This window comes from Colias croceus, chromosome 3 (assembly GCF_905220415.1).
Source record: "Colias croceus chromosome 3, ilColCroc2.1".
In the NCBI taxonomy this organism is placed as follows: domain Eukaryota; kingdom Metazoa; phylum Arthropoda; class Insecta; order Lepidoptera; family Pieridae; genus Colias; species Colias croceus.
Window position 1 is genome coordinate 8,229,957 of NC_059539.1, and position 214,562 is coordinate 8,444,518.

Here is a 214,562-nt window from a genome sequence, read left to right on the forward strand (position 1 = left end):
TACGAATTCGGTGGTGTGGTCTGACAAAATATATAAAAGTGGGTTTGCTTATAACCTCACAATTGATTACAGATCATTTTCTGTATAGGCGATATTAACGTAGTATGTTCTTTTTGTAATGCTTTAAAGTGTAGTAAGGCGAGTCGGCTTTCGTTTGAAGATACACCGGAACCTTTCACAAAATCACTACTTTTAGAGGAACATACTGTGCAATTAGCGTTTAGCTACTATTATGTATTCTGTGGTGCAATGTAAACTGTTATTAGACAATATTCGCTCTTATAGTAGTGCGTTTCAAATGATCCTTTGGTGCTCAATAATTATCAGAAGATCCATTCATGCTTACTTTTAAGATACAAGGTCAAGTTTACCATTTGATAGGATCCCTTTTGCCTGAAGGCCAAGCTAAGTTTGTTTAAATATATTTTGTATTCGACTACAACGAATAGTGGAATACAAGAAATCAATATTTCTCAAATTTAAAACTGAACTCATTTCACAATTTTAGAATAGGTTAATTCGTATGTATGCAGTTTTAAATCGACATTAGAAGCTTTTCCTCAAGATGGTGATATCGGCACTCAGGAACTCCCTGGACGTGTTATAACGCCCAGGCCACAGTATTACAATTTTTCGTACAGTAGGGCGACGAATGTATTTTCGCATAGCAACGGAGGGGAACTCGCGGGGGGTCAAGTGACGCGGGCCACGTACCACAAACATGCTTAGTTTGTGGTATCGAGCGCGAAAGATAGTCATCGTGTTTTTAGTAAAGTTACTATGTAAACTAACGTAATTTAATACTTAGGTACATATTCTATAATGGTGTGCTCAAACTGTTAATCTACATTTAATTTAGATTATTATTTGATACTAAGTAATGTAGAATTTAAACCACATTCATGTTTTCTTCAGATTTTAAGATTTTCTTATCAGAGTGTTCAATTTTAATGTAGTTAAATTTTATAAGAGACAATAATTAAGAAAATTTTAAAATAAACTGTCACGTATTTTTTTTAAACGACGAATGACGAAAAACGACCTAATCGCGGACGAAGTCGCGGGCAACAGCTAGTTTGTGAATAAATGAAAACCCTTATTCCATTATTATCAAAACACGGCTTTGCCACAATCTTATCTCCTTTGAATCCTTCAACAATTATTTAACGCAATCAAACTTCCAACAAACTTTTAATTACATTGTTGGAAATCAATTGACGCCTGACCTAAATCTGCATTTGAATAAGGAGGCACTGTGTTCCGAGCTGAACTGGGGAATCGCATCGCGATCTTAATATTCCCAATCTCGTTATTGGATTGCAAACAGAAATGCAGTCAATGGTTGGTTGACAAACTCGCCCATTCGCTATCTACCTGGATAACATCAGCTATTCAATTAGTTAATGTGACCGGGAGGCAAATAAAGTACACGGCGCCGTTACGAAATTGAGTAAAAGTGAAATGATATGACGTTAGATTAAAATTACCTGGATATACAAAATAATTTTAAATGAAAACTTAATTCATATAATTATTGCGTGTTAGTTATATAAGTTATATTTTTTAATTAATAATCATATTTTAATCATTAACGCACAACTCAAAATTTATATAGAGTGCGTCTATAAATATAATGCTATAATAAATAATTCACGAGCGAGCCTGATTTTAAAAATATATATTATTAGATAGGTGCTTTAGATCATTGCATTGATTTATTTTAATACTATCATTAAGTAACAAGAAACAAAAAAAAATATGGTACTAGAAAGATGTAGTACAATTGGCGGCCTTATCACTAAGCAGTGATCTCTGCCAGGAAACCTCGGGGAGAAAAGTAAAAAAGTGAAATATAAAGTAATAAATTTTTTCTTTTTAAATTGAATTCATTCAAGGGTATAATATATGTATCTGATAATTATCTGTACATAAAACATACAAGTATTATAAATCCTGCATTCTCATATTATTGTTATGCTTGATAGTTTACGTGTAGTTAAGGTTTAAGTTACAAAGTAAAGCAATTAACTATGATTTTCAACTATTATTTTTACATGATACGTAGAAACAACCACGTGTAAACTTAATAATAAAGGGTTTTAACAGAAGCAAATTGAATATGCTCTACCATGGCTCTACCTCCATTGTGATTCCAATTTACATAGTGAAGTCGCTTGTTTATTTCGTAAAACCCGTAAATTTATCCATCAGAACCTAAAACTATTATTATCACCTTTCTTTTTGGGGTTTCTTTTCTTTTCAAGAAAATACTGCAATCACATAACTGATAATATGATATTATTATGAAGAACAACACGTGGTAGGTTCTTCATATTAAAGTTTTGTAGATACGTTGAATTAAATAAAGTAAATTCTTCAAAACTGAAATATAAAGTAAGTTTTCTTTCCCTCTTTTTTGTCCTTCAATCAATAAAAACTTTCACACAATCTAAGATAGCCAATAATGCATTCTAAGCTCAATTTATCTTATCCGGCTCATAAAACTTTCCGAGACAAGATACGAGGGATCAACTTCGTCCAAGTATTTCTAAGATGCCTTTGGTTGTTACTGAGATTCATTTGTATCATTGTATCAAAACAACAATAATTTCCAATCCTTTAAGATTAAAAACAAATGTTGTTTAAAAAAATCTATAACAGTTATATATCTAGTTGTATTAGGTTTGGTTGGATAAATGGATTATGCTCCCTCTTTTCCAATTTATCCTCCTTTCTAATGTCTTAACTTGGAAAGTTAATTGAAACAATTATAACCGATTGTAATAACATAGCTCGAAGCTATTATGTTAAACAACCGTGGTAGCAATCGTAATAAGATTTTCGATTTTGTAGGATTTATATTCAGACCACCCTTTTAAGAACAGGCAATCCACATCCTGAGAAAAAACGTTATGGCTGGGAGAATTATTTAATAGCAAAAAAGACCATTCAGGGACTGGAGTTAAAATGTGTCTAAAATATTACGAACGTTTCCAACGCGCCATCTCAAGTATGTAGTACGGGAGCTAGCAACGTTTAAAAAAAAGTCATTTTAGTATAGTTGGGTTTTTGATATACTGTTTCTCTTGCTATTTCGGTTAGAGTCCGGGCTGTCTGGCTGGCCGCAGTGGTTGCGTTTATTAGTGCGCATCTTATCTGCACAGGAAAATATCCTTAATTTAAAGTCATTTTTTAACGCGTAATTTTTAATCTTTTGCCTTTAGATAGATCCATCAGACATAATTTTTTTATTGCAAGACGTTTTTTTCGTTGTAAAATAGGTGCCATACGCAATTTTTATTTCAATATAACTAAAATGTCATCGAAATAAGTGAAATTACATCAACATGAGTCCGCTTAAAAGGTAAGTAATAACTTTATTATTTATATTATATTATCCTTTTTTAATACTTATATTGAATAATTAGTAAACTAATATTTTTAATAGATGGTTTCATATTTATTACACTTTTGGGTATAAATATGAATTTGATGATATTTGTATTTTCTAGTGTTTGATTTTACGCGAGTATTATACATTTTGAAATTAAAGACTTGGGAAAATAATACAATGAATAAATCGCGTTTAAAATCCGTTAAAAAGTCTTTAATTTCTTGATGATATTTGGTTTTTATCAAGTTTACATTAACGTCCTATTTGAGGTTCGTTGGGAAAAAGGAGGCGATATGGTAGATTGTTGCAAAAAACTGTAAATAGTAAAATGAATATTATATATAGTATAAGTAACACAGTGGTTACTTATCCTTCACTGGGACTCATGTTGATGGAATTTCACTTATTTCGATGATATTTTAATTATTTTGAAATAAAAATTGCGTCTGGCACCTATTTAACAACGAAAAAAACGTCTTGCAATAAAAAATGTATGTCTAATGGATCTATCTAAAGGCAAAAGATTAAAAATTACGCGTTAAAAAATGACTTTAAATTAAGGATATTTTCCTGTGCAGATAAGATGCGCACTAATAAACGCAACCACTGCGGCCAGCCAGACAGCCCGGACTGTAACCGAAATAGCAAGAGGAACAGCATATCAAAGAACCAACTATACTAAAATGCTCACTTGTCAACGTTGCTACCTCCTAGAATAATGCGTTCTAAGCAAAATAAAATGCTTGAAATACTTGGCATTTCATTTTAAACCAGCTCGTTAACCTTATTACGGAGTGTGAGTCTTCCTTTTCACCGAATGTAAATAAGTATACCGAACTAACAACATCGCCTCACCAACTGTAATAAACTGTGTTCATTTCAGTTAGCTTACACAAAACGTTTCGGATTGCCTGAAGCCTGGTACTAAAGGCTTCATTATATCCAATATTATTCGTCCTTTATGTATGTCATTGATATACCTATTAAATAATTTGAACTTATAACAATTTCGCAAACAAGAAATATCTAAATGTCTCTACACAAAAAATCTTAAGTACAAAAATTTAAATATAAATACATATTCATTTTAAAACTTATAATAAATGGAAAAGTTTTTGGGAACACCTGCGAATTGCACCCCTTCATTAAATTTTCTAAGGCTTTATAATTATGCTAATGTCTGGAGACAATTCAAGCAACTCCTTTCGCTATGTAAAGAGAAAAACAAACATAAAATATTGTTCTTACCATCTTATTTTATTCATCCGAATATTATATACATAGAATTACTTATTTTATCCAAGTTTCATTTATTTTTAATTTTGTGGTAGGTAATGAAGGAATTGCATGTTAGATGATTAATCGCCTTAAATTAAACGTCTACGTGAAAAGCAAACGTCTTCAAGGATAGCAATTATTTTTCTTGCGAGCGATTATGAAAAATTTATATATTATTACAATGAAAACTGAAATATACATTGTTTGAGCAAACGGTACGGAGAATATTTCAAATCATCATTAATAATTTTGTAATTAAGTAATCAAGGACGAAACTGAAAACAAAATATAGGTACTCTAAAATATAATTAATCTGTTCATTCATAAAATAATAAGAACTTATTACTAATTCTATCTAAATATAAATACAAATAATACACAAGTGATAACTGCGTTAAAAACAACCGACTTCAAACTTGCACTTGCAAAATTTACAAATACCAACAGACAGAAATGCTCATAAAATAAAAACTACTGGGCCTATCCGAATAAAATTTTTATGGGACCAATTCGACACCATCCCGCATCGAACAAAAAAAGAATCACGTAAATCGGTTCAGAAACCTCGGAGTAATCGGTGTACATACATAAAAAAAAAATATACCGGCCGAATTGATAACCTCCTCCTTTTTTTGAAGTCGGTTAAAAATTATAGATTCACGAAAGGAGCATACTGTATGTTTACACGGCCAGCAAGATTACCGATGTCGCTCGTCACTAAACATTTTCTAAGTACCCTCATTAGGATTAAGAACTAACAAGTACCTATTAAAACATATGTAGCGGTTTGTGGGCTTATGGTGCACAGAAAAACTTGAATGAGTTTATGATTGCATCAATGTAAATTATATCGTCTAAGAATTAATATTATGTTAAATAAATAAAATAAAAAATAAATAAATATGTAATATTTATATACATATTACAATATCACAGATAATACAATCCTATAGATAATATTATCCATCATAATGCCAAAAGCAATCGGTCATCGTTATGAGTTATGACCGTTCGTCGTAGTTAGGGACAAACTTATCCCTGGAACCTAGAATTACAAGTTACAATAGTTGGTACAATTAACCATCACAATATTATGATTTATGAGTTATATTTAGGTCTAATTAATATTAAGATTAATATAAAATTATCAATTTAAATAAGACTTCTTGACATCTATCTATAACCAAAATGAAACAAAATAAATTATGAAATGAAAAAATGTGATTGATGTAAATACTTTAATTTAATTTAATTGAAAATCACGATACTTACAAATAAATGTCGAGGGGTGACACAGGCTGTCTCGGCAAGCGTGATATACAATCGTGAAACATTTCTCTATTCGCTCGACTTGTGGACTTCACTAATTAATTTCTTGAAATGTTTATATATATTTAATTTATCGGCGTGCATGTACAAATGTTTCTGTTATTATGTAGTTAAATTATCGTATTTTACTTTACTATAAAAAATATTAAAAATGTTTCATGTAAAGTTTGTGAAGATTTATATAGAACTTTGGAAAGTAAAATATATATTTTGATTACAACCAATATATTTTTATGTAACAGGGTATTTACACAGTTGACAGATATATACTACGTAAATATTTTTTCGGTAAACACTATCATGCTTTTCTTTTAGATAAAGATAATATAATAAATGGTAAAAAAATTGTTTAAAACTTCAGGAATTGCAAGCTGCAAGTCAGCGAACCATGTTAGTTGAGCTTTAAAATGTTTTAAAGTAGCTATGAAAAAATATTTCTACGGTGTACACGCGTCGACGCAATAAATGCCATGAATTTCATAACAGAAATTGCTCCATTGGGAAAGCATTTAAAATCAATAGCGCGTAACAACCTTAAGAAAACTAACTAGGTCACAACTAGGCCTATGTAGTATGTATCCAATTTATATAGTATTGAAATATATTTATTTATCTCCTTTAGGTTAACACATTATTATCTCAGGTTCAAGATGTAAGTATGTAGTTAGTACCTACAGCTACATTACCACATTGACATTCCGATATTGATATAAATTTTTGGTAAGTTCTAGAATGAAATTATATTGGAGTACATATTCCTGTATGTAATACATAATTATTTAATATTCGTTCATCGAGTACAATTCCATATGTGTAACAAAGGACGAGGACCCCAAATTCACAACAATGCTAGAGGAGTGTAAAGCGGCTTATCTTATTGAAGCAGTCTTCAGTAGGTTGTTCTGAAGAGAAATGCGTCGTCGAAACGTACGTGGTACGGAGTATTATGTCTACAGCGTTTAGTCGTTCAATTAAACGATTTCCTGTGACATATGTATTAAATATTACATGTATCACGATTGTAAATATATTTAAATTTTACGTTTCACTCGCGTGTTGCCTGAATGAAAAGAAAGTATTATAAATGCGAAAGTAACTCTGTCTGTCTGTCTGTTACTAAATCACGCCTAAACTATTGAACCAATTTTCATGAAATTTGGTATGGAAATATTTTGATACCCGAGAAAGGACATAGGCTACTTATAGCGTCATTTTCCCTGTATAGATCCGGGAAAATGACGCAATCCCGGAAATACCACGAGAACGGGAACTATGCGGGTTTTTCTTGACTGCCCGGGCGAAGCCGCGAGCGGCAAACTAGTCTAATAGATAGGGAGGCGAGGTAGCTAAATGGCGTAATTCAACGGCGTCGTCGAGACTTATCAAAATCGAAAGAGAAAATAATTTCGAAAAGAAAAGCTTCTATGGTAAAAACCATTTTAGCGGTGGGTTTGGCGTGTACGGATTTTCAAAAATGTAAAAAAAAACAGTTACTTGGGCATTCTCGAGCGCGTCAGATATTCATACTACGTATGCCCCAAGTGCCTCTGATAACAACGGTATACTAATCTGCCGGTTTGCGTGGTGGGGCTAGGCATATAAATTCGTCAAAAATGCACAAAATAAAATTTACTCGAGCGCGTCAGATTTTCGGAAGGGGTGTTAAGTAGGCCCCAAGGAAGCTCCCCTTAAAAAAACTGACGATTACGGCATGACGATAAGTTACGATGAATTTTTGAAAATGCAGAAAAAAAAAGTCCTTTTGAAATACTCGAGCGCGTCAGATTTTCATAGGGGAGGTTTATCTCGGTATCCTGAAAGCATATTTTCTTAATCTGACAAAAATGTTGGTGGGTTCTCTTAATCTGACCGAAAAAGGTTTGTGGGTTTCTTTTTTTTTATCACCGTTATTTCATATCAATTTTTCTTAACACCCTCAGTTTTCGAGATATACTCAAAAAAACCGGGAGTTTGAGTTTTTATGATGCTTCAAGTAAAAAAAGGTTTAAATTTGGAAAAAAATGAAAAGTGCCCTTTTTTGTAAAATAAAATTACCTTTTTTGTTTATTTTTTGGAAAAAGTAAAGTTCGCGACATATATGCTGCAACGCGTTTTTCGGAAGACGAAATGGCTCCTCCAGACTTCCGGTCATGCGGAAACCGGCAGATTTTGTATTTTTAGTAAGTTTTAGATTATATTCTTCAAAATAAAAATAAAAACAATCGCGCTCGAGAATGCCGGATTAACGTTTTTTTTTTACAAGTTCGCGACCCTATAACTCGGCGGCGTCAAGGACTTATGGTCAGATTAGTTAAATTTAGTCTTAAAACACTCGAGTATTTCAGACTATCGATTTTTTTTTACTAATCTGATCGTCTATCCTAGGCGCGCGTCACTACATATAGAGCTAAATAGTTAACAAGGTTGTTCTATTAGGTCTAAGGTATCTCTCATATCTTAAACTGCCACGCTCGAGTATTACAGAAAATTCCCCTCTTCGCCTCCCTATCTATAATATATGTACGAAATTCCATAAAGATTTTGTCGGCTCAATATGCGAGAAAGAACACCATAGAGTCAAAGACCAATCCATAAATTCGTTGTTTCTAATTTCAGCGTTTGTAAAAAATAATCCCCGGTTGCGAAAGCTGTTTAAAATTAATTAATTATTCTCTTTTTGTTTTCGTTGCCTTTTTTATCATTTTTAAATACCCAAGAGTGTGTAAATTAATGTGTAAGTTACAAGAGATAACAATTAATTACCTTTTAATTACTTTATCTTCAGAATTTTATCATTTAATACGATATATTCATACATTCCCTTATATTCCATGAAAAATAGTTTAGAGACTTTTCCCCCTTAGTGACAGCAAAATTGATTTTTCGTTTTTCATACGGACTACGGCGTTCATAGTCACTTGATTTTTAAAATGTTCATCAAATTATCTGATTGCTGGTCTCCTGTTTGCGTAATGAATTGGACTGACTAACGAGATCCCTTTAAAACAATGAGTTTTTTTAATCTGTTTCTATCTCCTCATCCTTTATGTTACTATTTTAATGGAGTTATGTCATAGAGTCTAACTTTTCCACTACTAAATCTATTAGATGGTAGATAGTTACGGAAAATGAACAAAATTACATAAATTTAGTGTTTGAATAGCAATATAGGAAAAACAATGAAATGGTCATGTGTGTATATATTGTATTTTGTAAGTAACTAGTTGTAAACCACAATATTTTTTACGTTATTTTCTAATTTTAATAAGCGCTCTTTATGTGCGCTTATCATGTGGCTATAATAATATTATCTCCAGCCAATATTTACCTAAGTAAAGTACGTATACCATCAGACGGATACAAAGAATTTGTAAGGTTTCCTAATGTTCTACTTGTCAGTCTATTGTTTTAATATAGTTTTCAAATTATTTCTTAGAAACTTACCTTTACACACAAATATGTAATATTGTTTTAACTTCTTCTTTTTACCAATAGGTAGGTATCACTTTTTATTAAAACAACCTTTTGTACCGTTTGTAATCAAGATTCAACACTCAGAGAATCATTTCTTAAGCAGATCACTCATAGATAAATGCTGTTTAGTATTTCAGCAGTTTGTGCGTATTAGTAGAAAAATTAAACTTATTGTTAAAAAAAAACTCACGAGCAACTGTTACTAAAATTAAATCTCGATAGGTATTTAATTTATTAATAGACTATTCAACGAATATGCATTCAGCAGTTATCAATTAATTTAAACAGTTCAATTTCGAAACAATTCGTGCAATTTAATTTTCAAACATAGATTCCATTAAAATGTGAATACTTACGAATGCACGATGAGTACATTCCTACGTTCTGTTTGACCTTAATTGAATCTCGACGGCACAGTTCGTTAGTGGACATGTATTGAAAAATATGAATAGAATTCATTCAACTATGTTACCCGGGGAATAAGGCACCTTAACGAAAGCTCACACAACTAATATCAATGAAAAGTTTACTACTTCACTCTTTACAAATATAGTTAAGTTAATATTTTTTTTTTTTACAATTAGAAAGCACATACTCAGATATTTACTGGGTCATAATATTATAAACGGAACAGGGATTATCGGCTAGTCTTGATTATTGTTACAGTACGAATTATCTCAAAAAGTTACCGCTATTGTATAGAGCACTATAGCACAGAATAATAACTAGTAGGTAGCTAGTATGGTAAAGCTAGTTATCTTTTATTGCAACAAGTTTAGTTTCTATCACTTGTATGAATGAAAAAGTAGGAAAGTTCTTTTATGTGATATGGATTTGGCAACACTCCAACCGCAATAATTTAAATTTACGATGCACTCGAAAGAATTGTTCATATGCTATAGCTATTATCTAAAGTATTATTTTTATCTACATAATATTTTGATATAAATTATAAACAATCGTGAATCGATCAATAAATATTATAACTCTTTACCATGGACGTAAAAAACATATTCATATAAATTACTACTCTATTTTTATTCTTAAAATAATGCCTTGATTTTTTTTAATAATGAACGTGGATGTATTTAAATGTCTTCTACGTTTATTTGCCAACCCGAAACAGAAATAGTACAATATCCTTTAAATTTTAAATTAGCATTAATGGAAATATAATTGGGTTGAAAGGTATAAAATACATAGACGCGTTTGCAAAAAAGGACATTTATTTTTGTTCTGTGTTAGATGTAGAGTTGCCAGGTGGGTGGAATCCGACGGATTGTTTCGACTGAATATTAAATTATTTACAAACGGTGGAGTTTGTGCAAAAATAATCATTGTTAAAAAGGAAATAAATTTATATTAGGTACAGCCGTATTAAATATGAATCATATTTTGGCGTATAGACTATTAAGTATGTAGCCAATACCTAAATAGATACAAAGTATATTCTGTGTCTACTCCGTCTTTTCACAGGCAAATGAGTATTCTTTGGGCAAATGTGCCCACCCTAGTCACTAGTGTAGTGACAGGTTCGGTTGACCTTTCTGATGACATGCAAGGGACGAAATTACCCGTTTGGACCCTTATAAGAGCTATTTATGCTTCAACGCTTTTGCAGATTATGCCCAAAGGCCTTTGAATCCCTTACTCATTTAAAATACTATGAAGAACTTACGTTTTGCAAGAACGATGAATAAACAAAACCAACTAAATATGTAAACTAAAGTCAAAATATTTTACCAAGGACCCATATTGAACAAACTCTAATGTCGCAAAATACATAGTACATATCTATAAAGAGAACGTACTTATATCAAATTCAAACGGTAGCCCACATTTTAAAAACATTCATACACAGTCGTACATATTCAATGGTTCTAAGCTACATCAATATGTTGTACTAACACGATCACTCTTGAAACCGGCTTCAATCGATTCACTGAGCAAGAATAGGGCTACGATTGATGGCATGTCAGCAAAGACGCAATATCGATATCCTTATATTTATTTTGCATTCACTTTCACGAAAGTTGTTTTCTCCAAGCATAAAATAAACGTAGTGGCTTGAAAATAATCATATTATGTTTTTGCCAAATAACCATTTCACAATTTCATGTCTTGCAAGTAATCCTTTCAGAAGTTGAGGACGACATTTCCCTCAATTTATGGATAACGTTTTAATAATTTCACGGCTATAGACTTCAAACTAGATGTTAATGAACCTATTGTCGTGTTTATATGCTTTATTTTATACCCACTTATGAAGCTAAATATTTTTGCCAGGTCAATGGTTACAGCTCGAGAGGGATGCTTCATGCTACGTCATACCAATATATAGCGAGCTACAAATTGAAAAACGTAGTGGGCGGCGTGTATGGTTCTGACAACAATTAGTGCACTGCGCACGTCCTCAGACGACCCTTCACTGCCTGCAGCCTGACTTCTCTGAAAGTTGAGACCAAACGTAACACAATCACTTTTTCCAATGAACCCATCCCTCCGATGAAGTATTACCTAAATGTCTGAACTTTTTAGCTTTCAGCTTATATTATTTTTAAATACACTAGACGCTAGACGCAAGTGTTTTTAGATTGTTCATAAAGCTAATGGAATGACTCGCTGTTGCAACTTGTTGTTATTAAGCTCCTTTTAACAACAACAATGAACAAACAGTTGTCAGGAGTTTTTTACGGAAATGATTTTCATAATGTTAGATATATAGGTAGGTAGATATTTATAAGTTCCGAAAAGAGCACGTTACTTGGGAAGAAGGTAGAAATAATTTTGCAATAATGTCATACTTATAATATATTATAATATGACGCCTATATAGATTTACACGTGAATAAATTTCTTTATATACCTACAGAGCTTTGCAGTTCAGTATTAATTATTTTTGTGAGCTTTTATTCCGTTTGAGTCTACATGTGAATAATCAAACTTACAAGTTGAATGTGACCCACTTCCCGGTATTCGATTGAGTTAAAATCTTTCACACATCCATACAGTGTGTTATAGCTCGCACTGCACAATAATCAAATCTGGCATATGGGATCAGTGTACGTTTCTTTATCTCTTAACTGTAATAATATTATATCACTACATATACACACCGGCACAATTAGCGGAACAGAAAAAAAAGTGAGACTATGAGATAATAACGCATATATTTGACGAAAATGTAATTAGACACAAAATAACAAGTTGATTAACATCTTTTAACAACGACTTTGAAAAGTCTTCGTTATTTTTTATTGAAAAATAAAGAAATTTGAAATAAGTGAAATTTTTAGATGATTATGAACCACCACAAAAAATAAAAAAGTAAGCATTAAATGATTTAACAATAAAATTAAAGTAAAATTAATAACGAGTGTTTCCCCCTCTTGCTCTGATTACGGTTTCCGTTCGTCTGGGCTTGCTACAGATTATGTTATCGATGATTTCTTGAGACAACCGCTCTCACTCCTCAAGTAATGCGTTTCCAAGTTCCTTCAGATTGTTGAGGGGTGGCATTCTGGATTTAACCCTTCTTTTTAGCAAGTCCCATATATGCTTTATCGGATTCATATCGGGGGAATTTGCTGGCCACTGCATCACCGGTATACCTACGTGGCTCAGATATGCCCGTACCGATTGTGCACTATGAGCACGAGCATTATCTTGCATTAGAATAAAGTCGTCACCAATAAATGGGGCAAATGGTACAACATGTTCTTCTTAAATGTCTCTGATGTATTTATCTGCTGTCATGGTCCCTCCTGTGACTATCACTAACTCCGTGCGAGCTCTCAAACATATCCCTCCCCAGAGCATAATCGAGCCGCCACCATAAGCCACTGTGTGTTCAAAATTAGACTATATTTGGCGTTCTATTCTGTGTCTCCATAGTCGCTGTCTCCCATCGATCTGTTTTAAAAGAACTCTGCACTCATCAGTAAAGAGAACCTGCTGCCATTCGTTCAAATCCCAGACGATGTTCTCACGTATAGGTTTCTGTTCCGCTAATTGTGCCGGTGTGTGTAGTATAAAACAAAGTCGCTTTATCTGTCCCTATGTCCCTTTGTATGCTTGAATCTTTAAAACTACGCAACGGATTTTGATGCGGTTTTTTGTAATAATAAATAGAGTGATTCAAAAGGAAGGTTTTAGTATACATTATGAGGAGTGTTTAAATGTTGAATTATTGCCCCAAAAACAGGAAACACAATTTGTTTCTTTTAAAATAGTAATTAATAAAAGCAAATTAGACCGCCTGCTTAGTGCCGATTTTTGGCCTAAGGGAATTAAATTTAGACGTTTTCGCGATTTTGTGCGAAGGAACAATACAAGTAGTTTTAAAAATATTAATAATGGACGATAAATCATTTACTTATTGTATAACTTCTTATAACTGTAAATCAGTTAAACGATCGATTAATTATATTCGTGATTTAATTAAGTATACCGATATACTCATTTTACAGGAGACATGGCTTTTGCCACATGATTTGAATTTTATAAATGAAATAAATAGTGAGTACAGTGGCGTGGCCAAGTCGTCTGTGGACACGTCCACGGGAATATTGAGGGGCAGACCCTATGGTGGGTTGGCCATATTGTGGAATAAAAATAAATTCCCTTTTGTAACTCCTATTCAGTGTGCTAATAATCGTCTTGCGGCTGTTCGAATATTAATAGGGAGTAAGTTAATGTTATTAATTAATGTATATATGCCAGTTGATAATAAGGACAACATGACGGAGTTCATTGATTGCTTGGCCGAAATAAATGCTATTATTGACGAGTCGGACACTCAATGTGTTTATATTATGGGAGACTTTAATGCTCATCCTTCCGCCGAGTTTGGCCAGGAGTTAATTAAATTTTGTAAGGATATGTTGTGGGAATGTGCAGATTTTAATATACTCGGCATAGATTCTAGTCATTTTACATATATTAGCGAAGCACATGGCTGTCAGAGATGGTTGGACCATTGTTTGACGACAAAAGCCGCATGGCAAACAATATCGAAGGTAAATATTCACTACGACGTTGGGTGGTCGGATCACTATCCATTAAGTATTACATGTCGAATATCTGACGAGATTATACCAACAATCATCTCTGACAGTAATGTGAATAGACTGAATAGCTTTAATAGAATTAAGTGGGGTGTAAGAACGGAGGAACAGATTAGTAGTTTTCAAAAGTATTGCTGTGATAAATTGGACAATTTCTGTGATATTTTTATTTGTAAATGTAGTAGTATGCACCAATGTAAACATCTTGATGAGCATCATTTATATATTAATAGATTATACGATCATATTGTGAATATTTTACAAAAAGCTGCTATTTTTAGTGGAAGCGTAGTAAACAAAACGAAAAATAGGAAACATGTAGTAGGCTGGAATTTCCATGTTAGAGAGAGCCATCAGGTAGCTAGATATTGCTTTAAGGAGTGGGTGGAATCGGGAAAACCTTTAAATGGACCTTTATATGATAATATGAGAAAGAGCCGTATAATATTTAAAAATAAAATTCAGTGGTGTCAGAAAAATGAAGATCGTATTAAGATGAATATATTAGCTACATGCAGTAAAAACAAAAACTTCGTAAAATTTTGGCAAACTACAAAAAAGCTTAATGGTAGAGAGAGTAGATCGGTTTCTGTAGATGGTGTGCAAATGTCAGATCAGATTGCAGAGATATTTGCTAATAAATTCAAAACTAAGCCTCTCCCTGTCAAGAGTGTGCCCGGTGTTGAGACCGTCAATCACAACGAGCCAGTAACTATAGATAAGGAATCATGCATAAAATTTACTCATAAAGATGTTAAAAAAGCCATAAAAAGCATACAAAGGGGGAAATCACCCGGCTATGACGGTCTCAGCATTGAGCATATAATTTGGGGAAGTGAGAAGTTGGTCGAACATTTGTGCAACCTATACAACAAGTGCATAAAATATTCTTATTTGCCCAAAAATTTGATAAGAACAATAGTTGTGCCTATTGCTAAAAATAAAAGCGGTAATCTAGGCGATTCGTCTAACTATAGGCCTATATCTTTAGGAACTATATTAAGTAAAGTGCTGGAGCGTCTTATTCATCCTGAAATACAGAGATCATTAAATATTAATGAAGCACAGTTTGGTTTTCGTCCTGGACTATCAACGGACGCCGCTATTTTTAGCCTAAAGAGTACCATAAATTATTATAAGCAACACAAAACATCGGTGTATGCTTGCTTTTTAGATCTTAGTAAAGCTTTTGATCTGGTAAATTATGGTATTCTTTGGGATAAACTGGAAGCAACAGGAGTTTCTTACAGTGTAGCGCGTCTGTTGAGATTCTGGTACGGAAATCAAACAAATTATGTCAGATGGGGCGACTCCATGTCTAGCGGGTATAGGTTAGAATGTGGAGTACGTCAAGGAGGGCTAACCTCTCCGGACCTGTTCAATCTCTACATAGATGGATTGATTGGCGAGCTCAGGGGAACCAGGGTTGGATGTCATCTTGGCGACGTGTGCGTAAACAATTTAAGTTATGCCGACGACATGGTTCTGCTGAGCCCCTCAATTAAGGGTCTGAGAAAACTACTCTCAATTTGTGAGAATTATGCTAATTCTCACGGCTTGAAGTATAACGCTTTAAAGACCGAATTGATGGTATTTAGATATGGACAGGGACCGGAGAGAATACCTGGGTTATTTTTGAATGGTTCTCCTGTTAAAATCGTGGAACAATTTAAATATTTGGGTCACATTTTGACGGGGGATCTAAGAGACGATTCAGATATTGAACGAGAGCGCAGGGCCCTTGCAGTCCGGAGCAACATGCTGGCGCGAAGATTTGCCAGGTGCACTACTGACGTTAAAAAATTGTTATTTAAAACATATTCCATGTGCATGTATACGTGTCAATTGTGGTGCAACTTCACAAATAAAGCGATTTCTTCATTGAGAGTGCAGTATAATAACGCATACAGACTCTTCATGAAACTGCCCAGGTTCTGTAGTGCATCTGGCATGTTTTTGGAGACGAGGGTCCCGGATTTCAGGGCTTTAATGAGATCTCGAATCGCAAATTTTTGGGAGAGAATGAGACGCTCCAGTAATAGTATTCTGGTGGCTGCCTCTAACTATTATGACAATCCAGTACTTCTGTACTGGTGCAAAGTTCACTCACCATATGATGCTAGGGATAAACCTATAAAGCCAAGAAAAAACTATAAATGATGCTCTAATTGTCTTTAATCTTAATCTTTTTTATATATTACTTTTATATGGGAACCCAACATTTCCTGAAATAAAACAATTTTATTTTATTTATTTATTTATTTTTTTATTATATAATTTATTCGGTTTTAGACAAAGCGGGCGAAGCCGCGGGCGGTATGCTAGTCTTTTATAGGTAATATTATTAGCTGTCCCGGCAAACGTTGTTCTACCTTACTCTTCATCACTTAGGGGTATGAAAAATAAATGTTAGCCGATTCTCAGACCTACCCGATATGCACACAAAATTTCATGAGAATCGGTCCAGCCGTTTTGGAGGACTAGGTATGGTAACTAACATTGTGACAGGGGAATTATATATCTGGGGGCACGGTAGTGCCCCCGCCAAGACGAACCAAGCGAACAAGCGAAGCGCACGGGCACTACCTACCTTTTCTCGAAGCGCTTCGACGTTTTCTTGAACCCTCATAACTTGGGTTTGGATTATGCTAGATCATCAAAATTTTTGGGATATATTGTCAATAGCAGACTTATTGAACATATTAAGTTTTAATTACATTAGCTTTTATACTTCAGATTTTATTTATATCTAAAAAACGCTAATTTCGTCACTGACTCACTGATGATCATCAAAATTCTTAAGGTATTTCCTAATGTCCTAGAAAGCTGAAATTTTGTATGTAAGCTATTATTAGCACACAAACAACAAAAAAATTATAAAACTTGTAACTTTCATCCCCCAACCCCTTAAACTAGGGGATGGGAGTTTGTATGAGACCTGTAATTTTAAATTAAATTTTGATGACGCTAGAGGTCTAATCTAATAATCTAAAACTTGGTTCCCCTAGATATATATGTGTATAGGTACTCCTTGTTAAAAAAAAAATTAAAACTTTAATCGACATATAAAATTTTGTTACAAACAACTTACAAAAAGAAATGAAATCCCACCAAAAAAACATTTTCATGTTAAATGTTGCCAAGACGAGCCCATATGACTCGCACTGTCAAAAAGTTATCAGATCTCATGTAGAGCCAAGCTTCTAACACTACACGCCCTAACTCTACAAGGCCTAACTTCACAAACTCTACACCTTAGTCAAAATATGTGGCTTGGCCGTTCGTTACTACAAGAACTATTGTTTAACACAAAAGTAATGAACAGTGAATTAATTTTTCACCTTACGCCGATGTGAATGTAGCGAAATGGCCAAGCCACATATTTTGACTAAGGTGTAGAGTTTGTGAAGTTAGGCCTTGTAGAGTTAGGGCGTGTAGTGTTAGAAGCTTGGCTCTACATGAGATCTGATAACTTTTTGACAGTGCGAGTCATATGGGCTCGTCTTGGCAACATTTTACATGAAAATGTTTTTTTGGTGGGATTAGATATTATTATATCTTTGCATATATACATATGATATGTTACTATCAACATATTTTTTATTGAAGTGTTATCTGTAATGGTCTCGTACCTATAGAGCTATAGGTAATATAATCAATTTTAATTTAAAAAAGTAACGTAATAACAATGAGCTGAAACATAAAATATTCTCGGAATATACTCTTGGATATTTTTGTAGACATTAATAATACAGACTTTAAGTGAATTGCAGTTCGTTTCAAGAAATGGCAACTAGAAGCAGATCGAATCTAAAACGAAGGCGTCTAAAATTAATCTTGTCCTTGTCACTATTTGTTTTCAAAGACAACACAAAACTTAAAAAAAAGGAATACCTATCTAAATATTAATTAATTAGCTACCTGTATATTGTTTACTAGCTTTCCGCCTGCGGCTTCGCCCGCGTTTTCAAAGAGAAACCCGCATAGTTCCCGTTTCCGTAGGATTTCCTGGATAAAACCTAGCCTATATTACTTGTAGATAATGTAGCTATCGAATGGTGAAAGAATTTTTAAAATCGGCCCAGTAGTTTATGAGCCTTTTTTTTGGTAACGGGGAGGAAATCTTCAAAAGATACTCTCTTTTGGGGGGAAAAAGAGAGCATGTGGGATTCTTACCCACTAAAACCTCCTCGACGGCCAAACCCAAAGCATGGTAGCGGGGACTCCGGGATCTCTAGTAGAACGCACCAGAGCTCCCGCAGCTATATGCCAGACTATGTGGCTTCTCTGCCTCATTATCGACTACCCAAAGTAGATAGGACAGTCACAGGACCGGGAAGATGTTATAGGCGGCTCAATACCCCCTTGAACCGCCCTCGGTCCAAAAGTAGTTTATGAGCCTATCATTACAATCAAACAAACAAACAAACAAAGTTTTCCTCTTTATAATATTAGTGTAGATTAAGGTAGACCAAGAAGCTGGTAGACAGAGATTGTGGTAAGTGTGGTGGTAAGTATTTCTTTTTTCGTTATCCTCTGGTTTTATCTATGCTCTTATGTCATGTTTTTATATTTATACAAAATTAACATGAGTAATTATATCTACCTAGTTGTATAAGTAAAGCAACTTGTTTTTTTGAACGCGCTAATCTCGGGAACCACTGGTCCGATTTCAAAAATTCTTTCGGTGTTAGATAGCTCATTTATCGAGGAAGGTTATAGGCTATATATCATCACGCTACGACCAACAGGAGTTGAGCCATGGGGGTGAAACCGCGTGGAGCAGCTAGTTACTAATAATTTAACATCCCTTCATATAACGTCCACACTAAAACTAACAACAAACTAAAATACAATCCTCAGCAATATCTACCTACATAATATATAATACTGCTAATACTTTCTTAGATCTGATTCAGAAAGGATCACCGAAGCTATTTCACGCCTGATTGAATGCAATCATCTTCATGTCGTCATATTCCTAATACCTATCTGTAAAATATAACGAAATACAAAACAATTATTATTATTTAAATCAAAATAAATTATGGTAAATTTAAATATTTACCTTTATTGCTTAGTAATATTTTCCTCATTATCTTCAACTAGATTTCTCTAATTAACATCCTACTAATATTATACCAACCTACTTATATTATTATAAATGCGAAAGTTTGGATGGAAGAGGATGGATGTATGGGTATGTGTAGGGCGTAGCTAGGCCATGGGCTCAAGGTGGGGCAACAATAAAAAAAAATTATGTAACTAGCAAGTTAACAACTGTATGTCCCGTGCCGCCGGCATTTACGATGGCATTTGCGATGGCATTTGCGATGGCATTTGCGATGGCATTTGCGATGGCATTTGCGATGGCATATGCGATGGCATTTGCGATGGCATTCGCGATGGTTTCGCGATGGCATTCGCGATGACATTCGCGAATTCGTAATGTAAAAGTTCGTAATGAACATGCCGAGGTACCTAACCCATAAAATCTTTCATGTCACTCATGAAAATAGGTTACCAAAATTTCGGGATCCCGCGGGATTAGAAATATCAATCCCGCGGGATCCCGGAATTTTCGGGATCCCGTCTAATTTTAAAAAAAATGTTGAATTCAGGTGACTGAAAAAGCTAATAACTGCTTGTTTGTGATAGTGAGGTTAACTAAAATAACATATTACTCGAAAGAAAATAAAAACCTTTAAAATAATAAATTTACCAACTAAATAATAATCAGGTTGTAAGGAAATTAACGCAGGTAAATTAGGTAATCAAAACAATAAGCTTATTTCAAAGGAAATTAGGAAAATTTTTGAAAATGACTGAAAATATTTTGAAAATGACTCCTTAAAAAACAAAGGGTATTAATAGTTTCATCTGCTAAACGGCATCTAATGTCCGTTGCAATGTATCCCACTTCTGAGAATGTCCTCTCCGACTCAACGCTGGTTGGCAACAGCGTGGCGAAGCAATTATATGCAAACTGCAAAAATAACCCCCTTGTTCCACACTCAAACAAATCCATTTCTTTTTTAATGGTTGATTTTAATTTGTCTAAGATCGTGGACGTGGATATACGTGCAAAAGGACTTTTTCGCGTCGCTGACCACTGCCACCCAATCCCGTCAATCTCGAACGGGATCTCGTCATATGATGCGTCGGGATTGATCCCGAAAAATTACACGAGATCTCGCGAGATCGGGATCCCGCGGGATCGGGATTGCATTCCCTAGTTAAAATAACAAAAGAAATCTCATTTCAAAAGTATTTACAGTACGTACTAATCATTCCACAATATTAAAATTTAAACCCACTGCCATCACCTGTGTAAATAATCATTTCATCGATAAATTCACTTTAAAAACAAAACCAAGAAGGGTACGTAATAGCAGCTCTATATAATTCTACACAGAGAGAACACGTGCAGTCACCACCAATATAGGTAGACGACTGACAGATTTTTAAGTTTATTAATTATTGACTGACGTAGGCTACCGCCCGAATTTTTTTCGATTGTGTATGCAGTATGATCTGTGAGTATGACTGTGAATTGACTTTTGTTTCTTTTAGACAAGGTGTAAAAATATGCAAGTGAATTGCTCTAACCATTCAATGATTCGGGTGTTGTTTTTGGAAATACGACAATAATTAGCGAAGATTTGCATGCGCATTATTAATTTTGGAGTACTGTACTTCAGTTGTCTCTTTTTCCCAACTATATTAATTGATTCATTTCACTTTGACATCCAATCGTATAGTGTGCGTTAGTGTACCATTTTTAAAGGTAGAATGTTGCATACCTACACCTTTTAACTTTTAATATCATTGACTTTAAAACAACTTTAACATTTTGCAGCGCCTTCAAGAGTAATATAGCAATGTTTTCCACAGACAAATTTGCCGGAAAAAGAATATATTTCTATAGCTTAGGTACTACATACATATTACCTACTTACTACATATTATACTAGCTAGATCTAGCTTAGAAGCTACATTATTGGTCTTAATTTTAAAATCAGTGTCTAAAATCAAAAGATTAAGATGTAATCTTGAGACTCATTTACACGTACAGAGAAAGTTACTTTTACTTTTGTATTTTTTAAATTACAAAAATTAGTATTAAAAAAGCACTGACCTCTATAACGCTGTGTCTATAACTATACGCAGTTTATAAAAGTAAAAAAAATATTTTTATTAAACATAAACCACAGACATAAACCATAATCTTTTCGATACATTTTATAGCTGGTAACCCCTGAATTCGACATCCGAATTTTTTGACAGCTCGCAGCTGTGTGTTTACCGTAAAAGAGTTTTGATATAGTTTTGTAGGCTAAAATAAAGTGCAATTAGTGATTTTACAGCTTCGTAATTGTAAACCTATCTACAGGTATACCTTTTGTTTTTCTCTACTCGACGTGAATATATCAATATGAGTCAGGTAAGTGTTGTTGTTTATCGACACATTGTTGACGCCAATCTTCCAATTCTAGATGGAATATCAAAAAAAATATTATCTTACATGTTTTTTTCTTGAAGTACTATTTACTTCTATTCATGTTTCATGTAATATTTATTTTTCCAGTAAATATAACCTGTAACAATTTTCCAATATGGCTCTCTTAAGTTATATCACTTATTTTGCATACAAATAACAACGAATCCTCAATGTTATTTGTCGTAAAACTACTATTTAAACAATATCCATGTGAAGCTTTTAACGCCCTGTGATTTTTTATAATTCAACTCCTGAAATTGAAATTTTTTTACCTATTTCTTGTTTCAGATTTATTTTTCCCAATATGATAAACTAATCACCCAGTAGTAAGGTAATAATTGTAAATATTACATAAGTCAAATCCAATGTGATCCATACTAAGTAGTAGTATTCTCATTCATTCTTTTATGTTAGGGTAATGGATCCAATAATAGACCCTGAATGGCTAGGAAGCAAAAATGACCAAATCGATGAAGCTCAAAATATTGGCAATATTGCAAGAAGTTGGCAATGGAGGGAGAGAGGAGTCAATCCTCTCCACTCTCCTAGTAACAAGACTGTGCTTGAGAATGTAGCAGAAGACATACTTGTGCAGAAACCTCTCAAAATAAGAGTAAGTTTACATTACTTTCAATTTCTTGTCTTAATAATGAAAAATATAAATATTAATTAAAACCTTACCTTCTTAGTGTTGTGATCTGCCAGGCTATCCAAGATCTACATTTCTCATGGTATTCAGTCCTGATGGGTAAGCCGAATTCAGTTCTACATTAACTATGACTTTTAATTGGCTGATATTTTGTATAATGTTATTAAATTTTTAGGACTAAAGTTGCTTCTACACACGGCAATCATAATGTTTATGTATCGGAGCTGGCAAGTGGCAAACATGTGAGGATATTGAAAGGGCATCCTAGAACACCATGGTGTATTGCTTTCCATCCATCACACCCTCAACTAATAGGTTCTGGCTGTCTGGGTGGACAAGTTAGAGTTTGGGATATTTCTAGTGTAAATACAACTGTTATTCTTATTAAAAATCTCTTGTTAAATGATAAATATAAATAAAAATGTATTTTATTCAATGTTTTTATGAAAATATAATTTGACTAAATGTTATAGGGTGGAAGTGAAGTTTGGAGTGTGCAAAAGGAAACAGTGATAGCATCCATAGCTTTCCATCCTCGAGAACAACTTTTAGTCATTGCTACTTACAATGAACTGTACTTCTGGGACTGGAGTCAACCAGCTCCATTCACTAAAGTCTCCACAAATAATATTAATGAAAAAGTCAGGTATGTCTATGAACACCAGTAAAATACCAATTATTAACTGACCTAGAACTATAAAGTATATCATGGAACCTCTTCCCATTTTGAGTTTTATTTCTTCAGATGGAAATGTCATAATACATTCAGAAATAAATATAAATGTTTGCTTGCTAGACAATTAATATATTTGGAATATTTAAAAAAAGTATGAATTAGTAAATTGGTGTTTGTTGTGGAAAAATATCATAAGAACTCCAACATTAAATTTGAAGGCTAAAATTTGATTTGATTAAAAAAAATATTTTATAATAAACTTCATGATTATTTTATTTTTTGCAGATATGTCGCATTTGATTCTCTCGGTTACAAATTGATTACTGGCATATCACTGTGGACATCACCAGGTGGCCACACCTCTCTCCTTCAACGAAACACTCACTCCAGTCCTCCACATGTTATAAATTACCGTAGAAGGGATGATCCTGATGAAAATCCTGGAAATAATAGATCTCAAGATAGCCCTGGACCAACAAGGGATGTGATTGTGAACTCTTATCAAAATTTAGTGCAACGATACGATAGTCTTGTAAGAAACTATCAAAGGTTGTTTATGGTACGACATAGACTCACCGCGACAACGCCACCGCCCAGCACGGTATATTTGTGCATTATTTAACTTGAGAAATTAAAATTCAGTCTTTGATAGGGCGTTATAAAATATTTATCTATTTTAACTATTCCACAGACGGACCGCGGTACTGACCCAATGGAAACTGATCCAACACCAGAGGCCAATGGATATACACGTATGGCGCGTCCCAATTTATCGACATTACTTAATTTTGACGATGGTAATAATTATTTCACTGTTATTAAAAATTATTTAAGTGTACTTTTATCTAAGGATCATAATATTTTAAATTTTAGATGATCCAGTACCGGGTACATCAAACAGACAAGACAATGCAGAAAACACAGATGTAGAAGCTAATAGCAGTAGATTATTGAATCTTGATGCTTTATCATTTGGCAGTGATCCTTCTAGGTAATTCTATATTCTCAATGAAGTAAATTTTTTAATATAATTTTATAAATTATTTTTAACATTTTTACTTCTTTTAGGGACCAAAACACCACGCGACAAGAATCTTCCATATTTGGATCCCGACCTTCGGCTTTTCAACCTTTAGGTGAAAGTTCTAGAACATCCCTGTGGTCAGCAAGTCAAACAGATCAAAGTGAACGCGTGACACGACTTCTTCCCAATCCATTTTCGTCCACAAATGGAACTCCGAGACCTTCCCGAGTTTCCTTTACAAGTAGCCCTCTCAATAACCAGGATAACGAATCTACTGCAGGATCGTCTCGCACACGTTCGTTTCCAGGACATAGGTCTGAATCTCCATTGCTTCTTGATTTATCACTGCATAGATGTTCCCCGAATCCCTCAAATAACAATCAGAATGAGAATCCCATTACCATCGATAATGATTCTTCTTTTAGCTCCTCATCGCTTCCAAACACTTCTGCCAGTTCTAGCGCTCATAGAACTTCAAATTCTATTTACACACAAGCCCGAATGTCGACACCAGTAGATGCTCAAACAATTAATGAAAGTCTAGACTTAATACGAGACATTCTTAGAGATTCTGGAACAAGGTTACTTAATTTAATAACTAATATGTCACTGTCAACTTTGACCCGAGCAGAAAGAAATATTCAAAGAAGAGAAAATGAAACTAGAGCACATTCTGATGACAGTGATGGCGTTGCGAGAACTCGCAATAATCGTCCACGTCCACGTTTATTTAGTGGCTTACATCAAAATACAATATTTTTGTCTTCTAGTTCAGAGTCAGACAGTGACAATCCCCCTGAAGTAAATATATTTAGAACGAGAAATTCAACTTTTAGAGAAGATAATACACGGGATACTAATCGTCAAACATCTAGTAGTAATAATTCCAATAGGCTAGAAAACCCTACTGATAGACTTGTATTTGAATTGAACAATGATTTACCCGTCTCAGATAATGTTCCTGAAAGAAGTGGTTTAAATGTGTCTTCTAACAGTAGAAGATTTCATGTGCGCATTCAAAATGCCGCAACCGATGAAGGTACAAGTACGAGTACGAGTACAAGAAATAATGATGAGCCATCTGAAAATCGAAATCAAAACAGCAACTTTGACCCAAACATGCCATCAACTAGTAGAGATAATTTTTGGTCAAGTGGTAATACATTGTCATCAGATGAAGCATTTAGGAAAGTAAGAAGTGGTGTCAATGCATTGCAGAAACATGCACAACAACTTGCAAATTTTTGGCTTCGAGGTCAACGTATAAGTATGCGGGATTTACGTAACATGTGGGAAAATTTGAGAAGACGTATTCTGATGTTACACAGAGAAACAGGTAGACAAGATGTTACTAGTTATTATACAAGATCTCTATTAGAAAGGTGTATGATGCTGACGGAAGTGACTGACAATGTCAATCGTGGCTCCAGTAGGACTAGAAGTAGTCAAAGGTCAGAAGATAGGAATTCTGAGACAAATAGAGATGCCTCTAACAATTCAGACACTCCTGAAAATGAACAGAGTACTACACCAGACAACACAAATGACAATAGACAATCAAGTAGGACCTCACAGACAAGATCTTCTTCGGGAGGTCGATACTCGCCATTTGTAAGGCGACGATTACAACCTAATTATAGATGGCGACATGATGATGATCTTCGACGAAGAACGCGTAATTCTGCATCTAATCGTTTATCACAAAGATATAACAATAGACCACGCCGGGAATTTGCGCGAGCTATAGAAATTAGTGCAACAAGGCATGAGATACGCATGCGCGCCATGCAAGTTTTATCAGTTATGTTCAATATGATGATGATGTGTTTAGAAGAACGAGGTTTAAGCCAACTCATCATTAACATGTTACGAACGCTGAAAAAAGCTTTAGCTATTACTTGCTTAATGCTAATGTCTAATAGAAACAGTGGTAGGACAAGCGCCAGTAACAATCAATCGCCTCAAAGATCTGACAACCGTAATACAAATCGCGTAGATAACAATGAAGCTACTACTAGTAATACGAATGAACAAAGCGAGTGTACGCATTATTCGATTTCAAGTGAGACTGAAGAAGAACGAACTCGCGGAAGTACATCTACAAATCGTGAGAATTCAACGACATCAGCTTCAGGGTCAAATGCTAATAATACGCAAGATGATTCCCCTGTATCTTCTCCAAATTCAGTCACACAGAGATGGAGTAACCGTCTTGCTGTACTTATAGCTGCAGCGAACAGAAATAATTCAGCAACTGCAAGAAGTCGGAGAGAACTATACCAAGAGAGTAGAAGATTGAAAGCATTACATCGAACTAATCCAACTGCGCATCCGTTAATAAAAAAGAGAGCTTTTCCACCTGTGGCCACACACAGGATTCCGGTCTTACGTTCACTCCCTCGTAAAAATATCAAAACACCTTCGACACCCAGAATTGGAGCTGCTAATCCCGAACCTGTCGCTGGTCCTTCAAGGTTTTCCACAGGAGAAAACCCTAATCAGGAACCATCTAGACTTCCTCCGGAAGTAATGAACGAATTTGAACATAGGATAAATTTAATACGAATAGCCCATATGCAGGCTGTAAGGCTTAGAAATGTAGCAAGAAGTAGATATAGGCGTTTGCAAACCATTCGTCTGTATACACCGTCGTCAGTGAGAGAAATGTTTACTCTTCAGGAGAATAATGAAAACCAGCAAGGCAATCCATCGCCATTACAAAATAACGCTGATCAAAGTAGTCGTAGACCTTCTTTCGACGGTCGCTCACCAATTCTTGGCAGAGAACGAATTTTTCCACGGCTACCTATGAATGCCCAATCAGAAGATTCTGGCCCACTGCACGCCGTTATAAGTAATGCGGCATTATCCCTTCTACAAGTTAATGATCCCGATAGTCCTGAAGAACAAGGGAATCAACAGCAGAGATTGCCAAGGATTCATGAATATTTGCAGCCAATAATCTTAGCTCAGGTACACAACTTATAGTATTTATTGATCTACAAAGCAATCACGTTACTTGTCAGTTTTTAAGAACTCGGTCTAAAAACATAGTACGGTACTTTTGAGCTGCATTATAAAAATTAAATTCTAACCTAAAAGTAAATAATGTACATGTTAACAGAACGCCATGGCCGACGAAGACGGTAACGGTGATGGCGCAGGGGGAGGTCCTGCAGAGGGCAACGGTATCGCTGGTATCGGTGCGAGGCGCATGAGCGGCATGGCCGGCCTGCTGGACGCCGGCATCATCTCCGAAACGTTCCCAGCGCCGTCGCATCGAGTGCAAGCTTGGGACTTTACCAAAGGCGACACACCTGATATTGCGGATAGTACGTTTTCAAATTAATAACTGTTTTTAATACAGTTCGAGAGTAATATAAGTGGTAAAATAAAGTTTTTATATGCACGATTAATATTATGTTAAAACTTCAATATTTTTCAGGTTCTAAGAATGTTGTAGTCCAAAGATGCAGAATCCATAACGATGCAAGCATCGATATATCCAAAGATGGAAGGCTGTTGGTCGCTCTGCTACCCGTACCTCGGTTACGTAATACTAATCACTGGTTAGGTAAGCTATGTTTTCATATGATTTCTTGAATATTATTTGTCGACTGGTTAATTTGCGATTGTAAGTCCAGTTGTTTACGGTACGTCAATATGTTACGTTTGTGTTTGATGTGTGGCAGGCGTGTACTCGCTGGAGTGGTCGCGGCTGGGGCAGTGCCTGCACACGGCGGTGCTGGAGCAGAGCGCGGTGTCGGTGGCGCTGTCGCCGACCGCGCGCCACCTCGCCGTGGGGCTCGGCTCGCGCCGCTTCACCTCCGTGCACCACGCGCGCACCAACGTGTTCGCGCTGCTGTACCGGCTCGACCCGCTCGGTGCGTATCGCGGCTGGGGCAGTGCCTGCACACGGCGGTGCTGGAGCAGAGCGCGGTGTCGGTGGCGCTGTCGCCGACCGCGCGACACCTCGCCGTGGGGCTCGGCTCGCGCCGCTTCACCTCCGTGCACCACGCGCGCACCAACGTGTTCGCGCTGCTGTACCGGCTCGACCCGCTCGGTGCGTATCGCGGCTGGGGCAGTGCCTGCACACGGCGGTGCTGGAGCAGAGCGCGGTGTCGGTGGCGCTGTCGCCGACCGCGCGCCACCTCGCCGTGGGGCTCGGCTCGCGCCGCTTCACCTCCGTGCACCACGCGCGCACCAACGTGTTCGCGCTGCTGTACCGGCTCGACCCGCTCGGTGCGTATCGCGGCTGGGGCAGTGCCTGCACACGGCGGTGCTGGAGCAGAGCGCGGTGTCGGTGGCGCTGTCGCCGACCGCGCGACACCTCGCCGTGGGGCTCGGCTCGCGCCGCTTCACCTCCGTGCACCACGCGCGCACCAACGTGTTCGCGCTGCTGTACCGGCTCGACCCGCTCGGTGCGTATCGTGTGCTCGCTGGAGTGGTCGGGGCTCGGGCAGTGCCTGCACACGGCGGTGCTCGTTAAGATTTATTCCAGAAGTCATATATTCCGGCATGCGTCAGCCGCTGCTGCGACACGCTCGCTCAGCTCGTGTATTGGTTTTCAGTCAACTTGTTCCACGCTTCGCTCATCGCTAACCTATACTTGTAGGTACTTATTATATTCAGATGAATTTGTTTTTATTATTTTGTTTTAATTATTTTTAATTATTTGCTAATATGCCCCTGTCCCATTCTTACCCTTTTGCCCCTTTTTGTGTTTTCAGATGATCCACCGCGGTAAAAAGTAATTTCATTTTATTATTATATGATATTCTAGTCTAATATGATTTAATATTTTATGTTTAACGTTGCAGAAAGTTCCAGTAGGACCGGTTTGTCGCCGATAAAGGAGTTGGAGCAGACGTGGGAACACGGCTTCACCAGCCTCAACTGCCTGCGCTGGGCCCCGCAGCCCGGACAAGGCCTCGTGTACGCTAATAACACGGGACAACTTATTATTATGAGTTAAGTCTAACGAATTTATGTTCCCAGATCAATTAAACGCAATAACACCGAATATTTTTTATACATACCGCCTATTATCCGTGACGTGGCGCTAAAAACTAATGTTATGATTTAAGCATAGACTTATCACGACTCACATTATGAAATGTTTAGTTGAACCCCTCGCAACTGTTGTAAATGTATTTGTGTAGTTCATCTATTAGCGGTCTTAATGTAACTGATCTCTTGCTTGTTAATATGCGAATTATAAATTAAATTTTATTTATAAACGTTACCAGATTAGTTCCAAAACATAGCTTAGGCTTCCTTTCATAAGATATCTAAATCGTGTACTTTCCTTGAAGCCTATTCGCCTTTAGCAAGTAGATATTTAATCGTTTGTATACTAATTAAGTAATAATTTGTTAATATGTATTTAAAGTAATCCTAATTTTATTTAAACAAAGCCTAAAATGTAGGATTGTTACATAAATAATTCATGAATGTTCAAATGCTTTATTGTCGATATAACTTTTGCAACTCATATGTTTAACTTCACCTGCGTTTAAACTGAATCTAACCTCCTAAACTTATCATTCTCTATATAAAATAATTGATTAACGTGCCATCTTTTTTCAATGCATTCTTTTTTGATCATACATCGCAGTATGGTAAGTAAATGTGTTCATATATTAATTTTAAATAAAAATTAACACCTTTAAAGAATCTCCCCGTGCTTGCTTTAGTTTCTTAATTAAAATTTATATTGATCAATTTTACATAATATTCGAAACTAGCAGGTGATAAAGAATTGCATACATTATACATACGTAATATTGTAACAATGTCAATCTGTTCGTGAAAATAATATATTATGAATGTAACAATCCCACTACCTATATTACGAAAATGCCAAAATTTTTAATCGGTTTAGCTAATTTTCTTTATAATTAAGCAGGTTACAAAGTCAATGACTGTTAAACTTAAGTTCACAAAATAAATTAATATTACTGACCCTAAACTTTTGAGACTGTGGTCTTATTTCATTTTTTTTTGTATAAGTAAGTCTTTTATTTTTGTTTTTCAATAATAACATATATATCTATAATAACCATTTGTGTAATAGTTAATTAAAGAATATCGATTAGTCACACTAAATTTAACCGAAGTTGGATTATGCTGTACAAAGATTTATGTCGCTTTCATGTTCTTAATACTTAACAAATAAACTTTGATGTTATATAGCTAAATAAAAATTAAAGTACTACAATTATTTTGTTTTGTGTATCTGGTTCGGGATTAGATCTTTACATCAAACATTACAAATAAACAGTTTTTTTATGTAAATACACGGGTCTTTTCAAAATCAGAAAATGCTATTTAACCACATTCCCAGCCATAAAGCAAACAAGCAAGAATAGCACAATTATTACATTTAATTCAATGTAAAGTAAAATTAACTTCTTTACATTTTAAGAAGTAATTTTCATCCATCAGCCTACATTCTCAAATTCAAAACGTTTGCTACAATGTAACACAATATAACATCTTACAAGCAGATGCATGATTATACATTTTATATGAGTAGGATAACGAACAGCATCGTAATTATGTACATATAACAATAATTTACGGTCAGTTATTAATAGTGACATTACGATACAATTATAAACTCTGTGACCTTGATAATATTCTTATTTTAGATCATCCTATTTCTGTATGCCATTTTATTTTAACAGGGTGAGTTACAATGTGTTTGTTCGCTTTCATAATATTTAAAACTGTCTACATATTATCAAAAAAATCATAAAAGGTTATGGCCTAAATAAGTTGACAATCATTTCTGAAATTGAAACAATGTAACGTAATATCATTCATAATATGCATTATAATTTACTAGCCGCTCCGCGCGGTTTCACCCCCGTGGCTCCTCTCCTGTTGGTTGTAGCGTGATGATATTATATAGCCTTATAGCCTTCCTCGATAAATGAGCTATCTAACACTGAAAGAATTTTTCAAATCGGACCAGTAGTTCCCGAGATTAGCGCGTTCAAACAAACAAACTCTTCAGCTTTATAATATTAGTATAGACTATAGATAAGTAAACATTTAATTGGTAAATTTAAGATTCAGAATAAGTTTATTATCCTATCTCGCGGCGTTTTCTACTAAGTTATGTTCCCTGATTGTGAATAAATTTTTGTATTTTTATTTTCAATAATAATTAGCGGTCGAAATAATTTAATACGTAGGTATGTAAGTAAAACAAATGAGTTAGGTCTGCTTGAAACTAGACTACTAATATTTTGACACGCAATTTTCTTTTTATTATTACCACCCTAGTAAAACAAAAGTATTGTTTGTAAGAGAAATTTAAGATAAAATAATGGTTAGGTTTTTATTTAAATATTGGATTAGTAATAAAGCTGTCAGCCTGCCTGCCTGTCAAGCTGTGCTTACTCTAGCCATGGTTATTTTCAACATCTAATCCCGAGCAGAAAATGTAGTTTGCCGACTCTTTATATTATAATTTATAATACGTAAAAACTACCTTATGAGAAATTTGTAAATAAGTCTTTAGAGCGAATCAGCTCCTTCGTAGTAAACCTTTAGCATCCTTAAATAGTAAACCTTTCTTTTATTATGTTACAGTTCTTCCATTATGTTGTAACGTTATATTTTAAATATATTATTTGTATAAAGCTTGAACGTTTTATTTGTACAAATGTAATGCGAATATCTGAAATAATACCATTTTCAAACTGAACTTTATTATTTTTAATTCCTATACTTATTCCTAAAAATATAGAATTAGCATAAATAAAAGTATTGGATAGGTGGAAAGTGCGTTGATCCACTGACTTATTTGTCATTGAAAATTATATCATTTTTTATTTATCTTTTAATAACACATATAACTATCTACTCAGAATTTATACAAATTAATAATTTTCATGATGTAACTATGTAGGTAGTTTATAATTTGTAATAAATTTTCCCCATTTTAGAAAATAAATAAGGATTGTTAACAACAAATAGGAAATTTATCATGTCAGATTTGGAATAAAGAAAAAAAGACAGCATTTTTCTAATAATTTATTCATCATATTGTGACAAAATTTGCCCAATGTACAAAATGTGGTTATGTTATTAGGTATATTGTGGCTAATTTAGATTTTAAGACATTATCCCTGCTTTACGATTCGAAATATGTTCGACTTGTCTATATTAATTATTTTATAAATTATCTTTGCCTAGCAAGCTACGATATTATCGATGCAAAACGTTACTCTTTAATTGCTTATCATATAATGTGACCACTGCGATTCTTTTAATTGTCGATAAATCGTATAGATAAGCAACATGTGCAGTGACTTTCAATTTCAGTGGACATTTTAAAAATTTCATCTAATAAAACTTATATATTTTGACAAAAAAACCAATAGAAAATAATAATAAAATGATATACTTAGTTAACACTGTAAAAATAATTTTCTATTGGTTCTTTTAAAGCATTTTCTTAGGATTTCGGCCGATTCACATAGCACTTCGATAACACCATCCAACACAATTTGTTCATTTGTAACATTCGCAAATAAAATTAAATATATATATATACTGATATAAATATTTTATTCAGCTGACAGAATGTATAAATGTGATGACAAAACGAATCTTTAACTATACCTCGTTTCTTAAAATGATTAAGTATATAAATTATAATTTAAAACAAGACATTGAATTTACAAAGTATTTAACAGTGTTGCTAAATTAAACTAGTTATTCTCAAAGCACTTAGCAACATATCAGCAATATATACATAATGTAGATATATCGTAAAGAATAAATAACCAATACTGACAATATTGTATGAAATATATTATATGATATTGACGCTCAATCCCTAATGGCTCGAACATGAATAAAATGATAAAAAGTAAAAAATATATGTCATATTTACAAATTACACAATAGTATGGTAAAAGATCTTTAGAAACAGATTTTCTCATCAACTTTTTAATGTCCTAATTTAACAACTGTTTGTATGCTACAATAATATAGATATACTATTTCCATTGTGACTTAGGAACTGTCACTAAACACGTCATAATAACTAAAATGGTTTTAACAACTTACAAAAAGTTTAAGCAAACCATCGAAATAACACTAAAAATTCCTACAAATGTTAATTTGCTCGTAGCACAAATATACTTTTACTCTTGACTCATCACAGACCGAATGTATATCGTTTATATAATTATTTGGGAGTCTAGTGTGTTCGGCGCGCACGACACCATCTGGTGACTTATAAGCGTTTAAATATAATATAGCGTCTATAACTAACTTCTTTCATGAGGAAGTGGTGATGTGACAAAATGCAATAAATGTTAGTGTTCTAACGGTTTCAATTCCTTAATTTGCTTTATAAGATAAGCCTTTTCATCATTGAACTGTTCATCTTCGGAGCGGTCTGTATGAAACTTAGTCAGAAAATCCACCAATTTATCTTGATTTCGGAGCAATATATCTAAAATTGGTTTTGGTTTATTTGGATTAGCTACAAAAACCTGTAAAAAAATATTTTTTTGTATAAAAAACTAAAAATGCAAACAACCTTAAAATTTTCTTGTGTTTACAGTTACAGAAAAAAAATACAATGAGTATTTTTGTTTCTTTAGGAAACTTTTTAAATAACAAGTTTTGAATTTATTTGTTTTTAAGTATTGTCATTTAAATAGATCATGGATTCTGAAGAAAACTATGCATGTCATTGACATGCAATAAACACTGAATAACAATCATGCTCCAAAATTATACAAAACTCTGCCTACCTGTATATTGGGAGGCAGAGTTTTCTAATGAGTGCATACAACAATTTAAACATTAGCACCATATAATAGGTGGCTAACTACAACTTACCTTAAAAACATGGAAAGCTTCAAATTGTATATTGCGTGATTTTTCTTTCAGCATATTCATCATAAGTTTTAAGTTATCAGGGTTGGTTATATAACGTGTCATTATCGAAAAGTTGTGCCGATCCAAGAGTAGTTCACCGAGCAACTTGAGACTTTGCCGTCGAGTTACATAGTTTTCCGAGTTCAACAATCTCTGGTAATGGCTAAACACCTTATCATAATTTGCTTCTAAAAACTCAGCACACAATAATTTGTGTCTTGTTAATAATTCCTAAAAAGTATATAATATATTAAAATTTTTTAAAATGTGCATTGGAAGATCTTGAAGAAAGAGAAATTTTAAGTATTTATTCATAATTAAATGTCTCAATAACAACAACCTGAATAACAAAACATGCAATTTTAACAGATTTTTGTCAATTTTATTCTAGGATAAATCTCAAAATCACAATTAATTCAGATGTAAAAGACTAAAGTTCTATGTTCTAAAACCGTTAAAGATGTAAGTATAGTCTAAATTATTATGTAAATTTTTCATGGTAATTGGAATTATTAATGCAATCGCAAATTAAATATGATAATCGTTCTAGTAATTAAACAATTATGAATAATTCAAGATATAATTTACCTTAAATGTAGAAAAGGCATCAGAGGCAATGTCAAATGTAGATACTTCAACATAACGGAAGAAATTGTAAAAGTCGTCAGAGTATAACATTATTTTAGCTAAAGCCTCATATCTGGCACACTCTCTGAGCATGGTACCACAGTTTGATGCAATTTCCTGATGCTCATATCTGTAATAATACAAATAAATTGATAATATGTGGACAACAATTGTTGTTATCACAAACTTAATCAGTTTATGAGTACAAAGATGCTATGAAGCAAAAATTGTCTTTAAACAAAAATTATATTTTTTAGATTTTATAGTATAATCTCAATGCAATATATACAGCTTTCCTTAAGCTGTATATATTGTATACATTTGTTAATGTTAATATTACACTAATTAAAACTTTTTAACATTTTATATCACTAAAATAAATCTATTCAATATAAATTTAACAGAATTTTTGTTCTTAGACCTTTGATAAACCTTTTAAATAACACTATTTGTTTCTCTATTCCTTACCTTCTCTTTTTGATTTCTGTTGTTTTAGATAAACAAAATCAAAGTAGAAGCAAAACACAAGTAAGGAATTAATTTTCAAATATAACTAAGTAAATAATCACGATAAGTAAATTAAAATAGTAAAGACAAACAATCTTGAACACAAAGATATCTTACCCAGACATTAAGGTGAACAAAATTTCTGGCTTAGTACATATGTACTCAACAGTAGGTGATCGGGTGCCAATTTGACGTCTCAACACATTATTAAACACTTGGGCAACATCCTTCTTTCCTTCAAAGTCGATGCGATTTAAATTCTGTATTGAACAATTATTACTTTAGTTATTAAGGAATCCTAAAATGAGAATTATTCTCTTAAAAAGCAATAATATTAAGTGATTCTTACTTGAATGAGAAGAAGAAGTAAGTTTGTATTATAAAGTTCCTGAGCGAGCTGAGCCACTATAATATCCGCTTGTGGTTCTGCATCAGAAGTGCCATAAAGCATGTTTTTTATCAACACCTATAATGAAATCATGGCTAAGTATATAAACAATCTATTACAACAAAACAAAGTAAATTCTTCAAATACCATACCAAGTTTTTGCTAACATCTTCTTGTGCTTTTTCAGCTTTTTTGTCACCTCTTTCCAGAGCTGTTACCGCATCCTTTAACGATCTAACAAGCTCCGCGGGGCTCTTCTGAGACTTACCAAAAAGAGGCATAGTATTTTAATTATTTTTTCACTGATAATCGGAATAATCCAGTCCACATAAGATTATACCTGAAAACGATATCTATTTATAAAAACAAAAACATATTATCACGAATCCACAGATCTATTCACTTGCTCTATGTCCACTGGAATGAAACAGAAATAAAAATGAGTTTGACAAATTAATTGGTATATTCGCCGACTTTTTTACTTTAAAAAGGGTATAAAAGAAAGTTTAAAAACTTTGTCATTACTTTACAAATAAAAATGTTAAAAAAACACACTCACTTTCTGATTATTACATTAAAATCGCACCTAGCGACATTTATCAGTGCCAGACAAATCACAAAACGAACCGAACAGCCATCGAACAGCTGTGATGTCAATACAATTATTACCAGCATAAAAAATAAAAATTATAATCATTATACAAAAGATTTAAGCTTACAGCCTCACTTACAGCAGTATTATATTATTATTCTTTTACATTATCTATGATACTAGGTACATTTAATAGGTACCTATGTCTCTGATCATGCTCATAATCACAGCCAAGAAGCTTATATCTAATACACTGGAGATTGCACTATGACCATTGACTTGTCACAAGAAAATATAACCTTGAATGACGTCAGTGTTGTTTTTTGTCTCTTTCTGTGGGTGACCACACTGGTTTGTATATTCAGGATTTTTCGAAATAGAAAAAACTAAAAATCATGGTCTATAAATAATAACGACATAATATATTTTTAACAGTATTAATTATATTATAATATTACTGGCCATACTTTATAGGTACATACAATTTTAATTGGTATAGAATGATAGTTTTAAATAACTCTTGGCTACATAGCCTGGATATGAACCGATATATAGCATTAACATCCTTTGTAAATAGAGGAAAGTTGTGTTTTGCATCAGATGCTGTTTACCAAATTGTAAGCTACTCAGATCTTCTTTTTAAACGCGTTGCTTCGACGGGTCAATTTCAAGCCAAAATCATCAAAGAAAAACTGTTTATAATAAACGCCTTGCACAAATTTCAGCTAACTTTACAAAGTTTATTTTTCAAAAGGTATTTTTTTCTGGGTCGTAATCCTCAGTAATTTTACCATTGATGGGCACATATATTTCTTTTTATTTTACTTTTTGGAAAGCTGAAATACCTAAAACAAAAAATATGAGGTAAGTTAAAAAAGTATAAATTTCGATGTAAAAACGAACAATCTTATAACTACTTGTGAGTGCAATACCCTTAGATTACAAAATAAAGTACAGATGGAGCATGACAACCGCCCGTCGCCCTTGTCAAAGAAAATACGAAATCAAAAACAAATACGTCGCTGCACCAGTGCTATAGCGCATAAAGTGTCATGCAATACGTCAAAAAGGGTTTGCAATTTTAGTAAAAAAATGCCTTCTTGTGATAATAAAACGCTGTAAAATTTGTTCCCGAAAACAAAAAAAAGATAAAACATCGTTTCACAGGTTTTCTGTAGATTATTTGGCTGATTTATTTCTTTAATACGAATAATAATTTTACAGATATGAAGGAATACAAAACTTCAACGTATGTTGCCAGTATTTTGAAAATGAATTTGCCATTTTTATTGGTAAAACGGTAAAATGGTTAAAGGATCTTCAGGGTAATGCTGTTGGATTTTTCGATCGTGAATGTGATTATTTGTATAGTGCACTAAAGGTTCATGATAATTATTAGATTATTTTAATAAGCATAATACATTATTTTGTTACTTTTATAAAGCTTAAAAACGTCATAGTCGTTTTCGCTAGCGATTTTATGTGAACTCCATGATGGATATGATGAAAATAAAGTGTCCCGTATTCTCGACTAAAAACTACCGCTATTCGTATTCATATATTATGAAAAATAAAAAATAATATAATTATTATAGTTAATATTGAAACTTTTTTTATGTAATTTATTTAATAAAAAATTGAATACAATTTTTTTGTCCATATATAACTTTAGTAGGCAGGTACTTTATGTAATAAAAGAATTTAAATAAAAATTAAAACTTGACTTCTCATTTATGTATATAGCCTACGTCACTACCGCCACTAACATAATAATTCAGATCATTGCAATGAAACCTCACAACTCAAAATCGGACAACGGTTTATACTGCAGGGCGTGTCAAAGAAATATTATACATACATCCATAAACTCGAAAAACATAACCCTCTTTTTTGCGTAGTCGGGGAAAAATTTGGGAAATTTTTCAATATCTGGCAACATTACACGCACACAGAAGCACCGTGTACGTACAGTGCAGCGGCGAAATGACAGCACACATAGCTTTATTGAAAATGACGATAAATTATTCGGTTTAGTTCGGCAACGCTCCATCTGTCTTTTATTTTGTAATCTAAGGCAATACCGATGTCGAGTGTTGTTTCATTACTAGTAAAAATCTTGAAAATGGTGTTCTAAATTTCATCATAATATTGTTATTACAATATATTCTCTTCACTATCCATAAAAACTCGTCATCATAGTTACCTTACTTGTTAATTTTGTTTATTGAAAACTTGTTGAAAAATGATAAAGTATTAGGAAAATAACAAATTTAACATGACTGCTTTCTAAAATGATGCAAAATTTTACAATTTTTGCCATTGAAATGATTCTAAACAGGTAAATGCAGGAGTATTGAGGAATAATAATTGTAAATAACGTAAATATACACTTGCCTGTGAAATTCTATGCCAGAATTTGGTGTCCAAACACTTCTGCAATTTTTCACAATGCAATACATTATTTATATTCGGAAAATATTTATTAAATACGCAACAATATTAACTTAAATATTCGAAGCGACGCAATTTTTTTGACACTTATGCCATATTGTCAAAGTGAGAGTTGCTACAATTTTATTATGGTAACTACCCATAATCAGGGAGTATCGCTTTTTAATAATTGGTCCAGATACTTATTTTATTTAGCATAAATAATAATTGTCTCATCCAACAATGCTTCTGAATGACGTTATTGGCAATTTATCAACAAACTCATGTACAAAAACTAACCTTTTGCACAGAATATTACGGCATACATAGTAGCCTTGGGAAAACTTCGTATTAACAGTGGCAATACCAAGTTAGGTGTGAAAGTGATAAAACACAACAATTTTCTCGTTACACGTCAAATGTTCATACCGAAATCTCCAGTGTATAAGATATAAGCTTCTTGATCACAGCTCATAATTTTAGTCTGAAACAGTACATAACATAAACTGAAAATATATAGGTATATTATACTGTAAATGTAACTGAATATGTAACAATATATTATAATATATGCATAATAAAAATTTAATATGTAAATAAATTGAATTCTAGCAATGAAGATAGCATTCGAAATTATTATGATTCAAATTCAAAATATAATGTAGATAGAAGGTATAATGTGATAATGAGTCATTCTTCTACGTATAAATTGGCCACAGATAGTATAAAATACTAGCGGTCCGCCCCGGCTTCGCCCGTGGTACATGTTTACGTTTTCTCTACATAAGAACCATCCTCGTACTTCAAGGAATATAATAAAAAAAGAATTATCGAAATCGGTTCAGCCGTTCTCGAGTTATGGAATTACAACGAAAAGTGGCATTGATTTTTATATATTAGAGAGATAATATGACAACAGATTGCAAAAATTCATGAACGTGTCGAGTGTTGAATGACGTATGACTTCAGGGTTCGATTTCGTATGTCCTATTTTATAGGTTATGAATTTGTATATTCTTATGTGAATTTTATTCTGGGATTTGAACAATATAATGGCAGAAACTTCCACTGAAAAGTTATCAAAAAAGTGAGTATTGTGTGAAAGAATTATAAGCACAATATGTTTACCTTACGGACGGTATCAGTTATACCTGGTGCTTTAATGTGCAGAAAAAGTATATTTTCCAAACAATTAAATCAGTTATATTCATCACTAAATCCACGGTTGGTTTTTTAATATTTCCTCTTAATTGTCTAAACATTGAGAAATTCATTTTTATGTCATTTACAGCGAACTGAAACGGCGTTTGAAAGCCGAGCAGAAATTAAAAGAAAAAGCTGAGAAAGCTTCTCAGCAACCTATAGTAAATGTAGAAAAGAAATCATCAAAAGCGGAGGAAGAAATAAGTCCTAATGAATATTACAAATTGAGATCTGCTGCTGTGGCAGCCCTTAAGAATGCTTCGAAGGAAGATCACCCATATCCTCATAAATTTACTGTAACAATTTCACTGGAGGAGTTTATTGAAAAATATAATAATTTAAATAGTGGGGATGTTCTTGAAAATGTTACTCTGTCAGTAGCTGGCAGAATTCATTCTATACGAGAGTCTGGTGCAAAACTAATTTTCTATGATTTAAGAGGGGAAGGTGTGAAGATTCAGGTTAATTTTTATCTTATTGTATGTACCTAGTACATAGATAAACATGACATTTAAAAATAAACTTATTAATTTTTAATAGGTAATGGCTAATGCTAAAATGTATGAGTCCGAGGAAAAATTCATACATGACACTGATAAATTGCGTAGAGGTGACATTATTGGGTGTGTGGGTCATCCCGGTAAAACTAAGAAAGGAGAGTTATCTATTGTTCCTAAAACAGTGAAATTGCTCTCTCCCTGCCTTCATATGTTGCCTCATTTACATTTTGGTCTAAAGGACAAGGAAACTAGATTTAGGAAGAGGTATTTGGATCTCATATTAAATGACAAGGTAATTAATATCATGTCAAATATATTTATTATGCTATTAATAAATAGAAAATAATAACAAACCATTTATTTATTCTTAAAAATTGTTCACAGGTTAGACAAACATTTTACACAAGATCGAAAATTATTTCATATGTAAGAAGATTCTTAGACAATCTTGGCTTTTTGGAAATTGAGACTCCAATGATGAACATGATCCCAGGAGGAGCTACAGCCAAGCCCTTCATTACACATCACAATGATTTGAATATGGATCTGTATATGAGAATAGCCCCAGAGTTGTATCACAAGATGTTGGTTGTCGGTGGCTTGGATCGAGTCTATGAAATTGGCAGACAGTTCAGAAATGAGGGTATTGATTTAACCCACAACCCTGAATTTACAACTTGTGAATTTTATATGGCTTATGCTGATTACCATGACTTGATGTCCATTACTGAAAGCATGATTTCTGGGATGGTAAAGAGCATCCATGGTAGCTACAAGGTAATCCTCATTTTATTATTAATAAATCTTATTTTACAATTTGTACCAAGAATTGGAAGATAAAAGATGAAATGTTTTAGGTGAAATATCATCCTGATGGGCCAGAGGGTGAAGAAGTTGAGATTGATTTTACTCCACCATTTGCTCGGGTACCCATGATTGCAACACTTGAAAAAGAATTGAAAGTTAAAATGCCAGCAGCAGATCAACTTGATTCAGCTGAAGCTAATGCATTTTTGAGCCAACTTTGTGAAAAACATGAGGTAAGGTAGATTTCTTAACCCTTAACCATAAATTATATGAATTAAATGGCCTAATAGAAAATATTATTATTCTAATAAAAAATAACTTTAACTCTAATGTACCATTAGGTTGAATGTCCACCACCAAGAACAACAGCAAGATTATTAGACAAACTGGTTGGTGAATTCCTTGAGGAGAAATGTATTAATCCAACCTTTATATTAGATCATCCTCAAATTATGAGTCCACTGTCTAAATATCACAGAGATATTCCAGGACTCACTGAAAGGTAAATTTTTGTTGAAGTACATATTTAAACCTTATAATTCAAGCAACTTTAATATTGATGACCTTTACCTCACTGATAAATGGCTTGCATGGTAACTAAAAATAATTTTATGCATTTACTTATCAATAATAAGCAAATACTGCATAACTATTAACATATAAAAATATCACTGTTCTTTATGATTATGAGATATAATATATTATTATGCAGTAATACAATGCTTGTAAAATAAGTCATAAAAAATACTAACAGTTTATTATTCTATAATAATAAAATTCATAAAAATATCTACTTTTAGGTTTGAATTGTTTGTTATGAAAAAAGAGATATGCAATGCATACACAGAGTTGAATGACCCAGCAACCCAAAGGGAGAGATTTGAACAGCAAGCCAAGGATCGTGCGGCGGGTGATGATGAAACACCACCCACAGATGAAGCTTTTTGTACTGCTCTTGAATATGGTCTTCCCCCTACTGGTGGCTGGGGGCTAGGTGTCGATCGCCTTACTATGTTCTTAACTGACTCTAATAATATTAAGGTATGGCACCTTTGTCCATGTTGTAAATTATAGAATTGCATGTTATAGTTTTACATACTACTTTACATAATACTACAGATGATGGAACTAACTTATAAGATAAAAAGAATAACTAATTGATTGACATACATCTTTTATTTATATAATTGATTAACTTTACAGGAGGTACTGCTTTTCCCTGCCATGAAACCTGATGATCCCAATAAACACAACACAGAAGATGGTGAAGCTAATCAAACGCCTACTCAGAATGGAGCATAATTTAATTGGCTTGATATTTGTGTTTCATCGGAATTTGTAATACTAACCAGTAATAAATATACCACATTAATTTTAGTTGTTTTATTTGATAATTATAAAAACAATAGTTTGTATACCTTTACTATGTGAAAGTAACTTTATTCAATATATTAAATATTACATAATATATACTAGTTAAACCTTATATAAATTACTCTTGATTATCATTCAATATCTGAGTTGAATTATAATGTTCTCCTAAACTGTACATATGCCGATGATAAGTAATTATCAATGAAGGTCCAGGGTACTCTTCTCCCTGTTCAATAGTTTCAGGGCCAGTGGCTTGAATAACAGTTATGGGACATTGTAAAATATTTGACAAAGCTCTTATTTCTAGTTGTCCACCCCAAACTTTAGTGTTACTTATTTTATCACAGTATTCATTGAATTCAGTATCTGTCAACATTTCAAATGTATCTGGATTAGTTAAGAAAGGTAGAAAATCATCTTTGTTACTTCTTATATGAGTTGCAACATTACTTCTTAATTGTTCAACTGTTACACAATAATCCTTTTTAATAGACAATTGGTGTGAAATTGCTTTGTATAAACAGTCTCCATCTGATGGAATGGAATAAATTGTAAGGCCTCTTTGTTTAAGCCGGGAAGAAATTTCTTGAATTTCTTTATTTCTAGGTCCATGCAGATTTTCTTTTTCTTGTAGCTTTATTTGTGCTTCTCGCTCTCTCTCCTGTTGTAATTTTTTGTCCCTACGTTTTTGGGCTTTAGACAATTTAGTTTTTGTACCTTCTTCATTATTGTCATTACTATTTATTTCTTCAATTAACTCATCTTCATTATGACATTGTTTTTGCGCTTCTTCAATCTCTTTTTTATGGCGAATATCAATGTCTATTTCTAACCTAGCAATTTCAGCGGTTAGTTCTTTTTTCTTTGATTTATCATTTTTAGCAACTTTTTTTAATCCCTGTATCTTGGCTTGTAGTTCTTTTCGCTCTTTTTTATGTCTATCCTCAATTGATAAATTGCATAAGTCGTCAATATTATCATCCATATTAATGTAATTTTATTATTAGAGCTTATTTAGCGATGCGGGTATTAAAGACTAAAGGCACTCGTATTAAAAAATATATGTAGGTACTCAGAAACTAACCTTCACATAAAACAGAAACTATTAAACCCACTTCTGAACATCTCTATACGGTTATTCTATGAGTCTACTAATTTAAGGTAGGTACTTAATAATTGAAGCAATCTCTGAATTATTGGAAGCTTCTAAATTCTTTCGATTTATTCCAAAAGTTTATTTACAGAATATTAGTAACACCGAGTTATTTTTGTAATGAAGTAGATTGTAATTTGTAGCCTGTACTCTGTAGGTACCTACCACAAAGCAAGTACCTACTAAGTAGGACGTAGGTACTAGGTAATTTAAACCTAGGTAGGTACAAAATAATACTTTCTACAAAAAAAATTTTAAGCGCACTGATCTGATGTGCTATATTTTTTGACATTGACAGTGATAGACATTTAAAAATAGCCTCATTGGGGAAGTCATCCGAAATTTTCTGACAGAAAAATTCATATTAATGTTTGGCCGCCCTAAAATTATGCACTCTGTGCTGCTATACACGTCTTGATCCTACAACATTGTATGGTGCCGGCCGCGGCGGCGCGCGTGGCGGTTAGCCAGAAGCCGAATAGGTATATAACGTGGGTTTGAATCCCGTCACGTAATCATTTTGTTTTTTTTTTAACCGACTTCAAAAAAATGGAGGAGGTTATCATTTCGGCCGGTATATTTTTTTTTATGTATGTACACCTTAGATGTACACCGATTACTCCGAGGTTTCTGAACCGATAAATTACGTGATTCTTTTTTTGTTCGAGGTGGAATGTTGTCGAATTGGTCCCATAAAAATTTTATTCAGCAATCGGCTAGGCCTAGTAGTTTTTATTTTATAAGCATTTTTGTCTGTACTCGATGACTTAGCAAGTAACTTTTAATCACTTCCCAGTAACCGAAAGAGCTGAAACTTTGTATATTATGTATGTTAATTGGATAGCGATGAAACATTATCATGACATAGAGCTGATTTAATGATGGAATCGGAAGGTGGCCATAGGAACTCAGTAATATATTGACTCAACCTTAGGACTCAACTTTATCGAGTTTGGGCTCGTTTGATTCGTGTTGAAAATTATACTAAAAAGTTTAATGTAAGTACTATTTAATAAATAGTTTGAAGTCGGTGCCAAACCTTGCCCGTGCATCGACATCAAACCTTTTTAGTAAATAGTACATCTAAATAATAATATAATATGTACCTAGTAATTATGTAATAATATCATAATATCAAATCTTTTTTATTTTTTACTTTTCCGTTTTTGAAGTCGGTTGTTTTTAACGCAGTTATTTATATTTAATTAATCAATTACAATTCATTTGATTATAACTTAAATACAATTTAATACTATATTCATGGATATAATCTGTTGATATAATATATTATATCAGTATCAAATTATATAGACGATTATATTTTTCTATCAGTATCTCAGCTTTCTATATTTCCGTGACTGATATTACTTGCTCTGTGGTACCTATCACAAAATCATTGACGTTGACAGATTAGATTTTCAGAGTCCGCGGATCAAGCCAAAGCCATTTTATTTGAAAATTATCAAATAAGAAAACTGAAAATACTGTGATTTTAATTTAAAATCCTGAGCTATATTCAGTTAATATTTAAAGTCGTGATAATATGAATCCTTGTTCCATAGCAACTCCCCAACAGGATACAGAAGGCGATGGAAGGTGGAATAGCATTGTAAGTTACTATGATAATATTTAAATAATTTTTCGGTATCATGCGACGTGGTTGGATATTATTATATATTTACAGTCATACTTTTATAGCCATAAATCCTATAAATTCTTGTTCAACGAGTAGATTATAAGTAGTTCATGAATAATTTAATGTACAATACACCACTTTTTCATAAATCGTTTGAATTTTAGCACAACAGATTTCTTTCCGACGCCAAAGGAAAAGATGCCGATGTAATATTTATTGGTGATTCTATTCTTCAAGCATTAGAACATACAGAAATATGGAACCAATGGTTTGCTCCATTACACTGCCTTAACTTTAGTATTCATAGGGATCAAACACAAAATGTACTATGGCGCATTAAAAACGGAGAACTCGACCATGTAGATCCAAAAGTAAGTCAAATGCTTATAAATTAACTTTTATTTCCATACAACTTTTTTAAACAATATTTAACTTACAGGTAATTGTGTTACACGTAGGAACAAATAATATAGAACACACAGCTGAACAAATTTGTGAAGGTATCATAGAAATTATACATACTATTCAAGAGAAACATCCTAGTGTCTATATTGTTATACCTGTAAGTATATTAAAAAGTGTAAAGTTTTATTTTGAAAAAGTGAATGCAGTGTTCTTATTCTCAAAATAATTTCTATTTCAGAGTCTTCTCCCTAGAGGCAGGCATCCAAATTCTTTAAGGGAGAAACATGTTAAAATAAACCAATTGTTAAGAGAAAAAATTACCACCATGAAAAAAGTAGATATGGTGTCAATTGATAAGGGCTTTATTCAGAGTGATGGAACAATTAGCCACCATGATATGCACGATTACCTAATACCAACTAATGCAGCCTTTCGAAAGGCCTTCGAACCTGTTCATGATCTCTTACATCAGTTATTATCTGAAGGAGAACCAGAAATTGACTTAACACCTTCAGAATAAACTTTATAATATTCAGGATATATATATATTAGCTTTTTTTTGGCAAGCTCATTGTGATTATACAGTAGTACTTATTTATATTTAGCTTTTTTATTATAGGCTTAAGAATTTAATGTGTTGAATAGTTTATATTTCACTGATACATTCCCGATTTTATTGTGTATTGGCTGTGGCATATCTGATTTAAAAAAAAAAGTAATTGTAATTATTAAAGAGGATAATTGTAAAATATTCAACTCATTCCAAATGAAGTATTTTTGTAACTGCAAAAATTATCAATTGGCTAATAAAATGATTAATTATTTCATATGGAATTTATGGCATGTGATACATTTTAATTATGTCCTTATGGATTGTACTGTGTAAAGTTGCATTTATTATAATTTTTTAGACAACAATTTGGGTACATGGTAAGCCTGTTAAAGTAATATAATTTTTTACTGAATGTTTCTAGCATTTATATTTATCACATTATGCAAGTGTCTATCAAGTTAATTTTCATCATTATACTGAATAATAATGCAGCTTTCTTTATGGGCCTCATATAAAATATTTTTTTATAAAAAAAAAACTCTAAATGGATGGTCAATTTTAGGAATGAAAGTAAGGATATGAGTAAACATGCATAAATGTTATTGTCAACTAAAATATGCATTGAAATCACAATAAGAATTAAATATCAGGGTTTTACGACACCTATGGAATTCCATAACTATAAATTTTATCTATATCTATCTATGGTTATATATATAATGTGTTATATTGAATAAGATATTAAGGACCATTTAAGCATTGGTTATTTTTAGGAGAATTAAAACATGTTTTAAAATTATCAAGAAATACTGCCACAAATAAATAACCTTACTGAAAAATTAACTTATATTAACAGGGTTATGTACTTATTATAAAATTTATTCTTGGTGAAGACATACATGTAACTGAATATGTTTGAGTAGATTGATTAAATTTTGCATTTGATAAAATTTATGATCTCAAGTGCAAAGAGATAAACTCAAGCTTTGTATAAATTTACTTTTTCTAAAACTTTTTCGTGAGATTTGATTAAATTAACCAAAGAATTAATTTTACCAAAGGTTGAATTTAACACCAGACTTTGAAATATGTATATCACAAAGGGTTGTTATAAGCAAGATCTCATCTACAGCAATGGTTGTGTAAAATATATTCTCATTCAATTTTGTATGATGCTCAATGCTACAGAAAAACTACTTCCATGAGAAAAGTGTTTTTAAATCAGTTCATAGAATAGTAAGTGAATGCATTGTGTTGAGGTATGAAGGTATGGCATAAACAGTGATAAATTATTTTTCCAGTGTAATGTATTACAATTTCATAATTATACTACTGTAGAATAATAGCTACTCAAGTTGCCAAAACGCTTGAATCTCAAATGTTATTATTTATTTGCATGATTTAGCTTGAAGTAAAAGTGCAATTGTTTCTTACAAATTGTTTTAATTTCCCTTTAGACATAATGACAAAAACATTTTTGTGGCTAATAAGGTAACATTTTTCTATTTTTGTACAATATCTTCTTTGTGTTGTTTATAAAACTATTATTGGATGGCCATTTGCTGTTTACTAAGATCATAATTATTATTAAAAACATTTCATTAACATATCCATTCCAGATATGTAAGTTAATATTTATTAAGAAGCCTTTTATAATATAAATGAAAAGGTAACGTTGGGTTTCTCTTCTGCAATGATAGATCATAAACATTAAAATTATTTTTCTGGAGCTTCTTTAGATAATTTTCAACTGCAGTAGCTGGTAAAAGTATTTGGTGAACTATTTTTGGCACTTCAATAGCTCTGGCCTGAAAAAAAAATTATTGGTGATCAATTTCTTACAAGTATTTATCAGGCAATATATTTATAACAAAAATATCTTAATATATATAAATCTCGTGTCACAATGTTTGTCCTCAATGGACTCCTAATTCCTAAACCACTCAACCGATTATAATAAAATTCGCACACCATGTGCAGTTCGATCCAACTTGAGAGATAGGATAGTTTAAACATAAACATGTAGGTACCACGGGCGAAGCCGGGGCGGACCACTAGTTATTTAATATAATATAATGTATGAACTGCTTTATTGTACAAATAACTACATTGTATAAAACAAAGTCACTTTCTCTGTCCGGGTCCCTATGTCCCTTTGTATGCTTAAATCTTTCAAACTACGCAACGGATTTTGATGGTTTTTTTTAATAGATAAGAGTGATTCAAGGTTAGGATTAGGTTTAAGTCAAAGCGGACGAAGCCGCGGGCGGTATATGTTTATATGGCATACTTTTTGTAAATGGCTATTTGCTCTGCTTGCAACTTCAAAAACAACATTTCTCATATCTTCATTATCTATGCCCCTCAATATTGATTCTTGGCTTATTTTATATTTCATTAAAACATCCATTGGTAAAGAGACCACCTTATGATGATTGGATACATGAATAGACCTGTAAAAATTAAATCAATATACACATATAGGACAAAAGGATATATTTTTATTTATTTAAATATTATCAGTTTCATTACGATAATAAAAAATGTATATACATATCTGAAAATTTATATCATATACATTGTGAACACTTAAATAAAATTAGCAAAGTATTCATAAATTACTATAATTACCATTCAATATGGTACAATTAACGTCATTCAGTAATAAAGTTTCATTTAAAAATAAACAGAATCATTTTTAATTTAGTATTTAAAATATTAGTATGGAATAAGGTACATTACCTTAATATATTAGTTATCCCCTGGGCTTTTCCTAAATGTGACGCAGCATGGTCTGCATGTACATTTGCTATTCCAGCTATACTAAGAAGGAGGTAATAGACTGATGAAACTGAGTTTTCTGAGTGTTTTTCTATATCTTCTACTGTGCGAAAATATTTCATTTTGAGTATGCTACTCCTGGATGATATTAATCTTTCTAAATACATTTGTGGTAGCTTATAACTTTTACACACCTAAAAATGTAAATTATATTAATTTAGGTATGCTTTAAAATGATGTTTTATTAACATACCTAATAAAATATAAACTACTAATCATACTTTGAACAATTCTTGAGCTACAGGATTTGCCGGTATACCAGACAAGTCCTCAGCTTTTTTGTAGATAGTACCAAGAGCATCTTGCCAGAATTGTAATCTCATAGATGCTATCTGTGCATCTGATGTTTGATCTTGAATTCGAGCAATTTCTGCATTGAATGCTCTGACTACCAATGCTGGTGATCGAATGGTTTTTGTCATAAGAAGAGTTGCCAAATAGTTTTCGTAATCATGCTGTCTATCTAGAAAAGAAACACAAAGTAGCAGAATCACTAAGGTAAAATTATTTCAACGAAAAAAATTCCCAAAATACGAACCTTACAATATTGGCACAGTAATTTAAACCATTCTCTTTAGGAGCATTATGTGAGGCAGTTCTTTTTATAATAGAAGCCTGTATTATGGATCGTTCAACGCTAGGATAGATTTTTAACATGGTTATTTTTTTGTAGGTTACAATAACTAATTCAATTGAACAACTGTTCTTGGTACTATGAACTATGAGTGGGTTATGTTCCCACTTAGCCTTAAACTTCTATTTTATATTATATTCATATTATTGTTTAGTTATTTTTTTTTATTTTTTAACCCAACAAAAATTATTTTACATTAAAAATTTAAAATTGTCAATTTCAGTAGTGTCAGCCGTCATTCGTCAACTGTCAGTTGTCAATAAAATTGTCATTTGTCATTCGATATCGATAAAGTTACAAACACACTAACCTGACTTACGGACATAAAGGTGTGCACACTGCACAGTATTACATAATGATCTAAGACAGTAACAGTATTAAACATTCAGATTCCAGTGCGCCAGATTCGCGTCGGACGTCCAAACGCTCAAGGACAGACCAAGGACTCGTTCGCCACTTACGTCTTATGGTTTGCAACTTTACACACCTCAATGTACAAAAATATTAGCTAGATATATCTATAAGTCGCGGCTGTAAGCCGCGCCTGTAAATCGCGTCCGATAGTTTGTTTGCACTTTTATACTCAAAAACGCATAACTGTGCATTTATCTTATCTAAGCCTTAATTACAGCGACTTTTGTCTCCTCAACTATTTTATCTCTTGCATTTATTTATTTATTTATTGAATCAGAATTATTCTTTGTACTTACAGTAAAAACACCAAAGCGTACATAGAATTTAGTAACAATACGTTAACAAAAATAAAAACAAAACGGAGTTACATATTACGTGCGGCTACATGCATCCAAGTACCTGATACAGAGGTCTAGGACAGTATTTGTACTGCTAGCAAAAATATCAATTGTGGCATCGGGGGCCAGCACACGATTTAACAGATGAAGGGCCGAGTGTATCGGAGCGGTGCCGCACTGCCGCCCGTCTGCGTCCGCACACAGGCCTCCGCGAACAGCGGCCGGCGGCGCAGCGACACGCCGGGAGGCAGCGCCCACAACCCGCACATACCCAAACAGGATTGTCGACGTGATTATTTAATAATAAGTAATAGTGAATTAAGAGAGCAAGTTTTCGTCTCAATTCAAGTGTATTTAAGCCAACCATGCCTATTTCGAAAAGAGATGGATACATGTAAGGATAATATCCGTAAAGTTTTAAGTACAAATAACGAGCAAAATTTCTTTGAACCCTCTCGAGCAGTAGTGTGTATTTTTTTCGTGAGGGCTCCATATTTTTGCTTTGTATTCCAGTATACTGCGTACGTAGGTCGAGTACAATACGACGAGACGTTACATCACGTTTATAGGCTAGTATGAAAGTGCACGCAAGTAGCGACGCAACTCCTTCTAAGTCCATGAACATTGTATGAAATTTTCGTTGGGTCAGCCTATCAGTCCTTATTGGACGCATCCGATATTGAATTTTTGCGCCGCCGTCTTCCGGTAGGTTTATTATATAATATGTTACCGGAAATGTATGAAATCAAGGAATTGTATACAATTCCTAGGTAATGTATAAAATTCCTAAAATCGTACGGAAATGTGTGAAATAAATTATTTTATACACATTTCCTATGAAATATAAACAATATTTCCTAAATTAAGCTATCGGAAATGTAAAACATTTAAGATATTGATATGTCGCAGGCAAGTTGTATGTAATTTATAAGAATTTATATTATAATTATTGTTAAGGTGAAAATGAATTTTGTTTGACTTTGCATCATCTCAAGAATTATTATGTATCTTGTTGAAAAATACACTAAAAAGTATTAAATAAAAATAACTACGTTAAAAACAACCGACTTCAAAAACGGAAAGAACAAGATACATAACTGCTACTATCCGAATAAAATTTATGGAACCAATTCGACATCAAACAAAAAAAGAATCACGTAAATCGATTCAGAAACCTCGGAGTAATCGGTGTACATACATAAATAAAATTTAAAAAACAATATATGTATACCGGCCGAATTGATAATCTCCTCCTTTTTTTTGAAGTCGGTTAATGAATTTTGTTTGACTTTGCATCTTCTCAAGAATTATTATGTATCGGTACATTTTTTTTAAAAGTACTTAAAAGCGAAACCTTTGCATGTAAAAGATAGAAAGGTAATATGATACACAATCCATTCTAATATTATTATAAATGCGAAAGTAACTCTGTCTGTCTGTCTGTTACTCAATCACGCCTAAACTGCTGAACAAATTTTCATGAAATTTGGTATGGAGATATTTTGATACCCGAGAAAGGAAATAGGCTACTTTTTATCCCGGGAAAATGACGCAATCCCGGAAATCCCACGGAAACGGGAACTATGCGGGTTTTTCTTTGACTGCGCTGGCGAAGCCGCGGGCGGAAACCTAGCATTTACTATGTTTTAGTTTATTTTTGCATACATTAGTAGCGTATCATCTATACGTACATTTACTCGCTCGCTTTTCAAGCAACTTGTCCCTTATTTTGTTAAGCCATGGTCACATAATATAATTAGAAAGAGGCAAGTTGGGATCAAGAACGCTCTCACATTTTTTTGGCCGTGGTGCACACTGTACAGTCTAGTCTAGTAGTAGTGTAACGAGTGTAACATTTTTGAGTTTAATAAAAAAAATCTACAAAAAGGCCCGGATAAGCTGTTTTGCCAATAAATTTTAAATGTCAATGCTTCTTTGTGTAGTTAAATCATTATTTAAATATGGAACTTTTTTTATTAAGTCGATAGGTAATTTCAAAAGCGTGTGTAATTTTTTTGATGTTCACGTAATGCTATTTGCCTTTTTCAAATAATGATTGTGGTGAACACCATGTGGTGAAATATATGATTTGAAAAATTTAAGGTAAAATAAGAAAAAAAAATAACAAAAAAGATTAAGTTTATTTCCTAAATTACCTTTCATTTATTTCTAAGTAATTAACAGAAACAAGGTTTCATCTTATGTATGAACTGATATGTCACTTTCACTCAAAACTTCAATAGTATTTGTTACGGTCACATCGTCGTTTTCAATTTCTTTCCTCTTCTCTCCATAATCCACATGCTCTTTGCAGAATAAAGTTATCCTTTGGCAAGCTTCTCGTAAATATTCTTCAGGTACTGTTAGTACAATTCTCATATAATTTGGGTATTCAAAACACTGAAAATAATAATAAATCTTATCATTATATGTATGTGTAGTGAGGTAGAGTCGGTAATAATTTTGGACTTTGGAGGATTGGACACTAAAGGAATGTAATGTAATGGAAAAAATTCGTCGATGATACTATAATGACATTCTGTAAATACACACACACAACCCAGATCTTATCCTGTGAGTCAAGGATAAGTGGATAGCTTGATAAGAGAGGATGCTTGTATTATTTCAATGGGATCCAAATTTGATGATGTAGGATGAGTAGTACCTTAGATAAAACTAAGATTTCCCAATAAATTTACAGCCTTCTAAATTCCGCTAATAAGCAGATATTATGTGATTAATCTTGATGACATCTCGTATCCTGGGTAACATAAATGAAGCATGAAGCTTAGTAAGAGCTGGGTACTTAGTACTTACCTTTCCTGGTAAACAAAAGACAGATTGTTCCTTAACAAGACGCTCTACAAATTGAATTTCATTTTTGATAGTAGGGAAAAGTGACATTTTAATACCAATCATCATGTACATGGCACCTTGAGGCATAATTGGTCGCAGTCCAGGAGCCCTACGTAATACTTCATATGCCGACTTTGCTTGATTCTGGAAGAAATTTACAATATTACTTACTTATGTTTTAACATAATTTTATACCTATTTTCTTAAAAGCAAATAAAATTACAGTCAGCAATTGCTAATAACTACTTTGTCACACTAATTATCTTTAGTCCTTAGACATTAAGTTCCGTAAATTATAAGGCAAACAAACAATTGAATGAAAATAGTGAAAATACAAATATAGGCAGTTATTTAACTAATAAAATATTAATAGTCGAATATTTTACCTCAATAAATAAGATAACGTCATCAAAGAAACTCTGTGGTGTGTATTTAAGAATAGATGGAAGTGCTAACTGAACTAGGACACTGGGTCCCAGGATTCTTGTTGCTAAATTATTTAGTCCATTGCGAATTTCTTTCCCGAATATATTGTGACGATCATGGATTATTACCCATCCCATTCTCCACCCAGGAACTAAGAATCTTTTAGTAAGCCCACTACAAGTGAGTATTGGTACGTCTTTGGATAACGATGATATGGCATGGAACTTGTGACCCGAAAAAGCAAAATGTTCATAAATTTCATCAGCTATAATCGGCACGTGGTTTCTAGAGGCGACATCTAAGATTTCGCTCAAATGATCCTTGTCGTAAACAGAGCCACAAGGGTTGGATGGATTTATTACAACAATTGCAGCTGTGTCTTCATCAATTTGACTTTCTAAGTCATCTATATCTACTTTCCATTGTTCGTCTGGCTGAAATGAAATGTAAGAGCGAAATATTTTAATCATAAACAATATTTAAGGATATCTCGAAGAATAAGACGTAAATAGTGGGTATGCAAATCGAGAACCACAATAAACTGGAAACTTGTTATGCTTCTAGAAACTTGTTGTTAAGTTATAAAATACAAGCGATACGCTGGAAAATTTATTTTTTATACAGTTTTTGATTAGTATGTGTGCCATTTTTTAAATCTTGTTTCGTTGTCGGTAGACATCAAATTGTAATATGGCATTATTAATTATTCAAGGCCAATGTTTTTTGTCTATTTATTTGTCTAAAAAGCCCATTTATTTGTCTTTTAGACAAATAAATGGGCTGTTTAGTATTTGTTTCTTACATTTAGGTAATAACTCTCTTGCCTTAAAAAGTTAGAATATCTAAATGAATGATTTTAGTTTAATCAGAATATACCGAAACATTAAATATTTTGTAATTTTCTATTATATAGTTATCTAAATATATTGAATATAGGTCGGTAAGTTCTGTTATTACAGGTAGTATAGGTACTCGTATTTACATTACGTGGTTATGAAAATGAATTTATGAACTCGATAAAAATTCCATTTGTATAGTTTTGATACCGAAAATTAGGGTTTGGGGGTATAGATATTATACTCCGAAAACCGAGCAGTTTTACTTTATTTATGTAAATACAAAAAAAAAAATCATTTAAAAGTCGAAGTAAAAATATTGACTTACCAATAAACTATAATATTTTACGGTTATCCCCAGTCCTTCAGCTAGGGTCTGATAGATCATGAAACCAGGTCGTGGTACAAGTATGTTCTGTCCGGAATCCGCCAAAGCGGTGATAGCAAGCTCAATCGCGTGCGAAGCTCCACTAGATAGAATGACATCGTTAGCGGTTACATTGCCTTGATGTGCACTGTATTCGGCGACTGCTTCTCTTGCCTCTAAATGACCCTTAGCAGGAGCATAGCCTCGACTTTTCGCCGATTCAACACTTGCTTTAATAGCTTCCAATACTTGTTCCGGAGGATTTAGGTTTCCAAAAGTTGTTGGATCACCTGTTGTTATTACAGTGAAATATTTGATTTTAGTTTGATGTTTATTTTTTATAAATTGTTATTTATAAAAAATAAAATAATATATTATAGAGCATTTTAACGATTAATGAACTATTTAACTTTTACTTAAAAACATATTGTATCTACTGCTTAACAACTAATTTACAAAGCACTTTTTTGTTATTTGATAGTCTCTCTTTGAACAATTTGCGTCATAAATTCGTATTGCGTATATCATACCAATCGAAAGAGCGATAAATTCCTTTTGGGGGTTCGGTTCAACTTGTAGGTTTTCGACGACGTTCCGTATGGTGTTAGTGGTATTACGAGCTAATGTGGAAGCACGCACGTCCCACTCCTGCCTTCCTCGAGTCCTTCGCGACATGGGCACCAAACTTGAGGTGAATTAAAAACTGCGGCAACACTTGAAATAAGAATAGAGCTCGCCTTTCGATACACCTTACTTTTGTATGAAAGCGTTTGACGATCACCAGTTCCCGAGTCGTGGAACTGGTTTGATTATGTATATGAGATGACGACAGAGCGAGTTATTTAAAATATTCCACCCTTGGTCACATGATACATAAGTAATATAATCTTCGTTTATAGTAAAAATCTAACCATCGAAAGTTCTGGTAAAAGAAAGTTTTTCTGGCATAATCAACAGGGAATCAGGATGAACGAATTTACGAATATACATACAGAAGAATATTTTTGATATTGTATTATGTTGGTAGTTACATAGTACATAATATACATTCACTCGTCAATGTACATTCATACTATTTCATTTTGTGCGGCAAAATTTTAGTAGCGGTAATCTCTCATTTCACATCTCTACTTTGACGGAAAACAATTTTTATTCTAAATTAAAATAGCATTTTAATTAAATTGAGACTCCCAACAAAATGTTAGGTCTTCTCCAACTAAGTAGATTCCCTAGTAACTAGTTACCTACATTATAAACACGGATATTGGGATGGATCTTTATTACTCCTATCACGCAAAGATATATCGTTCATTTACCTACAGCGAGTACTAAGCTTAGAATATACCTACCTACAATAATAAAATAATAATAAATATTTTTGTTTTGCTCCTTTGAGTGACGCATTGGATATTGCACGAAGGATTTTGCATAAAATATGTCGAATGAATAAATGTTTACAAACAAACTTAATTGCGTGTCTACGGCATGTTCAATCAATATACAAGTTATAACCTAGCATTAACTTAGAATAACAAAATAGCCGTTAGGTATTTAATTTGAAAAAGTACCATAAGGGAAAGTCCCTAACTTTTTTTGTATTTATTTTAAGTACCTACTTATTGAAATAATACCTACGTTAATTAGAAATTATGCTTCGAATACTTATTCTATATTCGAATCTTCTTAAAACTTTAAGATACACAATTACAACCGTCTCCGAATCGAAACCGAACAGCGATACTGATAGCTGTGTATCACCTTTGTAATGGTATTTATACATGCTCAATAATAAAGTATGATTAAAGTTGTATTACTTTTATCTACTTCATATATTTATGAAAACGTTTTGTAAATTGGGTCTGCTCACAATTAAAAAATTCAAATAAGTAGGTCCTTTTATATTATTTAGGATAGTTACAGACGCTTGAAAATGGGGAAAATTTAATTATTTTGTTTTGCAGACGACTTAAGTACCTACCCTTTTTCTGAATGCTTGGAAGAAATTCTACAGGAATTATGTGCCAAATGAACAAAGGCGAGGCGCGCTCTCTAAATAAGACTATGCATAGGCATAGAATATTATGTAATAAGAATATATTATTATACACTACAACTGCTACGAAAATTGATAACCAGGTAATAGAAAATGTTAATGAGTTTATTAATCTAGGGCAATGAGTATTTCTAACATTAAACATTCAGAAGGATATTAAATTTATGATCCTTAAAGAAAAATGAATTAAACTTATGAAAGCAGCCAAGAAGAAGAAGACAATGAAAATGAATAGGAGACAACGAGGTACGTTTTAGAGGAGGCATTTTTTAAGTCAAGCTGCTATGAGGGACTAACCGGCTGCCGGGAACATACAATAGAATAATTTAATTAATTACCTAGGTTATCGCTATTTTTACTGTAGGTAACCATGTTACAAATTTATATTTATTGTTAGTGATATAGGTTTAAAGAACAAAGAACTTCATATTGAATACAAGGACTCTTGTGAAGGCTTATGTGCTGTCATGCGACAGTCTGCCCATTACTATAAAAAAAAACTTATATATTCTCAGTTTTTTTTTTTCTTTTTAGAAATTTTACAATTTCATTGATTGGAACCCGCGCTATTTAAGTTGGTGGCATATTTTTATACAGGATACCAGGATACAGTTCAAACGTGGTTCAAACCTTTTCGTAAATATTTTTTTAACCGCCGCTATCTATCGATCGTTATTTGTGTTATCAGTGCAATTTGCACAAACAAAACCTTTAACCTCTGAATTTCTTAGTGAAGAAAACTTTATAAAATTATAACTCGAAAACTAGAAAAAATCGGCTAACATAAGGACATGTAGGGTATATTCTGATAGCCATATATTTTCTATCTCAGGATATTATTAGTATGAATTAGTTACAATTCTTAACAAAAAATGGGCATTTTTAAAGTTATCTGCATTGAATACCTACACAAATGAAGAAATGTAATATACCTAAGAAATGAACGATACGTGTAAATTACAAAAAAAAAAGTTAATTGATTTTTTTTCTTACAGTTTATAAAAAGATAGGTATGTACTTAGTTACTTACGTTTTGGTAATTGTCGTTTATATTCAAATTTTAACCGTGAATTAAGATAGTAGATGTCTGGTATAGTTATTAAGACTTTAATTTCTTTACAATAATTAATACCAGTCTTTTAGGGTTTATATACCTCTTTATTTTAATGAGTATTTGATTACTAATGAATTATGGTGTTCCAATGTACATTTATATAGGTATTTTATGGAAACCTATAATCAGTACGACACTAAAAGGTTTTAATATCTATATCTTTTCAATTTTTAACCGACTTCAAAAACAAGGAGGAGGTTATCAATTTGGCCGGTATATTTTTTTTATGTATGTACACTGATTACTCCGAGGTTTCTGAACCGATTTACGTGATTCTTTTTTTGTTTGATGAGGGATCGAATTGGTACATTAAAAATTTTATTTTGATAGGCCCGCTAGTTTTTATTTTATAAACATTTTTGTCTGATCTCGAGGACTTAATTGAAATGTAGCAAGAGAGCAGTGGTGGCTCAGTGGTGAGACCTCGGACTTCGAATCGATAAGTCCGTGGTTCGAGACCAGGCGAGCGCGCAGGAAATAAATAGATTTTTCAATTTATCTGCGCATGTTGTAACATCACCACTGCTCGAACGGTGAAGGAAAACATCGTGAGGAAACCGACATGTCGAAGAATTAAAAAGTTCGACGACATGTGTCATCCGCCAACCCGCACTTGGCCAGCGTGGTGGATTATGGCCTGTACCCTCATAGGAGGCCCGTGACCCAGCAGTGGGAACGTATATGGGCTGATGATGATGATGATGATGATGAAGTAAGTTTGATTCACTTCCCGGTAACCGATTGAGCTGAAATTTTGTATACTTAGGTAAATTGGATAGCGATGAAACATTATAATGTCATAGAGCATTTGATGATGGAATCGGAAGGTGGCCATAATATATAGACTCAACTTTATTAAGTTTGGGGTCGTTTGATTCGTGTTGAAAAATACACTATAAAGTATTAAATAAAAATAACTAGGTTAAAAACAATCGACTTAAAAAACGGAAAAGTAAAAAATAAAAAAGATTTGATATTATTAGTTACCACATAATAATTAGATGTGCTGTTTATTAAATAGGTTTGAAGTCGGTGCCAAGCACTAAGCACTTGCACCGACATCAAACCTTTTTAGTACTATCTAAATAGAACCTGAACATCTAAATAATAATATGGATTATGGAGTACTTAATAATATCAAATCTTTTTTATTTTTTTACTTTTTCGTTTTTGAAGTCGGTTGTTTTTAACGTAGTTATTTTTATTATTTCTATAGCCTGAATTAAATTGTTTATAAATAATTAGTTGGGTAATTTAAATTTTCTAAAGAATATAAAAAATCGATCGTAGGCATTGAGAAACTTATACATATGGAGACGACACCGCCTACATCACTTATGTTCCGCTCAACATACGCCATATGGCTTAACTGCACGCTCATTTTTTATTTATTTTAAAGTGAAGCGCATCAAATATGCCTTCGTGTGTGTTACGATATTGCACAAATAATACGTAAAAGTGCAAAGGAATAACTTTCATCGGTAAGTACCTAACTCTTAGAGTATATACTATCTATAGATACTACTACTATCTACCGATAACCAAGTGGGAACAGTAGGCACAGGTGGGAACAACACGACGTTCCCGCCGCGACCCGCGAGCGCTCGTAGTCGTGGTTGAGTGCTGTCGAAGAGCGTTGCTCTGGAATTTTTTCATAATTACGAATAAACATGGTGAAATGTGCAGTTCTATCTTGCAAAAACGATACTAGAAAATACACAAAATTGAAATCCAGTATCACATTTCATCAGTATGTCGATTGTTATACTTATTTTAATGAAAATAAATTTAGTATCGCGGGGGTGAAGGGGAGGTGGGAGGCGGACACGCGCAGGCTCGCTCGCGCGCCTCACTGCCGCCATGCGATCGTAGTGATGTGACCTGACCAACGCTGTACTCGATATAAAGTTTACTAGAAGAACTATATTAAGGGCATTGAAACTTTCTGGCATATCAAACCCGCCGCCATTTTGATTTTTTTTTCAAAATCGCGGCGCACGATTAAAGTGGTATGTGTGGATAGAGGATACATAGACAAACAAAAAATGTCTTATAACATAGTACCCTAAAGCGTCACATTACCGAGATATTTGGAGGTAAATAACGGTTTATTGGAAGATAGTAGGTAGATTCATTACATAAAAACATACATACTTTACATAAAAATGTAAGTAATGTAATGAATACCTACTTTCTTCCTGTAATAATAATAATCTACCTGGGATTGATTATTTGGAGATAATATTATGCATATAGACACGTATTATGTCTATTTTTAGTGTTTGTCGTACTCATAAGTGAATATTTACCTCCAAATATCTCGGTAATGTGACGCTTTAGGGTACTATGTTATGAGACATTTTTTGTTCGTCTATGTGTCCTCTATCCATACATACCACTTTAATCGTGCGCCGCGATTTTGAAAAAAAATCAAAATGGCGGCGGGTCGATATGCCAGCGTCCATACAAAAAGTTTCAAACCCCTTTAACATATTATTTATTTAACTTTAAAATTAAAACTCTTTTAAAAATTTATTACAAATAAATTTGTGGTGTGTTTTGTATGATACACTTTCTAATATTATGAATGCGAATGTATTACTTATAGTGTAAATGTAAAATAAGTAATGTTACGATATATTTTCTGAACCACTAAATTTATAATGAAGATTTTGATAGTAGAATGGATAAAATTAAATAAAATAGGTAATTATTAATATTATTTATTATATTATATTATCATTTTAAATTATTAATTATTTCTTATTTTTATTAAACATTTTTAAAACATTATTATTATTTTTTGATTTATTATTAAAGAAATAGCACTAAACCCGATCTTTTATTTTTATTAACTTTATTATTTAAAAAGTACCTACTCACGTTTTTCTGATATTACAATTAAACATATTTTTTTAAAGTACTTTTAATTAATACAAGAAATATTCAAATGGAATAGTTAAACAAACTTTATTCAGTTGGTAAACAAATTTAAAAGTACATATTTATACTTTATTTATATATTTTTCCTTTAATAACTTATTGAACATAAAATTTACTTATGAGACATATTTATTTACATAACTTATCGATAGTTCAACACGCAATTGATACCTACCCATCCCTATTTGTCACACACACACATCTATATAGTATCTATAGCTCATCTGCCTACGATGTGCACTGAGCAATTTGTGCAATACACGCGCTGTTTAATATTGTAATATATACTCTAATCTACTCTAATACTCTAAGACCTAACTAGATAATAATTTTTAAAACTTAGTTAGATCAAAAAATGGCGCACAGATTTTGTTCGTGGTGTCTCCTCCATACGTAGTAATATTATTATCTCAATGATCGTAGGTAGGATTTAAACCTGCGTCTTTCTTTTATTTCAATCGTTTAAATAAATATTCACACTAGTAATTATAAATAAATAAATAATAAAATCGTTTGTTGCTTCATAAATTTCATTTCATTGGTTTACAGTTTACACAGTAGGTATTACAGTTCGATATAGGTAAGAAAGTGAAAGGGTGCGTCTCAGCTGTTTCTGTTCATTACAGCGCTGTTTTTCAAACACCCCTGATAATTTATTTATAGGATTAACAATATAGTTAGATACAACAACATATTATTATAAAATTTACATATAAACCGAAATACCCATAAAAGAAGAACAATAGATAGAAATAAAGGTAAGTACATACAATGAAAAAAATAAAATCTATCGACCCTGGTGTTTTTTCATGTATGTATATATGCGTGTCTGTGTATATATTTATATGCATAATATTGTATCTTTAAACTAGAAATGAAAGGGGTTTCCATGGGGTTTCTAAAATATAAAATTATTTAGTCTGTGCTCAAACTTGTATTTTTGTGACACTGACATCCTAAGCAGATGTCATTTGACGTTTCGAACCAAATATAATTTTGTGTTTCATGAGAGCTTCAGCTGTAGGTATTTAACTTAAATTCTTCTGTAATTTAACGTAAAGAAGCTATTTCCTACTAAAAATCATTAATACAAAAATGTCGGTAACGAAATCAAACAAAAAGTTCAAATGGGCCTTAGATTTTAACCAAAAGTAAGTAAAGGAAATTCGCTTCTAACATTTCACTATAATTATGAATTATGACAATGAATAAATTTTTTATAGGCCTCGATCCCAGACAACAGAATTACCGTTTCCCCCAGGATATAGTCAATCGACAAGCGCAAACTATGCAGAATCGTCAAAAGATTCAGATTCAAACCTTCTCCTTATAAAGAAGCTTTGGGATGTCGCTTTGGGTCCTCTCAAACAAGTGCCTATGAACTTATTTATTATGTATATGGCTGGAAATTCAATTTCGATTTTCCCAATTATGATGGTGGGTATGCTTATTGTTCGTCCCATCAAGGCACTGTTCTCGACTCAAAGTACATTCAAAATGGTGGAAGGCACTCAAGCAGCTGGACAAAAATTGGTTTACATCTTTGGAAATATTGTCAATATATTTTTAGCTCTTTATAAGTTCCAAAGTATGGGATTACTTCCTACACATTCTAGTGACTGGTTGGCATTCGAAGAACCATTAACAAGAGTAGAACACATAGGAGGTGGTTTATCAATGTTATAAATGAAATGCATTGTAAATTGCTTTGTATTTATTGCAAAATAAAATCATACTACATAGTTCCGTTATTTACAATGATAATTGAGGCCTAAGGTAATCTCTTCAACATTATTCTTCTTTTTTGCCACTTACTTCAGCCATTTTCTCTTTGATAAATGCCTGAACTTTTTCAAATAGAACCTGTGGAGATTCTACCTTGTCTATCTAAAAAGCAATACAATAATTCAAATTAAACAAACAATAAACTGTAAATGACTATGAATATTGTGCCTGGTTCATGTACATGAAAAAGTAAAAACTAAAAAAAAATTAAAAACAAACCATTTCTTTTTATCCAGAACTCTTTCACATTCCTCTGCTGTTTTCTTACAAAATATGGCAAGAATAGCCTGTATATAATAGAAATAATATATTAAGAATAAAAAATGAGGTGATTAACAAAAGAGGCCATACCTTCTCTGATAGAGAATTGAACCAGGAACAATATTCACTAATCGTACATGATAGAAATATAAAATTAATTCTGGTGCTATATCCTTTATCTGCAATAAGTGCTAGATTATTAAAATTATTGCACTAGAACATGGCCTCCTTTGCCTTTAAAACTAAATACCATCTTCATTTTGAGAATAAATATTCTCAGTTTAAATCTGATACTATAAGATAATTATTATTAACCTTTTGAACGCCAATGACATCTATAGATGTCATGCGCAATCGTGCCCTGTGCGCCAACGACACCTATACATGCCAAGAAACAGATCATAGATAAATACAAAATAAACATATTAAACCTTTACTTTTACGTGTTTTATTTATACAGTTTATGAACTGAATCCCCAGTTATTACATAATTGTACACAGTAAACAAAATTGACATGTAGTTATTCAAATATTTGATGACAAAAAATAACTTAATTAATGGCTAGAAAAGCATGTTCTCTCGCGCCAATGACATGTATACGTGCCTACTAGTGATGTAGTGTAATATTCAAGTAACTTCATTAAAATTTCAGCGAAATTACTCTAATTCGCTTAATTGTTGTAATAACTACAAAAAAAATATATAAGCTTAGTCACTGAGAAAAAAGGTAAATACTACATTCTTTGGTATAATACCATATTGTCTATATTGTGGATATTGTTGATTTGAATATTTTCCTTTTCGCCAATCATGCGCATCCCTAGCACAGTATCGATATGCAATCCCTTCTGCGCCATTGACATGAATAGATGTCGGACTGGTGACGTCGTAAGCGCGTGCCGTGTTGTTAAGTGCGGAAAGTTGTAAAAATATTTTATCGAGTAGGTATCTACCAATATTATAATCAAATAAGTACAAGGCTATTAATGAGCATAATAATTATATAGATAGGTAGGTAAATACAAGGCTGTTAATGAACATAATGATTATATACAATTGTTGATTTTTTATTATTTTTTATTTTATCGTCACAAACACAATGTATGCGTTCTAGCATAATATTTATTGTCCATGTAATGATAAAAATTCGCTTAGGTCCAAAATGTATAAATATCTCTAAAAATCTGTAGGTACTTACCTATTTAGCAGTTTTCAAAATTTATTACCTAATAAGTCTAATCAGTGCCTTTATTAGAATATTCTTATGATACAAATTGTCGCTATGTCATATCAAAATATGGTAATTGACCTAAATAGGTACCTACATATAATTAGTATTTGTAATAACTCAAGTATTAAACTAAATGATTGGAAAATAAATATGTAGTTTTAATGCAATTCCCTTTATTTAAAGGTAATAGTTGTTTTGATATTTACAAATAAACACTCCACAATAATACCTATAGTTCATATAAACTTAATAAATAAACTCGATAAGTTATAATAATATACAGCTACACATCCCTAATCAGAAGCGAGAGATTATAAAAAAAAATATGGTTGCCCGCGCCATTGGCATGTATACATGCCAATGGGGCGTAACTGATAGAGAATAGTGCTGTAACTTGCTGCAATTTTATATGTATTTTTGTATCTCAAAAGGTTGATTTTTTTTGTTGATAGTTGCTATAAATGTGGTCTTAAGTTTTTACAGTAGGAGATGAGGTTAAATAAATATTATTTTTGTGTTATAAGCTGTTTATTCAAATATTCAGACGTGAATTATTATGTTTATCGATAACATTTTGGACTCCCTACTATTTTCAAGGTTATCTCATTGAATTTGTGGCTTGGCGTGGAGGGCACGGCGATGCGTTTTTGCTCTGGCGGTCAAAAGGTTAAACCCTAATACAATTATGTACTATGTATGATATTGTTTTGTGTACGTATCTATGTTAGTATCTTAGTAATAATCCTTAGATTATTTACCTGGTATGTTTGTGCTATATATACACCTGTATATACCCCAGATCCAAATATAATCTGAAAAAGGTATAAGTTTTTTTCAATCCTCAATATGCAAATATTCTATTAAAAATTTAAAATACACACAATATGTTTGAAATTATATTTTCATGAATTTCTAATTTCCTTTACTCACACTTGTTTTAAAAAGTGATGTACAAACACCCATTATTAAGATTTGATGTAAATGCTTATTTTATATTCAACTTTATTTACATTTTTAATTTTTTTACATTACAAACAATTTAGAATATTTTTGATTGATGTATTTCTCAGTGACACCTTTGCTGTGACACATAAAACAAGTTCTAATTTTGAATAATAATAATAATATGCCATACCAGAAAATGCAGTATTAAACACCTGTAGTATAGTCTACAAAATATATTTTTTTATATATTTTTGTGATATTTTGAACCTGTTTAGTAGAAATAAGTGGTCTCAACCTGCACATACTTTTAGATACTAATTTATTATTATTTATTCCCTATATCTACTCTATATTATTTAGTACTTTGTCCATGCTTTCAGTCCAAAGCATTTGAGGGTCACCCTATGTCACATGTCACAGAAAATAACAATATTTTTATTTTTATTTTTTGGCGATTTAAAATCTATTACAAAGCCTTCTAAGGTTAGATTCATATACTTGTATCAAAATATATGTACAAAGGTATAAAGGTGGCTGAATAACTGATATCACGCTTGTATTCATGGAATGGTTTAGATTTAATGCATGTTTAATTATTTGTATTGATAATAAATGTACATAGTAGTAAGCCTCTCAACAACCAGAACTCCAAATCATACAATTAACTTTTTTCCTACAATAATTAGAAGCTCCATTTAGCATAAACAATTCCTATAAGAATAACTTTAAAATTTAGAAAAACAAAAACATTTTCAACAAAAATAAAGTTTATTTTTTAATTATAAAGGTTTGGAAGCAGTGATTAATTTATTATATAATAAACATTATGATTTTGTTTTTTCTTCTTCTTAGACATGGATTTAAAGAGATGATGAAAGATTAAATAATTTCACAGATATTAAGCAAACAAAGAAACTCACAGTGATCACAAACAAACTTACAAACAAATCATTAATTTGAAAAAATGTTATTTATAATGTGGGTAAGAGATATCAAGCAAATCAAATAAATCAGTCTTTACATCTTACCAGTCCTTTAAACATTTTTTTTAATTTTACTCCTTTAACCGTGCGGCTAAATTATAACTTATTACTTAAATCTATATCACGCCTAGATCACCACCTGCGTTTAATTTGTTTTTGTTACGTCTAAATAGATATTTTTAAGCTAAATTCTTTATGTATTTGAATATGAAAATATAATTTATTCATGTCACTGTCATGAATATACTTTATTCATATTGACATTGACATCTGACAATTGACATATTATAATACACACTATTTCATCTGTCACAGTGACTTGTACAGAGTTTCAATAAACATATTATGTACAATGTGTACATGCGTACAAAAATATTTAGTAATCTGCATTGTTATCCGTGGTTTCATGAAATTCTAACATGCATATGTTAGAATACTTATAAGGAATATCAGCATGTTATTTTATGATCAGGATCAGGATTTGCCATTTAAGCAGAAAAAGGTAAAGACATACAATACCTAGGTATGGTATAATATAATATTTTGTCTCATCTTTTCTCTATAAATATTTTTATCTATAATAATAATATTATAAAGCTGAAGAGTTTGTTTGTTTGAACGCGCTAATCTCAGGAACTACTGGTCCGATTTGAAAAATTCTTTCGGTGTTAGAACTTAGACAGCCCATTCATCGAGGAAGGCTATAATATTATAATCTCGCTAAGACCAACAGGAGCGGAGGTGAAACCGTGAAACGCAGCTAGTATTATATACATATAAATGGTGCAATTCTTAGTGCAATTATTAATTACACTTTCATTTTGGACGTAAACTCGCAATGCCACTAAATTGCAGTTTGGTTTTTTAAAATCTGAAGGTCTGTTATTAAAATCGTTTGCTCTAAGGTCTACGCCACCGGCCACATCTACGCGGGCCAAAAATTTCAGTCGTACTTACTTCCCGGGGAATACCTTGTCAGTTCCATCCACATCCACAATTATTTTTATAATTGTAAATAAAATATAATATTTTCGTATAAACTTGTTTTATTTATTTCTTAATAACAAAACACCAAAAAAATGATGCTTTTAACATTTAAAACGATATCTATACTTAAAATATTATTAAGAAGAATTCGACATTTTTTTATTTCAAAAATTATAAAATAATTATAAATAATATTGAATAATAATCGTAGATACATTCAAATCGAAACATTCTCATTAGACATGAACGACAAAATATATAAAAATATCAAATCCATAATATTCAGTCATTTTACATTAATTCAAAACACATGCGCTTTTATATAAAATGAAATATAATACATAAATGAATCTATTACTTACTTACTAAATTATGTTTGGCCGGCAAAATCTCAAATTGGATGCGTGTACTTAATTCTGTTTATTGAAAAAGAGAGTATTGTATTATGAAAAAGAGAGTATTGTATTAAATATAATACAATACTCTATTTTTCAATAAACAGAATTAAGTACACGCATCCAATGTTAGGTACATATTATGTAACACAAAATTAAAATTTAATACCGCATACTAACATTATTAACTTACCTACTCACATTATAGGTACATAAATAATATTGAATGTTTTTATTAGGCTTCAAAAATATAATATTATGTATTGTACATATTCTTGTAACATCAATGTGATTACAGTGTTTCCAAAAAAAAAAAAATAACCTTAGAAACAAGTGTACAAAATTATTATCTATATTAATTAGGAACATCCACAATTTAATGATAAATCATGTTCAGGTTTTCTACTTATTTCATTCTTTTACGACTTATACAACCTAATATTTATAATCAGTAATGTGGACCCTATCTTTAACCATACTTAATAAAAACCATAAATGTATTCAATAACGTGCTAGGAAATTACTTTTAAATGCAATGTATCACTATCGTGTTTTAAGTTCATTCTGTTAAAATGTAGGTAGTTATTTCCATACAATTTTTTCGAATTTTAGCTATCAACTCGTTGACTACTCGTGTAAAACTCAATATTAGTTCATGAGACTAAAAACAGCAAGGATTATTAGAGCAGTGGAGACAGCTCACAGCATGTTCTCAACAGTCTCAGCTCCTTTGAAAATTGTTACATATTAATACTAATAGTTCGCTATTTAATTGAAACTTGTTTTTAACCATATTAACTTATGTTTCCTGTATTTACACATTTTATTCATTAAGGGTTTATTAATATTTAAGTTGATGCGCATTTTATCAACATTGCTTGTTGATTTATAAATTATTATTATTATCACAACACACTGTTGATACGTATAACATTGATTCATTTTTCTGAATTCCTAAATAAGTATTGTATTGAGTCCTCATGTAATGCAATGAGGAGCATTATAATACCGCCTGATAGGATACCTAAAACAGCAATAACTAAATGTAAAGTTTTGCCCTTATTATTTTCATTTATTTCTGGAACTAAGTCTGCTAATGCTATGTAAAAGAATGTGCCTGCGGTTGCAGCATATATCCATTCTGAAGCGGATTCGTGGTCTTCTGCTAGCCAGATACCAACGGCCATGCCCATAAAACTGAGCACAGATGATAGTAAGTTGTAATAGAGGGCACGTTTTATACTCATGCCTGACCGCAGCAACACTGCAAAGTCGCCAAGCTCGTGCGGTAATTCATGACAGAAAACTGCTAAAGCTGTTGCAAAGCCGGTAACAGGATCTCCACTAAATGCTGCACCTATTGCTAAACCATCTGTTAAATTGTGCAAACCATCACCTACTATAACCATAAGTGCCGTCGATGACATGGGACGTTCCACTGGCGGCTGCGGCGATCCAGGCATTATTGCGCCGAGTTCGATTGATTCTATTTGTTTGGCGGATTCAACTTTCTCTTCTTCAACTGTTTTTTCTTGATGATCATGAGAATGTGAATGTCCACCGTTTAGCGTTTGCATAATAGCTTCAACTGTATAAAATAACAAAATTGTAAGGAATGTTACACTGCATTTCAGAACAGTTTCAGTTTCTTCTTGTGGTTCATTCGGTGAGCCGTGCGATTTTAATGCGTGTGGTAAAAGATGCAACAAAGCATCCCCACACAGTGTTCCGACCGCGATTGCGATCAGAAAATGCAGCACATGACCAAATGCGGCTGATTTTATCATTGGAACAATCGCAACACCAACTAATCCAGTAGCACTGATGATGAGAATACTAAGAGTGGCATAAATCCACGCTGGAAATAAATGTTAATTTATGATGAGTATCTGAGTTGTTAATTAAGTACCTAATACCTATATTCATTGTTCAAATTAAATAGAAGAAAACAAATTAAATATTATAATGTTAAAGGAATTTAGATTGAACTTACTCCATATTCTGTCTACTTTTGGTGAAGGCGCATCGATTTTATAGCATGAGCGTTGGTCTAATTGGTATACTAGTGCAGGACACATTTCCAAAAATGTTTTTGGGTTGATAGTTATCACTCCTGGTTCCTTCTCCATCCCGTAAACAGTAAGTAATTCTCGTGGAGACAAACATGGTTTTTTGAGTATTGTTGCTGTGAAAATCGAAAAATTTATATGAATTAATAAATTAATAGAGGAGCGATAGTCAACTGATTTCTCATTTTAAAAAACCAATGAATATAGTACCTATTCATATATTAAAACCCACATTCGGTGATTTAAGATTTTATATTGACCAGTTGGATAGTCCTAGAAAATAGAAATAGTCGAACTTTAACTCATAGCTGTAACATAATATATCAATTTATGTGTCAGGAAACTTGGGCTTGGGTCGATGTATGAACTAGGGTTATAATTGGATAATCGCAGCCTCTTGAACGACAAATGCTCTTGCTCGTCTGATACGCATAACCGCTGCTCCGGCTCCTCCGTGATATGAATAATTTTATTGTAAATTGTAATACGTTATTAGAAAAGGTGATCGTGATACTCGTGGTGCATTATTAATCTGCAGCTCATTATATTATTTATTTTGAAACATTAATTCGTCGGTATAAATATTTAAACAATAGACATTGCGCATTATTTTTGAATGTTGATGATGCGTTTTGTTGTTGTTTTTATTGCTTTTTATTTTGTTGTTGTTGTTATGGGGTATACCAAGGGATATGTTGATTTCATATCAAGAGTAGGAAACAATATTACATCATAAGAATTAGAGAAAGCTCGACTGCAAGTACCTATGTGTTGCTAACTCCATCGCTTTCTACCAAACAACCGGACAAGTTACTTACACCGGATTAGAGCCATTTTCTGATTTCATATTACCTACTTAGTTACTTACCTACTTACTACTATTTCATATTTATTCAATGTAATCTCCATTTACTTACGCATTTACCAGTCTGTGTATCAAAGGGCAAAGACCTTCAAGTAGAACGGTAAAAATCAAGATTAGTTTCTGTAAACCGGCAAAAAAGTTTTACGGATTTTTTGCTCAATTGGCAAGTTTTAGTTTAGTTATATTGCAGTAAAACGTGATTTTATTTTTACCGTCACTGATATTTAATAGATTCCTTTTAAAATTGCAAAAAAGAGCAATCTGAAGTTATGAACACAGATAGGCAATTTGGGATTAATGATTACAGCGCGCTATTTAAGTTTTTAATAATTATACCTTCGAGTAAATTTTTATTTAGTATTAGAAATCTACTTAAGTTGATACGTACGGTGCTTTTAATCAAAATTGAATGTTATAGTACGTGCATTTACACTTTAGAATAAAAATAAACGTTTAGTAATGGAAATAATATTACATACATATTATTTCCATTACTAAACAGGTAAACACGTTTATTTTATACGTATATAATAAGTATTATGTATTACCTATATTTCGTATGAATTTATTCTACTAATTTTATAAACACGTTTGTTACTCTTTCACGCAAATACCATTGAACAGATTTTGACGATACTTGGCAGTTACGAGCACAGGTTACGAGTAGCTTAACTCTTAAGTATGTAGCCTATGTCCTAGACTCCTAGAGTAACACATGCTGCTAGAAATACTTGCTTGATGCTTCTGCCAGCGGTTTCATTTGGCTGGAACAGCGTTGTACAGCTAGTTATACAATATAATTATTTATTGTACAAATGCAGCTTACTAAACCCGTTAGCACAATATGTACTCAAAATTAACCATGAAGGCCAATAAGTATGGGTTCCCCTTGCATTGTCATTACCGGATAATTTCCATTCAAGGGTATTGAAACAATAGCCAAATACAGTGACTATTTTTGAACCTAATTGAGATTTTTTTTCTTCCGTCTTTCACACCACTTTCAAGGTTTATTAACGATTGTTCATGATATTTATTTAGATTTAGGTAACTATTAACTTTTTATTGTGATTGTAGCATTGGGTATTTGATAATTGATAGTAGTGAAAGAGTTTAGCGAGTTGCCTAATTGATTATTTTTCTTTAAAATGATTCACCATTCTGTGATTGCACCATCTCAAAGTGAATTTTATAAATATTGAATAGGTATGTAGGTATATAAGGTAGGTGTGTCAATTAACGCCCTCTGTTAAATAACGCCCGAACTTCAAAAAACCCACTAATATTCAATAGACCCGCATCGTACTTCACGCACAAATGAATTGCACCAATAGGAACGCGCCTAGCGCGGTTGCGTAAGTCTGGAGTCGCCATCTTTGCCAGTAGCAGCTTTCGTTTCAAGAGCGTTAGACGTGCACTGGCTGTTATTAAAATTTCTTCTAACGAAACTATAAGTTTTCAGTTGTTTTTGAGTTATTTCTTGGATTATTTTATACTTTGGCTAACCACACTTCATATTCTGTAAATATTTTCAAAATGATTTACTTAATTACTTCAAAATTTAAAAAAAATGTCAATAACGCCCAGTCGCGTAATAACGCCCAGTAAACGGACCTTGGGGCGTTAAATTAGTTTTTTTTTGTTTAAAGTATGGTAGAAGATTACTAATATTAACGTTGATTAGTTAAACTAAAATAAAAAAGTATAAAATCGTTACAACTTGAAGAAACAAGTCACTTTATGTGAGTTACGAATTTTATAGTTTTAATACTAAATTTTCTTTCGTGAGCTTCTTTTATTTTTAATAAAGAAATTTTATAACGTACTTTTTATATTTTACTTAGCAGAAATTCTATAAGAACGTATTTTAGGCACACACAATTTTCTTTCATAAACGGGCGCTATTTAACACAGTATTTCTATAAACGCCCAAGAAAAGGTTTTTAAAAAGATGTCTTTATGTCATGAAACATAAATAGTTTCACGTTTTAATTGGTATTTTTCGGTTTAGAAAGAAATATCAAACCTACTCGTCGTCTGTTTATGTGCTTTAAAGTAGTTTTAATAAATAAAAAATTAGATTTTTGTTAGGCGGGCGTTAATTACCTCTTTTACCTTATTATCTGACTGTGGGTTTGCGAGTTTTCTTTAATTTTTAACACAGGGAAACCTGTAGATTTTTATGCGTCGATAGAAGTGTGGACATGATTGTGGATTACTTATAAATATTTTATTATTTTTGCAAAGGTAGGTATACGAATTAATTAAATATGTACATACAAGAAACGGGTGATCTTCGGTGGCGATGTTGCGTGTCGTGCAATTGTTTGAAAGTGCCGTTTATTCTGTGGAGCGCGACGTCATGCGGGGAACTGAACACGCGCCCGCCCAACCCCAGGTTGTCCAGTAGATGCTCGAATCCCTGGAATTATAGAAAGGTTTTTGAGAAAAGGTAGGTTTTCGTAAATGTGCTCGAGCCCCTGGAATTATGGTAAGGTTATTGAGAATTTATAAATTATAAATGAATCATAAATATAAATGCTATAAAGTATAAACCGTAGATCTGTTGTTTCTAGATGACTAAATTGCGACTATGTCGACGCTCGCGCTATGGAGATAAGCAAATTGAATTTCTATTCGTAACCCTAAATTTTTTTGAGTCGCTGATAACTATTTTAATGATTACCTACCGTATACTTTACATGATAAATTGATACATAATCGGCAAAAATGGCAGACGGCTATCGGCATTCAGCAGTGACTACCAGTGTACCTAGTCAGGATAGAATAGTGAACACAGAAATATATATATATGTAATATATTATAATATAACACAATTTTCAATTAAATAATAAGAATAAGACGCTCTAAAATGGGAATCGTGTATATTGAAAATATATAAAGGAAATAATTCCATAAATATTCGTTTTTACCGTTACAGTACCGTTGCCGTTTTTACGGTTTACCAAAATTTCAGTCAAGTTGAAGGTTATGTTATCAAATATACGTACCTAAAGCTAATTCTTATACATATAATGGTAATACAGATAGCCGTTTGTAAATATTTACAAGTAGGGTTGATGGAATGCCATGTTTTTTTTTTAAACAAATGTAACGATAAATGACTACCTACCTAAGTACCTACTCTATAAAACTTCTAGAATTATTGTGATATAATATGTAACAGTTTACTTTATTAATATAGATCTGTATTTTATTAGGACATATTACTACAGATATTATATTATAAATAGTAACTGGGTAGGTACCTACGTAAATCTATACTAATCTATATCTATACTAATGATACTAATATTATAAAGCTGAAGAGTTTGTTTGTTTGAACGCGCTAATCTCAGGGACTACTAGCTGGTCCGATTTGAAAAATTCTTTCGGTGTTAGATAGCCCATTTATCGAGGAAGGAGGCTATATATATATTTATAAATAAATAAATAAATAAATAAATATATCATCACGCTAAGACCAACAGGAGCGGAGCAATGCAATGCAAGTGAAACCGTGGGGCACAGCTAGTGTTAGATATGAAACACATACAATGAGCGCAGCCATCTTTTTTTTAAATTTAAAATTTGATAATATTGCCTCTATATTAATGGAATACGAAATGTAGGAAAAAATTTGCAAACGCATTGGATTCTGCTTGTCCTAGAAGAGTAATATTTTGATCGATTGTAAATCCATACATAATACCTATCTCTTCTCTAATATATAAAAATCAATGCCACTTTTCGTTGTAATTCCATAACTCGAGAACGGCTGAACCGATTTCGATAATTCTTTTTTTATTATATTCCTTGAAGTACGAGGATGGTTCTTATGTAGAGAAAACGTTAATATGTACCACGGGCGAAGCCGGGGCGGACCGCTAGTTTATTATAAATGCGAAAGCAACTCTGTCTGTCTGTCTGTTACTTAATCACCAACTTGCATGAAATTTTGTATAGAGATATTTTGATACCCGAGAAAGGACATAGGCTACTTTTTAGCCCGGAAAATAACATAAGTAATAAAAAATACATACCTATCTATTTTCTACTAATAGCAAAATGCATCTCAATTATGATTGTTGTGATCATGATCGTACACAATTTTATAGGAAATATGAATTCATCAGTTTAACAATTTGTGTAAAGGACATCACGGTTACGGTTCTTTTCTGTGGGAAATATGGGTAATAATATCAAATATGAAATAACTGAAGCGTGTACTTTGGACCACTCCTTCATGTGTACAAAATACAATTTACGGAACCAATGGCCTTTAAAGGGAGAGCACTACACTACCTACCTACCACGTCAATTTTCAAATACTACACAAAGTTCAGAACCAACAGTAGTCATTTTTTCAGTAAGAAAATAGTAAAAACTGCATTCTCCGGTTGAATCAGTAAAGATCAGTATCATCATCATCAGATGATGATGATGCTGCTTAGATAATCCGTGAGTACGATGCTGCGTATATTATTTAGTCGTAGCTGAAGCTGTGGCTGAAGTGAGCGCTAAGGATTGAAAACATTCATTATATTTTGAGCAAAGTGGTGTAGCGAAAATAAATTAGTTACATTTTGGAAATGACAAATACACAGGCGTGAAACGAATTTCGTAACAATTTTATTTGTAATTGTTAGGACTATTAGTAATGTTTACTTACGTACATTTAGGTAAGTATTGTTATTTTATTGTTCTTAAAATACCTATATTATGACGGCACGTAACTAGCAGACAAATGCGGTCCGGTAGGTAAGGTGTAAAATTAATAAGTTTACCTACATATGCATAGGTATAATACAGGTTCTACAGTCTACACGTTGACATTTTGAAAACTTATCACAGTTTATACCTACTTTATACGCATTTTATTGTCGCTTCCAATGCACATACTGACGCTAAAAGAACGGAAAGAAGGTAATTTCGGTGTTTTTTATTGTACCTAATTGCGAATGTAGGTATTATTTATATTTAATCTCATTTAAATAGAGCTATTCTGAAAATCATAGCAAAAAAAAAAATTACGCGATTCACATAACAAATCTAGTTACAATGGTATACTTTTATTTTTTGTTTCCATTCAACTTTTATTGCGAGAACAATGGCTTGAAGTCTACTCTTCGGAACAGGTGGCCTATTCAGTAACGACAACTGAAATAGTGCTCACATTATTTGTTAAATAACTTAAGTTTCGGTGTCATGCAACAGGTCATCGCTTGGTTACAGTTTAGGTATAGGTAACTACATTAAAATTTGATGAGTACATACAATATCTATTATTTGATATTTCCATAATACTCGGGTAGGTACCATTAGAAGGGTAATACACGGTTCTTTGGAAGCCTTACGCTGGGACTGATCAAACACATTAAATTCAATTAGTACTACCATGGTACTACTGATTAATAATATATATATATATATATATATATATATATATATATATATATATAGATATCTCCACGGGCACTATGTTGATCAAACGTGCCATATAGTTAGTAATTATTTGATCCGTTTTCACTTGTTGATCCGGTTGGTATTAGTGGATCCATTGCCACACCACCGTCCGTATGTGGATCCGAACGGAGCCACAAGTGTCACCATCAGTAATAATAATAATTACGTGCTTTTTATACAAATCCACCTTTTTTGCGTTTTAGCTCTTGTTGATCCGATTCAAATGAGCCAATCAGAGCCCACCGAGCTCAGCCATTGGTCGCTTGCGGCCTTAGCCATTTCAAGGTTTAAAGACATTTATTCCCGTTATAGAAACGTATGTTGCCGTTCGCCTTCCATAATTTGTTCGGATCTTCGGGAGGGCAAGATAGCTAGCTCGTCTATTAGGATAGTGGCGATTTGATGTTGAGATTATAATATTTGTATTTATGTTTTTATGTAGCGCTTTGCGGATGAACATACACGTATTATAAAAGTATAATTGTTTTAAATTCATTATTTTAGTGTCGTCGTAGATTTTATTTGTAGAACTTAACAAAGGATAGTTAAAGATAGTTTTAATGATTTTATTTTGTTTGTTTTATTTTATTTTGTTTAATTTATTTTTTAGGTGGTCGATGTGATAATTCCATTTCAGAGAGCTGTCGATTCGCAAACCTAGGCATTTCTCGTGGGTTTTATGTTCTAATACAACACCGTTAATTTTAAGTGGAGCGTGTGGTGGAATAATTTTGTTATGAGCTTTGAATTTAGATATATTTATTTTTAGTAGATTGCATTTATTTATTTAATAAGTCGTAGATTTTTTTTAGTTAAAAGAGGATAGTAAAAGATAGTTTTAATGATTTTATTTTGTAAAATTTGGAGTGGCGCTAATTTATTTTTGTAAGCACTCCCCCATACTTCTATTAAATACATAAGGTGCGGCTTTACTAACGTGTTGTAGATGGTGTGGCGTAATTTATGAGGAATGCAAGAAGTAATATTACGCAGAGATCTAAGAAGTGCTGATAATTTATTTTTTAGGTGGTCGATGTGATGATTCCATTTTAGAGAGCTGTCGATTCGCAAACCTAGTAGATCGGGAGTCATTGACACAAAATTTCGAGTCATTTGTAACAGGATGGCGGTTCTACAGGGGTCTTAGTACGCAATGACAGAAAGAAAAATGATGGTGTGAACGCTGGTACCGGCGGCTTAGTCGCGTGGGCGTTAGTCAAACTCGTCGGAAAAATAGCGAAAGTCAAACGATTTGTAACACAAAAATTTTAGAATTTACCGATAGCCAATAAAAAAGATGTAGACGGTAGTGTCATGCCATACTTTTCCGGTGTGACATAAAGCCCGCCATACCGACGCGAATGCGTTGATTAAAAAAAAAAACAATTCAACCATTGTATTGTGCAATTCAAATCGTATATTTTTATTTTCTTAATCATTTACTTTGTATCCTTTATCATTAGTCACTAAAATTTATTTTGTTAACTTGCCAAATATGATGTAACATGGAATTTGCAAGGGAAGGCACTGCCTTCTGAGATATAGGAATTACCTAGTTCAGAAGGCAGAGCAATATTGTAATGTTATATTTGAAGTTAATAAATTTTATTTTATTTATTATTTTATTGGTACCAGGCTAACTTTTGCACAGGTAACCATCGTCGTGCAGCCATTTACGAAAATCGCCATGCATCGCCATACTTTTCAGACGATTCTAAATGGTCGCCATACCGCCGAAATGATTTTGTTTAATTGAATGAAATGTTGAAATGAATGTTTAATTGAATGAATTTTGTTTACTATTTGTTCATTTGAGCATATATATTTTTCAAATAATGTACTAATACGGCTCAACTCCGACCGAATATCCTTCATATCATCATTACATCTGCAATCTTGTTCTAGCGGTTGTTTCCGTTTTCTGTAAGTAATTTAAGTATCAGTTGGCGTAGAACTCGTAGAAAACGAACTTAGCTTCGATAGATCGGGATGCGATCCACCGGCAGTACCCACTGCACCACTGCTAGTTAAACGTGTTGGCGATCTGCGTACACTCATAATATTTACTCCGCAATGGATAATTTGTGCAAGAATATAAGTCGTCATTTGTTTTTGACCTAAATCTAACATTTTAATTATTTTATCAGATTGATATCAGAATCAGGGCAAAGGCGAACGCTACACGTCAATAAATATTATGATAATTATCTTGATATTTACTGATGTATCTTGGGAGGGATCACAGCACACCCTACACCATCAATACGTATCGCGTCAGTACTGAAACGTTCTTTGTATGAGCCAGACGTGATGACGGCAAGATAAATATTGCGATGTAGGTCCTGGGATCAGATCACAAGGAGTTCCAGAAATCCAGCGATATACAGGGTTAGTTCTCAATGACCGGCCAAATTTTCAGAAATGGTTCAGAATCGATAACATTTTAGAACTAATGAAAAAAAAAACTTTTTTTTTTTTAAATTAGATTTCATTCCTGTCCACCACTAAAAAGCGAACGTGTGGACATTACAAAAGCAACAATTCAGTTCAACAACCTAGATAGGTAGAAGTTAGCACACACATAAATTTGGCAATGCGCGCACGCACACAAGTGCATTGATTCTGGGGGTGTTTACGATTTAGGAAATTTTTAAGACATTTTCAAATGAATGCTATTATTTTTATTTAATTTTATTCGACAATAATGTTTCAAATGCACCTTTGGTTTAATATCTAGATCTTAATTTTAAGTTTTGGCTGGTCATTGAAAACTAACCCTGTATTGTGATCCGTCAATTATACACTACCCTACACGTCAATAAATATCGTAATCCGATAGTAAATATTGATGGATCTTACGTGTAGCGTTCGCCAAAGAGTTGCCCTGATTCAAGAGGTAGGTTGTTATTTGTAGGATGCATACTACTTGAGAATTATCACTGTCACTGTTTGACGAAAGGTTTTTAGGGTTCCGTATTTTTAGTTTCACAACGTTTTCTATAAGTTTCAATTGAATTACGGTCGACTTCTTCAACTTCCATAAAACTCAGGAGATTTTTTGGTAGCCCTAATTTCATATCCCCATGTCAATGTCATGCAAGTGCATATAAATGGAATAGATCAACATACGACTTATGATTTGGTATATAAAACGGAGTCAAGAAGTATTTGAGCATTTCAAAACTTGAACCGTTACGAAGTCGAGTTCGTCTAGTCTAGGCGGATTTAGCAATGTATGGAACATTAGCTAACTATAATATGTTTGTGTACGGAGCCAACAAATACTGTAGAGTTTACGAAAAATTAATCTACGTTACTTAATATACAGTTTCGTTTTGTCGGATCAAATAAAGCTGTAATTTTGATAATATAAATGATAATGATCAACATACGACTTTGGATTTGGTATATAAAACGGAGCCAACAAGTGTTTATGGGTTTCTGAATTTCGGCCGTTACGGAGTCGATTCAGTTCGAGATCTTAGCAATAAAAATGTTGAGTATATCAATTTCACCACGAATACGTTTGGCAACATCGCTCAAATATTTGCGCCGTTGCCACTCCGGGCAAGATCTATGCAACCGGAGTCGAGTAATATTGGGGTAAAGGTGGAGTCAGGAATGCACGGCAGTCGGGCTGGATCAACTTAGTGCCCAAGTTGGTATTTATATATATATATATATATATATATATATATATACTAGCTTTCCGCCCGCGGCTTCGCCCGCGTTTTCAAAGAAACCCGTTCCCGTAGGATATCCGGGATAAAACCTACCCTATGTCCTTTCTCGGGTATCAAAATATCTCAATACCAAATTTCATGCAAATTGGTTCAGTAGTTAAGGCGTGATTGAGTAACAGACAGACAGACAGACAGAGTTACTTTCGCATTTATAATATTAGTATGGATTAATTAAAATTAATCGCCAAATGCAAAAAGCACACTTCATAATAAACGTTGTTTTCCTTAACTTACGCGACTTTTTCATGTCATATTACCAGGAAACAAAGGGATTAGAGATACTTATATGTATGTCTACCTATACAGAATATGTAAGTAACTAGGTAGACATAAGTTGATTATAAAAATACATAGGTATTATATTATATTTTGATCATGTTACGTTATTCTTATCAACAGTCGATTTAAGGGATAATTTATATATTACGTCGTATAAATGATAACAGAAGTATTGTAATTTATATCTGACTTCCTTAGAAAAATGTTAATATTTTAACAAGGTTTTTGGCAGTACACTTAAATAATATTATCACACTTAGATGTTTATTTCTAAATGTGATAAAATTCTTACACACCATCAGTACCTAAACATACCTAATATTTTCTATACTAACCATACCCTTAAAAAAATAGGAACTTGGTTTTAAAATAATCGGAATGGCAAGTTTATTGAATCCTCTTGTTTTTATTACACCTCCTTCACATAAGATTTTAGTCTTTATAAAAAATAAGTTTAATTATGTATAGAAATACGTATTAAATACGCAATATTGTACTTTATTATAAGCCTACTATGTCTACGTACCTATTATCAAATAAGATAACAATAAGAGTTTTGAAACTTGGTGTCGGTATGAATCAAAATAAAATCGATTGATATACTTTTACTAATAGTTAACTGTACTTTTTAAACAGGTTAAAGATTTTACTAGATAATTGATAAGCGTTATTTACTTAGATAACAAATCGATTTTTATTATACATAGAGTAAGTTAAGTTTATTGAACTTCCGTTTACGAATTAAATAGGGAAAGGTGTTTAGAAAACTGTCATAGAAATTTTCCGTCAAGCCTGAATAGAGGTGCGTGGGATTCACGTAACTTTTATTAATTTAGTTGACAATTGCAAATTAAATACCTAGTCTCTCAATAAAAAAAAGTTTATAATTAAAATTCGGTGAAATATTCATACCTATATATTGTTTCAAATAGGTACCTACTTAGATAGTTTTATTTTTATATTGTCAGTATATCTACTTTCTTTGACCGTCCTATTTTTTTGTTTTGTGATGACAATATATCCGTTCGCATTATAGTATCTATCATAATGAAGTTCTTCCATAAATACATATTTAATTCCACAGCACGCTGAAAGTCTCGAGGTGTGGGTGTTTAGTCAAATATAAAAATTTTAAGATCAGAAATGTTTTAAAAACACTTAAACATTTGTTATTTTGCCAAGTGATGATTGTTTGAAATAACTTCATTCTTTATATACGAAAACCACACACCTAGTAGATAAATTTTAGTCTAACCCATGAATTTATTAGATATTTAATATAGATATGAAACAGTAATGTAATTGTACCTAATACTCTAGTTTATAGATGATTTAAGAAATAGCAGACATTTTCCAACAAAAATATTATAAACGACATCTCTTTATGATTAAGGGCTTAAATATTATGTGAATCACTAAATCCCACTCACCTCAAAAGTAATAACACCTTCATAGCCATATTTATCGAATATTTTCTCAATGAAATACTGTTCTGCGGGTAACGTATTGTTTACGTCCAGATCTGGGGCGAGGAAGAGTTCAGCCGAGGCGGATCCAGCCGCCAAAAGAACGAGGCAGTACGTTGTCAACATTGCGAATACAAGTGCCCGGCCGGTGCGCCGGCGGCGTTCTCGCGCCCTCGCACCACACTATCTGGCAATCAGCGATGTGCCTCCGCGATGTGATACGACGCTCCACACGGCGTCTGACCACGTTAGACGCACGCGATTATATTTTGTTTATTTATCCAAGATTATCGCGAACCGAAATCAATAATCGAATGCGAATTACTAAACGTGTTTATCTGTTGAAGCGATGTGTGCGTCTGAGACTTTCACTAAACGCCGATGTCTTGCAGGCCACTTCTGGCCCCGTTACTGATAAAAAGGTGTTTACGTAGTGACCGTCGATTCATTAAAAAACTGTCCAAAAGATTAGAGCCTGCTTTATATTAAACTAGACAATCGCACTACAAGCCAATGTAACGCAAAGAAATTTTGAAGAATGAAATAAATGTTATCTTACTACTTATTTGTGAGAGCAAATTTATATCAAGGACGTGATACTGGTGATACTGAGGTATTGTTATTAATTGCTTACATTGTCTGTAAAATTGATACCTGTTATTTCCTATGATGCGATAAGTGTAAACATATTAATTCAATAATTATGTAGTAAATAAAATGAAGTTTGAGTGATTACCTCGGCTTCCGACTTCCGTGTGGTCTACGTACTTAAGAAAATGGATGTATTTTTTCATTTAGTAAAAAGCTTAGAAACCTGAAACTGTATAAGAAATATCATATTATATCTACATATATATTCTTGAGGTTCCAAAACATGTCTAGGTATATACTTATACTTTCTAAGTAGGAATGCAAAGAACGCACTTCTCGCATCGCATACGAAATAACAATTGTAGGGGGTACTCTATATGAATTAACGTACTATTAGTATGTACATACAATTTATATACAGGGTGTCCCACTGTTGGTATACTAAGATCAAAGAAGCACGTGACCTATCGTGTTCACATTAGCGAAGCGGTATATGCTGGCTGCGCGAAGCTAGAGAAGAGAACATGGATTTTCAGGAAAAATTTAGCAAAAATTTTTTGATGTAATTTTGTTGTAACTAGGTATACCTATGTATTATTTTCGTGGTCAGTGTACGCAAAACTACAAGCCCCTTCGCGCTTAGTAGGTATACCAAAATGTGGGACAACCTGTATATTATAAATTATAAATAAAAGACAAAGGTGTTACAATAGTATGTATCTGCTTTGACTGTTTTGACACTTACAGACCATGTAACTTTGGAATATTTTTCGCGCCCTTGCAACATTCCTTGCTTTTTGCATACTCCTACTAGTTATATATTAATTTAAGCGTGACATTGTATTATAATTTATAATAAAATTTAAAACCTTTATACATAATATTATGTCTACTTCGACAAATAAACTACCTATACAATAAACAACGTAAGTATTTCAAATCGAACCTGTTTCCTGAGATTAGCGCATTCAACCAAACCAAACAAACAAATCCTTCAGCCCTATATATTACTTATTATGGTAAGTATATAATTATTGACAGTACTTATATAAAATAATGACATAAAAGTTGACATAGGTATTTTTTGCACGAGTAACTACTTTGCAATGGTAAATAACACAGGTAACTAAGCAGTAAATTTGCTAATAACTGTGTCTGATTGTGAATGTGGCCCAGAGAACTCATTAGTTAAAAGATTAATCTTGGAATTAACCAATTTTATTACTCAATTAAGTAATGCTTAGCAACGTGTTATTTTTATTAAACAGTGCTCTTTGTTGTCGTAATGTAAAGATTTTGTTTATTTTCTTAATGGTTTTAACAATGATGTTTATCTGATTATTTTAACTTATCATAATATTTTGTCATAATTTTAGTCTTGGAATGTCTGCTTGACAAAATGCCTCCTCTGGCCTTCTCCATAGTCCTTATATACGATATTTCTGCAAATATTATTGTAACTTTTTTTAAACTTGTTCAACATAGGCAATTAGGCAAGCAGAGACCTACACTTCGTAGGTACCTTCGTAGATATTTCACTGGTATGTTTTTCTTCCCAAAAAAATATTAAAAAAACTAAGTAAACGGTACTTCCTGTTTTCGAGTAATACATATATGTACCTAGGTATATGATATTGATAAGTAGGTGTATTAACAATGTGTAAGAAGGTTCAGGAACCGTGTTTGGCACCTATACCTACATAATATTATGTATTTTAAAAATACATATCGATCGTATCATTGAGTTAATATTTATTTAAACATGATGTCTAATAAACACCTGATTCAATACTGTTTTTATATTGTTTCGGTTAGCTATAGCTACTAAGTTTGAACTAAATATATTAGGTATTTATTGTTAATTAAGTTTATATTGTATCGTAACAAATAAAATAACAAATAAAATTAGGTAAATGTTCTTTACCGACATGTTCCTTCCTAAGTAGGTACCTATATTCCTTAAATGAAAATATTATCCCTATGCTCTGTTTCAATTTAAAATGGAAATTATAAAGTCATACTTCATACTTTTCTCATATATTATGTAGATAGATATTATATATTTATTGGGTCCATGATATTATGTAGCTAATCACTACCTACATAGAATAAAACAAGTCGCTTTCTCTGTCTCTATGTCCCTTTGTATGCTTATATATTTAAAACTACGCAACGGATTTTGATGCGGTTTTTTTTTAATAGATAGAGTGATTCAAGAATAAGGTTTTAGTGTATAATTTATTAGGTATTAGACAAAGCGGGCGAAGCCGCGGGCGGTAAGCTAGTAAATAATAAATCGTATCTATAGGTATAATAGATTCCATTTAACTCTTATATCTTTGTTTGGTCTGACTATACCTGCCCGTGACTGACATAATATTACAGATAAAGTTTGTAAAACAAGGTCAGAGGAGTTTCATTGTGTCGATGTTGCTGACGCGTGCAAATACGAATTGCGAATATTTTTATTAGTTTTTTTAGGCGTCTACGTGATAGGAAATAAAAATCGAATATCTTATAAAGATATGATAAAACGGAGTCATTTCCCATGCTATGACATTCGAGCATAGAGTTCATTTGCATTTTCAGGGTTAAAAATCTTCAAGAATCGAGATAGAGTCAAAATGAAATTTGAAGTATTCATACTTACACGATAATAAAGATTCAAAGGTGGCTGGAAATGGTCCAATCCAAGTGTTCCTTGGGCTAATTGGTCGCAGAAGTTGTTTTCACTAAAGTTATCAAGGATTTCCATTTCAAACACATGAAATGCTTACTTTAAAAATTAAAACTCTTTCCACTGAAGACGAACATTTATTTTTTATGGTCCTTTTAATATTGGTTATATTATAATAACAAATAGAGACATTGAAAGAAATAATTAGGTACCTAGAATAACTGTGATATTCCGTTTATAATATTATATTGATCGGTTAAGAGCAAGAAAAAATATTTACACTTGAACAATATTTATTTTATCGGTAACTTTCAGTTTGTATTTCTCAAAGACATTGAAAAAATAGTAAATATACCTATATCTAAATGGCCGATAAACTAATGGTCATTGGAGTTAAACGAAAATGTTCCTGACGATTGAATTTAATAGGTAGGTACATTGAGTGAATTTTATATAGAACGGAACTATAGAACGGAAGGCAGGAATTAAAGATGACATAAAATAATATTGCTCTCGCTTCATCTTTTTCTTAACTCGACTGGTAGGTGACTCTGAAAAGATCTTAAAAAATAGAGATAAACCAAACATCAGCTACATATCAGACTCATCAGAGTTGGTTTGTAGTGATGGATGGTTGCATGATGCATCCATCCCTACATTGAAATACTGCGTGTATAACGGCGTGCGCTTTCAGCTATTTAAATATCAAATAGTTCCATGAAATTACATCGACTTGATGTTTTTTTTTTTCCATTTTTTTTTTCGCTCTTATTTAAAGTACAATCTACTATAAATGTAATTTTACTGCAAACACATATAAGAATTAATTACGTTGAAAAAAAGTGTCAATTTATAAACAGATGTAACTTATCATATTTGATATAATTGCCAATCACGTTACGTATTTGTGTGTGAACTTGTGTTTACTATAACTGCGCCCAGCAAACATTCTCAGCCACTGACTGTGATAGCGTGTGTCAATATTGTCGGCTTCGTTGCGATATTGGCTTTAACAGACAATGTAATGGTAATGTTGAGTGGTACAAGGGTAGTATTTTCCCCACATGATTTTACAAGACATAAGACTCTCCTAAAAATTTTAATCGCGATTGAAATCTAAATTTTTATTTCTCAATACAATTTTAAATGCGATTGTTGATTTTTTTTTCAATGTAAGTGATCAGCTGTAGGTGATCAGTGATGAAAAAATATAACGGTGCAGTTCAAAAATATACCTCTTTAGTCCAGACGAACTGGATTCATCATACCTAGATTATCACGATGGGGACATTTTCTTTTTATTTGCAACTGTTCTATTAGTGAAAGTAGAGTATTGTAATTTATAATGATAATAGCGTAACTTTGATAACATTTTTTTTTATAATATCTAGTTATCTAGGTTGTAACCCGGAATTCATATACATAGTAAGGTAAGCAAGCATGAAGGAAGCATAAAACGTGTTCATTACATTCATAATCATTATTCATTTTAGCTCATTATAATTATTTAATAGGTATGTTGACTCAGTCCTAACGCGACACGCCTGAATATAATTGGTACATTTTTAAATTAACGCACAAAGTTCCTACGCAGTAGTATCATGGTAGTATACATAGAATACCTAGAATACTCATGAATAATGACATAATAGCAGAAGCAAATAGCATTTGAATCATTTATTATTATTATAGTTAGTACAACTAGTTTCAATGGTAAAAGTGTAGCATATAGATATACCTAGTTATTTTCTTTATAATAAAAATGAATCGTTAAATGTGTTGGTACGCGCAAAACTCGAGAACTGCTGAACCGTTAAATTAAAATAGGTATGGTAGGTAGGTAGATAGAGAACCGGCCAGCGCGGACGTCGGGGTCTCTTCTCTCCTCGATGGTGTACCAAGAATATAGATCAATTTCATGTTCATCATAACTTTGCGTATCAGTATTAATATACTAGTAACTAGAGATACCTATCTTTTTTCTTCGTCCGCGTTAAAACGTAGAAGCCCTTCTGGCTAACATTGAGAGACACAACACAAAAAAAAATCTTTAAAAAAAAGCTAAGGACGACTGGTATGCATTTTCTTTTTAATGCAATGAATATGCTACCTAGTCTACACTGCTCCAAACAGCAACAGCAGCCATGGGCGTAGCCACGGTGGGGCGTAGCTTTAACCTGGAAGGTAGGTAGATACCTAACCAAATCTAAAAATTGAAGTACCTACTAGCTCTTTTGACTGACTAACACCTAACAAGTGTCATACGCCCAGCGACCAAACGGCTGAAGATTTTTGGATCTATTTCGTGGTGTGGTAGGTGAACAATAAGGTGTTTTGAATAAGAATAATTCGAATAACAAATTACACACGAAAAAAGAAAATAGCTGAGGTTTCCTTGTTACATGAACTGTAAGAAAAATGAGTTAGTTAGTTACCCCACTAACTTATCCAATTTCACTTTTGTTGTTTTACACGTTCTACAACTCACTGATACTTTTTACTTTACTCGCCATCGCAAATGCCTTCGCGAATGCCTTCGCAAATGCCTTCGCGAATGCCATCGCAAATGCCTTCGATAATGCCTTCACGAGCGCCTTCGCGAATGCCTTCGCAAATGCCTTCGCGAGTGCCTTCGCGAACGCCTTAGCAAATGCCGGCGGTACAGCCGCCGGCATTTGAAGACCTGGATATAACTTTGGGTACATACTTGGTACATACAGTTGCTAGTTACATATTATTTTTTATTGTTGCCCCACCTTGAGCCCATGGCTAGCTACGCCCATGACAGCAGCAGCAAAAGGTTAATAATTTTTAAGTAACTTAATTAGATTACGTAGGTACGTGTTGTAGGACGTAAATGTATTTTTTTGAATCCGTAATGGAAACCATATTTAAGAATACTTATAGTTAAACTTTTCTTCTACGTTTAAATTATGTAATGAAAAATGGTCCATCAGGGACTTATCTAATCTTTAAACCAAACAATCATAAATGATAAAACTAATTTGAGTGTCTAACAATAGTTCAAAATAAGTTTTTATGTTAGTATTGCTTTTTTAAACGGTATTTTAAATTGTTTTCAAGAAAACAATCGGGATATTTATTGATTTTAAATTGATTTCTTTGTAGGTACCGTCGCGTAGCATTGAGTCGTGACTACGTGACTATTCAGTTATCAGTAAAACAACTTACGCTTGGTTTCACAAATCCTTATTGAAACCTTACCTTTTCTTGAAACAAATTTCCTGATTTTGCTTTATTTTATAATAATTCTGCTTCATAACATCGCAAGAGGAATAATTCATTTTTCAATGAAAATATCTATGGTAAAGATATACCTAATGGTACTATATTCTGTGCTTTATGGGATAATCTCAAGACCACTTGCCGATTGCTCTACTTTGATTAGATTTATAAAATAAATAGGTATGTGAGAAACAAACACAATAGGGGTGGGGTAAAGACAATCCCATTAATATACCGTACCTACCTAGTAGACGTATAATAATTTAATTTAGTTATTAAAGTTTATCATCAGATAAGAGAGTAGACTGTGGTATGACAGAAAATATAATTTTTTCTTTATCGTAAAATCTCAAAATGTTTCTAATCTGTGCTAATCTGTGGCTAATCTGTGGCCGGGGCCCGGACGGGACAAAACGTTGAAATGATGATGGATATTGTTTCATTTGTTTCCCAGGACCGGCACGGCACAGTGTAGCGTGAATCATACTTTAGAGATGATAACGAAATTCAAGTCTTTAAAAACATACGCCTAGTTAAAAATATAACGCAAAATTTCTGGAAAACTTAGTTTTGTAATACAATTTACTTTATATCATACTAGCAGCGTCTCGCGTTTTCACACGCGTAAATGAGTTGTCCCTTTTAATCCTATTATTTCTGGGTATTATTAAAGTTCATGGCTTGCGCTAGAAAGAGAAAACATTCATCACTCGATGAATGATAGGAAAGTAGCGATTCCACCAGATAGTTGTTACATAGTATGTGTAACATAGTACCTCTATATGTACAACTAACCAGTCGGTTGGTTACAATCGAAGTGGACATCATTCCTGATTATGTAATCGAATGGGAGTCATTTACTTAGTTCAATTTATTAACAATTATAAATCTAGTGAAATATTGGGTACGAAATGCGAAATAAATCTATACTAATATTATGAAGCTGAAGAGTTTGTTTGTTTGTTTGAACGCGCTAATCTCAGGAACTACTGGTCCGATTTGAAAAATTCTTTCGGTGTTAGATAGCCCATTTATCGAGGCTATATTATATCATCACGCTAAGACCGATAGGAGTGGTGGACTGCGGGTAAAACCGCAGGGCACAGTTAGTATAGGTATATTTATTGTCATGTTTGAATGAGAAACATAAAAAACAAAGTACGCAAGTAATTTTAACATTTGTAATTACTGAATATACTTTACATCATATCGGTGTAAAAAATTAATTGCCAATTGCATTGTTGCTTTTTTAATTACGTCTAACATTTTACATAAAAAATATATATATTTGTAAGGTACGCCATATTACAACTAGGTTTTTTAAAAGTAGGTAATGGGCAAAATCAAAAGCATATTTAGAATTTCCATAAAAAGCATTATATTATTAATTGACAATACAAGCTTATCATACCTACTTAAAAATACAGTTGCAAGTTGCAAACGTCCTTTTCTTTCAAAATTATTGTCTAAATAAACTTAACACTAACATTAGGAAGCATTTGTTTTCATTATCTTAACAGATCTACATAATTGTATGACTTATTACAATTAATGGCGTTATTAAACAGGTATAAATAAATACATACACACAGCCCATAGTACTGAGTTCAGATCGATCATAATTCTTTGGAGTCTTCTGGGAGGCATAAAAACATTTTTGAGCAGAAGAGATTGACTGAATTGCAGGCGGTTAAAAGCCACGTTGGTTTGTTTTGCCACATGATGAATACCCAATAGACGGGTACACCGAGGGCTATAATAGCGACACCAATACCCACTTCGAGGAAATGCGTGAAGCAGGAAAATACAATTAAGAATATGCAGATTATGAGGAACACTATTGGGAGCAATAAATTCACTCGTATTGGTCGTTGTAGTTTCGGGCGCGTGTATCGCATCCACAATAGGCCAGAGATCGAACAGAATATAAATATAGCTTCTACCGCTGTCACGTACACCATCAGCGACTCGACGTTGTTAAACATTAACAGCACGAGGGTTACCAGACACTGAAAAGAAAAGTGTTTGTTTAAAAATATTGTGAGTCAAACATGCATTTGGCCACAGAAGTGATTCTGACAGGTTTGTAAGAAATTTGTCATGTGTAATAATGATAGTGGTGGTATATATATATAGATATCTCCACGGGCACTATGTTGATCAAACGTGCCATATAGATAGTAATTATTTGATCCGTTTTCACTTGTTGATCCGGTTGGTATTTGTGGATCCATTGCCACACCACCGTCCGTATGTGGATCCGAACGGAGCCACAAGTGTCACGATCAGTAATAATAATAATTACGTGCTTTTTATACAAATCCACCTTTTTTGCATTTTAGCTCTTGTTGATCCGATTCAAATGAGCCAATCAGAGCCCACCGAGCTCAGCCATTGGTCGCTTGCGGCCTTAGCCATTTGAAGATTTAAAGACATTTATTCTCGTTATAGAAACGTATGTTGCCGTTCGCCTTCCATAATTTGTTCGGATCTTCGGGAGGGCAAGATAGCTAGCTCGTCTATTAGGATAGTGGCGATTTGATGTTGAAAATATAATATTTGTATTTTGTATTTATGTTTTTATGTAGCGCTTTGCGGATGAACATACACGTAATATAAAAGTATAATTGTTTTAAATTCATTATTTTAGTGTCGTCGTAGATTTTATTTGTAGAAGTTAAAAAAGGATAGTTAAAGATAGTTTTAATGATTTTATTTTGTAAAATTTGAGGTGGCGCTTATATATTTTTGTAAGCACTCCCCGATACTTCTATAAAATACATTAGGTGCGGCTTTACTGACGTGTTGTAGATGGTGTGGCGTAATTTATGAGGAATGCGAGAAGTAATATTATGCAGAGATCTAGGAAGTGCTGATAATTTATTTTTTAGGTGGTCGATGTGATAATTCCATTTCAGAGAGCTGTCGATTCGCAAACCTAGGCATTTCTCGTGGGTTTTATGTTCTAATACAACACCGTTAATTTTAAGTGGAGCGTGTGGTAGAATAATTTTGTTATGAGCTTTGAATTTAGATATATTCATTTTTAGTAGATTGCATTTATTTATTTAATTTATTTAAATCATTTTGTGCTTGCGCTATCATGTCATGTATAGAGGGACCAAAATAAAACAGACAGGTGTCATCCGCACAAAGTGTTAGGTGACCATTTAGCTTTAAATCTTGGAAATTATTAATATAAATTAAAAAAAGCAATGGGCCTAGAATCGAACCTTGTGGTATGCCACATGTAATTGGTAAGGGAATGCTATCATGGTTATCTATTTTAACTATTCATGATCGATTTTTTAAATATGATTTCAGCATATCTAGTGCTTTACCATTAATGTTAATGGATGCTAATTTCTTTATTAAAAGTTCGTGAGAAACGGTATCAAAGGCCTTTGGTAGTTTAATAAACACTCCCAAAACTATATTGTTTGCGTCAATGTTCTGTTTTATTTTAACAGTTAGGTCCATAGTCGCTGACAGAGTGTTACTTTTTGGCTTAAATCCGTATTGACGCACTGAAATAAAATTAAATGAGTCTAAATATTTTTCTAATCTCGTGTGTAAAATCTTCTCCAATATTTTTGACAATACTGGCAAAACCGAAATTGGCCTATAGTTACCAGGTTCAAATTTTGAGCCACTCTTATAGATAGGAGTTACCTTCGCTATTTTTAACGAGTCCGGAAAACGTCTTTGACTTATGGCTTGGTTAAAACAGTCGCTTAAGGTATGATTTAATTTTTAACCGACTTCAAAAAAAAGGAGGAGGTTATCAATTCGGCCGGTATGTTTTTTTTATGTATGTACACCGATTACTCCGAGGTTTCTGAACCGATTTACGTGATTCTTTTTTGTTCGATGCGGGATGGTGTCGAATTGGTCCCATAAAAATTTTATTCGGATAGGCCCAGTAGTTTTTATTTTATGGGCATTTTTGTCTGTTGAGGCAATAAGGTTCACTTTTGCTTGGTAAAACTTGATTAAGTAAAACGCACGTCTAATCTTGATAACGTTTATTTCGTTACTAACACAGATCACTGAACAAGTAATATGGTTACTAATTTCTAAAGCTACATACTAGCGGCCGCGGCGGCGCGTACATACCGCCCACCAAAACCTATAGGTAACTAGGTTTTATCTTAATTGGCTAACATTTTTGCTTAACGTTTTGCATTACATACCATCGAATCTAAACTTAAACATGCATTCTTCAAATAAACAAAAACAAAATGATTTTTAAATTAAGTTATATAAATCAACAATCAGTATCTGTTATTATCTAAACATTGTACATTTAGATTAATTATGTAATAACATTTTTTTTTTTATAATTTAAATAGGCAACTAATATTCAAAAATCCAAGTCATTATTTATAGGTAATGGGCATAATTTGGAAATTGATCGCTTCATCAATTTTCCGCGGCATTTTAAAGAATACACACGACATATCCCGTCTGCTCCCGAATGTTTTTCTAGGATACGACCTAAAGCCCATTTACCAGGAGGTAAATGTTCTTCCACGACCAGGACCACATCTCCCACTTTGAATTCATCTTGTCGTTTTAGCCATTTGGGTCGTTGCTGTAGACGTGACAAATATTCTGTTTGCCATCTCTTCCAAAAGTCTTGTAGTAACCTTTGTGCATACTGCCATCGTGAAAGTCTGTTAAGGTTTATGTCTCTCAAGTCTGGTTCTGGTATATTGAATGGGGCTTCACCAATGAGAAAGTGACCAGGTGTAAGAATATTCAAATTATCGGTATCTGTATTGTCGATTGGACACAACGGTCTGGAATTTAAGCATGCTTCTATCTGGCACAGTAATGTTGTCATCTCTTCGAAAGTTAGATGCTTATCTAAAATTCTTCGCAAGTGATATTTGATGGATTTCACCCCCGCTTCCCATAAGCCTCCAAAATTTGGACTGTAAGGTGGATTGAAGTGCCATTGTATGCCATCTTCTGCTAAAGTAGCTGGTAGATGGCCTGGTATTTGTAAATTAGCCTGTTGGAACAGCTCCAACAATTCCTTGTTGGCACCTACAAAATTAGTGCCTTGATCGCTCCAAATGTGGCTACATCTTCCCCTTCGAGCTACAAAACGTTTTAACGCGCCTAAGAAAGAATCAGTGCTTAAATCCCCAACTAATTCCAAATGAACTGCTTTGGTAGACATACATACAAATATGCAAATGTATGCCTTATTGGTTTTGGACCCTCTACCCCTTGAAGTTAAAATTTGCAGTGGACCAGCAAAATCTACGCCGGAGTGTAAAAATGGCCGTGACGGAGTCACCCTCATCTCAGGTAAGTCTCCCATAATTTGTAATCTGGGTTTTGCTTTAAGTCTCGCACATATAAAGCACTTATTGATATATGATGAAACAAGTGATTTAATTTTAATAATCCAAAAACGGCTTCTTATATAATTTATAGTCAATTGTGTACCACCGTGTAGCGTCTTTTTGTGTGCATCAGCTATTATTAAAGTAGTTAAACAGCTCTTATTGCTTAAAATCATGGGATGTTTCTCGATTTCTACAAGATGGGCATGCCTGAGTCTGCCGCCCACCCTGAGAATATTTTCAGCGTCCAGGTAAGGATTAAGATTTTTAATACAACTGTTGCGTTTTATTTCTTTCCTTTGTTTTAAATCTTCTATTTCTACTGAAAAAGATTCCCTTTGGTCTAATCTTACACATTTGTTTAAACTGTCATGTAGCTCATTTGTAGTTATAGCCTTAACTTCTTTAATTTTCCTTACATTCAGAAACCGTGTGCAATAGACTATTGCTCTCAGTAATTCATATAAGTTATTAAAATTTTTAAATTTATTTGACCAATGTGCCTCATCTACTATTTTTGTATTAGCTATAATATTTTTCCTTTTTTCTAGGTTAGTGTTATAAACGGAATTTTTCAAAGAAAGCTGCTCATCTCGTAGCCATTTTGGACCTTCCCACCATAATTTACAATTTTTAAGTTCAGGTAATAACATTCCACGTGAAGCAACATCGGCAGGATTTTCTACAGAAGGTACGTGGTACCATTTATTTCCTATAGTTTCTAATATAGTTGCAACCCGATTCCGTACAAAGGTTTGCCATCGAGAAAGATCTCCTTGAAGCCAGGACAAAACTACGGTTGAATCTGTCCAACCATATATCCGATCGGTTGGTATGTGTGTAGCGTCACTTATTTGTTTTAATAATTTGGCAAGTAAAACTGCGCCACATAATTCTAAACGAGGCAGGGATACAGGTTTAACAGGTGCAACGCGACTCTTCGCAGCTATAATGCCTGTAACATATGTATTATTTTCTACTTTGACTCTCAGGTAAGCTACTGCGCCATATGCCTTTGAAGATGCATCACAAAAGCCATGCACTGTAACATCAGACATATTTTTAGTATGACTGTATAACCATCTATTTATTTTTATATCTTTTATATTTCTTAAACTTTCTTTAATCTTTAACCAATCTTCTTTTATTTCAGGTACTACTTCTTCATCCCAAGAAATTCTCATCAACCACAATTTTTGAATTATTATTTTTGCAGGCAGGAGTACAGGAGTTAACCAACCGAGAGGATCAAACAAGCGTTGAATCTCCGAGAGTATGGTTCTTTTGGTTATGTTTGCCGGTGACGCAGGTAAGTCAGCATAATAATGTAAAGTATCATCGACCACATTCCATGATAGCCCTAACGTCTTTACTGTTCCTTCAAACTTAAAATCTATACTCAGGCGAGAGCTTAGTTCATCGGAAGAAAAGTTTTTCAAAAAACCCTTATTATTTGATGACCATTTCTGTAATTTCATTCCTCCTCTACTAAGTATATTTGAAATTTGTTTCGCTATTTTTGTAGCATCTTCTACCGAATCCTGACCGGATAGTAAATCGTCCATAAAAAAATCATTTTTTATTACATTAACAGCCGCAGGATAGCCTTCTCCTTCATCGTTAGCAATTTGGTGAAGAGTTTTTACAGCAAGATAAGGTGCCGATGCTGTGCCGAAAGTAACTGTCAATAAACGATAATCCTTTATAGGCTCATCAATGCTATTCCTCCATACAATTCTTTGATAGTCAGCGTCCTCTGTTTTTATTAATATTTGCCTATACATTTTTTCTATGTCTGCGACAAAGGCAATTTTCCGAAGTCGCCATCTCATAATCAAGGATCTCATATCTTCTTGTAGCAGTGGACCAACAAGTAAGTCGTCATTGAGCGATATATTATTTTTACCTGTTGCAGACGCGTTGAAAACTACTCTCACTTTTGTTGTATCACTTGCTTCTCTAATAACTGCATGATGCGGTAAGTAAATAGATGGGTTATTAATTTCGCTTTCGGGAACTTCCTCCATGTGGTTTAACTTTAAATATTCATTAATCACATTTATATACTCTCTCTTTAAATCCGGGGATTTGACAAATTTGGATTCTAATTGCTTAAATCTGAAAATTGAAATATCACGGGTATCACCTTGTGTTGCTCGTGGGGGTTCGTGTTTTACAGGTAATTTTACAACATATCTTCCTTCCGCTGTCCTTGTATATGTATCTTTATATGTTCGTTCACATGTTTCTTCTTCTATGCTTAATTTTTTGTTTGTTTCAGGATCCAGCTCCCACAACCTTTGCAACATTTCATCCACATCTATACGATGGTGCATAACTAGCATTTCATTATTAGATTTCATTTCCGTATTGTCTAACACGGAACCGAATAATATCCATCCCAAGCTTGTTTCTTGTGCGCATGGTGAACCAGGAGGACCCTTGATCAAAGGTTCTTTGATTATTTGTGCATATGTGGTTACGCCCAGCAGCATATCAATCCGTCCAGGTATATTGTATGTGGGATCGGCTAATACAAGACCTTGAAGATGTGACCATGAATTTTCACTGTCTATCAAATGTTTGGATGGTAACACATTTGTTAAACGAGTAGTAGAAATGACATATGCATCAATGAACAGTTGGAACTTGTCGTCATATCTTGATAAAAGCTCTAATCCCACCGTGTGTTTTACCTTAGTTTGTGTAGATCCTATTCCCGTAATACTTACATCTATAGCCAATGGTTTACGTTTAACTTTAAGCAGTTGAGCAGCTCGTTCGCTTATAAAGTTCGCTTGTGAGCCTTGGTCTATTAGCGTGCGGAGTACAGTTATTCTGCCGGCGCCATCTGTAACAGGGACAAGAGCGGTAGCTAGCAGAGCAGAACCTTGTTTGGTTGCTACGAAAGAAGAGATAGTGTTAACCTGTTCCTCCAAGTGTTGCTCCTGCTGTTCTTCGTCTATCTCATCCTCCACCTGATTAAAGTGCGATTCTATGTTGCTGGGTTTGACCACGGCCATTGACTGATGCAACAAAGAATGATGACGCCGTTGACATACCTTACAAGAAACCCGCAAACGACATTTGCTCACCACATGCCCACTGCATAAACAATTAAAGCAAATATTATTGGAACGAACAAACTCATTCTTTTGTTGTGGTGTAAGTGATATAAATTCTTTACAGTGGCATAAAGCATGTTCTAGTTGACATTTTGGACAGGGTTTAAATTGCACTGCGGGCGTCGCTATATGGAATGACCTTTCTTTAGATGTCGATGGCGATAATAACTCCAAAGTACGAAATTTTAATTGCAAAAACTGTTGTAATTGTTCCCAACTTGGTAATTTGTCGGTATCATTCTGGACATACTCTTCCCAATCCTTATGTGACTCTGGGTCCAATTTCTGTACAACCAGAAATATAATTAAAGGATCCCAAGAGTCTGTGATTATGTTTATGTTTTTTAAACTATTAAGGCACTCTGTGGTAGTGTCCAGTAAGTTCTTTATTAATTTATAATTTTGTGAGCTCATTTTCTTTTGATTAAATAATCTTTTTAATATTGAATTAACCATCATTTTTTTATTTCCAAATCGTTTATTTAATAAATTCCAGGATTGCTCATAATTCGCTTGTGTTATCTGAACATGTTTTAATATATTTTCAGCTTCACCAGTTAAGCTACTCTTTAAGTAATATAATTTTTGTACATCCCCAAGCGCGGAGTTATTATGCACCAATGACTGAAACATGTCTCTGTACGAGGGCCAATCTTCATATGACCCCGAAAACGTCGGTAGCAAGATTTTAGGCAGCTTTAACTGCTCGTTTGCGTTATTTGCTACTTCCAAACTTGTTCCATAGGCAGGACTCTTATTAGCGTTTATTAAAAGATCTTTTAGATCGGCCTTGATGCATAAATAAAGATCTTCAAATACAAAAAAATCTTCGTTCACAAAATACGATATTTCAGATTTCTTTTCTTTAGGCACTGTTCTCACCAAACTATTGTGAGCCTCTTTAAAAGTGTTCCAATACTCCTCAATACTTTGTAAGCGGGCTTCCACGTACCCCTTCGTCAGTCGTTGTTTTGGACACTTTTTTAAATTAGTTTGCGCCTTTTGTAACAATAAAGCCGTATCCTCCAATAAGGCCAGTAACTGCTCGACACCACTCATGTTTAGTCTTTTATCAATATTGTACGAGTAACGAATAAACGTGTAAAGTAAATAACAATAATCTGTAACTTGTCACTCAATAGAATCCTTCCGTAGAAACCGGTTCGTCGATGTAATTAGCATTAACGCTCATTGATACTATCCGGCGATGGACCATATGTTGAGGCAATAAGGTTCACTTTTGCTTGGTAAAACTTGATTAAGTAAAACGCACGTCTAATCTTGATAACGTTTATTTCGTTACTAACACAGATCACTGAACAAGTAATATGGTTACTAATTTCTAAAGCTACATACTAGCGGCCGCGGCGGCGCGTACATTGTCTGTATTTGTAAATGTTGCAAGTGCAAGTTTGAAATCGGTTGTTTTTAACGCAGTTATCTACCTTGTTCTTTGATGCATTTAATTGTTTTTGTAGTAATACCATCAAGACATGTAATACCATCATGTAGTAACACCATAAATAAATAAATAAAATTAATAAAAGACCTGTACTACAGTTTGAATTAAGGTTATTTATAATTATATATTTTTTTTACTGGCTTCGGTAGGTCTGAACTTATTAGTGAGGTAATTTTTTAAAATTTCATAGTTGTCTTTAGATTTCCTCTCCTTTGAGTTATAAGATGTCGATTCTGGGAAACGAGTAAAAATTACATTTTTTTCGCGGCTCTTTCTGTCCCGTAGTTCCTTGATTAAGTTTTAAATTATATGAAGTTGATTTTTAGACGTAAAACCCGATGGATTGGCTGACTGATTTATTGATTAAAGATTTAATTCCAGTGATTTTATTTTACTCTCACCCTAGTTTATCTGGGATTCTAATTGAGAAATAGTACTCTTCAATATGTTTTGTTCAGTAATTATCATACATGCTGATGACTTAATTTCATTGATTTGATTCGTATTTTGGCGAATTAAATTCAAGGATTGTTCATTGGACGATTTAATTTCGGTAATTTGTGTTTTTACCTCAGAAATGTTTTCATGAATTTTGTTTACTTTTTGTTCATTTGAGCATACATATTTTTCAAGTAATGTACTAATACGGCGCAACTCCGACCGAATATCCTTCATATCTATACATATAATAAATCTGTAGAAGGGTCAATTCTGTACATTCAAAATATTGAAAAAATAAATAGCAGGGGGTGTTACTGGATCGATACCAAACCCAAATATGTGATTAAAAAAATTTTTGTCTGTCTGTCTGTCTGTCTGTCTGTCTGTCTGTCTGTCTGTATGTGAAGGCATCACGTGAAAACTAGCGGTTCGATTTCGATGAAACTTGGTATAATTATACCTTATTATCCTGGGCGTAAAATAGGATACTTTTTATCCTGGAAAAATACGTAGAAAAAAAATAATCTTAATTTTTCAGTTCTATCCATAGACGTTGTTCCGTAGAACCGCGAACACACGTTGCGTATTATTATAGGCCTAGCCGTATTTGGGAATTGGGTCCAATAGATATTTATAAGATGTTATTGTCAGAGGTACTCAAAATGGATAAATAAACCATCCACACGAAGACCGACATCCGCGCGGACGGAGTCGCGGGCGGAAGCTAGTCATCACTAAATCTGCAATCTGGTTCTAGCGGTTGTTTCCGTTTTCTGTAAGTAATTTGAGTATCAGTTGGCGTAGAACTCGTAGAAAACGAACTTAGCTTCGATAGATCGGGATGCGATCCACCGGCAGTACCCACTGCACCACTGCTGGTTAAACGTGTTGGCGATCTGCGTACACTCATATTTACTCCGTAATGGATAATTTGTGCAGGAATATGAGTCGTCATTTGTTTGACCTAAATCTAACATTTTAATTATTTTATCAGATTGATATCAGAATCAGAGCATAGGCTACGTCAATAAATATTATGATAATTATCTTGATATTTACTGATGATTCAAGAGGTAGGTTGTTATTTGTAGGATGCATACTACTTGAGAATTATCACCGTCACTGTATGACGAAAGGTTCGTCCAAATATCTATCTTTTTAGGGTTCCGAATTTTTAGTTTCACAACGTTTTCTATAAGTTTCAATTAAATTACGGTCGACTTCTTCAACTTCCATAAAACTCAGGAGGTTTTTTGCTAGCCCTAATTTCATATCCCCATGTCAATGTCATGCAAGTGCATATAAATGGAACAGATCAACATACGACTTATGATTTGGTATAAAAAACGGAGTCAAGAAGTGTTTGAGCATTTCAAAATTTGAACCGTTACGGAGTCGAGTTCGTCTAGTCTAGGCGGATTTAGCAATGTATGGAACATTACCTAACTATAATATGTTTGTGTACGGAGCCAACAAATACTGTAGGGTTTACGAAAAATAATCTATGTTACTTAATATACAGTTTCGTTTTGTCGGATCAAATAAAGCTGTAATTTTGATAATATAAATGGATCTGATCAACATACGACTTTGGATTTGGTATATAAAACGGACCCAACAAGTGTTTATGGGTTTCTGAATTTCGGCCGTTACGGAGTCGATTCAGTTCGAGATCTTAGCAATAAAAATGTTGAGTATATCATTTTCTCCATGAATATGTTTGGCAACGTCGCTCAAATATTTGCGCCGTTGCCACTCCGGGTAAGATCTATGCAACCGGAGTCGAGTAATATTGGGGAAAAGGTGGAGTCAGGAATGCACGGCAGTCGGGCTGGATCAACTTAGTGCCCAAGTGGGTATTTATATATATATATATATTTATATATATATATATATATATATATATATATATAAATACCAACTTGGGCACTAAGTTGATCCAGCCCGACTGCCGTGCATTGCCGACTCCACCTTTTCCCCCATATTACTCGACTCCGGTTGCCTAGATCTTGCCCGGAGTGGCAACGGCGCAAACTTTTGGGCGATGTTGCCAAACGTATTCATGGACAAATTGATATACTCAACATTTTTATTGCTAAGATCTTGAACTGAATCGACTCCGTAACGGCCAAAATTCAGAAACCCATAAACACTTGTTGGCTCCGTTTTATATACCAAATCCAAAGTCGTATGTTGATCAGATCCATTTATATTATCAAAATTACAGCTTTATTTGATCCGACATAACGAAACTGTATATTAAGTAACGTAGATTAATTTTTCGTAAACACTACAGTATTTGTTGGCTCCGTACACAAACATATTATAGTTAGGTATAATGTTCCATACATTGCTAAATCCGCCTAGACTAGACGAACTCGACTCCGTAACGGTTCAAATTTTGAAATGCTCAAACACTTCTTGACTCCGTTTTATATACCAAATCATAAGTCGTATGTTGATCTGTTCCATTTATATGCACTTGCATGATATTGACATGGGGATATGAAATTAGGGCTAGCAAAAATCTCCTGAGTTTTATGGAAGTTGAAGAAGTCGACCGTAATTCAATTGAGACTTATAGAAAACGTTGTGAAACTAAAAATACGGAATCCTAAAAAGATAGATATTTGGACGAACCTTTCGTCATACAGTGCCGGTGATAATAATTCTCAAGTAGTATGCAACCTACAAATAACAACCTACCTCTTTAATCAGGGCAACTCTTTGGCGAACGCTACACGTAAGATCCATATTGTGATCCGTCAATATTTACTATCGGATTACGATATTTATTGACGTGTAGGATAGTGTATTGACGGATCAAAATATATCACTGGATTTCTGGAAATCCTTATACACGTCAACAAATATTATGATAAATATCAAGATAATTATCATAATATTTGTTGACGTGTAGCGTTCGCCTTTGCCCTGATTCTGACATCAATCTGATAAAATAATTAAAATGTTAGATTCAGGTGAAACAAATGACGACTCATATTCCTGCACAAATTATCCATTGTTGAGTAAATATGTGCCAGTGGATGATGGATCGCATCTCGATCTATCGTAGCTAAGTACGTTTTCTACGAGTTCTACGCCAACTGATACTCAAATTAACAACCGCTAAAACAAGATTGCAGATTTAGTGATGATATGAAGGATATTCGGTCGGAGTTGAGCCGTATTAGTACATTACTTGAAAAATATGTATGCTCAAATGAACAAATAGTAAACAAAATTCATGAAAACATTTCTGAGGTAAAAACACAAATTACCGAAATTAAATCGTCCAACGAACAATCCTTGAATTTCATTCGCCAAAATACGAATCAAATCAATGAAATTAAGTCATCAGTATGTATGATTATTACTGAACAAAACATATTGAAGAGTATTATTTCTCAATTAGAATCCCAGATAAACTAGGGTGAGAGTAAAATAAAATCACTGGAATTAAATCTTCAATCAATAAATCAGTCAGCCAATCCATCGGGTTTTACGTCTAAAAATCAACTTCATATAAATTAAAACTTAATCAAGGAACTACGGGACAGAAAGAGCCACGAAAAAAATGTAATTTTTACTGGTTTCCCAGAATCGACATCTTATAACTCAGAGGAGAGGAAATCTAAGGACAACGACGAAATTTTAAAAAATCACCTCACTAATAAGTTCAGACCTACCGAAGCCAGTAAAAATATATAATTATAAATAACCTTAATTCAAACTGTAGTACAGGTCTTGTGGTATTACTACAAAAGCAATTTAATGCATCAAAGAAAAATTAAATCATACCTTAAGCGACTGTTTTAACCAAGCCATAAGTCAAAGACGTTTTCCGGACTCGTTAAAAATAGCGAAGGTAACTCCTATCTATAAGAGTGGCTCAAATTTTGAACCTGGTAACTATAGGCCAATCTAGGTTTTGCCAGTATTGTCAAAAATATTGGAGAAGATTTTACACACGAGATTAGAAAAATATTTAGACTCATTTAATTTTATTTCAGTGCGTCAATACGGATTTAAGCCAAAAAGTAACACTCTGTCAGCGACTATGGACCTAACTATTAAAATAAAACAGAACATTGACGCAAACAATATAGTTTTGGGAGTGTTTATTGACCTACAAAAGGCCTTCGATACCGTTTCTCACGAACTTTTAATAAAGAAATTAATATCCATTAACATTAATGGTAAAGCACTAGATGCTGAAATCGTATTTAAAAAATCGATCACAAATAGTTAAAATAGATAACCACGATAGCATTCCCTTACCAATTACATGTGGCATACCACAAGGTTCGATTCTAGGCCCATTGCTTTTTTTAATTTATATTAATAATTTACAGGATTTAAAGCTAAATGGTCACCTAACACTTTATGCGGATGACACCCGTCTGTTTTATTTTGGTCCCTCTATACATGATATGATAGCGCAAGCACAAAATGATTTAAATAAATTAAATAAATGGTTTCAATGCAATCTACTAACAATAAACATATCTAAAACATGTTATATTAAATTCAAAGCTCATAACAAAATTATTCCACCACACGCTCCACTTAAAATTAACGGTGTTGTATTAGAACATAAAACCCACGAGAAATACATAGGTTTGCGAATCGGCAACTCTCTGAAATGGAATTATCACATCGACCACCTAAAAAATAAATTATCAACACTTCTTAGATCTCTGCGTAATATTACTTCTTGCATTCCTCATAAATTACGCCACACCATCTACAACACGTTAGTAAAGCCGCACCTAATGTGTTTAATAGAAGTATGGGGGAGTGCTTACAAAAATAAATTAGCGCCACTCCAAATTTTACAAAATAAAATCATTAAAACTATCTTTAACTATCCTTTTTTAACTTCTACAAATAAAATCTACGACGACACTAAAATAATGAATTTAAAACAATTATACTTTTATAATACGTGTATGTTCATCCGCAAAGCGCTACATAAAAACATAAATACAAATATTATAATCTCAACATCAAATCGCCACTATCCTAATAGACGATCTAGCTATCTTGCCCTCCCGAAGATCCGAACAAATTATGGAAGGCGAACGGCAACATACGTTTCTATAACGGGAATTAATGTCTTTAAACCTTCAAATGGCTAAGGCCGCAAGCGACCAATGGCTGAGCTCGGTGGGCTCTGATTGGCTCATTTGAATCGGATCAACAAGAGCTAAAACGCAAAAAAGGTGGATTTGTATAAAAAGCACGTAATTATTATTATTACTGATGATGACACTTGTGGCTCCGTTCGGATCCACGTGCGGACGGTGGTGTGGCAATGGATCCACAAATACCAACCGGATCAACAAGTGAAAACGGATCAAATAATTACTAACTATATGGCACGTTTGATCAACATAGTGCCCATGGAGATATCTATATATATATATATATATATATATATATATATATATATATAAATAAATACCAACTTGGGCACTAAGTTGATCCAGCCCGACTGCCGTGCATTCCTGACTCCACCTTTTCCCCGATATTACTCGACTCCGGTTGCAAAGATCTTGCCCGGAGTGGCAACGGCGCAAATATTTGGGCGATGTTGCCAAACGTATTCATGGAGAAATTGATATACTCAACATTTTTATTGCTAAGATCTTGAACTGAATCGACTCCGTAACGGCCGAAATTCAGAAACCCATAAACACTTGTTGGCTCCGTTTTATATACCAAATCCAAAGTCGTATGTTAATCAGATCATTTTATATTATCAAAATTACAGCTTTATTTGATCCGACAGAACGAAACTGTATATTAAGTAACGTAGATTAATTTTTCGTAAACACTACAGTATTTGTTGGCTCCGTACACAAACATATTATAGTTAGGTAATGTTCCATACATTGCTAAATCCGCCTAGACTAGACGAACTTGACTCAGTAACGGTTCAAATTTTGAAATGCTCAAACACTTCTTGACTCCGTTTTATATACCAAATCATAAGTCGTATGTTGATCTGTTCCATTTATATGCACTTGCATGACATTGACATGGGGATATGAAATTAGGGCTAACAAAAAATCTCCAGAGTTTTATGGAAGTTGAAGAAGTCGACCGTCATTCAATTGAAACTTATAGAAAACGTTGTGAAACTAAAAATACGGAACCCTAAAAAGATAGATATTTGGACGAACCTTTCGTCAAACAGTGACGGTGATAATTCTCAAGTAGTATGCATCCTACAAATAACAACCTACCTCTTGAATCAGGGCAACTCTTTGGCGAACGCTACACGTAAGATCCATATTGTGATCCATCAATATCAAGATAATTATCATAATATTTGTTGACGTGTAGACGCCTTTGCCCTGATTTTGACATCAATCTGATAAAATAATTAAAATGTTAGATTTAGGTGAAACAAATGACGACTCATATTCCTGCACAAATTATCCATTGTGGAGTAAATATGAGTGTACGCAGATCGCCAACATGCAGTGGGTACTGCCGGTGGATCGCATCCCGATCTATCGAAGCTAAGATCGTTTTCTACGAGTTCTACGCCAACTGATACTCAAATTACTTACAGAAAACGGAAACAACCGCTAGAACAAGATTGCAGATTTAGTGATGATATGAAGGATATTCGGTCGGAGTTGAGCCGTATTAGTACATTACTTGAAAAATATGTATGCTCAAATGAACAAATAGTAAACAAAATTCATGAAAACATTTCTGAGGTAAAAACACAAATTACCGAAATTAAATCGTCCAACGAACAATCTTTGAATTTAATTCGCCAAAATACGAATCAAATCAATGAAATTAAGTCATCAGCATGTATGATAATTACTGAACAAAACATATTGAAGAGTACTATTTCTCAATTAGAATCCCAGATAAACCAGGGTAAAAGTAAAATAAAATTACTGAAATTAAATCTTCAATCAATAAATCAGTCAGCCATGAGCCAACCCATCGGGTTTTACATCTAAAAATCAACTTCATATAAATTAAAACTTAATCAAGGAACTACGGGACAGAAAGAGCCGCGAAAAAAATGTAATTTTTGCTGGTTTCCCAGAATTGACATCTTATAACTCAGAGGAGAGGAAATCTAAAGTTAACTACGAAATTTTAAAAATTACCTCACTAATACGTTCAGACCTACCGAAGCCAGTAAAAATATATGATTATAAATAAGCTTAAAAAATTACTTCAAACTGTAGTACAGGTCTTGATGGTATTACTACAAAATCAATTAAATGCATCAAAGAAAAATTTAATCATACCTTAAGCGACTGTTTTAACCAAGCCATAATTCAAAGACATTTTCCGGACTCGTTAAAAATAGCGAAGGTAACTCCTATCTATAAGAGTGGCTCAAAATTTGAACCTGGTAACTATAGGCCAATTTCGGTTTTGCCAGTATTGGAGAAGATTTTACACACGAGATTAGAAAAATATTTAGACTCATTTAATTTTATTTCAGTGCATCAATACGGATTTAAGCCAAAAAGTAACACTCTGTCAGCGACTATGGACCTAACTATTAAAATAAAACAGAACATTGACGCAAACAATATAGTTTTGGGAGTGTTTATTGACCTACAAAAGGCCTTCGATACCGTTTCTCACGAACTTTTAATAAAGAAATTAACATCCATTAATATTAATGGTAAAGCACTAGATATGCTGAAATCATATTTAAAAAATCGATCACAAATAGTTAAAATAGATAACCACGATAGCATTCCCTTACCAATTACATGTGGCATACCACAAGGTTCGATTCTAGGCCCATTGCTTTTTTAATTTATATTAATAATTTACAAGATTTAAAGCTAAATGGTCACCTAACACTTTATGCGGATGACACTTGTCTGTTTTATTTTGTTCCCTCTATACATGACATGATAGCGCAAGCATAAAATGAATTAAATAAATGGTTTCAATGCAATCTCCTAAAAATAAATATATCTAAATGCAAAGCTCATAACAAAATTATTCCACCACACGCTCCATTTAAAATTAAGGGTGTTATATTAGAACATAAAACCCACGAGAAATAATCTAGATTTGCGAATCGGCAGCTCTCTGAAATGGAATTATCACATCGACCACCTAAAAAATAAATTATCAGCACTTCTTAGATCTCTGCGTGATATTACTTCTTGCATACCTCATAAATTACGCCACACCATCTACAACACGTTAGTAAAGCCGCACCTAATGTATTTAATAGAAGTCCGGGGGAGTGCTTACAAAAATAAATTAGCGCCACTCCAAATTTTACAAAATAAAATCATTAAAACTATCTTTAACTATCCTTTTTTAACTTCTACAAATAAAATCTACGACGACACTAAAGTAATGAATTTAAAACAATTATACTTTTATAATACATAAATACAAATATTATAATCTCAACATCAAATCGCCACTATCCTAATAGACGAGCTAGCTATCTTGCCTTCCCGAAGATCCGAACAAATTATGGAAGGCGAACGGCAACATACGTTTCTATAACGGGAATAAATGTCTTTAAACCTTCAAATGGCTAAGGCCGCAAGCGACCAATAGCTGAGCTCGGTGGGCTCTGATTGGCTCATTTGAATCGGATCAACAAGAGCTCAAACGCAAAAAAGGTGGATTTGTATAAAAAGCACGTAATTATTATTATTACTAATGGTGACACTTGTGGCTCCGTTCGGATCCACATACGGACGGTGGTGTGGCAATGGATCCACAAATACCAACCGGATCAACAAGTGAAAACGGATCAAATAATTACTAACTATATGGCACGTTTGATCAACATAGTGCCCATGGAGATATCTATATATATATATATATATATATATATGAGATGATCCACTACTTTTACCTTTCTGTAACTAGGGACTGGAAAATATAGATGTTGTTCGATCAAAATTGACAATGCATCACACATTGTGAAGGAATCTACACTAATATTATAAAGAGGAAAACTTTGCTTGATTTTAATAAATAGGCTCATAAACTACTGGACCGAATTTAAAAATTCTTTCACCATTCGAAAGCTACATTATCCACGAGTAATATAGGTTATATATTATCACGCTCAGATCAACAGGAGCGGAGCCACGCGGGTGAAACCGCGCGGCACAGCTAGTATAATATATAGAAGGCTTATCGCTTTCTTCTCTAGTCAAAAATAGATTGTCAAACTTTAAACATGGTAGATTTGGTCTAGAAATTGGAACGACGCGGACGCTCCGGCATAAAGTCCCTTTGTATCTGTATGCTTTGATTAAAGATAGTGTTTCATGTTAGTTTTAGTATACAATTTATGAGGTATCAGACAGACAGGCGAAACCGCGGGCGGATAGCTTGTTAATCATGTTTTAGATAAAGATATTTGATTAAGTACTAAGTTAATTAGCCTTAGTAGTTAAGTAATTGATAATTGAAAAAATATTTGGGAAAATAAAAGTATAAAGTACAACGCACAAATCAAGAAAAAATAAGTCTTATCAGTTTTCTTGGAATGAATGCGCCAGTAGTTTTTCCAGTTATAAGCATTTTCTCATTACCGTATCGACTCATACGCATGTAAAGTGTTAACGCTATCATACCTTAAGACCATTAACTTTTAAATAGCACCATAAAGTTACACAGAGGCGATACTATTTTTCAGATTAATTTCCATGAATAGGGATTTCAACAGCGTGCTCTTTTTTCTTACTTTCTTGAAGTAATCAATCAACCAAGATTTATATATAGATACAAAATCTATACTTATTTCAATAGCTTTAGCATTTTTATATGGAACTTACCATAAATATAAGAGATGGAACGGGAGTAAGTCGCCGAATGTCTATCAAGGAGATCGCTAATGGTAGGTGTCCATTCCTGGCACCGACGAAAAATAGACGGGAAGATGCGTAAATAGCTCCGTTAAGTGAACCAAATGTACACAGCGCTACAAATAGTGGCATGATCCAGGATACCACACCAAGGATCTTCTCACTAAACGTTACGGCCACCGCTTCGGACGACATGATCTCGTCGTTTGTGAGAACAGCGAAAAATGCCACGTTTGTAAGCGCATATACTAATGTCACTACCGGCATTGATATGCATATTGCTTTCGGTAAATTCCTGAAAAAAAAGAGCAAAAATATGTAAGCTTTCTCTGCTAAACGTCAATATAAAATTAATTTTAATTGAACTGTAGTTTTTGATATAAAACACGTTTTTTGTTACAGATGCTACGTTTAGAAAAGTTAATTGTTTTCAAAATGATGCTTATATGATTCAAATTTAAAAGAAGGACACTTACTTATATGGGTCTTTCAATTCTTCAGTTACAAAGTTAAGATAATTCCAACCAGAGTATGAAAATAATCCCGTATAGAAAGCGATGGCTATGTCCCCTGGATTCGTTGTGGTCCCTTGCATCATTGATTCCAAATTCTGTGTGTTTCCAGAAAACAAGTACCATATGCTGGCAAAAAATGTGACCAATAGCGCCAATATTTTTGCCGCGGTGAAAGAATCTTGTACTCGCGTCACCCACTTCACATTGTAACAATTTATGACTGTTAAAAGGCCTGAAATGAAAAACAATTGAATAATTAGTAAGTGGGCGAAGGAACCATTCCCTTAAACCATAATTATCTTAGAATTAATACGCATAAAAAGGCAGTGACGATACTGATATACGACTTTTTTTTTTTTTTTTTTTTAAAGTAAGGATTAGGCAAGCATTTGACCATCGCTTCGCCTGATGGAAAGCGACAAGCGTGGTCTAGGATGGAGCATGTTTGCCTAATAAGTGTCTATTCACATTTCTCTTGAATAAATCCAGATTGTAGTTTCTGGGAAAAACGGAAGCCGGAAGATTGTTCCACTCCTTACTAGTACGCATAAGAAAGGAAGAAGCGAAACGCTTAGTGCGTATGGGAGGGATGTCGATGACATAAGGGTGGAGACCGGCCCGGCGTCGAGTCCCTCGATGATAAAAAGGAGAAGCTGGCAACAGGTTATGCAGTTCTTCAGCACATTCGCCGTGAAAGATTCTGTAGAAAACCGCCAAACTGGCTACGTTCCGACGATGTTCTAGACTATGCAGTTTGCATGCGGTTAAGGATTCGTTTCCAATGAGTCCAATCGCTCGTTTTTCGATGGAGTCCAAAGCGTTGAGTTGATATTTAGCTGCCCCTGCCCAAAGATGAGAGCAGTACTCCACACCGGAGCGAACCTGGGCTTTGTATAGGTTTAAGAGCTGTTCCGGTGTGAAGAACTCCCTCACCTTAGAAAGTATTCCGAGCTTCTTAGCTGCAACTTGTACTTTGGACTCAATGAAGCTCTTGAAATTCAGGCTAGAAGAGAGTGTTAGGCCTAGAAGCTCCAGCTCGTTGGATAAATTCAAGGACACATCCTGAAAACTAGGTGTTAGACCGAAACCAGTGCGCTTAGCTGTAAACAGACAAGCCTGTGTTTTTGATGAGTTGAACCCGACTAAATTAGCTTCACCCCATTTAGAGACCGATTTTAATGTAAGATTCAACCGCTCAACCATAGCCTCTCTCTGTTCCACCAACACTTTATTGCCTATCTGCGTTTCGGACGTATAACTGTCTACAACTGTGCTGTCATCCGCATACGCGTATATATTAGGACCTAACAAGTCGTTTATGTGAAGCAAAAACAAAGTTGCAGACAGAACCGACCCTTGAGGAAACACCGGCGTTTAGTGGCAATTGATCCGACGAACAACCATCGATTACCACTCGAATAGAACGCTCATCCAAAAAGTCAGATATCCAATTGCACAGACCTGGACAGATCCCAAATGCCGGAAGCTTGTTGATAAGACCGCTGTGCCAGACCCTGTCAAATGCTTTGGAGATGTCGAGAGAAACGGCAACCGCTTCCCCAAGCTTCTCAACAGCAGATCCAAACATGTGGGTAAGGTGAACAAGGAGGTCCCCAGTAGACCTATGACGACGAAATCCGTACTGATGATCGCTGAGGAGATCATTACCCTCCAGGTACCTCAGAAGCCTGTTATTTAGAATACGCTCCAATACCTTACACATTATGGAGGTGACAGAGATCGGCCGGTAGTTTCCCGGGTCACTGCGACTTCCTTTTTTCGGGATTGGTTGTACATTGGCTATTTTCCAAGACATAGGAACTTTTCCAGTTTCGTACGATAGGCGGTATAGTCGTGTTAAGATCGGTGATAATTCAGGAGCACAATTCTTAAGCACCAGAGCAGGAATACCGTCTGGTCCACTTGCCTTATTCACATCTAGACTCCGGAGACATTTAAGGACCTCTTTTTGAGTGATACAGAATTCAGGCATGCTTAAACCACAGTGAGGTAGAGAAGGAGGTACCTTATTGCCAGCGTCCAGACGCGAATTGCTTGCAAAGAGATTCGCGAAAAGATCAGCTTTTTCTCTCGCACTATGGGCAAGTGCACCGTCAGGTTTTAAAAGTGGTGGTAGAGATGTTTTACAGAAATTGGCTTCTACCGCTTTTGCTAGGGACCAAAAGGCTTTAGACCCATAGGGGTAGGAAATAAGCTTGTCCCCAATTTGTCTGATTCTATTAAGGCGAGTCCTTTTGAGCGTTAGTTTGAAGGACTTAGCGGCTTTGTTGAAGTTTCTCTTTTTCATTGTTATATCAGGATCTTTGCGTGCTCTAGCATGACTTGTAAGAATATAAATAAAAGTAGTTTAAAACATAACTGATGTATCGTTGTATCAATGGTATTTTGAAGTATCGTTTGTTTTTATTTTATTTTTAACTCATGACAAAATTAACACAGTTGAGAGAGGGCAGAGTTATAAATAATAAAAACTTTATTGACATAAAGAAATAGGTACAGCTTATATATGAATCCATAGGCTCCTGAATTAGTTAAATACTGTGTCTCTGGAGCCAGTGTCTCAAGTTGAGATTGATTTGTCCATTATTTTTATAGATAATTTTTAATTACAAAACATACCTAAAGGACTTATTATTTACGAAGTAGTAAAATAAATTGTAAGATCTCGTAAAAATGTATCTAACAAAACTCAAATATTCTTAATTAGGTACTACGTTAACTTCCTAGTGTCCATAATTTAATATTATGTACATAGTACATAATAATACAAACAATTTCCAAACTAAAAACCGCAACGCAGGGTCCCAAGACACAAGTATTTCTTAGTTTGGGACCCACTGTCATACACTTAATTTTATGGACACATAACTAAATTTATTTCATTTCAATTTCGGCAACAATTGATGAAAAAATTCGATTCGGCAAAAAATGATATCATTAAGTGTCCTTACTACAATCAGTAGGATATTTTCGCACTATGTGACAGTGAGATACGGGAGGAAGCTCTCATTATCCTGTCAAGCACAATCAGCACTATGTCGCCATTGCGAGTTTAAAGACGTAGTCCTCCACGGCCCTGCGATGACACATGCTTTATCCAATAACTTATTATTATATTATGTGTTATTGTTATCCAATTGTTGCTATTTATCCTCTAACGTAGAATTGTCCGTACCTACTTAAATAAAGACGTAGAAGACTATAATTCATACTTTATAGCACGTTTATGTCGCATCAGAATAACTGTAGTAATACTGTCCTTATTTATGTAAAAGTAATTACATAAAGTGAGTTCGTTGCCCCGTATAAGTTTTTGCAATATTTCAGCATATTTCTTTTGAGCACTTGTCACTAGTAATACCATATATGAGACCAAAACCGGAAATTGCGTGATTGTTGTGGCACCAAACTTGATGCAGCAGGAGAAATGAACTTACAATAAACATGGTAGTTACTTTTGTCATAAGAAAATATAGTGCTCTTTTTTCTTTTAGTGTTCTTTTGATCTGAAGTTTTTCAATGGAATTTCTTGAAGGATGTGCCAATTGCCAAAGAAACGATGCGAAGCTACGATGCGGATGGTATAATCGTCAATTGCTACCGTACACTTTCCATAATGTAGAAATCAGAGAAGATTATAAATTATAATTTCTACAAGGTGTAAAAATAAATCAATATTCACAGTCCAAATTGACCACGTGTAGTGTAATTCCTGCATGTATAATGAATACGATATCAATTACATATACTCAAAATAATAATACTTAAAAATGTTTTCTCCGAAACGTCTCACTGCATGTGGTAATGCATAATAATATCTTGCATTCCAAGAATCTTCCAGGCATGTTCGTTTAATTAATAAAGAAAAAAAGGTATCGATTGTTTCTTACGCAATACTTTTGACTGTGATGGTTCTGCGTAGGATAAACCATAATAAAAAAGTAAAAAGTTTAATTGACTTTAAATTTAAAGTCAGTTAAGTACTCATACGTAAAAGAAAATTAATTATATTTCAACACTGACTTAACCCATAGGCCCCATAGCCCAGCCCCGAGCGGCCCGATCTGACCACGAAACAATAGATTTTCTATTGTGTCTGTGATTCCGGGGGCTAAGTTATTAAATTAACTTTCCAACAATACATACCTACTCAGGTATTGTTAAACCTGTGTGTTAAACCATATTATTTATCCAATAAGAAAAATATGGCCCTTTTTTCCCTTTTTAGTAGTACCAGTAGTAGTAGTATACTAATTTTTTGAATTGTATTTAATATTTTTACTAATATTATAAAGCTGAAGAGTTTGTTTGTTTGTTTTAACGCGCTAATCTCAGGAACTACTGGTCCGATTTGAAAAATTCTTGCGGTGTTAGATATTATTTATCGAGGAAGGCTATAGGTATACCGTATATCATTTCGCTAAGACCAACAGGAGCGGAGCCAAGCGGGTGAAACCGCGAAGCGCAGCTAGTATAAATATAAAGTTACTGCTAAAATCACAGACAACTCATGTAGGTTTAAAGCAGAAAGTTTTGTATAAATATTTCATCCTTGACTTCATTAATTCGACTAAAATACTACATGATCTGAATAACGCATATAAATATATAATGTGAATATTTTTAGTATCTGGTTATATTCATTGCCACGTTATTTGACAAAATGTAGCTATTCTTTATTAACAATGTCTACTCCTAGCCTACAATCCTAACATGATACGGTCAGTGCTTTTAATATTTATTTATTCTTTATCTTACATTGTATATAAGTAACAATATTAAGTTAAAAAAATAATAATAATTTAATAACATCACGTGAAAATATGTGAATATGAAAAAAATATATCTACACAACGAAGTAAATTTAAATTAGACTTCTGAATTAGGCTATGAATACAAAGAAAATAGGTTTGTCTTGAATTAAGATCAACTTAGTTAAACTTAAAATATAAATTCGAGTTAAAGTTAATACTTACAAGTTATAGCAGCAGCAATTAACGTAACAGCATCTGAAGGTGGTTCGCAAGCTGGTGACAAGGGTTTGAGAATGTTCTGTGCAAATGTAAGTGCCGTGATGGCGTTTCCAGTAGGCACTAAGATCAATAACGCGACCCACAGATATAAGAAAGCTGGAAGTGGCCCGAATGCTTCTCCAATGTACGCGTAGTCACCGCCGGACTTTGGGATCATTGTACCTGAAAGTAGGAAATGGTCCATTATAAATTTATGAGATTACATGGACTTAATTGCCAATAAGTCAATAACATACGAAGTTTCGTTTTAGCTACTGAGCTCTTCAGTACAATAATATTATAATTATGTAACCACTTTTTTGAACAAATGCCTACAGCTACGTTACTAGAGTAGATATAGGATTCATTTGTACTATTAATGGACGTGATCAATTTATCATCTACTCTATAAACAACGAAACCCCTAATCCAATTATTCGAAAATAAAGATATCCTAGTTACTGTGTATACCTATGTAAAATATATTATGGGTTTTGAGTAGCGGAGCAAATTCTTTAAGATGCATAAGATTCATCACATTTATAAAATAACAGATCAATTCAATATTCATTTAACTTATAGTTAATGTGGTGAACAATTCACGGACAAGAACGAGTGGTAAATATAAGGAAATGATATAAATTAATTTAAGAATAGCTAATGCGCCAGCGCTGATCGATTAGCAAATCGAACATAATGTGTGAAACCTATTTTGTAATAGGTAAGTACCAAAAAGGTATTATAGCTAGTATTGGAAAAATAACGTTTTGGTTGGTTCAGAGATAAATCAAGTTAAATTCTAGTAAGGTTTGTGAGAATTGTTAATAATTCTGATAAAGTAAGTACCTACATAGGTAGATGTTCATTCAAATATATAAAATCAATGTATACCTACTTACTTAATACTCATGTAAATGAGATTCGTATTGCAATTTATTTCAATACACAATTAATAATTAACCAGGTACCTACCTAGTAACCGCCTCCTTGGTACAGTGGTTGACGCGTGAGCGTAGAACCGAGGGGTCCTGGGTTCGATTCCCGGTGGAGACGAAGAAAAAAAAAATGTCTCGGTCTGGCAGGACACAGTAGGCTGATCACCTACTTGTCCCTAAAGGAAGTGGATCAGTGAAACAGGTGTATGCATAATGCATCTGCCCCTTACCCCACTTGGGGACACGGGACTTCACTTTTTTACCTAGTAACCTACTTATTTAAATATTTATCTTGTTCGAATTTGCTTTTATATGTAGGTATCTATATTTAACCTATATAATTATCAAAACTTAAACCTATAGCTTTTACTTTGAAAGTAGCGTCACTTGGCACAATATTAGGCATCCTGGCGCTGTTTGAAATATCCGCAAAGTTTGCGTGAGAAAATTTCGATTCGGATTGCGAGCGCAGAAGAAACGCGTTGTGAACATTTTTCATGAATAAAATCAATTGTAGTTTATTGAAAAAAAATAGATACCTACATCCAAGTAATGTAAGTGATAAAATAGACAACCTGACGCAAGAAACTGTTGTGAATATTTAAAGTTTTTGCGCTACTGCAATGCAGTAAGGTCGCAGACGGCTGGGAGGTGTCGCATCCTCATATAGGTAAGTAGGTACTTATTAGAAGAATTACTCAAAAGGACTTAAATAATATTGAATTTTGTTTTCGACTAAAACATAACTACATAATTGTAACCATAATATCTATATAAGCTTCGCTTTATACTAATTGTGTTAATTATAGCTTAAATTACGTAAATTAGTACGTTACAGGTAGTAGGTAGGTACGCATTGTGGTCTTGTGGGTTACCGATTGTTCTAAATATTTTAAGCATTTAAAGGTAGGTAATACATAATTTGTTTGTCAAACACTTACCCAATTCCGCGTAGCACAGTGCCCCGATCATTGACAAGAAACCGGAAAGGACCCAAATAATAAGGGCCATACCCTTTGAGCCCGCGAATTTCAAGGCTAAGCTTGGGGAGACGAAGATTCCCGATCCTACAATTACTCCAACAATGATCGCTACTCCATTGACCAAGCTCAATTCTTTCTTCAATTGAACTCCTTCCCTCGGTTCTTCATCAGCGTTCCCACCGCCTTCACCGCTGTCCATCACCTTCGGCGTTAAACTCTCCGATGCGGATACTTTTGCCATTTTTATTATTATTGTGTTACACTAGGAAGACTAAATATTCCTTTTTCTGATCACCAAATTTGAACAGTTTATTCTTACGAGCACTCAGTTTTAATTGAAAATAAAAACATATTGTATTCTACTACCGAAACTGATGACCCGTCATGCAAACATTGCATCACACTACTAAACCACCGCGGGAAACACCACGTGCGATTTACACCTTAAAACTGTTCTATGTTAATTAATTATTACATATAATAAAAGAGGAAACCGCTTGACCACCGAACACCAGCTGATAACACGTTGCGTACTATTTCACCGTTTGAAATAATAATTATTCACGCGTTTTTTTTACCTTTAATATCCTTCGCAGCTAGGTTAATATATTCTAAAATATGTAGGTCAAAGTATGTTTGAAATGTTCATTAATACTTTTAAAAACGAACACGTGGTTTTAAAATTATTGAAATAATATAATGGCAAATAATTTCGTAGTGATTATAACAGCTCATATGTTGCGATCGAAGGCCGGCACGGCGCGCAACACACGTTCTCCGATATGCGACCCCACTTCACTATTCAATGTACTTTTCACATAACCACGGCTCCGACGCGACGGTATACAGCCGTATGACTCAACGACGAAAAAGGCTTTAGAACGATGACAGGTTTATGCATTTTAACCTCTAAACACCTATAAATAGAGTTCATTTTTAATCATAGAAGAGCGTAAAAATTCACTGCCAAGTTTGAACAACGGGTTTTATTTGTCTCTTTCACTCCCCTCCAACACCACGTGTACGGATGGCATACTTTTGAAAAGTAATAGTTATCCTGACAGACAGCTCTGATAACACGTGTCTTCATTCACTGATAACTATATTAAAGCTATAAGATTAACAATAGACGGACACAAAATATAATTATTATAGCATCACTGCAAAAGGTCATTGACAGGCTGATGGTCGGAGATCAATGAACCTCACCCAATATAGGCTAAAATAAAAGGAAAATTTAACGTATCGGTTAAAGTTTACTATGTAACGAAAACTCATTTTGTATATAAATATTTATTGAGTATAAATATAAAATAGAGTAACATAATTATAACCATTGTAAACTAGTCGTTGTCGCTCTTGACTGGATATTTAAATATCCTTGCGGTGCCATCGTCGGATGTGGTTAATATAATATTTTCCTTGGCATTGTGTACCAAATCTAGTACTTCTGACCAATGGCCGGTTAACATAGCACTTCTTTCACCAGATCTTCCTTCGTAAAATCTTACGGAACCATCGAGGCAACCAGTAAGAAGATTTTCTTCAACCCATATCATTTTCGTAACGCCAGCCGATACATCTTCCTCAGATTTGGCACAGGAATGACGAACCATTTGTCTTGCTGTATCCCATATTGTCACAGAACCGTTTAATGTGCCTAAAAATAATAATAAGCACATAAAACACGTCATTATGGGTGGTATTGTTGATGTAAATTCTGTGACTTTATTTTAAGAAAATTACCGTAAGTTACTTGCAGTTATACTTATTTTCAATAATTTTTTTTTCTCATATTAAAAAAAAAACATACCTAATTGTGTTATAATTACTTCACTAAATAAACAAAATGTGTGTCCATGTTATAATTACTTCACTAAATAAACAAAAATGAGCATTACACTATTTCATAAAACATTTCTATAAATAAAAATGGATCTCGATTGCCCTTGGTCACGGCATCACGCGTAAACATCTGGACCGATTTCGCTATTCTTTTATTGTTGTGTTTATATTGTCAGGAGTAGAAAAGAAAGAACTTGCGCCAAAAATGAAAATTAAAAAAATTTAACGACTATTTGAAATTTACGCGGGAAGACAATAATATTATAGTCTGTCAAATCAGCAGCTGGTGTAAGATCAATTAATTCAATTACCTATTATTACAATGTAGAAGCTACAATTTAAAATAATTTATTATATATATTTGTTTCTAAAAGTAAGGATTGATATTGGTTAAAAGCCAAAATGAGTGTGTATGATCTGGCTCTTCCACATTATTCATATCAAAATTTAATATTATGTAAACTCCAACATTCTTAAATTCACTAACCAGGATACATACAGTTTAATAAGTAACATTCATGTTTGTTTTAGGTTATTGTATATCAAAGCTTTATTACCAAGAGCAAAATATCCGAGCTGTGCATCTTGACAAAAAGCAACGGTTTCTAAATCATTATCGGCTTGAAGTTGTGCAACCACTTTCCCATTATTGGATGTAGTTAGACACACCTTCCCTGTAAGAGAAACAAGTTTTAGAATACATGTAAACATACTTTCTTAGCTTATGTAGAGACATCTCGTAGACAAAATATAAAACAAAACATGTTTTTTGTATGTTTAAAGTCAATTTTTTTGTTAAACTTTTCTTTAATAGGTCTTTGTAAATCTTCGGAATAGATAATTTATAAAGACTGTACAATAGGCATGACGAAAGATTTTGAAATCCTCTTCCTTAATGTGTGTATACGTTTACTATACAAGAAAAACCCTATATTTCGGTAATATACTTAGGGGCCATCCATAAAGTACGTCACACGTAAAGAGGGGGGGAGGGGGTCGACAAAGTGTGACATGGTGTGACAAGGGGTGGGAGGGGTCCTAAGTTTCGTGACATCACATTTCAAAATCTACAGGTACTAATCGCGTAATTTGAAATATAAATTAATCTAAAAAATATGGCCAACTCTATCTTTAGGGCAATACGATTTAAATTGTTTTGCTGACAATTTATATTTATTCATTAGTTTATTTTTTTGTTATTGTTTCAAAAGTCCATTGAAATGTTACATTTTTTAGGCCAAATCTTAAGTTTTCTAGAGGACGCAATTTTATTTTTTGGATGTGTAAAACCCTAGCTACTGACGTGATTAAAAAATGTTGTAAATAAAAACTGTTCCTCGAAAAACAATCTACAAAAATTGTCTGATATAATTTCTTCCTAAAATGATAAAAAAAAATTATCTAAAAATATAAATATCTCTAATTTCTGAACTTAATTAATATTAATTAAATTTTTTTATTTATAGTTCTACGATAAAAAATTACTGGACTAAAGTTGTAGAGAATTTAATTTGCAACAAATAATGCTTACAATGTTATTTTTTAGATAAATAGTTTAAGAGATATATCGTAAAAAACCATATCAACCGCTATTTTCAAGATGGCGGCCGCGGAACAATGGTGGCGACCCCACAAACTTAGCGATAGCTTCACACTGACCCCCCCTACACATCAAAAAAATAAAATTGCGTCCTCTAAAAAATGCGAACCCAAATGTAACTTTTCAATGGACTAAATAAGTTGATTTCATAAAAAAAAGTACTTATTTTAAATAGAAATCAAACTATTTTGAACTGCTGTTTTAATTTAATAATTTTTCGATGTTAAATTGCGAAACATGTGACGTCACACTAGGGAGGGGGGGGTCTTAGAAATGTGACCACCTGTGACAAGGACGGGGGGGTGCTCAAAATCTCATGAAATTAGTGTGACGTACTTTATGGATGGCCCCTTAAATTTAACGAAGATAAAAGCCATTTTTCAAAAAATATTTATCAACTGTGCCAAAGCAGCTCGCAGGTGTCATGGCATAAGCGTGACGTCACTCTTTAGTAAATACGTAATTATTTGTATGCATTGCGAAGAAAATTAAAAAAAAATATATATTTAATATGTGTTATAGAAACGAATTTCAAAGTTTATAAGTGGTGTGCAGTATTGCAGTGTGAATCCACATTAAAATAATGCTCAAAAATGTGTTAGTAATTATTTCAAGCGAGAAAATAATAAGAAATGATTGTATAAAGTTGGCGCGGAGAACCCCAAAACCACGTATTCATGAATTCGCAATTATATTTCTTCGTAGTCTATTCTATTGAACGCTACGCTAACAGAAAGCCACTTGGCTAGGGGGGCTGAGTCGATAAAGCATACGTGAAACAATAGAAAATAAATAAAAATGCGTATTTTCAACATATTCATAACAACAAAATACATCTGACGTGAGTTGTTTACTTAAGCGTGACGTCACGCGTGTTTAAAGGTACAAGTCCGAGACGGGCCGCAGACCGCAACCGCAGGCGACACTGTGGCTACCGGCTGCGGTTACCGCAATGCTGCCTGCGGTCGCTATTCCAACTGCGGCTGCATGCCGTGGCTGCACAATGCACAGAACGCAAAAGTCATAAGAATTCACCAATTAAAATATAAATAAACAAATAGTTGCCATGGCAATAATTGGCATTTGCATACTGCAGTCTGCGGTCGCTCCGCGCCGCGGCCGCACGCTGCGCGTTGCGTCTGCAGGCAGCAGTGTTGCCGCGCTTGGAATCAATTTCATAGATGTTCATAGAAACAAGTGCTTTCGCTTGCAGTTTGCTGTTGCAGTTTGCGGTCTGCGGCCCGTCTCGGACTTGTACCTTTAGTCAAAATGGCCAACTGCAGAATTTCAATGTTTTATTTTATTGATAATCTCATTAATCTTAGTGTTTTTAAGATTTTTAAGTCACTATATTGAATTTATTTATTATACATTTTCCCTTAAAAACACTAATACGATCATTTATGGATACTGTCGTCATGCCTATTAATCAGATAATTTATAAAGAAGATCCAGTTATTTTTAATTTTATAAAAACATACTTTGTAAAAGATATTAGTTACATGTGAAAACAATTATGCTTGTGCATTTGTGTTATATATTGAAGTGAAACTTCTTTAGGCGTGTTGAGAGTAATATTTGAAGGTCGCGTCATGACAATACCGTAACGTAAAAAAAGTTTCACTTCTAACACATATGCTCAGGACACACACTATTTTTTTCAATTTATGCTAGCTTAAATTTGTTACTTTGCAGGAACTTGCGACAAATATGGAAACATTTTTCTATATCTCATAAATATGACAAAGAGAAGTAGCTAGTTTGCTAACTTGCCTAAGAAAATATGTTAAAAAAGTATTATGTTGATTATAATAAAATTATTTTATTACCATCTGTGGAAATGGACGCCAAAAGATTATTCTCAGGATGAAGATCGAGTGCTGTGACGCGGCTCTCATGCATACCAGCAGGCAGTTGGTGAAGAACAGCATTTGTCTTAAGATCCCAGATCTTAACAACTCCGTCTTCATAGCCAGCAGCAAGCCTCACACCATCAGGGTAGATCTAGAATATATCTTTGATTTATATTCTGATTATGTGTAAATAATAGTAAAAGTAATTTAATTATAATAATAATAATTAATTAACCCCTTATTGCATGAATTATTAAGGAGATGAAATAAAAATTATTTTTTTGCAAAAAAGTGTTTATTAGACCTTACATTATGAGATCAAATTGAGAAAAAAAATTATTTACTTATATTATAGAAAATATATAACGGCGCCATATATGGACTCGTATGCAGTGTTTGTTGTATTTTTTCTGTCATATATGGCTTCGTATGCAATTAGAAAAAAGTAACTAATTAATAAAATAAAAACATATTCCGGATTAATTTCACACACACGGTTGCTAAGCCCCAAACTAAACTTAAGCTTGTATCCTGAATGCTTAGTCAACTGATATGCTACATATACTTTACATAAATCCTATCCTACTTATATTATAAATTCGAATGTTTGTGAGGGTGGATGTATGTGTATGTGTTTGTTTGTTACTGTTTCACGCAAATACTACTGAACCGACTTCTATGAAATTTAGCACACATAATATAGAGGGTAACTTGGACTAACACATAGGATAGGTTTTATCCCGAAAATCCCACGGGAACGGGAACTATGCGGGGTTTTCTTTGAAAACGCGGGCGAGGCCGCGGGCGAAATGTTAGTACTTTATATGGATACCTAAATAACACCCAGAATCACAGCCAACTTATACTTCGTGAAATTGCTTAAAACAATTACGTTTGTCATTATAACATAAAAACACGTTATATTTTTCACATAACGTGAAGGAACGAAATTGGAACAATATAGGCATAGCTGACGGGCGTTCTTCTTCCAAATTCGGTAATGACTAATCCCATCAGACCGTACAGAATCAAAGTGAAAATCTAGATGTCCTGCAGGAGTTTTTCGTAGCTTTTTTGCGGTAATTGGCGAGTCAGAAATACTGAGGAGACTCCAGAGATGCCGATGTTTCTAAGTTTTTGAGAGACGACCACGTCTTTTGGTAATAAGAGCTTTCCCTGACTTTCGCATTTGCTCTGAAACGGCTAATTAAAAATCATACAGTGGCATATAGCATGAGTCTGTATTTATTGATGATGATATAATATTTACATGCTTAGCATAGTGAGATAAAAGTGTCTAGGATTGATACTGGAACAATCAGTGAAAGTATCCTTGAATGCTGTGCTTGAATGCATACCCAGCCACATATGACATAATATATTTTGGACGGAATGCATACGAAGCCAAATATGACAGATTTGGAAAAGTACAAAAAAACATGATTAAAGCAAAAAAACAACCTAACCAAATGTTTTACCTTATTTTAGAAAGACTAAAGAATGAAGAAATATTTTTTTTCATGGCTTTACTCACCTTTTTGATATTGAAATCTTAATTTGAAAATCACGGTTTTTTCCGCGCACCCAAACCGTCGCACGCGCTAGACTAAATCTATAATATATCTGATGGATAATATTTACACTGTATAAATTAATTACATTCCAATTCTCGATGAAATGCTGTTTAAGATGTAAGGTAGTTTTTTTAGATATTGTTTATAGTTAGCCTATAAAAAATTCATAAACTTCGTCGTCCATATATGGCTCTGTATGCGGTAAGGGGTTAATAAAGGAACACTATCCATAAGCATGGTTCATTCATTAATTTCACGGTTACTTTTTCAATAAATATGTCAATTCATAAATCGATAATACATGTAAATTTCCTAGCGCAAGACATACTTTTCATTAGCTGTTCTTGACAAAGATAAAAGTTAATGCAATAAAACAAGAAATATATTTAAATTTGTAATACCTTTCCACATTCAGTTCTAATATTATGTCCTTGAAGAACTTTAGTATCTCCTGATGGTATTTTAAAGACATATATGTCACCAGCTACTGCTCCACATATGAGGACCCGTGCACCAAAATGCCAAAGGCCCCAACTTAGATCATCAGCTTCATATTCAAATGCCACAGGCCACGGTTCCTGCTGATTTTCTTCTAAATTACACTTCCAAACTTTAATTAAGCCACACATATCAACTGTGGCTAAGTAAGCTCCATCAAAACTAAAGCCTACGAAAATTACTGAATCTTTATGACCCGTACAATCCATGATTATTTGACCAGTTTCTACAGACCATACATAGGCTTTATCATCCTCTCCTCCAGTGACAGCAAATTTTCCACTTGGATGAAGATCACAACAAAAAACTGAGCCTGTATGTTTATCGAAAACCATTGCCGCGTGGTCTTCAGGCCTTTCCATACCAACATCATTGTATTCCTCTTCTTGATCGTCAACCATTTCTTCGTCATCAAACTGAATCTCGTCCAGCTCTCCCAAATAAATGAGTTCATCTTCATTTTCATTATCCATTCCCATAATGTCATCACCATTTACAGATGAGGGTGGTGTGTCTTCTTGGTGACCCCTCATTTTCATGGATATTAAAAATAATTGCTTATTTTTTTTTCAAAGGTAACCTCACAAAACAAACGTTCTTTTAAAAAGTAGTCACTAAAAAGCCAGTTGAATAGAAACTTCTTTCAAGTAATAGAATATTGTAAATATGTTTTTTATATGATTCTGTAAATTTAGTTAACTTTTTTCGTTATTTATTAATGTTTAGAAAATTAATCACATGCCTATTGCGTAGGTACCGCTTTTGTTTTGATAATTTTTGGTGACAGAACAGATTACAGATTACCACAGATTATGTATTAGTTACTACGTAACAGATTACAGAATACAGAATGTAAGTGTTAAGCGCACAAGCGCCTTATTCACGGTCCATTTGGACGTACGTCCCGCCAAGGTCATACACGATGCACGACGCAAAACTACCGTGAATAGTATTGACGTACGTCAATAATTATTATTATAACGCAGTTCAACACAGATCTAGCACAACTATGCTTGTGCGTTGTGCTAGATCTGTGCAGTTCAATAAAGAAACGAATCTTCAATGGCGGCCGCTGACACCAAGTGACACCGACATATAGTAGGGTAAGTAAAAAAGAAAATATAAAGAAATATATGTGCCCAGAAAAAAATACCTTTTGAAAAATAAACTTTGTAAAGTTAGCTGAAATTTGTGCAAGGCTGCTATAAACAGTTTTTCTTTGATGATGTTGGCTTGAAATTGACCCGTCGAAGCAACGCGTTTAAAAAGAAGATCTGAGTAGCTTACAATTTGGTAAACAGCATCTGATGCAAAACACAACTTTCCTCTATTTACAAAGGATGTTAATGCTATATATCGGTCCATAAATTTTATTTAATGTTAAATAAAACTATCATTCTATACCAATTAAAATTGTATGTACCTATAGAGTATGTATTATATTATAATTACTGTTAAAATATATACGTCGTTATTATTTATAGACCATGATTTTTAGTTTTTTCTATTTTGAAAAATCCTGAATTTACAAACCAGCGTGGTCACTCCACAGAAAGAGACAAAGAACATAACTGACGTCATTCAAGGTCATATTTTTCTAGTTACAAGTTAATGGTCATAGTGCAATCTCCAGTGTATTAGATTTAAGCACAATATCCAAAAAAAAAAAAAAAAGATATATGACAATGACATGTGACAACTGACACAAGTCAATGCTAACTTATTAATAATCTTCAAGAGGTTTTTAATTTCTAACACTATTTTCAATTTTATTATTAGGTTATGTGTAATTAAATAATCACACACTAAAAATAATCAAAGGATATTAATAATTGTAGGAATAACATGGCGTCTTTAAACAAAGGTAATTATTAAAAACGAAAACAACACAATTATTATTTAACCACATTGTGAACACCACTGATGTTATATTTTTAAAATATTTGCTCCTTTTTCAGCGTTATTGCAGACGCCTGCAACTTTTTTAATTGCGAGACGTTTTCGAGGTAAAATTAATATACAAAGACCTCGTAAACCTCACTTTGAGAAGCAGCTTCTTCTGGATATAACTAAACCTATTTATGGAACTCCTCGAAGCCAATTACCTGAATATGTTTTTTGTGATTTTGATAAATCTAAGAACGTAAAAAAGGAAATTGATAATCCATTTGAAAGGATATTAGCCCGTGAGTGCCTCGATTGGTTTAATACATCAAAAATGGTTGTGTTCCTGCACATGAATTCAATATCCATGGAGGATAAGACACCAATTTTCGCGGCATTAAAAAAGAACAACCTACATTTGAGGACCTATGGTAAAAAAATTGTAAGCATGGCAACCACAGGCACAAGATATGAAGTTGTTAATCAATTGTTTACATCACATCAGAACATTATTTTTGGGCAACCCAATAAAGCTGACACAATGTTTAAAATTCTGAAAAAGGCACCTCAACTGGTTGTTATGGGTTAGTCTATAAAACATAATTTTTGTTGACTTATTGAGACTTAGTATTTTAAGTTTTATTAATTGTTATATTTGTTTTAGCCGGCATTGTAGAAGATAGATTTATGTCAAAAAATGAGTTAGTGGAGTTCAGTAAACTTCCCAACCTGGATGTTGCAAGAAGTCAATTATGTAATGTGCTGCAGAGCGCTGGGTCTTGTCTCGTGAACCAATTGAATCAAAACCAACAAATATTAGTTTCACATCTTGATAAACATATAGAATTGCAAAAAGCACCTCAGAACGAAGAAATATGTGATTCAAAGGAAAGTTCTTAAAATAAGGTTATAATAGTAATTGTAAACATAGATTAATTAAATGTAATAGAAGATGTGGTATATATCTATTTTTATTTGTTTTTAAAAATTAATCTGTTTATTTCAGAATTATTAACAATTACCTATTTATCTAAAGGTCAATTATTTATGGTGGAATGGTTTTCTATTTAAAATTCAATGTAAAAATTGTTTATTTGGAACATTTGAGCAATCATAATGTGTCAATATATTATCTATGTAAATTGTTTTGCCTTCTTTGTGGTGGGATAAAATTAATATTTGAATTGACTTTAACCAGAATAAGTTTATACCATCAGACATACATAAAAAAAGACGTGTGGCACTCGGGGACTGCCACGGTAAAGCTATTGCATAGCATGCCTTCAAGCCACACCTCCGAGCGCGTCGGAGTGGGGAGCGTGAGGTTTTTTCGTTATGGAATTTCTCGATTCGGTCCCCGCGCTCAAGGCCCGCGATAGAAGCTATGCAATAGCTTAAAAGTATAGGCTGCGTATAGCATTACGAATACAATACATATATAATATAATTACATATTAAATAATATTATTTGTATTTAAATTAAGTACTATGCGGAATGAAAATTTTTTGAAAGCTGAACTAGGTAAGTATGTGCTTGATAAAAATTTAAATAAATTAAGAAATCATAAACTTGACTTATTCGAAAATATACTATCAATTCAGAATGTCCAATTTCAGTTAAAAATAACTCTTCATTCATGGGTTTGATAGCTGTTGTTATTTATTACTGTCGCCGTGCGAAAAAAAATTGTTAGATTATAATCTTTACGCAAGATTGCAAACTGTCGCAAAATTGTGATCCGTAACGTTAAATTTGCTCTCTATTTCAATTTACCGCATTCATTTTCTTTAGCCTATAATGCGAATATATAATATCTACATAAGTAAGTATTGTGCGGAGTATTTTCTTTATCTAACGTCAGGTGGTTTTTAAATATACCGAACCTTCACTGACCCATTATATTGAATACAATAAAACCGATTCACATCAATACTTAATTCAAATCTACCAAAAAATTATGCGTTACATTTCAAGTTCACACAGTGTTTTTCGTCAGATTACGTTTAAACTTTTTCGCGTATATATCTATATCTATACTAGCTTTCCACCCGCGTCTTCAAAGAAAAACCCACATAGTTCCCGTTCCCGTGGGATTTCCGGGATAAAACCTATCCTATGTCCTTTCTCGGCAAATTTCATGCAAATTGGTTCCGTAGTTAAGGCGTGATTGAGTAACAAACAGACAGACAGAGTTACTTTCGCATTTATAATATTATTAGTATTAGTGCTGATTTACACAGGGTCAGTAACTGACTACAAATTCGAGGCAAATCAGTGCTGACGCGAAAAAAACCCTGTGTAAACAGATTTGAAGTCAGTACAGAGGCTTGAACTCAGCGCTGAGTTGAATATTCGGACACGAATATTTTAAAGTCAGTTGGCGCCCCCCGCCACCCGCGCACCCCCGCGTCAGCCAAATAAACCCCGTGTAAACAGACAAGTCAGTGCGTGGTTAGTCACTGCCGCTGCGTTGTAGAGTGACCACGTTTTTTTCGCTGGCGATAAAAATGACCCGTAAGCGAAGACGAAACCCTTAAATTGGTGCAATCATATGGCAAAAACGAGTGCCTTTGGGATATTAAATCCCTAAATCCAATTTCTTACCCATTGTCGTTTATTTTTAGTTATCTCATTTTCTACAATTTTTATTAACTCATTCAACAGCAAAATTGATAAATTTTTAATTAAAAAAAAAAAAAAAAAAAATTAAATCGTCGTTTCAGTTGTTTTCGTGAATTCATTTTTCCCACTGACTTCACAAACGTGTGGTCACCGTGAGAAACGCACCACTACTACTTACTTCATGTAAACAGTTAAAGTCAGTCGCGGCGCCAATTTCGGCGACGGCGACTTTCGGTGACTAACTTAACTAGCTTTAATGATTATTATATCAGTCAGTTATTCAATAATTTCGAATGATATACCTAACGAGTAACGAGTAACGACAAAATGAAAAACCAATTTCATTAACTAGAAATTATAAATAAACTAGCTTTCCGCCCGCGGCTTCGCCCGCGTTTTCAAAGAAAAACCCGCATAGTTCCCGTTCCCGAGGGATTTCAGGGATAAAACCTATCCTATCTCTCAAGTTGGATCGAACTGCACACGGTGTGCGAATTTTATTATAATCGGTTAAGTGGTTTAGGAGTCCATTGAGGACAAACATTGTGACACGAGATTTATATAATATATTAGATTAGATTAGATATTTATATATATTAGATATTAGATAAATTTTTTCACATACTGTGCAGAAAAAATTGGTCTATGACATTATGTACCGCAGTACATAGTAACTCAATGGTCTATGAATCGATTGTACAGCATAGCATGTAATAGTTTCGTATGAATGTTTTGAATTCAATATCGCAAATAGAAGTTCACCCAGAAAGATTCAAGTCAATTTTATTAGTAGTTGTAGTTCATTTATTGTACTAGTACCTAAGAGCTGGGGCGCAAGAGCAACTTTTGTCTTAGCGTTTGTCCCCATAGAGTTGATGGGAGAGACCATCCTATATTACTTGCTCTGTGGGAGAGACAGAATAGTTGCGGAGACAAAAGTTGTTCTTGCGCGCTAACTCTAAGTTGGCAACAACTTCCTGTAAATGTGTAAATGTGTTGCCAGTTAGGAGTGTGGCGCAATTAACAATGTTTGATGGAAATAGTTTCGCTTCTTTTATTCAAAACCTTACAGTGCACAGTGGCATTGTTATCCTGAATTATAATTTATCTTAGAAGTATTTAAAATATAGTAACTAATAGCAACAACTGGGTACCTAGTGAGTAAATAACCAGCACCGCTAGTGGGAAAATAAAAAATAATTTACAATTGTGTACATTTTTATTGTAATAAACAATCTTTGGTTAAGCTATAGCCAGTCTAAAAGAGATCAAAATATTAGCGTTCCTTGTAGGCAGAACTTACCACAAAATATATTAGTACGTAGGTCATTGTCTACGATTATAATTTATCTACTTGATCACTTGCTTTATTTTAAATCTGCAGGCTACAAGGAATTACTACATTAACTTAAGAAATACAAGTAAGACATCAAATGATTAATATTAATTTTCTATTGAGCAATTGTTAAATTTAATTTTAATTAAAATCAAACTTATAATTTAAGGAAGAACTCATTAATTACAATATACATACTATCAATTATTATCTATGCAAGAAGTTAAAATGCATAATATTTTATAAGGCAGTAATGCGGCTAGCAGCTAATGTGGTAAGGGCAACTGCTGCTTCTACTTCGTCTCTGTCATGCCGCAGGGTGTTCATTGGTCCTCGTTGCACTTTAAATTCCGGCTTTTTTCGTCTTCCTTCCGCCCACCACGAATAATTGGCCTCACTTGGTTGAAATCGCGCAGCACTTTCCAACCACTTGCTTAAAAGGACCGGGCTAGTTGTCGTTTTGGGATCATCACAATTAGAAATGGTGTGGTCGACTTCATTACAGTTGTTGTTAAAACTCTCGTTTTGATCTAGAGAGACTATTGAACCGTCAGTTTCATCGTTTTTATATTCTGATTTTGCATCAGGACTGCTTTCAAATCGATCTGTATCACGTGGACTATTGTCTCCCGGTTCACTCCAAATGCTATCATCTGAACAGATACTAAATTGTTCAACATTGCCTTGTGCTCGATCATTGTAAGTGCGAATGAGATGGCCCCAAGTCAATTGATTGCGATCAGCATTTACATTTTTTAACTTCCTTCGCCAGTTTGCGAACCAATTGCATATCTGTAATATTATTATACATTTAAATTTACTTCCACTTGTGAATATTAGGGCAAACTTTACCAGCAATGAAAAATTTCACGTAATAGGATTTATATATTACGAAAACGAAAATAATTTATAATATACCTAGTGAATAGTCTCGTGTTTCAAGGTACGTAATGTGCGTAATAGCACCGAGATTCGAAGTATAGATATTAGGTATGTACCAGTGTCATTGGCTTAAGACATTAAAAATTTTATTTCTTTCAAAATAAATGTTCAATATCCAATTATCATTTAAAACTACAGATTTAATTGTTTGTCGAGTAGTGACAAAAATAGTGCCTATTTATGAACAAATAGCAATTCTTGGCACTTTTCCAATTAGGTTGTTTAGAGGTACAGATCTGTAACACGAAACTTTTTGTCTTCAACTTGGTTTTAAAATCAGTAATACTTACTTGAATATATGTGAGTCCTGTTTCTCTGGAAAGGAGCTTTTTTTCTTCTCGGTTGGGGTATGGGTTATCTCGGCGTCTTACGAGCCAGTCTTTTAGATATCGTTTGATTTCTGGTGTAAAAAGCCTTTTTTGGGGACGCTGGCCCGACACGAGACATCGTCTGCAAACATGCAAAGTGGTGTAAGTTGTAATAAGAAACATGAAATCGAATAATAAATTATGATAAAACAGTAAGTAATAATTTATGACTCTCCTTTGAATTTACAAAAGAAATATAAATTTTCGTATTGAGTGACGCACAAAGACATTATTTACTAAATAAAGACTGAAAGAGATGAGTCATGTTAGCTAACCGTGTATATCGCCTGTTCCTCACTGGTCTCAAGGACTTTCCGCGATCCTCCCGCGCTGGTCCGTCCATGTTTTCAGCACGTCCGTCTTCTTCTCTTTGAATTAGCGTCATCGGCGCAACAAATCACTTCCACCAATAACTTAATAAAACAATTTATGTAATAGTATCTGGTTGCAATGTTTCCAAGCACGTGCGAAGGGCACCGCAGCTTGAGACACGACTCGTGTCCCGTAACGTTGTCGTTGCGGGGGATGGTTGATGATCTATTAAAAAATAAGGACATGTTAACACAAATAGATTTATTCTAAAGCTTGCCATACCTCTCGTTTCGTTGCTGATATGCACAAAAAACAGTTACTATTCCATCTATCTGTTGATGTAACCCAAACATGACGGTCACATTCCTTAGTTCACTTTTAGATGTTATTATTTCTTAATGTTTACTGAGAATACGAATTGGTACGCTGTTTATTTATTATTTTTGAGGTGTTATTAAGCTTTAGTTTTAAATTTTTGAATTAGTCCCTGACATCTTCTAATTAAGAGAAAAACAAAAAAACATGTTAACTGTTACGTGTACCGTCGAGGTCATTGTTCTTCTATTCACGAGGCACAATTAGTTCACTATTTAAAAATTCTAAATGTTAGTGCGATATTAATGTAACAATTATCATATTGAATAAAGTTAATAAATATTATTTATTAGTAAGAAAAGTTACCTGGCTGCGGGAAAGCTCGTGGTCGGTATGAAAATGGCGTCGGATACCTAGTGTGTGCGATTGTAGCGCCGCGGCGCGGGCGCACCGCCCTGCTGCAAATTCATGTTATTTCAGGACGTCTCCCGCGATGTCTTCAAACAATAAAACAATATTAGATAACTTACTGTTTCAGTAATAATAAGAAATCCTTATAACTCTTAATAAATTTGAAAATTTATCTAAGTACTTAGTTTCTATCATAAAGTTTGTTACACGTTAAAAATAATTAATTTTTAATATACCTAGTTAACTACATAGGTTTGTATTTTCAGCTCTATTATTATAAAGGCGAGGCGTTTTAAATATATAGTCACGGTAAAATATTGTTAATGTCGATTCAATAAAGCAATCGGGTTTTTTTAATTTGATTTCCATATCACTTTTAATACTAAATAATCTGAATAGGTTTAAGTTGATGAAAGTATAAGATATACATAGATAATGTGTCATGCATAAACCTCATTTACTTGTTACAATTATCATCACCTTTCTTTATGCCATGATTCGTGAAAGATAAAAAAGTTTGTGTGTTTTGTAAAAATTCTTTTAAGTACATATTTTCAAATTATTTGAATGACTATTAGAATTCAGCATTTATAACAAGCCTAAATAAAGTTTTATTTCAGTACCTATCTTATCATGTAAATTTTAAACAAAAGGGCATACAAAACACATATCTACGACAGGATTAATATAGTTTAAGTTTCTACTGTTCTTCTACAGGGTTACTTGTAAAACACCGGAAACCTCGCAGGACAAGATAGCTAACATCATAAGCAACAACATTTGTTCTACGACTTTTGATAATTTGTTAGATTTTAATTTCATACAAAAATAAATATTCATTTAATTTTCCGTTTGAATATTATAAACTCTACGCCTCCCAAAAATTACGTAAACAAGAAGCGAACGAGAAGGGGAAGGGGGTGTCGCGTCGTCCATCCGATAATGAATAGAACATAGACTTACAAATTATGTTAGGAGAGTACAATAAAAGTTTAAAAAATCATTTAAAAATAATTTATTACGTTATGCCAAAAGTAGAACAAATGATGTTAGCTATCTGGTCCTGCGAGGTTGCTGGTGTTTTACAAGTAACCCTGTATATTTAAACTTTAAAATTCATTCCAAGTCATAATTAAAATGTCATCGAAATCAGTCCAGTCGTTAAGTATGAGTTCACTAGTTCAGTCACATAACACGTCGGTATTAAAGAATAATAAATAATTACCTATTATCAATGTGTCGCTCACATCAAATCTGGATAATATTATTGAATGAGTGGAGTTCCGACTCTTTCGTGTTAGCACAGAAGCTAACGCTATGCTAGTGGAGGCTGAACGAAGTAGAGTTGAAAATTAAAACGAAAAACTATTTATTTCAGCTATAACTAAATAAAGCAATAGTGTAGCTTGTTACACATAATATAAGTAACTATATCTCCCACATAAGATAACTTTATCCATTGCATAAAAATATATTTATTTATTCAGTGAAACTGGGAAAAACGATCATTGCCAGGAGACAGGAAACTCTAGTCTCTAGGGGTATAGAAAATATTCACCACCTGGCCTGGTAGTGGACCTGGTAGTGGTAGTCCCATGAAATGTTTCAATACGGTAAAAAGTAGCCTAGTCGGTAGTAGGTATGTCTTATTCCCAATAATAATATTGGGAGTGCCTGTTTTTAATATGAAAACAACCACTTTTTACTAAATGCGTAAGTAGGTACCTATACCAAAATAGTAGTATATTTTAAAATTATTGTCTGTCTGTTTGTTCCAGCTAATCTCTGGAACGGCTGGACCAATTTTTATGGTCGACGATTGAAGATTGACTTTCACTGACACAGACAGTTTCACTGACGTAGCTGTTGTTATAAGGAGTAACATAGGCTATTTTTTTATACCGATATTCCCACAGGAACATTAGGATTAAAAGGAACTCTTACTTAAACTAATTCACGCTGGAAACTTATTAACGCGCGAGGGGTGAAATCGCAGAGCGCAGATAATTTGCAAATACAGTGAAACCTGGTTAAGTGAGACATCAAGGGACCTGCAATGTCGTTTCACTTATAGAGGTATTCCACTTACCCAGTGTCTCAGATATACAGGTATAAATAAATATCTGTCTCATTTACAGAGGGTTCCATTAATAGAAGTGAGAATACAGGTTATTTCAGTTATACAGGTGTGATCATTAAAAAAAACATCTGTATGATAGTAAAGCGAAACTAAAACTGAAGGTAATTGAAGCTCAAAATTTGTACTTACGTACTTGGAATTACGTGTGGAATTTGTGGGTAGAATAAAATGAGTAAACAAACAATGTTATCTCAGTTACAGAGGTTTATGCATATAAAATTTACTCGCTGTCTCAGTTATAGAGGTGACTATGATGATAAATCGAAAGAACAAATCCCAGATATAGAGGTTTACCTCGTCCCACTAACAGAGGTAATTCAGTGCCAAAGTGTTGGGACCTCAGCATGAGTTCCAGTTATGGTCTATGGAGGTTTCTCACTTATCCAGGTCCCACTTAACCAAGTTTCAATGTAATAATTAGCAAGCATGAAGTGAGTATATATTAGCACCTGTATATAGCATAAGTTGTATAAAGTTGTTGAGGGTAATTTTGGTTGCTGTATTGCAGGTACCTATTGTTAGTTGAACCGACCGCTACGACTGCGACTGGAATATGATGCAACATTACAGTTAAATTACATAATTTTATATCCAACGATTTTCCAATAAGTGCAACACGCAAAATGTTTTCAGTTGATATAACTTAGTTTAAATTGTACCTAACAATATTAATATAATACGTATATTTCCTGTTTATTTTCAGACTGTTAATTTGTAACTTCTGGATTAACATTATGTTCTCGCCTTCCTGGCAGTTAAAATTACTAATAGGTAAGTAGTAAGTAAATTATTCGCTATTCATATTTTTGATTACTTAGTCATATTTAAAATATTTTTATACAATTATCTGCATAATTGTAATCCTAATTCCTTATCACTTTTAATCATGCTTAACATTAGCATAATATAATGATAATAATGTGCAAATATTTGAGCTAAAACCGAGTACCGATACGTAAATACCACAAGTATTTAACAATTGAAAAGATCGAATTAAAAGAAAACTTTTTCGTACCTATTATTTTTATCGTAACAGAAGCTTTTATAGACCTCGTGACCTTCATGCCGTCTCTTTCATTTCAATAGGGTCGAGGCTATCGACGTCCTTGTTGCGTGCGGGCTTTCCATCACTGACTAGTGACTACAGGGTGTTTAGTGTTCACTGTTCACCAACACAGCACTCTAGTGCCAGTCTCCAGTTAGCGGCCGCACATGCGCCGAGCGTCCGCTTACCTGATATATGTTTGACGTGTTGTTGAATTTCTACTCATTTGACGTCAGATCGCGCCAGTCGATTCTTGTTTCTAGATCGTAAAAATGGTTACGGAAAGTGAAATAGTCGTGTAAAAGTTTTAGTGGAACACTGACGACAATGCGTAGACTGCTGAATTAAAAATTGGGTAATAACGTAAAATCGTGCAAATTTGTCACACGGCCACGTGCGTAGTGTTTGCCGGCGTCTGTGATTGATTTTTTGCGGTATGGGCGAAGAAATAAAAGGCGAGGAAGGAAATGTGACTTTGAAACGCAAAATAACACTGTTTAATGGTGTTGGTATTATAATTGGTACTATTATAGGATCTGGAATTTTTATATCACCTACTGGAGTTTTCTTATACACTGGGTAAGTAATATAATTTGTTTCCCGCCCTTTTAAATGTCAAATCCGAACCAAAATATTTTGTAACTATAATCATGTTCACCATAAAAGCTTTTAGTGTTACCTATTAATTAATTTATCTATGTGTAAACTATAATAATATTAAACTACATTAATATTGTTATATTATCATAGTGTTTTACATATTTTGTAAGAAAACTTTTATTACCTACCTACCTAGGTAGGTATACTTAGATAATGAACTTTTAACAAGTGATAACTGCGTTAAAAACCACCGACTTCAAAATTGCACTTACAACATTTACAAATACAGACAAAAATGCTCATAAAATAAAAACTACTGGGCCTATACGAATAAAATTTTTATGGGACCAATTCGACACCATCCCGCATCGAACAAAAAAAGAATCACGTAAATCGGTTCAGAAACCTACATACATAAAAAAAAACATACCGGCCCAATTTATAACCTCCTCCTTTTTTTTGAAGTCGGTTAAAAAAAATCATATTTTACACTTCCAGAAAATTATAATTTATCTATTTGAGCTGAAATACGCGTTTATCATTAGATATTGTAAGGACATTCCTAAGCTATAAATGTATTTGATAATAATAGTCTAGTATGCGTAATAGAATTATAGTAGTGCCATTCATACTACATAGCGTGCAAGTCATACGCGAGTTACCTGCTAATCCAATTGTAATTGTAGGTAACAATGTTGATCTGATTTTCTAAAATATTTTAAAACGCAGCACATTTTGATGTTACATTGTTTAAAAAGTAATACTAACTAAATCTAATATATAAAAATCAATGCCACTTTTCGTTGTAATTCCATAACTCGAGAACGGCTGAACCGATTTCGATAATTCTTTTTTTATTATATTCCTTGAAGTACGAGGATGGTTCTTATGTAGAGAAAACGTTAACATGTACCACGGGCGAAGCCGGGGCGGACCGCTAGTACATAATAAAATCGAGGTCGTTTATTGAATACCTACTTATATCTATACCTATTTTGGATTTGTACCGTACGATATCTAGGTAGGTAAGGTACCTATTTGTACAGTCTCTGGATTTTTTTTTTATTAAATAATAAACATAAAATGCAAAATTTTTTATGATAAATTAATTATAGATAGGTAAGTAGTTATTGACAAGTTTTTTTGGTAAATTAAATATAATTTCCTGGTCCTTTTTGTTTATATACGTACCTATACGCAATGCATGATATCGGTACCTAACTTTCATTTTATGCCTACCTACACAATTTGAAATCATCTTTGCACTTTCCTTTTGAGTCCATGGAAAACTTTAATCATATTCTAAGCAACTTCTGGAACATATAATGTATCGCGAATTATATTTAATGGAGAATTGTAGAATCTTTAAATTACGCCAATTAATTTAATCAGGGCAGTAACATGCCCCGTCTCCTTGGCTGGTCAAGGCGTTGTTGTTTTCGATATCTTGTTTCGTTTGGATTCCATTTCATCTCTAGTAGCCAGTAGGTACATAACTAATTACAGAAACGGATCTTTATTCTCCATATTTTTCCTGTTTTAGATCAAGATTACTTGTAAATTTGTAATGTATTTATAGAGATTTAATACATCTCTCAAGGTTACTCAACCTACGGACTTTAAATGAATTTGTAATGTAATGACATTACAGCTCTTTTTACATTCATTTCATAAATCATATAGGTACCTACGTGCTTTAATTTACAAAAAATGTCTCTAAAAACAGGAAACGTGAAATACAAAGGCGATATGTTTTGACCTAAAATGTGTAAAAATAGAACTGACATCAATTTAAATTGAACTTTTTGTAGGGAATAGGGGCGACAATAAGTTTTTAATATTTTTTTACAGTAAAGTTGTACTTTTCTGTTTTATTACGAAAATATTGCTTTTATAATAACTATAGATACCTACTAGATTTATACTATATTTTTTTTTTTGTATGGTGTTTCTCAATGTTAGCCAGAAGGGCTACTACATTTTAACGCGGACGCGGGGGTGAACTGAAGGTTCACCCTGGTAGCGACATGCACAAGGGCGTCCCCCCTTGACGGGGACCACGAACCTCGGCTTGAGCTGTCGCTTGAGTGGAGGAGGCCAGAAGGGCCCTAATCGGACGGGATTTATACTATAGAAATCACTTGATCAATGAGGTAATAATAATCGAGCGGTGAACGCACTTCGATTCACTTAGCAACAGTCTCAAGGCTGTAATTAAAACCACCAACGAAGTTAGTCTTTCTTAGTTCTAGGAAAGCAACAATAAAGGAAAATATAATATTAAGTCATGCTTTAGGCCGCATGCAATTTGACTATTTTTTTATCTAAATCGAGGTGAAATTGATAAAATACACACCTGTGACACGCATAATACATAATTCTATGATAATATGAGTATCTAGATATAGGTTATAGGTACATACTTATATTTTGTTTAAAAAAACATCGCGAATGTTTAGTTTTAGTTGAACTCGAAAATGTAATACAATATCTACCTAGGTAGATAATGATGATGTAATGTAACATAATGATTACATTGTACCTAATCGTTTGCATTTATTGACATTTACCCTAATCTAGGAAATGTCGTTTGCTTATTAATTATCAATGTAATTCGTACTCATCTATGCCACATTTACCTATTTATAAAGATTTCTAAATACAATATTATAGTATTAATAGTACCTATCTACTTTTAGGTTACTGCGTAAAGTTCTTATGGTAATTAAGGTTGAGTGTGGCATATTTGCAGTAAAGTAGAGCATGCCCCTGAACCGATAGAAGGTAAGTACAGTTACAGCGCGGTTATACCAAAACCGGCTCCATATCAGGTAATCGATATGGTACTTGCATTTTCGACAACGTTATCCGATTTCATCTCTCAGTTAGCCATTTATCAACGATAATATTACTCCTGCCATATCAATTTTACGCATTTGACCCGTATTGTCTTATTACATATCTTTATTGAAATAGTTTTTTCTTCCAGATCCGTAGCCGCATCGCTTATAATATGGCTCGTGAGTGGTCTTCTATCAACTCTAGGTGCCTTATGCTATGCAGAACTTGGGACTTCCATCGCGAGGTCTGGCGGTGACTATGCCTACATATACACGGCCTTCGGGCCGTTGCCTGCGTTTTTGAGAATGTGGATCGCTCTACTCATTATAAGACCCACGACACAAGCGATTGTGGCTCTCACTTTTGGCCACTACGTTGTTAAACCATTCTTCCCGGAATGTGAACCACCTGCCAATGCGGTGAAGCTTTTGGCTGCAGTTTGTTTGTGTAAGTATCCCTTTTTATTTTTATTTAAGATATACCTAGCAATTCATTATTCAGAGTGCCAAATTGTACTTTTAGTTAAGAGAGACATATTTTGTTTCGTTGAGTTTCATAAAAATACCATTGCAATACAATTCATGTTATACATAGTGAGTATGAAAGTTTTGAAATTTTAGTTCCCAGTTAGGAAGAAAAAATAAAGAAATTTGAATACTGACTTGCAAGGTTTGAGATAAGGTCGACTAAGCTCAATGTTTGCATTCAGCACATCCCTTTATATGGCGGCAACGTGGCGCCATCACTATGACTCTAATTTTCAAACTTGTAGTAGCTACATCATTAAGATATCATTATGTCGTTAACTCTACATTGTGCTTAATGTACATAATATAGGTATATAATAAGAAACATTCTTAAGTTTAAACAAAGTGTTAGCAAGTCATTAAACTAAGGACCATCATTCATCAGGACTTAAAACAGGTTATGGTCTTTAGAACATTTGTAGGTAGTATAAAACTACATTAAATTATATAAGTAGCTATTTAGAAGTTTTTTTTTTTATATTAGGAATCAATAGATGATAATATCGAAAAAAATGATACAAGTCGCAATCGAAGGTTTAGGCAAACGTACTCGAATATAGATACATGATTGAATATACATGATAGGAATACCTAGTTTCTTCTTGTTACAGCCTACAGCATATTGTGTGGTTGCTATTATGTTCTTGGTAATAAGGAATTTAGCTATGAATATTTAAATTAAATGTACATTTAAAAACATAAAAAAAAATTACAAAAGCAGTACCTACAACGTTATTTTGTTTCACTGGATATCAAATGAATAGACGTGTCCTACCTTAATGTTTTGGTAGGCATAGAAAAACTTTAAATGTAATAAAATCAACGAATCTGTATTGTAATTTTACGATTAAGGAGTTATTTGAATATAAAACACACGTTGCTCGCCCCCAGATAGTAGGTATTCGGTTAGCAAAAACAATTTTATGCCTGTGAGAAAATGGGGAGAGTCCGACAAACACTGATTGATGCTTCTCAATGTTATATTGTGTTTGTTCTTATATTCACAGATATATGTATATTATGTACCATTATGCCTCACTTGATAGATTCTAAGATTTTTAATTAACCGCGTCTTATGTCAATACTCAATACCTACATATGCATTGACAAGAGACGATTCAATTATGATAATCTCCATAGTATAGTGGGTGGTGACTGGTGCATAATTATACACCTCACATATATATTATAGACGTATATTAAAATAATGAATAATTAGTATAGGTACATTCATATGAAATAAACTAATAAATTATTGAAGTCACAGATAGCAGAAGTACTGAACATGAGGATAATTTTATAGCCATAATTGACACGTAATGTTTTGCTAAGTTGTTTAGGAAATACATGTATATAAATAAACGTAAAATGCATAAGTATGCAACAACGTAATAATAATAATAACTTTAATTATTTTCATAAAGACTTTAGACATGCTCTCTAAAATGAAATCATTTACCTGAAGGTACCTCACGATGAGATTTTGGTATAGTAGGTAGGTATGAAGACTATGTAGATATTGTTGAAGCAGTTACTCGTTTTCGTTTATACGATTACCAGTTATACTCATTAGCATTCATACGAGATGTTTCGTAATAAATTCACGAAGTTAACTTACCCATTACCTACGATTTGGCAAGCTCAAACTTAAGCACATTGACCTTTAAAAACAATTTAACTTATTTGATTTTTTGGTAATGTTGCAATTTTTTAATGTTATATGTTGAATGTATTAAGAAATATCAAAAGTCAAAGTTGATAGAACAATGTACATTGTACATATTTGTGAAAACCGATACCTAAATTGATCATTATAATATTATTAAAGCACCACTGCTAAGCTTTGTCAATCTACTACTGCTCACTTCTATTGCATCATCAAAATGTTAAGGAGAAACTGATACAGCAAAATCATAGATTCGATTGCGCAGAAATACATAGGTACAAGGTATGTACCCGGGAAGATAATAAACATGTCAAGAACTCTATATGTATTTTACATCTAGGTATTGAAGTAATTGCGAAACCATGTTTACTTAGTTAGCATAGGTATTAGGTATGTAGACTGTAGGTATATTTTTACATACCTAGGCTTTAGAATAATTAGATGATTCAATCAATAAAATACCAAGTAATAAATTTAGTTTAATAGATTATCCCGTTGATACTTTTGCGCATTATATGAAAGAGAAATGAAAATTTGTATCTATAGCGGAGTTGTCTTCAATTCTATCATTAAACTGCATCTTCGGGGAATAGGCGGAAACTTCCACTTAACCTAATTCCCGATCATCTAAACTCTAAAGGAACCGTTTCCCGCTCGCTTCGTAACAGCTTTAGCGTTAAGTTGATTGTTGACTATTAATACTTACTTCTCATATTCCATCAACAATCTATTTACACTAGAAAACTTAATATATTGTGAAAGCGATTTAAGTAACTTGGCAGATTAGAAATGTCTGTAATTGATGATATATCTCTCCCATATTATGATTGATGTATTTCTTGGTCATGCAATTATATGATTACTGGAACTTTTCCACAATTTCTCCAGGTATATTAACAGCCATCAACTGCATTAGTGTGCGGTGGACGATGCGAATACAGGATGTCTTCACGGCTTCGAAGCTTCTTGCTTTAGTGATCATCATCATATCTGGACTGTATTATATCGGAATTGGTGAGTGCTAAAGAGTCAAATTAATAACATAATTCGTTTCATAATTAATAGTTAATACCTACATCACATTTTTTTCATATCGTTTATAAATGTACTGGAATTCAAAATAATCTACATCTAAGTGCTTTACTTTAAGACCAGGCACTCTAACGTAATTTCTGGCACTGGTGCTAGACGCTACGGTGCTAGACGCTAACACAGCCGTAATAAAGTTGAATATCACGTGCGCTCTTTGATCGCATTCGAGCTCGAAACTAAATCTCGTAAGTCTCAATTCTTATTTCGCTTATAACTAAAGTAATAATTGATCTAGAGAAAAAATATTTTGGGATTCGATAGTAAACTATATTTTCTTACTGTTATCATTTATTTTAGACATAAAATCCAAGTAAATCTTTATAAAAATGTAATAATCCTTAAAAAATGCATAATTTTTGAATAAAAAATGAATCGAGCGAAAATGTTACAATTACGTAACTGTCTTGTACATGGAAAGAAAACGACCCAATAAACCATATACTAAAGTTCCATTTTGATTGTATGTGTGACTGTTTCGGAATATTAATGCAAATTCACATAAAATTTAGGGAGCCTCCTCTTAAATACCTTTGGTATAAACAGTAGATATGTACTGAAATAATATAAACATTTTTTTCTAGTATTTGAGACTAACCTAACTCGCAAGTAGAGCGTGGTAGAGCTCTAGAATACGAATAAGTTTAAAATTTTTGGTTAATTTTTCACGTTAAAACACATAAAAAATGTATTCGAAATTGTATTTTTTTAGAAATTCAATCAATTGCTGAACGCTTTATTATAAAAAGTACAAACTTTTGCTCTTATTTGTTGGTGAAAGCATGTCGAACTTTTTATTAAAAATAGATATCGCTCGTCACTCAACTCGTTCTTTTGTATTTATTCCTATTCGATTACTGTACTATTAATCGAAGGTCATTGGAAAACTACGTTACTCTCACCACTTGCTACATTGACCCACTTGTACTTGACAAGTACAAAGTCTTTAGGTTTACTGAGGCAGCACCTAGGTACAATTCAATGACTGTATTGAAAACACAAACACAAATCATAATGATTATTAAATGCATGTGTGTAAACTTTAGATTATGCTTTATGAAGACAAGAAAAGATTGAGGAGGATCAAAATCTAACATCTAACATAATATATTATAAAGGCGAAAGTTTGTAAGAATGGATGTATGGATGTTTGTTACTCTTTCACGTAAAAACTACTGAATGGATTTGAATGAAATTTAGCACACATATAGAGGGTAACTTGGATTAACACATAGGATAGGTTTCATCCCGGAAATCCCACGGGAACGGGAACTATGCGGGTTTTTCTTTGAAAACGCGGGCGAAGCCGCGGGCGGAAAGCTAGTCTAATAATATATTTCGAACCACTGACCTAAAATTCTCTAAAGATATCCATGTGTACTGCTCTTTAAAATCATAATTTTTAGAGCAAACATAGAAGATCAAAACCGATACTAAATTTCTGATTTTTTAGCAGCATTATACATTTAAATTATACATTTATTATTGTAACAGGTCACACCGAAAACTTTAAGGATGCGTTTGCTGGCGAGTATGGCGCTGGTAAAGTGGCGGTAGCTTTTTATTCTGGACTCTTCGCTTTTGGCGGGTGGAATTACTTGAACTTTGTCACTGAAGAGCTGCAGGATCCATACAAGTAAGTTATTTTATGTTGCCTTTGTAATATTGAGCGAAAAATTATTTGTTAAATCACACTTCTTAAAGTTGTATATGAATTATGTCGAAACAAACAGGATTTTGATTGATATTGTAGATAATATCCTCATCGTAATCGATACCGTGTACTTAATCGATAAAGACACGCAAGATGCAAATGCCAAACGATTTACGATACTTTTAGGTTATGACTTTTCTTTTTGTGATTGCAACAGTAGGTACCTACGTATTTAGAAAGTACCTATATGAGCGCCTATCACAGATCTAGATCTATGGTGCCTATCATCTTTAAGCTATAAAACGTATCCATTGAAAGTAACTTCCGTACTTCAGATTGTAAAATGCCTTAACATAAAATTATCTTTGTTAAAACATTAACATAAGAATCTTGCAAACGCACACTGGTTTCCAATTTGTTCTTTACAAGGGATTAACCGAATCATAAAGGTAAAATGACATTAAAATTTTTCTTATAATGAACATTAATACGTTTAACAAAACCTGTTTTCCGCTTGAGTGCTTTAATAATGTATCTGTGATATACTATAGCTTACCGCCCGCGTCTTCGCCCGCGTTTTCAAAGAAAAACCCGCATAGCTCCTGTTCCCGTGAGATTTTCGGAATAAAACCTATCATATGTGTTAATCCAAGTTACCCTCTATATGTTAAATTTCATTGTAATTTGTTCAGTAGAATTTGCGTGAAAGAGTAACAAACACACACACATACCTACACAAACTTTCGCATTTATAATATTAGTATCTAGGATTAGTAGGATTAATGATAGGATATCTCTTCAAGCTACAATTGTTCAAAAATGTTTTGATATTCGATGCGATCTCAAAAGGGAACCAACATTAGTATGACACTTATATTAATTATCGCATGTCCAATACCAGTAATTCTCGAGGCAGTGTCAAATAGCGTAGTTGGAAGTTTACCGGATATTTTTACAAAGTATTTGTCTCAATGAAACCACATGAAGCCGACAGAATGGATTATTTATTCCAGTAATGTCAAGGTTGTCGACCGCAAAGTTATCTGGGGACACGGTAGTGCCCCCGCCAAGACGAGCCAAGCGAACAAGCACGGGCACTACCTACCTTTTCTCGAAGCGCTTCGACGTTTTTTTGAACCCTCATAACTTGGGTTTGGATTATGCTAGATCAACAAAATTTTCGGGATATATTGTCAATAGCGGACTTATTGAACATATTAAGTTTTAATTACATTAGCTTTTATACTTCAGATTTTATTTATATCTAAAAAACGCTAATTTCGTCACTGACTCACTGATGATCATCAAAATTCTTAAGGTATTTCCTAATGTCCTAGAAAGCTGAAATTTTGTATGTAAGCTAGTATTAGCACACAAACAACAAAAAAATTATAAAACTTGTAACTTTCATCCCCCAACCCCTTAAACTAGGGGATGGGAGTTTGTATGAGACCTGTAATTTTAAATTAAATTTTGATGACGCTAGAGGTCTAATCTAATAATCTAAAACTTGGTTCCCCTAGATATATGTATAGGTATAGGTACTCCTTGTTAAAAAAAAATTAAAACTTTAATCGACATACTTATAAAATTTTGTTACAAACAACTTACAAAAAGAAATGAAATCCCACCAAAAACATTTTCATGTAAAATGTTGCCAAGACGAGCCCATATGACTCGCACTGTCAAAAAGTTATCAGATCTCATGTAGAGCGAAGCTTCTAACACTACACGCCCTAACTCTTCAAGGCCTAACTTCACAAACTCTACACCTTAGTCAAAATATGTGGCTTGGCCGTTCGTTACTACAAGAACTATTGTATAACACAAAAGTAATGCACAGTGAATTAATTTTTCACCTTACGCCGATGTGAATGTAGCGAAATGGCCAAGCCGCATATTTTGACTAAGGTGTAGAGTTTGTGAAGTTAGGCCTTGTAGAGTTAGGGCGTGTAGTGTTAGAAGCTTCGCTCTACATGAGATCTGATAACTTTTTGACAGTGCGAGTCATATGGGCTCGTCTTGGCAACATTTTACATGAAAATGTTTTTGGTGGGATATTGTAATGCAAATAGCAATTGATAATGCTCACATTGTCTTAGATTTAATTTATTATCCAAACACATTAATAAAATTAAGATAAAAATATTAGGTGCGATAAAAATAATTTTTATTGCAAGTTCTTGTAATATATACATAGTATTCAAATACAATCATAATCCTCGTTCCAAAGGATATAATTGAACAATTTACAAAATATTTAAAAACATGATCGTTCCCATTATCATTTTATGACGAAAGAAAAAGGTTTGTAGGACAAAAAATGAATCTCTTAATGCAAAAAATAAGCTTGTAAGTACCTAGTTATGGTTTTTTTATTATAAATAAGGAACGAAATAAAAATATATTTTTTTATCAATATTTATGTTTACCAATCATTTCAAATTAATTAACATATTTGATTGATCGATGGTACTATATTTACTACTGTACATTATGTGTATTTATTACTTATCATTTCACTGTATTTTGTATTAAGCTTTCATTGACTATTCAATTGAGCAAAATAGTAAAATACTTCATAGATAAAGAATAGAGATATCGGAAAATATTGCTAAAGGACAGAAATCAATAGAGTATAAAAACTTCCTAATAAGCCCCGTTAGTAGTAAGCACGTGATGGCCTTTAAACTGCTGTTATCACTTATCATGCTATCTTGTAACGTCTATCGTACTTAGATCACGTAAAGGATAAAAAATATACGTTCTTATCTGATATTTTCACTGCATTAAGTAATTGGTTTATGGTATTCATTAATTTATGTTTAAACATCGTTCATGAAGAATCTCAAAAGATTATCGTATTAAAGACGTTTATTTTTGCATTTTATAATTACACAAAAAATTAACTGTATTGAAAAATTACCATCTTCAACAAAATTGTGTATAATTTTGCGTATTAAATCGCAAATTGAGATTCCTATGGCACACTTCAATAGATTTAAGATAAATTCTTATAATCGAGTGTATATAGAAAAACCTTCAGAGACCATTAATTGCGTGGGTATTCAGAGTAAACGTTCAAATGACAAATCCATGACGAGCATCCCTCGAGAGTTTATCGAACATCCCACGTAATATAGAGTTTCACTCAGGGGAACTAGGCTTAGTTTGCAATAACATTTCATTATAATTGCTTATTATAACTAAATTATAAATTTTATTTATTATCATTGAATTTATCATTCATGTAAATAAAGAATAATGAGAGCCCAAGCAAGTATCCTTGCGGCACCCCTAATATATTTAAATAAATAAATAAAATCTTTATTTGAATTCATACATTCAACTAAATGGTCCTATTTAAATCTATTCTAAATTAATATTATAAAGCAGAGGAGTTTGTTTGTTTAAACGTGCTAATCTCAGGAACTACTATTAGTCCGATTTGAAAAATTCTAGATAGCCCATTTATCGAGGAAGGCTATAGGATAAAAAGTATAAATCATCACGCTAGTCGCTAACACCGACAGTAGCCGAGCAATGTGGGTGAATCCGCGGAGCACAGCTAGTAAAGTATAAATAAGAGGATTATTTAATATGCAAACGATTTTTGTAACGGTAATTCATTAGACGTAGATTTTATGTAAGTATGTCTCATTGTTTTGCGTTTAGGTTTTATTTCCAGCTCAATTATATTCATTGGAATCTATCAAGGATTTCCAATCTCGTTTTTCAAACAGACCTCCGTTTGTTCTTCTGAGTGCTATTACATGCATTATTCATTTAGAACGTTTGCTATCTAGTCTCGGTTGTCAGGGTCTTTTATCGGACCCCACTCAAGCTTCTAATGACCTACTGAAATAATGGCAATGACTTGGATATTATCTTACATTGCGTACGTTCTTTTAGCAATATAGGCTTAAGTTACGATACCCATATCAATGGCAAGATATAAATATCATAGGCTATTATCAAATTTTTCGAGCAATAATACCTAATTAATCTTAGATATAATATTATGTCAATATCGCACGCTATTATTACGTAATACTTATCGAGTACTATCGCTATGCTCCTGGATTAGTAACAATAAATTTTAGTTTTCTTACAAATTGAAATTAATCACGTATTACAAAAGTGCTGTATTCTCTTTTTAAAGGAGAAATACAAAATCATATTTCATTCGTTTTTTTATACATTCTATTTTATCCTTCCTACGTAGTTAGTACGTTATAACTTATAGCGGAAATGTTGACGAATTTATTTATAGATACAATCAAGATACAATAATGGAAAAGTGGGATCGTTTGTGATAGGCATAACATAGTTATGATGTCACTAATATTGTAGTTATAAATACAACTGATACAAGTGTACGATGTTTTTACAAACTTCCGATAACCGCGGTACCTTAGTATTTGTTTTACTACAAAATCTAAAGCTTTCTCTCATGATAATTACTTCAGAAAACTCGATGAAGAATTTGAATTTAAGTAAGAGTACTTAGGTTCTTAAATGTAGTAATGAATGTAGAAGACCAAATACCAAAATGTATTTTTATGGTAATTTTTTTAAGATTTAAAAGTATTTTATTACAAGAGCTTAGTCTTTAGACTAAACAACAAATTAAAAGCAGCATAACTCAATTGACCTTGTACAAGTATGTTAGACAATAAAAATGTTAATGAGATATTTATTTCACGTACTTTCAGGAATTTGCCGCGTGCGATATGGATCGCTATGCCGATGGTGACTATTATCTACGTAATGGCAAACTTGGCCTACTTCGCCGTTGTCTCCAAAATGGAAATGATGTCAAACTCCGCGGTGGCTGTGGTACGTGGTAGTATGAGATTATCGGAAATAAATCATTTTTTTGTTATCTCTAAGGCCGTTGGTATGAAGATAATTTTTTTAATCGTTATTTTTGCATTCGGAATGAGTAATTATAGGATATTGATACGATATCGCTTACTTCATGGTAAGCACTAAGCACATAGTAGTTGTTATGAATACTTTGTTGTCTTATTGTTGCCAGGCGCAACAATCAATTGGAATTATTATGCACTGCATTTGTTCAATTTAGGACTCTGTTATCGTTTTCGTTGTGGTATTCTGAACTAAATAGTAGGTAAATAAATAAATAAATATTATAGGACATTATTACACAAATCGACCTAGTCCTCTTACAAGGAGCGTCTCGGCTTTTTCGGAATGATCTCTCTATCGACCCGCTATAATGTCAGCGATGTGTTGTTTCTCTTTAAAATTCTTAGAAATAAAATTAACTGTCCAGGCATATTGCATCTGATAAATTTTCGCGTTCCATCCAAGTACCCACGTAAATGTATTACTCCGTTCTGTCCGCCACTACGAAGAACGGTTCTAGGGGCAAATTCCCCCATCGGCAGATTAACTAAATCTCTAAACGAATACAGTGATCTAATAGATATAAATGCAGACAGTGTGGTTAAGTTTTATAATGCTTCTCTCAAATATTTCAAGGAAAAATAATTGTACCAAATAATGTATTTATTTAATTGTAGCTTTTTTATTGTTATTGTTATTTTAATTTTTTTTCTTTAATTTTAATATTGTAATGTAATTAATTGAATGACGATTTTATCTTAATATTAATATGAATGTTTAAATTATTTATAAATGGATATTTTTCTTATGTTTGTTCTATAAACTATATTTTTGTGTAGATATTATAAAAAAAAATTGAATTTTTGTGTTGGTTTTTTTTTTTAAGCTTTTTAATATTATATTTGAAAATTGTAAATTAAATTCCGATTTTATCTTAACTTGAATATTTACATTGTTTAAATAGATATTTTGTCTGTCGAACTTTATTTTTATGTAGATATTATATTATATTATTAATATTATAAAAAATGAATTTTTATGTTGGTTTTTAACTTTTTATGTACTTTAATTTAATATTTTAAAATTGTAATTTTTGTATGCCGATTTTATTTTAATATGACTTACATTAGTTTTTAAATAGATATTCTGTTGATAATTTGTTAAACGTTATCTTGTGTATTTATCAGTTTTTTTTTTTTTTTTTAATGTTCATAAGTCATAACCGTTTTCAAAAGCATGTAGTGTTAGCCTGTAAGTAATTGTTACACTTGATACGTTAAATTGTATTTTTCCTTTTATGCCATATATAGTGTAAACAATTGTTGGCTATCCTTGGTAAATAAATAAATAAATAAATAAATAGTCCCACAGTAAGCTCAATTAAGGCTTGTGTCGTGGGTACTAGGCGACGATAAATATAATATTTAATAAATACATATATAGATAATAACACCCAGACCCAAGAACAAATAATTGAGTTCATCACACAAATATTTGCCCTGACCGGGGATCGAACCCGGGACCGTCGGCTCAGTAGGCAGTTACTTTACCACTGCGCCAACCGCGTCGTCGGTACGTATACGTATCAGAATTCAGAATTATATCGAGAGAAACGTCTACCAGTATTCATAACGCGTAGGTACTTAAAATTAAACTCATTTCAAATTATTTGCTGTTCATAAATTTATTTTACATCCAGGCATTCATTACTTATCCAAATTTATTAAAATTAATAAAAAAATGAAAATAATAATAACAAGATGCGCTGACATTGCCAAGGGTGATCTTACATAATTCATTAAACCGGTCTAGCTTATTATTACTCGTTATATTTTGCATGCACCTTTTGTAAGTTTAGACCGGTTTCACAGCTTCCTTTTCCTCTCCTGATAAGTTCTGTTATTCGTCGTCGGTTGTTCTGGCTTATTCGTCAGTGACTGCCAAATAATTTATCAAAATCTATGTCAAAGATTTAAATAGGCTATCATAATACTCCAGTCAGTTAAGACAATCAATTCACATAATTCCAAAAGTTTTCAAACTTCGGTCAAGTGAATGGTACATTGGGGCGACAATAAATCTCATTTTGCAACCTTGTCCGCAGTCCGGATTATTTTTTGCTGTATGGTCGTGAAAAAAATTCCAAAAGTTCTGCAAACTTGGGGAAGTTTTCGATATAATATTTCATATCACGTATTAAATTTGCAACCAGTGTAAGGAACATCTTTTGATATTGAATATTAATGCTCTATTAATACTCTGCTCTTTCACGCATATCCGATTGGTTTAATGCTAATAATTTACTACTAAATGCAAAAAAAACAAATTGTGTAGAATTTATCCTCCCAAATGTAAAAAAGGTGAAAAGGAATATTATTTTAAACGGGGAGGTATTATACCCTGTGGAATCTACTGTTTTTCTTGGTTTGACACTAGATGAGAAGCTACAATGGGGGGCCCATATTACCACCACCGCTGCTAAGCTCAGCTCAGCTGCATATGCAGTGAGAAGAATAAGGCATCTCACCGATGAAGAGACGGCTAGATTGGTTTACTTTAGCTACTTTCATAGCATTATGTCCTATGGAATTCTACTATGGGGCAGGGGTGCAGATATAGAAACTATATTTATACTACAGAAAAGAGCCATACACTCTATATATAATTTGCGTGCTCGAGACTCACTAAGAGATCTCTTTAAGAATACTGGTATCCTTACTGTACCGTCGCAGTATATATTTAATAATATTTTATATGTACACAATAACGCTTATTTACACACAAAAGTAGGAGATAGACATTGTTATGACACAAGAAACAGAAATAAAATTGAAATTCCATTTTTCCGGCTAGCCAAAGTTAAAAATTCATTTATGGGTCAAGGTATACGCTTTTACAACAGAATTCCTCATAATATTAAAGAGTTCAGTAGTTCTAAATTTAAAACTTATATAAAAAATGTACTTATTCAGAGAGCCTATTACAGTATTAAGGAATATATGGACGATAAAAACCCATGGAGGGTTGTCGCGTAAAAACCACAGGACAGTTCTTTGGCATATTATGATTATAATGTACATATAACACATATAATGTATTTTGTAAAATTAAATTGTAAAACTGACATGATTAAAAAGAGCAACTATGGAGTTTCTTGCCGATTCTTCTCCGTAGATACTGCTTTCCGAATCGGTGGTAAATGTTAAAATATGTAATGACGTTTCAAAAGTGCTTCTAAAAGAAGTCTAATTGAATAAATAAATGTTTGAGTTTGAGTTTGAGTTTGAATGTTTTTTTTTTAAAGTGAAACTTTTATTACACCGTCTCAAACTTTTTGGTCTGTGTAGCGCATGTCGCGTGACGCACGATACGTACGATAATTATCGTACAAATACGATAATTTTTAGTTATATCTATAGTGTGAAAAAAAGTTTCACTTTTACCGTGGTTTCATAAAACCACACAACATTTTTTATTTATTAAACTGAATGCAATGAGGTCGCAAATTTGTAAATGCATCAGAATATGTGTTTTCGAAGTTTGCAACCAAGTTCCAAAACTTTTGTAATTATTCCGAGACCACCTTACTCGAAAATGACCACGAATTAAAAATAATTATAAATAAACATGTTCCGGTCAACGAAAAAGGTTGCAAACTTACACAACCGTTCGGTATACATTTCCGATATCTGTGTCGAGTTTGCAGAACTTTTGGAATTTTTTTCACGGCGATACAGCAAAAAATAATTTGATTGCAATTTTAACAATGTTCCGTACACTTAGATTGGTTGCAAATTTAATACGTGATATGAAATATTATATCGAAAACTTTCCCAAGTTTGCAGAACTTTTGGAATTTTTTTCACGATCATACAGCAAAAAAATAATTTAATTGCAATTTTAACAATGTTCCGAACTGCGGACAAGGTTGCAAAATGAGATTTATTGTCGTCCCAATGTACTATTCACTTGACCGAAGTTTGAAAACTTTTGGAATTATTGTTAAATTTTCGATTTCGGATGTCGACTCTGACTGATGTATAAGGGCTATCAGACATCAGTTCCTAAGTATGACTTTGAGCAAGTTAAGGTTTTCAAAGATTGCTTGATTGATTTTTAAATTCTTTTACCAATAGAAAGCTTTCTTTACCCAGTATCTCAGCTCCTTCCAAACGAAGCCGGGGCATGCTAGATAAAATTATAAATAAATAAATATAATTTCCAGGTATTCGGTGACCGTTTATTCGGTGCATGGAGCTGGTTGATCCCCGTGTTCGTAGCATTATCAACATTCGGCGGTGTGAACGGAGTGCTGTTCACATCAGCGCGACTGTTCGCGACGGGCGCGCAAGAGGGACACATGCCCGCGTTCTTCTCGCTCTTTCACATTGATAAGCAAACGCCTATACCGTCGCTCGTGTTTACGGTACGTATCTGAAATTGGAACACAAGATTTAGAATCGAAATTTTTGTGCTCCAATTTAAGTTTGCGCGATACGGTTTTGATTGAAATTACTAGTGCGATGTAAACGATGATTACTTTCTGATTTATACTTTTTTACAGTTACGAAAGTGTGGGTCAATGGCCTAAGTTTAAAATGATGTTACAGTAGTAATTGATAAATATTTCACTGCAGCTAGTTGTTAAAAGATTTCATAAAGAATCTGTGTTACTAGCTCATTTTTTTATGAGTCACCTTGTGTGTAAGATTACAAATTTTAAATATGATTAATATTATTTTCAGTGTTTCTTCTCACTACTCATGTTGACAACGAGCAACGTGTTCGACCTTATCAACTATTTCTCGCAAACTCTATGGTTGTCTGTGGGCGCTTCCGTCGTTGGGATGCTCTGGCTTCGAAGGACCAAACCGGACATGCCTCGACCAATTAAAGTTAATCTAGCTATTCCTTATGTTTTCCTCGTTGCTATTGCGTGTCTCGTCTTCATTCCAGCCTTTACTCAACCCATGGACACGGCTATAGGTCTTGGAATTCTTCTCTCTGGCATCCCGGTTTATTATCTATGCGTCAAATGGCAGAATAAACCTAACAGCTACCATAGATTCTCAGGTTGTGTACTAAGGTTCCTACAGAAGCTCTGCTCTTGCATTTACGTAGACTCGTTAGAGAAATTATCCAATGCAAATTGAACGGTTTCAAAGTAACGATAAAACTGTTGAAACGGATACGTGTTGCGGACTGGAATACCTACAATTTTTTTCTTACAATTAAAACATTGAATACCTATATGTCTCTTGATGGCCACAAGCTACTATCATTTAAGATCACATTTATTTAAATAATTTGTTGTTTGAATAAATAAATATGTCCTCGTGTATTCCATTCAATCAGTTTTATCTTATAGTGTATGAAAATAACACGTTTATTTATATCGACTATAAATTATTGCTACAAGAATAAATGTAAATGGACCAATATATTTTACCCTATAATATAGTAATGTACTTTGATATTAAAGACATTGTGACGAATTTAAAACATTATTTATTTTATAATATAACCTCCATTTTGAGCAATATTGTTTTTTTTGTCAAAAATTACAACATCCTTCATAAATTTACCCCATTATTAGCCGATAAAAACAAAAAATATATATTATAATTATTGTCGATGGAAGTAAATTGTAAAATGATATTCGTTACATAGTCTTTTATGTCTATATATACTGCATATAAGGAAGTATTTTAGCCATTGGATGTTTATAAATATAAATAATATTGTAAGTATTGACAAACTGGATACCCCAATATTAAGTATGTTGTGTTATATTTCCCATTAAGTTTCCCATAAAGATAAGAGTACCTACGTCAAATAATTTAAAGTAGGTAATTGATGGCAATAAAATTGCAGTTTAGACATCGTTGTGAAATTAAATAGATTAAAAAAAACGCAGTTATATAGTGAAAAATGTTAATTTATATGCTCATAATGACTTTTAAGAATTTACAGCACTTTTTAATTAATAAAACTGGTATAATCTATGCAAAAAAGTAGTTTCTCATATAAATTTTATTACATGCCGAGCTTTAGCACGCGTTTATGGTCAACATAAGCTGACAAATAGTATTATTATATTACGTTTTACATGGTACTTACACTATTAAATTATAATTTTACAATTTAAAGAACTTTAATGAATAGAAACTGTGAAATTTTTTACATTATATTACTTACTTAAGAAAAATTTTTAAAACGCGTCTGGTACCTATATTAAATTTACCGAAGTATAATATGTACCTATTGACTTGAATTGCCATCCTAGATATTTTTAGATCAATATATGCAAATGTTATGATATCTAAAATTATAGAATGGGTATATAGCTGATAAATGTAAAACTTTTCATAGGTACTTTATATAAAAGAATGTATGAAGTAGGACCGGCTATATAAAGGTCAATAATATACTTACTTTATTGTACAAAATACATACTTAGTTTAAAAATAAATCATATCGTGAAAGAATGTATTATTGTTACTGTCCATTTTAATCAATAGTAGGATGCAATTTTAAGCATTGGACTGAATATTTAATTTTTAATACTCATTATTTAAACAACGATTTACACAGTTTCATATTGTGTTGTCTGCTGATAAATTATTTTACATTACTACGATATAGAAAATCTGTTATACTACATAAAAAGGTAATCTAAAATGTATTGTGCTTATTTATTTCCACAGACCATTATAGTAAACTAGGTGTAAGATGTTAAGTGCAACGTGTCGTTATTCTTAATGTAAAAAATGGATTTTTGTCGGAATCTTGTCTTAATAACATCATATTATGGCAGAGCAGAAAATCATTTAGCACTTTTAAATAACAAAGATTTTAGAATATGATGGTTCCCTTGCAACCAAACTTGCAACTTAGATATTATCATTGACATATGCTCCGTGTTTAATATATTGTGGTCTGTGGAATTTTGGATGTTCACTACATACATCCTATTTATCAATATTTTATTAGGACTATCAACAAAAATATTGTATTTAATGAATATGTATGACATGTTATAAAAATATATAAAGCTCGAACTGAAAAACAAAATCTTTTATTATTTGGTTTATTTATGAAGTAATCATAAGCTATTTGCTTATATACCTAATCCTCTAGAATTAAAATTTTTATACATGCCTTCAAGTTGTTCTGACCAAAGACTCTTCTTGCATTCTTATTTAGGTACTTACTAGGATAACTAGGATTTATTTCCCAATCATCGTTATCTCGATATTTTATGAAATATATATATATAAATACTTATGCTTTTTTCTCAGATTTTATAAAAGACTAGCTTTTCCCCCGCGACTTCGCCCGCGTTTTCAAAGGAAAACCCGCATAGTTCACGTTCCCGCGGGATTTCCGGGATAAAACCTATCCTATGTGTTAATCCAAGTTACCCTCTAATATGTGTTGTAAATTTCATTATAATCGGTTCAGTAGTTTATGCGTGAAAACCATACATACATACATACAAAACTTTCCTCTTTATAATATTAGTATAGATTAGTATAGATAAGTATTAAATATTAATGTTTTTGAACTGTTTTATTTTCATACATCACGTCTTTATCATAATATAAAACCTTTTTAACCTTGATAAAAATGGATTTATTTTTTTCATTTCAATTTTAAGTATCTATGAAAATAGTGACATATAAACGTGAAATACACGCAATAAACAAAGAAGAAAAGAATTTATCGTCAAGAACATAAATGCGATGCAATCAAGGATGCAATTTTTAAAGGTAAATTCTTTATTAAACAAATTTCAAGGGATAAGGCAGCTTCGAATATTTGCAGCTTTAAATGGACATCGCTGGTACCCGGATCCTGAATTTATGAAACAATTCGAAGGAGTAGCGATCTATCCAACACCTGAAATGGAAAAGTATGGTAAAGTAATCTGGAACGCAACAGTTAGGCCAATTGAAAGAAAACTGAAGAATATGGTGATTAACTTTGGTCCACAACACCCAGCTGCTCACGGCGTCTTACGACTAATTCTCGAACTGGATGGTGAACTGGTGTTACGAGCGGACCCTCACATTGGTTTTTTACATAGAGCTACTGAAAAGTTAATGGAGTCTAAGCACTACACTCAAAGTATACCATTCATGGATCGTCTCGACTACGTAAGTACGATGTCCAATGAAATAGCTTTTGTTTTGGCTGTGGAAAATTTACTCAATATAGAAGCCCCACCCAGAGCTCAGGCTATCAGGGTTCTCATGAGTGAACTTTCTAGAATCGCTAACCATCTGCTTAACATTTCTGGTACTATTCTTGATGCGGGTGGAATTACTCCATTTTTTTGGATGTGCGAGGAACGGGAAAAAATTTATGAACTATTTGAAAGAGTGTGTGGATCTCGTGTCCATAATGCTTATATGAGAGTTGGAGGAGTGTCTCAGGATCTTCCGATTGGATATCTTGACGACGTTCACGAGCTTTGTATGAAGATGGGTGAACGCTGCGATGAAACTGAAGATCTTTGCACAGAGAATAGATTATATTACGAACGTACTGCTGGAATCGGTGCTGTGAGTGCCCACGAAGCAATGAGTTTGGGGTTCACCGGTCCTATGTTGCGATGTACAGGTGTAAAGTGGGATTTAAGAATAGCACATCCATATATAAATTATGATTTGTATGACTTCGACGTACCAGTTGGTACCTTCGGAGATAGTTATGATCGCCACCTTTTGCGATTAATGGAATTGCGTCAGTCATTAAGAATTATAAACCAAGTATTAGATTCCATTCCTGCGGGAGAAGTGAGGACGGATGATTCCAAGATAACGTTGCCTGCCAGAGCTGAAATGAAAACTTCTATGGAGTCGCTTATTCATCATTTTAAATTATGTTCTCAGGGATTTAATGTGCCCCCAGGTTCTACATATACTTCAATAGAGTGTCCAAAAGGAGAATTGGGTGTGTATATGGTTTCCGATGGCACGTCCAAACCTTATAGAGTATTTCTAAGACCTTGTTCCTATCTTCATTTAGCAGGATTAGCTGTTATGGGAAAGAGGATGATGCTGGCTGATATTTCAATTCTCATTGCTACCATAGACATAGTGTTTGGTGATATAGATCGTTAAAAAATAATAAACAAAAGTAATATATAAATTTATAAAGGATAGAAAAAATTCGATCACGAGGCGGGACTTGAACCCGCATCCTTCGCGCCATTCCGGGGCGGATGCCTAACCAACTCAGCCACTCGTGACCCGCCTGAGCAATCGAATTTTATAAATTTATATTTATAAAGCATTTGAATGCCATAAAAACCAAGAAATATAAATTCAAGAAAAGGTCGTGTTCCATCGTTACAATATTGTATTCACTGAAAAGTGCTTCATATTGGTTGAAATGGTTGTTAAATCATCTCAATAGATGGCGCGCGGTGTGTCCCTTAAGACACATAAAACTGAAAGGATAGAATAAATTCGATTGCTCAGGCGGGTCACGAGTGGCTGAGTTGGTTAGGCATCCGCCCCGGAATGGCGCGAAGGATGCGGGTTCAAGTCCCGCCTCGTGATCGAATTTTTTCTATCCTTTATAAATTTATATTTATAAAGCATTTGAATGCCATAAAAACCAAGAAATATAAATTCAAGAAAAGGTCGTGTTCCATCGTTACAATATTGTATTCACTGAAAAGTGCTTCATATTGGTTGAAATGGTTGTTAAATCATCTCAATAGATGGCGCGCGGTGTGTCCCTTAAGACACATAAAACTGAAAGGATAGAATAAATTCGATTGCTCAGGCGGGTCACGAGTGGCTGAGTTGGTTAGGCATCCGCCCCGGAATGGCGCGAAGGATGCGGGTTCAAGTCCCGCCTCGTGATCGAATTTTTTCTATCCTTTATAAATTTATATTTATAAAGCATTTGAATGCCATAAAAACCAAGAAATATAAATTCAAAAGTAATATATTCTATTTGTTTGTTTGCTGCTTAACTAAGTATGTTAATATTAACTGGGCAATATTTTCTTGTTACACGTTAATGTTCATACCGAAATCTCTAGTGTATTAGATATAAGCTTCTTGATTAAGTCATTTGCAGTCATTATATTTTATTTTTATACAAAACAAAAATATTAAAAATTACTTATATTCGATTTCCGGGATAAAACCCTTTCCCAGGTCTTTCTTTTTTCAGGACTTTCTTTAAATTTTTATTAAATTCGGTACAATGGTATTCCTACACCACCTGGAGGTGTAAGTAATATACTGCATAATATATACCTAGGTTTAGACGTTATGAACGTGAAAACAGAACATAGGATTTATTTATAACTAGCTTTCCACCCGCGGCTTGGCCCGCACAGTGAAAGAAAAACCCGCATAGTTCCCATTCCCGTGGGAGTTCCGGGATAAAACCTATCCTATGTCCCGGGGTAAAAAGTAGCCTATGTCCTTTCTCGGGTATCAAAATATCTCTATACCAAATTTCATGCAAATTGGTTCAGTAGTTATGGCGTGATTGAGTAACAGGCAGAGTTATTTTCGCATTTATAATATTAGTATGGATTTAATTAATTAACGGTAGATGATATTAAAAAAATTCAATAAAATTTGTAAATTAATGATTTGTGTTTTAAAATCCACAGACATCCAAATATAAGCAGACGAGACATATTTTTTGTATGTGTTAACTCAATATTTTATCTCTTTTACTCGTTCAATGTTCTCATATGCACTATCCTTGTTTTTCGCTTGTAACAACACTAACACACACAGTGACAGTTGTCAAGCGCGTGGCATTTTTTCGATCTGTCGCCATCTTGACATACACAAAACCAAAGTCTTGAAGTCGAGTGTTTTATTGAAAATATTTAAAAATATTTTTTAAAAACGTTAAAAAGAAACAATATCAATATGGTAAAATGCTGTGCAAGTAATTGTGAAAGTTCCAGTCATAAGAAAATACAAGGAATATCATTTCACAGGTAATTTATCTAAGGTTCAATATAAACAGTATTTCTGTCGGGCTAATACTACCAAAATCAACTCTTTTTTTGAAAGTCTTTATGGCACAATCGCTAATTACTATGCGTATTATCTGTTCCATCCAATGAATGAATGAATGAATACTCTTTATTGTACATACACAGAAATACAGTTTGTTACAAGGTTGAGATAACTTATGATATAAGACAAACTTAAAATATATAATATATATGTACAAAGAGCGGCTTTATCGCTCGTGAGCGATTTCTTCCAAGCAACTCTATGTAGACAGATATAGTGAGCAAGAATTAAAGAGTAGAGTAAGAAGAGGAAAGAGGAAACATAGAAAGGTATTTTACATATAGAAGGAAACAAGTGGATACATAATAGTACAAGAATAAAAATTATATAAACGAGAACTTAAATTTATACAGCTTTTAAGGATTTGTTACTGATTGAACGAAGGTAGTAGTTTTTTAATTGATTTTTAAATGAATGAAGGGTCTGTGCTTTCCTTATTATGACTGGTAAGGAGTTCCACAATCGGATTGCCTGAACGGTAAAGGACGAATGGAAGAAATTGGAAGAGTGGGAAGGAATATTTAGCGTAAGATTTTCAGCAGATCGTAAGTTCGAATTCCTAGTGCCAAGGAATTCAAAATTTACTTTTAAGTAGGAAGGTGATGAGGGATTAAAGATAATGGAATAAAGGGAGGAAAGGATATGTGTATTCCGGCGGAGGCGGATGGGGAGCCACTGAAGTCTTGACCGAAATTCCGAAACATGATCATACTTGCGCAGACCATAAATGAACCGCACAGCAAAATTTTGTAACCGCTCAAGTTTATTAAGTTGCTCTTGAGTTAGGTTAGTAAAACACACGTCAGCGTAATCAAGGATTGGCAGGAGTAAGGATTGCGCCAACAAAATTTTGGTGGGAATGGGAAGTAAATTACGCAATCGGCGTAAACTAGAAGCAGCAGCGAATATTTTGGAACTTATGTTTTTTATCTGATGAGACCATGACAAAGTTTCGTCTAGTATGATGCCGAGATTTTTAACAAATTTACTGTAAGGAACAATAATACCATCCAGTACAATCGGTGGTAGAGTCGTCCAATTGATTCTAGATAAGAGACTTTGACTACCAAATATAATCGTCTGTGTTTTGGAAGGATTTAAACTTAGTCCAAAAGATTTACTCCAATCAGATATGTGTGAGAGGTTGCAATTTATACGGTTCACAGCTAGAGATAAATCAGTCAAAGTGGCTTGAGAATAAATTTGGAGATCATCAGCGTATAGGTGATAACATGAAGTCAGTCTTGTAGTAACACAATTTATAAAGATCGCAAATAAGAGAGGGGATAGGACGCCCCCCTGTGGCACACCAGCACTTACATCACACCAAGAAGAAAATGTATTTTCAACTTTAATGCGTTGTCGACGGCCATGTAGGTAGGACCGAAACCATTCTATTGCCGCAGGGGATACGTTGACGGAAAGCAGTACACTCAACAATATATCATAATCAACAGTGTTGAACGCATTACTAAAATCCAACAGTGTCAGAATTGTAAGCTCTTTGTTATCCATTCCTCGGCGAATGTCTTCAGTAATTTTCAAAAGGGCTGTAGTCGTACTATGACCGGGGCGGAAACCGGATTGGTAGGGATCAAGGAGAGAGTTGATTTGAAGAAACTGGGAAAGTTGTTGATGGATTAGACGTTCGAGGAGCTTAGACAGGAAGGGTAGAATGGAGATGGGACGGAAATCGGACAGGCATGAAGGATTTTTTTTCTTAGGAATAGGAATGATACTGGCCTGTTTCCAAATTTTAGGAAATACTCCAGTATCGAGGGACCAGTTTAGGATATGAGTTATGATAGGGACAATAATATCAAGGATGGGAACGATCATATTACGACTGACACCATCTTCGCCAACCGCTTTAGAGGTAATCGATAAAATATTTTTCTCAACATCACAGCAATTGATTTGCTTAAAATCGAACGGCAGGGAGCTAAAAGAGGAAATTTTTGAAATACGAGATATTGTTGAGTGTTTATTGCCATTTTGGAAAATAGGTGCAGAAGAAGAGAAATGATTATTTAAGGAGTCTAGGCAAATGTTATTTTTTACAAGGGAGTCATTATTTTTACCAATCCCTAGCGTTTTGAGACATTTCCATATTTTTGAACTGTCCCCGTTCTCAACAGACTGATGGATGTGTCGTCGCTGAGCGTCTCTACATACCACATTACAACGATTCCTTATTCTTTTGAAAGTTTCCCAGTCAGAATCGGATTTTGTATGTTTATATTTAGCTTTTGCTTTGTTTTTGGCATCAATCTGGATTTTTATTTCATTAGAGAGCCATGGGGCAGGTAAGTGTCTAACTTTAATTGGTCTTACAGGAGCATGTTTATCAAATAAGTTAATGATCTCGGCATTAAACTTTTCAATTTTTTCATCTACTGAATAAGCTGACATAAGTGGGTTCCAATCAATATTTTTAGCATCTTGCCGGAGACGTTCTACATCCATACCACCAAAATTTCGCTGCATGAGGATTTTGTGTTTGAATTTAGGGGGACGGATTTTGTAGGAGAGGTAGATTAGATCATGACACGAGAAAGAATCTGCAGGGCATTGGCCATGCTTCGCCACATGATCCAGGGAGGAAACAAGGATAAGGTCTAAAAGGGAAGGGGTACAATTGGGAATTTTATGAGTAGCGGAGAGGGGAAGCAGGTGTATATTACATGCATTTACTAAAGAGATAAGTTTTTTGCTGCGGTGATCATCTTTTAAAAGGCATGTATTAAAATCGCCCATTATAATAACATGCTTGAAGAGAGGAAGATAGTTTTCAAGAAGAGCCTCAAAAGAAGAAAAGTAACTAACATGAAGGGAAGGACTGTATACTACTCCAAGTAGGAGCTTTGTGCAATTTAACGATATTTCAATGAGTATATATTCAGGTGTGTTTGGCAGGGGGGGCTGGACGGACTGAGTAAGAATGGAAAAAGGAATATCGGAACGCAAATAAATTGCCACTCCACCTCCTCCTCTTCCAATTCGGTCGTTCCGGATTAAGTTAAATCCAGGTAAAGAATAGGAGGCACTAGGTAAAATCGGTTTCAGCCAAGACTCAGAGACAAGGATAGCGCCAAGGTTCTTATTATTAAAAGAGGATAGGAGATCTGGATAGTGGGCCGGAATACTTGGGGCATTTATGTGGACTACATTAAAGTTTTTCAAACAATCGGATAAATTGGAACTGATTATTTTGTCTAAAGATGAGAAAGTTGCACTGGAAAAACTACTATCATTATTCTCGCTATCGGACGAAGCAGTAACATATGTATCACTATCAGAGAAATCTCCAATTATCATTCAATTACAATGTATTACAAAACTAAATTAATTAAACAAATCTAACACACAAATATACCTACTACGTTAATTTAAATAAAAAAAAAAAAATAAAAATAAAAAATAAAGTTAATCAAACAGTACATTCCAGCTAAACACAGTGATTAATATAACAACATAATACTTATATTATACTTATCACATCACATCTATAAAAATAAAAAGGTTCATAACAAGTATCCTGAATATTGTAATACGATACGATTATAATATGAAAGTTGAAAGTTGATACACAATTCAGTGACTTATTAATAATTATTCAACTATGGCAATCTTAAATAAGCAAAGTCACAACCGAATGACATTTACCATAACGTCGTATTATATCTGTGGACTGTGACATTTAATGACGTAAAAGATTAAAAATTAAAATGTAAACAATTTATGTAGTTGAAAAACTAAAACAGAAATTATGTGCCTTATTATAAAAAAAAAAAAGATAATTATTCCATTACAGAGAATAATAAAATTGAGTTGAGGATACCACAATAATGCAGTGATGGGCGGCGAGAGAGATTTAGAAAAATGTAGTTAGTAAAAACAAAGAAAAGTGAAAGATAAATAAAAAGAAACTAAATAAGCAACTCATTTTCTGTTACATCTCTTAGGTCTACTACCAACCGAGCTTTCCTTATTGATCGCATCATCTGTAGAAGCCATGGGAGGATTGGTATTTGCATCCAGGTTATCAGACATCCCAGGAATGGAGTTCAAATCAGAGGAAGATTCAACACGATGCTTTTTTCCATTAGAGCCAATAACAAATATGATGCCATCTCGTGTCCAGCACTTATTGACTCCAAAGTGTTGCCGTGCTGCCATGAACAGGTCATGTCTACACTTTGTGAGAAACTCGGATATGGTGACTCCAGTGTTCTTGAGAGCAGTTTTGCGCATCCAGACTTTATTTTTTATAAGATGGTCTCTAAACTTGACTAGTATAGGTCTCGGTTTGTTACCTTTAGATGTTCCAATACGATGGCACTTACTTATTGAAGCAACACTAAGCCCCGCATCTGGCATTTTATTTGATAAGTTCTTGATTAGAATGGAGGATGAATTCTCATCCTTTTCTTCATTAATACCATGGACAAGCAACATTTTCCTTCCAATATTGGCTTGTTCCAATGAACTGGGCTTAAATTTCTTGCAAATTTACAAATTTGTTTACATTTGTTATGACAGCTTCTGTACTTCAAAAGTAGGTTAGTATTGAACAGGGCCGAATTCAGTTAAGTATTGATATTTGCTGTATACATTTCTTTGTTCAATAGGCACATACTTTCATAAGGTAACTCCTCATAGTTTCACGTTGTTTTAGGTTTCCTAAGGATATCGCTCTGCGACAACTTTGGATAGTAAATATGAAACGTCAAACGTGGAAACCGAAACCCAATAGCTTGTTATGTTCGAAGCACTTTGTAAATTAATACTTAGATACTAGTAAATCTTGTACAAATCTACGACCTGGTGCAGTGCCAACTATATTTGAACATGTTTGTGAGGTAAGCTTAACATAACTATCTTTCTTCCTTATTATATTACATTTTCTTCACCCACCTTAATTTTCCACCAGTACCAGACCCAGCACTTTACTTTTTCCAACATGCTTTCCAATTACAAGTGCAGGATGCGCTATACATGTTAGTTATGAGTTTTGTCATTTATGGTGTACAATGTACATTGTACAATAAGTTAGCAACAATATTATAGCATATTCATAACTGTCAATGTAGCCATTGTTGCAATTCTTATGTACATATTTTGATCAACAATTAAGTAATTAAAGCTTACAAAGTCCGCAGTATATAATAGAGGGTCATCAAATCATGGTCCACCTGTCTTAATAATAGATTAACTAGATTGAATGGGTTCCTACTAACACAGGAAGTAATGTGTTATTGTATTGTAACCCTGCTGAGATGTGAATGCTGAATATGCCATGTTAATAAGCTGTTTCTTGATATCTTGCTTTATTTTTTAATTGTAATTAGTGTTAGATATTAGTTACACAATATGCAAGTTTTTTTTTTTGCAGGATGAAGAATTATGTTCACCTCCAATAAAACGAGTTAAAACTTTGCTTCCAGTGCTTCGTGAGATTCAAAATGTAAGGAATTTATTATTTTATTTATATTAAGCATTCTGAATATTAAAATTATCCTGAAATACTCCTTGTGGTTAAGTTGTTGTTATTTTTTAAGATGCTTTATACATTCTATAAATTTATACCAAAACCACTATTTTATAGAAATGTGTTCTTTGTTTTTTTGCCACAAGGATTTTTAAAAATATATTAATTTTTAGGTTACAGAAAATTTGCCAGGACCTTCAAATGTTGATGTCTTGAAACCACAAACAGTCGAAAAGCTAGTGGAATCACTGAAGAAGAAGATTTTAACAAAAAATAAACAGATCAAAGCATTGCGTCAAGAACGCATCCGTTTGAAACGTAAAGTTGCAAAGTTTTCTAATATTATTGCTGAACTGAAAGATAAATTAAATCAAGAAGATATACATATTTTAAACAATATACCGGGAAATAATAAAGATTTTCTTGTGAGGTATTTAAAAAAATCCCGTGGTAGTACTTTAGACAAATCGTATTCAGCCGAACTACGGTCATTTGCCCTCCAATTAAATTTTAACTCCCCCTTTGCCCTCCAATTAAATTTTAACTCCCCCAGGGCATATAATTTTGTACGAAGTACATTCAATACTATGTTTAGGTTTATGACAGTAGCTTAAGCAAATATAAAGGCTTTCAAGAAAAGAGCGTATTTGTTTATTAAAGGCCGGCAAAGCACCTGTAAGTGATTTTATATTAATTTACGATGTAAACACAAATGTAAAGACACTAATTTGTCCAATAGAAATTATTTAAAAAAGTTGTGTTGTTTCAAAATAAATAATTGTTAAAAATCTGGTTTTTATTGTTTTATTTACACATTGGTACATACATCGTAGAAGCCGTACGCTACGAGAATTTTTGGGAAGTAATTGATGCGTGTCCCTTCGTCCAGCATACTCACCATGGAATCCTGATATTTCATGAATGTCAAAAAACTGTTCTGAAATAGTGCTAAATAGTGCCCAAAGGAAAAAAATAGTGCTCTTGTACTTGCGAAGTTATAGCCATAGTTCGATGAGTATGCTGGACGAAGGTTTCGCCCAGCATACTCACCTCCGTCCGGAGAATCTGTATACGCTTCAAACATAATTCATACTTCAAAAAATAGTTCCCAAATAGTGCCAAACGGTGCCCAAAAAGAAAAAACAGTGCTCGAATAACTTCGGAGTTACAGGCTTCGTTCAGTGAGTATGCTGGGCGTAGGTTCTACGCCCAGCATACTCACCTCAGTGCGCGAATATCGAACGAGCTATAGGTACAATTTACGTCTCAAAAAATTGTGCTTGAAATAGTGCCCAATATCAGTCCAATTTTTGCTTGACTTTTGACCTAGAAAACCATTAAATTTGATTGTAAACTTCTACATACATTACATTGAGTACAGTCGAATACAATATTATTAACTTTCTTTCTAACAATTTTTGTCTTGTGTAAATTATTAATTGTCTATGTAAGGGAGTATTTACTTTAGAATCGCAATATTATTAATTACACATTATTTTAATAATACTTTATAATAATATAATTAAGCTTTCGCGCGTCGCATGGGACCCCGGTAGCTAGGAACAATGATTTTATATATTTTGTCTAGATCACGGCGCTTGAAGGATTAAGATATCAAATGAAGTAAATCATGCATGAAAAATAAAGTTGCTGTTATTAATGCTTACATTACAACTGACAAAATTATTCAAAATAATCATTTTCCGGATCAAGGACGGTACCACAACGTTTACGGAATTGACCTGTATTCCTCATGTGATAAAGTTCAATATAGTGTGGCAGTAATGGATGCACGTACGGTCAATAGGTATGGGGCTTACGACGCGCGGCGCCCGCGACGCAAATGAATATGTTTATGTTTAAATACTAGATGGCGCTGCCCTAACATCTTACGATTATTAGACAAGACTGATCTGTATTTTGAAGGTGATAAGGGTCCATTTTGTGTCACAAAGCAATCGAAACGAACAAGCGCTTCTCAGTTTCTTTGTTTGTTTACTTCGTCGCACATCATTATAATAACGCCGGCTTTTGAGTTTGACTACATAGTGGGTTGCAAAACCAAACAATGTGTTGGTGATGTCATTATTTACCTATATAAAATTGTGTATCTAGTACGTAATCAATATAGGAGCTGCACCCAAATCAGTAAGTATATTTCAATTTATAATAGTGGCATTTAACTAAATTGATTTTACACTCATTCATTAATTGCACTGTAAAACTAGGTAGCAAGCGAGTTGTTTTTTACAAAAACACGTTCATTTCAATTAGAAAGTTTAATATTTTTGTCCAAAAACATGTGTCGACGACTGTACCCCATTTTACGTTAGTATGTAGAAGTTTACATTAAAATTTAATGGTTTTCTAAGTCAAAAGTCAAGCAAAAATTGGACTGATATTGGGCACTATTTCAAGCACAATTTTTTGAGACGTAAATTATACCTATAGCTCGTTCGATATTCGCGCACTGAGGTGAGTATGCTGGGCGTAGAACCTACGCCCAGCATACTCACTGAACGAAGCCTATAACTCCGAAGTTATTCGAGCACTGTTTTTTCTTTTTGGGCACCGTTTGGCACTATTTGGGAACTATTTTTTGAAGTATGAATTATGTTTGAAGCGTATACAGATTCTCCGGACGGAGGTGAGTATGCTGGGCGAAACCTTCGTCCAGCATACTCATCGAACTATGGCTATAACTTCGCAAGTACAAGAGCACTATTTTTTTCCTTTGGGCACTATTTAGCACTATTTCAGAACAGTTTTTTGACATTCATGAAATATCAGGATTCCATGGTGAGTATGCTGGACGAAGGGACACATTGATGCAACATGCGATGATGCACATCATGTTCTCCGCTCCGCCCTTAGTAATCTGCTGTCTGCAAAGTTATGACTACCTATACTGTGATAAAAAAATGACAATTCGCTATAAAATTACTACCAAAATTAAATCCAAATATGGTACGTATCTCTCAGATAAAAACTCTACTTCCACCCAAACTACTGATACCGATTGTGATAAAATTTGAATGAAACTAATTAGAAAGCTATTATTCTCTGAGTTATTGCGAAAATACATACAAAAATAAACATATTTAGAAACCGATGAATTGAAAACCTCCTTCATTTTTGAAGTCGTTTAATAAAGATAAAATTAATCGTTCTCGACATTACAGTATTATATTAGATTTGTAATTATTTTAGTATGTATATGGTATGGGAATAATCCATTCATATTCACAATAAAACAAAGCGATCGCAACAGGACAATGTACAAGTGTTGCAGGCGTCCATAGTGCTACAGTAACCGCTTCCCATCGTGGATATGGCCCACCTGCTTGTTTGCCACATATAATAATATAATATTAATAAGAAAAAACAATGTTAAACGTCACGAAGGTGATTATATTTTTTCTGACACAGGTACTGAATTCGGCCCTGTTTATGAATTTTGTATTGGTGTGCGTAATTGGCCACGCGTTTTGTAGGAAAAGTTACATCTGTTAAAATCTAATTATTATAATCTGTTGAACATTTTTTTACAAACAAATGGGCCTGAATGACAGCTAAAGAGATTTTTATTTGACATTTAACGTCACAAGAGAGTCAGATGATTTTGTTGTTTTGGTCATTGTTATTTTGAAAATAGTTAATCAAATTTTATAATAGATAAATTACATACATAGTTAATCTAGTGTATTAATTTAGCTCGTACCAGTTTGAAATTGTGAAAAGAATTACATGACCGTTTCTAATTATCATTGCAAATAATACTAATTGAAGATGTTAAAATTTGAAATTGTATCCTCTCGTACAGTGGAGGGTGTAGACAATGAAAAGAAGTTCGTAGCATACATGTTACAAGCCAGACAGGATTCGACCGAAGAAAGAATTTATGATCCTGAGCCAGCTAATGTGGAGAGACGCTACACCCACTTTTTGGACCTCTATAATGGTCTGAAAAAAGAATTTCCTGGTATGATGAACAACATATCTTTCCCGCGCAAGGTATGAGTCAGTATTTAGTAAACAAAGTCCTTTATTATCGCTTTCATGTATCTATTCAGTTTAACAGCCTACAACAACTTACTATTTGAAATCTCTGTCTCTACTTGAAAAGCATAAAATTTATTATGATTTCTTTGTAAAATAAGTATGTAGAAATATTTAATTATATAGTTTAATAAGTTCTCTTACATGAACATTTATTGTTTTAGATAGTTGTCGGTAATTTTGATCCCAGCCTTATATCCACAAGATGTGAAGCATTTGAGTTGCTTCTTAATGTGATAGCGAGTGAATCCAGATTAAGGGATTCACCGCCAGCCGTAGCATTCTTCCAGGATGTGGAGTTGAAACAAGCTAAACAACTGATCAGTGAAGAGAAATATGATCAAGCTTTGTCAGTATTGGAGACTAGTTTCAGACTGTTAAATAAGGTAAGCATTCATTATAATAATTACTTTAATTTAAAAAAATGATTCATTGTGTCTATCATTAGATTGATACATGTAATGAGAAAAAAAATGTATGTATGTAGAATAGAGCTAATTATGTATTTATCACTATACAAGATTGTACAACATTTAACTATGTTGAAATAATTGGAGATAATTCTTTGTTGTTTAAACTCATCCATTGTTATCATATTGCTTAATCTATAATGTTGTCAACCTTTATCTGATGTTACTTCAACTAGTTTGATTATTTTATATTTTTAAATCTGATTCCCTTGAAGTTATTTACACATTTTGTTACCTATATTATGTTTGCTCATTATCACATTAAGTTTGATTCAGACATTCTAAAAATCGAGCTGCATTGTGATTTCAAAACCATTCCATCCATTTATAATTTTCATAGGTAATATGTATTTGCTCTCAATTTAAAGATACTGAGTTTGAATAAGCTCCTAAATATTATATTGCATAAGACTGGAAACTCTGCTTCCCTTGTGTGGTACCCACATAAAGGAAGACTATGTGCTAAATAGTATATTCAATTTTATACCGACCTGTCACCAGTATATGTGAAAGCATAACAAACATCTATTTATTCAAACTTTCACATTTATAATATTAGTATCAAAGTTAAAATAAACTTTTCAGGTGTACACAGACAGATCGAGGGTTGTATTAAGTGTGCTATGTCGTATAGTGGCATGTGCGGGCTCCAGTGGTGGTGCGCTGGCCGGCCCAGTGGAGAGATGGGCACAACTTGCCTTGAGGCGCTATGAAGCTGTCAGTGATTCGGAATTACTACTCATATATGTGCCTCTCTTGCATACTTGTATTTCTATATGGTAAGGTTTTGTTTATTCTCATAATTGTGTAAGTTTTTTTAAAGTCTGCCATTAGATATTGGTTGTTTGTCTGTTATTACTAGTTAAACATTCGTTAAAATTACCAATATGTACCTTGATTTTTTATATGAATTGTACAGATATGAATATTAAAGTACAAATATCAAATTGCCATAATGAGTAATTTATGAAAATTGATGTATTAGTAGTGACTAATGAGTCACTTGACACCAATTGATAGTTTGGTAGGTCAGTTTGTATAAGCTGATTGTATTACAATTGAATTATATTACTCTAGTTAAATATGGATCTATTTAAGAGGTCATGCACCCGAACACAATGAAATATTTTAGTCATTTAATTTACGGCAACATGTTCTTCGTAAATGTTTATTTTATTTTGAAAAATGCAGTTTTAACAATAACATTCATTTAAATAGCTTTTTTAATTTTATGAATTAGGTATAAGCCCCAGGTAAATGGCATAATTTTATTTGCTTTGTTTTGGCTTGTGACAACTTATCTGCGAATAATGTTTAATAAATAAGTAAATGTATACTTACATAATTTGTTTAACTCATTACAATGATTTAAATCGAAAAAAATAACAAAAAAATAGTTAGTATTTATATTTAAGTAATCGAATGTGGCATAGAAATGCTTTAGAATATTATTAATCCTATCTCTTTTCGTGTCGTTGTAGATTGTAAGGGGAATTCCTTTTTTGATATAAAGTCTGTAACAGTGCACTCCTAAAATATTTCCTTATAGTTATTGTTATTCACCCACAATGAAAATATACAATCAGCTTTTACGTGGTGTTTACAAATAGCAATAGGCATGATAATAAGCATCAGTCGCGTCTTGGGTTCCAACTTGGGACTTTGTTGTGTGTCTGTCTGTCTCCAGGCTGTATTTCATAAACCGTGATAGCTGGAAAGCTGAAACTTTCACAAATGATGTATTTCCGTTGCCGCTGTAAAAATAAATACTAAAAATTAAATAAAATAAAATATTAAGGGGGGTCCCCATAGTACGGAATCCTTCGTGCGCGAGTCCGACTCACACTTGGCCGGTTTTTGTTTCTCAAGGGTACTCTACCGTCAGCTTATGGGATTGACTGTATTCACTAAAAAAGCTTTTCCAGCTACGATACATAAAAATGTTTAAACATAACTTATACCTATTCTATGATTACAGGGAAACATTGGGACGCGACAAGTCCAAGCTAGTGGAAGAACTGAACAATCTCCGAAGACGGGGAATGAAAGTAGATTCTGTTCCCAGTCTAATGGACGCTATCGATAACCTCAATACAACCATGTAGTCAGCTTTAGACGCAGCTATAGTAAGCTTTAAGTAATATATTTTTCACCTAGCATAAGCCAGTTATGTATTATAAGATATGATATAAACAATATTCTAAATATAGACTTAGTCAATAGGTATAATCAATTAAATTATTATTTAATCAAAGTATTACGAATAAGCATTTGTATGCATGTATTATTCCATATTATGACAAGTTATTAAAAACTAATTAAGGTTGGTAAATAACCAATCTGTTACAATAGGCTATAATTTTCGCTTACAGATACTATTATAATGACAGTATTTAGTTTTAAACTACATATTATCACGAATAACCTTAGTTTTTAAATCATATTATCTATAGATACCTTGCCGAATAGCTTATTTTTTAGGCTGACTATTTTCGATTGCTTCTCAAGATGTTTTAGAACTACAGACTCTAACTGAATCTCTATTGCAATTTTTATTTGAGACAACTTACATATTATATGGGTGATCCCATTAAAATGTTAAGATTTTGTAACGAAATAGATGTGTAATTATGAAAAAAAAAAACTGTGAAAAGTAATTGCCAAATGCAAATATATATTTAAAAATTGTTAAATATCGTATCTTTTGGTGGTTATTTTTATTTTGATAAAGTTTTATTCACCTTACTACTTTTCATAATTTGTTACATGTAGGTATTGAAAACCAAAAATAATTTTTAGGTGCTTTCGTATGTTAAACTCCTTTTACTATGGTAAGGTTTATATTAAAAATGTGATAAAATTCTCATACAATTATCTGTAAGGCAAGTTTGTCAATTGGTCGCTATTAGGAAAAGTTAATATTAAGACGTGATTGAACTACCTTTTTCTTTTTTCTACCTTTTGAGAATTCTGTATGGCATCTTTTGTCATGACCAGAGACTATTTTTAAAATCAAGACTTATCGTAGTTCAAAGCTGTTTGGGTAGATGGCGCTTGTCTGAAAAAGGTCACATAAATTTTGCTCTATCTATATTTTCTAAGTGAATGTCACAGAGTACATTATTATAACTGGTGAATGTAAAAAATCATATCTAAGTAGTTGATATGTAAAGTTTTATTTAAAATTATGTTAAAAATGCAACAGAAAACATTTATTTTATAGCTTTAATAAATAAATGAAAGAAACTATTGACAGTTAATGATTTACACAGAATATTGTGTTATGGAAATAAAATAAAAAATATAATATTATTTTATCTTCAACTTTCGAAATCAAGTCATATTTATATTTTATTTTAAGTTATTGTATAATGAAATATTTTGATATTTAATCAGTTTTACGCTAAGCTATTTATTTTAGCTGTATGTACCTATAAGTAGGTAAATAAATTCCATTTGACCTATACTACCATTGCAATAATCATTTTACTCATAATTTCTATATTTGTATATTTATACACCATTTGTAGACATATTGAAATAAAGATCTGAATCAGTATCTATAGCTTTTTATTCTGTACCCCAGCTATCATCTTTCAATTAAGTGAACACATTATTTAAAGGAGTTCGCTTTTTTAATGTTAATCTTGTAGGTTAATACAGACAATACAGATCTAATCTAATCATGGCATACAATTGTAATTTTGGTCGACATGTTTTATTTTAAGTTATAATTTTAAGTTAAGTAAATCCGCCGTTGAAATGACGTTGGATATCCAGAAATCGAATTATTTGCAATGAGTTTTAGGTAGGTATTTAATTATTATTCTGAATCCATAAAAATATTTTATACGATATTTTTTATTAGGTTTTACTTGGACAGAAAACTATAAATTATTAAGTAGATACTCTAACATAATTGACAAATCCCTCAAATTGTATGTTTTTAGAGGCTCCCCATGATCCATCGATTTACAAATAAACAAAACTATCCACTTATATTAAGTGGATGTCATAAAAATATCTATTTAGTAAATTGATAAGGGATTCCACGTACAATTTGCCCTTCATATAGGTAATGAACTTATACCCATGTCGTTTAATTCACGTTTGATTGCCCTGTAATTCGTGGGAGGCATATGGCCTATGCATGTTAACTGACGATGGACACGTGAGTTGATTTTACTATAAATATAATAAAAAAAACGTTAGGTTTATGGCAAGATTAGCGTATATAGGATTGTGATATACGTAGTAGGTGCCAAGTAAGTTCTGAAACATTAATTGATTGGGTCAATAAGAAATGAAAGACAACATTTTAGTCTTTGCTTTTAGATTTATCTATTACTGATCATTTGGAAAAGCCTACTTATCTATCATCAAAGTTAAAACTCTTGTTTAAAAGTAACAAACAGGTGCATACAAAAAATTAGCAAATACCAAGGCAAATACCCAAAGTCCATAGATAAAGAAAACTGCTCAAGAAGTAACTTTGTTTAAGCGCGGCTGGTAACAGCTATAAATCTGCCGTCTAGATTTACGAGGGACCTCTGCAAATCGGTTTATATTTTCGATAAATAAAATTGGCGCGGGTTTTGCGAGATAAGCAGAGGCAGTTAGGAGCACGTCGCCGCCCGCCAACGCCAGCTGCCGCAGCACATAAACCCGACTACCCTCGCGTTTTCTTGCTGACAATTTTTTCCTGCTACGGTCATTACACAGCTGGGCCCGAGACAAAACGGCGAATCGTTTAAGCCCTCTCCGGAGACCATCCAATTTTATTGTATACCTAGTTGAAATTGATATGCCGTGCGAGTGTTCTCGGCTAGCGTCACATGTGACGGACATTGCCTTTACGGCCATTTGCTAAAAACCATGTGGAATTTTTATAAAATAATGATATTACATTTAATGCCAATATAATATTACCCTATTTTGACCCTATTTATAAATTCCCTATTGTTAACAATAGACAACACACTTCTTTATATAACGTCAAAAGCATCTTTCATCACACAGACGTTTCAGCACAATTATATTTACAATAATTTCACATTCGTATACGAAAAAGTAAATTATAATAAATATGAAGACACTAATTTGTAGCGCTCTGATTCCCTAGAAGAATAATTAAGGACTATGTCTTCGAACCAATCAGATTGCGATGCTGTGTCTATCGTCATAGCATTGGCTGTGTTTGCTCTTCCTATAACGCTTCTTATACCGGATTTTAGTATATGGGATGTTATACCAAAGATTCATGTAACTAGATGGCCAATAATTGTCCAATATGTCACATGGAAGCAGTTGAATACGGCATTCATTATTATCCTTACGCTTTTCTTCGGCATGTATCTGGAAATTCGAAAACGCAGGTACGTAGGTATATAACTTTATTATTTTCAACTAAAATGCACTCTGTTCCTTCTGTAGGTACCTCGATTTATGGAAAAGTAACGGAGACCAATGTCTAAGCAGATCGAGGTCTGATTGCTTTGAATTGCATTAGTTTTTTTTATTAATATTATAAATAAATTATTAAATTAGGCACATAATATAAAAAACGACGCAATATATCACTTACTCATATCAACAAACGATTACAAACACAGAATAATTATTGTCGTAATAGAATAATAATGTAAATAGAAAAATCGAGTTGTCGTTTTTGTATAATATTATGTACCTACAAGATATTGGAATAGCGATTAAATGATCTATGTTCTATATTGTAGGTTAAACGAAATGGTGGAGACAGTTTTAACTGTCACGCGAGCTACGGAAACCACGCTGGATGGGGAGCGCGATAAGCAGGCGGAGGCAGTGAAGGTCTGCGTGGAGCTTCTAGATGTTTCCACAGAACATTACGAGAACCTCATCCTTCTTAGAGACGATTTGCGGAAGCGTGATAAAGTTAAACAGCGTCCACCCGCGTGCGAACCTAGTACATCGGATGTTTAATTTGTGTTCAAAATTGAATAAATATGGAATTGTATGTGGACTTGTTATTGTTTAAAACTGTTCAGATTAGAATGCATGTAAGTTACCCAACATAGGGAAAATTACTTTTTAGCTTCAAGATTAAAATATGACTATTATTTTATTCTAAGCACAACGTTTTTGAAAATTGTGAGCCAAAAGAATGTTTAAATAGAATTAAAAAAATATTGTATCGCTTGTATCTTCCTGGAAATAAAATTTATATCATTCCAATCAATCAATCAGAACTGGCGCAAAACGGCTCTCCATTTTGTATCAACTACCTACTATTATAAACTTAGTTATTGCAAAAGCCTATTTGATCGCCTCGCATTAATTACATTTGTCACGTCAGTCACGACATTTGAAGATGGATGTGACCTCTAAGTGTTGCCGGAGTTAATTGAAAGAGCGTGGCATTTTTATTTGAGTTGCAGCACAACTAGACGTGTTCATTAGACCAAATGTCCCGAGTCCTCGTGGGATGTTGTTGACGCGAAAAAACCAATCTGGAGCTGGCAATTACGGCAAACGACCTAATTAGACGCCGGTGCTTGTTTCTTGCGGCTACTCGCCGGAAAATATAGTGCTTTATTTAACGTTGAGGCAAGACGATCAAATAGTCATTTGCTTTTTAAAAGCTCGTGTTACTGCATAATTGGACAAATTTAACGCTGATTTTCGGTTGGGGGCAAAAGTATGAGATGTTTGTAAAAAGTTGAAGTAGGCTCAATGAATCTTGATAACGTAAAGAATTAGTTGAATTGTTGATAGATTTGCTTGATTTTGATAATTAGTCTTAATAAAAGGGCACACTTTTTTACATGTCCGATTCATCTATATAGTGTCGCGTAAGTACTGAAACCCTGAATGTACCCACAGATTCGCTCACAAACAGTGTACTGAATTGAACGGTCGTATGTACCTACACAGTAAGGGAAATTTATTTCGACAATAAGTAATGTCAGCATTACAAACGCAACCCAGTCTGACAAGCGCTCGTATCTTGAACACGCCTCTATTTCATTTAGGCGAATCCAGCGGGAGCGGATCAGTTCACAAAAATAAATAAAACTGTTATTGAGATAAGCATCTGCGGCGCGGCTTTCGCTAAGTCCCGCTGTGTCGCGCTGAACAATGTTCTGAGATATGTCCGGATTACGGCAGCCGCAGCTCCTCGCGTTTCATTCAAACCTGCCTCTTTTCTGCCGAGTTTCACAGCTGAAACCGCTTAACATAAATGGGATGAAAACCTTTTAAGTAGATACGCTGCGCTCGAGGAATAGTTCGCTGTTATTTCTTGAAATTATTTTTCTCTATAGAGATTGGGGATTACCTTTTTACATAAGTCGAGGCTGTTGAAGTATTTGTCACTGTCGATACATACCTACATTAGTCTTAATTAAAACTAGATGTAGAGGCATATTATGTAGGTAGAGCATTGACTTATGAAATAGACAGGTACTTAAGATGAGAGCAATTTTTGAGTCGAACTTTTGATCAGTACTTAGTTTTGAAATGAACCAATACATATTATACTCTCACTTGTAAGTTCAATAAAAGTGCATAAACCTATAGGCGACCACAATTGCTCCTCCAGTTACCTATTGTATGCAATAATTATCTAATATTTAAGGTTATAAGAAATAATCGTTAATATTGTGCATATATAATCTTGAGAACCCCGGGTCTCCTCATTCAAGTTTAAACATTGTGCCGCTTATACCTATAAAGAATAGCTTGTAAAAATTGCATGAAACCCAAGCGTTTGACTGCATCGTTAGATTCTCCGGGACCACCTGTGCCCTGCTACGGATTAATTTCTCATCACGCAAAACGCTTTCTCGGGAAATAATGAGGATTGGAGAAAAATGCCACTGGCCCCGAGTTCGCTTTTATTAATAAAGTCTACAGCGTTGTGCTTCGCGCAAAGTTTATGCGCGTATCTGAGATTAAATTCCAATTATTATTATTCAGAGCCTTTTATTCCTAAGCACATTTTTATTTTTATTACAGCAGATTTATATTTTATATTTATGAGATATAACTATAACTAGGAAATTATTAAATTTTGTGATAGTGCATTGGATTTTGTTTCTCCATCTTTTTATTTTATACCTAAATCGGATAACAGTGGCCCATAGCGGTAGCTTAGATAATATACCCCACTCAATAACTTTTTGATATTATTAAATTGCAATTCCATGCAATAAGAGCCCATCTTCAGTTATTTTGCTATTGAAACGGTGACACTGTGACCGCAGACACGAATGCAGCATACGATACTTTGTAGCCGCAAGATGGCCGCAAGCATCTGTCGGTTTGTCGCTCTTTCCACTTAAATAACTGTACTTTGATACAATTATTTGCCATGTCATTTTTGTTTGCGGTTCGTGTTCACGCGAACACTTTCGTTTCCACAAAATACGCCCCAAGGTATGTAAATTGTTCACAAATTTTTTAAATGCTTACAGCTGGCTGGTACAGATAAGTAGGTCTCATGTTATATGGTTCAAGAGTAACTAATTTATAATTATTACTCGTTAAAATACTGTACAATATCAAATTTTTATACCAACGTTAAAGTGTCCCATGTTTGTAATTTTTTTTAATATTCTATAGCAAATGACTGATTACATAGGTCAAGCATACCTAATCCTTACAAATATCTGCTGTACCTACCTAAATAAAAAATATCGAGATTGCTCTTTACGAAAGCGATCTTGGCTACTTTAAGATTGTAGAAGATAGACCGTCTTCATAAATCCAAATTGTGTCCTGTGCCTTCACTCAGAATTATTTATGTTACTATTTATTGTATTAACATAAATTGGACATGAGTTATTTTATTACTCCGAATGCGTCGCTAGAATGCGTTGAACAAAGATTATGATTGTAATTCAAATTTGTCATAGATCGTAAATGAAGCATTTGTTTATATATTCTAGGAGGTAGCAACGTTGACAAGTGAGCATTTTAGTATAGTTGGTTCTTTGATATGCTGTTCCTCTTGCTATTTCTGTTACAGTCCGGGCTGTCTGGCTGGCCGCAGTGGTTGCGTTTATTAGTGCGCATCTTATCTGCACAGGAAAATATCCTTAATTTAAAGTCATTTTTTAACGCGTAATTTTTAATCGTTTGCCTTTAGATAGATCCATTAGACATACTTTTTTTATTGCAAGACGTTTTTTTCGTTGTTAAATAGGTGCCAGACGCAATTTTTATTTCAAAATAATTAAAATATCATCGAAATAAGTGAAATTACATCAACATGAGTCCCAGTGAAGGATAAGTAATCACTGTGTTACTTATACTATATATAATATTCATTTTACTATTTACAGTTTTTTTGAAACAATCTACCATGTCGCCTCGTTTTTCCCAACGAACCTCAAATAGGACGTTAATGTAAACTTGATAAAAACCAAATATCATAAAGAAATTAAAGACTTTTTAACGGATTTTAAACGCGATTTATTCATTGTATTATTTTCCCAAGTCTTTAATTTCAAAATGTATAATACTCGCGTAAAATCAAACACTAGAAAATACAAATATCATCAAATTCATATTTATACCCAAAAGTGTAATAAATATGAAACCATCTATTAAAAATATTAGTTTACTAATTATTCAATATAAGTATTAAAAAAGGATAATATAATATAAATAATAAAGTTATTACTTACCTTTTAAGCGGACTCATGTTGATGTAATTTCACTTATTTCGATGACATTTTAGTTATTTTGAAATAAAAATTGCGTATGGCACCTATTTTACAACGAAAAAAACGTCTTGCAATAAAAAATTATGTCTGATGGATCTATCTAAAGGCAAAAGATTAAAAATTACGCGTTAAAAAATGACTTTAAATTAAGGATATTTTCCTGTGCAGATAAGATGCGCACTAATAAACGCAACCACTGCGGCCAGCCAGACAGCCCGGACTCTAACCGAAATAGCAAGAGAAACAGTATATAAAAAACCCAACTATACTAAAATGACTTTTTTTTAAACGTTGCTAGCTCCCGTACTAATAATGTCATAGATCATCGAATCATGAGTTTTTGTTCTCTTTTTTTTAACTGGAACCGTGTTTCAAATAAAATCAACTTGAACAATACAATAACTACGGCTTCATCAATGTTTTTTATTTTGGACCATCTTCTTATATATTTTAATTCCAAACATAGGTACGTATAACTGCGTTTATTAGATTTAAGTATATATTATTCTAAACAATACTTAACATTTTAGAAAATAAGACATGCATTTTCTAAGTAGGTATGTAGTAAAAATAGTTTTTTCAACAAAAAAGTGAATAATACAATCTTTAGGTTTCTTCGCCAAAACATTAGATAGGTTACATATTTCAAACGTACCTATTCGTAAATGATGGACAATGTTCTCTTTTTTATTTCTGTAGGTATAGAAAAAGCAAACGCACATAAATTCCAAGCCGTAATATTTAGTATCATTATGGTCCATGGCTCAAATTTCTACATTATAACATATTTTGAATAAAAGAGAATCGCGTTAATCATTGTTTAATGTCCTTCGAGTGAAGTGCCCCTATTTTATTTTAAATGTTAACGATATACCAACAACACTCACGTCCAGCCTTAAGCCTTTTCATCTGTCAAGATTTAACAGCTATGGAATTGGGTTATAATTTACGATTTTATCTCGAATGACACCATGGGGGCTGTGGTCAGCGATCCGGTGAAAAAATGTGCAGCCGTAATCGACGTATAATGGTCAACCCTGATCGCCCTGCCCGCCGCACCCGCCTTATTATGACTTGCCAAAATAGAGCCATAATAATGAGAGATGGTTCCGTAACTTGTGCGTAATTTAGAGCGATTCCGTAACGACCGCTCGCGGCCACGCTGCAGTTTGTCCAGTGGGCACTTTCCGTGTTGTGTTGTCGCTGTCGGGGGTGATTTAGAATCACTTTTGTTGGTCACTTTGTGACTCAATTATTATTGTCCGCATTTTCAGTCAATACATCGCTTTATTGTTATAAATAGCAGGGGAGTGAAACGTTAGACCGTGTGTGGTATGCGAATATAGATAATATATGAGCGCAGTGGATTGAGTTGCGAAGCTGGTCCCGAGATTGATACTGGCCATCCACCGTTGCCTGACAAATAGTTCGTGCAAAGGAGGCGTCGCAACGCGTCTTACCATAAATAAGGATTACTCTCGTGACCACGTAGTCTTGTGGAGTGGACGCAGGACAGCCTTTGTGACGGCGCCACACCGCACTAGTCTCCCGTTAAATCAGTCTCAGACTGCTTTGTGAAAGCACGAAAATTTTCGGGTAATTTAAATACATAGCACTATATTGTCTAAGCTTTAAATCTCGCAAATGCGACTTATTTCTGCTCCGAATCTCGAATTACAACTTAGAAGATGAGTTTCAAGTTTGGCTCAAGAAGCGCTAAGCCACGAGTGTTTTAGGCTCGGCGGCACCGTTTCAATTGCGAGAACGTCACAGCTTACCGGCTCACAGAGTAAGGAAACTCGACGAAATTCGCGTCAAATCCCTATTTCACTTATCTTGATGTCTATAGATTCCTATGAGCGTCTACACAGAAACAACTTTGCCACAATTTAATTGATTTTCCGTCCGTAGCTTTAGTAGCTCTAGATAAAGTTACGGACTACGGAGTTAGGTATCTATAATTAGGTATAAAATATATTGAAACTGGGCAATTCTTTTAAATTCCTATCAATGTTATTGAGTTCATAGATATGATCTTATGTATAACATAGACAAGAGATCCTTGAAATTTATCGGCGGTAGATGCGACATAAGGAATCAACATCGAAATCGAAGAAAAATAGACTATGAACCTGTAAAGTATACATGATTATACGATTAGTTTATTTTCCTTTATATTTCAATGTGTATTTATTTAATCGGGTTAATTAATCAAGCAGGAGACGATGGCACAGATCTACTATTTTTAATATGTAAAATGTATCAGCATTAAAATGAGTTGTCAACTCAGTGTAATAAAAAATATATATTTCTTAGTAAGCCGTGTAACATCAGACATACAAAGGGTATACAAGACAATAAACTAAATATATTTTGGCGTACCAAACCGACCGCAGGCTTACTTATCAACGACATTAGCTCTTGCCTCTCAACTGTTTAGACTTAGACAGTTCCACGAGACACGTTAACTCAGCAGAGTCGAGTTTCCTTGTGTATTTGTTAAGTAGATTGTAAATTCACGAGTCGGTAGATCCAGGGTGCAGTTTGGGTAATGAGTCTAACTTCGCGAAGATCTTCTCTTTGATTAGAGCTAATAGTTAACGGCGGAATTAATTTGATCTTACGTAATCACGTTTTATCGCTAATATAATATCTAAGGGGGAGACGCTTGTTTGAGTGTATGACAATGATGATTTACTTATGTTGCCTATACCACAGACTAATAATAATATACTACGTATACAACCTATAAATATTATTAAATCACTTATTTATAATATTGTTTCGATACATCATGATAAAATTCCGGGTAGGTATATTAAATAGGATATTGAAATGCTTATATGTTATTTTCACGATTGCTACGTAGGCAATTAATTTAATATGAGTTATAATCCTAACCAAGTTAATGTAGTTTGTGTTATGAATTTAGGTACCTATAAATCTTTAGATGTTCTAGAACTTAGATCCCCTGATAAATTTACAAAAAATATATTATATTAATTCCTTTATAATTACCAAATACGCGGTCAGTACACTCAGGATTTGTATAAACAAAATACTTCCGAATTTCAATTAAACCTGTAACTCAATCAGTTTTAACTCCCTCACATTCACTTGTAAGTCAGAGGGTAAATCTCAACATAACAAGGTTCTTATAGCGATCGAGGGTTGCCTTAATTAGGGGTCATAGTGTTATCTCGTGAAATCTCCAATTATATAGCAAATATATACGGGCGAGGTCCGAGGATTAGCTATAGTTAGTCTTCTCACGTCGTAGCGCGGGATTCAATTAGCCGCCGGTACCATGTTGGTTTATTGCTTTCTATGAGCTTATAGTATATGTTTCATTATTTCCGACACTCTTGTAGTTTTAAGGACCTTTTTGCTTTCGATATGTTTTATTATTATATTGTTAATATTTACCAATAAAACCTTATCAGACTTGATCAAGTCATAAAAAGAATATCATCATCAGAATTATAGTAGCTAGTCTGAATCAAAATAAAGATTTTTTGATGTTAGTTAAAGAAAATAAAGACATTTTAATTAAAGACAAAGTATTGAAAAGTTGATTGTTCACTTTATTCGTGCATATTAAGATAACGTCACTTACAATATACCTAGATAAAGTACCTATTCAATAATTTTCTAACCGACAGTTGTATCTTATATCGGACATAAAACATAAAATAATAAAAGCTATGGTAATTTCACACATACATATCTACTGTGAATTCGTTACAAATAAAAAACCCTTTAATCGCAGATCTGCATAATAATACGAAACGGGTCTTTCCGTCTATCCGACAACTTGATTGATGTCCCTTTCTAGATTTATTTGCCTGTAAAGTACATGACGCACGTCCGCGAAGCTTATACAATATTAAAATGACCCTCGTTTTGTTTCATTTTTAAATACGGCCTCTCATAATTAGCGTAATAAATTATAAAATGATAATACCGGTAGGGCCACCCCGTGAAACGCTAATACCGTCTCGGAGCGCCGCCAGCCGCGGGCGACCTCATGTCAATCACTCTGTAGAACAATTCTTTTTTTAAAAGAGTATAAAAATTCGTATCACTTTTATCATTCATCTCACTCTCTTCATTAGAACTAAGTACGTGTGAATGAAACAAAACACAAATCGGTCTTGCGGTAACATCTGTGCTTTATAATAGACGCTTACGTAGGCTTCTTTTCGGGGATCGAACAAGCCCGGTGGGATCGCTTTAACATGATTGATCTGTTTATTTTACATTTTAAAGGAACATTTTTACGGTTCTTGTCAACTTAATAACAAAGTGTTTTATTTCGGGACACATTAAATACGATTTTATTGATAGGTCTTTTAAGTTTATTCATATTTTTGAGATGGGTCGCTAAGTTTTGTTTGTATTCGCGGGATACCAGAACATATTGCTAAGGCTCACTACATATCTAAATATAAGCCATAATATACTGACTAAAAAAATCATGAAATCGAAGTTGATACTTGTTAAAATTTTTAAACTTCTGCTTATTCTATTAACAAAGTTTGAGATAATAATCAAAGTACAAAACATTAAGTAGGTACCTATTAGATTCTGTATCGCTCTTGAAAATAAAAGTGAGAGCTTCTAAAAATAATATGAACTTATCAGGTAGCAAGTGAAGAGTGGCGCCACGATGGAGTGCTTCTAGCTTCCACCTGCAGAAGGAACAGTGTAAAAGATAACACTGTCACTAATTAAAGATCTCTTACTGAAATAGCTTTAATGTTAGCGGCACTTGAGAGTTTTTCATCACTGGCGCAATCAGGGTCGTCTGTGAGGACATATTAGCAGGTCATGTAAAGTTACAGACTAATTTGTTGGAGATATTTGATGATGTGTTCAATATTTTAGGTTCCAATAATTTTATACCTGATAATTATATGTTCTTCATCTATTTCAGTCTTGGTACCTACCTACCCAAAATTCATGTGATGTAGTTTTGCGTAAGTACCTACCTACTACTATTGACACTCTCATATGTAGGTAATGCTGTAGACAGATTTAATTTTTTTACAGGATCAGAAATAATTGTTTATCACATATATATTACCTACATCCACTTTTAAGTGGAGACGACATCGACATCAGAATTATCACAAATATCAACAAGAAAACAAAACATATCGAAAATCATTGACATGTTCTTGTTTATTGAACATATACAAAGAATACAGCAGCCAATCATTAAACGCAACAAAAAGTGGTCCCGCGCGTAACTGCGTTATCGGAAGCAATTACACGTCGCTTTATTAATTTTCATAACTACGCCTGCGACATCAAAGGAGGCCGACCGCGCGCGCCGACCCGTGGTGTAAGATATAGACTTAAAAATATATATCTTAAAAATATGAACCACAGAAAATTAATTTATTCATGTTGTTTATGCCAAAATTATAACTATCTAAGGTTAATGATCGTATTCGTAAGCAAATTACCTGTAATTATTGAAATTCACAGGATTATGTAGGTATGTTTGACTATGAAAAAAGCAATATTTTTATTTAAAAAAATTTGCTTTTTTTATTGTTATCGATAGATCAGTAGGATATCTATTAGGTATCATATTAATATTATCATATAAGAACAATGTGTTTAAAATATTTTGAAATATCTTTACTCAAAAAAATATTTAAAATCGCTTAAGTTTATGTTTTACACCCCGTCTCAGCTACTGTTTACCACGAGAGGCCCTTGAAGACGTTTTAACAGTGCACTCGTCTTGGGACGCACTGCTTTGATCTTTGACGACACTCCAGATCGCTTGTACTACGAAATTGGGACTTAATATTGGTATTAGTAAACAAATGTTCTAAACGATACACGGAAAAGGCTGAATTCGTTTATCATTGGCTGATAAATTTCAGGAACAAGTTAACCTTAAAAAATTCCTGAATAGATAGGTAGGTAGATGATATTTTTGAAGTGAAACTTCTTTATCGGGGTTGGAAAAAAATTTAGTGTAACATTTTTTCGTTACGCGTGACATTTTTCCGTTACGCGCCATTTTTTTCTTATCCCTACCACGCATGATTCGACGTATTTCTGTAAAGCTGCATATAGTAAATTATTTTTTGAAAAATAAGGTCATAAAGAAGTTTCACTTCTTAGTTCTTACGTGTGTACACTAGTACACGCACACATTTTTTTTATAGATATATGACACTTAGAGAAGGTACCAACTGTAATCAGAAACAAACATATTACACAAAAGATAATATTATGTAATGTTGTGTACACAACACTGAATAGATTAATATCTAGTACTGACAGTAAACTAGGTACTTCCTTCTATGAAAGGTAGAGTATAGATATTATTCCATATGAAGTCAAATAAATAAAAGAAATTTACATTTGCCCGATTCTATTGGAACCGTAAAGACTTATCTCACTAAAACGATTCCCACATAAATAAAACTCGACGGATAATATGAAACTGCATTTACATAAGAAAAATGTAAAGAGGCCTAAACGATAGAGCCATAAGGGTGGTATCGCCTGCACTTTGTATACCGCGCACGTCCGCCGGGAGCTTTAATAACAATACGAAATATCAGTTCGTTCTTCCGATCGCAAATCTACGTCAATAACATATCCAATAGTAGCGCTCAATTCATTTCGACATAATCTAATACGGCAGGGCACGTTTCCCGCCTAAATCTACCGCCACATGTCGCCAAGATGGCCGCTCGACCGAAACGTGAAACTAAAGAAAAAGGAGATCACGAATCGGTAATATCTTTCAAGTCCATAAACTTAAATGTTTATTTGCAGCGATATATTGTCCTTTTGCGGATATTGCTTTACTAAGTCGACGTCAGCCAGCAGCCTTAGTTTTCATACGACTAGACGAAATACGAAATAAGCTTTTTCTGATAAAGGGGATTTTATTGGCGTTTAATATAAAAGGTATAATTTTCTATCGAATCGTCTGTAATCTAGACAAATTAGACAATTAAATTGATTAATTAGACTAAATGTAAGTAAATAAACACTAAATAATGGAAGAGCCTCGGTACAATTTTCACAATTGTTACAATTCCACTTATGTGATTATTATGATTGTTAGCTACCAATGTAAAAGTTTATTGAACAAATTCACAGTAATTTGCTTCAATTACTTAATTCAATGCAAGGTAGTCGTATAAATTGCCTGATGTAAATACGAGTAGGTACCTAGTAAATAGGAGATTCTAAAGCACAGGTGAATAAATTATATTTTTTTATTTTACATACATACTGTTTTGTTTAAATGCTTCGATGATGGTGATTTTACCAAAACTGCAAGTAGGATCTTTATATTATTAATTAAAATTAAACACTCATAAGAGAAAATATTGTCAGTTTATTTCAATTGTAAAATTTATTAATCTTAGGTGTATAGTATGTACAAGCTTGGACTAAATGTTTTAACAAAATCTCCTCACTAATTAAACTAAAAACACTATTAAACGAAAATTTTGCCAACACAATAAATCGCATGTACGAAGAATTCTACTGTTATTCTGCAGTCATCAGTACAAATAAACACAAATTGCTGCAATTAAGTTTGCTTTTCTAATGCATTGATTGGTCAATCACTGACACGGATAATCTAAGGAAGTGCTTCTTTGTGTGCGCCGCTTTGTCCGCGGACGTGGTCTTTGAAAACTATCAATGAGCATAGATTAAAATATAGTTAACTAAACAGACCTGAAAATATTTTTTTAATTGTTAGTGGATCGGAGGCAACCTGTTTTATATTATTATGTTATTATGTGTGAGTTTTAAGCAAATAGAATTTGATTGCACATTAACCTGGTCATTAAATATTTCTCATTTCTCTTTCTATCTTCTAGCCGATGATCTTAATTATATTTTAACTCAAATTCTTCAATCGAGTTTAAAAAAAAATTCGATAGAAGATTGTAGGTACGTAGCGTAGTTGTGTTAATAGTTTGCCGCTTCTATATTTTACTCTATGGCTTTAATAGCAGGCGATTGGGATTGATTCCGTCATTGTATCGAAGAGTAGTGATTTCAGCAAGATTTGTTTCATCGGACTCCCGTACAAGTACAAGATAATTCACAATCGTATCGATGGGTAATTTCAACCGATGAATTTATGTGGTTCTCCGTTCAATTGTATCTTGATATAATTTGTCCAAGAAACATTAAATTCGTGTGCTATATAATTTTTACCGAATTGAAAACTACTGTAAGCTTATCGTTTGATAGCTTTTAAATCGATTCGGGCACAATTTGTTATACAAGTTGGTTCTTAAATTGGTCATGATATGATAGAATGAAATGTGGATACACTTTCATTATTTTTGACAGTAATTATTTGAATATTACAATAAAAAATTAAGCGCGATGAAGACAAATGGTGCTTATGTTACGAGGAAATGAATGGAATTTAATTGTGATAAAATAATAGATAACAAATAGTGTTTTCACGTACCTATACTTACCATACGACATGTTGATTACATGAGTTATTTTAACGTGATAGTAGTACTGTAGGAAAAAATTATTTATTTGAGATGTAAATCTAAATAAAGTGTTAGAAACCTAGAAATAGAGATTGTTAGGGAATTCCAATGTATTTGTATAGCTAAGGTCCCACAATAACATTGTAGATGAAGGATGGCCGGTCGCTGGTCACGTTCGCTTCTATCGATTCCCATTTAATTCGGCGCGTGCTTGCCTCACGCCTACCGTCTGCCCATCAACAACAAATTGTTCTACAGACTTCATTTCGACTGATTGAACGATATCACCCTTTGAACGATGAATGACCGGGTAAGACACGAACTGAGCAGTACTCATGAGTCTAAAGTCGCGATACAAGCAAGTTGGAATATTTTCTCGATAGCTTTTAACACAATAGAACCTAGTGCTTGATAAATTATTGTCAGATACATACTTCGTTTCAAAAGTTGTTGCGTTAGCTTTAATGTAAATTATAACGTGAATATATTGTCAGAAAATATCCCCCCATCCATCGCACTTTGATCACTTTTTGATGCTAAATTGTTTTTAGTGGGCCAGTAAATTTCAAGATGGCTTACATCACCCAAAATTAATTGATCGGATCACGTTTCTCACAGGAAACAGTGCGGAAGAGTTTTAATTAGCGAGAAAAAAGGGCACAAAACTTCCAACGTAAAAAAACTGGGAGACAAGGGTGGGCGTAGCGAAGAATAAAAATCTCCCGCTCGTAATGCGGGCAACATTTGTGTGAGGAAGACGCTCAGTAATGGAAGACAAATTTCAATATAATTTGCAATACATAAGCGTGTTACTTTAATAGCCCAGAACCACCCTTCAAATTAAACGGGGCTTAAGTTTTATTTTATTTTTTTCCCGCTCTGTTTGATTATAGTCGGGCTTCTAGCGCCCATCGACCTCGCGTATTCCGCAGGGTTGCATGCTTCCTTCGCTGTAAAGGGAAGCACAAGCTGCACAAGCGCGTATGCGCGGGAAAATATAATCCGACTAAATTAATAACCCCTACTGGCAATAGTGTCGCTGCCATGATGCCGCCAAATCACATTAAAGACTCGCTATAAAAACCAAATTAGTACTCGCTTTAACCGTGAGGGGGTATTTAGTTACAAGACGTTAGTTCAAATCCCGCCATTTTCATTAACAATAAATATCCCCTCGTAGCCGCACGGAATCCTTATTGTTTTACTTTTTACACCCTTGTGTCCCGGGTGGGATATCGCGAAGACGGTCCTCAACTGAGGCTCTGGCTAATTTGTTCTTTTGTTTACTTACTTATAGAGCCAAGGTAATAAAAATTTGTGTAGCGCGAATTTATATAGACTTTAAATTTTTTATAACCGGCATCACTTCAGGACGAGTTTTGCATTTAATTGGAGAAAAATTTAGGGCCGGCGAAGCGCTTCTGTGCGGATTCTTTAAACTAATTGGACGGCCGTTACGAACTTTTTTGTTTTAACCGTTTACGCAATCAAAGCCGGCAAGATGGGGTTTTTCTTTACGATACTTAGAAACATATTTCCACTTTATTCTCTTGTTTACGTTGATTGCTAATTATATTTTATGAGCGAAATTCGATATAAAACATAACAAATCCTGGTTAAAAAATATGGAAGATCCATGTTGGTAGTTATAACTTATAAGACAGATGATGATGTATCGAAGGGGTGAGTTTGATTTTTTGCGGCCGGACAGACCTTAATTACAGGCGATGCACTAAATTAGAGGGCGGTGTCGATTTAAAACAATGAACTGAAACCGTCATTAGTACGTACGTCTGCCGGCGCATATTACTGGCTTCACCTTCTTAATGTGACGATATTAAGTGTTTATTACAGCACATTAAGGTTGGCACCGTGTGTTCTGTTCGATCTCTGTTATCTTGGATATCTTCTATAAAGGTATGTCATTTATTTATTAATGTAAATATTGAATGAATGAATGAATGAATAATTGCTTATAAATAGATAAATACAAGTGGAAAAGCACACAACACATAATATAAAATAAGCAAAAGGCGGCCTTATCGCTAGGTAGCGATCTCTACCAGGCAACCCTTCATATAAAGGAAATACACAAAACAAAAGTGGGTGAGCAAAAACAAGGCAAACTGGAAAAAAAAATAATTATTATTATTAAATATTAAATTACTATTTATTAATCAGCATATTTAAAGAAACAGGAATAACAATACTTTACAAATAGGTACCTACCAACTTACATTAATCATTTAGGTACGTTATATACCTAAATCTTTAATACATATTTTTAAATATAGACAAGTATTAAAAAATTCTATTATTTTTTTAGGATATTTGTTGATAATAATTATTAACTACCATAATATAAATCACCACCAACGTAATAAAAAGGTGAATTTAATTTTGTATGATTTATCTACCGTGCTAATGCGGGAAGTTGTATCCTACATTAGATGTGAGTCGGAAGTAGTTTTTAATTTCTTATATTTTTAAACCTTATGTTTTTTTCGGTTAACAAAAAAGAAAATTATTCAGGGATATTTTAGGTACTTATCTAAAGTTAAGAATAAAGAGTAAAAACCCTTTCTTGCGCTGGACATAGGCAAAGTCCCTCTTCTAGGTGGAGCCATTAAGAGGGGATATAAGGCAAAATCACCAATCTTCTGTTTCTTCTCTTTTGCTTTATACCCACTCTTAACAAAGAGAAGGAGAAGAAGATTATAAAACGTTACGTATAAAATATTCCTTTAGCTCTGATCACTCCGCAAATGTGACATTTTTAATAACCAATAGCTGTAACATAATTACAGGTCCGAAAGCCGGCAACGAATATCGTAATCATATTATTAAAATGAGCACGATGATTGCAGGAAACGTGTTATTTAACGTTGTTCTGATAACATCTTATCGCTCAATCCTAATGTCCGACGTGTGGATATTATCGAGCTGCCGAAATCGGCCGGATATTCGATGAATATTCGACATATGATTATACTTATAATATGTTATATACAGCGTGATGTCTTCAAGTTGTAGGCGACGGTAAGCGTTGAAGTCTTGTTCGTCGTTTCATTCAATTGGTTTAATTTAATGACAGCGTTAGTTTAGTTAATGAATACTCGCTTTATTTATTTAATTTATTAATCTTAATATGTTTGAATTTGTTAGTCCTACATTGAACAACTATAAATTGCAGGACTATCACACTGTATTTTCATTTCAGCCAAGCATGACTCACATGTAATACATATTTCATAGATAAGTGCAGTGGCGTCAGTGTAAACAATAAAAGCGAGTGGCTCGAATTAACCAGCCTGTATAAGGTGTTATTATAGAGACAAAGCGGTCTGTTTGTCTATCACGATAATCTGTGGACTGCGCGTTCCAATTCCGTGTTGTGTAAACGGCCTAATGGACGCCGGTAATGTGACACGCTTGACGATTTTACTCACAAATTGTTGTACGAAACTCTATTACAATCTAATGACAGCCACTGTCTAATTGCGAGGTTATTTCGTTTTGTTGTGCACGCGGCTTAATGGCGCAGTAATTATTGGGCGAGGTGAAACCCTGAAGATGTGTCGAATTGAATCGTCGGGTCGGTAATGAAGGCTCGCGGGCCGCGGCCGCCGGATATGCGCACTCAAATTATCCCCATATCAATGAATGTGCGATTAATTTAGGTATAATAGTATCGATTTCAGCTACCACTAAATTACTGTTCTACTTTGTTGTTACTCAATTTGAATGAAACATTTAGGTGCTTAAATATGTGATACTTACAGCCGATTATAACAACCAAAACTTGTAGCTCTACGTTTATTTTCACGTAATAAAAACGACACTTCAATACGAGAAATAGTAGGTACCATAAAGAATGGTAGGTCATTATAATGATTAGTGTGTTATATAAAACACGTAGAATAAATAACGATAGCCGTATATATTGTATCCACAAAGATCATTATCCGCAATAAGTGGAACAAAAGTCCATATAATACTGTCACGACTGCCATCAGCGTTTCACCGTTGTGCATTATGACAACATGTAATTTCCCATATCTTATAATTCATAAAAGATATGGAGCTATTTCAGTTAGGTATAATTTACCAGACAATGCTTCTGTTACACACGCTTGTTTATGAAATTTAACAATATCAAAGGGAAAAGCTGTCTCGGTTTGAAAGTTTTATCGTAGCGCATCGTAGCACAATTAATGAGAACAGTTTTTTTAAGCCGGATAGGTAGCGAAGTTATATTTTTTGCATAAATAAGTATAACTTTATTACCTGTAGGTATAAGATAGGCACGAACATAACATTTTTTTACTGTTTTTTTTTTAATAATTACGAAGGTATTATTTTTATGTTCCTTTTGATTATGCGAGAAAATTTTGAAAATGTTGAGGAAACCATAATTTTTTTTTGAAGTTGAACGATGAAAGTTTTCTTTGTATTATTCGGATGAATAAACCAAAGAATACATCGAAAATATGCTTGTAAGTTGCGTGCTCTATCATAATGATAAAAACTAAATTCTTTAATTTTATGTCATGAAAACAATATTCGTAATAGTTTCATAGTAGGTAGATAAAAATACACTAAAAGATATTCTTATACAAGCAAACCGTCCTCCATATAATGGACTGGATAAGATTGCGTATTTTTGCAGTGTCACAGGAGTTGGGATTGATTTAAAGGACGAAGTGCGATCGACCCTTACCCAGCTTAGCCCTAACTAAACCTTATCCCGAATTACGCAAACACGCCACCCGTCGCATCGTGACATTTACTGTGGACTAACTTGGGATATAATGCACTATTTGTTGCCCGTGATTCTACCCGTGTTATTTTAGATTTCAGGGACTATAATGGTGAGTTGGTATTGAATCGTTGATAAAGTTAAGCTTTTCACGTATTGTATAGTAGTATTTATTTTATTGTGATAGTAAATTACTTATTTTGGATTAACTTTTAAAAGCAATAATTTAATATCAACGCAACTGCAGCATTATGTCTTGTAAACTTTTTATCGCTGGACACTAATAAAGATAAAGAATATATACCAAAAATTTAACATAAACAAACAACAACACACCTATACCGAAGGCTCTGCTATCCCTAACGATAAAGATAGGCAAACTTTATTCGATAACTGAGTTTTTGTTTAAGTTATTACACCTATTAAGCGAGTTGTAAGAAGACACGTTCGCCATTAAAGCGATCTCCAGCAGGTCCAAGCTGAAGTGGATATTATCGCACCGCTTGTTGCCCGCGTAAAATAATAATGGCCGAAGTTCGTGCGCCGGTGGAAAACTTTGGCGAAAAACGCCGCCGCGCCCCGGGCTATCTCTCAACTTTGTTACGGGATGTGACGTCACTTAATTTATTAACACTTCTGCGCTGAGAGCTCATTTTGACCCCTAATAGCAGTTTTTCAGTTTGTTTGCGCTGGCGGGAGGTATAAATTCTTCAGGAATGAAAGATTCGTTTAATAAAGACGTATGTGATACCTACCTTGTTGTGTTCGGCTTAATGTTTTACACAAAACAAAATGATTTACCTATACAAGTGACAAAGCTTCGGCTAAGCAAACAAAAATTTAGATTCGCGAAAGAAAATTTTTCATTTCCAGTGTCCACTCGCATTATTTTCCGGCGAGCCAGCGAACTAGCAATAGATCATGTCACGCGTCGAGTCCACTTCGATACCGACAGGTGAAACTTAAAAACTGCGAGTCAGTACAAACAGGGTCGTTGGAAAATCAATAAATGAAACCGCATTGAGTGCGACCACTCGAATAAATACGGGACCGACTATCCAATAAAACACGCGAACGGTTTACAATTAAAGCTTTAAATCTGCAATAGGTGTTGCCATAAATTGAAGGAGAAAACAATCAGCGGGCGCGCGTCGTTCGCAATTAGCGCTGCGCGGCTCGATAAATTTGCATTAATGCTTTCGAAAAATCCGTACGGCTATAATTTTCACATGCCACCCTGTATAGTGCCGCCTGACGCCTGCCTATAGCGCATATATCGCGACTCGCGAGCCAGTTAACTTATTCTAGATCGACACTTTATTGGTTTAGATTCAAATACTATAAATATCTTACGGTAAACAATTTGTTCGTTAGACCAACTCGGCGTGAATAATTGAATACGTTATTTTAACACAACTTATTGCTTACGCTTAGGTAATAAAAAACCTCTTTGTGTTGGGACTGTATTTACCTTCTAAAGAGATTTTTCATGATACTAATTGTCTAAAAATTTACAATTAAAGTAAAATTTATTTAATTTTTGATAGGTAAATGTAGTTCCATAGCCTGAGAATGGGTCGTATGTGGATTGAAGAAATTGTGATCTTTACATCTATTTTGATTTAGAGATATCTCAGTATTTCTTCCTCATACCTTGATCACTTTTATATTAAAGAAAGTCTAGTCTAATCAGCACATTTCATTTACAAAATTTTGTACAACCTCCCATTCCATAACGTATCTATAATAATCTACCCATCCTTTACACGAGTATAATTACGCAAAATTATAAAATGAAAACGGACTCAATGATAGTGAATTTCAGCGCTGTCGATGCAGGGATGGGCGCGTGATTTACGTAACGCCCACCGCTTGACTGCACTTTAACACTTTTGCAGCTTCGCGCGCACCACCGACCAATAATTGATATTCGATACGACATACACTCGGCGATAATAGTTTTTCACAAGAAAAATCTAGGCTACAAATGTGCGAGTCAGCGGTGCGGGTGACGTTGAGTAAACGATGATGATATGTACCTATTCGATAATGTCTATCTATTACATTCGATTCGATTTATGGAATAGATATCTAAATATTATCATACATTAATATGCATTCTGAAGTAAGTTACTTCATTTTACTTGTTCTTATTATTTTAGTCTGTAAATAGAGAAATAAAGGAACTAATTGATATCAATACAATTGTTTCGGCTTCAAACAAAATTAAATCAATAAATTTACTCGATACGAGTAGAATTTAATCACTTGTTTTAATTTTTGTAAGTTAATTTGCCTTCGATAAAGCAATGAAACCATCCAAATCTGATTATGAGGTTATTTAAATTCTGGCAATGAATTGGTGAATAATCGTTTTTGGGAATAAGTAGTTATTTATGTTGAATGAAGCCATTCTGAGCAATCTAATAAAGTTTAAATTGAATTTTGTCAATGTTTAACACTTGGATAGCTTTGCGTCCATTTATAGTATGTGGATGTAGGCGTATAACTAGGTACTTACGGATTTTAACAAACTACCACCTGTAGTGTGATTACAAATTATTCTCGTGATTTTATTACTATACTAGCTTCCGCCCGCGACTCCGTCCGTGGATGGTTTATTTCCCCATTTTAAATAATTCTGACTGTGACATCTTATAAATATTTATTGAACCCAAATACCTACGGCTAGGCCTATATGATACGCAACGTGTGTTCGCGGTTCTACAGAACAACGTCTATGGATAAAACTCAAAAATTAAGATTAATTATTAAGAGCCCAAACTCGGCACACCTAGCTCTACTCATCTATTAGTTCCAGTAGCAGTCTTCGAAGTACACCTGCAGGTCACTCCATCAAGTCCGGAGGTAAGGTCTCAACGTAACTAACAAAACGAGCCCAAACTCGGCACACCTAGCTCTACTCGTTTATTAGTTCCAGTAGCAGTCTTCGAAGTACACCTGCAGGTCACTCAATCAAGTCCGGAGGTAAGGTCTCAACGTTACTAACAAAATGAGGCCAAAATCGGCACACCTTGCTCTACTCGTCTATTAGTTCCAGTAGCAGTCTTCGAAGTACACCTGCAGGTCATTCCATTAAGTCCGGAGGTAAGGTCTCGACATAAGTAACAAAACGAGCCCAAACTCGGCACACCTAGCTCTACTCGTATAATACTTCCAGTAGCAGTCTTCGAAGTACACGTGCAGGTCACTCCATCAAGTCCGGAGGTAAGGTCTCGACATAACTAACAAAACGAGCCCAAACTCGGCATTCCTAGCTCTACTCGTCTATTAGATAAAGTAGCAGTCTTCGAAGTACACCTGCAGGTCACTCCATCAAATCAGAAACTAACGCAATCCCGGAAATCCCACGGGAACGGGAACTATGCGGTTTTTCTTTGACTGCGCGGGCGAAGCTGCGGGCGGAAACCTAGTTGTTATTAAAACACAATTGCCATCTTCAAAAATATTTTGGGGCACGTATTCTCGCGCGGTTGCAGTTTACAAACAATACCCCGAATTAATTAATAAAACATAAAACTCTAAAATATTGCACTTGAAACTTTTTAAAGGATTTTCTAGTATAATTTCACTAACATCCTTAACTTTTTATGAGTTTTGACTGGGCAGTGGGCACGTCGGTTAAAACCTATATTGACTAGATGTCTCGACTTAAAATCAGTTAATAAGGATATTGACCGATGCCCTTAGTCAATAACGTTATTAACTGGTTTAATCAGATAAAATCAGTTAATAAGGATATTAACCGACGCCCTTAGTCAATATCCTTATTAACTGATTTTACCGGTCAATAACGTTATTGACTGGTTCAGGGTTTTGACTGTAACATATACATTTATATTATATTACTAGATTAAACCTTTAAATATATATAATAAATAGGTGTCGTTAATGGCTGGTGATCATGATGATATTTTAACTTCAAATGTTAACTAATATGTATTTTAAAAGACAATATACCTATCCTATTGGTATAAAATGAACAGAATTCACATGCGTTCTATGTATAAATAAGAAATGTAGAGCTCTTATGTGGCTCTCAATTCTTATATAAATAAAATAATTTATTTTTCTTCACTTCCAAATAAGATATAGGAATAGACCAATTGTGTTAAATGTGTCATGGAATACTAAAAAGAAATGGTTATTCGATTGATAACCTGCTCTGCTACTAACGTGTTTTTTACTGTTAATGTTTAACTTTTCAATTCAGTTTAAATCTACTTCTGCGTAGGTTGATAGTATCAATTGTAAATTGTAATGGATGCCAAATTTTATTCTGATATAAAAAGTTTTTTTATTCATAACACCTACTCATGTATTCTTCAAATAATACTCATTAGCACAGGTTAATTACTGTGCTTTATTTTTGGTAAATTTATTTCAGTATCAAAGTCATCACTAATAGGTCAATACAATAAAACAAGCAAGAAAATTGCTAGACGTAGGTACTGTGTATTTTCTTAAAATTTTATTGCTTCTTTTATGAGACCTCTAACAGTTACGAAACTATTTTTTACTTCAGTTGTATTCTAAGCCTGAGTTGACGAAATATTTTATAAAAAATAACATGAATTCATAAAATACATTATGCATCATATAGGTAATTTATATTATGAAATATTTATAGGATGTCATAAAATTGAACGACAACGAGGAATCGAACCCAAAAAGTACAAATACCCTCAAACGCTGTAGAGACGTTAACAGCGATATTAAATAACATCTCTATTCACATAAAGTGCATCGTAAAATGTTTGTGGACGGATGGGAGATGTAGCGCCGGAAGAGTCAAACTGCGGGTACACCCTGGAAGGTGCTTAAATTATGGAAATATTCAATTTTATAACATTCTGTCGAGATAGCATCGCTGTCTGTCGAGTTGATATTTTCGGCGGTAAGGTAATATTATCCGCTGGCCAGTGAATGGAGGCGGGCATGCTGGGCGCGCTGCCCCTCGTAACTTAGCACTTAATCTTTCAAAGAGACACTTTATAGTACAAACGGTTTGTTTACCGTCAATGGGCAAGATGCTTGACAAAAAACCAGTTTGTTAAACTAGTTTCTATACTGATGGAAATTGAACTTTAGTGCTCAAAGCTGTTAAACTTGGTACACTACACTACTCTGACATTGCTCCTACTAATTGTACAATCTTTACAACAGGAACGATTTTTCGTGATCGATCGATCGATCGTTTTGATAGCAATGATTCTACTGAGAAGTTTAAAACAAAAGCTTTTTGTTAAGTAAGTATTGGTTTTTTCAATTTATCTACTGGGAAAGCTCCTTCGCTAACTAATCCTGAATCCTGATTGAAGACAATTTTTAGTAGCGTTGAAGATACTACTTATCTTGTATATTCCAACATGACAAAACCATCTGTTTCTATTAAAGTAAACACCTCATAAGTAGATGTATAGTCACATCAAAACTGAATGAACCAAACAATCAAATGATTTATTCAATTAACATCGCGTATCACCCGGTAGCAGATACAAAGGTCCACAAAGGTACAATCTACAGTTGTCATAAGTCAGCGAAGTGACTGAGGTGGATAATAAATTAGAGTCAGTTTTGCCCCCCGTGTTATGTGGCGCTGCGTGGGTCGGACGCTTGCAGTAAATCTAGACTTTTCTGATGCCTGCGTATTATGTTACGTATTACATTTCAAATTCTAGTTTGTGCGCAGTTTTTGTGCACTTTTGGATTGATGTTGCACGTTCAGATATTGGGGTGTACTTAGACATTTAAGCTGTAAAATAATCTATTAATGAAAGTCTGTTTCGTGTTTCGTTACATAAATTATAGACCCATAAAAGGAGAGTGCTAGAGGAATCTAGTGCGGTTTGAATTATTTTGCAGTTTTTGGCTAATGCCATTCTTATATTTTGCATAATGGATTTTGTCTGATAAAGAAATTATGATGCATGCAAATTAAATCTTGTTTTTATTCACATTTGATTGAGTGTTATTGGCACAATGGTTGAATGAAATAAAATCGCTTCTGTTCAACATTAAATCGTGCACATTATGGCGCACAAAGTTATGAGTCTTGCATAAACAGCTTGTTAGTCAACAGACGTACCTACCACGTCAACCCATAACACAGTTCATTATTTATATTAACAGTTTAGCAGTCAGTGGCCTGCACTCTCGAACCCGACTTATAGCCGCGTGAATATGCGTGGGCATTATTTGTAACCTTGTTAAGCGCTGAGGATATTATAAAAATGATTCCTTTATCCGCTCTGTGACACTCGCTGGAAATTGGTCGGTTAATTTATGGCCATCATAAAAAAGGATTCGAAACCGTACAGGTTGGTATTTCATTCATAAGAAGGCAAAGGCCTGATGGTCCGAGTCTCTATCGATGTTTTCATTAATTTAACTCGGATTTCGTTATCCACGTAAAGTATCGGATGTTTGAATAACGGTGTCCGAGATGTCGAGATAGCGCGCACTCGACTACCGTTTAATTCTATTTAATATCAAATTTATCGAATATTTATACAGTGCTTGTAGCTTGGGCGACGTCAACAATACATCAATATGTTTAAGACCATGCCATTCGACCTATGCGAATGCAATAAATGAAAATATAAAATGCGATGTAAAATTGCTTTCGCTATTTACATACTAAATCAAACGTCATTTCTTGAAAGTCACGAGCGTGACTTAAGTTATTGCAGCTATCAGTGGGAATATTTCTTAGACATTTCAGAGCAGGCGTCATTAGTCATCGGGGAGTGATCGGTGTGGATGGAGCGAACGCGGCAGGCGCCCGTTGGCCGGCCGGCGCGAACGCATCATCCGATAGTGGACAATGAGGCGATACGCGGCACGCGCTCCAAATAAGCCGCGGCGCGCATTAGTCACCCGCGACCGACCGACAGTTTGCCTAATCCACTCAAAACATACAGAGACATTTGTCGGCCCGCCGGGGATCGGGTGATCGATAGCGCGACTTGCCACAAAACGATAGATAAAAGCCGATAAGTCAGAAGAAATATGACGCGAACAAAATCGGGAGATATACGTAATAAGATAAAAGTCAAACAATGATTCGACCGCGGATTCGCCGCGGCATAATTTATGTGACAACAAGTGATGGACGAGCGGCGACTTTTGGTAAACTATTTACATACGGCGGCGGTCACGCTGTCGGATTGGGTTCTGTTGTGACAGAGGGTGGAGCTTAGTACCGAAAACAAAACGTCACTGTTATTTATTAGGTTACGGACCTATTGCGCCTAAGAACCAAATTATAGAAACCACAAGCTTGGATTCATAGTGAGATTACAATTTTTCGCAATGTTCCTTATTTCCCTTCGCGTTTCGCGATTATAAATGTTGTTGTTCGCATTCCTCTTTAGCTTTTTCCTAATATTCTTTAATTTCCGTTAATTTATAAAATGCGTAATAAATCAATCAAACTCGTACGTTGCATCTTCATGCAGTGATTTAAGCGTTAGATGCGTGAGGTTCCCGTGGTGATCAGTCTAATTGAATCAAGGCGGTCTCGCTTGCGTGGTCGGCAATTCCCTAAACACATTGACTTAGATTGCTTCCTACGAATTCTCGTAACTGATTGTCTAAGCATTTCCTGCTATAAAATTATGGCTAATATAAACGATATGATTCAAGTAAAGTTTATAGCATCGACGGTGGTTTGTATGTGATTTAGTATTCAAGTAATTGTGAACCTGACAATAGGTTTCAATTAAACAACATACATTTTCAGCTGTCTATTTGTTTATATAAAGATACAAAAAAGAACGTCGCGTGAGTACGTAAGTTATCTTGGACAGATCCAATATAGTTGACGCTATATTTATTGTGTACGTTAGCAAGGATGGTAAATTAGGTCGTAGGTGAAAACGTTAGGCGAGCGACAATCCCGCGGAGACAGTGTCGAGGCAACTTCGCTTTTTATCTCTGCTCCGCCGCGATCGCTCGACCGTGTAATTGGATGAGAACGACGCGATCCCAATAGCGTGCCCTTATCTGTTCGCGGCAAATCCGACCCCCTCCCCACACCCCCGCCCCGACGCTTCGACAATAAGTTTTTAGTGAGTAATTCAAGATAACCCCTTGATGTTGTTCATTTTCACACTTCCTTTCCCGAGAACAGCTCTTTATTGCGTAATATGTAACTGTCTCGTCGCCGACGGGAGTCCCGGGGGCAAGTAGACGAACTTCTCCCCTTTTATGATGTTAATGTGATCGCCTCGACCCTTTATCTGGATAATGATAATTGCTTTTTCCGAAATTATTGTTTGATGTTGTCGCCTAATGTCACTCTACTTTGGGACGATTTAGAAGTTCGTAACGTTAACAGATACTTCGTCTAATTATGACGATAAGTAATAACCTTTTTAATATTTTGCTTTATAAAATACAGCTGTCTTTTTAATGAGCTTATAATATTAATACCATTAACAAAATTACCTTACTTATCAATTGAAATTTCACATGATATTAAACTCATAGAATGATTTGTATGATTTTAATACGATAGAGACGAAGCAAAAACAGTATAAGGATTAAAAATCTAAGCGCGTGCAAGGGTTGTGTTTTCTTTATTTGCAGCAAAGCGGGAGGCTGCGAATTGTCGTCGTATTAGTCGGTATCAGTGGACGATGGGCACAGCTATCTCGCTTCACCGTGGGGTGGCCCCCTCTTGCTAAATCCATCTGTTTTGGTTTCGCTTCGCTAGCGGGCTTGTGTTTTTATTTGTACTTTTTTCTGATCTAAAATGTATCCGTACAATCACAATAATAATATTGTGAGAAAATTAATCTATCTGATCTTTAAAGTTTTTGCTCTGATTGCAACGGAATTATTTTCATACACAGATAGATCTATCTGGCGTTTCGGCATGAAGAAAAGGAGAAATATAGAGTTTGACTTTAAGTATGCGCCTAATATTATAAACAGCTACTTAATTTTTCAGCAAGACAATACAGCAAACTCTCTTAACACTAAACAAAGGTTCACAATAGCTGCATACTCGCTACATGTATAGCGGCATGTAAAGTTGGGAGGCTGCGAACTGTCATCATATTCCAGCGGTATCAGATGGCCCGGGGGACGTCTAACCGCACTGCCCGCTACGTGCTCCTATCCAAGATACGCCTGCACATAAATGAACTTGTGATAACTGATAAGCCACGTTTTCTGCTCTTACTCGTACGTTTGTAACAGCAAACAAACAGTGGTGAGCTTTTTGTATTGAGTAGTTTTCTAATGGTTTTGAAGGTGTAAGGTTTGAAAGTTATTTTGAATCTGTATATGTCACGAGCGTTCTTCATAACCGCATGTTTTAAATTAGTAGATACGTTCTTAAACAATTTTTGTATAAGAAATTTAAGTTCCATGCTCTATCATACCCATTTATGTCTTTATTTCTCTATTGTACCAAAGGTTGTCTGGAGGAAATCGCTCTAAGCGATAAGACCGCCAATTGTACTTAGTGTAAGTTACATTTAAGTGTAAGTTACATTTAAGTGTTTGTATTTCTTGTTTTGTTATATTTAAGTGCTATAAAGTATTTATAAATAGTTCCATGTTCCTATATATGGTAGCGTGCATATAATGTCTCTGTCTATTTCTCTGCTCGATTGTCCGATTAAAGCATAATAATATTGTCATAATATTTTGTTATAATATTAGAGACATCAGCGTCATCAACTTATACAATTAGTACAAAGAGAAGTTTGTACAGCTGAGAGAAATAACGTACGGCATCAATATGCTCACAACGGCTTACACAGTCGCTGCTCACGTCGCCAATTCTTATTTAAGGATCCGCCGAAAACGTCTTTTTTATTGTGTTCATTATTTTGAGTGAAATTGCGAGAGCATTAAGCTGAGTATAGGGTGGGACGCAAAGGCCTATTACCGCCCGCCCTGTAATCATCCGAGCCGCACCGCGATATGTTACAAACACGTATTAACATCATATTAATTTCTAAGTGATATTTTGTACGAAATTTCGAACCAATTTGTAATCGATAATGCCTAATGATTGTAAATTGATTGTGGTCAGGATAAAATGAGATTGTAGTTTGATAACAAGTAGGTATATCGATTTATGTATGGGTTAAAATGTAGTTTTTAAAAGAAAAAAAAATATGTGTGCGGGTACTAGTATACACACGTAAGAAGTGAAACTTCTTTATGAATTTATTTTTCAAAAAATAATTTACTGTATATGCAACTTTACAGAAATACTTCGAATCACGCGTGGTAGGGATAAGAAAAAGATGGCGTGTAACGAAAAAATGTTACACTAAATTTTTTTCCAACCCCGATAAAGAAGTTTCACTTCAAATATACTATACTCAATAATACAACTGGCAAATTAGGAAACTAGGTACATTTAAATTTTAAAGCTTATATCTAGTTTATTGAAAAGTGAGAAATAACGTTAAATAAAAATTATCATAAAATCTTCATTAAGACATCTGAGAATTTTGAAGTAGTGGGAAAGAAAAATGTGAAAAAAATGTAGGCTATGCCTTTGAATAAAATGCCGCTGCTCGTAACTATAGCAGTCTGCGTATCTCAGACCGATTGGAGGCGGCAATTTCAAATGTGCGATCGGCTCACCGTCCTATAATCTTATCAAATTACCTTCTCATTAAATTCATGAGGAACATTAGAATTTGCATAAAATTCTATATCGGTTAACGTTTTATTCGAAGTGTGAAAATTGGCATTAATCTCAATTTGGGTCCAAATTACGGTTGCTATGCTCCATACGAATAATGTTGCGAAAGTTGAACGTCTTCACTGACGTATTTCCTTGGGTGGGAGTAATTATTTTACTAGCTCTTTATTACGGGCTAAATAATGGTTATAAGTGGGTGAGAGCGCGGCCGGTGGCGTGTCTCTGCTCTGTAATCTCGAGCCGGCCCCCAATCACGCATTTCTCACCCGGGCGCGTTGAAAAAATAATACCTCTTCAAGATTCGTCTATAATTTGCCGTATGCCGCCAGCAATATCCCGTGCGTGCATGCGGCAGGTCCTAATAACATAGGAACGTGGCTATTCAATTCTATTTAGACAGTGGTGATCTAATATTAACCGTAATTTTTGGTAAGGCGATACCGTAGTTGAAGCTGGTTCCTTTTTTGTAGAGTTTGTCTTTGATATCAAGCAATTTGTGTTGTGGGTTCATAATTTTCTTTATGGTAACTACTTCATTCAGAGACGCCATGATAAAATATTGATAGAGTCGGTTTAAAATGAAAATTTATTTAAGTGTATTTTTGATAAAGTCATGGATGAAGAACGTATTTTTTTTCGGTGTGAAATATTCTGCAAATATTTAATACTTACCAAATAGTGGTAACTAATACAATGAAGTAGACTATTATTAAACAATTTAAATTGAATAATAATACCATTAATCAAAATAGATAAGAAGATACTGACAATTACTCTATATTTTTCTACATACATGCTTGTAACTTTGTATGTATAACAAATCCGATTAAGAATACAAGTTTCACATTATATGCAACGTTTTGGGGTAAATCCTTGTGAAATAACAACAAAAGCAGTCCTTTTGACCAAAATACGTTTATTGTATGTGAAATTAGGCGAGAATTTCATACATTGACGATATTTTGACGTTTGACTGACAGTTACTTTCAATAAACATTTAGCGGAACGGAATAAATGCGGTGTTCCCTTATTCATGTTAAGCGTAACACAATAAACTCATATAAATAAAGAATTACAATGCTTTGTAAACGGTGTTTTTATGGAAATAATATTTGGACACGTATTTGTGGTTTCGATCTGTCTTTTTGGGGCAATGGCTATCGATATATGAGATATTCACGCATATTACGATATTTTACGGCTGCAGACATTTTTTTTTACTCCATAAGAGATTAATTTCGCAATTAAATTTGAATATAAATGCATTTGTATGATTTAAAGTTTAAACACTGTTAATATTCTATAATTAATTCGACAACTAATTCACACCAAACAAACATCTTTTCATACCTACCTATAAGGTATGAAAAGATCACGTTCAAGCAATCACAAAAGTGGTTTATTTATTGGATTTAAATAGGCTATATATTTTATAGACTTTATCATTGTTATGCATCTGAGTCACGAATTAAAAATTCTGTCCCAGTGAGAGCAGTTGTTACGCCTTTTCTTGGCAATTCATCATTTTATATAAAACTGTTTTGATGGTAGTCGACATTGATGGACATTCCATAAAATGAACCAATAGATAACATGGCAAGGTGTGTAAGTTTATATTTTTTGTTCAAAGTAATATACTCCAGAATTTCGTGCCTAGAATTAAATGTATACGCAACATTTGCCGCCTCTCATGTTGTTGTTTTTGCAACATAACACGCAAGTCCTAGGTACTTGCTATCAATCAATCTATCAGAAAAAGCTTTAGAAATTAGAATTACCATTTATCAAGGAATTGTAAGTTTAAGTGAAACTTCTTTAGACGCGTTAGCAAAATTTCAAGGTCGCGTCATTGCAATACAGTCACGAAAACAGCAATTGAATTGAAATTTGAATCTTACAGCAGTTTCACTTCTGACACGTGTGCTCGGCACACACGCTCTTTTTTGGATTAGTTATTGGTTAGTAATATAGCTGTAGTTGGATGATAATATGTTTATATGTATAAACTAAAAAGTAGCACATCTCATAGAGGTGGTCCCGTACGAGCGGCAATTGTTAGAGTCCATTGTAATTGTGACAAAAAGCCGCTTGTCGTTCAGTGACGGATTACCTTCACTTATCCGCTTATATAGCTCTTTGAATAAACTTTTTATTCCAGCATGATACATGTTACGAGTGCATGGGAGTATTTTTTTTGTTATTTATTGTTATTGCGCGTCTAATGAGTAAAGATTGATTCGATTCGATTGTTTAGATTTACAAAAAAATATCGAACGCAAAAGTAAGCTTTTGTTTTAGAAATATTCGTCTTGTTATTGTTTTTTCAGGTATTCTTATTTTCATCCAGATTTATCAAAGATTGAGATTAACAGTAGTTATTACTACTGTTCTACTATGTATAAAATATATTATATGTGGTACAAGATGTTTCAAGCCTCGTACCTAAATGATAGAGCACATTACTAAAGACCATCAATAATATGAAACAATGATAAATAATTGATAAATAACTAACTGATAAGTGGTCTAAACGAATTCTAACAATATTTGTATCTGGCGTGTCGGTCAATACGAAGCTAACTTAAAGTTTATTTTGCGTTCATAAAAAATCTTTAAGATTCCATTGGCGATTAGCCATACATGTTAGTGATATGGTTGTTGAATAACCAGCAATGGACATCGTCTGCTCAATATTTCCGATCGATTCAGAACATTGGTCGTGCGGATGGGAGTTGTTAAAAGTTGAGTTGATTGGGCCACTGGTACACGCGCGCAAGTCATCCAGGCATCTCGGCGGCTCACAAATTACAAACAGAAAGCTAGGAGCATTGTAATCTGACGTCGCATCACGTCCGATCATCGGCTGATCATGATTTACGAACATCTCACGCTGATAGATCTCTTACGAATTCAAATCTCGATTGTGGAATCATTGCCCGTTGGTGGAGATTGGTAGAAAATTGATAATTCAAATAATAACAATGATTTCTATTACAAGTTTGGTATTGATATCAGAATAGTTATTTTCTCTGATACTATTATTATTTTGTAATAGTTTAACGTAGTTGTTTACATAATTGAAAAAATATATTTTTTATCGTCATATCAACGATACGATATCAATCAGGAAACCTCTCAAGTCGCAGATCAGACGCTAATATTTTTTAGAGTTTTACATCAATGAATTTTTGGTAAACAATCGATCACGTTGGGATTGCAATCCCTTTGAAATCGTGTGCGACGTGTGAGCCTAGCCCGCGTCAGCCCGTCAGCTCCAACGGTTCACCTGTCCGATTAACATCACCTATTTTTTATGGGTCACTGGCGCGCATACCGTACAACAAATTGAAATCTGTTTCGTTATGCCACATCAAGGGAACTAGCTGACAAGAAATGCCGCTGGATTAGGCGCTGACTCATACCGATCCTTGATACCATGTCCAAATTGACCCGACGTTGCGTGCCCTCGCGAGCAATCAACTTGCACTCAACGATATCAGCTTTCCATTATCGTGCAATATCAATAAACAAATCGGTTTAATTGATTACGGACGATACTTTCCGTCCCTAAATATGCTAATCGAAATTAAAAGCAGAGGTTACCAAACGCGGAGCATTAGCCGTGGCCCTAGAGAATTCATTACGGGCAATAAAATGGTATTATTATCGAGGGCCGAAAAGTCGATGCACGCGATGCAATTACTTGATTGGCGGTGATCTGGCCGAGACTGGCCGAGCCGTGATTGATGGCAAACATAATTAGAAAACACTTCAGCGTGTGTCTTCATTGGCGTTATCTTAATTGTGGGCAGCACTTGCCTCGCTGACTCAAACAGCACGTGCCGGTGCCGTCTACCAGAATCGATGGCTTGAACAAATATATTCGTAAATAGCGCTGTAAATCATTTCTTATTGCTTATCACGTTAAAATATATAACTAATTGATTTAATAACTATAAGAAATGTTTAGACATAAGCCCTTAGATACTTATTGTATCTACCTGAGTCCTGTACGTTATTTTTTGGTCTCTCTTATTAAACATTGACTAATTATTATTAGGAAATGAAATCATTTTCTTCGTATCTCTTTTTAAAAATTCACTTCAAATACTTCTTGTGTATGGCAAATGATGCAAACCATCAGCCGAAGAATGAGCGGCCGATAGCAGCCGACACCTCGCAGATTTATAGCCGCAGCGCAGATATCGCAGTTATTTCCGGACAATATTGATATATTTTCAGCTCGCTCCACACCTATGAACTTCCATGCGTTGAAGTACTCCACCGAGTGAAATAAACAGAATAAATAACAATCAATCGTTTCAATTGGATTCGCAGTAATTGCTTACGGAATTTTAAGAGCTTCTTTAGCGTTCTTAAGCAGATTTAGATTGTGACTTGTGGAAATTGCAGCGGCTGGCACTTACAGAGATTTTCTTAACGTTGTCGCACGGGATTCTTGCGAGGGATGCACTATTCTCGAGCGTCCGACGTTCTCAAGCCGCCGCTTTACCGCAGGCCCGCAAGTAATCAACCTATTAATAAAGGGATCAAGCATAATGCGACCAATTAAAACGACGTCTCCCGTCTTAAGACGCCCGCAGTTTTTGGGATCGCTCCAGTCGGATTAGGATTACTCGCGACTCTGCAGATTTAAATAAGTGAAACAGTTTTTAATATAAACTCATCTTATTCAGTGTTGTATATCTTCACAACGTCTGGCGAAATACGCAGGCCATTCAATGTCAGATAATTGCTCGCGGAATGAGATTTTTAATTTATTTTTACATTAATTGGCGTGGATAATTTGTAACGTTGGCTTTTATCTTGTATCATGGAAATGTTATGTAAATCGGTTATTAATATTCAATTGTCGGTAACCAGTCATCGTTTATGAGTTTGGCCGTAGGCAAGCATTACGTATGTACCGTGACTGCGTTGACAGGGCCGGAGGAGTGCGTTCGGCGTCTTTGTCGGTCCCGGCTTTGATCGGTGCGCGGGCGCCAGTAGCAATGGCTTCGAGTGCGAGTTTACGAGCACCGACGGCTTTTATTACCCGACTGCCAGCTTCAATCAATAAGCGTGAATGGCTATTAGCCAAACTACAAGATGGTAACAGTGAGCACTTACCTATTAGTATTATTTGCGTACCGACTTACCGATATTCATTTTCGGGTGTACTTTCGTTAATATTTACCTGAAAATTTTACTGCACAAAAAACTTATAAATAATTTTTTTTTTTTTTACTTTACTTTCTGTAACAAAATATAAATTAAAAACAATTCATTGTCATGTATCCGGTATATTATTACAGCGTATAAATTACTTTAATTGTCTCTTGTCTTACGTTTAAAACAATTAGGGCTTGTGTATGAAGGCGGTTGTCATGTAATATTTTAGGCTCATTATCTGGGCGTGTTGTTTACGCGCAATAGCCTATAAGGTGACCGCGGATCTCCGGTGGAAAAACTGTATTTCATCAGCACCATTGCCACGGGACGGTAATTAGTCTTGATTGCGAGCGGCTTCGTGTAATGTTGAATTTTTACTCTTTATCCCTTTAATGACATTATTTTTAATGACCATTTCCACGCCGTGGACAACTTAATTTTGATTAAGTGGACGAGGGAAGATTGTTGGTGATAAAATTTAAAGTTGTGTTAAACATTAAAATTACTCGTTATTTCATAGAGCCGAATAATATGTGGTGTTTTTTTGTTTTGTTTTTATTATTAAATTGAAAGATGTTTTTGAAGAAGTAAGATAAGATTTACAAACTTATTCTAGAAGGCATAAAGTGGTGCGTATAGAATTACGAATACCTCAGTATTGTCCCTATCCACGTAAAAATTAGGTAGGTACTAAACTAAATTAAACAATTGAATATACTTTCACCAATCCATAAGAATATGTGTTAGACATTAAAGCAAATTGTTATCAGTAAGAATGGTCGAAGATTAATTGATTTATATGTTTCACAATGTTGATTCATTTGGCAAGTGAATCAAAGGAATGGATAATGCAGTTCTTACTCTATATAGCACTCTATAGTACCTAAGACTTATTGAATTGACTGTTTATACCGAAGGATATAGAAAATTAATAATTGGTTTTAATTATATTTACTGCACCCTCTGACACCGACCATATTATTCTTGACCTCGAATAAAAACAACCTTATTTCCCTCAGAAAAAATGTAGCTTTTACTGGCGAAATAATTATTTATTTTGTGTTTTTTTTTTACATTATTTATTTATCTTATGTTTTTAACACTAGAAACTTTCGTCTTTATAAAAATCATCGATGAGTCTATACTCATCAATAACAAGTGATAGAGATACCTATACAAAAAGCTTTAGAATTGTTAACTGAGATCATCATCATCAGCCCATAAACGTTCCCACTGCTGGGACACGGGCCTCCTATGAGGGTACAGGCCATAATCCACCGCGCTGGCCAAGTGCGTGTTGGCGGATGACACATGTCGTCGAACTTTTTAATTCTTCGACATGTCGGTTTCCTCACGATGTTTTCCTCCACCGTTCGAGCAGTGGTGATGTTACAACATGCGCAGATAAATTGAAAAATCAATTTAATTCCTGCGCGCTCGCCTGGTCTCGAACCCCGGACTTATCGATTCGAAGTCCGAGGTCTCACCACTGAGCCACCACTGCTCTATCAATACAGTCCATGAGCAAAAGTCAACAGAGTCAGCTTCCGAAATCTTACTAGTATGTTATTATACTATATTTGGTATATTATGGACCTAGAAGACGTATCTACTACTGTATAGAGCAAGTTCAGTGAAACAGATGTGAACTGCATCTGTCCCCAAAAAACAAAAGGGACACGGGCCGTCATATTATAAATTACTCTTGTCTCTTAGTAGCTTTTGCTTGAGGTAAAAATTATTTAATTGAACATAAAGATAATTGCGAAATAAGTAAGTACAAGCATAATTATATGGGACATGTATATTTACGACTAATTGATATTATGATTATTTAATGATAGGTATAAAATGATAATTATTTTTAACATCTAGGCATTTATTTTTAAAGTAGGTACCTACCCGCAATTAGTCTACAATGAAGCTATTATTTATATTTAACTTAAGATTGTTTATAATATCCATTTTAATATACGTTTTTATTTGCACCTTGGTTTTAAAATATGGGTACCTAAGTCATCATAACATCGTCTGGAGTGTGTACAACTGTACACTGTATTTTATTTATTTAGATAATTTTTTTGATTCATCATGTTTTAAGTAAGATTTTTATAACTATATTTACGTATATCAATTATATAAGTGCTGAAAAAAGCTCTTCAATGCTATGCTCTACAATTTAAGGTTATTTTTCTATAATTGTGTTTTATTACAAATTCCTCCGGCAAAATGACCTGAAATCAATTAGCGTTAAAAGCTACAAGGCTTCGCCGTATTGAAGATTTGAGTAAGCGTAATGAAACCAGTAGCACGATATTATAAGCCTCGGTAAAGCCGTCGAGTAGCCCTGAAATAGATATGTCGAAAAACTGCATATGCCCATCTTATCTTAAAACGAACCGATCGTGCACTTGCCTCGCATTAATGGGCCCTCTTTGAGCTGTTTTTGGATAAACCGAACCGTTGATTAATGGTTTAAATTGGTACATTTCTCAATGTGATGTTTATGTTTTGATAATATAATAATTGAAAGCTGAATGTCTGCTGTGAATCACGCTAAGATGTTTATACGAAAACTTCAGTACTATCTTTGTATTTTGATCTATAGCGAGTGTATTGTGGTCGCAAATTATGCTCATTAGTTATATTATGTATCTATACTGTATTCGTAGTCACTGTATTATGTGTACAGTATACCACAATAATATTATAATGATGATAATTTTGTTTGGGTCATAGTTTTTTATAGATTTAATAATTAATTTCAGGAACTTTTGGTTTGAATTTTTTAAATGTAAGATAGCTCAATTATAGAGAATAAAAAACTACCAATAAGGAAATAAAAAATAAACTGTTTTAAGAGAACGAAAGTAAGTAGTTACGTGATGAAAAATGTTTAAAAATTTTATTATTACAAACCCATGTTTACAAACAACGACATCTCAATCTAGACCGCACAGCATCTGTTACGGAAACATCTCTCTCCACTCAAACGGTTGATGATCACTATTGTCACCAATTAACAACCCGCAAAAAATTAGACCACCGTCGTGGAAAACACCTTGGCTAATGTGCCAGTTGACAAACCGAAAAAAAATAAGTTTCACCAAACCGCAGGGGTGCGGGCTCCTAATGTTGTTCTTAAAAAAAAGAATGACAGCATCCAAACAGTCTAGGAAACACGTGGCGAATGAGATTTTGATGATCTTCACTGGATACTGCTAGTGCAAAATGTTATTCCGATTTGGCTGTGGATACTTAAGGTTTGGGTATGGACATATATGTTTGCATAGATTGAACATCAAATATGTTTTTAAGGGGTGGTAGATAGCGTTTTAAACAGTTGTAAAGGGAAAGATTTATACTTTGGTAAGACTTGGGTATTTAAGATACAAGTCCCGAATATTTTAATTTCAACATCCATATTATAATTTAAAATTAATTTTGCTACATGGGAATTAAAGGCATGGAACAACGTGTTGATAAGTTCTCTGTATAATATGAGTTGCATAATATTGTAATATAGATACTTATTTTTTACTAGCTTCCGCCCGCGACTCCGTCCGCGGGGAAAAATTAAGAAAAATAAAGATTTATTTTTTTTCTACGTATTTTTCCGGGATAAAAAATATCCTATTTTATACCCAGGATAATAAGGTATAATTATACCAAGTTTCATCGAAATCGAACGGTTAGTTTTTACGTGATGCCTTCACATAAAGACAGACAGACAGACAGAAAGACAGACAGACAGACAGACAAAAATTTATTTAATCACATATTTGGGTTTGGTATCGATCCATTAACACCCCCTGCTATTTATTTTTTCAATATTTTCAATGTACAGAATTGACCCGTCTACCGATTTATTATATGTATAGATTCAGTCGCGTAAAAATGCCGTTTCTGAATATTATGTAGACGTGTAGATGACTTTCAGTTCTTATAATTCAATTAAAGTCTATTTTTTATAATAAATTACCTATAGGTAGGGGTTCATTTAAAATTTAAATAATGTTTTAAAAATAATTACTAAATTATCCCATTTCCATAGAGATTGCATTAGAGAGTAAAGCTGACAGAGATATCTATCCATCTACCTTCCATCTACGTAGATTATTTTATTTTGAAACCTCAAGAGCAGCAAGAATGAATGAATGATAAATTATACTATTTAAATAAAAATTTAAATTGTTTTGTACAAGAATACTTAGGTTAAATAGCAATATAAATACTTCACAGCGAGAGATCCATCTTGTTTATATTGAGTCACCCTTAGGAGTCACCAAATAGTTGTCACAGTAACAATGGGAAATTCGTCACAATAGAGACATCTTTGCAACGTCAATGGGGCAATTGAACGAATACAGAATAAACATAGCCACAATAATAGCCTACATTATAACTTGAAAGTCATCAAGAAGCAGTATACACCTGGCATCGATTTATATAAAAGATAACTATAATAGCTTATTATATTAAAAACTACTTTTATTTCACTTGATTGTTTCATGTAAAAAATATATTAGGTCACAACGAGCCTCGACATTTCGTAATGAGCAAGCATTCGTTCGTGGATTTAACAAAAGTGTGGAATGCGAGTCGTGTACAACGAAGGCAGCGAGCGAGCTAGCTGAATATGTCTTCGTCATAATTTACATAAATGATATATTTGATCCGCCTAATACTGCGCACTGGTCATTTATTAAGCAGAAAGTGGACGAGGTTCGGTCGTACAGCCGCATAGCTCGCGTGCCGGGCTGCATGCGCCGACAGAACTGGCGTCTGCGGACCACACAATGAAACTTGCCCATGAGAACCTTCCTTGTTGACGTATGTAAATCTTCTGGCGATCATTATCTTCGAATCTTATGTTGGCCTGCATTACCGTTCACGTTAGATAATCTTAAGATCTAAGTCATCGCTTGTAACGAATCGTTCTTAATGACCGTAACGATGGTATGAACTTTTGGAAGGCAAAAAAAGTTTAAATTTGTATTCTACGATTGGGTCATTGACAGTGCTCGTTTTTATGTGTGAATCGATCTAGGGTTTTTTGCACAAAAAGTCCGTGCCAGAGGTATGTGAAGTCGTGCGGCCGGTGGCCGAACGCGGGTGGTCCAAGCGTGTGCCGCCTGCAAGAGGCGTAAGCTTCACACCTCTATACAACACACAGATATTAAAACGAGCAAGTCGAATCACGTCTTTAAAGCAAAGCTATAAGAGATTAAATTCCAACATCGAATCCCAACAATAAAAGACATTAAAACTGTGATATAATTTTCAAAAATGAAGACTTAAAGTAACGAACTAACAACAGATGGGTGCTAATTGCTATCATGTAACGTAATTACTTTTTTGGTCACTAATGTTCACAGAAGTTCCGGGTTACGTTTTTGTGAGATATAATCAAAGTAATCAGTGGTTTAGGAGCGTGTGAGGCGATTCGTGGACATTATCTGTTAGATCTGTACACCCGGAATCTTGGCGGTCAGAGAATAAAGACATTAAAATGATCTTTATGCGTGTTGGTCATTTGAAGCTCAATCATGATTCTCACGGGCAGAATGCCGTGGTAAACTGTTTACTGGTTAATAAACGAGTGTGTATTTCCAAATTGCTATAATATTTGATTTCTAATGGGAGAACCAGCCCACTGATATCACCAATCAAACATTGCTCCTATGTCATTGTGTGCAATGTTGTCACCAAATAAATAAACTCTATGACTTGGCTTTTTGTTTTTACGTAAGTATCCTCACGTTTTCAAGAATTTTACAGGAGAGGCCATGCTATTTTAATACAATTTAGAAAAAAAAACTCTAAGACACTCTCACAATCATATTTAATGAAATAATAGTGCAGTAGAATGATCGTTACTAAATAAACAGGTTTAAAATATGAAAGAAAGGAACCTTTGTTTAATTAAAATTAAAATTAACTTAAATTGAAATTTAATTTGTTGATGAAAATATTACGAGGTCTTAAAATACAATTTTCACAGTGTACAACCATTTACACAAACAAATACACGGTCAAATGTAAAAAAAAATACCCATGTTAATTTCCTATTCGCTATAGGTAGATAGGTAATACCAGTTGGAGAAGTATTCGTAGTTACTCGTACATCGCCAATTTTATCTATCTGTTTCTAATTATTCTAATGCCATAATCATACATTAACTCTTAACGTTTTCGCTCGTTTAGCCACTACTTATTCCACATGTCAAAACCTTTACAAAACATTATTCCGCTCGACGCTAACGTTTCCGGGAATTTCGTGGATGAAAAAATTAATTAACGATTTTACGTCTTCCAAAACAATTTGTAATGGTTTACGATGCATAATAAATCACAGTTGGGTATCTTGTTTCGGATGAACGTTGGATTGCTGAAATATTTAGAAACGGATCTGTCATCTCGGGGTTAACTTTTTGGTTTTTTAGATGAGGTTTTTGTTGACTTTGGCTCCCGCTTGCTAATGAGACGGCAGGGAAATAATGGTATTGTTAAACATTTGGTGTCATTTTTATGTTCCGTATTCTATTATTTTTTATTTTTTTAATTTCATTACTATACGTTAAAATATCATATGAAAAAGATAACCTTAAATATCTACACTAAGTAGATACATTTCAAATAGGTATTTGAAAGTTATT

At 33.7% G+C, this 214,562-nt stretch overlaps 17 protein-coding genes and 1 long non-coding RNA gene across 21 annotated transcripts; 9 read left to right on the plus strand and 9 right to left on the minus strand.

The window, feature by feature from the left end:
• Nucleotides 1–21,823: 21,823 nt before the first annotated feature.
• LOC123705840 (activating molecule in BECN1-regulated autophagy protein 1-like) lies at nucleotides 21,824–32,108 on the plus strand. The gene is made up of 14 exons (XM_045654884.1): nucleotides 21,824–21,985; nucleotides 22,331–22,373; nucleotides 22,457–22,655; nucleotides 22,732–22,790; nucleotides 22,867–23,053; nucleotides 23,165–23,337; nucleotides 23,653–23,968; nucleotides 24,059–24,164; nucleotides 24,241–24,358; nucleotides 24,436–27,364; nucleotides 27,516–27,723; nucleotides 27,837–27,965; nucleotides 28,084–28,275; nucleotides 29,212–32,108. Exons 3-14 carry the CDS (start codon nucleotides 22,461–22,463, stop codon nucleotides 29,364–29,366), a joined length of 4,767 nt encoding a protein of 1,588 aa, XP_045510840.1. The 5' UTR covers nucleotides 21,824–21,985; nucleotides 22,331–22,373; nucleotides 22,457–22,460; the 3' UTR covers nucleotides 29,367–32,108.
• A 315-nt stretch (nucleotides 32,109–32,423) lies between these two features.
• On the minus strand, nucleotides 32,424–36,478 carry LOC123705841 (protein Mo25). Its single transcript, XM_045654886.1, has 7 exons — nucleotides 36,382–36,478; nucleotides 35,975–36,162; nucleotides 35,784–35,900; nucleotides 35,552–35,694; nucleotides 34,889–35,057; nucleotides 34,262–34,531; nucleotides 32,424–33,909 (listed from the first exon to the last, which is right to left on the minus strand). Exons 2-7 carry the CDS (start codon nucleotides 36,101–36,103, stop codon nucleotides 33,730–33,732), a joined length of 1,008 nt encoding a protein of 335 aa, XP_045510842.1. The 5' UTR covers nucleotides 36,104–36,162; nucleotides 36,382–36,478; the 3' UTR covers nucleotides 32,424–33,729.
• A 3,294-nt stretch (nucleotides 36,479–39,772) lies between these two features.
• On the plus strand, nucleotides 39,773–42,727 carry LOC123706078 (lysine--tRNA ligase). Of its 2 annotated transcripts, none has more exons than XM_045655218.1 (8): nucleotides 39,773–39,931; nucleotides 40,136–40,508; nucleotides 40,588–40,839; nucleotides 40,932–41,324; nucleotides 41,405–41,587; nucleotides 41,696–41,856; nucleotides 42,155–42,395; nucleotides 42,558–42,727. In XM_045655218.1, exons 1-8 carry the CDS (start codon nucleotides 39,897–39,899, stop codon nucleotides 42,654–42,656), a joined length of 1,737 nt encoding a protein of 578 aa, XP_045511174.1. In that variant the 5' UTR covers nucleotides 39,773–39,896; the 3' UTR covers nucleotides 42,657–42,727. The 2 variants fall into 2 exon arrangements, with proteins under 2 accessions (XP_045511174.1, XP_045511173.1); XM_045655217.1 differs by lacking the exon at nucleotides 39,773–39,931 and adding an exon at nucleotides 39,939–40,068.
• Nucleotides 42,723–44,162, minus strand: LOC123706079 (deubiquitinase OTUD6B). The gene has a single exon (XM_045655219.1). It carries the CDS (start codon nucleotides 43,711–43,713, stop codon nucleotides 42,847–42,849), a length of 867 nt encoding a protein of 288 aa, XP_045511175.1. The 5' UTR covers nucleotides 43,714–44,162; the 3' UTR covers nucleotides 42,723–42,846.
• A 1,118-nt stretch (nucleotides 44,163–45,280) lies between these two features.
• Nucleotides 45,281–47,908, plus strand: LOC123706153 (platelet-activating factor acetylhydrolase IB subunit beta homolog). Its single transcript, XM_045655319.1, has 4 exons — nucleotides 45,281–45,490; nucleotides 45,682–45,888; nucleotides 45,957–46,079; nucleotides 46,161–47,908. The coding sequence occupies exons 1-4, from the start codon at nucleotides 45,425–45,427 to the stop codon at nucleotides 46,440–46,442; spliced, it is 678 nt and encodes a 225-aa protein (XP_045511275.1). The 5' UTR covers nucleotides 45,281–45,424; the 3' UTR covers nucleotides 46,443–47,908.
• Nucleotides 47,909–48,062: 154 nt separating this feature from the next.
• LOC123706152 (NADH dehydrogenase (ubiquinone) complex I, assembly factor 6) lies at nucleotides 48,063–50,155 on the minus strand. 2 transcript variants are annotated; one of them, XM_045655317.1, is made up of 5 exons: nucleotides 49,855–50,155; nucleotides 49,538–49,775; nucleotides 49,218–49,450; nucleotides 48,766–48,928; nucleotides 48,063–48,283 (listed from the first exon to the last, which is right to left on the minus strand). In XM_045655317.1, exons 1-5 carry the CDS (start codon nucleotides 49,971–49,973, stop codon nucleotides 48,104–48,106), a joined length of 933 nt encoding a protein of 310 aa, XP_045511273.1. In that variant the 5' UTR covers nucleotides 49,974–50,155; the 3' UTR covers nucleotides 48,063–48,103. The 2 variants fall into 2 exon arrangements, with proteins under 2 accessions (XP_045511273.1, XP_045511274.1); XM_045655318.1 differs by having other exon boundaries at nucleotides 49,538–49,779; nucleotides 49,855–49,995.
• A 2,669-nt stretch (nucleotides 50,156–52,824) lies between these two features.
• Nucleotides 52,825–55,962, minus strand: LOC123706328 (tyrosine aminotransferase). Its single transcript, XM_045655532.1, has 5 exons — nucleotides 55,718–55,962; nucleotides 55,149–55,477; nucleotides 53,945–54,418; nucleotides 53,520–53,702; nucleotides 52,825–53,102 (listed from the first exon to the last, which is right to left on the minus strand). The coding sequence occupies exons 1-5, from the start codon at nucleotides 55,860–55,862 to the stop codon at nucleotides 52,902–52,904; spliced, it is 1,332 nt and encodes a 443-aa protein (XP_045511488.1). The 5' UTR covers nucleotides 55,863–55,962; the 3' UTR covers nucleotides 52,825–52,901.
• Nucleotides 55,963–62,269: 6,307 nt separating this feature from the next.
• LOC123690742 (ER membrane protein complex subunit 4) lies at nucleotides 62,270–63,039 on the plus strand. The gene is made up of 2 exons (XM_045634841.1): nucleotides 62,270–62,448; nucleotides 62,521–63,039. The coding sequence occupies exons 1-2, from the start codon at nucleotides 62,393–62,395 to the stop codon at nucleotides 62,981–62,983; spliced, it is 519 nt and encodes a 172-aa protein (XP_045490797.1). The 5' UTR covers nucleotides 62,270–62,392; the 3' UTR covers nucleotides 62,984–63,039.
• Nucleotides 62,997–66,636, minus strand: LOC123690743. 2 transcript variants are annotated; one of them, XR_006751332.1, is made up of 3 exons: nucleotides 66,549–66,636; nucleotides 65,334–65,387; nucleotides 62,997–63,369 (listed from the first exon to the last, which is right to left on the minus strand). It is a non-coding gene; the product is annotated as an uncharacterized LOC123690743 (long non-coding RNA). The 2 variants fall into 2 exon arrangements; XR_006751333.1 differs by lacking the exon at nucleotides 66,549–66,636 and adding an exon at nucleotides 65,506–65,565.
• Nucleotides 66,637–67,597: 961 nt separating this feature from the next.
• On the minus strand, nucleotides 67,598–82,604 carry LOC123690751 (zinc transporter ZIP10). Its single transcript, XM_045634854.1, has 4 exons — nucleotides 81,739–82,604; nucleotides 73,100–73,241; nucleotides 69,879–70,070; nucleotides 67,598–69,743 (listed from the first exon to the last, which is right to left on the minus strand). The coding sequence occupies exons 1-4, from the start codon at nucleotides 81,898–81,900 to the stop codon at nucleotides 68,824–68,826; spliced, it is 1,416 nt and encodes a 471-aa protein (XP_045490810.1). The 5' UTR covers nucleotides 81,901–82,604; the 3' UTR covers nucleotides 67,598–68,823.
• A 7,038-nt stretch (nucleotides 82,605–89,642) lies between these two features.
• On the minus strand, nucleotides 89,643–117,076 carry LOC123690749 (large neutral amino acids transporter small subunit 1). The gene is made up of 5 exons (XM_045634851.1): nucleotides 115,940–117,076; nucleotides 114,028–114,246; nucleotides 108,992–109,262; nucleotides 108,486–108,810; nucleotides 89,643–90,297 (listed from the first exon to the last, which is right to left on the minus strand). Exons 1-5 carry the CDS (start codon nucleotides 116,220–116,222, stop codon nucleotides 89,905–89,907), a joined length of 1,491 nt encoding a protein of 496 aa, XP_045490807.1. The 5' UTR covers nucleotides 116,223–117,076; the 3' UTR covers nucleotides 89,643–89,904.
• A 182-nt stretch (nucleotides 117,077–117,258) lies between these two features.
• LOC123690755 (angio-associated migratory cell protein) lies at nucleotides 117,259–124,111 on the minus strand. The gene is made up of 4 exons (XM_045634858.1): nucleotides 123,255–124,111; nucleotides 121,256–121,430; nucleotides 118,384–118,500; nucleotides 117,259–117,641 (listed from the first exon to the last, which is right to left on the minus strand). Exons 1-4 carry the CDS (start codon nucleotides 123,888–123,890, stop codon nucleotides 117,325–117,327), a joined length of 1,245 nt encoding a protein of 414 aa, XP_045490814.1. The 5' UTR covers nucleotides 123,891–124,111; the 3' UTR covers nucleotides 117,259–117,324.
• A 961-nt stretch (nucleotides 124,112–125,072) lies between these two features.
• Nucleotides 125,073–126,195, plus strand: LOC123690764 (39S ribosomal protein L10, mitochondrial). The gene is made up of 3 exons (XM_045634872.1): nucleotides 125,073–125,215; nucleotides 125,310–125,819; nucleotides 125,900–126,195. The coding sequence occupies exons 1-3, from the start codon at nucleotides 125,197–125,199 to the stop codon at nucleotides 126,133–126,135; spliced, it is 765 nt and encodes a 254-aa protein (XP_045490828.1). The 5' UTR covers nucleotides 125,073–125,196; the 3' UTR covers nucleotides 126,136–126,195.
• Nucleotides 126,196–129,058: 2,863 nt separating this feature from the next.
• On the minus strand, nucleotides 129,059–131,628 carry LOC123690761 (iroquois-class homeodomain protein irx-5). Its single transcript, XM_045634869.1, has 4 exons — nucleotides 131,498–131,628; nucleotides 130,780–131,041; nucleotides 130,427–130,586; nucleotides 129,059–129,986 (listed from the first exon to the last, which is right to left on the minus strand). Exons 2-4 carry the CDS (start codon nucleotides 130,887–130,889, stop codon nucleotides 129,435–129,437), a joined length of 822 nt encoding a protein of 273 aa, XP_045490825.1. The 5' UTR covers nucleotides 130,890–131,041; nucleotides 131,498–131,628; the 3' UTR covers nucleotides 129,059–129,434.
• A 3,208-nt stretch (nucleotides 131,629–134,836) lies between these two features.
• Nucleotides 134,837–153,478, plus strand: LOC123690750 (large neutral amino acids transporter small subunit 2). Its single transcript, XM_045634852.1, has 7 exons — nucleotides 134,837–135,306; nucleotides 138,317–138,615; nucleotides 141,250–141,375; nucleotides 142,945–143,086; nucleotides 147,820–147,943; nucleotides 152,202–152,402; nucleotides 152,722–153,478. Exons 1-7 carry the CDS (start codon nucleotides 135,164–135,166, stop codon nucleotides 153,127–153,129), a joined length of 1,443 nt encoding a protein of 480 aa, XP_045490808.1. The 5' UTR covers nucleotides 134,837–135,163; the 3' UTR covers nucleotides 153,130–153,478.
• A 2,243-nt stretch (nucleotides 153,479–155,721) lies between these two features.
• Nucleotides 155,722–157,104, plus strand: LOC123690752 (NADH-ubiquinone oxidoreductase 49 kDa subunit-like). Its single transcript, XM_045634855.1, has one exon. It carries the CDS (start codon nucleotides 155,722–155,724, stop codon nucleotides 157,102–157,104), a length of 1,383 nt encoding a protein of 460 aa, XP_045490811.1.
• An 11,017-nt stretch (nucleotides 157,105–168,121) lies between these two features.
• On the plus strand, nucleotides 168,122–172,621 carry LOC123690762 (sorting nexin-21). The gene is made up of 4 exons (XM_045634870.1): nucleotides 168,122–168,547; nucleotides 168,757–168,978; nucleotides 169,648–169,841; nucleotides 171,041–172,621. Exons 1-4 carry the CDS (start codon nucleotides 168,323–168,325, stop codon nucleotides 171,165–171,167), a joined length of 768 nt encoding a protein of 255 aa, XP_045490826.1. The 5' UTR covers nucleotides 168,122–168,322; the 3' UTR covers nucleotides 171,168–172,621.
• Nucleotides 172,622–174,140: 1,519 nt separating this feature from the next.
• Nucleotides 174,141–175,057, plus strand: LOC123690769. Its single transcript, XM_045634876.1, has 2 exons — nucleotides 174,141–174,437; nucleotides 174,798–175,057. The coding sequence occupies exons 1-2, from the start codon at nucleotides 174,202–174,204 to the stop codon at nucleotides 175,021–175,023; spliced, it is 462 nt and encodes a 153-aa protein (XP_045490832.1). The 5' UTR covers nucleotides 174,141–174,201; the 3' UTR covers nucleotides 175,024–175,057.
• Nucleotides 175,058–214,562: the final 39,505 nt, after the last annotated feature.

Excerpts from the sequence above, each read along its gene's own strand:
- LOC123690742 (XM_045634841.1), top strand. The coding sequence starts at position 62,393 with ATGTCGGTAACGAAATCAAACAAAAAGTTCAAATGGGCCTTAGATTTT. Across the intron at positions 62,449-62,520 it reads GCCTTAGATTTTAACCAAAA|GCCTCGATCCCAGACAACAG; the intron begins GTAAGTAAAGGA and ends AATTTTTTATAG.
- LOC123706079 (XM_045655219.1), bottom strand. The coding sequence starts at position 43,713 with ATGGATGATAATATTGACGACTTATGCAATTTATCAATTGAGGATAGA.
- LOC123706078 (XM_045655217.1), top strand. The coding sequence starts at position 39,965 with ATGTTTACCTTACGGACGGTATCAGTTATACCTGGTGCTTTAATGTGC. Across the intron at positions 41,588-41,695 it reads AACTTTGTGAAAAACATGAG|GTTGAATGTCCACCACCAAG; the intron begins GTAAGGTAGATT and ends ATGTACCATTAG. Across the intron at positions 42,396-42,557 it reads CTGACTCTAATAATATTAAG|GAGGTACTGCTTTTCCCTGC; the intron begins GTATGGCACCTT and ends TTAACTTTACAG.
- LOC123705840 (XM_045654884.1), top strand. The coding sequence starts at position 22,461 with ATGGATCCAATAATAGACCCTGAATGGCTAGGAAGCAAAAATGACCAA. Across the intron at positions 23,338-23,652 it reads AATATTAATGAAAAAGTCAG|ATATGTCGCATTTGATTCTC; the intron begins GTATGTCTATGA and ends TATTTTTTGCAG. Across the intron at positions 24,359-24,435 it reads TTTGGCAGTGATCCTTCTAG|GGACCAAAACACCACGCGAC; the intron begins GTAATTCTATAT and ends TACTTCTTTTAG.
- LOC123706152 (XM_045655317.1), bottom strand. The coding sequence starts at position 49,973 with ATGTTAAAAATCTATCCTAGCGTTGAACGATCCATAATACAGGCTTCT. Across the intron at positions 49,776-49,854 it reads TACTGTGCCAATATTGTAAG|ACAGCATGATTACGAAAACT; the intron begins GTTCGTATTTTG and ends TTTTCTAGATAG. Across the intron at positions 48,929-49,217 it reads GGGATAACTAATATATTAAG|GTCTATTCATGTATCCAATC; the intron begins GTAATGTACCTT and ends TAATTTTTACAG.
- LOC123705841 (XM_045654886.1), bottom strand. The coding sequence starts at position 36,103 with ATGCCTCTTTTTGGTAAGTCTCAGAAGAGCCCCGCGGAGCTTGTTAGA. Across the intron at positions 35,695-35,783 it reads TACTTCTTCTTCTCATTCAA|AATTTAAATCGCATCGACTT; the intron begins GTAAGAATCACT and ends TGTTCAATACAG. Across the intron at positions 33,910-34,261 it reads AAGCTTTCCATGTTTTTAAG|GTTTTTGTAGCTAATCCAAA; the intron begins GTAAGTTGTAGT and ends ATTTTTTTACAG.
- LOC123690769 (XM_045634876.1), top strand. The coding sequence starts at position 174,202 with ATGTCTTCGAACCAATCAGATTGCGATGCTGTGTCTATCGTCATAGCA. Across the intron at positions 174,438-174,797 it reads CTGGAAATTCGAAAACGCAG|GTTAAACGAAATGGTGGAGA; the intron begins GTACGTAGGTAT and ends TCTATATTGTAG.
- LOC123690750 (XM_045634852.1), top strand. The coding sequence starts at position 135,164 with ATGGGCGAAGAAATAAAAGGCGAGGAAGGAAATGTGACTTTGAAACGC. Across the intron at positions 138,616-141,249 it reads TTTGGCTGCAGTTTGTTTGT|GTATATTAACAGCCATCAAC; the intron begins GTAAGTATCCCT and ends CAATTTCTCCAG. Across the intron at positions 152,403-152,721 it reads TACCGTCGCTCGTGTTTACG|TGTTTCTTCTCACTACTCAT; the intron begins GTACGTATCTGA and ends TATTATTTTCAG.
- LOC123690762 (XM_045634870.1), top strand. The coding sequence starts at position 168,323 with ATGTTAAAATTTGAAATTGTATCCTCTCGTACAGTGGAGGGTGTAGAC. Across the intron at positions 168,548-168,756 it reads ACATATCTTTCCCGCGCAAG|ATAGTTGTCGGTAATTTTGA; the intron begins GTATGAGTCAGT and ends TTATTGTTTTAG. Across the intron at positions 169,842-171,040 it reads CATACTTGTATTTCTATATG|GGAAACATTGGGACGCGACA; the intron begins GTAAGGTTTTGT and ends CTATGATTACAG.
- LOC123706153 (XM_045655319.1), top strand. The coding sequence starts at position 45,425 with ATGAATCCTTGTTCCATAGCAACTCCCCAACAGGATACAGAAGGCGAT. Across the intron at positions 45,491-45,681 it reads ATGGAAGGTGGAATAGCATT|CACAACAGATTTCTTTCCGA; the intron begins GTAAGTTACTAT and ends TTTGAATTTTAG. Across the intron at positions 45,889-45,956 it reads TCGACCATGTAGATCCAAAA|GTAATTGTGTTACACGTAGG; the intron begins GTAAGTCAAATG and ends TTTAACTTACAG.
- LOC123690749 (XM_045634851.1), bottom strand. The coding sequence starts at position 116,222 with ATGGCAAAAGTATCCGCATCGGAGAGTTTAACGCCGAAGGTGATGGAC. Across the intron at positions 114,247-115,939 it reads ACTGTGCTACGCGGAATTGG|GTACAATGATCCCAAAGTCC; the intron begins GTAAGTGTTTGA and ends TCCTACTTTCAG. Across the intron at positions 108,811-108,991 it reads GAATTGAAAGACCCATATAA|GAATTTACCGAAAGCAATAT; the intron begins GTAAGTGTCCTT and ends CTTTTTTTTCAG.
- LOC123706328 (XM_045655532.1), bottom strand. The coding sequence starts at position 55,862 with ATGTCGCGAAGGACTCGAGGAAGGCAGGAGTGGGACGTGCGTGCTTCC. Across the intron at positions 54,419-55,148 it reads TAAAATATTATAGTTTATTG|CCAGACGAACAATGGAAAGT; the intron begins GTAAGTCAATAT and ends ATTTCATTTCAG. Across the intron at positions 53,103-53,519 it reads TCTTTTGTTTACCAGGAAAG|TGTTTTGAATACCCAAATTA; the intron begins GTAAGTACTAAG and ends TATTATTTTCAG.
- LOC123690764 (XM_045634872.1), top strand. Across the intron at positions 125,820-125,899 it reads ACCTCAACTGGTTGTTATGG|CCGGCATTGTAGAAGATAGA; the intron begins GTTAGTCTATAA and ends TATTTGTTTTAG.
- LOC123690752 (XM_045634855.1), top strand. The coding sequence starts at position 155,722 with ATGCAATCAAGGATGCAATTTTTAAAGGTAAATTCTTTATTAAACAAA.
- LOC123690755 (XM_045634858.1), bottom strand. The coding sequence starts at position 123,890 with ATGAAAATGAGGGGTCACCAAGAAGACACACCACCCTCATCTGTAAAT. Across the intron at positions 121,431-123,254 it reads TTAGAACTGAATGTGGAAAG|ATCTACCCTGATGGTGTGAG; the intron begins GTATTACAAATT and ends GATATATTCTAG. Across the intron at positions 117,642-118,383 it reads GCTCGGATATTTTGCTCTTG|GCACATTAAACGGTTCTGTG; the intron begins GTAATAAAGCTT and ends TATTATTTTTAG.
- LOC123690751 (XM_045634854.1), bottom strand. The coding sequence starts at position 81,900 with ATGTTGACAACGTACTGCCTCGTTCTTTTGGCGGCTGGATCCGCCTCG. Across the intron at positions 70,071-73,099 it reads CCGAAGATCACCCGTTTCTT|CAACAATACTCAAAAAACCA; the intron begins GTATGTACATAT and ends CGATTTTCACAG. Across the intron at positions 69,744-69,878 it reads AAAAGTAGACAGAATATGGA|CGTGGATTTATGCCACTCTT; the intron begins GTAAGTTCAATC and ends ATTTATTTCCAG.
- LOC123690761 (XM_045634869.1), bottom strand. The coding sequence starts at position 130,889 with ATGACGCTAATTCAAAGAGAAGAAGACGGACGTGCTGAAAACATGGAC. Across the intron at positions 130,587-130,779 it reads AGGAACAGGCGATATACACG|ACGATGTCTCGTGTCGGGCC; the intron begins GTTAGCTAACAT and ends GCATGTTTGCAG. Across the intron at positions 129,987-130,426 it reads CAGGACTCACATATATTCAA|ATATGCAATTGGTTCGCAAA; the intron begins GTAAGTATTACT and ends ATAATATTACAG.